The 250,196-nt window shown below is 44.7% G+C and overlaps 3 protein-coding genes across 3 annotated transcripts; all 3 read right to left on the bottom strand.

Moving 5' to 3' along the window:
• Positions 1–9,985: 9,985 nt before the first annotated feature.
• LOC120935734 (protein LDOC1-like) lies at positions 9,986–10,474 on the bottom strand. The gene has a single exon (XM_040347793.1). The coding sequence runs from the start codon at positions 10,472–10,474 to the stop codon at positions 9,986–9,988; it is 489 nt and encodes a 162-aa protein (XP_040203727.1).
• A 13,950-nt stretch (positions 10,475–24,424) lies between these two features.
• On the bottom strand, positions 24,425–26,047 carry LOC120935733 (tigger transposable element-derived protein 1-like). The gene has a single exon (XM_040347792.1). The coding sequence runs from the start codon at positions 26,045–26,047 to the stop codon at positions 24,425–24,427; it is 1,623 nt and encodes a 540-aa protein (XP_040203726.1).
• A 15,687-nt stretch (positions 26,048–41,734) lies between these two features.
• Positions 41,735–217,940, bottom strand: QPCT (glutaminyl-peptide cyclotransferase). Its single transcript, XM_040350695.1, has 7 exons — positions 217,724–217,940; positions 176,801–176,947; positions 163,991–164,272; positions 142,818–142,997; positions 111,204–111,303; positions 94,527–94,643; positions 41,735–42,034 (listed from the first exon to the last, which is right to left on the bottom strand). The coding sequence occupies exons 1-7, from the start codon at positions 217,814–217,816 to the stop codon at positions 41,889–41,891; spliced, it is 1,065 nt and encodes a 354-aa protein (XP_040206629.1). The 5' UTR covers positions 217,817–217,940; the 3' UTR covers positions 41,735–41,888.
• Positions 217,941–250,196: the final 32,256 nt, after the last annotated feature.

The following is a 250,196-nucleotide window of genomic DNA, read 5'->3' as shown; positions in this document are numbered from 1 at the left end:
GCATACGCTGACATCCCGTGTATTTTTAAAAGTTTTTGGTGTGGGAACTTTTTTGATACCTGTGCAGCAAATCGCACCGTTGCTGTTTGCAACATATGTCTGAAGCGTATCAAGCGTGGCCAAATAGCAGCTGCTTGGGCACCATATGCTTGACCAGACATATCGACCTCCCATGCAGTCCGTTGTCAACAGTACTTAAAATACCCACATCAAAGAACAAGGTGGACTTCCTTTGCTCCTCATCAGCTGGGATCCCAAACCCCACTATACCTTCAATCCTCTCAGAAACCTGCACTGAGAGGAATGAAAGTGTAGAATTAGGTGTCCCAAGTACTTACGGGCAATCTACTAGCGGTACACCAACATCCGATTGTAGCAGGCACATTTCCCTACCCCAGTTGCTAAACCGTCAAAAGAAATTTGGTCCCAGCCATACACATGCTCAGCGTCTGTATGCTAGCTTGGCCAAATTGCTAGCACTGCAACTGCTGCCTTTTCAGCTGATAGACTCTGCCCCCTTTCGTGAATTTGTGGAATGTGCGGTACCTCAGTGGCAGGTTCCCAATTGCCATTTCTTTTCACGGAAGTCCATTCCGGCGCTCTATCGGCATGTGGAAGGCAATGTCTTGGCCTCATTAGACAGGGCGATCAGCAGTAAGGTGCATATTACTGCTGATGGTCCAGAAGGCATGAATAGGGACATTACCTTTCTTTTACGGTGCACTGGGTAACTCTGCTGGCAGCTGGGAAGGATGCAGGACAGGGTACAGTATTGTTGGAGCTTGTTCCACCACCACGCCTCCAAAATGCTAGTAGTGGTGATTCTGCCACAGCTCTCTCCTCCACCCCTCCTCTTCTTCCTCTATGGCCTCTTCCTTTGCAGATTTGTCCTCTGAACCAGCAGTGCTCTGTAGACGTTCAAGGGGCTATGCAACCACGCAAAAAGATGCCATGCAGTGCTTAAGTTGGTCTGCTTAGGGGACAGAAGCAGGGACAGACTCAGAGGTGGTTGACGCCATGCCAGCTTCAGCCCAGAATGGTTATATGCGACAATGGCACCAACCTCCTCTCCGCCCTCCGACAAGGACACTTGACCCATGTTCCCCGTTTGGCTCATGTCCTGAATTTGGTGGTGCAGCAGTTCTTGTGCAGGTACCCGGGCTTACAGGATCTCATGAGGCAGGCCAGGAAAGTCTGTGGTCATTCCCGTCAATGCCAGTGCTGGGCTGGCTGACCTTCAAAAGGAATGCAACCTGCCCAAGAACCGCCTCATTTGTGACATTCCCACCAGGTGGAACTCAATGTAGGCAATCAATGAGTACCTGTGTGAGTATGGCACCAGGACAGGGTAGCTTGGCTTTTTTTTGCCACACCAGTGGCTACTGATCAAGGATGCATGCACGGTCATGTCACCATTTGAGGAGGCCACGAGGATGGTGAGCAGTGACAGTGCATGCATCAGTGATACTGTCCCTCTTGTCTTTCTGTTGGAGCACACGCTACATGGAATAATGGACAGGGCACTTGAGGCAGAACAGCGGGAGGAAGAGGAGGACTTTCTTACCTCTCAAGGCCCCCTTTGAGAGGTATTTAGTATTCCTGCGGGCCCACCGATCACACAGGAAGAAGGAGGAGGAGGATTGTGTCAGCGTGGAGGCGGAGGATAACACTCAGCATCAGCAGCGGTCTTCAAGGGATCATTTTCAGTCCCCAGTAACCCATGGAGTTGTACGTGGCTGGGAGGAGGTGGCTGTGGATCATGTGATCCTTAGTGACCCAGAGGACTCTGGATCGAATGCCTCAGCAAATCTACGCTGCATAGCCTCCCTGATCCTGCAAAGCCTGCAAAAGAACCCTAGGATTTGTGGCATCAAGGAGAGGGATCATTACCGGCTGGCAACCCTTCTTGATCCACGTTACAAGAGTAAGGTTGCAGAACTTATCCAGCCTTTGCAGAGGGAGCAGAAGATGAAACATCTTCGGGAGGCCTTACAGAAAGGTTTGTGCATTGCGTTTCCAGAGCCTGGGAGGTTACATTTTCCTGGTGCTGGACAATGTGTTGCTGAGGCTTCGGTCAGTCACAGACAGAGCAGTGGAGAAGGTGGCTGTCTGACTGATGCCTTCAGACAATTCTTTAGTCCGCAGCCCCAAGGTCTGATCGGTTCCAGCAACCATCGCCAGCGTCTGAATTACATGGTGCAGGAATACCTAGGGGCAAGATCAGACTTGGAGACCTTTCCAACAGAAAATCCACTGGGTTACTGGGTCTTGAGGATGGCCAGAGCTTGCACAATATGCAATTGAGCTGCTTGCCTGTCCTGCATCCAGCGTTCTTTCTGAATGCACATTCAGTGCTGCCGGAAGCTTTGTAACCGATCACAGAGTGCGCCTGTCCACAGACTCTGTTGATCGGCTCACATTCATAAAAATAAAATCAGTCTTGGATCATCAGCTACCAAGCACCTGATGCTGATGTAACCAATTGATTTTTCTACGGACGTGGGATCCCTTGAAGACTGCCTATGCTCAGTGACTATCCTATTAAGCTGAGTGACTATCCTATTCCTTCTCAATGTTCATGTTGATAGCCTCTAAGAATATTTTTGTTTCAGGGCACCACCACCACTGCCTAAGGCCCAATTTTTCTGCCCCTGTTTAACAAGGGCACGTAATTACAATTTTTGCTGTAATATTTCACAGCAGGGCTCGTTCCAGGTCTCAACTAGCGTATATGTGAGGGGTTGCAGTATTTTGACACCACCACCACTGCCTAAGGCCCAATTTTTCTGCCCCAGTATAACAGGGGCGCGTAATTACAATTTTTGATCTAATATTTTTCAGCAGGGCCCATTCCTGCACTTAACAACAGTATCTGTGAGGCTTTACAGTGTTATACCACCACCAATACCGCCTAAGGCCCATTTTTTCTGCCCCTGTTTAACAGGGGCGTGTAGTTAAATTTTTGCTGTAATATTTCACAGCAGGGCGCTTTCCTGCGCTCAACTAAAGTATCTGTGAGGGGTTGCAGTGTTGTGGCACCACCACCACTGCCTAAGGCCCAATTTTTCTGCCCCTGTTTAACAGGGGCACGTAATTACAATTTTTGATCCAATATTTCACAGCAGGCCAATTCCTGTGCCCACCAAGATTAACTATGAGGGCTTACAGTGTTGTGGCACCACCACCACTGCCCAAGGCAAAAAAATTCTGCCCCTGTTTAACAGGGGCATATTATTACAATATTTGCTCTAATATTTCACAGCAGGGCTCGTTCCTGCACTCAAGAGAATCTATGAGGGGTTACAGTGTTGTGGCACCACCAACACTGCCTAAGACCCACTGTTTAAGAGGGGCGTGTAATTACAATTTTTGATCTAATATTTCACAGCAGGCCAATTCCTGTGCCCACCAAGATTAACTATGAGGGCTTACAATGTTATGGCACCACCACCACCAAAGGCCCAATGTTTCTGCCCCTGTTCAACAGGGACATGCAATTACAATTCTTGATATAATATTTCACAGCAGGGCCGTTCCAACACCCACCATGAGTAACTGTGAGGACTTATAGTGTTCTGGTACCACCAACACCTAAGGCCAAATTTTCTGCAGAGTATATAGGGCAGGCCGTATAGTATATACATGCATTCCCCTACTTTCAAACATCCGACTTACAAACGACTCCTACTTACAAACGGAGGGAGACAACAGGACGAGAGATTAAATCTACCCCTAGGAAGGTAAATTCTCTCCTGTAAGTGTTTTTTTTTATATAATCTTTATTTTTCATAATTTTCTAAGAAAAAACAGACGTACATACAAACGGCCAACATGGCTCAATAAATGGAATAAGACAAATACACTGCATGTCATAACGGATCCTGTATCGGTCATTCAAGTGCAACACAGTGGCAGAATACATTCCGAGGGTTTGCCTATACCTGGGAATACGTCAGGGGGAATATTTAGCAACATATAAAAGTCACTCCTGTAAGTGTTAATATGGGAAACAGGTGTCTCCACTGATGCTTTATCACCAATCATTGTTCCCTAAAAACCACAACATTTTCTAAATCCAATTGTAATTGGGACAGAAAGTGAGGTACACAGACAGCAAAACAAATGTTAGGCCTCGTACAGATAGGGTTAACCAGAGGACAACGGTCTGATGGACCGTTTTCATCGGTCCAAACCGATTTTGTGTGGGCCCCATAGGTTATTCAACCATAGGTAAAAAAAAAGCCAACTTGCTTTAAATTTAACCTATGGATTCCTAACCGATGGCAACAAAACAATCGTTAGTAGGCACAACCATCGGTTAAAAATCAACGCATTCTCAGAATCAAGTCGACGCATGCATGGAAGCATTGAACTTAGTTTTTTTCAGCACGTCGTGTTTTACGTCACCGCGTTCTGACGCGATCGTTTTTTTAACCGATGGTGTGTAGGCACGACGGACCATCAGTCAGCTTCATCGGTTAACCTATGACAACGGTCCTTTAGACCGTTCTCATCGGATGGACTGATCGTGTGTACGAGGCTTTACAGGGGTGATGACCCTTCGATTTTTTGGCTGGAGCTACACTTAAAAAATTTACCTGTTCCAAATTACAAACAGATTCAACTTAAGAACAAACCTACAGTCCCTATCTTGTTTTAACCCAGGGACCACCTGTATACTGCTGTTCAGATTATATAGGGCCTGGGGGCCCCAAGCCTTTTCTTTTTTTAATTTGGGTGCGGGATTCCCCTTAATATCCATACAGGACCCAAAGGGCCTGGTAATGGGCTGGGGGGGGGGGGGGATGCCGTTTATCTCAATAATTTTCATCTATATTGCCGGGACCCGAAACTACATTACAGCCGCAAGCAGTTTTAAATGACTTTTTTTCCCTTTACAACTGTGGATAGTACCTTTGCTTTGCAGTAAGGCCTATGTCCCGAGAAGAGGGTCTAGGGCAAGTAAAAGAGGCACCAGAAGATCCTGCGTACGGCTAAGGATTCTGAACTTGCCTGCAGTTTACCATCCCCCTCGGTCAGCCTGATAGCAGCATCACAGGATGAGCCCCTGTTTGGTTTTGCAGCTTTTCCTATGGCAGCTCCTGTATACGTCACTGAGGATGCTTTAAAAGTTGCTTTGGATGGCTTGGAAGGAAGGATTGCTAATATTCTCGCAACCTCCTTGAGATCCCCTAGATCCCCTTCATCTGCTCTGGCTCTCTTTTCAGATGAGCCTTCTGAGGGTGAAAAATCCCTCTCTGGAGATGAGGATCATGTGCAGTCTGAGGACTCCAAGGATGAGAGGTTTCCTGCGACTTTACATTTGCTAGGTGCAAATTTATTCAGAGATGTCACGTGCCACTTTCAAATTGCCATCTGTTGAAGCTTCTAGGCCCTCTGTTTCCTCCTTGGGATCCCGGAAATCCCCGCAGGCTGCATGCACCTTTCCAGTCCATCCCTTGCTGGATAAACTGATGTATGATGACTGGGTTCACCCAAACTGTTTTCTCCTCCTAAGTAGTTTTTCCTCCTTTATCCTATGGAGGAAGGTTTCACCAAGAAATGGGGGGGGGGGGGGTGCCTGCTATTGATGCAGCTATTTCTTGTGCAAAAAAGAACCTGACCTGTCGTTTAGACAACGCGCAGGGTTTTAAGGATCCAACTGATAAAAAGCTGAAGTCCCTATTAAAAGCCTCCTCTGCCATGGCTAAGGCTGTAGTACAACCTGCAGTTACAGCCATTGGAGTATGTCAGTTCCTCAAGGAACAAATGAAGCAGATGATTAACCTCCTTCCTACAGAGGAGATTGAGGTTTATGAGGACCTTTCTAAGGCCTTGTGCTTTGCGATTGATGCGATTATGGACTCTGTTCAACAAGCATCTCGCTTGAATCTCCTGCAGGTACACATGCGCAGGTCCCTTTGGTTAAAACCTTGGGAGGCCGAGGCTTCCTGCAAGAAATACTTGGCAGCGTTCCCCTTTGGGGGAGAACGCCTGTTTGGGGATGACCTGGATAAATACATCCAAAGGATTACCGAAGGCAAGTCTACTCTATTCCCAGTTAAGAAGAAGAGTAAGCGTCCCTCTTTTAAATGCACTCTTTCTCCAGCCCCTGGAAACTCAGTCTCCAGGCAGTGGCGATAGCCGTCCCAGTCTAACACTTGTGGAAAGGCCCAGGGCCAAGCCCAAGGGCAGAAAAGAACTTGGGGTTCAAGGTCTAAACAGACCCCCAAAACTTCCCTATGGAGAGATGCCCCTGCTCGGCCGAGTGGGGGGGAAGGCTACTGCATTTTGTAAACGATGTTCAGGAAAAGTGGGTCAACGCCACAGTGTCCTCAGGCTACAAGTTGGAATTCAGAGAACTTCCGCCACCCTGTTTTCTGAGATCAAGAGTTGCCAAGGATCCAGAAAAAAGAAGGCCTTTACTGTTGGCCTCGGAACACCTGTTGTCCCAAGAGGTAATCATAGAGTTGGCCCCAGAGGATCAGCAGTCAGGCGTCTATTCAAACCTGTTTACGGTTCCAAAACCAAACGGGGATGTCAGACTTGTCCTATATCTGAAAAGTCTGAACATTCGTTCCTTCCGCATGGAGTCTGTCCCTTCAGGGAGGAGAATTCCTGGCATCAATAGACATCAAAGATGCATATCTACATGTGCCAATATTCCCCGCTCACCAAAGGTTTCTAAGGTTTGCGGTGGATCAGCGCAACTTTCAGTTTATGGCCCTTCCTTTCGGGCTGGCTACAACACCTCAAGTGTTCACAAAAATACTGGCCCCCGGCCCTAGCAAGGCTAAGGGTACGAGGCATAGCAGTAACAGCCTACCTGGACGATCTGTTGATCATAGATCAGACCGCAGTACGCTTGGGCCACAATGTGCACAGCACAGTGGAATATTTAGAGTACCTAGGCTGGGTCCTCAATCTGAAGAAATCTTCCTTGCAGCCTCAAAAAAGGCTAGAGTACTTGGGCATGATTATAGACACGTCCCTAAGAAAGGTATTACTTTCCAAGCCGAAGGCAAAAGCCATAAGAGACTTGGTCCCAGTGGTAAAGGCAAAAAAAAGGCCTTCCATCCATCTATGCATGAGATTATTGGGAAACATGGTAGCCTCATTTGAGGCTATCCCTTACGCCCAGTTTCACTCCAGACTGTTACAGGGCGGAATTCTGTCTGCTTGGAACAAAGATGTTCAGGCCCTGGATCTCCCTATGATCTTATCTCCGGGGGTTCGCCAGAGCCTCAATTGGTGGTTGCTCCCCCAAAATCTGTCAGAAGGAAAATCCTTCACTCCAGTTACCTGTAAAGTGATGACCACAGACGCCAGCCTTCTGGGCTGGGGGGCAGTGCTAGAAGAAGGGGAATTGGTCCGGGGCCGAAAAGCTCCTACCCATCAAAATTCTGGAGATTTTTGGGCAATTCATTTGGCTCTCAAAGTTTGGTCTCACAGACTGCAAGGCTGGCCTGTTCGGGTTCAGTCTGACAATGCTACGGCCGTGGCCTATATCAATCACCAAGGAGGCACCAGAAGTCTGGATGCCAAAAAAGAGGTGAATCACATCTTGGCCTGGGCAGAAAGGCATATTCCATACCTATCTGCGGTCTTCATTGCAGGGGTAGAAAATTGGCAGGCACTCAGGCAGATGTTTTAAGCCGCCAGCAACTGAGTCCAGGAGAATGGTCTCTACACCCGACATGTTTCAAATCATATGTCAGAAATGGGGAAACCCAAATGTGGACCTGTTGGCTTCCAGGTTTAATGCAAAACTGGACAGCTTTGTGTCAAGAACAAGAGATCCCTATACTCAAGGGTCAGGTGCCCTGACAATCTCATGGGATCAGTATTCCCTGATTTATGCATTCCCTCCAGTTCCGCTTCTCCCACAATTCCTTTAGAGAGTCAAGAAGGAAGGAAAGTCAGTGATTTTGGTTGCCCCAGCTTGGCACAGGAGACCCTGGTATGCATAAGTCGTAAGGATGGCAGTAGGAAGACCTTGGGTTCTTCCATTACAAGATCCCTCCTTTTCAGGTGAAAGGACACTCGACGGTGCTTCGTGGGCAGTGCATCACCAGGCCTCCATGGCTCAGATCTGTAAGGCTGCTACTTGGTCTTCGGTCTATACATTTACTAAATTCTACCAGGTAGCCCCTGTGGTGCTCCTGCTGTCTCTTGTCCCCTCATTCCCCCTTCCCCTCCCCCCTTCGTATTCCCTCCTCTACTTTACCTTTTCCTTGCCCCATCCTCCCTCCCTCTCTCTTTTTTCCCCCTTCCTTTTCTCTTCTTCGTTGCTCCTCCTGAAACTTTTGTTAGGTTTTCTTGGAACGCCACTCACTTCCTAGTTTGGGCCATGAGCTTTGGGTACTTATGAATAGGTGATGTCACCCGAACCTAATGAGTGAAATGGTGTGTTCCTTGATTCGGTGTAACTGTATGTTTGTATTGTGAACTGTGCCAAATTTTCTACTAAGATATTTGAGATTCTGTATATGACTTTATTCTGTTTATTCTGTGTGTATAGCTGCATTGTGTTTTTTTTTCTTGTGTTTGTATGTCTTTATGTTTCTTCTTCTAGAGACAAATAAAAACATTTCTGTTAAAAAAAAAAAAAAATTCTACCAGGTAGATGTGAGAGGTTACGAGGATGCCGCCTTCGGGCTTAGTGTGCTGTAGGCAGCAGTATAGATCCTCTGGCTCGATAGCGGTCTTATTCTGATCTGTGTCTCCCTCCCCTCAAATTTTAGCATTGCTATGGGACATCCCATTAAGTAATTAAGGCTCTGTGTCCCGTGATGTATGATCAAGAAAATAGGATTTTTTAATACAGCTTACCTGTTAAATCCCTTTCTTGGGAATACATCACAGGACACAGAGTTCCCACCCCTAACGTGGAACACGTATTGCTTTGCTACAAAACTGAGGTACTCTCCATTTGGGAGGGGTTATATAGGGGAGGAACTCAATTCTAATTAGGTTTGCCAGTGTCCAATCACCTGTGGTGACTACATAACCCATTACGTTATTAAGGCTCTGTGTTCCGTGATGTATTCCCAAGAAAAGGATTTTACAGGTAAGCTGTATTAAAAAATCCTTTTTTTTTTTCTCTTTCCTTGTCTGAGGGATACAGAAAAATACATACCGTATTTATCGGGGTATAGCGCGCTCCCGCGTATAGCGCGCACCCCTAAAGTTGCCCGAATTCCTGTGGAAAAAATATGTTTTGTACTTACAGTTTTGGTGTCTTGCACGGCGGCCTCGTCGGGTCCGGCGTCCTTCTGCGGCTCGGGTGTCCTCTTCGTCGGGTCCGGTGTCCTTCTGCGGCGTCCTCGCGTCCTCCCCGCTCGTTTCCTGCGCCGAGTTTGAATACTGCGCCGACATATACCGAGCGCAGTACATTCGTGTATCGTCGGGCAGGCTCGGCAACTCTCGCGCTGACGTCCTGTACGCTCAGGACGTCAGCGCGAGAGGCGCCGAGACTGCCCGAAGATACACGAGTGTACTGCGCTCGGTATATGCCGGCGCAGTATTCAAACTCGTGGCGGGAAAGCGTGTATCGGCGTATACTGCGCACCCACGATTTGCCCTGATCTTCAGGGAAAAATAGTGTGCGGTATACGCCGATAAATACGGTATTAACAAATTGTGTTTTGAAATTATTGTATTATGTACTGCATAAGCAATCATATTGACAATAATTCACAATATATTAGTAAATTATATTGGAGTAGTTATAGGCATGATTAACTGAACAGTGTCACATAATTTGGTTTGTGCATTTTTATATAATGAGATATATATATATATATATATATATATATATATATATATATATATATATATATTTTGTGGCAGCAGGCAGGTTAAATTCCCTGGTTGCATCCAGGATGCAATGTATATATCACCTAGGTTCAGGCTTTATTCCAGTCTATACCTCTAGGGGGAGTGCTGGGAGTCCTGCTGGGATGACTTGATGAGCCCAGCTGTATCAGATTTGGGAGCATTGGTTTTCTTGGAAGTAGGAATGTGAGCGTCCAGAGCAAACAAAGGTTTCCCAGCTGTCCAAGACTGGACTCTTTTCCTGTAACAGCTGATGAGCCCATGATTTGATTTGCCCTGTTAGCAGGTTGATAGAAGCGCGAACCTTAACATAGTCCGTGGCATAGGTCCTAGGTTTAAGAGCAAACAGCAGCTCACAATCCATCTTAAAACACAAGAGGGATGCACGGCTACCGGCAAACCTCTCTGGCATCATAACAAATGGCTCAGGATATGCTGGTTCGGGGGCTGGGCGTACTGTCCCTTTAAGTAATTGAACTTCTTGCTGTAGTTCCAAAATGGTATGGCCCAGGCTGGAGACTTGCAGAGCCAGGGAGGTGAGCATTTTGTACAACTCTGCGGACTCCATGTTGCTGGTCAGTTCATTATGTAAGGGCTTACCTTGGCTGGAGTCCATATTGCAGAGTTGTATGCTCATCCTTGCAAGTACACACAGCCCACGGTAACAAAGTAAGAAGCTACCTGGGCTGTGAGTCTGTGCATGGGGGCTTGACAGGGATTTGCCAAAGGATGGTCAAAGTTAAGCCGTGGTCAGGGACTCCAGAATTCAGAATACACGATAAACATAGCCAGGGTCAGAAGCCAAAGTCAGTCTTGTAGCTGAAACAAAGCACAGGAATACAGGTACACAGGAACCTTTGGCAATGACAGGACCAAAGGTTCACAATGAACTGACAACTCCCTCAGAGTGAGGCAGTGTTTTATACCCTAGTTGATTGGGTAACCTGCCTCAGCTGGACCAGGAGAGACAGGTACAGATTGCAAGGAGATCAGCACATCATTCAGAACCACCTTAGCTGGAAAGCAAGCAGAATACCAAACTGAGGAGTGGCTCAGAGGTAAAGAACCGAAGCAGCAACAGAGAGGTCCCAGGTTCAATACCACCCAGAGCCACTTGGGGCACGACCACGCCTTGCTGTCTGCTTGGCACGGTATTAACCGTGACATTATACTTCTAGTCAGAAACATGGGGTTAAGTTCTACATTGCCTAGTTTAATGAATTTAAAGATAAGGGCCCGGATTCACATACATTGGCGCATATTTATGCCAGCGTAGCGTATCGAATATGCGTTACGCCGACGCAGCGCACAGAGGCAAGCACAGCATTCACAAAGCACTCGCTCTCAAATCTACGCTGGGTTTCCTCGGCGTAATCCAGCGTAGGTGGAAGTGGGCGGGAGCCATGCTAATGAGGCGTGACCCCATGTAAATGATGGACTGAGCGTCATAAAGATACAAATAACGTACGGCGCATGCGCTGTCCCGTGGACGCATCCCAGTGCGCATGCTCAGAATCACGACGAAACAACTGCCTAAGATACGTCGAATCACTGCCTACGACGTGAACGTAACCTACGCCTAGCCCTATTCACATACTACATAAACGACGTAAAATACAACGGCTGGGTTCCATGGTCCATACCTTAGCATGACTTGCGCCTCCTATATGGGGAATAACTTTACGCCGGACGTACGACTTACGCAAACCGCGTATATTATGCGCCGGGCGCAACTACGTTCGTGAATCGGCGTATCTCCCTCATTTTCATATGTGCATAGAAAATTAATGGGAGCGGCAAATGCGGCCGGCGTAAATATGCGCCCGCGATACGACGGCGTAGGAAAGTTACGTCGGTCGGATGAAGCCTATTTTCCTGACGCCAAACCATGGCAGCATACTAGTGATAGAGCTCCGCCTCTTGACCACTCCCTCAGGACCAGTGAATAGCATAAATTAAGGCATGATTAGCCGCCACCCTATTCTTCATTTTTTCCCTCATACCTCACGCACCAGTGAAGAGTAAGCAGTACTATGTCCCCCCTCTGCCTCAGTGCAGTAAGCGTCTGGGTTGAGCCTCTCCCAGTGCGAAGTCCCAGCGCTCAGGCTGCTAAAAGCGCTATTGTCTGGGAGCCCCTTCTGTGGGTCTTATTGGGGCTCCTGCAGTGTTTCCTCTTTAGGAACGAAGTCTGCTTTTAAAATTGATAACTGCAGCGCTTGTGGAATATGGAGGGGCCAGCTATGCTTTATCTCTCTTGGCCCCTTGTGCCATACAGGGTCTCCTGTACCTTTTACCTGTATCTCCCTCCTTTTGTCTTTCATTACCTTTTTTATTCACTGCTTCAGCAAAACAAACAGAAGAAACTACAGGCTTGTCTTCTAACACAGGTACAGAGATAGGAAAGGTTCAGTCTCTTTAGCCAACAGATTGATATATAGACAAAAGTACACGGCTATAGCCAGAGATACAGTCTCTGATATGGTTTTGCTCACCCCAGCAGGTACACAATCCAACAATGGATCCTCTCACACAGCATGCTGCTGACACACAATTCTTCTCTGACATGTTCAGCTCAGCTGACAATCAGGTCTGAAAGGGAAGTTCCTACCCTATTCAATTAACCCCTTCTTAACCCGACCCAGACTGACCCTCTGCAGGTAGGTATGTATACATATATATATATATATATATATATATATGTGTGTGTAGGTGTATAGGTGTATATACAGATGTAGGTGTATGTAGATAAATCAGGAAGGAAAGTGGAATCCTTACTCCTATGTCTACTCCTGCTCCTTCTGTCGCTCTTTTTTAGCTAATCTTACCTCAGCTGGCCGTCCCATTTCTCCACAGATCAAGAGTCAGTTACTGCTCATAATACAAAGACCCTCAACAACTAGGGTGGGGACCACCGTATAGGTAAGTTTTCAGGAAAAAGAGTGCCCTCTTGTGCGGATTGCTTTGATTTGCTTCAGCCCCAAAAGAGCCGGGCCAAGGCAACGCGGACGTTCATCAGGGGAGCATAGCCTGGATGGCGCCCCCACTCAGGAGAAAATTTCCAAGGAAGTCGTCTTCGCTCCTCTTCCCCAGAGCCGGTGCCCCAGCAAAAGTCCTGCAGGGCCTATGGCACAGTACCTATGCCCAGGAAGCTGGTGAGTAGACACTGCCTGGAGAAGTATGCAGCTAACAGGTAATGCCAAATGTCTTTATTATTGATAAAAGTGGCACAAGATTCAGTTTTGAACTCGCCTTAATTACCTGAAGCTACTGTTACACTTGTACTGTAAACTGTTGCAGACTGTTGCCATAGGAGACAGCGTTCCTATCAGTGCAAATGTGGCATTTTGCTGGATGCTTTTACCTGCGTGGCTGTCCTTCTGTAGAAGTCTTGGAGTCTGCCGGATTGGTGTTGCGGCTGCCTGGGGTGTCCTGGCCCTAATCCTCTCTCCCAGAGTTCTGTTGAGGAGAGAGGGAATCGCTTTGCAGACTGAGGCCCTGACACATGATTCAAAGCCCAACCACTGGAAGAGCATCCTGGCACTTTGGTGGCTAGGGAGGCCATACGGTTGAGACCCTGGGCTGAGTATTGCTTCCTAGAAACAAAAGTGGGAAGGAATGGAGGGGGCTAGAGAAAAATGCCCATATAAACAGGCTGTCAAAACTGTATACCCTGAACAAGCTAAGGGTCAACCCGCTCCTACATTCTGTAGCTTCTGCAGGTGCCAGCAATAATCAGTCCATGTGTTGGGCGAGTCTAATGGGAATGGTTTAATAAATATCAACCAGCTGCTGCACCTGCAGGACTCTGAGGAGAGTGACAGGGTCTGCATCCCTTTAGACATGATTTCCTTTTGGGAGTATCTTGCCAAAAATGACATTTTTGTAGCAGTGGGTGTAAAAAAAGTCTGACTTGTATCTTAGTGCAGACTTCTGGGAAAAAATCAGTCACACAAGTGCATGCCCAAACTCTAGGGCTCAGTTTCCTTTAATGCGACTTGAGACTGGAAGGTCGCATGACAGACTTCTGGGAAAAATCTGTCACACAAGTACATGCCCAAACTCTAGGGCTCAGTTTCCTTTAGTGCGACTTGAGACTGGAAAGTCGCATGACAGGCCGTTCCCCATGATTTCCAATGAAGTATCATTTATATTTGTGCGACTTCAAGTGGCAGCGACTTCAAAATAGTCCCTGCACTACTTTGATCCCACTTTGATGCGACTTACACAGGCATTGTTTCCAGTCACATCAAAATTGCAGCAAAAAATAATAATAAAAACTGCAAAAATCGCAGCAAGATCACGCGACTTTGGGGTTGCAATAGTGAAATGGAGCCTTGAGGTAAAACCTAGAGGGCACACTTTACGTGTTTCTGGACAGCATGTGGTACAGGTCCTTGGATGAAGGTATCAGGCACTCATGGTCACTTCGGGAAATTCCTCACTGCTCCTCCTCCAGACCATTTCTCTCCCACGCATATGCCTAGTCCACCACAACAGGTGTGCTGCTACAATGCTACAATACACTTCAGACTCAAGGGATTGCAGGTTTTCTATACAATCCTGTTTGGAGTTTGCAGGGGATGTTGGCTAGTGTCTAGTAGCAGATCGGAAGAGGTCGAACCCTTCTGGGCCCTCTTTGAGATCTATAAGATGAAGTCCATTAAACAGTACAACCACATGGCTAGATGCTGTTGCTGGATTTTCAGGATGCCTATTCTATCCTCACACCTTAGAGGGAAAGAAAAACCAACTGTCTCCATTCTAACGGTTAGTGTACCCTGGGGGTGCTTTAGTTCCTCTTATTTATATCAGAGGAAGTGGTCAGGAACAGAATTCTGAGGAAGTATACTTCCGCTTGTTTGATGGTTTCTCAGTGCCTCAGTCATCTGGGCACAACGTCATCATGCATACAGATGATTCCTGGGGTGCATGGGCACCTGCACAAATTTCAACTTAAATTTTAATAATTCTGCAAGGGAGGAAACAGGATCGAACACCGCTAATAACAGTGTTACCCAGTATGAGTAGCGGTCCGCAGTGATGGAAAGTCCTTGAGCAAGTCTCGGTCTGTAAGGAATTACGAATCATGTCTACAAGACACTCGGGAAGATGCACTGTGAGGGAATTTCGGTCAAGGCAAGCAGGGATTCCCAGACAAGGAGGGTAATCTTGAATGCGCTGGGGTTCAAACAGCCTTTTTTAGCACTTTGGCCTTATTACACAGAGTCAAGGAAGACCAGTCTCCTTGCAGTTGAGCAACAGGGCAGAAACTCGCGGCAATATGCTAGTGAGAGAGATAAAAGCCTGGGATGGAAGATCACCAGCAAAATTCCAGAAGCAGTTTACCTCCTAGTGGATTTTTTGAACAAGTACAAGCTTCCCAGAGCACAACGAGGGTCTATGTCCCAGGTCTTCTCTGACCTGGTCCACAGGTGGGGCCTACCACAGACAGACCTCCTCGTTTCCCACAGTAATCGCAAACTTTGGGTATGTCTGACTTTGTTTCCGCACCCCAAGGCGCAGGGGGCAGATGCTCTGATCTCTCTATGGGACGGCAATGAGTGAGTGAAAAACTTGTATAGCGCTACACCTGCGAACTAAATCGCCTCAGGGCGCTTTTTCCATCCATTATTTTCCTTATCCTTCAGAAGAAGTGGGTCTTAACTTTCTTCCTGAAGGCCCGATGGTTTTCTTCCATGCGGATGTCCGTTAGCAGAGCGTTCCATAACCGTGGTCCTTGGACTCTAATCTAACATATATATTTTCCCCAACATTTCCTGTAAATGAGATTCCTCTTGAGGCTGTCAACAGAGAACATAGTTGTCATAGTCGATGCATGACCTCAATTCTCCGCCCTTCTTCTTTACAAAGAAAAATCCTGCCCCGCTGGGGAAGAGGATTTGCGCCTCTCTCACGTATTCCTCCATGGCTTCATTCTCAGGAACCGACAGTGGATATACCCTGCCACGAGGAGGAATGGCACCAGGTTGTAAATCTATGGCACAATCGTATGGGCGGTGCGGAGGCAGGGCACCAGCTTGCACCTTATCGAATACATCTAGGTACTCCTTGTATTCAGAGGGCAACACGGAGTCCGAGGAGGCACACAACACCTTGACAGGTCCATGGATGCAACTAGCCCCACACTGTGGGGACCACAAGAAGATCTCAGCCGATCTCCAATCAAAAGTTGGATTATGCCTCTGGAGCCAGGGGTACCCCAAGACCACCGAGTACTGAGGAGACTAAATGACTTGAAGGCAGACCGACTCTCTGTGAACGGCCCCAATGGCTATCTCCACTGGAAGGGTCTCATGAGTCACCTGCGGCGGCTGAAGGGGTCTGCCGTCAATCGCCTCAAGAACCAGTGGAGAACCTCGAGCCTGCAGAGGAATGGAGTTTGCGGCAGCAAATCTACTGTCGATGAAAAGACCACCAGTACCAGAATCCACCAACGCCTGGGCCGCCACCAAGCCCCCGGCCCAGGAGAGGACAACGGTGAGCAGTGGTTTATCAACACGGGAAACCGGGGACGAAGAAACTCCACCCAAGATCTGTCCCCGACAGGATCTCAGGTGCGAGCGTTTCCCGGACGGTTCAGACATCCAAAAATGCCCACTGAGACCGCAGTACATGCAACGACCCTCACGTCTCCGAAGTGCCCTCTCCCCCTCAGACACGTCAACCCCAGGAGGCATGGGAGGAGAGGGAGGCACGGGTGGGACAGCAAACGTAGGCGCCAATCTGCTGGGAGGCCTCCGCAGGCTCTCCTTAAAGGAAGGTCTCTCCCTGAGTCTGGTGTCAATCAATATCAGGAAAGAAATGAGAGCCTCGAGCTCCACGGGTAGGTCCTTAGCCGCAACCTCATCTTTCAGGGTGTCAGAGAGACCATGGGAGAAGGCTGCCACCAGGGGCTCATTATTCCAGCCCACCTCTGCTGCCAGGGTACGAAACTCAATGGCATATTCGGCTACCGATCGTGAACCCTGTCTGATGGACATAAGGAGCTTTGCAGCAGAGGCAGAGCGAGCCGGCACATCGAAAGCCCTCCGAAGAGAAGCAACAAAATCGGAAAACTCAGCAACCACCGGATTGTTGTTCTCCCATAAAGGACTTGCCCAGGCCAAGGCCTTGTCCGAGAGCAGCGAGATCAGGAAGCCCACCTTCGATCTCTCAGTAGGAAAAGCATGTGGCAGCAACTCGAAATGCCCACTTGGTTAAGGAAGCCTCGGCACTGAGTTGGCTCACCCCCAAAGCGCTGTGGGAGGGGGGCAGAACCGGTCATTCCCCACGACACCGCAGGCGCAACAACGGGTGCCGGGGTAGACTCTGGCGCAACAACCGGAGCGGCAGTAGGAGTGAAAACAGGAGCGACAACCGGCCTATCAGCAACAGGAGCGAGATGAGCAGTGCGTGCAAGCAGGGTTTGCAACGCCTGAGCGAACTGACCCAGCAGGCGATCCTGCTGATCAAGTCTGGCAACCAGCATGGGTAGCGTGGATGGCCCTGTACCGTCAGGATTCATGGCTTGGGCCTAATGTCATGGAAGCATGAATCAGACGTACAACACAAATAAATAAGGGGATTTTATTGAAAATCAAACAGCAAGATCAAAGTCCACGCTGACGATCGAAACTGCCAGAAGAGTCGTCCAGCAAAGCCAGGGTCGATAGCCAGGGATGGGAGTCAGCCAAGCCGGAGTCTGTAGCCAGAGACGGGGTGAAACTAAGCCGGGAATCAGGAACCAGAAGGAACGTCTGTAGCCGGGTTGGTCACCAGGAGCAAGCAGCACGATCATGGATGAGGTATCAGAAGAAAGGCCCAAGCAAGGAAATGCTGCAGCTGCCGTGATATATATATATATATATATATATATATATATATATGCTGAGCAGTCAGCTCCTCCCAGTGGGAGGGAGGAGCCGCAGGGTGAGGCAGGTTACAAGAACCCCATGAAGCAAGATGGCTGCCAGCACATGTCAGTGAAGGGAAGCCTGCAAAGAGGTAAGACCATGACAGTCTTGTAGATCATCTTGCCACAAACATGGCAACAGACTGCTATTTAACAGACAGCTGGACATTGCCTAACTTTCCAGAACATCACACTGGAAAGTCTCACAAACTGATCATTTTCAGAACTTTAAAGTAGTATCTGTCCACAATTGTCCCTTTCAGGTCATCTAAATAAACCTTTTGTCATTCCAGCTGGGAATCAAGGAAAAGAAGTTACTGACTGGACCCTAGCAGGCTTGGTTGTACATATAGATCTAGGGGTTGCGAGTCTCCGTCAGCGGTGGCGGAGCAATCTACCAGAGCAGTTGAAGCCTCATAGGCAACACATTCAAAAGAATCTATGGTGCCCATCTGTAGAGGGTGATCTTTCCAACATTCCTACTCAGACTTGACAGAATAGACCCGGGGGTCCTGTCATCAGGGAACTTTGTAGGAAGGACTATTCAGTCCTCTGTCTCATCCTAATTAGAGGATTGGTTGGACAAGTAGATCCCACCCTGTCAGCTAGTTATTTATCACTAGTATGCTGCCATGTTGGCGTCAGGAAAATGGAAAATTGTATCAAATACTTACCGTAATTTTCCTTTCCTGACGCCAAACCATGGCAGCATATGAGCCCACCCATGTGCGTTCGGTATGTGGCTTGTTACAAAGAGTGGAGTGGCAGATAACCATGCCTTAATTTATGCTATTCACTGGTCCTGAGGGAGTGGTCAAGAGGTGGAGCTCTATCACTAGTATGCTGCCATGGTTTGGCGTCAGGAAAGGAAAATTACGGTAAGTATTTGATACAATTTTCCATTTTCAGGCGTATCTCAGTTTATGGGCACGGCGCATAGATACGACGGCGCATACTTACACTTACGCGGCGTATCTGGAGATACGTCGGCGTAAGTGCTTTGTGAATCCGGGCCAAGGTAATTAGTGTGGGTATATTTTCTTACAGTATTAGATCTTATGAATCACCCCTAGATCTGGGGTGGTTTGACACATAATGCCACGTACACACTGTCATTTTTTGTGATGAAATAAAACGACGTTTTAAAAAACGTCATATAAAATGATAGTGTGTGGGCTTTACGTCGTTTTTTGTCTTCTAAAAAGCGACCAACAAAAAATTCGACCATGCTTCAATTTTTTTTTCATTTTTTTTGTGTCATAAAAAATGATCGTGTGTGGGCTAAAACGACGTTTAAAACAACGTTTTTAAACCCGCGCATGCTCAGAAGCAAGTTATGACGCGAGCTTGAATGGACCAGAGTGCCGTCGTACGTGTTGAACGTAACCGCGCTTTGCTAGAGCATTTTGAAAAAACGATGGTGTGTAGGCAACGTCGTTTTATAAAATGAAGTTCGAAAAACTTCGTTTTTTTTCGATGAGAAAAAACGACGTTTTTTTACAAGACAAAAAACGACCGTGTGTACGCGGCATTAGTGACATTTCAGTCTAATTAAAAGTTTTATTTAAGCCTAATGCCCAGTACACACGATCAGTTCTTCCAACAGGAAAGCCGTGTTTTTTTTTCAGCAGGAAAACGGCTGAAATTTGTCTTGCATACACACGGTCACACAAATCTTGGCTGAAATTCCGAACGTCAAGAACGCGGTGACGTACAACGAGCCGAGATCAATGAAGTCCAATAGGCAGTTCGGCTCTTCTGCTTGATTCTGATCACGCATGTTTTTTTATTGCATACAGACGACCGCAATTCCCGATTGAGATCCTGCTCTCAATCTTTTCTTGGCAGGAATTCTCAAAGAAAAAGTGTGATGGAGCATACACACGGTCGAAATTCCTGACAAAAGGCTTACATTATGCTTTTCTTGTCGGGAAAACTGATAGGGGCAGATCCACAAAGCACTTACGTCGGCGTATCTCGAGATGCGCGGCGTAAGTGTATATATGCGCCGTATCCACAAAACTAGATACGCCTGAAAAGCGGCTTTTTCCAACCGACTTAACTTTTCAACGCCGGCGCATCGTGGGCGCATATATATGCTGGACGCACCATTGATTTGCTATTCAAATATGCAAATGAGGGAGATACGGCGATCCACGAACGTACGTGCGCCCGACACGGGCTACGCACGCCGCGCCTAAGTTGTATGTCCGGCCTAAAGTTACCCCTCATAAAAGCAGCTGTAACTCAGCAGCAGACATGCACAGGTCAGCTGAAGAGCAGCTTCAGCAGTACCGTTAGGAACGAGCTGAGCATCCACACTTGCAGGACAACAATCTGTATGCCAACATGCCAGGGGCATCCATGGTCATAGCTATACTACTGGCTTCACAGGCGCAGAGGAGGGCACGGGAGAGGATATACCGACCGCGCCTAAACGTCTTTGAAGATGCGATACACCTCCGAAGCCCCCATGCCAGATTCAGCCATGCTGCCATCCTGGAATTAACCACAACCCTGAAAGATGACATCACCAGCCAGACACATCGCTCACATGCAGTGGAGCCACTGGTCAAGGTACTGGCAACACTCCATTTCCTTGCCAGTGGCTCGTTCCAGCGTACAAGTGGAGTTGTGGCTGGGATGGCACAATTCTCCATTAGCAGATGTGTGCACCAGGTTGTCCCCGCAATCCTCAGACGCATGGCCCACCACATTGTCAGACCCACCCAGGAGCATCTGCGGGAGAAGGCAACGCGTGATTTCTACAGTATTGCAAGATTTCCACGCACGGTGGGGGCCATTGATTGCACACATGTGGCACTACGGCCCCCCCGGTGACACAGAGCACATATACCGCAATCGTAAGCATTGGCATTCCATCAACGTACAGGTGATAGCCGATGCCCAATGCCTCATATGGCACGTCCGTGCCAAACACCCAGAGTCCAGCCACAACAGCTACATATTTCGTCAAAGCACCATCCCAACAGAATTCGAACAGAACGTGTACGGGAACAGCTGGCTGGTTGGTGAGTGACATGGGTGTCAGGCATGACTGTCCGACCCCATGATGCAGACATCACGAGGGGCACATGCACGACTAACATCCTCCTGTCTCTTCCCTTCCAGGTGACTCTGCATATGCACTTGGGCCCCATCTCATGACTCTATTCCGGAATCCTGAAACCCCAGGAGAGAGAAGATACAATGATGCGCACACACACGTACCCGTGCAGTGGTGGAACGCACATTTGGCCTCCTGAAGTCCCGTTTCTGATGCCTGGATAAGTCTGGGGGTACCCTGTTGTTGTATTCCCCAAACTTTGTGTGCCAGATCATCTGTGCATGTTGCATGCTGCACAACTTCGCCGTGAGAAAGGGCCTGGAGATTGACATACGTGATGACCTGACCCCCGAACCAGACATTCCCCCCCTGCCCGAGGATACCCCATCTGCTGAGGGAAGAGCAGTCAGGAGATGCCTCACAGTAGGCATCTTTGCACGTTAAACACACACATTAATCATGGCACAAGGAGAATGCACGCATGCACACCACTGTGGTCCTTAGCACACACAACCCACATCCTCATCACATTGGATTAGCCCAAGTCCACAATGCAGGACTTGGGAGCAGCAACGCCCTGTCAAGGCTCCAATTATGTTGCTGTCCATTCATAAGGTCCTAGGGATCACTTCTCCCTGGTCCTGGGGATCACTTCTCCCCGCCGACCGAGGGTGACACCCCTTTTCCGGCAGGAATGTCACCCCCACATTCAAACACCAGTCACACTGTAGCCTGCACTACTGACTGTGTGCTTGGGCTATAAAACATAAACTCATAACCTGAGTAGATTAAAAAAATAAACATAAAAAACTCATAACCTGAGTATACCAAAAAAACAAAAACAAAAATCAATGGCGCTGACGTGCCCCACGCCTGCCGCAGCTCCTCATGGGAGACTCATGGAGGGGGGGAAATCAGGAGGAGGAGCATCCCCTGGTCTCTCCACGCTTGGCGGCCTGCCCTCCAATGCCAGGGTGATGCGGGTGAGGACCGCATTTGTGTCCGCCTACAGAAGCCTGGACTGCCTCCCCTCCGCCTGGATGGCTGCTGTGTTGTCCCTGACAGCCTTTGTCAGGGCGTGGACCTCATCACCCAGGCCTGCTGTGGTGGCCTGCAGTTCAGCCAGGCAGGTGACCACAGCTGCAGAATTGGAGCCCACATCCTGCACAGCTCCCGTCAGGGTGGCCATGCTGTGTGCCATGTGGTCGATCTTCATGGCAACCACACCCAGATGGTGGGTCTGGTCCCTCTTGAGGTGTTCAGGAAGAACCTCAGACACCCCCCTAGTCTTCCTAGACACCTTCCTGTGTCCAGAAGTGGCTTGGGGCTGTGGAGAAGGGGAGACCCTTGGGGGGAAGCCCTGTTGGGGGAGGAGCGGGAGGGGCTACCCATGATGGTGGGCTGACTGGTCCCAGCCAAAGGGGAAGACTCCTCCAAATGGAGCCTGACCTCATTCCCACTGGTCACCTCCTCCTTCTCAACCACCTCCTGAGGAGAGGTGTGGCCACTCCCTGACACTGATGACTCCTGGCTTGCCAGGGGGTCTGACTCAGACTGATGTCTGGGGGATGGTGTGGACTGGCCAGATGGCCCCGCACCCTCCTGCACATCTGTGGATGACACAAAACATTCACATGTTGGAGGATCCACACACTTGTCACATGTTCCCTTCTACCCCCACACATGCTACACACCAGATAGGAGATAAAACACACTTACCTTTCCTCAAGGCATCCTCAACGGAGTCCAAGCCCTCAACTCCCTCCACTTGATGCCTGTGGAGGCACTGGGCAACCACCTGCTCCTCAGGAGTCAACGTCAGGGTAGTTGCTGGTCCCCCTCCAGTGCCCCTTGCATGAGTCCTCATCTTGGCCAGCTTACCTTTCACCAGGCGACGCAAATCATTTATTTTCTTAAGAATGTCATTTGGGGTCCTGACCTCGTTACCCAAAGCATTCACATCTGCCGCAATCTGCGACAGGATGTCCTTCCTTCTGGCCTGGGTGGTGTTGGCACTCTCTGCACCATGGAGAAAGCTATCAAACTGGGCCATGGCCCTGATAATCACCGCCTTCTCCTGTGGGGAATAATTCAACTTCCTCCTCTTCTCAGCAGCTGGAGCAGACATGGCTCAAAAAAATACAGCAGCAAATAAACCAGCAAAAGTACCTTGCTTCAGGGGGGGAAACAAGCGGATGTACTTTTGCACTGGACGGGCGCATGTCTGGGCCTATCTCACTGATTACGCCGGGCCTAGTTCTGAGCATGCGCAGAGAGGCGCTGAACATAGTCAGCGTCACGGCGCATGCGCCGTTCGTTCGGCCCTTCATTTGCATGGGGTCACGGCTCATTTCAATGGAACATGCCCACTTCCTTCCTACTTTGAATTACGCCGGCTTACGCCTAGGAATTTACGTTGCGCCGGCGCAACGTTGGGCGCAAATACTCTGAGGATACGGTACTTGCCTCTCCAAGTTGAGCCGGCGTAGCGGAAATGAGATGCGCTATGCTGGCCTATATATGCGCCGATGTACGTGGATCTGCCCCATAGTGTATACGAGGCATTAGTCAAAAGGTTATTCAAGTATTTAATTCTAATTCAATACGGCCCTCTGGTGGTGAATATACTGTATTAATAGTTCAAAATGGCCACCATGAGGTTGTCATGGTTACATGGAAACAACCCATCATTTGACATCATCAATTACGTAGCCACTTTTTGGGTGGGATAAAAGATAAGAGTATACACATGACAGTGAGGGGGGATCTTGAGAAAGGCAGAGGGAATTTTGAGGAGGCTGAAATAATTTTGAGAGGGGAGAAGATCTTGAGACAGAGAGACGAGAGGAGAAAAACAAAGTGCAGAGATGTAGTAATGAGGGTCAATAAGTAATTTGGACATCCAGGTGATATTTCTTAAAACAAAAGGGTCTTAAGCCATGGTAAAGTATTCATGTTTTAATTTTGTCTTTTAAGTACTTGTTTGAGCATATGCTTAACTAAACTAATCAATGTTGGTAGTGTCAGTTTTGGAAGTGAGTTAAATTCTGATGATTTTGGCGATACCTCACTTGTGTGATTTCAACACAGTTTGCATATGTAATCATAACTTCCATATGCGTTTTCTTTGCTGCGCGATCTCGCAGGGACGGGGGTGCTTTAAAATAATGTTTTTGTTTTCATATTTATTTTATTTATGTTTATATTATTGGAGAATTAGTGCAGAACTAATATGTAGGAAAGGTGCACACTAAAATGCAATTCAGTGTGCACATTTCCTATATATTGGCACTGCACTAATTATCCACACGTTTGTTTACTTTGTTTGTTTGAGTGGCAGTAGCTCTTTTTCCTTATACAGTGATACCTCGGTTCACGAACTTAATTCGTGAACTGACTCTGGTCGCGAACCGAATTGGTCGCGAACCGAGGCACATTTTCCCATAGGGTTCAATGTAAATCCGGTTAATCCGTGCTGACCTTTTTTTGGGGGTTTTTGAAGCACAAAAATTACAATACACATTAGTACAGTATAGTAATGTATAAAGAGAGGACACTAACCTTGCTTGTGATGACTTCTGGCATGGAGGAAGGCAGGTGGGAGGCAGTTATTGTTTGGAGGGAGAGTCCCCCTCCATAAGGACATCAGGGGGATCTCCTTCAGGGGTTTCCTCTCTCCTTTGTCTCCTAGCTGCAGGCTCAGTTTTGCTGAAAAATCTGTCCAATGTCACTTGTCTCTTCCTGCGCTGCATAACCCTCCGGAAATGAGAGACCACATTATCATTCATGAGATTTAACACTCTGTTCACGACAGTTATGTTGGGGTGGTGCTTTTCAAAAAAATCATGGCACTCATTCCATTTTTGCATAATGGATTTTATGGCATCACTGCTAACCTCCTCCCTTTCTTCCTCTTCCTCAGTGGAATGCTCCTCAAGAAGTGCCTTCTGCTGCTCACTGTGGAGTTCAGAAAGTTCTTCCGTGGTCAGCTCCTCCCTATGTTCCTCAACAAGCTCTTCCACATCAGCACCATCAACGTCCAGACCCATACTCTTGCCCATGGACACAATTTCCTCCACTACCTCAGCATCAGGCACTTCAATGTCATGTTCACGTTCAGCGACACATTCTGGCCACAGTTTCCTCCAGGCTGAATTTAGGGTTCGGGGAGTGACCTCTTCCCAGGCTTTGTCAATGAGGTTAATGCAGTGGGCAACATTGAAATGTTTCTTCCAGAAGTCTTTCAAAGTCAAGGACGTCTCTTCAGTGACATTAAAACACCTAGTGAAGAGCGCCTTTGTGTACAGCTTCTTGAAGTTGCAGATGACTTGCTGGTCCATAGGCTGCAGAAGTGGTGTTGTGTTGGGGGGGAGGAACTTTACCTTGATGAAGTCATACTCAGCATCCATATCATCCACCAAGGCTGGAGGGTGTGCCGGGGCATTGTCCATCAGAAGAAGGCACCTTTCAGGCAGCTGGTTATCAGAAAGATATTTTCTGACGGTGGGTGCAAACACCTCGTGCAGCCATTCCATAAACAATTGCCTTGTGACCCAAGCTTTGGCATTGGCTCTCCACATGACGGGCAGTCTGGCCTTGTTCACATTTTGTTCCCTAAATGCACGAGGGGTCTGAGAATGGTACACCAGTAGTGGTTTAATTTTCAGATCGGCGCTTGCGTTGGCACACAGCAAAAGGGTCAATCTGTCCTTCATGGGCTTGTGCCCTGGTAGTGCCTTTTCCTCCTGCGTGATATAGGTTCTGTTCGGCATTTTTTTCCAGAAGAGCCCTGTTTCATCACAGTTGAACACTTGTTGAGGGACGTATCCTTCTGTCTTCATGAATTCCGCAAAGTCTAACTTGTAGGCTTCTGCTGCGGCCTTGTCAGAACTGGAAGCCTCACCATGTCTAATCACACTGTGGATGCCACTTCTCCTGCGGAATTTTTCAAACCACCCCCTACTGGCTTTAAATTCGTCACTTGCTGCAGTTGTAGAGGGGCTTCTTTGCAGTAAATCACTGTGCAATTTCCTGGCTTTCTCACAGATCATAGCTTCACTAACGCTATCACCTGCCAGCTGTTTCTCATTCAACCACACAAGCAAAAGTTTTTCCACCTCTTCCAGCACTTGCGTCCTCTGCTTGGTTAACATTGTTACTCCTTTTGCAACATCAGCTCCTTTGATGGCGGCTTTGTTTTTCAGAATAGTCGAGATTGTTGACTTTGCCATCTTGTACTCCGAGGCCAGATCAGTCACACGAATACCACGGTCATGCTTTTCTATAATTTCCTTCTTCAGCTCAATGGTTATTTTCTTCACAACCTTGCTGTCACCTTTACTACTGCTCTGCACTTTCTTTTTGCCCCCATGCTTGCGCTGCACATTCTTGTCACCTGCATTTCCCCTTTGCACATTGTCACTTGCATTTCCCCTTTGCACATTGTCACCTGCATTTCCCCTTTGCACATTGTCACTTGCATTTCCACTTTGCACATTGTCACTTGCATTTCCACTTTGCACATTGTCACTTGCATTTCCACTTTGCACATTGTCACCTGCATTGCTGTTCTTGTCACCTTCATTGCTGCTCTGCACTTTCGTCTTTCCACTATGCTTCTTGGGAGCCATATTGCGCTGCACATTCTTGTCACCTGCATTTTCCCTTTGCACATTGTCACTTGCATTTCCCCTTTGCACATTGTCACTTGCATTTCCACTTTGCACATTGTCACCTGCATTGCTGTTCTTGTCACCTTCATTGCTGCTCTGCACTTTATTCTTTCCACTATGCTTCTTGGGAGCCATATTGGGTGTCCAGTGAACTGTACAATACAGCAAGAACAGTACTGTAGTACAGTACAGTACTGTATGTGCTAAAAAGCACACCAAAAATCAAAAAATACCTTGAAATGTATGCACAGTACTCGCAGTACACTTCTTTCTGTGTGTCTTCTTCTCTCCACGATCTTCCTACAGGAAGTCACGACCATGTGACAGCCTGGAAATAGCATTAAAATGGCCGCGGCTCCTGTTCGTGAACCGAGGCGGAGTTCGTGAACCGGAGCATATTTATATGAACTTTTCTGTTCGTGAACCGAGTTGTTCGTGAACAGAAGCGTTCGTGAACCGAGGTATCACTGTATTTGGGTTCTAGCGCAGTTTTTTTTTTCTATTCCACATGTTTATATTATTAAATTGTGTTTTAAAAAAGAAATAAAATTGATCACTTTTATTGCTGTCACAAGGAATGTAAACATCCCTTGTGACAGTAATAGGTTGTGACAGGTACTCTTTATGGAGGGATGAGGGGTCTAAAAGACCTCCTTTGCACTTCAAAGTATTCAGATCGCTAAAAAAAGGGATTTTTATTAACAGCTTACCTGTAAAATCCTTTTCTTGTAGTACATCACGGGACACAGAGCAGCATAGCCATTACATATGGGTTATATAGTGTACCTTCAGGTGATGGACACTGGCACTCTCCGACAGGAAGTTCCCTCCCTATATAACCCCCACCCATAGTGGGAGTACCTCAGTTTTGTAGCAAGCAATATGCATCCCAAAATTCCCCATAAGAGGGGTGGGAGCTCTGTGTCCCGTGATGTACTACAAGAAAAGGATTTTACAGGTAAGCTGTTAATAAAAATCCCTTTTTCTTTATCGTACATCACGGGACACAGAGCAGCATAGCCATTACATATGGGATGTCCCCAAGCAATGCTCCATGAGGGGAGGGAGACAACCAGAAAAAACCAAACAAGAGGTGCCACCGGACAAGAGGAGATTAAACTGCGGCCCGCAGTACCGCCTGCCCAAAGGCTGAATCAGCGTTCCTCCTAACGTCCATTTGATAAAATTTTGCAAATGTGTGGACAGATGACCAGGTTGCTGCCCTGCAGACCTGAGCCATAGGGACCTGGTGATACGCTGCCCAAGAGGCACTTATAGCTCTAGTGGAATGAGCCTTAACCGATAAGGGTGGACTCTTCCCCTTCAGGCCATAGGCCTGAATAATCGTCTGTCTAATCCACTTAGCAATAGTGGCCTTAGACGCTGCCTGGCCCTTCTTGGGCCCTTCCGGCAGAATGAATAAGACGTCCGTCTTACGAATCTGGGCTGTAGCTTCCAAGTAAATCTTTACAGCTCTAACTACATCCAAGGAATGTAGTAACCTCTCTTCCTTAGAAGAAGGCTTTGGAAAAAATGATGGAAGAATCACATCTTGATTAAGGTGAAAATTTGATACCACCTTAGGCAGGAAGGACGGAAGCGGCCGCAAAACGACCCTGTCCTTATGCAATAATAAATAAGGTGCCTTACATGACAAGGCTGCCAACTCCGACACCCTTCTGGCGGATGCCATGGCCACCAGAAACACTAGTTTCCTAGTCAAAAGGACCAAAGGAATCACGGACAAGGGCTCAAAGGGCTGCCTTTGCAAGGCCGATAGAACCAAATTTAGATCCCAAGGATACAGGGGAGCTTTAATCGGGGGATTCACCCGAATAACACCTTGTAAAAAGGATTTCATTAAGGAATGGGCAGCCAACGATCTCTGGAAGAAGACCGACAAGGCAGACACCTGCCCCTTGATTGTGCCGACCGCCAAACCTTTTTCCACTCCCAACTGTAAAAACTCCAGGATTCTCCCAATAGTATATTTGCGGGGATCCCATTTCCTGGTTTCACACCAGGTAATATAGGCCTTCCACACCCTATAGTATATTAACCTGGAAACTGGTTTTCTTGCGTTTATAAGGGTAGAAACGACCTGCCCTGAAAGGCCTCTGTTTCTGAGAATCAGGGACTCAGCCGCCAGGCCGTTAAATTTAGGGCCTGTAAGGCAGGGTGGTAGAATGGCCCTTGTGAGAGGAGGTCCGGACGTAGAGGGAGGACCCAAGGCTCCTCTACGGTCATCCTTTTTATCAAGGAGTACCAAGGTCTTCGGGGCCACGCTGGGGCCACTAGAATCGCTGGCTTGCGTTCCCTTTGAATTCTGTGAAGAAGACGGGGTAGCATCCGTATTGGAGGGAAGGCATAGATTAGCGCAAACTGATGCCAAGGACACACCAAGGCATCTGTCCCGCAGGCCAATGGATCCCTCGTTCGAGAGACAAAGTTTGCTACTTTGGCATTGAATCTGGACGCCATAATGTCCACCTCCGGAGTACCCCACTTCCGGCAAATGACCTGGAACACTTCGGGATGGAGGGACCACTCCCCTGGGGACATCTGTTGGCGGCTGAGGAAGTCCGCTTGCCAATTGTCCACCCCGGGGATAAAGATAGCTGAGATGCAGGGGACATGGGCTTCTGCCCATGAAAAGATCCGATCTACCTCCCTTTGGGCTGCCTGACTCCTGGTGCCACCCTGGTGGTTTATATATGCTACGGCAGTGGCATTGTCGGATTGTACCCTTACTGGGGAGCCCTGCAGAACCTCCGTCCAGCCCAAAAGAGCCAACCGAGCTGCTCGGATCTCTAAGACATTTATGGGTAGGGCTGATTCTGCCCTTGACCATTTCCCCTGTAGGGTTAAATCGTCTAGGACTGCACCCCAACCTGATAGGCTGGCGTCCGTGGTTACTATCCTCCATGAGGGGGGATTGAACGATCTTCCTTTCAGAAGATTTTTTGTGACTAGCCACCAACACAGGCTCTGCCTTACCGCATAGGGAAGGGAAATGGGAAGATCCAAGGCCTGGAGTCTTTTGTCCCAGGCCGCGAGAATTGCTCTCTGTAGTCTCCGAGAATGGATCTGGGCATAGGGCACTGCCTCGAAGGTGGCCACTAGCTTTCCCAACAGGCGCATGCAGAGGCGTATAGATGGCCTTGTGCTGCTTAGGACTATGTGGATTAACTCCCTTATCGAGTCCACTCTGGACTGGGGCAGGAAGATCCGTTGTTGTCTTGTATCTAAAATCAGACCTAGATACTCCAACCTTCTTGTGGGCTGTAAAGCCGATTTGTCCCGGTTTAGAACCCAACCCAGGGACTCTAGGCAGTTTACTGCTAGCAACACTGCCCGATTTAGACCGGCCGCTGAGTGGTCGACTACCAGAAGATCGTCTAGGTAGGCCATGATCAGAATGCCCTGTTCCCTTAGGATGGCTAATACGGGGGCCAGGATCTTCGTAAAAACCCGAGGGGCCGTGGCTAGTCCGAACGGAAGAGCCACGAACTGATAATGCCGATAGTTTAGGGCAAAACGCAGATACCTGTAATGGCCTGGGAAAATCGGAACGTGCAGGTATGCGTCCTTTATATCGATGGAGGCCAAGAACTCCTTTCCTTGGAGGGCGGCCACCACCGAACGAATGGACTCCATTCGAAAAGACCGGACTCTTAAAAGCGGTTTAATAACTTTAGGTCCAGAATAGGCCTGACGTCGCCGTTTGGCTTCGGGACAACGAAGAGGTTTGAGTAAAACCCTTGTCCTTGCTCCCCTGCTGGTACTTCCATAATCACTCCTTGAGATAGGAGTCGCTCTAGGGCGGACAGAAGCGATGCCTGTCTCTGAGGGTCGCCTGGAAGTCTTGACATTTGAAAGTGAGGAGGGGGGAACTCCCGAAACTCCAGCTTGTACCCCTGAGTTACTGAGGACAGAACCCATTGGTCGGTAACTTGGGCCCCCCACAACTCCGAGAACAACCGGAGTCTTCCCCCCACTCGAGAGAGTGGGGGCGCCCCTTCACAAGGCTGCCTTAGGGGCAGCCTTAACCGGCTTACGGTTCCACGGTCTCTTGTTCCCTGCAGCTTGCCCCTGGGGCCTGTTTGCAGCTGCGCGTCCAGGAGGCCGTCGATACTGCCTAGAGAATGAGGGCCCTGGAACTGGAGAGGTTGGGCGCTTAAAAGAGGGACCTCGGAACCTTTTCTTAACCGGTAAAAGGGTGCTCTTACCACTAGAGATCTTTTGAATATATTTGTCAAGATCTTCTCCAAACAATCTCTCTCCTTGAAAGGAGAATCCTGTAAGGAGTTTTTTGCAGGGGGTTTCTGCAGACCAGTTCTTTAACCAAAGTAATCTTCTCATGTGGACCAAATACAGGGATAGGCGGGACGCCTGTTGGATTGAATCCTTGATAGCGTCTACCGCGAAACATAAGGCTCTAGGTAGATCGGCTAAGTCCTGAGCCTGTTGAGCCGGGAGGTCCTTTAGGGCCTGCTTGGCCTGGTCTTTTAAAGCCTGGCAGACGCCAATGGCAGCTACAGCTGGCTGGACCACTGCCCCCGCTGTGGAAAAGGATGCCTTTAGTAAGGTCTCAAGCCTTTTATCCACAGGATCTTTGAACATGTGAATATTGTCCACTGGACATGTTAAAGCTTTATTGACACATGATATGGCTGCGTCAACAGTGGGGACAGCCCATTTTTTTGAAAACTCCTCCTCTAAAGGGTACATAACTGCGAACCTTTTAGGAGGCAGAAAAATCCTGTCTGGCTTAACCCAGTCCTGAAATATCAGGTCCTTTAACAAAGGATGGACCGGGAACACCAGGTTGGCTTGGGGCGCTTTTAGGGAGCCCAATGAGGACACAGCGGAGGCCAGAGGCTGAGGCAAAGGCATTTTAAAAGCTGACCGCACCATATCCGTTAAGGACTGAACCCACAATTTTTCTGCGTGAGAAGCTGAAAAAGGTTCTTCTATAGTAGAATCTTCAGAACCCAAATGGTCCAAATGATCCTCAGCCTGGTCTCCTGTATCTTCCAATTCCTCAGTGGAAAGGACATCTTCCTCAGGAGATTCAAACCTGGGAGACGGGGACCTAGCCCGCTTCTTCCCGGATAAAGAGGCCGTAATAAGAGCGGCCATCCTCTTTTCAAATCCACCCAAGGTGGAGGCTAACATCTCTTCCGTGACATAGGAAGGAGTTGGTTGAATAGGGCCCGCCATAGCACCTAGCAACCCCGATGGCTCACCCAGGGCAGCAACCTCCGGATCCTCCGGGGAGGTAGGGGCAGGTGGATTCTGGGAAATATCCTCCGAGCCCGATGGGGAACCCTTCGGCTTTTTAACACCTTTAGCATTTTTAGCGTTCCCTGCACCCTTAGGAGCCATAATAACAAATCTGAGATACTCCGCTAATATACAACTAACTGTAATAGCTGGAGAAAAACACACATTTAAATAAATGAGGAAAAAAATTTAGGCTAGGGTAATGTTAGACAGAAACTAAACTTCCCAAAACCTAACAAGAGATAGCAATATTGAGCCCCAAGGGCTTAATCATATCCTAATATTGCTTCCCTTAATGCTGGGCTAAGAGAGTACCAAATACTAAGTACTCTGACTGCTACTTAGTACACCGGCTTTTTAGAGAAAATATGAGCTTAAACAGCTCTTTAGCAAGGTGTGTACAAAAAAACGGCCACTAGGTGTCACTGTGTCAGCATAACATAGGCAAACCTATCCTGCTCAGCTCAGCATCGCTGCTCCGTGTCCCTTCACAGCCTTCAGCAAACTGACAGGCTAAATAGAGTTTTTCCCTCTGATGTACAGAGGGGAGGGAACTCCCTGGGCGTCCCCCGCCCCTCCACGCAGCGTCGGCGCCTATAACAGTGCGCGCGCACGCGCGCGCGCGCGCGCGCTCCCGACGCCGCTTTCAGGAAGCAGGAAGCAGAATCCATGTGGGGAGAGGAGCCCGGGAGCTGCTGGAGATACACAGACATCAGGAAGTAAGTAATTTAAACCTGACATGCTCCCTTTTACATTTCATGGAGCAAAACACCTTGTAGCAGCAGCAGCAGTCTATTAGCCCAGCCAGAGGAACAGTATACCTGGGTGTTTGAGCCATCCAGTCATGCAGACTTTGTGGTTTCTCTTTTAGCCCATGCACAGAGGCATAAAAAAGGCTTTTCCCCAGAGTCCCCTGTGGGGAGCCCACTGACAAACCAAGTTCCGTAGGCCCCCCGCTTACCTTTCCACGCCGCAGGGTATTGCTCATGCAAGAGGCCCAATCTTCCCCCTTCACCGTGGGTATGGTCATAGACCTTCAGGGACCGGGGTCCAAGTCAGGAACACCACACACCTGGACCTATACAGCACTACTGGCAGCAGGTATTCATAGGTTAAAAAACCCAGTCCTGGAACCCAGAGTCCAGCCCTCCAAGGAGAGGCATTATAGGCAAAACCCCATCCACGAATTGGGGCCCGGGTACCGTCCACTTTGGCTATGAAGCACCTTGGACGGATCCGGTCGGCTGGCCCTGGTCCCAAGGACAAACTGCAGGCACAACCTTCAACGTGCACCAACACCTAAGACACTGGCGAAAAAACTGAGGTACTCCCACTATGGGTGGGGGTTATATAGGGAGGGAACTTCCTGTCGGAGAGTGCCAGTGTCCATCACCTGAAGGTACACTATATAACCCATATGTAATGGCTATGCTGCTCTGTGTCCCGTGATGTACGATAAAGAAATGGTGATTCTGAATACTGTATATTTTTTAAAATCCGGCGCCATTGGCAGCCAAGTAAACCGGAAGTGACGTTGTGACGTCGCTTCCGTGTTTACATTCAGGAGACTGGAACGAAGCCGCTCGTCTGGGACAACAACCAAGCAGCTTTTAGCTGTATCAGTTGTTATCCCTGGAAAGCCGATCGCTCGCTCTAAAAAATGGTACCGGGATGATGCCTGCAGCTGCGGGCATTATCCCGGTATAACCCCTGACAGCCGAGGCGGCATATCTGCGTACGCTCAGCGGGAAGAGGATTAAGGAGATATATGGCCACAGCATAAACTTTTATTTTTAACATCAGCATTGTAATGGAAATACAATAGTTATTTTTGACAATTCAATATAAGCGTACCTGAAAAATTTCCTTTTATGTGCCGTCTGTCAGCTGGCCATCTCTTTCCACAACTTGCAGCTTCCCCTCTGTTGTTTATTTACAGTTTCTAAAGACTACATATCTCATGGTACCTTGCAAACAGTGATTCCTGACTCCGACTCCTGGAACTCCTCCTCTCAGCACCTTTGTAGTTCAGATGGTAGGCTGTGAAATGTGTGATGCAGCAATGTCTATACACATGGCTTAGTGAAAACATGTCAAGGAAGTAAATCTTCACAAAGTACATATACAAACGTCAAGATCATTCAGATTAATGTGAGTAGGCTATAAATAATTGAAATACAATGTGGAAATAAATATGTGATTTTAACATCTTCCCATCCAGCCTATAGCAAAATGACAGCTGGGCACATTCATTGTTGTGACTGGGCACTTTTTTTTTTCAAAATGTTTGGTCTTTTTTCATTTGTTTATCAACAAATACAAAACTCAGTGATGATTAAATACCACCAAAATAAAGCTCTATTTGATTGGGTACAGCATTGCATGACCGCACAATTGTCATTCAAAGTGTGACAGCACTGAAAGCTGAAAATTGGCCTGGGTAGGAAGGTAGTAAAGGTGGCCGGTATTGAAGTGGTTACATTTTGACATTTTTAAAAAAATTACAATATGGCTTGTGAAGCAATTATTTTTTGCTATATTTTTTGGTGTTTGCTATATTTTTCCCACAAAATGTTCCTTTAAATCTGACGCTTTTATTAAAATAATAACCTGGTGGTCCTGCCATTGGTGTCCTGGATCAGACACTTTCTAAAAATGGGTTACAGACTTCTGTGGGAGACTAAAAATGGCCATGAAAAGTAGCTGCAAATAGACTGCAGCAGATCAGCAGCACTATGATGCAACAGACAATGAAAAATAGATGAAAACAAGTATTTGTTTTTTAAAAAGGGACAATGTAATGGTTTATAATACACAAGAGCACCGAACAAACTAAACATCATCCAGTTTGAGTTTACATTAACTTTAAAGTGGCTGTAAACTGAGTAACATGACTGGTGATATACCAGAGATTAAACAGATCCTCCTACATACAACGTACCTGTTTATCTACAGGCTTCTCTTCAGTATATCCATTCAAAATCCAGAATTTATAAAGCTTGTCTGAGCATTAAAAAAAGGGGTGGAGAGCTGAGGTTAGAGCTCAGTGAGGCGCGCTCTAATAGCTGATTGGATGAAAGGGACCCCCCCCCCCTTCTTCACACAGCACACAGGGACAGAGTTGAGACTGTCAATCAATTGGAGATCCCTCTCCTATCACTTTTTTCACTTGGTGTCAGGAAAACTTGTCAGACGTGAATTATGCAGATAGCAAATAGACAAAGCAGCAGACAGAAATATCACTTAGTGCTCTGGATTGAGACAAGTAAACACTATAGAGGGATATGCTTTGTTCATATTTCATGTCAGAAGTTTGCAACCATTTAAGATAATTTAGAAAGAAGAACAATACAAGGCTTTAAATCCAATTTGTGGATTGTGGTTATCATGCACATCTGTCTACACATCACTCCACATTCTAGAAGTCATGCATGTCTATGCCCAAACTTCTAGCAGCTTTGCATGCCTACACTCTTAAGCAATAGCTGTTATATGTTTCCCCCCTAGTAGCCAAGATGACAAGGTGTAAATGGAAGAGGAAAGGATACCTCCAACAAAATACAGTGCTAGTTTTAATCCCACAGTTTGTCAAAATTGTACCTAACTAAAGAAGTTTACAATTAAATCATTTGTATCAATACAGAAATATCCCACAAATAAAATGTCCAATGCAAAAACCAAAGTTCTCATTTAAGCGCAATATACTCTATGTCTGTGCATATCAGTGCAATAGTCCACACACAACTCCAATGAATCACACTTTACCGGGAGCCATGTGGACTATTACACCGATATTAGGTAGCTAAAATGTGGCCATTAATTGTGGGATTTAGGGGCAGCGCAGTTACAAGTAAAGTGATAAAGTAGGAACTACAGTACTCTGAAATGTAAATACAAAGAACATTTTATTTTGATTTTATAGTTTAATTACAAAACACTAAAATGTCATATACCATATTACATACAGGGTTATACAGTATGTAAAATACATAAATATTTAATAGGTAGAAGGGATTCTATAAGACAAGTGGGCATTTTATTCTATATCAGATCTGCTTGCTAATTTATCATGTGTAAACCAAGTATGACCATATATGAGGCAGATTTTGGAACACATATTATATTAAACACATATAAGGAACAGACTAGGAGTGCCTGCTGGCTGGCCAAAATACCATACTTAATTTGTTTTTGGTTATAAGATATTAAAATAAGTTAGCCACAACCTATGGCTCCAGGGACAGAGCTGAAATACAATTTGTTATACTTATTTATTCGTTTACTGTTTTACCTGCCAAAAGATTTGTAATTTTGTTCAGTCACCTTTGTGATTTACTCACCAATACAGGCGGCCCCCTACTTACAAACAGGGCGAGACAACAGGATATGAGAGGAAATCTACCCCTAGGAAGGGAAATGTACTCCTGTAAGAGTTAATATGGGAAAAAGGTGTCTCCACTAATGCTTTATCACCAATCCTTGCTTCCCTACTAACCCAAAACTTTCAAAATCCAATTCTCATTGGGACAGAAAGTAAGGTGAAATCTTCTGTACAGGGGCACAGACAGCAAAACAAATGTTACAGGGGTGATGACCCTTCCCTATGCTATCCAAAAAGCCTAAAAATAGATTTTTGGGCTGGAGCTACACTTAAAAAATGTACCTGTTCCGACTTACAAACAGATTCAACTTAACAAGCCTACAGTCCCTATCTTTTTTGTAACCTACAATGTACAGCCAAAAAGGTGACTTTAGTACTTCCTGGATCAGCTTATTGGACCATCTCACTTCTGACTGGATAAATGCTGTAATGCTGACTCATAGCCAATAAGCTGTCTGGAGGTGAAAAGGTGAACATACCTGGAGGTTCTCATTTATCCAAGGTATATAGCTAATAGTATTTAGTCAAAATCAGCTGACATATTTAAAACATTTTGCTACACATCCAAGTAGCTTTCTCAGTTCTAATGCATGTTAGGAACATAACCTAAAATTTATAGAAACTCAATTAACTTAGTAACCTCAACCCAAGCCAAATGGAATGTGTCTAGTCAAAAGTTTAATTATCCAGAAATATGATGTTGCAAAAGCTTGAGCAACCAACCTGTTCTGATTACATAGTGATGTGACACGGTAATTGGATTATGTCATTTGAACAGGGTATTTTCACAAACTTTAAACACTGCCCATCATGTTTTTAGACAACAAAGATCTGCATGGGGACTGGATTAGAGTGAGGCCCCGTACACACGACAGAGGAACTCGACGTGCTTGGCACGTCGAGTTCCTCGTCGAGTTTTGGGATGAAGCCGCCGAGGAGCTCGGCGGGCCGGCTTCTCCCATAGAAGAACGAGGACAACGAGAAAATAGAGAACATGTTCTCTATTTTCTCGTCGAGTTCCTCGGCGGCTCCATCGAGCCAAAACTGTACAGACGACAGAGATTCTCGGCAGAATCCGGGTTTTGACCGAGTTTCTCTGTGAATTCTGCCGAGAATCTCTGTCGTGTGTACGAGGCCTGACTGAGTTACATGTGTGACTATCTGATGAAATATATTCCTGGCATTAGAACTAAGAAAGCTACCTGGATAAGTAGTAAACATCTTCTCAGCTAAATGTGACTAACTGCTACTAACTGAAAGTCGACATTGAAAGATGTATTGCTAAACCAGGAAATACGCAAGTCTCTTTATGCCTAGGCTGGCAAGCATTGTCAGGGGTACAACAAGGGTTTGAGACTGCTGCCCTGCCTGACAGTGCCATGTAGCCAGATTATCATTGTTACTCCTCATAGTTTGTGTACTTTTTTGGGGGTGAAGGTGTGTACAGGGTTTTGGGTTCCTGGAGAACTGGGCTGAATTTTCAGTCGGTTACTGGCTCTACTGTAGGGACAGACTGCATATAATGGGTAGGGAGCAGGTGGAGATTTAGAATACTCTACATTCCTCAGATCTCACTAATGCCTCGTTTCCACTGAGCGGAACGTTTAGGGTCCGTACAGTTTGGAACGGTTAGAATGGTCCGGTCTGTTCTGGTGAGCGTTTCCACTGCAAGTCAGACCGTCAGGGGCCATACAGGGTTTAGAAAAAAATGCCTAGCGTGTCCAATCAGTGGAATGTATTGTAGCTCCGCTCTAAGCGAACCGTTCCATTTTCTATGGCCCCACATCTGAAGCAGGACCCAGAATGGTGCGGTACGGTTTGGTTTTATGGCACACTTTCATAATGGAAACACCCAAAATAGCGTACCGTACCTAACCGATCCGCTCAGTGGAAACGAGGCATTAGAGATGGATGATGTCACCCCTGCTTAAGATCCTAGGAAGCCAGGGAAAGGTAAAAAATTTCCGCTACATTTTTTTTTCACTGATGCTTTTCCACAAGGGGGAGTAGGGTTACCTAAATAACAGATCTTGCTTTTCAGCAGAAAGGTTCGCTTTAACTATCAGTGAAACACCAAATAGACATACAAGAGAATTGTGCCTGCCTTAGCTTGGGTTCAAATATGGTTTACATAACACAACCATAGTTTGAACATTTTGTAATCCATGTCAAAACCTTGCCTTAATATACTGAGAAATCTTGTAGTATAACAACTAAAGCCACTAGACAATAGAAAACCAATAGAAACGTACTAGTTTGGCAGAAGTTAAAGATGAACAGAAAGAGACAAGGGTGGGACTTTGAATAAAACATGCATTCCAGGAGAAAACACGGAACAATAGAATATGGCAGATATCTAGTCTGATAGAACCAAAAACATTACATAAGAGCATTGCATGACAACAATTGACAATCAGTTTTTAATCCCATAAAAAATATAACAAAAACAATAATGACATAACACACCTAGTATATTAATAAAAAAATTGAATAGTACATAGTTCTATAACAATTAATGGTATTGGGGTATAATAACATCTTTGGTTCATATATATAAAAACAGTAAAAGAGAGGGAGGCAAATTCATTGAAACATGTCTCCATGGTAAAAAATATAAAACTTACATAAGCTGGCACAGTCCACTTAGTATAGGGACTGGTTGGTAGTAATGGTATTACCATATATATGCAAAAAGGGCATCTAATTGGCTCACAGTACCGTATTTATTGGGGTATAGCGCGCTCCCGCGTATAGCGCGCACCCCTAAAGTTGCCCCGAAATTCCTGTGAAAAAATGATTTTTGTACTTACAGTTTGGTGTCTTGCACGGCGTCCATCGGCGGCCTCGTCGGGTCCAGCGTCCGTCTGCGGCTTCGGGTGTCCTCTTCGTCGGGTCCGGCGTCCTCCCCGCTCGTTTCCCGCGCCGAGTTTGAATACTGCGCCGGCATATACCGAGCGCAGTACACTCGTGTATAGTCGCGCAGTCTCGGCTACACTCGCGCTCACGTCCTGTACGTCCAGGACGTCAGCGCGAGAGGAGCCGAGACTGCCCGACTATACACGAGTGTACTGCGCTCGGTATATGCCGGCGCAGTATTCAAACTTGGCACGGGATAGCGGGTATCGGCGTATATCGCGCACCCACGATTTTGCCCTGATTTTCAGGGCAAAAAAGTGCACGGTATACGCCGATAAATACGGTAAGCATATTTGGTACATTTAGTAAAGATTATTGAACAAAACCTCCGACTGGGCCCCCCACCTTCTACGCCTATACCCATAGCCACAGGCATACCTGTAAGTTACTTTAGGAATTGCTATTACTTTATCTCTCCCTCCTTCCCCACACACAGATTCAGTTTACCTATATACTCTAAATGTTATTGCTTTGATTTTTTAGACTCCTACTTCATATCTGCTCCTGAAGAGTGGCAGTAGCCACGAAACGCGTAGAGCCAATAAGATGCTTCCTCACATACATACTGCTACTGCATCACCCACTACATCATACATCGATTGGAATTTACCAACAATCCCAGTCATAACTACTATGGAGATTTATTTTAAGGGAACTGGTTTTGTTCAATAATCTTTACTAAATGTACCAAATATGCTTACTGTGAGCCAATTAGATGCCCTTTTTGCATATATATATAATACCATTACTACCAACCAGTCCCTATACTAAGTGGACTGTGCCAGCTTATGTAAGTTTTATATATTTTTTACCATAGAGACAAGTTTCAATGAATTGGCCTCCCTCTCTTTTACTGTTTTTATATATGAACCAAAGATGTTATTATACCCTAATACCATTAATTGTTATAGTACTATGTACTATTCGAATTTTGACTAATATACTAGGTGTGTTATGCCATTATTGTTATATTTTTTATGCGATTAAAAACTGATTGTCAATTGTTGTCATGCAATGCTCTCATGTAATGTTTTTGGTTCTATCGGACTAGATATCTGCCATATTCTATTGTTCCGTGTTTTCTCCTAGGATGCATGTTTCATTCAAAGTCCCACCCTTGTCTCTTTCTGTTCAAGTTGCCGGGGATGGAGGTGCTCGGCTAATGCCCGGCGCCTCATGTAAAGTCCCAACCTTTTTAGTTTTTCATATTCAGAAGTTAAAGATGGTTCAAAATACCTTATAATCAGTTACCAGAATTTATGATCAAGTTAATATAAAGGTGATACTATCTAATGCTAAATCTACAAATAATGTTTAGGAATTACATAGATTTAAAAACTTCATAAAATTGTTAATTTTCTTCTTACAGTCTATTTAAGGGGAGATGGGAGAGGGTGGGAAAAGCCATCCCTGCCGTGAGAAGACAGTGATTGTTGCTAGCTGCTATAGCCGCTAGCGATAATCACAGGTAAAACCCGGCATGCTGGTTGTTCCCAAGTTAATAAATTGATGAACTTGGTACATTCAGCCGGCCCATACAGGGTTTGAATATCGGAAGGTTCCTGCTGAACCGGCCTGCCTAACAAAGCAGTCTAACAAAACCATATGGGTGGGTGCTTCAATGAATGCAATGAAAGGAATTTTATACAACTCGAGAAGGAATCCTGAATAAAGGGACTTCCCAAAGCATTGATTATTAAGGGATGGGAAAACAAGAAACAAAAAAAAAGATACCCAAAGAAAAAAGGAAAAAAATAAATTGCTGCCTGTCAATCCTTGAGGCCAAAACACGCATCAGAGGATACAGCAACATCAACCTTTTAACTGTATTAACAGTAGGGATGAGCCGAACACCCCCCTGTTTGGTTTGCACCAGAACTTGCGAACACATCAAATGTTCGTGTGAACTTTAGAACCCTATTAAAGTCTATAGGACTCGAACGTTTGAAATCTAAAGTGCTAATTTTAAAGGCTAATATGCAAGTTATTGTCCTAGAAAGTGTTTGGGGACCTGGGTCCTGTCCCAGGGGACATGTATCAATGCAAAAAAAAGTTACCCTGGAGTGGAGGCATCCTGAGGTGCGGCCGAAGAGCCCAAAGAAGCACAAACACTATGGGAGAGTGTGAATTGAAATTGGTATCTGAACGGACACTACTCGCCCAGGTAGAGAGGGAAAAGGGTGGGACGTAAATATAAGATTCTGCAGGCAAAGAATGGGTACCTCTCCCAGGACAGACTGTCTCCCACTGTAATGAAATGACCAAGGATCAGTTGGTCATTAGTGTCCCCCATAAGAAAAGTCATGGGCTACCCTGCTGCAGTCTGTTGCAGCCAACCCTATATAGCATTCCATGGCTGTTAAATGAAGGTCTCAAAGAAAAAAATTAACCCTGCAAGAAGATGAACTATCATTCCCAGCTTAGGTACTTATTGCTAAATACTAGGCAAAAACCTGAGCTAACTGTAGCCGATGGGGGATTTGGCCACCAGCAAGGGATGCTCCTCTTGTTTTTTGTGCCTAGTGTGGGAGGTGACACGATACCCGCTATGGTCAAGATTCCTTGCTGGGCTGTGTCCTTCAATGAATGGAAGAGAAATGAACATTTAAATACGGTCTATGCAGCTGTGTGTGCATCATTTGCAGGGGATAACACAACTCAGATTATGGTAAATTGAGTGAACGTTTTAATTTTAGCACAGTTGCTGTCTTAACTACTGTGTTTGCTTGGTCTTACTTTTTACAATAAAACATTTGTAATACATTAAAGTAAGTATTCAGAACTGAATATCTAAACTAAATAATTTAAACAGTACAATCATATATTAAGATATTCTAGAATAAACACCTGAAGAATTTTATTGATATTGTCAATAGTTGAAGAATCTAGGTTTTCTTCATTATCTTCAAATGTGTGCCAAACAGCTGGAAAGGGTGACGGAATAAGGTGCAGGACTGAAACACCTGTAACAAAAAACGAAAGTTAGTTTATCTTTCACAATCAGTAAGCAAGCGGGTAACACTGTATTTTACAGGTCAAACTGCCAGAGGCTGTGCCCAATGCTGTATCCTGGCCTAGGCCAGCACTTTGCAGGGGGGCAGCACAGACAGTGTCCCCGCCGGCTTGCACTACACTGTTAGGCAAATTAGTTTAGCGCCCCCATAAATCGGCCGCACTGCTTCCAGTATGTGGGCAGTTGGCATTCTGCAACTGTGGGGGGGGGGGGGGGGGGGGCGCTTCAATTTTTTTTACCATTTTTGCCCCATTGCAGAGATTTCCCTTCACTTCCTGTCCCATAGCCAAACAGGAAGTGAGAGGAAATCTATGCAAATTAAGGGAATCCATTGCCCCCCCCCCCCCCAGGCCATCAGAACTAGTGTCCCCACTTGAACATTTCAGGGTGGGTCTTAAACCGCAATGGGTGTGGCCTTCACAGGAAGGGGTGGGTCATATTTAAATTAGAGGGTGCATGAGTTTAGTCAGGCCTAGGGCAGCACAAAACCTAAATACACCCCTGGCTGTGCCCCCAAAGGGGTTTTGAAAAAATGGAAACATCTGGGTATGACCAAATGATTACTTAACCACTTGCCGACCCGCGTATTGTAAATGTACGTCCTCTTTTTAAAGATGGATATCTCAGTAACGGCAGCAGCTGCTGCCACAACTGAGATATCCATCTTTTCAGCGGGCGGCCGTGTAAACGATAACGGCGGTCTCCGCGGCGGATTCGCCGTTATCGGTGGCGGGAGAGGGGCCCCCCCTCCCGCCGCTCTTCCACGCCCTCCGCCGCTTACCGGAGCCGTCGGTAGCGGCGGAGGAGATCGGATGCTGCAGCCTGAGCGGTGAGGACTTGAGTGAGGGCAAGATGGCCCCCACCCGTCCTCATAGCTTTGCTGGGCGGAAGTGACGTCAAAACGTCAGTCCCGCCCAGCGTCTTAAAGAGACATTTTTTTTTTTTTGTCATTTGAAAAAATGACAGTTTCAATTTTTTTTTTTTTCTTGCATTGAAGTCTAAATATGAGATCTGAGGTCTTTTTGACCCCAGATCTCATATTTAAGAGGACCTGTCATGCTTTTTTCTATTACAAGGGATGTTTACATTCCTTATAATAGGAATAAAAGTGATCAAATTTTTTTTATTTCAGTGTAAAAAGTAATAAAATAAATAAAAATAAATAAGAAAACAAACAAAAAAATTTTTTAAAGCGCCCCGTCCCGACGAGCTCGCGTGCAGAAGCGAACGCATACGCGAGTAGCGCCCGCATATGAAAACGGTGTTCAAATCACACAAGTGAGGTATTGCCGCGATCGTTAGAGCGAGAGCAATAATTCTAGCCCTAGAGCTACTCTGTAGCTCAAAAAATGCAACCTATAGAATTTTTTAAACGTCGCCTATCGAGATTTTTAAGGGTAAAAGTTTGACGCCGTGCCACGAGCGGGCGCAATTTTTAAGCATGACATGTTGGGTATCATTTTACTCGACGTAACATTATCTTTCACAATATATAAAAAAATTGGGCCAAATTTATTGTTGTCTTATTTTTTCATTCAAAAAAGTTAATTTTTCCCCAAAAAAGTGCGCTTGTAAGACCGCTGCGCAAATACGGTGTGACAAAAAGTATTGCAATAACCACTATTTTATTCTCTAGGGTGTTCGAAAAAAAAAATATATAATGTTTGGGGGTTTTAAGTAATTTTCTAGCAGAAAAAACTGTTTTAGTCTTGCAAACACCAAATCTGAAAAACACCTAAGGTCTTTAAGTAGTTAAAATGACCATTCTGAAAACCATTAGCTTTATAAGCGTTAGTAATATTACACCATCAGACCAAAATCCCCGCGGACAGAGAACGCGGTGACGTAGAAGACACTGACGTTCTCAAACACGGAAGTGCAATGCTTCCACGCATGCGCGGGATTTCGGGATGCTGATGGTTAGTTAGGTGTACTAACCATCGGACATGTCCGACGGACATGTTTCCAGCGGACAAGTTTCTTAGCTTGCTTAGCTTGACATGTTCGACCGTGTGTACGGGGCCTATGACTAAAATTGAGTTTGTTCGATTTTTCTTATAACAAAAAGTTTATATCGCAAAAATTAAAAATCGCAGAGGCAATCAAATACCATCAAAAGAAAGCTCTATTTGTGGGAAAATAAGGACGCAAATTTTGTTTGGGTACAACATTGTATGACCGCACAATTACCAGTTAAAGCAGCGCAGTGCCAAATTGTAAAAACACCTCTGGTCTTTAGGCGGATTCACAAAGCACTTACGCCGACGTATCTCGAGATACGCCGCGCAAGTGTTACTATGCACCGTCATATCTATGAGCTGTGCCCACAATCTGAGATACGCCTAAAAATAGGCTTCCTACGACCGACGTAACTTGCCTACGCCGTCATATCGTGGGCGCATATTTACGCTGGGCGCATTTGCCGCTCCTATTGATTTGCTATGCACATATGCAAATGAGGGAGATACGCCGATTCACGAACGTACTTGCGCAGGCCGCATAATATACACGGTTTGCGTAAGTCGTACGTCCGGCGTAAAGTTATTCCCCATATAGGAGGCGCAACCCATGCATAGGTATGGACCAGGGAACACAGCCACTGTATTTTACGTTGTTTACGTAGTACGTGAATAGGGCTCGGCATAGGTTATGTTCACGTCGTAGGCAGTGATCCGTCGTATCTTAGGGAGTAGTTCCCACGTGATTCTGAGCATGCGCACTGGGATACGTCCACGGGACGGCGCATGCGCCGTTCGTTTTAAGTACTTGTATGGCACTCAGCCCATCATTTGCATGGGGTCACACTTCATTAGCATGGCTCACGCCCACTTCCACCTACGACGGCTTACGCCAAGGGAACCCAGCGCAGTTTGGGAGGCAAGTGCTTTGAGAATTCGGTGCTTGCCTCTCTGCGCGATGTTGGCGTAGCATATATTAGATACGCTACGCCGGCATAAATATGCGCCAATGTATGTGAATCTGGGCCATAGTGCATAACTATTCACCGCCTTAAAGAGGATGTAAACCCACTCTCAACAATTCTAAACTACTGCCATGGTGCTGATCTATAAGGATGTACATGCCTCCTGCATGTATCCTTACCTGTCAAATGTCCCCCATTTTGCTGTTTAAACCCCCGCAAAGTCCAGATTTGGTGGGCAGGTCTGTTGTTTGGCGCTCGGTGGGTGGAGTCATGATGTCAGCAGACTCCTGCCCACCTCTACACTCCCCTTGGCCAGAGCGCGCATAAGACATGAAGAGCGCGTTCTGGGTATAGTAGAGCGCGCTCACGGCCCCCTGTCAGCACACGTTGATGTCCCTTGACAGTCGGGGATGATCGCTGCGACGGGACAGCTGTGAGCACCGATGCATGGCTTTTTATCATCTGCTTCTCCTCCTCCCTCCCGCAGCTTTCATCTAATAAGTCATGCAGGGGGATCGGTGCTCACAGCTGTCCCCGTCGCAGCGATCATCCCGAGTGTCTTCTGTTCTCCACCCCCGATGTCGTCCCCCTCCATGTGTGCACACACCCACCCCTCCTCGTCCTGCTCCGTTTGTCCGCCCCCCCGCGTCTTCACTCTCCCAACCCCCCCCCCTCGTCCTGCTCCGTTTGTCCGCCCCCCCCGCCGTGTCTTCAATCTCCCCCCCCCTTCCTGCTCTGTTTGTCCAACCCCCCCGCCGTGTCTTCACCCTCCGCCCCCCCCCCTCGTCCTGCTCCGTGTGTCCAGCTCCATCCCCCGCAGCCATCGCCAGCTTCTCTCGCCTCTCCCGCAGGCTGCAAGAGAGGGGGCTCTGTCAGGGTGGAGAGCGGAAACGGGACACAGAGCGTTCGTTACAGAGCGATGTGTGTCCTGTGACAACTGAGCAGAGTAACCTGTGTGTTACTCTGCTCAGTTTATGAATGGAAGGGAGACGCTGTCTTCTGTCCATTCATCTTCTGTGCAGAGAAAAGGACTGGGGAATGAATGTCCTCTGTCCCTTTCTCTGTTTCAAATGGGAGATGTCAGGGGTCTCTGTTTAGACCCCTGACATGTCACCAACACCCCCACAGGGCTGATAAAAAAAAAAAATCAGACACCACAACCACCCCCCCATACCAAGATGGTCCAGAACCCCCTGTCCACTACCCCACTGTCCACTACCCCACCGTCCACTACCCCACCGTCCACTACCCCACCGTCCACTACCCCACCGTCCACTACCCCTCCGACACCGTCCACTACCCCACCGTCCACTACCCCACTGTCCACTACCCCACTGTCCACTACCCCACTGTCCACTACCCCACTGACACCGTCCACTACCCCACTGTCCACTACCCCACTATCCACTACCCCACTGACACCGTCCACTACCCCACTGTCCACTACCCCACCGTCCACTACCCCACTGACACCGTCCACTACCCCACTGTCCACTACCCCACCGTCCACTACCCCACTGACACCGTCCACTACCCCACTGTCCACTACCCCACCGTCCACTACCCCACTGACACCGTCCACTACCCCACCGTCCACTACCCCACTGACACCGTCCACTACCCCACCGTCCACTACCCCACTGACACTGTCCACTACCCCACTGTCCACTACCCCACTGACACCGTCCACTACCCCACTGTCCACTACCCCACTGACACCGTCCACTACCCCACTGTCCACTACCCCACTGACACCGTCCACTACCCCACTGACACCGCTCACTACCCCACTGACACCAACCACTGCCCCATCCCCCCAACCCCTTCCAAAAAAGCATTGTGAAAAAATATATTTAAAAAATAAAACCCCACCCTCCCATCAAGTACAAAAATAAATTGTAAAAAGAAAAAAAAATGTTATTGTAAAAATGTATAAAAATAAAAAAATCCATTGGTCCCAAAAAACCTTTTGGGAACAAAAAATATTAAATTGTAAAATAAAATAAAAATTATCTGACACTGTTCACTATCCTGACACCATCCTGCACGTACTACCCACCTCTGTACCCTACGCATTCCTGTGATTCGCATCGCACTGCTGTTCAGATCACATGTGATGTCTGTGCGATGCGATTTCAGCCATACAAACTGTATAGCTGAAATCGCATCACATTCGGACCAAACACGCATTACACCTATGCGATCCGATTCATGTTCTGTCAGTTCGCAGTGCGATATGCGAATTGAAATGGGGGTGTCATTACCATTGTATGACACTCCCCAGCATATGGCAGTGTGAACTGTCGTGCGAGTCGGGTGCGATGTGGGAACCCGCAGTGGATTTGCAGGGTTCCCGAATCGCACCAGTGTGAACCAAGCCTCAAAGTATGCAGCCTACAAATGTCACCTGACTGCTCCCACCAAGGCTTGGTTCACACTGGTGCGATTCGGGAACCCTGCAAATCCACTGCGGGTTCCCACATCGCACCCGACTCGCACGACAGTTCACACTGCCATATGCTGGGGAGTGTAATACAATGGTAATGACACCCCCATTTCAGCTCGCATATCGCACTGCGAACTGACAGTTAGGACATGAATCGGATCGCATAGGTGTGAAAACCTATGCGATTCTGGTGTGGACCAAAAAAAGGGTCCTGCGCGTGTTTGGTCCAAATGAGATGCAATTTCAGCCATACAGTTTGTATGGCTAAAATCGCATCGCACAGACATCGCACGTGATCTGAACAGCAGTGCGGTGCGAATCACTTGCGATCTCGTACAGCTCATTAATGTGAACCAGCCCTAAGGCTGCATTCACACCTAAGCGACAGCCGCGTACGCGTGTAGCGGCAGATTTGCCGCGATTACAAATGTTTCATTTTTTTTTTTTTTTTCTAAAGTATTCCCATTGCTGTCTATGGGAAAACGCGCCTGTCGCTTGAAAAAAAGGGTCCGGGACTTTTTTTCAGGCGACAGGCGTTGCGCGTCTATGAGATGTGAACCATCTCCATAGACGGCAATGGGAATTCTCCCCTCTAGCGACAGAAGCGTCCCGCGTCGGGCGTTTTGTCGCTTAGGTGTGAATGGGGTCTAAGTTCATTCAGCCTGGGTGTAAGTATAAAAAGTGAAAAAAACACCCTCTCCCACACAACACATCCTGGTAATATAGGAATTTTGCATATGTGATCAGGTGACCTCAGACACACACACTGCAATATAACAATAATTAGAAGATCACTCATGCTCGGACCATCTCCCCTAATCACTTGTCTATGTATATTCTGATGGCTGTTCACTGGAGCATTTCATCATGACATTGAACTTTGTCTCACCTCATGTTTTGTAAACATTTAATCAAAACACAGGACAAGCAGACAATTCTGGCATATTAGGGGAGGAGAGGGGAGGGGGGTGATTTGTACACTGTTTACAGAAACTGTGCATGGTCTGCAGGCTAGTGCACAAGATATGTAAATATCCTGTCACTCAAAGCATGGAGGCGGAACGGACTTTGCTTTTTAGAGGAAAGTCCGTTTTATCCCACTGAACAATAAAAAGAGGATTGCTCAGCTCTGGATTAACTCTGTGTGGCAAGACTGGGCACAGATGATAGGAAATATTATTCTCTACATTGTGACATCAAAAATAAAAAATACATTTTTTGGGTTTACATCCACTTTAAAGTCAATACTTTGTAGAGTCACCTTTTGCGGCTATCAAAGCTCCAAGTCGCTTTGGATAAGTCTCTATGAGCTTGCCACATCTTACCACTGGGATTTTTGCCCATTCCTCCTTGCAAAACTGCTTCAGCTACTTCAAGCTAGATGGTTTGTGCTTGTGAACAGCAACCTTTAAGTCTGACCACAGATTTTCTATTGGATTGAGGTCTGGGCTTTGACTAGGCCATTCCAACACATTTACATGTTTCCCCTTAAACCACTCAAGTGTTGCTTTAGCAGTGTGTTTGGGGTCATTGTCCTGCTGGAAGGTGAACCTTTGTCCTAGCCTCAAATCACACACAGAGTTACAGGTTTTGCTCAATAATATCCCTGTATTTAGCACCATCCATCTTTCCCTCAACTCTGACCAGTTTCCCAGTCATGACTGCTGAAAAACATCCCCACAGCATGATGCTGCCACCACCGTGACTGACTGTGGGGGTGGTGTTCTTTGGGTGATGTGATTTGTTGGGTTTGCGCCAGGCATAGCATTTTTTTTGATGGCCAAAAAGTTCAATTTTAGTCTCATCAGACCAGAGCACCTTCCTCCATACATTTTGGGAGTCTCCCACATGCCTTTTCGCAAACGCAAAACGTACCATTTTGTATTTTACTAAAAGTAATGTCTTCTGGCCACTCTGCCATAAAGTCCAAATCTATGGAGCGTACGGCTTATTGTCCTCCTATCTCTAGATACTACAGTCTCTGCTGTGGAACTCTGCAGCTCCTCCAGGGTTACCTTAGGTCTCTGTGCTGCCTCTCTGATTAATGCCTTCCTTGCCCAGTCCATGAGTTTTGGTGTGCGGCCGTCTCTTGGCAGGTTTGCTGTTGTGCCATGTTCTTTCCATTTGGTTATGATAGATTTGATGGTGCTCCTAGGGATCATCAAAGATTTGGATATTTTTTTTATAACCTAACCCTGACTTGTACTTCTCAACAACATTGTCCCTTACTTGTTTGGAGAGTTCCTTGGTCTTCATGGCAGTGTTTGATTAGTGGCGCCTCTTGCTTAGGTGTTGCAGCCTCTGGGGCCTTTCAAAAAGGTGTGTATATGTAATGACAGTGTCAGGGCTGGGCTCAGCCCTTCCTTCTCTGTGCGGGCAGCTCAGCTGTTAGCTAATTGCCAGCTTCCATCTCTCCACAGTGATCCACCTGTTGATGATTTGTTCGTCAGCTCTGCCTACTTTTGGACTTCCAGTTCATTTGCTCTTCGCCTTCGCCTGTGTTAACATCGCAAGAGACTTTCTCCTGCATTCTAGTTGAAGACCTGCTTGACTGACGTCCCCTCTGGCTACAGATCCTGCTTGCTGTACTACTACCTTTATCGCTGGCTTCTGGACTTTGACTTTGCCGACTACCCGGTTCTGGTTACTGAACTCTGGCTATGTTTTGACTACGCTTACTCTGTTTACCTTTTTTATTATTATTAAGTGGTCTTGCATAGCAAGAGCACTTATTGTTATCTCACATATATATTATTATTATTCTTATAGCCAAATTTGCCCCCCTAACTCCTCCCACAGTTTTTACACTACATAGACGAGTAATATATCGAATCGTGTGGATTGTTCCCGATCGGTGGGCTATTACTGTGTGGAAAATTTCGCCGAATCGTTCGCGAAATAATAGGATTTTTTGTACTCACCGTAAAATCCTTTTCTTTGTCGTCCATGGACGGACACAGCCTCTTCATTCATGACAAAGTGGGTTATGTTCCCTGTTTACAGGAGAGGACTAGGCAGAACATGTTAGATACATATACATGTCATTTTAAAAACAGAGCTGAACAGCCCCGCCCAGGGGGCGGTCCCTCCGGACATAACCCTCCTCCCAGCAGCATGCAGCCTCAGTTCGTAACAAGCAGTACAAACCCAAAAAAAGGAGGGGTGGGTGCTGTGTCCGTCCATGGACGACAAAGAAAAGGATTTTACGGTGAGTACAAAAAATCCTATTTTCTCTTGTCGTCCATGGACGGACACAGCCTCTTCATTCATGACAAAGTGGGACGTCCCCAAGCAGTGTCAAAAAAATGAGGGGTGGGAACAGTATCAGTCAATAAAAACACACACAACTTCACCCCAAACAGGCAGAGCTCCTCAACGGAGGAGATGCAACTTTAAACGGCCGCCTGTAAAATCTTGCGGCCGAAGGAAGCATCTGAAGACGCACTCACATCAACCTTGTAAAATTTTGAGAAGGTGTGAACGGACGACCAAGTCGCCGCCTTACACACCTGTGAGACAGACGCCTGATGTCGGAAAGCCCAGGAAGCACCAATTGCCCTGGTGGAATGTGCCGTGACCGGAAACGGGGGCGCCCGCCCCCTAAGAGCATAAGCCTGTATGACAATCTGTCTGATCCACCGAGAAATGGTGGCTGACGAGACCGCCAGGCCCCTTTGTGGACCAGATACCGACACAAAAAGTGAGTCCGACCTCCGAAACGGAGCCGTAGCTGACAGGTACACCCGCAGGGCGCGTACCACATCCAAGGAATGAAGTGCAACCTCCCTAGGATGCACCGGCTTAGGGCACAAGGACGGAAGTACAATGTCCTCGTTAAGGTGAAAAGATGAAATCACCTTCGGAAGAAAGGAAGGTCGCGGACGTAACACCGCCTTGTCCCTATGGAGAACTAAGTATGGTGACTTGCAGGACAAGGCCGCCAGCTCAGAAACCCTTCTGACAGATGTAATCGCCACCAAGAAGGCCACCTTCTGAGAAAGCGTCAAGAGAGGGATCTCTCTGATGTCCTCGAAGGGAGATTTCTGAAGAACCGAGAGCACCAGATTCAAATCCCATGGGGGAAGAGGTGGTCTCAAAGGGGGAAGAATATGACGAACCCCCTGCACAAAAGTACCCACCAGCGAATGGGCCGCCAAAGGCCGCTGAAAGAACACAGCCAGGGCTGAAATCTGACCCTTAATGGTGCTTAAGGCGAGCTTTTGATCCACGCCACGCTGTAAAAACAGCAGGATTCTGGATACCAAATACGAGGCTGCATGCTGCTGGGAGGAGGGTTATGTCCGGAGGGACCGCCCCCTGGGCGGGGCTGTTCAGCTCTGTTTTTAAAATGACATGTATATGTATCTAACATGTTCTGCCTAGTCCTCTCCTGTAAACAGGGAACATAACCCACTTTGTCATGAATGAAGAGGCTGTGTCCGTCCATGGACGACAAGAGAAATTGTAATTTTTGCGGCAAAATTTTCCCATAGGAATGAATGGGGAGCGGTAGAGTGTGGGATTTCTAAAAATGAAAAATCATTACATGATTTGCAAACTGCGACCACACCCTCATTTTCAAGCCGACCTACACAAATCTTATATCAAAACGTTCAGCTATCCCTGCTGCCTCCACACGTGTTCACGGCTAAGTGATTGATCAAACCGTTTTCACAATATGATAATTTGTTTGCAACCTACGCCATCCATTATTTCAACGGAAGTCAATGGAGGTCAAAGTTTAGAAAACTAAAATCATCTTTGGAATTTGTAAACTGCGACTGTGCCTTCAATTTTATTATTTTAGAGACATACTATACATCAAAATGTAGGTCTGGGTCTTGTGATTCGTAAAATATAAAGATATTCGCTGTACGATTCATAGTTTTTAAAATACAACCATTTGAATAGGACAAGTATTTAAGAAAAATACAGGATCTGAGTCTCTGCTTAGAGGCTGCATGCTTATGTTTACATTGGTTTCCTAGGAGACGCTGAGGTAATAAAAACTCCTCACGCACAGCTGTAAGGGGATTCTATAGCTCCTCCCACACAGTTGTGAGGCAGTTGTGAGGTGTTTTCTGTGAGGTAAATACCTTCATACACACAGTTGTGAGGTAGTTGTGAGGTGTTTTCTGTGAGGTAAATACCTTAATTTGAAGGACAAGTATTAAAAAAAAATTCCTCAATTTCTGCTGTGTTTACAGAGAGCCTGCAAACCAAACAATTGGTTTCCTAGCAGACGCTGAGGAGTTTAATAACACCTCACAAACAGCTGTGAGGTGAGTTGGCTCCTCCCACACAAGGCTGAGGGAACTTTCCTCTGCTTGCAAGGGTCTCAAACTGGTGGCCCTCCAGCTGTTGTAAAACTACAAGTCCCATCATGCCTCTGCCTGTGGGAGTCATGCTGGTAACTGTCATTCTTGGAATGCCTCATTGGACTTGTAGTTTTGCAACAGCTGGAGGGCCGCCAGTTTGAGACTCGAGTGTGTTTGCATATGTTTACATTGGTTTCCTAGGAGACGCTGAGGTAAAATCCTTCATACACACATCTGTGAGGGCTTTCTATAGCTCCTCCCACACACTGTGAGGTGATATGGCTCAGTTTTTTTTGGCTCTGCCTAACTTCTGCATGCTCTGCATATAGCAACCATACATAGCAACCAGTCCATAGCAACCACTCCATAGCAACCGTCCATAGCAACCAGTCCATAGCAACCAATCCAGAACAACCGTCCATAGCAACCAGTCCATAGCAACCAGTCCATAGCAACCAATCCATAGCAACCAATCCATAGCAACCAGTCCATAGCAACCACTCCATAGCAACTGTCCATAGCAACCATTCCATAGCAACCCTCCATAGCAACCAGTCCATAGCAACCCGTCCATAGCAACCCATCCATAGCCATCAGTCCATAGCAACCGGTCCATAGCAACCGGTCCATAGCAACCAGTCCATAGCAACCGTCCATAGCAACCAGTCCATAGCAACCAGTCCATAGCAACCAATCCAGAGCAACCATCCATACCAACCACTCCATAGCAACCAGTCCATAGCAACCGTCCATAGCAACCAGACCATAGCAACCAGTCCATAGCAACCAGTCCATAGCAACCAGTCCATAGCAACCCGTCCATAGCAACCCGTCCATAGCCATCAGTCCATAGCCATCAGTCCATAGCAACCCTCCATAGCAACCAGTTTTTGATGGGGCAAATAGGATGGTGCAGTTTTGATGGTGCAGTTTTGATGGTGCAGATTTTGATGGGGCAATGGATCGAACTGGATCGACACATGGTTGGATCACATTTACATCTCCAGGGGCACCGTCTCCAGTCAGGAGTATTGGTGAAGGCAAGACCACGCCGCACAATTTCCCCAGAAATTGTATCTTTTCTAGTTATTATTATTATTAAACAAGTGTGATTTAACTGTACTTCTGTCACGGTCTGATACATGGTTTCTGATAGTAGGCGAAGTCCATGAATTCAGAAGATGCAGCCAATCCACTTGTTAATAATATTTTTTCCAGATTGGATGACCTGGATCACCGCATGGATCAGTTTGCCACGGCGATACAGATGCTCCTGAGTCGCACGAGAACAAAAACATACAGCGCACAAGGGTTAAGTGAATGTCACTTTATAGTCTGTAATGTGTGGAAAAACATATATGCATGAAAAATTGAAAAGTTGAAAAAATTTAAAAAATTGAAGTAGCCACTAATAGCACACAGGAAAATAGCACATGTTTCGCGTGCCAGGACGCTTTATCAAAAGACTTTTGATAAAGCCTCCTGGCACGCGAAACATGTCAGTCACGGCTCACCAGTACAATATTTGATGCCCCTATATGTTTGCAGCAAGCACACTGCAGCTGATGTGTAGTGCCGACACTCGGGAAATCCTCTCAGTGACACTAGCGCCAGCATCTCTACTGCTCGTTTTCTGCCCACACTGATTGGTGCTTTGAGTCACCTGACGCTGGATCGAAGGTGTCCGGACACCTCCTGCTCTCTGTGTGACTCCATCAGGCTACCATCCCCCTTTCCTCGCTCCCGTGTGACGGGGCTGCGTCACTGAACCGGCTTGGTGGCTCCCCTCCAGGACTTCCCCTGCCGCTGGAGATCTCTGTTTGCGAGGAAGGTTTCCTTTCCATCAGCCCCTGAGCTAGTGGTCTTTAAACGGCAGTATCCATCTCTGCATGGATATAACTTCTACATCTGCTCCCAGTGTCGCTGTCATCATCCCACCAACGGATTCCATCTCCCTGCATTGAGACGTAGAAGCGGCTGCTTTTGTTGAGGTATTGCATTACCTCTGCATACAAGTGTATGCACACTACTTGGATTCACTCCTAACATCTCCCCCGAAGTGTATGTGTTTTCACTCTACCATCTCCACGTGAACTGCTGCTTATGTTATGCGGACTATTGTTATTAGTATTTTTTAAAAAAAATTAAAAATTTTAATGTGCTATTTTCCTGTGTGCTATTAGTGGCTACTTCAATTTTTTCAATTTTTTCAACTTTTCAATTTTTCATGCATATATGTTTTTCCACACATTACAGACTATAAAGTGACATTCACTTAACCCTTGTGCGCTGTATGTTTTTGTTCTTTTGCTTTTTGCCCATGTCTCCTTAGTGGTTGACAGCTGCACGGATTGTGTTTTAGTGAAACTTCTTTAACCACTGACAACACTGTGGTTTACCGTCCTTATGGTGTAGCGCTTCATGCGGGTGTTTCTTTGTATCCTGAGTCGCACGGCTCGTCTAGAGTCTCCCACTGTGGCCGCTCCGGTAGTCTCTGTGCAGGCACCCGCCTCGAGTATTACCTCTATAAGAGGTACCGTATTTATCGGCGTATAACGCGCACCGGCGTATAACGCGCACCCTAATTTTAAGAAGGAAGTTTCAGGAAAAAAAAAAAATTAAAATACTGAACTTTTAAGCAAAATAAGGGTAGCTCAGGAAGTGGGTAAATCCTTCTGGGGCTGAAGTGGTTAAGACCAGTGAACACTGATGCCTGACAAGGCAGGGCAAAGAGACACAAACTATTTGCAAGGAGGGGGGCTGTCAGCCAGTGTGTGATGTGTGTTTCTTTTAGCTCCCCCTCCCCCTGTCAGGCAGTGTCAATCATTGCTTCCCCCCTCGCTGGCATTATAATTTATCGCTCAGTTACGACCAACAGCCTTAGCCCTTTTTTTTTTTTTAGTTAGCTTTTCATGTACGGTAAATGATTTGTACCTGTACAGATGAGTACTTGATAACATAGCGCCAGTCCATTCTGGAATGGTGTGGAGTGAGACAAACAGTTAATGCCTTGGCTGCTGGATTTAGCTTCCCAGGCTGAAGGCTCTATTCGTTGCAGACATTTCTTCTAGTTTCACACATTCCTGAGCATAATTCTGCCTTTAATGATTTGTACCTGTATATGCTCTGTCGGGTCCGGCGGCGGGCGTTCTCCTGCTGTTCTCTGCACGTGGGCCAGTCTGGCTCTTGCGAGCAGTGCAGAGCGTTACCGTGGCTACGCTATGAGGGCTGCGGAGGTTGGACTGGCTTATGTGTGGGGGCGGCGGGGGGGGGGGTGTCTGCCGCTGGGTCTGGGTGTCTGCTGGATCTGATTGTACCGGGACCCCCCTGTCTCTGATGCCTGTCGCCTGAGATCGCAGCTCCCAAGGCACTATATGCGGTATGTACAATGCTGTTTTTAAACTATATCGGCGTATAACGCGCACCCACGATTTCCCCCTGATTTTAGGGGGAAAAAAGTGCGCGTTATACGCCGATAAATACGGTATGTCTGGTTCTGCCCCGATTCCCCAGCGATTGGGGGGCGATCCAATCCAATGCAGAGGTTTTCTCAACCAGGTTGAGATATACTTTGAGATGCTGCCCCAGGCGTTTCCCACGGACAGAAACAAAGTAGGTTTCATGATATCTTTGCTTTCTGAGAGAGCCTTGGCCTGGGCAAACCCTCTATGGGAGACGCAAAAACCTGTGGTCCTGAGTTACTCAGAATTTGTGGCTTCCTTCAAAAGGGTATTTTTTTTTTTTTTTAATAACATTTTTATTGTTCTTTAGAAAAATAAAACAGCAGAACTTTGGCACAAATATGGCAATCAGACATTGGTAGGATTAAAATAATAGCAACGTCTAGCAAGCAAATGTTAGAACCCTGAAGGGAGGGTCCTCCTTTGAACTGTGGCATCACAAAGACTTACAGTAATAACAGTGTCTCTAGTAGTATATGTAGCATACAGTACCTTGAGACTGATGCCTCATTTAACTTTCCATAGTCACACATTAAATACACACGGAGAAGTGGGAGGGGATGAGGATGAGAGGGGAGGGAAAGGAGAAGAGAACAGAGAGAGAAGGGTAGGGGGGGAGACCAGATGAGCAATAAGGGAAGGGGGAGAAATACCTCTGTGTTTAGACCGCCGGGTCAGAATGAATCCTCCCGAGAACGCCACCGCTCCCAGACACTGCCGTGGTCGTCTAGCCTGTCTCGCAGTCTGGCTGTCATTTTCTCCATTATGTCTATGTCTTTAACCCTGGCATAAAGGTCTTCCTGTTATGGGGGCGCAGTTCTCTTCCAGTGGAGGGCTATTAAAGCGGGGGTTCACCCTATCAACGAAAAAAAAAAAAAAAAAATTTCTTTTACCATAAAATCAGGCATTGTAGCGCGAGCTACAGTATGCCTGTCCCGAATTTTTTACCCCCGTACTCACCTTGTACGCGTAGATCGAAGATACCGGGGAATGGGCGTGCCTATGGAGACGGAGGATGATTGACGGCCGGCTCTGGCGCGTCACGCTTCTCCGGAAATAGCCGAAATAGGCTTGGCTCTTCACGACGCGTGCGCATAGCCTGTGCGCAGGCGCCGTGAAGAGCCGAGACCTACTCCGGCTGTCTTCGGGGAGAGTGACGTGCCAGGGCCGGCCGTCAATCATCCTCCCTCTCCATAGGCACGCCCATTCCCCGCGGGAGCCGAAATCTACGATGTCCGATTACAAGGTGAGTCCGGGGTTAAAAAAATCGGGACAGGCATACTGTAGCTCGCGCTACAATGCCTGTCTCGATGGTAAAATCAAGCCAGTGAGGGTGAACTACCGCTTTAAGCACCTTGCTGTCATGAGAACATGCCTAAGCAATTTTTTGTAGGGTTTAGCTATCTTCGGTTGGGAGAGACCTAAGAGGAAGAATTTTGGGGTCCAAGGTATGGGTGTCTCGAAGAGCCGAGTCAATAGTTGTTACGTTGAGGTTCAGAACGGGACTATTAAGGGGCACGTCCAATAGATGTGGAAGAGCGTACCTCTGGCTTGCTGGCCAGCGTACGTCCGGAGTCAGGTACCAAAAGAAGAGAATCTTGTAGGAATTTTCCTTATAGAGGGTACACATGGAGCTCTTAGCCGCCTGACTCCAGACCGCCCTCCTTGCCTCCTCCAGGATCTCATCTCCCAACTCCTTCCAACGAAGCATATAAACATGTTTGCCCTGGACCTGCATGGAGTGCTTGTTCAGGATCTGGTATATGTCAGAGATCAGTCCCCTACAAGAGCGGCCTTCTAGTATAATGCGTTCAAATGGGGAAGGCACAGAGAATTGTAGGCGTGGGGCTATAGCTTGAGCGTAGTGGCGAATCTGTAGGTAGCTGTAAAACACTTGTCTAGAAAGGTCATGTTGGGATTGGAGCTTAGAGAACGGAAGCAGCGTACGGGACCTGGGGTCCACCAAGTGTCCCAAATGGAACTGACTCTGCGAAGCCCAGGGCCACGACATTTGGTGGGTAAGACTAGCCGGCACCTCGGGGTTGCACAGGAACGAGGTCATCAGGGAGCATTCAGATTTAAGCTCGTGTTTACGGGATAGCTTTTGCCATAGCCGTCGGAGCTGGAACATAGACCCCAACAGTCGACCGGGCTCTAACTTCACATTTGCGTTCCAGAGGAGACTGTTAGAGTGTATGGGTGCTAACCAAATTTTCTCTATCTCTGTCCACTTGTTGTATGGCCTCTGGGGGAACCAGGAGACTATGGCTCGCAATTGGGCTGCCTGGTAATACCTGACCAGGTCAGGAAATGTCAGGCCCCTGTCTGTGTGGGCCACCATCATGACCGATCGCGAGACCCTGTGTCGCCCATAGTTCCATACATAGCGCAGAAGGTCAGCCTGAAGTTTACGTAGATGACTATAGGGAATGGGAATAGGTAGGGTCTGGAATAGGTATAAGAGTTTAGGGAGGATGACCATTTTTACGGATGCAATGCGCCCTAAGAGAGAGATTTGCTGGGTCTTCCATTTTTGTAGTAATTCCCTAATGGATTTGTAGAGGGGAGGGAAGTTGGATTGGTATAGGGAGTCAAAGGACGGGGTGAGGTTCAAAAGGGTATTTGACGTTCCTGCATGCTCCGCTTATGCTGCCAAGAGCCTCATGTCAATAGAGTACGAGAACTGTTGCCGATTACACCATTGAATTCCATACTCTGGCAGCAGAGGTTGCTTGGAACAATGAGGCCCTTTTGATATATGTAATCCTTCTCTACTCATTTTGGCATCCGAGATCCTTGGCAATAAATACTATTTTATACAACCTATATCTATTCCAATTTTCTACAATGCTGCCTAAAAGCCCCACTGGGGAACCTTTTTTCTTTTAAACCTCTGGATTTGGTTACCCAGTCTTCGGCTGAGTCGTCCATCGAGATACAGGCTCTAATCGTCTCCGGGACTGCAGGCCTGTTCATTGATGCTACCTTTGTGTCTAAGCACTCGATTCCGCTGCAACTGTGTGACACTCCACTTGCCATTGAGGCTCTTGAGGGGAGACCTCTACAGCCTGCCCATGTGACTCATGAGACTGTTCCGTTGTCCATGGCCAGGGCTGCCATCAGGAATTATTACACAGAGCAGAGAACCGGGGGGCCGTGAATTGAGAAGCGGGGGGGATACCACGAATTGAGAAGCAGGGGGTTCTGCCGCCGTGAATTGTGGTTGGGGGGCTTTGGGTGCTGACAGACAAAAAAAAAGGAGGGGGGGGGGGTTGCCCTGGGGACCTCATGGCCCCTTACAAAAAAAAAGAAATAATAAAAATATATATAACAAAAAATTGTAAAAAAAAAAAAAGGGGGGCCTCATGGCCCCTTACAAAAAAAGAAATAAAAATATTTATAAAAAAAATTGTAAAAAAAAGGGGGGGTTGCCACCCGGGGCTCTGGGCTCTATAATAAAAGATAAAAGAAAAAGAAAAAAAATATAAAAAAAAAAGTTTTATAATAAAAAAAAAGGTTGGTTGTCATCTGGGGCTCTGGGGACCTCCGGGCCCCTGGGGACCTCTGGGCCCTTTTACCACTTTAATACAGGGCATTTTCACCCCCTTCCTGCCCAGACCAATTTTTCGTTTTCAGCGCTGTCACACTTTGAATGCGCGTCGTGGCTCCCAAACAAAATTGACGCCCTTTTTGCACCGGACCCACAAACTAAGATATGCCTAAAAATAGGCTTCATCCCACCCATGCTAATGAGGAAAATACGGCGATTCACGAACGTACGTGCGGCCGACGCCAGGCGTTTACAAATTGCAGCAGCCTTCCCCCCACTCAGTCGAGTGGGGGCGTCCCTTCGTAGGGACGTTTTGGGGTTCTGTCATTGATATGCAATAGTCTGGCAGCTTACCTGTTTTTCCATCTGTTCATTAGAGGCCTGACCCTGTTCTGGTTCCCTTTTTTATCACTTCCATCCCAGGAAGTCTATATTAACTGTTGCTCAGTCTATATTAACTGAGTATGTCGCAACAGTGTAGTTTGCTGTCTGCAGTGTGCTACGATCATCTTCCTGTGTACCGTTTTTGGCTTGTCCCTGACTTCTTCTGTTTGCCTGTGCCCCTGACCATTTGCCTGTCCCACGGTTACCCTTGTCTGCCTGTTGCCCTGACCTCGGCCTACCCATTACTACCGTTTGTCCTGCTAGCTGCTTCCCCTCTCTCCCTGCGGAGTGTGACCTAGGGGATCTCGGGGGTCGCGACCTGGATCCAGCTGCGGCCAAGGCCATCCTCACCACCAGAGGCTCTGGTGAACACAAAGCTGGGTCTTAGACGCCGCGCCCTGGGTGATCTTGGGTTCACGCTTCCGCTCTGTTAGCAGCAGTCGGCTATATGGTTCACTACCCTGTGGTGCATCCCTAACCTCAACGGGGGGCACATGTCACCTGCCCACGGGTGACCTGACAGTTTGAACAGCCATGAATCCGGCTGACGTGCCGCTCCCCGCAGACGATCCATTACAGGGCATTGTTCGCAGATTCATGAAGCTAATCAGGATCAGGTGATGCGTTTCCTTCAGGATCTGGCTTCCCACTTTGATCAGCTTCAAACCTTGCTGGGAACCCCGAATCCGCAACCCCAAGTACATCCAGCGGCTGCGCCTGTCGCAGAGTCGCATTTACAGAAGCTACCACCTCCAATCTGTTTTTCTGGAGACTCCAAGGCCTACAGGGGGTTTCTTAGCCAGTGCACCATCCATTTTGAACTTCAGCCTCAAAACTTCTTGTCTGATCTGGCAAAGATAGCCTATATTATTTCCCTCCTTTCCGGTGAAGCTTTAGCCTGGGCTGCCCCTATGTGGGAGAAGAATGATTCGGTAGTTTCCAGCCTGTCCGACTTCCTGAAGCTCTTCCGTAACATCTTCGAAGAGCCGGCTCGGGCCTTTTCAGCGGCTAGTGCTCTTCTATGTCTCCGCCAAGAATCCCGTTCAGTGGGACAATATGCTCTTCAGTTCTGTATCCTCTCAGCTGAATTGAGCTGGAACAATGAGGCCCTGGTCGCTACCTTTTTACATGGCCTCTCTGACCGAGTGAAGGACAAATTAGCTGGAAGAACCATCCCTGTCGGTCTGGACGATGTCATCTCCCTATGCAACCAGATCGATATTCATTTTCAGGAGAGGTCAATAGAAAAAAGATGCCAGCACTCCCTAGGTCCTAGCCAGTCTGAGCTCCCCTCACTTCGTCCCGTGGACCATTCTCTGCCTGCTGAGGAACCTATGCAGCTGGGCCGGACCAGACTAACCCCCAAAGAACGTGCTAGGCACAGAACTCTGGGCTTGTGCCTCTATTGTGGAGGCAAGGGCCACTTTCGTGACTCCTGCTCGCTTCGCCCAGGAAACGCTCAGGTCTAATACATTTAGAAGGTGAAGTATTGGACCCAGAAACATCACCTTCCCGTTTGCTTCTTCCGGTGTCCCTTCATGTAAGCACTTCTCCCCTATCGATCCCTGCATATCTGGATTCTGGGGCTGCCGGCAACTTTATGGACTGGAGAACTGCTTCTTCTATGAAGCTCACCCTTTCACCCCTCACTACGCCGCTGTTAGTCTCGGCAATTGATGGCACTATTCTCCCAGGGGGCCCTATTCGCTTCCAGACACTATCTATTAGGATTTCGATAGGATATCCACTCCTGGTGGAGAATCCCTTTCTCATCCTACCCAAAGCCTCTACCCCCATTGTATTGGGCCTTCCTTGGCTACAGCTCCACTCTCCCCATGTGGACTGGGTTTCTGGGCAAATCCTGGCTTGGGGTCCTTCATGTTTCTCGTCATGTCTTTCCAAGGTAACTCCCAAGGAGAGACCTCCGGTTGCTACCACATTGGTATCTTCTGATCTTCCCACTGCATACAGCGATTATTGGGATGTGTTCTGTAAGAAATCGGCTGAGGTGCTTCCTCCCCACAGATCTTTTGACTGTGCCATTGACTTTGTTCTTGGAGCAACTCTGCCTAGGGGTCGCACATACCCTTTGTCAATCCCAGAGACCCAGGCCATGTCTGAGTATGTCGCAGAAAATCGAGAGAGGTTTCATCCCGAAATCGTCATTGCCTGCAGGAGCAGGGTTCTTTTTTGTTGCCAAGAAGGATGGTACCTTGAGACCCTGCATTGATTATCGAGGCTTAAACGCTGTTACTATTAAGAATCGTTACCCCTTACCCTTAATATCTGAGTTGTTCGATAGGTTGAGGGGTGCCTCCATTTTCACCAAGTTGGATCTCAGAGGGGCATACAACCTCATTCGAATACGAGAAGGTGATGAATGGAAGACTGCGATTAACACTCGAGACGGCCATACGAATACCTGGTCATGCCTTTTGGGTTGTGTAATGCCCCAGCCGTGTTTCAAAACTTTGTCAACGAAATCTTCAGAGACCTGCTGTACCAGTTTGTCATCTATCTGGATGACATTCTTATCTTTTCGGAAAATCTGTGTGTCCACAGAAACCATGTCCGCACTGTACTCCAGCCCCTTAGGCCCCATACACACGATAGAATCCATCCGCTGAAAAATCCCAGCGAATGGGTTTCAGCGGATAGATCCTATGGTGTGTACACTCCAGCGGATCTGTTTCCGCGGATATTTATCCCCTGGGATGGATTCCAGCAGATCGAATATTTGCTGACATGCTAAACAAATCTATCTGCTGGAATCCATCCCAACGGATGGATCCGCTGGTCTGTATAGACTCACCGGATCCATCCGTCCGAAGGGATCCCCCGCATGCGTCGTAATGATTCGACGCATGCGTGGAATTCCTTATATGACAGCGTCGCGCACGTCGCCGCGTCATAATCGCGGCGACGGCGCGACACGTCATCGCCAGAGGATTTCGGCGCGGATTTCAATGCGATGGTGAGTACACTCCATCGCATTGGAAATCCGCTGAAATCCTCGAGAGGATTTATCCGCGGAAACGGTCCGCTGGACCGTATTCGCGGATAAATCCTCTCGTGTGTATGGGGCCTTAGAGAGAATAATCTCTATGCCAAGCTGGAGAAATGCTCCTTTGAATGTTCTGAGGTCCTGTTTCTAGGATGCTTTGTCTCAAGCTTGGGCCTTCGTATAGATCCCGGGAAGGTCTTAGCAATTACCAACTGGCCTCTTCCTGCTAGCCTCAAGGCCACACTGCGCTTTCTTGGCTTCAAAAATTATTATAGGCAGTTCATCAGGAATTACTCTTCCATTGCCACGCCTATTATCGCTTTGACCAAGAAGGGTGCTAATGCCAAAGACTGGCCCCCCCGAAGCTGTCTCTGCGTTTCACGATCTGAAACAGTCCTTTGTCTCTGGACCTCTCTTGAGGAGACCAAATCCTGAGGAGGCATTCTTTATTGAAGTGGACGCTTCTTCAGTGGGGGTGGGAGCGGTGCTTCTTCAACTCTTTGAGAAGAGACGTCAACCATGTGCGTTCCTTTCCAAAAAAAATTCACAGGCAGAGAGAAATTATGCCATCGGCGACCGGGAACTTCTCGCAATCAAATTGGCGCTAGAAGAGTGGCGTCATCTTTTGGAGGGTTCCCCTCACTCCATAACGATTTTCACAGATCACAAGAATCTACAGTACTTGCTAAACTTCTGAATGCCAGACAGGCCAGGTGGAGTCTCTTCTTTTCCCGTTTTAATTTCACGATTACGTACAAACCTGGTTCCTGCAACGGTCGGGCTGATGCGCTCTCTAGGTCTTTTGACACTTTGGACCAGGAGCCCACTCTTGAACCTGAGCTGATCATTGCAACTTCATGCATTGTTGCCCACTCTACCACTCTGGACTCAAAAATTCCCCCTGGCAAGACCTTTTTCCCCACTGAGCTAAGAGCTAAGATCCATTGTTGGTAACATGATTCCAAGGTGGCGGGCCACGCTGGTTTCCTCCAGTCCTTCTTACTTATCAGTCGTCACTATTGGTGGCCTAATCTCCGCTCGGAGGTCAAAGACTATGTCAAGGCTTGTCATGTCTGTGCTCAGTCCAAATCCTCCACACAAGCTCCTGCTGGTCTCCTCATGCCCTTGCCCATTCCTAAGGAGCCCTGGGCTCATATTGCCATGGATTTTATCACCGATCTTCCACTGTCTGGCGGTAATACGGTCATTTGGGTGGTAGTCGATCGGTTCTCCAAGATGGCACATTTTGTTCCTCTTCATGGTCTTCCTTCTGCTCCTGACTTGGTCCCCATTTTTGTTCGAGAAATTTTCCGCCTCCATGGGGTTCCTTCTCATATTGTTTCCGACAGGGGTGTTCAATTTACGTCTCGCTTCTGGAGAGCCTTTTGCAAATCCCTCAATATTGCCTTGGATTTTTCCTCTTCTTACCATCCTCAATCCAATGGGCAGACGGAGAGGGTTAATCAGGAGTTAGAGGTTTTTCTTCGTACCTTAGTCTCCGCTCATCATGACGATTGGTCCTCTCTACTTCCGTGGGCAGAATTTTCTCATAACAATCATGTAAATACCAGTTCGCAGAGAACACCCTTTTTCTCAGTTTATGGAAGACATCCTCAACTTCCGCTTCCCATGACCTGTTCTCCGGATATCCCAGCTTTGGCTTCAGCTCAGGAGTCCTTCAATTCCATCTGGAGTGACGTTCAAGATTCCCTCCGGGCGGCTGCCGACAAATTCAAAGGCTTTGCTGACCATCGCAAGCGTAACCCGCCTTCTCTTCAACCAGGGGACAAAGTCTGGCTCTCCACCAGAAACATCAAGCTCCGAGTTCCTCCTGATTCATTGGTCCATACATCATAACGTCTAAACTGAATCCAGTTTGATTTAAACTTCAGATTCCGACTTCATCTCGGGAAGGGGCGGAGTAACATCATGGCGCCGTAAGGTCTCAGGGCGCCAGCAGCAGCAGCTCATGTTCCTCTCCAGGCGGCTCAGATAAGGAGGATTAGGAGACCAAAACTGCCCTGAAATGCCGAGAATCTCCATTTGAACTGTCCTAGTAAGATTACCTGGTCCGACGGGTAGCGTGGGTGGCTGTGTACAGTGTACAGTGAAAGCCAGCAGTGGAGATCCCGGCGCCCTCCGTACGGAGTATCGGAAGCTGGACCTGCATGCCTCCAGTGAGCCTCACGTGACTCGACGGCAGACGCAGTGACGGAGTGACGCGGGAGAGCAAGGAGGCGAGAGCAGAGGGAGCGGGAGCTCTGCAAGGATTTCAGCGTGTATCGTTACAGACGCTGCAGACGCCAGTGTGGACACCAAGCCCTGCTCTGCTGGGAGTAAGTCGGAAGGGAGCGGGTGATACAGGAGCCCGATAGACACCCGTAGACGGCCAGCAGAGCGGTCAGATCCCGCTACAGGTTAACCACCCACAGATCTCCATCAGAACGGAGGAAGGGCTCCCCCCCCCCCATATCGCCGGCCTGTGGAAACTCCAGGAACAAGAGGGGAGGTGAGTGAAAAGCCAAGACGCTATGAGACTGACATTGCAGTGATAGTAAATTGAACTGGCTTTGGGGCTTTCTGTTTTTTTTTTCTCTTTTGGCCTCCCAAGCTGATCTGAGCTAATCTGAAACAATATATGGGTGATATTGTTCTGCTGAAGGGGGTTCATCGTGCTGATACCCTACTGTCTTGCTAAAAGGAGTGCACTGGAATAGGCTGGCTATAATCTCACATAAATGTATATCTAAGAATGCCTAGAAATATATAAAGCGTTGGAAAAAAAAAAGGAAAGAAGAGAGAGGAGATCTGGTCCAAGGGGCCAACAGGACTGTTATAATTTAATTAAAATAAGGACTTCAAGATATGAGAGATAAAGTGAGATAAAGTGAGAGAAAACAGCAGCCCCGCGGATACTGGCTTAACCTGAATCCCCCAGAATCCCCCTTAGGAGGTTTGGATTCAAGCTCTCGGAGGCCCCAGTCTCAGTCCCAGTCGATAAGGAACGGTGGGTGAAAGGGATAGTGGAATACGGATACTGAACAAGCACTAAGTTTTGTTTTCCATTTTTCTCCCCGCTCCATTCTTTTTTGCCCCAGACACAGGCCTAAAAATACAGGGGCAGTGTATCAGTCGGGGAGGGGCGGTGAGCTTATCATCGAACGTTATTAAAATTTCCATAAACAGGCTGTGGACAAAAGGGTAAAAATGGTTCGAAAGGCCCCAAAAAATGCGCAGGGGGGGAGCTCTGGCCGCAGCACAATGAGGTCATACCTTGTGTCTGAAGGACCGGATCAGATACTGGTCAGCCCCAAAGGAGATGGTGATAAGGGCATACCCGGGACACCCGTTAAAAATAAAGGACAAACCGAGGGGGGGACTTCAGGAAGAGAGAAGGAGAAAAACAAGGATCAATCCCCCGCGATAAAAAGCCAAAGTAAAGTACTGAAAACCCCCGAGAATCAACAAATACAATCTAGCTGGCTTCCTGATACTTCTCTCGGAGACACCCAAGCTCCACCAACTAGGCAGGATATGATGGACATGTCAGAAATGATATTACGCCTAGAAAGAACTATTAAAGGTGAAATGGGTGCAACGAGAAGAGACATTCAGAGTGTGCTTCAGAGAGTTGAAGGGATAGAGGAACAACTAGAGGAACATAGAAATGCAATAACGGAACTAAGAGATAGAGCGGACATGGACTGGATAGAAATAAGAAATGCGCGCTATAAACTAGAGGATCAAGAGAACCGTAGTAGACGAAAAAACCTGCGCATAAAAGGCCTCCCAGAAGAAGTCAAAGACCTAGAACTGGGGGAGGTGCTTAGAGGAATATTCAATACAGCTCTAAAAAGGGAGGCGACAGCCCCTATGCATTTTGAGCGGGTCCACAGAAAACAAAAATTTTATAACACACAGAGAGATCTACCAAGGGACACCATAGTCAGATTCCTAGAATATAATCAAAAAGAACTGGTATCCCAAACTACAAGGAATTCGGCAACAATGGAGTATAAAGGGGTCAAGCTATTTTGTTTTCAGATCTCTCGGCAGAGACATTGGCCCGAAAGAGGGCGTTGAAGCCATTAACCAGTCATCTACAATCAAAGGACATACCGTATAGATGGGGCTTCCCAGCCTGCTTGTCGGTTAAGAATATGGGGGTCTCAGCAGTTATCCGTTTCCCTGAAGACGTAAAAGAATTTTGCAAAAAGCTGAATATTCAGCCAATGCAAATAGATAACTGGGAAAGGAGGCCTCCAGCGTGGAGAAGATGGAGGGAACAGGAATGGAATAGGGCATAGACTATTTAGGCTTAGGTGGGCTAAAGGGAGAGCTCTCTAGAGTACTGGGATGGGGGTGGAGGGGGGGAAATGGGAGGTTGGGGGATAGGGATGGCTGGTTGTCAGGTATGTGGAAGGACTGCCCCCTGCTCCTGATCTCCCCCTCTACCCGCTCTCTTTGTAACAATAGCCTGCAGTAAGGTTAATACTCAGAGAGAGAATAGGGGATGCCGCCTGGGGAGGGGGGAAACAGGAGCTGACATGCTGTCCCTGGACCAGGACCCGTCCTGTTATAGACGGGGCCTGGAAAGTGGGGGGTCATAGTAGACGTCCCGAGGAAAGGCTATCTCGGCAAGCGGCCTGGATGGGCACTGACCGAGTGAGTCTTAGCATTGAGGCTCAATGCGTTGGGGGGGGGTTGGAGAGGGGGGGGGGTATATGTTTTGTATGTGGTCTCGAGGTACTCCGATTAAGATGTATGTGTTTAAAAGAACGAGCTTGAAGTTGAATCAGGAATATGGTTCGGTACCTCATTAAGGGGGGAACAAGTGAAAAATGATAAATGGGTGTTTTAAAAATGGTCACGTACAATGTACGAGGATTAAATAACCCCAGCAAGCGGTATCAGGTACTACAGGAGATGAAGAGACTCTCGGCCAACATAGTATTCCTCCAGGAAACCCATCTAAAAATAACCTCTAAAACTAGATTAAATTCTAAGGAATTCCCCACATGGATTCATAGCTATTCTCCTAATAAAAGAGCAAAGGGAGTCGCAATAGGGGTCGATAGAAACATACGGTTTTCCCTAGAAGCTACAGAAATAGACCCCAATGGAAGATACTTGTTTGTCAAGGGTACTATTCTGAATATGAGATATACATTGGTAAATGTGTATTGTCCTAATGTAAGGCCGGCTGTATATCTGAGAAAAATTCTGAATAAATTAGAGGGTTTTAGAGAAGGGATGGTGATCCTGGCAGGCGACCTAAACTTTGTATTTGACCCACTACTAGACACTCAACCCATCTCATTGAGATCGGAAGGGAAATATCTTAGAATGGTTAAACATAAACTACATCAAATGCAAATGGTGGAAGCCTGGAGAATCCTCCATCCAAAAGATAAGGACTACACATATTTCTCAGTGGTCCATGGGTCATACTCAAGGATTGACCATGTCCTACTAGATCATCGGCTGCTTGAAGGACTGATAAGGATGGAAATAAAATCTATAACACTGTCTGACCACGCCCCAGTGGTAATGTCCTTAGACTCAGGTGAGATCCCGGCTGGACATCCAGTGTGGAGATTAGATGAATCCCTAATAAATAATATCAAGACAGCCGATGGTCTAGAAAAGGACATAGGTACATTCTTCAAAGAAAACGATATTGAAAACATCGCACCAGCCACGCTTTGGGAAACGCACAAGGCATTTGTAAGAGGAAGGTTGATTGCAGAAAAGGTTAAGAGGAGGAAGATTAGGCAGGCACGGAAACAAACACTATTAGAAGAAATCCAGGCCCTTGAGCGGGAGCATAAAGTAGTACAGGAAGAACAAGTCCTAAGGGTTCTAACTAGTAAGAGAGAAGAGCTCCGTGACCTCCTTGAGCAGGAAACGAAATGGATTTTTAACAATGTGAACAACAAATTTTATGCCCTTGGTAATAAACCGGGGAGACTGTTGGCAAGGACCATAAAACCAAGAAACATACAGAACTCTATCCTGAAAATAAAAGATAGAAATGGAGAAATTAGACATTCTACTAGCGAGATAACTAAAATATTTTATGATTATTACCAAAACCTATATAATGTCAACAAGGGGCAAGGGGATATAGAACTCCAGATTAGAAGGGGGAAAATTAAACAATATCTAGAAAAGATCAAGACCCCTGGCCTAGCAGAGGAAGTAATAAATGACTTAGAAAAAGAAATAACAAAAGAGGAAATAAGTTTAGTGATTAAGAGTATCAAAATGGGGAAGAGCCCCGGCCCTGACGGGTTTACATCATTATATTATAAAAGGTTTGGGGGGATACTAGTACCATTTTTCCAGAAGTACATGAACTCAATAGGGGGGGGCATGGCAATGCGTAAGGAGGCTCTGAATGCTCACATAACTTTGATAGGGAAGGAAGATAAGGACCCCTCCTTGTGTGCCAGCTATAGGCCGATTTCTTTAATAAATGTGGATATAAAAATGTATTCAAAAATTCTTGCTGAGAGAATAAGACCGCTCTTAATGAGCCTTATAGATAATGACCAAGCAGGGTTTGTACCCGGGAGAGAAACGAGAGAAAACATCTTAAGAGTTATATTTTTGTTACAGAAAGCCAAAAAGAACAAAGAACCAGTAGTATTCCTGTCATTAGATGCCGAAAAGGCGTTTGACAGGTTAGAATGGGAATTTATGTTAGCAAACCTATCCCATATAGGATTTGGTTCAAGTATGCTCAGGTGGATAGGGGCTCTTTACTCGGAACCCTCTGCTCAGGTGAGGGTGAATGGCACCCTATCGGATAGCTTTTTACTGGGTAATGGGACCCGGCAGGGGTGTCCGCTTTCGCCTCTCCTATTCGTCCTTTCATTGGAGCCTTTATTGGAAACAATACGGATGAATCAGGATATAGAAGGGATAAAACTAGAGAGAAGGGAGCATAAGATATCCGCATTTGCGGATGACATGATGCTATTCGTATCGAACCCCAGGGAGACACTGCCTAAAATAATGATGGAATATGAACTGTATGGGGAGATCTCTAATCTTAAAATTAATAAAGATAAAACGGAGATATTAAGTATATCATTAAGCCCACAGGATCGTAGGGAACTTGAGGGGCTATATCCATTTAAATGGAAGCAAAGGAGGATGAAATATTTAGGTGTATACTAGTCCAGCATGGAAAGATATTTCTATGAGGACAATTATATACTATTATTGAATAAAGTAAGATCAGATTTAAAAGGATATAGTATAGACAGAGTATCATGGTGGGGAAGGGTGAGTACTATAAAAATGATGATTTTGCCGAAAGTTCTTTATATTTTTCAAACACTCCCGATAAAAATTCCAGAAACATATTTTAAAATCTTGGAAAAGATAATAGGAGGTTTCATATGGAGGGGAAAAAAGCCGCGTATAGCAGTGGAGACTCTGATTAGACCCAAAGAGGAAGGAGGAATACAGATGCCGGATTTCAGAAGGTACTATGAGGCAGCGGTAATGAGGAGGATTACAGACTGGGTGCAGGGTGAGGGTGGAAGCAAAAAAAAATGGGTAGAAGTTGAAGAAAGTCTAAGTAAAAAAGAGCTAGGGAATATAATATGGGTACCGAGGCAATATAGGGGATTACCCCTGGATACGCCTGTAATAACAAAAGAAACTTTTAGAATATGGGATAAGGTTTGTAAGAAAAATAAATTGCCCTATAATAGCCCGCTGCTGCCATTGACAGGTACGGACTACTTCCCGCCTGGTAAGGAGGGGGGATGGTACCGGAGGTGGTCAACCTCAGACACCCTAAGATTGAAGGATTTAATAAAAGGAAATGAAGTCTGTTCGGTGGGAGAACTCCAAGAGAAATATGGACAGTACCCAGGGGACAGGTGGAGACACAGACAAGTCCAACATTTTGTTAGCACTCTGTCGAAGCCCTTGCGAGCTATGAATGAACTAAATCAATGGGAAAAACTTATGACCCAAGGAGAATCTGGGAAAGGGGGAATATCAAGTATCTACAAGATGTTGACAACCAAGATAGAATTAGGGAAATTGAAAATAATAGAAAGTTGGGAAAAAGAACTTAATCAAACCATATCCAATAAGAAGAGACAGGTATTAGAATATGTCCAGGCTACTACGATGGATGCAAAAGTAAAAGAAACTAATTATAAGTTACTCACTAAATGGTACTACGTACCGATTAAATTGCATAGAATGAATAGTGAGGCCTCCCCCTTATGCTGGAGAGAGTGTGGGATGGAGGGAACACATGCCCACATATGGTGGCAATGCCCCCTCATACAGGTATATTGGCGGGAGATATTAGGACTGATAAAAAAAATCAGCGGATATGCGATAAGATATGACCCATGGGAATGTTTGTTTCACACTACAAGTATGTCCAGGAAAAAGTATAGAGGTTCCTTGGTCCCGTTTCTTTTGAACGGAGCCAAGGCACTAATACCTAGGAACTGGAGGGAAAAAAAAGTACCCACGATAGGGGAATGGCTCCAAGAAATTGATAAAATGAAAGTGATGGAGGAGCTGTGGTCCTTTAAGGTAGAGTCTGGGCTAAGATATGAAATGATTTGGAGGAGATGGAGGGATTTCAGGGCTGGGGGGAGGGAGGGGGGAGGTGGGGGAGGAGAGTCTGGAGGGGAATAGGGGAGACTGTTGGTGGGAAACCTCCTGTCCCCCCCCCCCCCTCTTATTTGTTTTTCCATTTTTTTTTTTTTTTTTCTTTCACCTATTTTTTCCCTCTTCTCCCCTCTTATTTTTTATATTTAAGTAAATACACAATAAGGGGAATTAACCCCTTCACTCTTCACTAGTATTCTAGATGGACTCCTTTTTCTTCACAATCCCATCGTGTTTTTGTGCACTTAAGTAAATACATAGTAAGGGGAATTAACCCCTACTCCTCACTATATTTCAGTAAGATTTCGTGTTTTTTATATATTTTTTTTTTTTTTTTTTTCCTTTTACAATATAGAAGAAACTGCTCTTAGTTTATTTTCTTTCTCATGGGGTAGTATTTTTTTTTCTCCTCCCCTCTTAAAAATTTTTTTTTTTTTTTTCTTTTTTGCACTCAAGTAATTACACAATAACGGGAATTAACCCCTACAAATTTCACTATATCTTAGATGGACTTAGTTTTTTTTTTTTTTTTATTTTTTTTTTTTTTTTTTATGTACACCTAAGTAAATACACAATAAGGGGAATTAACCCCTATAGTTTAACTATTTTTCCTTTTTCTTCTCTCCTTGTTCTTCATAATTCACTCTTGTTATTATATATTTAAGTAAATACACAATTAGGGGAATTAACCCCTACATATCTCACTATATTTTAGTAGGACTTAATGTCTCTCATTGGGTTTTCACAGGGGAAAGTGTCCCCCTTATTTTTTTTTTTTTTCTCTCTCTTGATTGTTGTGCACTTAAGTAAATACACAATAAGGGGAATTAACCCCCACATTTTTTTTTTCTTTTTCTCTTTCCTCCTCCCTCTTCCTCTCGTTCTGTCTCTCCCCTCTCCCGCTGTCTCCTCTTTCTCTCTCTCTTTCCCTATGTTCCTCCCCCCCTCCACTCACTGTGGGTATAGGCATCTCCCATGGAGATGGAAAGGGAAGGAGCGGCCCTGGGGCAGAACGTGATGGAGAAATCCAGTAGTAGAATGTAGTAGTGGTAGAAGAAGACACAGTGTTTATATTTGTCTTTTCTTCTTTTAATTAAAGGGGTACACACTGAGACCTTATATGTTAGTCTGTATATTGATTTTATGTTGTATTAATTGTATTGTTTTGTGAAAAAAATGAATAAAAGTATTTGGAAAAAAAAAATAAACTTCAGATTCCCAAAAGCCTCAAAATCGCTAACTCCTTCCATGTTTCTCTTCTGAAGCCTTTAGTCCTCAATAAGTTCTCTCGTCCTCTCCCTACCATGGTGCCAGTCTCTGAGCATAATCAGGAATACGAGGTCAGCCAAGTTCTGGATTCCCGACTCTGTAGAGGCGCTCTTCAGTACCTTCATTGGAAAGGCTTTGGTCCTGAGGAGAGGTCTTGGGTTCCTGCATCAGAGGTCTTTGCACCTCGTCTATTGAAGAAGTTTCATCTGAAGTTTCCCTCTAAACCCGGACCCAGGCGGGGAAGGGGGAGGCCTGTCATAAATATGCAATAGTCTGGCAGCTTACCTGTTTTTCCATATGTTCATTAGAGGCCTGACCCTGCTCTGGTTCCTTTTTTTATCACTTCCTCTTCCTGTATGGCCCCACCCAGGCCATCCCAGGAAGTCTATATTAACTGTTGCACTGCAGGTCTGCAGTGCTGTTCAACAGTGTAGTTTGCCAAGTTCCTGTCTGCAGTGTGCTACTATCATCTTCCTGTGTACCGTTTTTGGCTTGTGTTATCACTTGTAACCTTTTGTATTGTTTTTTGGTTCACATTGTGTTCATTTATATGCTTGTTTGACCACCTTCTAAGTTTGCACTAATAGGCCCGGATTCACAAAGCACTTACGCCGACGTATCTCGAGATACGCTGCATAAGTGTAAGTATGCGCCGTCCTATCTATGCGCCGTGCCCATAAACTGAGATACTCCTGAAAATAGGCTTCATCCGACATACGTAACTTTCCTACTCCGGCGTATCGTGGGCACATATTTACGCTGGGCCCATTTGCCGCTCCCATTGATTTTCTATGCACATTTGCAAATGAGCGAGATACGCCGATTCACGAACGTACTTGCGCCCGGCGCATAATATACGCGGTTTGCGCAAGTCGTACGTCCGGCGTAAAGCTATTCCCCATATAGGAGGCGCAACCCATGCAAAGGTATGGACCAGGGAACACAAGCCGTTGTATCTTTTGTCGTTTACGTTGTACGTGAATATGACTATGCGTAGGTTACGTTCATGTCGTAGGCAGTGATCCGGCGTATCTTAGGGAGTAGTTCCGACGTGATTCTGCGCATGTGCACTAGGATGCAGCCACAGGACGGCGCATGCGCCGTTCATTTTAAGTACTTCTATGGCGCTTGCCCCATCATTTGCATGGGGTCACGCCTCATTAGCATGGCTCACGCCCACTTCCACCTACGCTGGCTTACGCCGAGGAAACCCAGCATATCTTTAAAGCGGTGGTTCACCCTGATTTTACACATTAGGTCTATGCAATTAGTAGGCACTGACAGTAACCACACCATTTTTTTTTTTTTTTTTTTAAGTCCTCCTTACCTCCTTTTCAGCAGCCGTCTGTGTCCTGTCACTCAAAATCCCCCGCGGGGAATGGGCGTGTAAGTCCATTCTCCCCGTCCTGTCAATCAATTTCTTACACTCTTCCGGAGAAGCGCTGGACAACGGGGCGTCAGCTTGTGACGCCGGCTGTTGTTTTGGCATCAGTGTAGTGTTGACGGCGACGCTCGCCGTCAACACTGCACATGCGCGGGATAGAGCGGTGAATGCTGGGAGGCCAGCATTCACTGTATCCCGGAAGAAGACCCTGTCGGCTTCAAAGTGCCCACAGGTAAGATGGAAACGTCCATCGCCTGTGAATATAAAATCTTCTTTTTAGAATTACATCGCTTACGCCAGCTCTAGGAGTGGGACACCCTGGTAGTGCGGGAGTACAGGTAAGCCCTGAGGATTACTGCACAAAAAAAAAACGATATCCCGCCGAACCCCCGCTTTAAGAGCGAGTGGGAGCAAGTGCTTTGTGAATCCAGTGCTTGCCTCTGTGCGCTGCATCGGCGTAGTGTATATTAGATATGCTACGGCGGCATAAATATGCGCCGATGTATGTGAATCCGGGCCATAGTTTATGCTGTTCTGCCTATATATTTGTCTATCACGCACCTCATTATAGGATACACATTACACTTAATGGTCCATTTACTCACGCTGTGAGTTTTGTACCTCCTTCCTTCCTGTTTAGTTTTCACAGCGCAGACACCATTACCTCATTATATATTTTCACTTTTCTGGCAAGGACAGACTACCAGGTGTTTGCAGCAGTGCCCCCTAGCTGCAGTCCCGATAGCGCAGGAGCCCTTTCTATACATTCCCTGCGGAGTGTGACCTAGGGGATCTCGGGGGTTGCAAACTTGATCCAGCTGCGGCCAAGTCCATCCTCACCACCAGAGGCTCTGGTGAACACAAAGCTGGGTCTTAGACTGCGCGCCCTGGGTGATCTTGGGTTCACACTTCCGCTCTGTTAGCAGCAGTCGGCTATAGGGTTCACTACCCTGTGGTGCATCCCTGACCTCAACGGGGTGCACTTGTCACCTGGCCACGAGTGACCTGACAGGTTCTGCTTAGATTTTGAACTCCAAGTCCTTTTCTGCCCTTATGCTTGGCTCTGGGCCTTTCCCCCAGTGTTAGACTGGGAAGACCGTCGCCACTGCCTGGAGAATGAGGTTCCAGGGGCCGGGGAAAGAGAACGCTTAAAAGAAGGACGTTTACTCTTCTTTTTAACCGGTGTGACAGGAAGTCAGGTAAATCTGTGGGTGTTGTCACAGTCGGGACATACATTTCTGCCTTATTAGGCGTCGGCTGCCAGAAATAGCCAGGAAGGCTAAGGGCCGTTGGAAGACTCCAGCTGTTCAGAGCGAGGCAATTCAAGGCCTCTATAAAGTAGCCCAGAGGATAACCACTAATTGGCTGCAAGATCCTGCGTCTGTGTGAGTAGGAGAGCAGTGCCAGAAAGCCTTGTGTAAAGGTGAGAAGAGGATTGATTTTTCTGTGTGATAAAAATCAAAAGACTATTGTTGTGTGCTGTATGACCAGCACTGTCTACCCAGCAGTAGGCTGTGTTAGACTTCATAGATAGGTTCCTGTGTGGAAGGTAGACGCCCAGAGTGGGTAGGATTTATTTTGTTTGATTTTGTTTATGCTGTTTGAATGCTTGCAATTTTTTCCAGCAAGATGGAAAAATAAACCAGAAACTTTGTTTTCAACCGTCTTCGACTGCCAGTCTGTAGAAATTCAGTGTGTGGTGAACCCATCCAAGGGGTCACACACCCCGCTACCGAGGTAACCCCTCACACCGGCAACAGAGAAGATTTGCCTCCGGTAATCTTTTGGATGTATTTATTTAAATCATCCCCAAACAGGCATCCTCCACCAAAGGGGAACGCCGCCAAGTATCTTTTGCAAGAAACCTCGGCTTCCCAATATTTCAACCAAAGGGACCCGCGCATGTGAACCAGCAGGAGATTCAAGCGGGATGATTTCTGAACAGAGTCAATAATCGCATCAATCGTAAAACATAGGGCCTTAGGATGGTCCTCAAACCTCAATCTCCTCTGTAGGGAGGAGGTTAACTATCTGCTTCATCTGTTCCTTAAGGAACTGACATATGCCAATCGCTGCAACTGCAGGTTGTTCTTCAGCACCGGCCATAGAGGAGGAGGCTTTCAATAAAGATTCCATCTTTTTATCAGTTGGATCCTTAAAGTCCTGAGCATTGTCTATAGGACAGGTCACGCTTTTTTTTGCACAAGAAATAGCTGCATCTATAGCAGGGAAACCTCTATTTCTTAGTAAAACCTTCCTCCATAGGATAAAGGAGGGAAAACTGCGTAGGAGGAGAAAACAGTTTATCTGGGTGAACCCAGTCATCATACATCAGTTTATCCAGCAAGGGATGAACTGGAATGGAGCATGCAGCCTGTGGGGATTTCCCAGATCCCAAAGAGGAAACAGAGGACATAGAAGCTTCAACAGGAGGCAATTTGTAAGTGGCACGCACCATCTCTGCATAATATTGCACCTGCATCTTTAGTGACTGAGAGGTAGAAGGAATCTTCTCATCCTCTGAGTTCTCAGACTGCACCTGATCCTTATGTCCAGAAAGGGATTTTTCACCCTCAGAAGGCTCATCGGATGACAGAGCCAGAGCAGATGAAGGGGATCTACCCCTTTTTCTGCAATCTTTTAAGGAGGTTGCAATTATAGTAGCAATCCTTCCTTCTAAGCCATCCAAAGCAACTTTTAAAGCGTCCTCAGCGACGTATACAGGAGCTGCCATAGGAGAAGCTGCAAAACCAGACAGGGGCACATGATCATCCTGTGAGGCTGCTACCAGACTGACAGAGGGGGGTGGTAAACTGCAGGCAAGCTTGGAATCCTTAGCCATAAGCAGGGATTTCCTAGTGCCTCTTTTACGAGCCCTTGTACCTCTTCTGGGGGACATAGTCCTTACTGCAAAGCAAAGGTACTGTCACAAAAATGCAATCACTGTTGTGCTATAGTCTTACAATACACAAATATTAGCTCACTGCACAACCTGATTCCGAGTCTTAGGTTTGCCTGGTTCAATCCACAGGAATGCTTACAGCCCACAGCTCTGTGTCCATGCCGCTTTACAGAAGGCGCTGGCGTGCTGGGCCTTTTAAACAAGCCTCTTGGCGCCTGCACACAGGTGCACCGCGCACGGACACGAGCAACCACAGCCCTCCCCCCTCCATCTGCCTATAGACAGTTAAAGGCGGTGGCGACCTATGGCAAAAGAGGAAGAAGAGCAGACCATTGGGGGACCCCTGTATGTGCTTTGTGGCAGAGCCTGCAGCGGAGAAGGTGAGTGGTGTTTAAACTGACCGTCTTCACTGAGCGTGTCCTGGATGGCTTTGTAAGAATACACCAGGTATGTAACTTACTCCCTCTAGTGGTGAAAACCAGGTAAGGCAATCCTACTCACATAAGATATATTTTTTTTAAATTATCCTCTCTTACCTTTATCCCCGCCGCAGGAAAGCTACTAAAAATAGTAGATCCAGCCTTCACCCATCACTGCGGGTAATGTTGTGCCAACCTTCAGGTTTCCATGGGTTCCTTCTTAGAGGAACCTCATACCTGGACCTGTAGAAGACTCTGCCAGTAACTTTTCGTGTCACAGTTGCATTAGTACACCAAAGCCTGGATCCCAGACCTCCGTAGAGAGACATTACAGGCAAACCTTGTTTCTTCTTTACACGAGGCCCGGGTACCACCCATCTTAGGCTTTTGATATCGGCCCAAGGTATGGATCCGGTTATAGCTCCTAGGCCTCCGCAGAAGACCATCAAAAGAGCTTTTTCTTCTTAGCACATGTTCAATGTGACAAACCACCTTAGACACTGGCAAAAAACTGAGGTACGCTCCATTTGGGAGGGGTTATATAGGGGAGGAACTCCATTCTAATTGGGTTTGCCAGTGTCCTATCACCTGTGGTGACTACATAACCCATTAAGTAATTAAGGTTCTGTGTCCTGTGATGTATGAGCAAGAAATACGTTTTTTTTTGAGGGGTCATCCTATGTAAGAATTTGTTAGACGAGCAGCCTGCTTGTATGAGGTACTTGTGTGTCTATATGAGGGACAGAAGCTCTATTCACTGCTCCCCCTCCCCTATCTTATTTCTATGTTTGGGTGTTTGTAGAGAGGAGAGAGATGGAGAGACTATTACAGACATTCCACCCTTCTAACCCCCATTTAAAGATTGTGCCTGTCTGTGAAGCAGGACAGTCTGAACATCTAGGAAAGAAGTAATATGTGATTTCAAAAGTCGGTGATGTGAAAATCTGTGTAAGGTAAAGGAAGTGTTTAAATACTTTTGCAGAAATAAAATCCTAGGTGAAATGGTCAGTTTTTGCTTTGTGACTCTAAGATTTTTGGAAACAAAGGAAGAAAAGGCTAACGCCCTTTAAATTCCTAAAAGGTAGCCATGATTATTACATTTTTTTTAATCTCTTGTTGTTCATTCCAGCCCACTGGGAATGGAGAGGGAGAAGGCTCCACCCACCGACAAAAACCTGGTCGTACCCTTTATTGAAAGTCATTTGAATAAGATAGTTGACTAATGAAGACCAGGCTTAGAATATTTTAACTTAACAGTATAAGATAGGACAATAATGAATGTTCACTGGAGATGTATATCTACTTTTTTTTTTTTGATAAACATTTTTATTGAAGATTTTCAGCAATACAGCGTAATCCATGACTTAGACATATTGTTCACATTTCAAATAAAGTCTTAACAGGATCTTATAGTAACAGGTGATCATAAAGGATCATATATATATATATATATCATATGATACAGTTCAATGACAGTGTTATCTATATATGGATTGTATTCCGAGAACAAGTGTCAAAATGTAAACATTAAAGCCCACGCTAACAGAGGAATACGAGACTTCTTAGTTCCCCACTCTACATTTGTGACAGAGACTCCCCTCTGCCCTACCCACCCCTTATCGGGGACAATCTGTGGGCAGCACAGAGAGGAGAGGGGTGGAAGTCGGGGTAAAATAGGCTTAGCTTCCAGTATTCACAAAAAAGAAAAAATGAAAAGGGTAGGGAAGAGAACAGCAAATATTAGGCATACCCGAGCTATCTTTGTCTATTCCCTCTTACCCCTTGAGAAGAGCCAGGTCGGACTCAGTGTCCAGAGGGAGTGTACAGCCCTGTGCGGGGGGGAGGGGGGGTTGAGACAGATGGGATGGAAGAAAGGGAGAAGATGTATCTAGTTGTTAGATCTTTAGGTAAGTATGACCCCTGATGTTATGCTAGAATTTTCTTGGGTACTGGGAGGTGCTTGTGTAGGGGGGTTTCTATATAGTGCCCAGCATGACCATGTTTGTCTGTATTTCTCGTGTGTGTCCTTAGATTGGTGGATAAGGCGCTCCATTTCCTCTACCCTGTCAACACGTGTATGCCATTCTTCAGTTGTTGGAATAGTTTTAGACTTCCAATATATAGGAATGCATTGGGTGGCTGCATTTATTAGGTGTAAAATTAGTGATCTCCGGTATTGTAATCTTGGTATGGGAGTGTGATGCAGCAGGAATTGCGCTGGGGCAAGGCTTATTGGTATTGTTGTTATTTGTACGATACGTTCATGCACCTCTTTCCAAAACTGGACTAACAGAGGGCAGTCCCACCAGATATGTAAAAATGAGCCTTCCGCTCCATCACACCTCCAACAAGAAGGGGAAACTGCCGGAAAGATTTTGTGAAGCTTTTCTGGTGTTCGGTACCACCTGGTGCAGAGCTTGTATCGGTTTTCTTGTGCTGAGACATTAACAGTTCCTTTATGTGTGTGTTCCCATATCATGTTCCAATCTTCGTCAGATAGGGACATGGAAAGATCCTTGTCCCATGCTGAGCGAGTGTTTGAGGAAGGAGGCGATATTGGCATCAGTAATGAGTGTAACGTGGAAATCAAATGGCGCTTTGGTTCTCCCGCAGTGCATATTTGTTCTAAGGGTGAGAGATCTCTGCACCATTTCGGATGTGTCTGGGTGGGACCTAAAAAATGTTTAAGTTGGAGATACTTAAATACAGACATGTTCACCTGAGGGAGTGCTTTTATTAGTTCTGGATAGGTTAGTAAGTCACCGTTGCGGAAAAGTTGATGAGCTCTAATGGCCTGCGAGTTGGAACCTATCACTGGATATTTGTAGGTTATATTTGGTATGAAATCGGGATTGTGCGATAAAGGTGTCAACGGCCCCGGGGAGGGAGTTAATTTCAGGGTTCGACATATCACCTTATGATTTTGGAGTGTAGGACCTATTAAAGGGTGATTTAGGCATTCTGTGGGAATCGAGCGCTGTTCTATCCATGGCAAATGGGTAATCGGGAAGAAGAGGAATGCGTTTTCCAAGGCAATCCAGTCCTTGTTTCCAGTGTGGAGATGCCAATCTACGAGTCTGGTGAGTAGGCATGCTTTGTGGTATAGGGCTAAGTCAGGTATACCCAGGCCCCCCTTGTGTTTTGGTTGAGTCAGTTTATTCCAGCTCAACCTGGGTGCTTGGCCTGCCCAAAGGAATGTTCTACAGTGTCTTTTGAATGTTGTAAAGAAGGTCTGTGGGATCCTGATTGGCACCGCCTGGAGAAGGTATAAGACCCTCGGGAGGATATTCATCTTAAGGATTGCTGTTCTACCGAACCACGAAAATCTGCCGTTGTTCCAATCCGATAGGTCTGATTTAATGGTTGAGAGACTTGGTAGAAAATTGAATGCGAATAGCTTACTTAGATCTTTGGGGATTTTAATGCCTAAGTATGTGATATATTCAGACTCCCATCTGAAGGGAAAGTTTTGTTTACATAGGTCCACTACTGGGGTTGGGAGAGAAATATTAAGAGCTAGCGATTTGTCGAAATTAATTTGTAAATTAGCTAACATGTTAAAGAATTTAAAGTCTTTCAAAAGATTGGGGATTGTAGTTATCGGATCCGAAAGGAATAGCAGGACATCATCTGCGTAAGCTGCTGTCTTGTACTGCTTTCCCCGGATCTCAATGCCCTTGATTGCGTCGTTCGCCCTAAGTTTTCTAAGAAAGGGTTCCATCGTGAGAATGAAGATGAGGGGAGATAAGGGACAACCCTGACGGGTTCCATTGGTTATGGAGAAGGCGTCCGATAGGTGGCCATTTACCCTAACTCGGGCCGTGGGATTAGAGTACAGCAATTGGATCATTTGGGTAAGACGTGGTGGTAATCCCATTTTAGTTAGGACCGCCTGCAAAAAATCCCAGGCCACTCTATCGAACGCCTTCTCAGCATCTAATGACAGGAAAAAAACACTGTTCTTTGTAGAGGACAGCCAATGATGTATGTTGAGAGCTTTTATAGTGTTGTCCCTGGCCTCTCTGCCAGGGACAAACCCAACTTGATCAGTTGTGATAAATTTAGGGATCAATGGGAGAATACGGTTGGAGAGTATTTTGGCGTACAATTTGATATCGACGTTTAATAGCAAAATCGGTCTATAATTGGTGACGAGCGTGGCATCTTTGCCTGGTTTGGGAATCAGGGAAATATGGGCCTCTAACAAATCTTTTGTGCGTGAAGGGGAGTCCGGAAGGGTGTTAAAGGTAGACAGAAAATTGGGGGTTAGTGTATCAGAGAATGTCTTGTAATAACTTAATGGCAAACCATCTGGGCCGGGACTTTTCCCCGGTTTAAGTTGGCTTATTGCTAATGTGACTTCTTCAGTAGTGATTGGGGAGCCTAGGTCAGCAATATCTTCAGGGGCTGTATAAGCTGGGCAGAATTCCGATAGAAATTCCTCTATCAAGGTCTTCCTATCAGGAGCTGTTTCTTGCTGACGGGATTTCTGCAGGTTATATAGTCCAGAAAAATATCTAACAAATTGATCTGCAATTCCATTGTTAGTAACTATGGATTCCCCGGATATGGCAGTGACATTATTGATGGTATGGGATGCCTTTTTTTTTTGCAAGGCCGCTGCTAAAATTTTGCCTGACTTATTCCCATATTCGTAGAAAAGTTTACTTGTCAGTGTATGTTTACGGGCAAATCTTTTCTTGATTTCCCCAAGTAGTTCTTCACGGGCTTTTACTAGCTCATCGTGTGTTTGGGTAGCTAATGTTCGTTTGTGTGTTAGTTCCAGGGCCTTAACTTTGTCTGATAGTTCTAGAATGCGCGCTTTCCGTAACTTGGCTCGTTTGGCCATTATTGAGATAAAATGTCCTCGAACCACGCATTTATGGGCGGCCCAGACCAATGGAGCAGAGGTGTCTTCAGCTATGTTTTCCGAGAAATAATTTGAGAGGACCTTAGATGTATCAGAGGTGTGATTATTGTCTAGCAAGATAGAATCATCCAGTCTCCAAATGGATGATCTGGGACGACTTGTAGGGATCGAGAGCAAAATAGTGATCGGGTGATGATCTGACAATAGCATTGGGTCGATAGTGGCGTTGACTAGGGAGGTGAGGTCATTTTGTGAAAGGAAAAAGTGGTCTATCCGTGAATATTTTTTATGAAGTGGTGAAAAATATGTAAAGTCCTTCACGTTTGGGTGGAGGGTTCTCCAAGTGTCATGTAGGGACAAGGTAGAGAGGGTGGACTTGATGGCTTTCAGAGCACTGAATTTTAAACAGGTAGAACCATTGGATGTGTCAAGATCTGGTTGTAGGGGAACGTTAAAATCCCCACCTAAAATGAGGGTACCTCTTTGGAAGGATGTAAGTTGATAAAGGGTTGAACGGAAAAAGGGTACTTGTTTTGTGTTAGGGGCATAAATATTCGCTATCGTATACATCACGTTATGTATGGTACCCCGCAGGAATATGTATCGTCCCTGAGGATCCCTCTGAGTTTCTAGGATTTTAAAAGGGCAGTGTCGAGAAATTAAAACCGAAACACCCTTGGATTTCACCTCATTATTAGGGGCGTGAAACACTAGTGGGAAGTTCCTATCAGTTAATTTGGGTATTATATCCGCACGAAAATGTGTCTCTTGAAGAAAAGCTATGTGTACTTTTTCTTTTTGTAGTAAGAAGAGTAAGCGAGAACGTTTCTCGGGAGTATTCAATCCCCTAATGTTCAAAGAATATACTTTAATGTGACTTAGAGGTCCCCCTCTCTGTGCAAAGGGTAAAGGGGATGATACCGGATTCATGTCTGCGGAACACTAGATCTGATGGGAAAAGGAAGGGGTCTATGTTAGGCAGAGGGTAGGGTGGGAAGCGTACAGGCCCCAGGTGAGATCAACAGTGAAAAGTGCAGTGTTGGTAGAGTGGGCCAAGCGGCCCGTAAATTCTATTTACCGATTAAGTGGTGGAAGATATTCCACTCACTTTCTATTTACAGAGAACAATCGGAAAGTTACAGTGGGTATCAGACCCCCAGGATCCTACCACAATCCCAGGAGCGCCAGCACACCACTGTTGCGGGGTTAGCCAAGACCAGCACAGGAAAGAGAAATACTGTTAATGAAGCTTTACCTATGAGTTTATAACTAGGTTTTTAACAAACAAATAAATGTAACCGATATTAGCCAAGCCACCCCAGAATAGATTCAGACTGAGAGGAGACAGGGAGCCTATTAAAGATGCACCAGGTACCAATTTTGTGAGTGACCTAAAGTAGATCACAAGAACTAGTTAAATTTGAACCAAAAGGGGTCTCTCAGTGTGAATCTCACATTTCTATCAAAACAAAAACTGTTTCTTATCCTGTAATAGAGCATAATAAAGAGAAACTGTTTAACATTTAGAAAGTACTATAGAGTCACTATTAACAGTAATATTATCCCGTTTTTAAATTGCAACTTGACCGATAATGTTATGCAATTTCCCTTCCGGGAGGAATGTCAGTGGCATGTATATGCTTGCCAACCCGACTGGTCAGGACTGTTTATCTGTTACCGTTGATACTCCTGGATATCGAGGCACCAGTAACGTCATAAAGGGAAGGGGAAAGGCCAGAGAGTCCCTGGTGCTCTAATGTCACAGGTATGAGAACATTACTATAATTGGTAGTAGGTTTGGAGTAGAGTACTATAGTCATACTACCCCGGTGAAGTGAAGGTCGAATTGTATTCAGGTAACTTCAGTGACTGGGGACCTATTCCAGGGCTATCGGTCTCTTTGGTCATCCAGAGCACACTAGTAGAGATTTACCAGAGATACTTGAGAGTAGATGAGTAACCTAACAATAGAGGGCAAGATGACAGTACAATGTTCTTTGGTCAAAGTGCATCTTTGGTGTCCCTAGAACAATTTCTGGAGTCAAGATGTTTCCGCTGTTAACCACAGAGGGAACATTATGCGGTTAGGCCCAAGGACAACAGTTAGTGATGGCAAAATTGTGGAACACAGATAACTTCATGACCTGAGTGTGCCAGAGAGAGGTATCTCTCAGTATCAGGGTCTTAGATGGGAGATGATCTTGGTTAGATAACGGGGAGAACTTTCCCATTAAGAACTCAGGAGAAAAGGGGGAAACGGAACACATCAACTAGCAATCGATAAAACTTACAAGGACTGTTAGATAATCTGGACAAATATCAAGCCTTTTACTCATTATGATCTCTTCTGGCCCTTCTGGCCTCCGGTGGGGTCATTTGGTCTTGCTCTCTTCTTACTCCAGAGGAGTTCTGAGGGAGTCTTGAGTTGGAGGGAGATCTCATCCTGCGAAACCTGGTAGCTTGGGTTTCCATGGGTGTTTCAGGTGGTTTCCCTCGTCTCCCAACTGATCGGCGGTAGGGTGCATACCAATCAGGCACTGAGATCGGTGGCAGGCCAAGTGTTTCACAAAACCTGGGCAGGTCTTCTGGCACTCTCAAAGAAGCATTGCGACCTTGGTTAGAAGCTGCCAAGCAAAAGGGGAATTTCCATTTATACCTAATGTCTCTTGACCGCAAGACTTCCAACAATGGTTTAAGATCGCGCCTATGTTGCAAGGTGATTCCTGAAAGATCTTGATATAATTGAACCGGGGTTTCACCGCAATACAATCTCTGACCCCTGGCCCTGCTCAGGATTTCTTCTTTTAGTTTGAAATCTGTCATACAGCATATTATGTCCCTAGGGGGATCTGTATCTCTGCCCCTTGGGCGCAGGGCGCGGTGTATTCTCTCAAAATCGATGAAGGTTTGAGGGGGTTTACCTATAATAGAGTTGAATAGGGTAGTGACTTCTCTTTGGATTTGGTCTCCTTCAATTACTTCAGGCATTCCTCTCACGCGAAGATTCCGGCGTCGGCCTCTGTTGTCTAAATCTTCCAGTTGTCGATTAACTTCCCTCAGCTGGAGGGTATGGTCATCTATCTTTCTGGTAGATTTTTGAAGAATTACTTCGTGTTCATCCGTCATTTGTTCAGTAACTGACACCCTATCAGAGAGAGAGCGCAGGTCTATGCGGAGTTCTGCTATTGCTGCAGCGAGAGTGTCCTTGATGTCTGCCGCCACTGCTCTTAGGTCCATTATATTGATCTGTGGCAAACCAGCACTCTCGGTACCCGCCGAACCCCCCATCATTTGAGGGGATATCTCTGGTTCCGGAGCCGTTAGTACAATGTCTGTGGGAGATTGTGAGGACGCCTGGGGTGTGCTCTGGGTAGGACCCCGGCGGGTGGGTGCCATGCTCCCTCGGGGAGTGCGGGATTGGTCCGTGGTGTTATGTCCTGTTGCTCCAGTGTTTTCTCTGGGAGACCGGGAACGGGATGCCGAGGAATGGCGGGATGACGTTCCCATACTCGCCGGTGCCTGAGAATTTTTTCTTTTTTTTTTCCCCTGGGCAGTTTGTACCTTTGTATACTGCAGTATCTCCTAACAGTAGGCTGCAAGGGGAGATATTGCTATTTGGCAGTGAGATTAGTCAGTTTAGTCAGAGGTATTATAGGCCACCACTAGGTGAACCAAAATGATCGCCGGGTTGGAGATTTGACTGACTTTGCGGGTTTTATCCACCATTCAATCCATGCACAGCCTAAGGCAATACTATTATTCCCCTGCCGTCCGTTTATTGTTAACAACAGAGATTGGTGGATTGATAGGGGGTCCAGAGGGTCGGGTATAGAGAGCAGAGAAGCTTCTCCAGGGTGGCCACTATGTCCATCTATCCAGGGCAAGGGCTAGAATTGCAGACCACCAGGCACTTCTTCCAGGGGGCGCTATACATTGGCTGTGTCCCCAAACCTCTCAGGTCTCCAGTTCAAGGGGTGATGTGAATTAGTTAATCAGGGGAGTCAGGTGTGATACTCAGGAGCCTCCACAGAGAGGACCAAGATGGCCGCCGTCACCGGGTATGTGCCTGATACACGGCCCTACAGGTATGTATTACCAGGTGCTGTTAGCTTCGGTGGTGTCCTCGGGCTGTACAGTACCCGGTCCGATAGGTGGTGGGGTGCTCAGGAGCAGGGGTGAGCGAGTATCTCCGCTGGGAGCCCTCAGTGAGGGAACCAAGATGGCCGCCGACTCAGGATGAGAGCCGGGTGTGCAGTCTTTCAGGTAACTTCTGAGGGAGGTGCTGTGATTCGGTGGCGTTCCCCAGGCTGCTCGGTCTCCGGTTCAGGCTAAGGTGGGATGTAGAGGAACGAGGGGGGTCAGTTGAGACCGTGAGGCTCCGACGCCGGGAGGACCAAAATGGCCGCGGCTCCGTGACTAGGCCGAAGCCGCGGTCTTTCCTGAGGTGCGTCCACGGCGGCCTCGGATGGCGGTTTTCTTTATGTGCAGTGGATACTCAGACCATGGGCAGGAAGGTTCCCTCGGGGTCACAGGGTGTTTTCCTGGCAGTATAGACGTGGAAACCTGTCTTTAAAGCTATTGTGCTTTCTGAGGTGACAGGAGCTTTGAAATTAGGCGTCCATCATCTCCGCTGGCTTGGCCACGCCCCCGAGATGTATATCTACTTTGTATTGTCCTTATTGTTGATTGTATTGAAGTGTGATACTGTAGAATACAACACTAATGATTGTTTTATACGTTTTTTTCCTTAATACAGAATGGACCAGATCTGTTTCTAGAAGTTCCAAGATCTGTATTGGATTATTTTTTATTTACTATAGCCAAAATATATGGTGTGGATGGACCTGGATTTTACGGCCTGTTTAGGGCGAGTGATGGCAGTATATGGATTTTCTATCTAAATCACTTTTCTCTATGCAATGTGTGTGAATGAAATGCGGCCCAGGTTGGTGAGTTGGCTAGCCCAATATTAATCATTTGATGTATTTACATCTATGTCTGTATCCAATATTGTATTGTTATCAAAAACTCCCCCCCCCCCCCCTTAAAATTAGTATTTAATTAATTATATTCTTTTCGAAATTAATGTATTTATTTCAATGAACATGTAATGAATAATCAATGCTTAAATGCTTTATTCCTTACGATATTGTTTCTTTATCTTTCTAGTATTTCCTGTATGTGCTCCTGATGAAGCTCTAATCGAGCGAAACATGTTGGGCATTCTTCATACAGGTTTTATGGTGGCTCTCTGTTGAGACGTTTATGTCCTTACAGGACTAGATCATGTTTATGTTTATCTTTTAAACAATTTTGTATATGTCAAAACAATACATTTTGTCTTTTAACATATCTATTTCTGATTTATTACCAATAGATTTTGACACCTTTAAAGTCCCGGGGCTTGTTACCCCTCCCATTGTTCTGTTTGATATATTCATGGGATGTGGTGTCTTGATTTGACCCTCTGTGCCTCACAAATCGTGTTTGGATTAAACAAGAGGTTCAAATAGGAAAAATCCATATGAATTTGGTGATGTATAATCTTTGTGCACAATGCGATGAACACACTATAAATGTTATCGCAAATGTAATTTTAACCATGGTGAATTATTGACAACTTTTTAAGGAAGTCCTAAAATGAAAATCCACATAATGATAATTAATTAATTAAGTAATTAATATGAGCCAATTTAAAATGTGTAGAAAAGAGCGCACTCTCATTAACCACTTCAGCCCCGTAAGATTTGACTGCTCAATGACCATTTTTTGCTATACGGCACTGCGTCGCTTCAACTGACAATTCTGCGACGCTGTTCCCAAACAAAATTGACGTCCTTTTATTTCCCACAAATAGAGCTTTCTTTTGGTGGTATTTGATCATCTCTGCGTTTTTTTATTTTTTGTGCTATAAACAAAAAAAGAGCATCAAAAACACAATACTTTGTACTTTCTGCTATAATTTATTAATTTTTATTTTATTTTTTAAATGGGGATATTTATATAAACTTTTTTTCCTCAGTTTAGGCCGATAGGTAATCTTCTACATATTTTTGGTGATAAAAATCGCAGTAAGCGTATATTTATTGGTTTGCGAAAAAGTGGAAAGATTTATGGTATTATTATTTTTTTACTCGTAATGGCAGTGATCAGCGATTTTTATCAGAAATGTGACATTATGGCGGACAGATTGGACACTTGTTAAACGTTTTTGGCACCACTGACATTTATACAGCGCACAGTGCTTTAAAAATGCACTGATTACTGTGTAAATGTCACTGGCGGGGAAGGGGTTAACATTAGGGCGTGATTAAGGGGTTAACTGTGTTCCTTGTGTGTGTTCTAAATGTAGGGAATGGGACTGACTGGAGGAGATGACAGATCGTTGTTACTAGCTAGTAGGAACACACGATCTGTCTCTCTTCTCCTCTCCTCACAGAACGACTCTCTGTTCTGACTCTCGAGCCCATAATCGCGCCTGACCGGCGGTTATCAGGACAGTCGGCCATGTGCATCGGCACCCATGGAGGCACGCGTGCCTGCGTCCTATACCCGCTTAAAGGGTCGACGTAAAGCTACGACAACTCGTGGGAACGTGTCCACCTGCTGCAGTATAATGACAACGGCTGGTCGGCAAGTGGTTAAACAACATGGCCATGTGTTTTGTCTGAAAAGTGTTGTGAATATGTGTTTGTGCTAACCAATTGTTTATTTCTAGGTGGGAAATGTAATGATAACGACTATGATCTTTCATTTTGTTTAGTTTCAAGATAGTAATAAACAGCATCAATCCGGGGGCGTGGCTTGGTGCATGGAGAGTTGAGACGTGTCTCTGAACAGCTCCCGGTCCCTGAGACTCCAGCGGGACATTTCCTCCACACAGATTACCTCCAAACCGCGCTGATGGGTAGAGACTAACATAAGGAACCTAAGAAGACTGGAGATGGCTGCCCGAATGGTGACCCAGGGTATTTCTTCAACCGTTTTTCCAAGATGGCACCAGCGCCATCTTCCCCAGCCCGGTCTGATTCCACAGTCCACATGCAGGTGAGCTTCCTGGGCCCCTCTGTGTCACCAGAGGGCTCCGATCACCACACTAGATGCTCACACTGTTCTCACAGGCCTTCCTTTGCTTAGGGGACAGCTGAGACATGGAGACTCAAATGAGGTCCCCACACATACATATGATCCCTACCCACTAAAACTGATTTTGAACACTGCATTGAAAAGACCTATAGGCAAGAGATCAACAAGCTTAAAAAGGACCTAGAGGTCCACATGGAGTACATTGAGAACACCACAGATGGGCTTTGCAATGCTTTACAGTCACATGAGGAAACTTTGAATTCCCATACAGTGCTAATTCAGCAGCTCATGTATCAGCAAGATGACATAGAAAATAGTAATCAACGTAATATTATACGGATCCGGGGCATTCCTGAAACTATTGAACATAAAGACCTTGCTCTGCAGCAAGTCACAGCCATTTTCAACCAGTTTTTACAGCAGCCGAAAGATCAACTGGACAGAGTACACAGGACCTCAGGTCCCAAAAATCCTGATCCCTCTTTCATATGTGACACCTTATGCAGAGTGCACTTTTATAAAATTAAGGAGGACATTATGTGAGCTGCTAGTTCACAAGACACCATCCTTTTCAATGACACCCCTGTCATGCTTTTGCCAGATGTTTCTCACTCGACCTTGGCCTTGCGGCAAACCCTGAAACCACTCACACAGTTACTCCAAGAACAGCATATCAACTATCAATGGAGGTTCCTCTTTCAACTCAGGGTACACCATGAGGGCAAGACGGCTTTGTTCTGTACACTGGGTGACCTGCATACTTTCCTTGGAATCCCTGAATAGCCTCAAGTTTCCCTGCCTGATTGGCCTTTTCCGCTGATGACCCCAGACTGCTACCAAATGGCAAAGACAAAGCAAGAAAAAGTGCCCTAGATCTTCCTCGCAAAGGCCGCCAGATGATTGAGACTCCAACATACCATGGCCCTGCCTGGTCTTGGTCATTGTTTTACTTCTTTGTTTTATGTTTTTTACTAAGCTGCCTCTGTTGACTGTTTCTCCTGCTCATCCCACAGGGCTCTGTGGTTCAGATAACTATCTCTCATACTATACCTATTATGCCCCTACATGCGGTACTGCTGTAATTGATCTGCAGGACAAGTCTCTAGCAAAATGCATCTCTACATTCTGTTGTTTGCTGTGCCTATGTCATGACTGATCCCTTTTTTTCTCAGGTTATTGTCACTAACACCATATCTGTTTTTTTCCTTTTTGAGGTAATCATTTATATTTGGTTTTAATTTTGTTATCCCATGGAGTGCTGGGTCCGGGGGCTGGTTTGTGTGCTTTCCTCGACACCCCCCTTTGGCCCTTCGGTGCAGGAAAATGCTCTGGTACATGTTTGTACAGTTAAATGATTTTTGGTGGTTTGTTTTTTCCATTTAAGTGTTATAATGCCACCTGGTGGCCTGTCATATTTTAGCGTTTGGTGGATTCCCTCCTCACTCTCTATCTTTCCTTATGTTGTGGAAGCTGAACCCCACCTCTTTACTCTCTGCTTTTTCTCCCTCATTCCTTCACCTTTCCTACTTTACTTCTGTGTTCTTTGTTCCTCTTTATGGAATTTCTTATTTTCTTGAGCTTTCTTGTGACCCACCATCATGTTTTGCTATGGGACCTCACCATAGAGTGGATACTCACCCTCTTTTTATATCACCATGGCAGTTCATGATCATATCACCTTTCCCTCTTTTAATTGTTGGGGCTTTTTCACAAGCCAGATTTTGTACCATTTTTACAAAGTTTGGCCCAAAATTAATAATGTACCAGCCATAAGTAATAATTTTTACAACATCTGGCATCAGAGTATCAACCCACAGGCTAAATCAAAGGGGGAATCTATAGCCTTCCATAAGTCCTTTCATCCAGATGTTCTAGACTCCTTCATAGACCCCACTGGACGATTTGTGTTCCTTAAACACAAATATCAATCTTCTATTGTTAGTGGCAAATGTTTAAAGCTCTAACCAAGAACAGGGTCGTTTCCTGGCTGTGGGCCTGGACAGATTGATCTCCTTTTGGGGGTCCCGATTCATCTTCAACATGGCCCTCTCTCCATCCGTGGACACATCATTGGGTAAGTCTTCTATTGCTAATTCAGCCTTGACGCATATTAAGTCTCTTCTACAATCTGTACAACTAGTAGATGTCCGGCGCACACAACATCCCTTGGAGCAGGACTACAGTTATTATTCAGTTGTTCATCACTCTTATGCCGCGTACACACGATAATTTTTCGGCATGTAAAAAAACGACAATTTAAAAAATGTCATTTAAAATGATCGTGTGTGGGCTTCACATAATTTTTTTGTGTTCTGAAAAACGACCAAAAAAAAATTTGAACATGCTGCATTTTTTAACGACGTTTTAAACAATGTTGTTTTTCGGGTTGTAAAAAATGATCGTGTGTGGGCTAAAACAATGTTAAAAACCCACGCATGCTCAGAAGCAAGTTATGAGACGGGAGCACTCGTTCTGGTAAAACTACCGTTCGTAATGGAGTAAGCACATTCATCACGCTGTAACAGACAGAAAAGTGCGAATCGTCTTTTACTAACATGAAATCAGCTAAAGGGTGATGTCATCCAAATGGAACTTCCCCTTTATAGTGCCGTGTTCTACGGCGGCAGGTCGGCTCTCCTGCGCGAGAGCCAGTAGATCTATGTCGCCCTGCGAAGTGGCCACTAGGGGCGAAATGCCTGACCGTCTGTTCATACAATGTATGAACAGCGATCAGTCATTTCCCCTAGTGAGTCCACCCCCCCCTACAGTTAGAACACACCCAGGGAACATACTTAACCCCTTTCCCGCCCCCTAGTGTTAACCCCTTCCCTGCCAGTGGCATTTTTATAGTAATCAATGCATTTTTATAGCACTGATCGCTATAAAAATGCCAATGGTCCCAAAAATGTGTCAAAAGTGTCCGAAGTGTCCGCCATAATGTTGCAGTACCGAAAAAAAAATCGCTGATCGCCGCCATTACTAGTAAAAAAAAATATTAATAAAAATGCCATAAAACTACCCTCTATTTTGTAAATGCTATAACTTTTGTGCAAACCAATCAATAAACGCTTATTGCGATTTTTTTTTTTTTTACGAAAAATATGTAGAAGAATACGTATCAGCCTAAAGTGAGGACATTTTTTTTTTATATATATATATTTTTAGGGGAATATTTATTATGGTAAAAAGTAAAAAATATTCATTTTTTTTCAAAATTGTCGCTCTATTTTTGTTTATAGCGCAAAAACTAAAAACCGCAGAGGTGATCAAATACCACAAAAGAAAGCTCTATTTGTGGGAAAAAAAGGACGCCAATTTTGTTTGGGAGCCATGTCGCACGACCACACAATTGTCAGTTAAAGCGACGCAGTACCGAATCGCAAAAAGTGCTCTGGTCTTTGACCAGCAATATGGTCCGGGACTTAAGTGGTTAATGATGAAGTTGGAAAAAAACAATGTTTTTTCTACATGCTGAAAAACGGCGTTTTTTACATGCCAAAAAATGATCGTGTGTACACGGCATTTCAGTCGTATTGACTACTTTGTGTCCAAATCCCTCCTAGATGTCCCCTTACAATCATTCATTGGCAACTTTCTTTGGTTGGACCATGCTCCTGTGCACCTTGCACTTGACCATATGCCCAAATCATATATCATATTAGAGGTTTTTCCTGGCACTTAAATGACAACTTACACAAGGATTCTGCATATTTTGTTGATATCAAGCTTGCTATTCAGAACTTTGTTCTGGATCATAGGTCTGATGACACCACTACCCCCCTTGAAGTGTGTAATATGTGGTGTCTTTATTCAACATGGTTCCAGGCTGCTCTCTACAATCGCTTCACTCAAGAACACTCAAAAGCTGAATATAGGCTCCTCCGTTTAAGTGGATCTCTTGAGTACTAAACAAGAATTACTACAACTTCTTGACTCTCATTCCATTATTACGTGGGATAAAGGCAGCTATTATCATTATTCCGTCTCCATTAAATGTGGCCAACATCTGGCAAGAGTTCTTCACCCACGCCCTCCCCCGCTGCCCTATCCTATCATTTTTCTACATACTGTCACCAGCCAGTGTCAAAAAAATTACAATTTAAAAAAACTCAACTTGCCTCTCTATAAATACCTTGGGGTGTATACATTCCATAAATGTTATTTTTTTTTTTTTTGGGGGGGGGGGCGTATTTGTACTGTCCTGACATTTTATAGCCTCAAAAAATGAGATAGGCCATCAGTAAATCAGGATTGATACATTTTCCAATATATACATGTATACAATAGATTATAGACTATCACTTTCACACAGAGTAAATAATATTCACTGATTTGGGTTATTTTTGTCAAAGAATTGTGGCAGAATAAATTTGGCCTAAATTTATGAAGAAATATTATTTATTTGCAAAATTTTATAACATAAAAGTATAAAACTTAATTTTTTTTTCAAAATTGTAGATTTTTTTGGGTTATATAGCAAAAAATAAATAAAATAAAAAACCGTGGTGATTAAATACCATCAAGACAGCTGTATCTGGCTCAAAAAAAAAAAAAAAAAAACATTCTGCCACCCTCCCTAGACACATATTCTCAACTTTCTGGGGATATATTCAGCAGCCAGAAGTGAAACCTCACTCCTGACTCAATCCCCTTCTTTCTAACTAACAGTACTTTAAGACCGATTGAATAAATTTACAGCTAAAGCTAAACAGAACACATTAAGATGTAATTGCATTTTAAAGGAATTTTCTATGGTTCTGTGTTTATTTCTTACCCCTTTCTAAAAATGGAACATGGTCATCAATAACTTGTCTTGCCCGCAAACCATTTAGAAAATACATTGTTTCAGATGGATGATTGTTCAACAAGCCCAAGTGGGAGAGTCTTCGTTCTTAAAAAGAAAAAAAAAAAGAAGAAAAAACATAATTTAAAATGTAGCAGGGCTCCGTTGGGTTACATGTCCAGTGAGCACTCTCATGATATGTGCTTTGCAGTTCCTTGCAGGACTAAGTAGCTGATTTTCATCTGGCTTTTTATACACCAATCATACTGTGCTATATGGCTTTGCCACACTGCCTCTGATCTCTATATAGATCTTTTGCAGCCATTCTGTGGAATCCACATGGTTCCTCTATTGAACTAGCACTGCAGCTTAATCACTCACTGAAGTCTCTGGTTAATTAACTCTCCAAATCGCTATTTATGAATACGCGCATTACCAGTTCAATCCTGGTGGGACCTTGTGTCTGTCACCAGCTGTGGGCAACTCGTGGTTGCTTACTCTGATTGGATATCGCTCCCTCCCCTGAAGAAGCAGAAGTCCGCGAAACATGTAGGGTCTATGCGATTTCCTTTCCAAGTTGCATCTGTATTTCCAACTGATTGATGCTCTCTGCTATCCACTGAATTAAATCAACAACTGGTTGTCCACTTCTTCGTTTTTAAACTAATCAATTGTATATTGTGTATACTCTGTATTTATGAATAAAGCATTTTCGTAAATTTTGTAACAAAGAAATTGTGCTTTCTCATCACTTTCATTTTGCAACTTGCACACACCGCAAATTATCCCTTCTCTTTTCTTAATTGGAAAAAAGCTTTATCTATCCATAATTTAAAATGTACTCTAATTACTAATTTAACATTTTATTTTCTCTTGGGCAACATTTGCATTTGTGTGTGACAAAATTTTGCAGTGTGGTTTACTGGGTTCTAAATGGTGTTACAGTCAATATGAGCAACCCGTATGCCCTTTAGCAGGGCCTGTACCTGTGAAATGATAAACAGATCCTATTGGATATCTATCTGATTGATCTGATCTGACATACTGGGGCAAGGTAAATATGTGTATACGTTTTTCTCCATTAATATCAACCCGAGACAGCTCCTAGTGGCAAGGCACATGCACATGCTGTATTGTGAGCCTGTTAAACCAAAAAAAATGTTTTTAGCATTAATGGTCTAACTGTGGGTTAGCTGCACTGTAGCAAAAGAGCAGCAGGGTAGTATGAAGCCACCCTAAGAGCATAAACTCTTGTAATCAAGTTCCTGATCCACTGTGCAATGATGAGTTTTGAAGCAGGGTATCCCTTGCGAGGTCCAGAGGAAAGAACAAACAGGCAATCTGTTTGTCGAATGGAAACAGTGGGGCAGATCCACAAAGCACTTACGCCAGCGTATCTCGAGATGCGCGGCGTAAGTGTATATATACGCCAGTGTAACTATGCGCCGTATCCACAAAATGAGATACGCCTGAAAATAGGCTTTTTCCGACCGACATAATTTTTCTGTGCCGGCGCATCGTGGGCGCAAATATACGCTGGACGCACCATTGTTTTGCTATTCAAATATGCAAATGAGGGATATACGGCGATCCACGAACGTACGTGTGCCCGACGCGGGCACCGCGCATAAGTCATACGTCCGGTCTAAAGTTACCCCTCATAATAGCAGCTGTAACTTTGCACCAGACGTGTGCAGGTCAGCTGGAGAGCAGCTTCAGCAGCACCATTAGGGACGAGCTGAGCATCCACACTTGCAGGACAACAATCTGTATGCCAACATGCCAGGGGCATCCATGGTCATAGCTATACTACTGGCTTTACATGCGCGTAGAAGGAGGAGGGCACGGGCGCGGATATACCAACCGCGCCTAAACATCTTTGGCATTGGGGAATCGGAGGTGTATCGCATCTTCAGATTCAGCCCTGCTGTCATCCTGGAATTAACCACAACCCTGCAGGATGACATAACCAGCCAGACACACCGCTCACATGCAGTGGAGCCACTGGTCAAGGTACTGGCAACACTCCATTTCCTTGCCAGTGGCTCGTTCCAGCGTACAAGTGGAGTAGTGGCTGGCATGGCACAATCCTCCATTAGCAGATGTGTGCACCAGGTTGTCCCCGCAATCCTCAGACGCATGTCCCCACCACATCATCAAACCACCCAGGAGCATCTGCGGGGTGAAGGCAATGCGTGATTTCTACAGAATTGCAGGATTCCCACGCACCGTGGGGGCCATTGATTGCACACATGTGGCACTACGACCCTCCAGTGACACAGAGCACATATACCACAATCGTAAGCATTGGCATTCCATCAACGTACAGGTGATAGCCGATGCCCAATGCCTCATATGGCACGTCCGTGCCAAACACCCAGGGTCCAGCCACGACAGCTACATATACCATCAAAGCCCCATCCCAACAGAATTTGAACAGAACTTGTATGGGGACAGCTGGCTGGTTAGTGAGTGACATGGGAGCCAGGCATGACTGTCCGCCCCCATGATGCAGACATCACGAGGGGCACATGCACGACTAACATCCTCCTGTCTCTTCCCTTCCAGGTGACTCTGCATATGCACTTGGACCCCATCTCATGACTCCATTCCGGAATCCGGAAACCCCAGGAGAGCAAAGATACAATGATGCACACACACACGTACCTGTGCAGTGGTGGAACGCACATTTGGCCTCCTAAAGTCCAGTTTCCGATGCCTGGATAAGTCCGGGGGGACCCTGTTGTATTCCCCAAACTTTGTGTGCCAGATCATCGGTGCATGTTGCATGCTGCACAACTTCGCCGTGAGAAAGGGCCTAGAGATTGGCATACGTGATGACCTGACCCCCGAACCACACAGTCCCCCCCTAACCAAGACTACCCGTCTTCTGAGGGAAGAGCAGTCAGGAGATGCCTCGTGGAATGCCATCTTTGCACGGTAAACACAATCATCATGGCACAAGGAGAATGCACGCATGCACACCACTGTGGTCCCTAGCACACACACCCCACATCCTCATCACATTGGATTAGCCCAAGTCCACCAAGCAGGACTTGGGAGCAGCAACGCCCTGTCAAGGCTCCAATTATGTTGCTGTCCATTCATACACCATTCACATGGACCTGGGGATCACTTCTCCCTGGTCCTGGGGATCACTTCTCCCCGACGACCAAGGGTCCGGCAGGAATGTCACCCCCACATTTAAACACCAGTCACACTGTAGCCTGCACTACTAACCGTGTGCTTGGGCTACAAAAAAAATCATAACCTGAGTATATTCCAAAAATAAACATAAAACACTCACAACCTGAGTCGAACAGAAAAAAAAAAAAAATTAACGGAGCTGCCGTGCCCCACGCCTGCCGCGGCCACGGCCCCGGCTCCTCATGGGAGACTCATGGGGGGGGGAATCAGGAGGAGAAGCATTCCCTGGTCTCTCCATGCCTGGCGGCCTGCCCTCCAAGGCCAGGGCGATGCGGGTGAGGACCTGCAGCCTCACCCCCGCCTGGATGTCTATTGTGTTGTCCCTGACAGCCTCTGTCAGGGCGCGGACTTCATGACCCAGGCCTGCTGTGGTGGCCTGCAGATCAACCAGGCAGGTGACCACAGCTGAGGAATTGCAGCCTACATCCTGCACAGCTTCCTTCATGGAGGCCATGCTTTGTGCCATGTGGTCCATCCTCATGGCAACCTCACCCAGATGGCGGGTCTGGTCCCTCCTAAGGTGTTCCGGGAGAACATCTGACACCCCCTTGTCTTCCTAGACACCTTCCTGGGTCCAGCAGTGGCTTGGGCCTTGGAGAAGGGGAGACCCTTGGGGGGGAAGCCCTGTAGGGGGAGGAGTGGGAGGGGCTACCCTGATGGAGAGCTGACTAGTGCCAGCCACAGGGGAAGACTCCTCCAAATGGAGCCTCACCTCATTCCCACTCATCACCTCCTCCTCCTCAACCACCTCCTGAGGAGAGGTGTGGCCACTCCCTTCCACAGAGGACTCCTGGCTTGCCAGGTGTCTGCCTCAGACTCATGTCCGGGGGATGGTGTGGACTGGCCAGATGGCCCAGCACCCTCCTGACATCTGTGGATGACACAAAACATTCACATGTTGGAGGATCCACACACTTGTCACATGTTCCCTTCCACCCCCCACACATACTACACACCAGATAGAAAATAAAACACACTTACCTGTCCTCAAGGCATCCTCAACGGAGTCAAAGCCCTCAACTCCCTCCACTTGATGCCTGTGGAGGCACTGGGCAACCACCTGCTCCTCAGCAGTGAGCGTCTCGGTAGTTGCTGGTCCCCCTCCAGTGCCCCTGGCATGAGTGCTCATCCTGGCCAGCTTACCTTTTTTTTTTTTAAATGTCATTGGGGGTCCTGACCTCACTCCCCAAAGCATTGACATCTGCCGCAATCTGTGCCAGGATCTCCTTCCTCCTGGCCTGGGTGGTATTGGCACTCTCTGCCCCATGAAGATAGGTATCATACTGGGCCCTGATAATGACCGCCTTCTCCTGTGGGGAATAATTTTATTTCCTCTTCTTTGGAGCTGCTGGAGCAGACATGGCTCAAAAACAAACAGCTGCAAAGGAAACAGCAAAAGTACCTTGCTTCAGGGGGGGAAACAAGCAGATATACTTTTGCACTGGACGTGCGCATGTCTGGGCGTATTTATGCCCTGGGAGTATCTCACTAATTACGCCGGGCCTAGTTTGTATCTCACTGATTACGCCGGGCCTAGTTCTGAGCATGCGCAGAGAGGCGCTGAACATAGTCAGCGTCACGGCGCATGCGCCGTCCGTTCGGCCCTTCATTTGCATGGGTTCACGGCTCATTTCAATGGAACACGCCCACTTCCTTCCTACTTTCAATTACGCCGGCTTACGCCTAGGAATTTACGTTACGCCGGCGCAACGTTGGGGATACGGTACTTGCCTCTCTAAGTTGAGCCGGCCGTAGCGTAAATGAGATGCACTACGCCGGCCTATATATGCGCCGATGTACGTGGATCTGCCCCAGTACTTTTAGGTACACTAATGGCTCTGACTCTGCCAGGTAATGTAGAAAGACTTTGGACCTTTGGATGCTGGGGAGCAGGGCACAATGGCAGAACAACATTGACACGGAACACTAAAGCCAGCTTTTGAAGAAAAGATGGTCATGGGCGTAATACAACCTTATCGTTGGAAAAGTATGAGGAAAGGCCCTTTACAAAAAAGGGCTGCCAGTTCATAGATATGTCTGACAGACATGATGGCTACCAAAAAGGCTACTTTACTTGCAAGAATCTGTAAGGGAATATCCCTAATGGGTTAAAAGAGTGATTCTGCAGGGCAGAAAGAACCAAATTGATAGGGTCCTGGTCCCAGGGAAGCACAGGGTGCTGCAAGGGGGCTTAATAGTAGAAATGCCTTGAAAAAAGGATTTCACAAGTGCGAAACCAAAGGTCTTTTGGAAAAGAATGGATACGGCTGATACCTAACCATTTAGGGTGCCAAGTGCTAGATTTTGGTTTAATACCTGTTTGTAGGCAGGACAGAATGTGAGGCACATAGTAATCTCTGGGACTGAATTGAAAAAAACCTGGGCTTCAGCAGCCATAACATTAACCGGTTCCCGCCCAACGTATAGTGAAATGCCGGTCAGGTGGGACCGCTCTAGTTTCTGGGAGAACATTTTATGATGTCCTCCCATTCTTGTCCATTGGACACAGAGCAGATCAGGTTAAAGAGCCAATGACGGCGGCTCTTTACCACATGATCGGCTGTGCTCAACCACAGCAGATCATGATGTAAACACACTTGCCAGTTATTGGAATTCCTTTCTTCATGCTGTCACAGCATGAGGAGAGGAGAGAGCTGGTAAATGGCTAGTGTGAAAGGGGACATCTGCACTGATAATAAGGACACAGATCATTATCAGTCCAGCCCCAAACAGCACCCATCAGTGCTGCCTAACGGTGCCAACCTGGGCCCACCATCGCTGCCAATCAGTGCCCATTAGTGCTGTCAATCAGTGCCTCCTCATCAGTGCCCTTATCTGTGTTTGCCTATTAGTGCTGCATATTAGTGCAGCCTTATCATTCCCTTCTCATCAGTGCCCACCAGTGCCACCTCATCAATGCAGCCTATCCGTGATGCTCATCAGTGCCCATCAGTGCCCATCAGTGCAGCCTATCAGTGCCCATTAGCACACCATATTAGTGCCCCATCAGTGCAGCCTCATCACGCAGCAATCAGTAAAGGAGAAAAAATACCTGTTTACAACAGTTTATAACATAAACTAATAAAAACTTTATTTTTTTCAAAATGTTTGGTCTTTTTTCATTTGTTTAGCAAAAAAATAAAAATAGAAACAGTGGTGATTAAATACCACCAAAGAAAGCTCTATTTGTATAAAAAAAAAATGTATATATGTATACAGTGCTGGCATGACCACGTGATGTCATTCAAAGTGTGACAGCACCGAAAGCTGAAATTGGCCCTGGGCATGAAGAGGGTAAAAGTAGGCAAGTGGTATAGAGTGGAATCAAGGATGTTAAGATAGCAGGTGTGGCCTTTTTGGAAAGACCAGGGATCGTCTCCTAAAAGTCTGAGTATATCTGTTGTCAGGTTTTTCTGGGCCAGTTTGGTGCAATGAGAATCATTGTTTTATTCTCTTGCTCTATCATCGAAGGCCAGTGCTAGAGGATCCTTGGTCCTAGCTACAAAACAGGGGTAACTTGTTGATGAAACTGGAGGTTATACATTTCTGACACAGAGGAGTGATGATGTTGGGACGAGGGGAACTGTTCCCTTGGTCCTGGGCCAATGCAAGTCAAATCACTGTTTTTCTCGATTGATCTATTTTGTAGAGCTGGCGAGGCAGATTTTCAATGAAGGAAAGACATATATTGGGGTAAATTAAGACTGGGAATAATTAGAGCATCTGAGACCAGAGATAGAAGATCCCTGGTTCTGGCCACAAACAGAGGTAGCATGTTGTTGTATTGGAGGCTATGATCTCCATGTTCTGAGTTCCCATCTTTAGAAACATAAGATTAAACTTATCTGGATGAAGAGACCGTTTCCCTTGAGTCCAGATGGTGGGGGCTGAGGTCATTTGCATGCCATTTGTCTGCTCCATGTCCATGAGAGAGTGTGGTTTGCTTCCTTCACGGCAGCCAGGCTCCTCATGCCCCCTTGATGGTTGATATAAATTCACTGTTTTGGCTTTGTTCTGACTGCTTGCCACTTGGATCCTTTGAAAAAGTGGCGTGGGACAGTCACCATACGCGCAAGGGACAGAGAGCCATGGTGACATCACTTTCGGGTGCGGCCGAACCCGGAAGTCTTCCTGCACACAGTACTGTCATTATATGCTGAATTACCTGTGCTTAAAATGTGAGTGTTTTATCATTAATAAAAGTTTTTTTTTGTGCTAAATACTACACTATGGAGTACCCTCTTTTCCCTGTATGTGTCTGTCTGAGCATCGTCACTCTGTGATCCGAGAGTGTTGTGCAGGCCTTTGGCAGAGCGAATCTTCACCTGTTGTTTTGTTTTGAATTGGCTCCCTTTCACCCTTTTCACGCCATATCTACAAGTGAGGGTATCCCTCTGTTGGGTGCCCAAGAAGTAGAATGTGAGAGATAGGGTAAGCATATCTCAAAGGGGTATACAGAAACCCATTTATATGCCATATTCTAACACATCCTCATGACAAAAGGCAGAGGAAGCGTCCGAGTACCTCATAGGGGCTCTAGGCAGAAGCGGCATTAACGTGTGTGGCCAGTGGTTGTAAAGACTCTGCTCTATAAACTAGATTGGATCTCAGCTGCGGAGGCTTCTCAGGTATAAACCACCAATTCACTCGCTTAAATGATCAGAGAGTTCAGGGTTTAAGTCATCACATTTGATCACCAAGTTAAACAAGAGATGGCTTATTCCTTCATAAGCTTATTATGCACAAGTAAACAACTAATAAAGTCTCTATAGTATGTAGTTAGTAGGAATGTAGGTTAGTTAGTAGTAACTAGATTACTTCAACAGTCTATGGTAGCGTATTTCTAATGCACCTGAGTAATCAGCTTCACACAGTATTGATGCCAAGGATGAATGGTTATATCAGGCAAGGTTTACAGTGGAAGATTTGGCCTGATAGAGGTGTTCAATTACAGTCTATTCATACTGGGTCTTTGCATTTCAGTCATTATATGATACTTGCGGTTATGTTGGTATCAGGTGCTTGTGTTTAGAGCTGCTGCTGAACCGTCCAGGTGAGTCTGTGACTGCTGGGAGTTGCTGATCCAGTGTGAGGTCCTTGTCAGGATGCAAGGTGAACTTCCTGGGTGTCCTGGGCTGCAGTATGCTGGAGCTGTGTTCCCAGAGGCTGGGGGTCTTGGTGCTCAGGCAGTGGAGGGTTCAAAGGCACTCCGTGGGGGGTCCCAGGTGACGGCAGGTGTCCAACAACAATAGTGGAACAACCTGCCGTCATCCCTGGGGTTTTAAATAGTGCCAGGAGCGCGGGGAAAGGCGCAGCATGCCAGGACGCACTTCCACGTTCCAGCGTGGAACGCAAACAGCGGCACACCGGAAGTGACGCGAACGTCACATCGAGAGGAGCGGCGCCGCTGCAAGGAAGTGAAGCGGTGCTCGCTCCGGAGGACATAACGCCAGTGGCGTTACATACTCCCCTCCTCAAGGGAGCACCACCAGTGCTCCCCCTAGGAGACGGACGATTAGGATACCTTCGATGGAATTGCCTGATCAGGCGGGGAGCATGAAGATGTGAAGAGTTTTCCCAGGAGTCATCTTGTTGACTGTAGCCTGTCCATCGTATCAAATACTGAAAAGTAGAACCCCTCTTTCTGTTAGGAAATGGGTTAGGTGTGAACGGTTTGATGAGTGAAACATGAAAGGAGGGATGAACTTTCCAACCAGGAGGTAGTTGTAGTCTAACAGCGTTAGGATTGATGACACGTGAGATCGGGAAAGGACCAGTGAATTGACGACTAAGTTTCTTTGAAGGTGTCTTAAGTCGTAGATTTCGGGTGGAGAACCACACTAAGTCGCCCACCTTGTAGACAGGAGGTACTGTTCTGTGGACGTCATAATAACGTTTTTGTCGTAACTGGGCAGCTTCAAGGTTGGAACGAAGTATGCCCAGCGTCTTCTTTAAGTTAGAAAGATAGTGTTCTACTGCGGGAACATTATTTGGAAGGAAATGGGATGGTAAACTGTTGGGGTGGAAACCGTAGTTCGCGTAGAACGGTGAAAATCGGGACGAAGAGCTAGAGGCATTGTTATACGCAAATTCAGCGTGGGGAAGAAAATGGAACCAATCATCCTGAAGATGGGTGCAATAACAATGCAAGTACTGTTCTAAAGTCTGGTTGACACGTTCTGTTTGTCCATTTGTCTGAGGGTGGTAAGCCGTGGACATGCGGTGGTCAATTTGTAAGGTATCACATAGTGCTTTCCAGAACTTAGAAATGAACTGAGATCCGCGGTCCGAAATGATTTGAGAGGGTAATCCATGGAGTTTGAGGACGTTGCTAATAAAAGCTTTTGCTGTTTGGAAAGAGGTTGGTAAATTTTTTAAAGGAATAAAGTGTGCCATCTTTGTTAGTAAATCTACTGTGACCATGATGGTGTTTGCACCGTTTGATCTAGGAAGGTCAACAATAAAATCCAATGAAACAACCTCCCAAAGTCTATTTGGTACTGGGAGGGAGGCTAGAAGACCGAAGGGTGGTCTTCTTGAAAGTTTGTTGCTGGCACAAACATCGCAAGAACTAACGTAATCATGGATCATTTTATCCAATTGGGGCCACCAGTAGTCTCTCTTTACAAGGTGTATCGTCTTAGTGATTCCAGGGTGACCAGCCAATGGAGAATCATGAAGTTGTTTGAGAAGTGTCAACTGTAGTTTGGGAGGAACGTATAGCTTGTTCTTGAAAGTATATACGCCATCAGATTGCTTTATGACATCTTTAGGTAGGTGGGACACATCTGTGGATAGAGTCTGGGCAAGCAATTGTCTGAAAGAAGTGATTGCCCCAATGAAGCGATTAGCAGGAATGATGGAGAGAGGAGGAATGTCAGTAGTCTGATCTTCATTCATACGGGACAAGGAGTCAGCTTTTACGTTTTGTGCACCTGGCCGGTATGATATATAGAAGTCAAATCTGTCGAAGAATAAACTCCACCTTACTTGACGGGCGGATAAGGTCTTACAGGCCTTCAAATGCTGTAAATTACGGTGGTCTGTAAGGATGATTATCGGGTGTTTAGTACCCTCCAACAAGTGTCTCCAGTTTGCTAAGGCATCTTTTATTGCGAGGAGTTCCTTTTCGCCAATGGGGTAGTTCTTCTCTGCAGGTGATAGAGTTCTGGAATAGAAAGCAACTGGGTGCAGAGGCTCAGATAAGGTCGGACGTTGTGAGAGTATAGCTCCCAAGGCGAAGTGGGAGGCGTCAACTTCTAGAGTAAAGTGCAATAGCGGGTTAGGGAGTTGGAGGATAGGAGCGGAGGTGTAAGAACCCTTGAGGGAATCAAAAGATTTCTGCGCTTCATTTGTCCAGGAGAAGGGTGTCTTCTTACTCGTTAAAGTGGTCAGTGGTTTCACAATTGCTGAGAAGTTCTTGATGAACTTACGATAATAGTTTGAGAATCCAAGGAAGCGCTGCAAAGCCTTCCTTGAATGGGGAATTGGCCAGGAGAGAATACATTCTACCTTGGAGCGATCCATCTGAATTCCTTCGGGGGTAATTTGGTATCCTAGAAATGATACATCTGACTGAAAACACATTTCTCAAGTTTAGCGTATAAGGAATGTGTTCCGAGTCTGGCCAAGACCCATCGTACATGTTTAGTGTGTTTCTCAAGGGTGTCAGAATAAATCAAAATGTCATCCAGGTAAATTACAACACAAATGTCCAGTAAATCACGGAAGATGTCGTTGATGAACCACTGGAAGGTTGCAGGTGCGTTACATAATCCAAATGGCATCACTGTATACTCGAATAAGCCATATCGAGTCTTGAAAGCGGTCTTCCACTCATCTCCTGGACGGATCCTGATTAAGTTGTAGGCACCCCTGAGATCAAGTTTTGTGAAAATCTTGGAGGTCTGGAGACGTTCGATAAGTTCTGGGATAAGTGGTAAGGGATAGCGTTTTTTTACAGTGATGTTGTTGAGGGATCGGTAGTCAATTATTGGTCGTAGTGAACCGTCCTTGTTTTTGACAAAAAACATAGCGGCACTTGCAGGAGAGGTGGAAGGCCTAATGAAGCCCTTTCTTAAGTTATCATCAAGGTAATCTTTGAGATGGACAAGTTCAGGTTGTGATAATGGATACATTTGTGCAGTAGGAATAGGACTGCCTGGAATGAGATCAACAGGACAGTCATATATACGATGCGGAGGGAGTATCTCTGCCTTGGTTTTACTGAAGACATCGGAGAAATCATGTAGGTAAGTTGGGAGATTTTCATAGGAATCACTTGTTAAGAAGACGGTATAGATGGGATAACAGGTCTCCTTGCAAAATGTGGAATGTAGAATAAGTGAATTGTTGCACCATTGAAAAGTTGGTTGATGGAAAAAACCATGGCAAACCTAAAACTACTGGGAATAAAGGTGACGAAATAATATCAAAGACAAGACTCTCAGTATGGCCATTGCCACAAGTGACCAACAAAGGAGAAGTTTGAGAGTAGACTGGGCCAAAAGAGGAACTAGAGCCATCAATAAAAGTGACAGACAAAGGAGTTTGCTTAACCACACTTGGGATTTTATTAGATTTGACAAATCTTAAATCAATAAAGTTGCCACAAGCACCGGTGTAGACCATCGCATCAATGGTAGTTCTATCTTGGTCCCACTGTAAGGTAAGGGTGAGAAAGAAATAGCGATTAGTGGTAGTTCCAGAAGTATTGGTCTTAGTAATGTTAGAAATGTTACCTTCAGAGCTCCTCTTGAGGAGTGGACAGGTGGAGACAATGTGGTCAGGGGCGGAACAGTAAAGACAAAGGTTCTGCGCTCTGCGTCTTTGCTTCTCGGCTGGGGATAATGGCCCTTTGATTGCGCCAAGTTCCATAGGAACATCCTTAGGGGTGATCTGGCTCTCCTAAAAGGAGTTGGCTGGTAGTTGTGGGCACGTTCAGCCTTCCTTTCTCTGAGACGGCGGTCAATGGAAAGAGAGAGGTGCATAAGATCCTCTAGGGAAGCAGGAAGCTCGACTCGAGCAATTTCATCCTTCATAGGATCTGATAGACCGAGACGAAATTGATTCCGAAGGGCGATATCAGTCCACAAGGTCTCTCGGCTCCAACACTTAAATTCAGAGATATAGTCCTCTACTGGTCTCTTTCCTTGCTTGAGGTTCCTAATGGTGTTCTCTGCCGTAAGTTGTTTGTTGGGGTCCTCATAAAGGAGAGACATTTCGTCCAGGAAGGTATTAAATGCGCCCAAGAGGTCGCCGTGTTCATCTACGTAAGCATCAGCCCAAACTCTGGGTTCTCCTTTGAGATAAGAAATCAGGGTGAGAATTTTGACCCTGTCGGAGTAGTAGGTGCGGGGGCGTAAATCAAACATAAGTCGGCAGGAACTAATAAATTGGCGAAAAAGTTTTCTATCACCTGAAAAGGGTTCTGGAGGGCAGACCTTAGGCTCTGGTCGGTCCCGGGGATGAGCAATATTTTGGTTACGGAGGGCGTAATTTTCTAAACGGAGATCATGCATAGTGGCTGTGAGGTTATCCACTCTTTGTGAGAGTCCTACTAAATGGTTGGCAAGCTCCGCTGGATCCATTATCAGTTACGGGTTCCGCTATTATGTAAAGACTCTGCTCTATAATCTAGATTGGATCTCAGCTGCGGAGGCTTCTCAGGTATAAACCACCAATTCACTTGCTTAAATGATCAGAGAGTTCAGGGTTTAAGTCATCACAACCTCCATTTGATCACCAAGTTAAACAAGAGATAGCTTATTCCTTCATAAGCTTATTATGCACAAGTAAACAACTAATAAAGTCTCTATGGTATGTAGTTAGTAGGAACGTAGGTTAGTTAGTAGTAACTAGATTACTTGAACAGTCTATGGTAGCGTATTTCTTTTTTTTCAAATAACAATTTTATTAGACACAGGGTAACCCCCGAGTCTTAGAGGAGACAATACAAAAAGAAAACTTCAGAACATTAGGAGAAACAGTGCATATGGTATTGCAGCACATTACAAGGCAGACATCAGGGGGGAGCTTGGCGGCTCCCCACTTAAGCGGCTGGTAGCGTATTTCTAATGCACCTGAGTAATCAGCTTCACACAGTATTGATGCCAAGGATGAATGGTTATATCAGGCAAGGTTTACAGTGGAAGATTTGGCCTGATAGAGGTGTTCAATTACAGTCTATTCATACTGGGTCTTTGCATTTCAGTCATTATATGATACTTGCGGTTATGTTGGTATCAGGTGCTTGTGTTTAGAGCTGCTGCTGAACCGTCCAGGTGAGTCTGTGACTGCTGGGAGTTGCTGATCCAGTGTGAGGTCCTTGTCAGGATGCAAGGTGAACTTCCTGGGTGTCCTGGGCTGCAGTATGCTGGAGCTGTGTTCCCAGAGGCTGGGGGTCTTGGTGCTCAGGCAGTGGAGGGTTCAAAGGCACTCCGTGGGGGGTCCCAGGTGACGGCAGGTGTCCAACAACAATAGCGGAACAACCTGCCGTCATCCCTGGGGTTTTAAATAGTGCCAGGAGCGCGGGGAAAGGCGCAGCACGCCAGGATGCACTTCCGCGTTCCAGCGTGGAACGCAAACAGCGGCGCACCTGAAGTGACGCGAACGTCACATCGAGAGGAGCGGCGCCGCTACAAGGAAGTGAAGTGGTGCTCGCTCCGGAGGACATAACGTGTTACAGTGGTACGGTATGATGTAACACCTGGTCATACACCTGAGACTGAGCTCTGAGTAGTTGAATTTTTGCGCCATGTTTAAACAGTTTGCAGTGTGAATACATTTATAGACCTGTTTTACACAGTAACAGTCATGCCCTGTACACACGATAGTTTAGTCTAATGAAATCGGTCTAATGGATTTTTACATCAGTTATCCGATAAAGCTGACTGATGATCAGTCGTGTCTACACACCATCAGTTAAAAAAACGATCGTGTCAGAACGCTGTGATGTAAAACACAACGACGTGCTGAAAAAAATGAAGTTCAATGCTTCCAAGCATGCGTCGACTTTATTCTGAGCATGCATGGATTTTTAACCGATGGACGTACCCACAGACGATCGTTTTTTTCTATAGGTTTTTTATCCATCAGATAATTTTAAAACAAGTTCCTATTTTTTTAACCTATGGATAAATAACCGATGGGGCCCACACACGATCGGTTTGGTCTGATGAAAGCGGTCCATCAGACCGTTTTCATCAGACTAACCTATCGTGTGTACAGGGCATTAGAGATACAGGGTGACCTTGTCTTAAATATTCATGATGCTGGAATGTATATAAAGTCCAAGCTTGTTCTGTAATTGTGGGCATACCCCAAAGGGGTCTCCAGGGACTGGGTTCTATAGCGATGGACCACAGCCTTTGGTCTGTATAGCACCCTGAGGCTAACTTAGCGTGTTGCACTAAGTGCCAAGGTGAACTCTCCACACAAGATCCAGAGCCTGAAGCAACATTACAGGCTGTTTTCATAGCATGGAGTCTGGGTATGGCTCCCAGGGTTTCACCAAGGTTTCACAGATCCAGTTACACTGCAGATGATGGTTGAATAATCGTATGATACAATTATACAGAAATATAATAAACTAGTGAAGCTGATTTCTCCACAAAGGAGAAGAAGTCCATCACCTTCAGTTATATAGAAGGAACCTAGAGGGGTATGTCCTCAAAAACTTGTGTCCAGTCACCTGAAGGTATGAGCCTATAACAAATGCTATATGTATAAGTTGCCTGTGTCCTGAACTATGCAGTTAAAGGGTCACTAAAGGAAAAAAATGTTTTGCTGAAATGACTGTTTACAGGGTATAGAGACATAAAAGTTAACTGATTCCTTTTAAAAATGATTAAAAATAGATTAAATTCAATCATATAATGTACCTGCAGTTTCACTTTCGTTTTTAAACTGGTTTCATGCTTCTGTGAAGTAAAGAGATCCACAGAACAAAAACAAACAAATCCAGGGCAGTGTTTTGTTTTTAAAATGAATCTGATTGGTTCTGAGGAGTTATAGACACACAGCTTGGACCACAGTGAAAAGCTGCCATGAGATTTTTCATAAGGAGCCAGACAAGCAGGAAGTGTGGAGATCACAGCAGAATTACAGCTACTTCAAAGCAAAAATGAACAATGAGGACATGAAACCAGTACTGCAGTAAGGTAAAGAAAGCTATTTAGCTAAAAAAAAAATTCCTTTAGTGATCCTTTAAGTAAACAATTCTAGGCCATTTTCCATGTTAATAAACTACCTCTATTGATAAAAGAGTGATCAGCGCATACAGTCCAATAAATAAATAATATAGATAATAAAACCACTAATGTATAACAAAATAAGTGATAAGTGACAATAATGTGCAATAAATGCTAAAAGTGCAAACATAAGTGAACAGAAAATGGCAAAAAATAAGTGATGGGGGTCCTTGTGCAATCCAAATCTTAAAGGAACTTCACAATCTTCTGTATAAATCTTCTAGGTGCTGTGCTCACAGAGCGCTTACCTTAAGGCAGGTATATGCAGACTTGTATGAGTGTGGGTAGGTCCAGGGATGGTTCCTCCACATAGATTCCCAGCTACTGTCTGTCTCCACGGGTACAGATAGCCTCACAAGTTCTCTCCTCGAATTGAGCCCCAGTAAAATCAAAAGAGACACTCCATCGTGAAGTACAGCAAGGGATTTTTTAAAAATAAAGCTGTAGAAACTTACATCAAAGTAAAAACAAAGCAGCAGTGACAGCGGTGTTCAGGCTCTTCCTATTTCCTGGTCCATCAGATCCTTACCGGTTACGCCCCATCACGTGGCTTCATCAGAGGATGGGGCGTAACCCTCATCACTTATTTTTTGCCATTTTCTGTTCACTTATGTTTGCACTTTGGGACTATTAGCATTTATTGCACATTATTGTCACTTATCACTTATTTTGTTGTACATTAGTGGTTTTATTATGTATATTATTTATTTATTGGACTGTATACGCTGATCACTCTTTTATCAATATCACTACAGGTACTTACCCATAAAGATTTAGCAGCATATTTAAATTTATTTTTCATTCACGGTTATTCTACACTTAAGTAGCACTATTCAAATAAACTACCTTTGTTGATGCTTGTCCCATGGTTGGCTGCTCTAACTGGTTTCTAAGAAATATTTTTAAGCTAAAACAATCATCTTGAAGCTGCAGGAAGACACAGCAAGCATTTGACTGTTATCATGATAGCAAGATGCCATAGAAGGTATCTATTAATAATAACAATAATTTTAATTACACCTCTCAGATTTTGATTGGTTAGGGTCCCAAGAATGGATTGTTAACAGAAAGACAGAAACCTTAGGAAGTACAAAGCTGATCTGGAAAGTATGTTTTCTATATATCATTTACAGTATATCATATTAGTTATCACACATATGTATCATTTTCTTTTTTAGTTCAGCTGTTATTTCACTAAAAAAACACTTACCAATAGACTGAAGTTTGTTATACCAGCGAATTGTATTTTGAAAGTAGTTTGGGAAAACAGGTGTCGGAGCTCCAATGAGATCAAGCAAAACTAATAAGTCCTGAAATAAAAAAATAAAATAAAAATGTACTCCTAGAAACCCACTCCCCCTTAACTAAACAACTCTATCGACTGTGGACTGCACCTGTTTTGAGCCACATGGTTGTGGTCAACTTCAGTTTTGGTAAGAAGATGTGGTGTTTGGGAACTCTAGACTATCCTTTTTTTTCTGTTTGTATTTGATATGACTTGGTATCTACAGTGCATCTGGAAAGTATTTACAGCGCTTCACTATTTCCACATTTTGTTATGTTTTAGCCTTATTCTAAAATTGATTAAACTTTAGGGCATTTGAGAATAAACCTAACAAAGTCTGCAGCTGCAAATGAAACAAGCTGCCATTCTGAAAAGGAGACTGCATTTTTTTCCTCCACTTACATCTGCCAGATGACAGGACAGTAGATATCTATAAATCCAGCTTGGTTAGTGCAGCTAAAACACATTTCCCATCTCATGTTGAAGCTGTGGGAAGATGGACTGAAGGTCCCTGCAAAGTGCTGTGAGTACAGTAATTGATCATAAAATGAACATCGATATCCTATAGTATGATGCTATAATATGATATGAACATTAATAGGCAAGTTGCCAGCAATTTAAGTGGTTAACATGCATGTGTAATCTGGACACATTACTAAAGAATAGTCTTCAATAAACAATGAGCGACCAAATGTAATAGAATATAGAAATTTGCTTCTTGAAACAACAATCACCACTGTGTCATCACTTCATGGAAAAACACTCACCAAATATGGCCTTCCAGATCAAAGAAAGGTCAAAATAAGTGTATATTGTTTGTCAAACTCGTGAAGACTCCCATACATTATCCTATCCTAAACCAATCATATACTGTATATTGCCAGTTATATTTCTTTAACCACTTAAGGACCTTGCCTGTTTTTCAGATTTGGTGTTTACAAGATTAAAACAGTTTTTTTTTTTTTTTGCTAGAAAATTACTTAAAACCCCCAAACATTATATATATTTTTTAGAGAATAAAATGGCAATTGCAATACTTTTTGTTACACTGTATTTGCGCAGCGGTCTTACAAGCGCACTTTTTTGGAAAAAAATCACTTTTTTTAATTAAAAAATAAGACAACAGTAAAGTTAGCCCAATTTTTTTATATTGTGAAAGATAATATTACGCCAAGTAAAATGATACCCAACATGTCACGCTTCAAAATTGCGCCCTCTCGTGGAACTTGTTTTAAAAATTCTATAGGTTGCATCCTTTGAGTTACAGAGGAGGTCTAGGGATAGAATTATTGCTCTCGCTCTAACGATCGTGGTGATATCTCACTTGTGTGGTTTGAACACCGTTTTCATATGCGGGCGCTACTCACGTATGCGTTCGCTTCTGCGCGCGAGCTCGTCGGGACAGGGCGCTTTAAAAAAAATGGATCACTTTTATTCCTATTACAAGGAATGTAAACATCCCTTGTAATAGAAAAAAGCATGACAGGTCCTCTTAAATATGAGATCTGGGTTCAAAATACAAGTAAATGTCCCTTTAACCACTTAACAACCGCCCTATAGACGAAATACGTCTACAAGGCGGTTGCTTAACTCTGGGAGGGCGTCAATGTACGTCCTCCCAGAATCTCGCTCCCGCGCGCCCTATGGGGCGCGCACACGGGAGTCTCCGTGAACGCCGGGTCCTCCGGACCCGGCTGATCACGGATCACGGTAAATCGCCGCTGATAGCGGCGGTTTACCACGTGATCGCTCCGTCCAATGACGGAGCGATCACTAGTAAACAAACCGGCGTCATGTGATGACGCCGGTTCCTCCCTCTCCTCTCTGTACTGAACGGTACAGTGTGAGAGAGGAGAGGGGAGAGAGCGGAAGCAGCAGCAGCTGCTGCTGCGGGCTGGATCTGTGACACATGCAGTCACAGATCCAGCCATCCATCCCTCCCTGTGCAATACTCTGCAATGCCCCCATACTCTGCAATGCCCCCATACTCTGCAATGCCCCCATACTCTGCAATGCCCCGCAATACTCCGCAATGCCCCGCAATACTCCGCAATGCCCCGCAATACTCCGCAATGCCCCGCAATACTCCGCAATGCCCCGCAATACTCCGCAATGCCCCGCAATACTCCGCAATACCCCGCAATACCCTGCAATACCCCGCAATACTCCGCAATACCCCACAATACTCCACAATACCCCACAATACCCTGCAACGTCGTCTATGGGGATTTTTAAGTAGCGAAGTTTGGCGCCATTCCACGAGCGTGTGCAATTTTGAAGGGTGACATGTTGGGTATCTATTTACTCGGCGTAACTTCATCTTTCACATTTATGCAAATGAATGAAGAAAAAATACTAAATTTGCCAAATTTTATAACAGAAACAAAGAAAAATTATTTTTTTTTACAGAATTTTCAGTCTTTTTTCTCTTATAGCGCAAAAAATAAAAAACCCAACGGTGATTAAATACCACCAAAAGAAAGCTCTATTTGTGTGAAAAAAAGGACGAAAATTTCATTTGGGTACAGTGTTGTATGACTGAGTAATTGTCATTCAAATTGTGAGAGCACCGAAAGCTGAAAATTGGTCTGGTTATTAAGTGGGTTTACGTGCCCAGTGGTCAAGTGGTTAAGAAGCATGGGCGGAAGTGATGTTTTGACGTCGCTTCCGCCCTGTTATGCTATGGAGATGGGTGGGGGCCATCTTGCCCTCACTCGTATCCCAGCCGAGCAGGAGGAAGGACCTCTCCCGCCGCCGATAACGGTGATCTTGCGGTGAATCCGCCGCGGAGACCACCGTTATCGTTTAGAGGACCGCTCACTGAAAAGATGGATATCTCGGTTGTGGCAGTGGCTGCTGCCGTTACCGAGATATCCATCTTTAAAAAAATGACGTATATATACAGTGAGGGGTCCTTAAGTGGTTAAAGGCTGCAATTAGAATATCAGCTCTCCAAACATGGAATTGTGCACTGAGAAAATAAAAAATGAAAGCTCCCATAGATTAGTAACATATAATAGGGCAAAACATCAGAAAGAAAGCCACTCACATTTAGAAAGCTTGTAATTCCCATAAACTTGTGTAAACTCTCGTACACAATCCAATCTGATCGGACTGATCCTATACATTTCTGGTTTTTACTCCTCAGCTGTCACAACCAAAAAATCTGCACACTTCCGTCAGTATTCTCCATTGAACCGCCAAAGCTGAATAAAGCTGTCACTGTAATTAGATTCTCAGGCCAAGGCAGCTGGTATGTCCATCTCAATTTAAAAGGTAGTTAAAGCACTCGAAAAAAAAGAAAAAAAAATTGCTTCCATACACATAAAAAGACTATAAGAGAACCATTCACATATTAAAAGAGCATAGGTGGCACTATACTTTACCAAGCATCAATGAGTAGCTGGGTAATCTGTGCCCTCCTACGTAAACCTTCCCTATTTACCAGTTTCCACCATGCGACCTGAGGAAGGGGTTAATCCCCAAAATATGTAGTCCTTCGTTCGAGCCACAGGCATTCTCTTTTCCTGGTTCCTTTGTTTTTCACAGCTTTGCCTCCAGTATCAGGTTCCCGGACCGGCCTCGCAGAGCGTTTCTTCTATGGAGTACTTCCTGCCAGCACCTGACGTTTCTCCTGGACCCCCAGTGAGTCATTTGTAGCCCTTGGAAGTGTCACATCCGGAACCCTCGGCCATTGCCTGCTCCTTCCATTCTTCCAGTCGTCATCCATTTCTCCGCTTACCCCACAGGAGTTCCTGGGGTTTGAGCCACCTATCCGGCACCATGTTCAAGTGTCACACTTACCATCCACCCATGTGAGTTTGGCTCATTGTTCTATCTGCATATCCATCAGCCTGTGGACCCTGGCCACCTGGTATTACCTTGTATACTTCTTTTTATCCGTGAACACCTTTTATTTAATAAACTGTCAATTCGTCCCTGACTCAGTGATACCGCTAATTTACAATACTTTCAGGAAAAGCACCCCCTGTGAATGTTTTCTAGCTTATTGGTTACATGAGTTCTGGAGCAGCGGCCAGTGTGGTTTCTTTGTTTTGTCTCCAGTGTCAGGCTCCCGTGCCCCCCAGTGCCCTCATAGAGCGTTTCTCCTGTGGAGTTCTTCTGCCAGCACCCGATGTTTCTCCTGGGCCATGAGCGGTTCATTTACAGCCTGCGGGAGCATCACATCTGGATTCCTCGGCCATTGCCAGCTCCTTACATTCTTCCAGTTGTTATGCGGCCCTCCATTCACCCCACAGGAGTTCCCGGGGTTTAAGCCACCCATCCAGCCTCGCGTTCAGGTGTCACATTTACCATCCACCCACATGAGTTCGGCTTATATCCATCTGCCTGTGCACCCTGACGATCTGGTGTTACCTTGTATACTGCTTTTTATCCGTGAACACCTTTTTCTTCAACAAACTGTCAATTTGTTCCTAACTCCACCAATTTACCATACTTTCTGGAACAGCACCTCATGAATGTTTTCTAGCTCTATCTCATTGGTTACATGAGTTCGGGAGCAGCAGCCAGTGTGGTTCCCCCTTACATATCCACTTTGGAAATGTCTATGCAACTGGTTTCCATAGTATTATTTAAAGCTTGTTGAAGTTCAAAGTGATAAAAAAAAAGCTTGCAGGAGTCAGCACTCGTGCATACTCGATACCGAGCTGCACTGCCTGCATCTATAGACACAGGCACTGCACCTAAACCCTGCCCCCGATACCTCATCACAGAATTTGATTGATTGACGGCAGCTGGAGCCATTGGCTCCAGCTGCTGTCAGTCAATCTGCCCTGTGAGGAAGGAGAGAGCAGAGTTTTTATCCCTCAGACCTTTCACCATTTTTGTTGCTCGTCTCTGGACTTGTTCAATTTTATTAATATCTTTTTGTAAATGAGGTAAAAATATATATTGAGGAATCAGAATCTCCTTTCTTATGTTGGTGACCCCTCTAGTGATGAATCACAGAATTATATTTGCTTTCCCCACTGTCTGGCCACATTGTTTGCTCATTTTGCAATCATCTGAAAAAGGTACCCCCAAATCTTTTTCCTTTTGTAGTGCTGGCCAAATGCTGTACCCCCAGTATTGTACTCTATCAAGGGATCCCTTTTCCCTAGGTGAATTATTTTACATCTAGAAACATTGATTTGCAGTTTCTACTGCTTTGACCAACTGCAATGATTGATGCCTTTATGCAATGGATGATGACTTTAATGCCGCGTACAGACGGTCGTTTTATGCAATGTAAAAAAACAACGTTTTTAAAAACGTCATTTTAATTGACCGTGTGTGGGAGAAAACGTTGTTTTATGTCTTCTGAAAAATGACCAAAAAAAATTGAAGCATGCTTCAATTTTATGTGTCGTTTTTCAAAACGTCGTTTTTTACTTCACAGAAATTGACCGTGTGTAGCAAAAAACGATGTTTCAAACAAAGTTTTTACACCCGCGCATACCCAGAAGCTAGTTATGAAGTGAGCTTCAATGGAAAAACGTGGTGAACGTAACCTCGCTTTGCTAGAGCACTGTGAAAAAACGATGGTGTGTAGGCAACATCGTTTTTGAAAATTGAAGTTTCAAAAACGTTGTTTTTTACTTCACAGAAAACGTCGTTTTTTTACATCGCATAAAACGACCGTCTGTACACGGCATAAAGGGGTTGTAAAGAAAAAAAAATGTCTTCATAATAAGCATTCTTTAGCTGCAGACATTCCTCTTTTCACTTCCTCATTGTTCGTTTTTGCTCAGAAGTTGCTCTATTTCTTCTCTGTTCACTTCCTGCTTGTCTGATTGTTACTCACCACCGTGAAAGGAGGCTTTACTGCGGTGGTCAGTGACGTGCTCGCCCCCTCCTGGGAACTACATTTGTGCGGCAGGACGCTCTCTATGTGTTAGAGACTTCCAGGAGATGTGAATTACTGGGCGTGCCACAATGCATACTGGAAAATGTAGTTCTTACATAAACGAGCGCTGCAAATCAGGAAGTGAATGAGAGAACAGAAACTAGAACGCCGGAGGTGATATAGATGAAGGAATTTAATAGGTATTTACTCGTTTTTTAACAGAATCATTACACTATTCTGTCTGTCTACCTTGCAGACATTAATTCTAGGCAAAAAAATGTTTTCCTTTACAACTCCTTTAAGGTCATCACAGAGGACAAGGGGGTACTTTTTACGTCTGGAGGAAAAGAGATCTACATTCAAATATGCAAAGGCTTCTTCACAGTGAAAGCTGTGAAAATGTGGAAAAAATTCACTCAAGAGCTGATTCTAACCAGCTCAGTAGATTGTTTTAGAAAAGGCAGGGTTTCTTTCTGAAATGCACATAATATAACCGGTTAGTAATATTTAGAGGTCGACCGATATATCGGCTGGCGGATATATCAGCCGATATTTGGCGTTTTTAAATTAATCGGCATCGGCCGATTTGTGCTTTAAAAAAGCCGATTTAAACTTCAGCACCGCGACTTGCAAAAAGCTTCTGTAATAGAAGTCAATGCAAGTTGCCTGAAGCTTCCCGTAGAAGACTTCTCTCTCTCCTGGGCAGCCTGCCAAGTTTTAAAAAAGATATACAATGTTGCTACTTATCAATTAACTGAACTTCGTGTAGGAGAGTTCTCAGTTTAACCATTTAAAGGCTAAATCTTTTTTGACACTTGTTGCTTACAAGTAAAAATCCTGTATTTTCTGCTAGAAAATTACTTGGAACCCCCAAACATTATATATTTTTTTTTAGCAGAGACCCTAGGAAATAAAATAGCGATTGCTGCAATATTTAATGTTACACGGTATTTGCGCAGCGGTCTTTCAAACACATTTTTTTTGGAAAAAATATACTTTAACAAATAAATAAAAAAATAACTAAAAAAAAAAAAAAAATTTCATTACCTGTTTTTGTGTAATATATATATATATATATATATATATATATATATATATATATATATATATATATATATATATATAAATAATGTAATACACAAAAACAGGTAATGAAAACTTTTGGACGAAAAAAAAAAATATGGGCCAACTTTACTGTTTAGCCCAAAAGCGCCTGAAAAATCAGCTTAACATATCGGCCCAAAAAAATTGGCATCATAAATCGACTGCCGCGATTTCTAAATATCGGCATCGGCCAGAGAAAAACCCATATCGGTCGACCTCTAGTAATATTTATACGTAAAGTTGATCCAAGGAATAAGTGATTGCCTCTTGGGGGATCAAGACCGATTTTTTTTTTACCCTGCTGGAGCATATGGTATCAGGCTTTATTGGGTGTTTTTTTTGCCTTCGTCTGGATCAACTGTGGGTATAGGATTGTGCATATGAAGGTTTTTGATTTATGTGTTTTGTTTTTTTTCTCTCTGTTGAACTGGATGGACTTGCGTCTTTATGTAACTATATAACTATGTCGCTACACACTGGGGGAATGTGGGGGTTTGATACTGAAAGCAAAGTTTCAGGCTAGAAAGTAGTGGAAAACACATTTTTATATTTAATGATTTTTATAAGATATAACAATACAAAAAAATATATGTTGAATATCATTTATTTAATCTAAAATAAAGTATGTTGTCACTTAATTTTAATTGCATAAAACTGACATTTATGTCTTCTTCTAACGTATAATGTATTGTAACTTCAAAGCAATTATTCCTGTTAGCCAAAAGTCTACAGACTTGCTTTTATTAATCACTATGGTAACAGTGTTCTTTGAAAATGTAGGTCAGTTACAGCATGAATCACTGAAGCTAAATAAGCTATCAGTATTACTGGATGTGTTATATGCTATAATTACTTCTTGTTGAATCTTCACACTTGTTACAGTTTCCAACACTTCAGCGGATAACTTTCTGTCCTTGGTAAAAGACATTAAAAGGAACCACATAATGAATGGTATATAACTTGATTTAAAAAAACAGTGATGGTACAAAGCTGCCACCTTATCCCATCTACTGATAGGCAAATTTATAGCAATACAACATACAATGCATTAACAACACATTACATATCAAGGCGGCGCTACCTAAAAACATATATCTATATATATATATAGATTTTCTAATAAATAAACACTATGAAAAAGTAAAGGTGAAGGTCATTAACAGGTAACAAACAGTAGAGACAAGAGTCCGTGTTCAAAGAAAAGCAAAAGAGATCTCAACGGCTTGAAATGCTCATCCCCTTCCACCAGAACCACCACTCGTGAAGATAATTCGGGGTCTAAATACACCTCTGTTGTAATTGCTCTTACCAAAAGGTACTGTATATACAGCGTTGTATGAACTCAAAAATGCCTCTCCACTTCTCCAGATTCAAAAGGGTACATAAACGCATCCAGCGACTGGTGCTCAAATATAGAGGTAAAAAAAGCCACAATAGTGTAATACCGTTTAAACTTTTTATTTAAAACCTCTTCCCTTTAAAATTGCACTTACAATATATAAAAAATTCAAAGGCAATACATCACATCACATTGGTGCAGCGGGAGCATATCAAGGCGATGTTTCCGTACCTCCGTAGTCAAGCCAAACCACCATACAAACACACTTCTGTGTATCGCGATCGTCCTGATAACGTCACCTAACTGACAGCTACTACATATTATGCAAAACTGACTGAATGGGATATCAAATGTTAACGCAATACATAAATACCAACAACCAGAGATTATATGGTAATCAACGATGAGTGGATAATAATAAAATAATAACAATAAAGTAATACAAATAAAGTAAAATACACTACAAAAAAATACAGACTAATTTAAATAAAGTGAGATTAACACCATAGCTTATGCATCTCCCTCTTGCCATACCATGTGCGTCTCTCAACAATTTAACATAGCAACCAATTTCATTATATTGTAGAAGCAAATATCAGCAATTTTAGTGATTTTAGTAATCACTTATAAAACAGTTCACGTCTAATTCGACGTTCATACCCCTGCTGAATTAACATTATGAGAATGTGCTGACTGCAGTTCTAAGTTGCTCCAATAGGGGGTATGTGAAGGTTAATATTAGATATCCCATTCAGTCAGTTTTGCATAATATGCAAATTAGATTAAAAGTTATGAGCTTAGATTTTGCTGAGTTAACATTATGAGAATGTGCTGACTGAAGTTCTAAGTTGCTCCAATAAGGGGTATGTAAAGGTATAACTGTTGTTTAGCTATATATGAGTCAATAGGAGATATCAGGGTCGATGTCCACCTCTCTCTTAGTTGATTGACTATGCGTAAAGCCCCATATAAACATGACAGTGAATGCTACTAAACCACACCCACAGATGATGTCGATGACCAACGAAACGCGTCTGGGTTGGTTGTAGTAGCTGTCAGTTAGTTGACGTCATTACGCAGATCGCGATACACGGAAGTGTGTTTGTTTGGTGGATTGGCTGGACTACAGAGGAAACATTGCCCTGATATGCTCCCGCTGCACCAACGTGATGTGATGTATTGCCTTTGAATTTTTTATATATATTGTAAGTGCAATTTTAAAGGGGAGAGGTTTTAAATAAAAAGTTTATACAGTATTACACTATTTTGGGGTATTTTTTACCTCTATATTTGAGCACCGGATGCGTTTATGTACTCTTTTGAATCTGGAGAAGTGGAGAGGCATTTTTGATTTCATACAACGCTGTATATACAGTACCTTTTGGTACGAGAAATTACAACAGGGGTGTATTTAGACCTCGAATTATCTTCACGAGTGGTGGTTCTGGTGGAAGGGGATGAGCATTTCAAGCCGTTGAGATCTCTTTTGCTTTTCTTTGAATATGGACTCTTGTCTCTACTGTTTCTTACCTGTTAATGACCTTCACCTTCACTTTTTCAGATATAGTGTTTATTTATTAGAAAATCTATATATATAGATATATGTTTTTAGGTAGCGCCGCCTTAATATGTAATGTGTTGTTAATGCATTGTATGTTGTATAGCTATAATTTTATATCACTGTTTACTAAAAGAATACATAGTGGTACTGTTATTTTTTGATATATGCATGCTAAGCAGTGTGGTAAACATCTATTTAACATGCATGGTATGTGTGCAAAACACTCAAACCATCCCTATTGACAGCAGTTTGCTCTGGGTCCCTCACCGCAGCTTCAGAGACCCTTTTGGATGACAACGTGCATTCACCCATAGGCGTGTGCACGGGGTGTGCCGGATGTACCTGGGCACACCCTAATCACCCCCTGCGTGTTAGTTTAGCTGCATTCTGGCTGTCACCTGAGATCTGCTGTGAAATGCTGCAAGAGAGTGTATAGCGCGCTGCCTGTGGAACAGTTTTTACATTGAGCAGTCAGTGAGGTATGTAAGAGCTGCTCATTGTGTGTGAAAATGTCATGTAATGTAACTGCGTGCTGGGAAAGAGACCAGCTGTCAAAACTCGGCGGTGATATTGGGGGTGGGTGGGACCGAACAGTTATCAAACATCAGCCAATGGGATAGGGGCTGGGTGGACCTCTCCGTGTATGTGGCTCTGCCGCCTTTATTAAGCAGCCCAATCATTGGCTGGTGTTTGATAGCTGTTCGGTCCCAACCCCCCCCCCCCCCGACATCACCACAGAGTTTTAAAAAGCTGGTCTCTGCAAGAAGTTACATTACATGACAGCTTTACGCACTGAGCCTATCAGTGCCAACCAGTGCTCCCAATCAGTGCCACCAATCAGTGCCCATCAGTGTTGCCAATCAGTGCCCATCAGTGCTAACCAATGCCACCAATCAGTGCCCATCTGTGCTGCCAATCAGTGTTTCCAATCAGTGGCAATCAGTGCTGCCAATAAGTGTTGCCTATCAGTGCTGCCTATCAATGCCCATCAGTGACACCTATCAGTGCTCATCAGTGCTGCCTATTAGTGCCCATCAGTGCTGCCAATTAGTACCCATCAGTGCTGCCAATCAGTGCCACTAAATGCTGCCAATCAGTGATGCCTATTAGTGACGCCTATCAGTGCCAATCAGTGCAGCCTATCATTGCCATTAGTGCTGCCAATCAGTGCTGCCTATCAGTGCCGCCCATCAGTGCTGCCTATTAGTGCCAATCAGTGCCACCAAGCAGTGTCTATCAGTGCTGCCAATCAGGGGCCATCAGTGCTGCCAATCAGTGGCAATCAGTGCTAATCGGTTTTACCTACCGTGTTTCCTTGAAAATAAGCCCAGGTCTTATATTCATTTGGGCAACAAAAGACACAGTAGGGCTTATTTTTGGGATAGGTCTTATGTCATATGCGTTCTTCTCTCCCCCTCTCCCTCCCTGCCTGTCAGGAATCTATTACAGTAGTATATAATGTACAATATGTGTAAATAAATGGTAACCAAGTAAAAATCCGCCTTTCTTGTGTTCCCACCACTGCGCTTATAGTGATATAATTTAATCGTGAAGCAGCTACTTTAAATAAAATTATATGCAATGGTATTTTTAAACTCTACATACTATATAGTGTGAATAAATAAGTAGCGCTATAAAAATGTAAGGAATGTCTGTTTTTACAGACTATTCAATATAACCAAAGTGACAGTACTTTTAAATAAATCACCCTGTGACATATGTGAATATATACTCAAAAATGATATATACGGTAAGTAAATTGAAACAAGTCCATGAAATTAAAATTCAATCGATAAATGGTGCACAAATTATCTTCTAATTTTTCACCACACCCAGGTGCCAGTGATTCCTCTCCCGTCAGATGCAAAACTCACCAGCTCAATATGCCTTAGGCCCCATGCACACGAGAAGCAAATGCAAACACAAGTGTTCAAAGGCAAAAACCGGCGTTTAAAACGCCCGTTTTTGCCGCGTTTACTGGCGTTTTACCGCGTTTGCGGCTATCAGCGTTCATAACAAAGACATTGTAGACCCTCCCAAGACTTTGAAACGCAAAAACGTTTGCGTCTGAACCCAAAATTTTGCGTCTGAAAAAAAGAGCCAAAACCCAACTGCTTTAAAACGCCAAAAAAATTTAATGTGTGCATGGACACATAGGATAACATTAAATGTGTTCAGGGGCAGTTGAAAAAAATGCCCAAATGCCTCTGAACTCGAGTTTACCAGTGTCTCGTGTGCATGGGGCCTTACACTCTTGTGCTCGGCGTGTAAGTGTAAACAAAGACCTCACAGACAGGTTTAGCAGATGTTCCAAATTCCAACCAAATAACTGCCAGATTGCTCTGCATGTAAATGATAAAGAATGCACCAATAGTGTAATGAAAAAATAAATACTGCGCTTATTCTAAGGATATCGAGCAAGCAGCTAATAGTGTTATACTACACAGATACAAGAAATGGAAAAAACAAGCTGCGCTAAAAATTATTATTAAGTCTATCAATAGATGTGACAAGCACAGTCCTACATGTTTGTCACATCTATTGATAGACTTAATAATTTTAGCGCAGCTTGTTTTTTCCATTACCAATAGTGTAATACCATAAAATCAGTTTTAATAAAACACTGTGTAAATTTCAATCATTCCACTCACATGAATCTCTTAAAAACGAGCAGCAAAAAACACAGCAAACTCTTCAATAAGTGCCCAAACGAGTGTATTCAGTCACGGCGGACCCGAAGTGTACAAAACAGCATCTCACCACCTACTCGCTCCACGGCCCTGGATCTCCGCTTCCTGGATCAGCTCTGAAGGTCACATGCTTGCTCAGATGATTGCCGTACAGCCATGTCCCAACATGTTTTGTCGTATTGACTTAAACATTGGATTGGCTGTATGGCACAGCAACCCCTCCTCTTATTCTAACCACTCTAACTCAGGGCGGAAGTAAGAGACAACTGCGCCTGCGCTCACCAGGTGTCCCCCTGCTACTACAATACACAGATTTAAGTCAATACGACAAAACATGTCAGAGCATGGCTGTATGGCAACCATCTGAGCAAGCGTGTGACGTGCAAAGCTGATCCAGGAAGCGGAGATCTTGACGACCTTATCATAGTGTGGAACGGAAGCAGAGAAAAATTGGAGAACTTCCTGGAAAAATTGAACAACAATGATAACAACATTCGACTGGTATGGAAAATCGATGTGAAGACAGTGGATTTTTTGGATTTAACCCTACAAATGGAGGGAGACAAAATAACCACAAAAACTTTTTTCAAAACAGTAGATACTAATAGCTATCTGTCTTTAGAGAGCTGCCATCACAAATCGTGGCATTATAATATCCCTAAGGGCCAATTGATAAGATTAAAAAGAAATTGTAGCAAAGCAGAAAATTTCAATGAACAGGCACAATTAATTTGAAGAAGGTTTGAAGAAAAGGGACGTGGTGACTTCGATAAAATACTGTTACAAAAAGAAAAATTCTGGATATATCGCTTAAAATCGCTTATGCCGGCCGGCCTAAACACCGAATTAAATTTACAAGTTTTTTTGAATTCATAGATCGTTTATTATATGACAGCTAACCATCTTCCTTTTCTTTTAAAATAGTATGGCCGAATTAATGTAATTCAATTCCTAATTTTCTCCTTGTATCATCTAAATATTCCTTAAATTACGTGGTTATTTAATGATCCAGGGGATACTCACCAACAAAAACCGTATCCTATTAAGAAACACTGCATAAAAAACTGCATTGCCTTATTCTGTGTCTATTGTTTTTGTTGTTTGTTCCCTATTGTATCCCTTGATATTAACACATTTAAGCGATACTTAATTTCTAATAACACATAATTCCTCAACTCTACTTCATGATCTATATACTAACCTACTTATACTTTACTCACTATCTTTTATACTCTATTCTCTCTATTTTCGCCTAGCTTTACTTTGTTATAGCTTAAGCAATAAGAATAAACAAATGTCATTATATTTTTAAACACCTGTACTGGTAAAATATCCAAAGCATAATTCATCACGGAAAAATTACCACCTAAATGATGATGCTATTGCCCTTAACAGTATCTGACACCAATGGCCATATACAGGGTATCTATAATTCTAATAAAGTAGTACAAAACTACACTACGGCTTGTTCCATTGAAAACCACAAGTTCCATTACACTGATGCATCGCATAGTGCCAATCAGCGTCACTATTTTAAAAGCGATCATTATCTCTGATTAACATCAAGCAAGATTGCTAGGCAACGATATAAAACACCCACTGACTAATTGTGCAGCACGTCCAGGAAGAAGCTACGCCACTAAGCACGGCGAAACGCGTCGACGTCACAACCCGACGCCCGCTACGTCCACTCCGGCGTTAAGCCGACTGAAGGGAGAACGAACGACCGGCCTTCCCTTGGAACATAATATACAAACCGAGGAGGCGCCCGGCGATAGACAGGCTGTCAGCAGGTCAGCACTCTAGCACACACGCCACCTAGCGTGTATCGTGCAGCCTCTCTAACAACGTTCAGTGAAAAACAAACAGGAGGAACTACTGAAACCAGCACATCAAGGTCCCCAATGACCATATGGACCAACGGAACACCACTGGTAAACTTGCTACCGCACTCCCATAGATGCTGTTACCAACCAGATGCACAACAAACACAGGTCTGTAATTTTATTTACATTGGACAATCAAAGACCTTGTTGTATTCACGTTAAGGTAACAAGTGGAAATGCAAAGCAATCTGTTCAATTGTCATGGAACCACAATATATGCTATGACAAACAGCTCCTTATAGTGCTTGGTCTATTATTGTTCCTAAAACCCTATTAGATAAACTTTGCAACCATCAGGAATGAAACCATAATTGATTCGCTATATAAATCAGAACTAACCATAAAGTGTACAGTATATTACTAACAACTGATCAGTGCTTCGTTTATTCAAATTCATTGATTCCAACGGATATGCAAAGCAATATTTTCAATGCGACTTTATTACTTGATCAATCAATATTGACACTACTTATTCAGCTTGAACAAATTATACTAACAAAGTATCATTATTAGCTTTGACCCACAAGACATCATATAGCCAGAATCTTCAATAGTCATCCAGTACTAATTTTATTACCCTGGATTAACATCATTTATGGACTTCCACCAGATTTATAATAATTATTATTTAAATTATTTATTTTTGCTATTTTTCTAAAACAATTTTGGGGTTTTTTTGACAACACATGATACACTTTACACCTCCCCCTCTCCCAAGGTTCACCCACCAGATAATGCATCAAATTGATAACATAGTATCATCAGTGTGGTGAGACTCCTGGTTTCCCACATATAGACACCCAGCCTTTACTATCTACGATTCACGATCGTGAATTTAAAATTTACCACACCCCCATGATGCATGTCACTGATGTGTGAACTTTCAGCGCGCGTAGACGGGCGCCGTTATTTGTAGTCTTTGTGAGTCCTGTCAGTCTTGTTATATGTGTAAAGGAACTTTTAAAACTAATCGGATTTAATATCTGATCATTCTTGTATTGCACGACACCGTGCTAAATAAACTTCTTTTTTGATATATTTCTAATCAAGTTTTTTGGTCATTTTCTGCTACTAACAGTAACCCTCTGATCTAAACTCTACAGTCTTTCCTTAGACTACATCCCATCCCCCAGCTTATCCATTTTCATTAATTTATTTATATGCTTAAAAAGGTTACAGTAACAGCACCGCCACTTGTCGGTTGACCTCCCCAAGGTACCTTTTATTTCAAAGATACCTATCACACCCAGTGACACTACTTGCGCCTTTCCCTTCCCCCTTCCCCTTTAAATATATTCTTGAAGAAAAGGGATATGATGACTCCTGGTTAAGAAAACAAATACAAGATGTACATGAGATGGACAGAAATATGATGCTACAGAACAAAGTGAAACGACCACAGTATCAGGTCTTATTCTGGACTATAACGTACAACATAAAGAAGTAGCCAAGTTGATAGAACGACATTGGCACATCCTAAAAAATTACTAAGACCTTAAACATATCCTTCCGGATAGGCCTAAAATTATTTACAGAAGGGCACCCACACTGAGGGACATTATTGTTAAATCAGTGGTGGTTTCACCACCTAAACCAAGTTATTCATTCTTTAATGGGAAAGGTTTTTTTCCCTGTAGAAACTGCTACGCTTGTCGACATGCTAAAAAATTCCAGGGCAAAAGGACAGACTTCATTAGAACCAACACGTGACAGTTACCATACCATAAAAGATTTCATAGGCTGCCATAAGGAAGGCATAGTGTATGTATTACAATGTAGCTGTAACCTTCAATATGTAGGTAGAACTAAAAGGGCTCTAAAAGTTAAAGTAAAGGAACATGTGCATAATATTGCCAATGGATTTCCCAAACACAACATATCGCGACATTTTGCACAAATACACAACCAAGATCCCCCCCAGGCCCGGACTGGGACAAAAAATAGGCCCGGGCAATTTAGACTGAGCAGCCAATTTTTCAGCAACGCCCATTCGCAAGGGCGATTGGTGACGGGATAATCACGGAGTCAGTCCTCCGCACTGTAATGTAATGGGGGCACTGTGATATAAAGGAGACTGCACTGTAAATGAAGCTGTAAGGATTACAGTCCCCCTTTACAGTGCAGTTCCCTTTTCATCACAGTGCCCCTACCAATCACAGCTCTCCGTTACAGTGCCCCTTGCAGTCATGCCCCCTCTTTTTTCTCCGTAATCACAGTGGCCCCTTTTGCTCTCTGCCTCCCCTGCACAGTCCTACCTTTGGCAGGGCAGAGGCAGGATTCAGCCTGTGTGTCCTCTACTGGCTCTCCCACCCTTCCAACGATGTCATCCTATCAGCAGAGTAGGGGGCGGGAGGAGCTGTACATCAGGATCATATTAACAAATGGGTGATTACCTGCTTGTTGATATGAAAGGATTGCCGCTTTATTGAACCTGTATTACCATTGATTAGGTCCTTCTGCACCCCAGCTTTGTTCTCTTCCTTTTTCACCTGTAATATTTTAGGTTTTGCCATTTTATTTTTTTCCTCTTTATGGTTTCTTATTCATCGTGTTCTTTCATTTTTATCCTTTATTATTATTTTTTATTTCTCCTTTTTTTCCCCTTTTCTATTTATTATTATTTATTTTTATTTTTTATTATTTTTATATTTATTATTTTTTCACACTTTATTTTTATTTTATATTACTTTAATTTTCTTTACTTGTTTTTTTTTAAGTTTATTTTCATACATTTTTCTCAGTTGTACCTTATCCTCTTAATTTGTCTCCTTTTCCCACTAATTTCTTCCTTTTTTCCTATTCTCATTTCTCTATCATCTTTTTATTTTTCACTCGTATTTTTCTCTTATTTTCCTCTCCTTTTCTGTTTTCCTTATTTTTCTCTTTATATAGCCCCCTTTTGTTCTATCTGTTCTTCCCTCTTTTTCCCCCTTTCTTATCTCCTTTTTTCCGCCATTCATCTTTATCGATTTACACTTTCCTGTGTCCTCCTCTATTACCCCCTTTCTTGTTTACCTGTTTTGCTTCTGTCTCCTTTACTTGTCTCCCGATCTGATGGCTTCACTTCACACGTGTCTTCCTCTCTCCTGTTGGTTTTTGAATGGACGTAATCTGCCTGGGTGGGCGGGGTCTCCAGACGTCATACGTTTCCGTGCAATCAGCGGCTCCAGCCTCGGCAGCGTCCGCATTGCCTAGCTACTGCAGGCAGCAGAGCATGTGCGGGGACAGCAATAGCTGTTTTGATAGGATCCGACCTGCTGCCTAGCAACCACAAATCCCTGCACTCATAATGTTCAGTGTCTCCGGCTTCTCCCAGCCCTGCTCTGCTGATGGATAACATTGTCGGCAGGGCAGGAGAGCCTGGAGAGGAGACACAGGCACAGCCGCATAGAGGGAGGTAAGCGGTGACCTCGGCCTGTGTTAACCCTCTCGATGCCGTGGTCAGCGCTTACCTCCCGCTGTGCGGCCGGTCATAAACAAGTATCAATTTTGGGGCATTGAGAAATATAAGGGCTCATGAAGAGGTAGTCATAAGATTAGAACTATAAGTCAAAAGGAATCCAGGTGGATACACAGTTTTAGAACACTAACACCGGGAAGAATGAATGTGGAGTTTGGTTAAGTGTTCTTGCATAGCAAGATCACTTATTGTAATCTCGCATATATATTATTATAGCCAAATTTACCACCCTAACTCCTCCCACAGTTTTTACACTCCATAGACAAGTAATATACCAAAACGTGCGGATTGTTCCCGATTGGTGGGCTATTGCTCTGTGGAATGTTTCGCTGAATCTTTCACTAAATATCGTAATTTTTGCTGCGAAATTTGTCCCATAGGAATGAATGGCGAAACTAGAGTGTGAGCTGACAAAAACTGAAAAATCAGGACATGATTTCTAAACTGCGACCACTCCCTCATTTTCAAGCCGACCTACACAAATATTATATCAAAATGTTCAGCTATCCCTGCTGCCACTACACATGTCCCCGGCTAAGCGATAGTCCTGATCGTTTTCAAAAAATGATCATTTGTTTGCAACTAACGCCATCCATAGACATTCAATGAAATTACAGTCTACACACCTAAAATTTAAATCTAAACTGCGACTGTGCCTTCAATTTTAATATTTCAGAGACATACATCAAAGTGTAAATCTGGGTCTTGTGATTCTCACAATATAAAGCTCTTTGCTGTACGATTTGTAGTTTTTAAAATACGACCGTTTGAAGAACGACAAGTATTCAGGTAGAGGTAAAATACTCTGGTCTGTGCTTAGAACATTGGTTTCCTGGCAACGCTGAGGGGAATTATAGCTCCTCCCACACAATGCTGAGGGGAATTGGCTCAGTTATTTGGCTCTGCATAACTTATGCATACTTTCAGCTATTAAAACCATTCAACTTTTAAAACGTTCAGCTCTTTCGGCTAATGATGGGACTTTTTTTTTTACTATTTATAACTTTTAAAATATTAAGCTTTTTAACACTTTTTTAACATTGAATTCAATGAGAGCATTCTTCAAGTCCTTAAAATGTATATATTTTACAGTTTCCACAAAAAACTTTTTGGAAAAAAAAACTTTTGAAAAACAAATCATTTTTGAAAAAATCTTTTTTTTTAAACATTTTTTTTTAAAAAAAAATATATTTTTTTACAAAAAATCTTTAAAAAAATAATTAAAAAATCATTTTTAGAAAAAAAATATTTTTAGAAAAAAAATCTTTAAAAAAAAATCTTTTTTGAAATTAAAAAAACGTTTTGAAGAAAAAAGATTTTGAAAGAAAAATCATTTTTGAAAAAAATAAACCATTAAAACCATTCCTACTTTTCCAACTATTCTCACTTCTTTAACTTACGGATTTACAGTTACTCTAGCCACTCCAACCACACAACAGTTACACTACATAGACAAGTAATATACCGAAACATGTGGATTGTTCCTGATTACTTTGTGAAACGTTTCGCCGAATGGTTCACGAAATATCGTGGAGTAGGTTACTCCGCCCACTCCAGTTCTAGGCTATTGGTGGAGGCAAGAACAAAATTAAAAAATATATTTTTGGAAAAAAAAAAAAAAAAAAAAATTTTGAAAAAAAAAAACCATTAAAACCATTCCTACTTTTCCAACTATTCTCACTTCTTCAACTTTTTCTTACGGATTTACAGTTTCCACAGTTACTCTAGCCACTCCAACCACACAACAGTTACTCAAGCCACTCCACCCAATTACTCCGCCCACTCCAGTTGTAGACTACTGGTGGAGGCAAGAACACTTTTAACCACACAATTTAACCAGAAATTGTAGCTTTTCTAGTTTTAATTGTTTTTTAAGTAATTTTTAATACCCATACACCATATTCATATACTATTTGATGGTCCATTCATCCTCCCTATTATTTTATTGATTTTAATGTGGCTACATATATTTATCTTGCTTTTCCCCTGTTGCTTTCAAGTATATGGTGGCAGCCAGCCAGTTAGGATTTTTATCCACAGGGACTGGACACACGCTATTCCACATTAGGGATGAATATATAGCCCCATTATTGTTTTAATTAGTTAACTAGCCATTTATAACTTTTAAGTAATTTTAACACAATGGTTTTTACTCATACATCTTACATTATTTGGTTGGGTGGGTGGAACTTTTTTTGACTTGCTCCTAAATACATGCAGTTGCACAGTTAGGCCGCTGTGGCCAATGCATGATTGGGACCAATTTGGATGCTATCCATTAATCAGATCCATCTAATTGCCTCTGTAATTATCCATGATTGTTATCAATGGAGTTCTATTTTAATTATAAGATAAAGGCCGCTCTATTAGAATTTGCTTGTACCAAATGACAGGACTTCAAGAAAATGGTTGCTACACCATTTCCTGTATCATCAGGAAAATGGCGGCTCCAGTATGTTTATTATGAACTTCAACAAAATGGCCAATTGGCTATTTCTGGTGTTTGCTATACATAAACAATGCCTCAGCAACCAATCGGGTTCCCCTGAAGAAGTCACAAGTTACGTGACGTAACGCCGTAGGGAGGAAGCGAGGCCACCGTAGATCAGAAGTAGCGGGAGGACAAGTAAGACGGCTTTTACAATGCCGCAATTTGCTATACTTTGCTTGTTTTTATTTTTTGTGATGTAAGAGTCCATTTTTATGATATTGAATAAAGTTTTACAGTTACCCTACTACAGCATTAGATAGAGGCCTCTCTCCCCCTTTGCTCTCTGCTTTTGTGCTCCTAGTTGGAGCGCCCCCCTTCTTTTAGGACAGCTGATACCCAGGAGACCAGCGGGAGTGGTGGAGGACATTCGCCAGTACTGCTATCAGTGGAAAGTGAACAGAGGATAGACGGGAGAACTATATATGCCCCATTAACTACTTCAGAGGTGAGAGTTTTGGGACACTGGTGTAGGATTTCCTATTTGGTTCAGCACCCCAATTGTGAATAGACCCCGGATGGGAACAACACTCATAGATATTTGTCATACTAAAGGATTGGTCTCCCACCTGAGATATCTGTATGAGACCCTCTAGGACTATATATTCATCTATTTTCATTCATTGCATCAGTTGCATTTTTTGCAATATTCTTTGCACTTTTTTGATTTGTTTGCACTTTATATGGACTATATGGACTTTATAACACTTATTGCACTTTATTTAGTTTTCTCCAGGATTATTAATTTCTTTACACTTTATCTATTGGTGTATTTATGCATTGCTGTTTGCACATGATTTTTGCACATTTTGGATATTCTCTTTAGTGCGAGATCACTATTATTTTTATTGAACATTTATGTGTAAGGTGAACACTGACAGTTCTTGCAGCTTTTTGAACATCTATCCCTCCAGTCACATTCACATTTTACTCTTGAGTAGCGCGAAAGACTCACATTCAACTACAGACTGGAAATGGTACCAGCGGGTTGGAGAAAAGCCAATGGAGCACCAATATTTAAAAGGGGCCTAAAATACATCCTGGGAATTACAGACCAGTTAGCCTAACATCAATGTTATGCAAGCTCTTGGAGAGGATGATAAGGGACTATATACAAGATTTTTGTAATGAAAAAAGTAGTCATTAGCAGTAATCACATGGATTTCCAATCTATTTAACCTTCTATGAGGAGGTGAGTTGTTCATCTAGATCAAATAAGACTCGTAGACATGGTGTATCTGGATTTTGCAAAAGCATTTGACAATTCACCATAAATGTTTACTGTACAAAATAAGGTTTGTTGGCATGGACCTTAGGGTGAGTATGTGGATTAAAAACTAGCTACAAGGGCGGGTTCAGAGGGTGGTGATAAATGGGAAATACGCGGAATGATCAAGGGGGGGAAGTGGGGTCCGACAGGGTTCTGTGCTGGGACCAATCGTATTTAATTTGTTCATAAATGACCTGGAGGATGGGGTAAACAGTTCAATCTCCATATATGCGGATGATACTAAGCTAAGCAGGGCAATGACATCTCCGCATAATGTGGAAACCTTGCAAGAAGATCTGAACAACTTAATGGGGTGGGCAACTACATGGCAAATGAGGTTTAATGTAGAAAAAATTTAAATAATGTATTTGGGTGGCAAAAATATGAGTACAATCTATACACAAGGGGAGATTAACTCCAGGGATAAAGCGACAAATCCATCCAGCGAAAGATTTTATCACATGTGGAACAAAAGGGGTAATTTATCTCCTGACGTGCCCGGATGGGTTTCAGTATGTGGGCAGGACCACACAACACTTTACGTGGGAGTAGGAAAACATCTGGGCAGTATTAAAAGGAAATTACATTTCTAAAGAAAAAAAAACAAGTCAAATCCCATTTAAAATGACTCACGGTTACAATTCCCGGATATGGGTTTGGTATGGATTTTGCCCAATTAGGGAGCAGAAATGCACTGTTCACTTAATGTCATCACAGAGGACAAGGGGGCACTCTTTACGTCTAGTGGGAAAAAAATCATCTCCAAACACTGAAAGGTTTCTTCGCAGTAAGAGCTGTGAAAAATGTTGAATAGACTACCTCCAGAGGTGGTTCTGGCAAGCTCAGTAGATTACTTTAAAAAAGGCCTGGATTATTTCCTAATATAACTGGGTAATAACATTTATAGGTAAAGTTTGATCCAGGGAAAATATGTTTGCCTCTCGAGGGATCAGAAGGAATTTTTTCCCCCTGCTGTAGCAAATTTGAGCATGCTCTGCTGGGGTTTTTCGTCTTCCTCTGGATCAACTGTGGGTGAAAGATTGTGTATATGTGATTGTATGATTTATTTTTTTGATTGAACTAGATGGACTTTTTTTAACCTGACTAACTATGTAACTAGTTAGAAGACTCGGTGAACACCCTGCAATTTTGGGTGTTTAGCGAACAGCCGAACAGGCAAATGTTCGGCCCGAACTCTTGCTCTGACCAAACTATTCGCCCATCCCTAATGTCCGGTAATGAGAGTTAGGCCCCATACACACCATAGAATCTATCCGCAGATAAATCCCATCAAATGGGTTTCTGCGGATAGATTATATGGTGTGTACACTCCGTCGGATATTTATCCGCAGATAAATCTCCCCTGGGATGGATTTCCAGCAGATGGATATTTGCTGACATGCTCAACAAATCCATCTGCTGGAATCCATTCCAACGGATGGATCCGCTCGTCTGTACAGACTTACCGGATCCATCCGTCCAAAGGGATTCCCCGCACGCGTCGTAATGATTTGACGCATGCGTGGAATTCCTTATATGACAGCGTCGCGCCCGTCGCCGCGTCATAATAGCGGCGACGGCGCGACACGTCATCGCATAGGATTTCAGCGGGGATTTCAATGCGATGGTGTGTACACGCCATCGCATAGAAATCTTCTGAAATTCCTCGAGAGGATTTATCCGCGGATACGGTCCGCTGGACCGTATCTGCGGATAAATCCTCTCGTGTGTATGGGGCCTAAGTTGAATTATTTTTACTGTGTACCAATAATTTATTTACTGTGTACCTATGATTTTTTTGATTGTTATGTATTCTTATTAGTAAGTTGGTAAAGATTGAGGTTAGGTAATAGGTATCCCAGTGAAAGCTATTTAAATTATTATATAATCAATCTAACTTTAATGATATTTACTTATATTAGTATGCCAGTACAGAATAATAATTTAAAAGGATGAGAAATAGATGGTTTCAAAGATTAGACGATATTTAGGGCCCCATACACACGACCGAACATGTCTGCTGAAACTGGTCCGCGGACCAGTTTCAGCAGACATGTTCGGTCGTCTGTACAGGCCGAGCGGACAGGATTCCAGCGTACATTTGCCCGCCGGGGCCTTTTTTCGAGCGGGCAAATATTTCTAAACATGTTTAGAAACATGCCCGCTGGAATCCTGTCCGTCGGACATGTTCGGTCGTCTGTACAGATTTACCGTACATGTCCGAGCGGCCACCATCCCTCGCATGCGTCGAATGACTTCGACGCATACGTGAAAGCATTGACCTTCTGCGTCGCGCACGTCGCCGCGTCATCGTCGCGGCGATGGCGCGACACGTCACCCCCGCGTTGTCTGTCCGCGCGGATTGTCTCTAATTTCTGTCTGATGGTGTGTACAACCATCAGACAGAAATCTCCGACCGGACATGTCCGCTGAAAACGGTCCGGCGGACAGTTTTCAGCGGACTGTCCGGTCGTGTGTACAAGGCCTAAGGTTTCACTTTTTAAATTGGATATATACATTCTTAATTGCTGTGCATTCGAACTGGAGGTCGGGGTGACACGGCATAGGACATGTAAGATAATGAAACCTCTACCTCAGTCTGCCTGTATTTAAATGTTAGTAAGTGACGTCTCAGATGAGCCTCCATTCCCAGATGATGACTATTAAGATTAGAGCCATCTCTGTGACGTCATCCACACGTGTCGGTGGGTGAGGAGTACCCCCGTGTCTGCAATTGTTTGTGTCTCGCTGATTAGATTCTTAGTAAGTGTAAGTGCATTTTATGTTAATAATAAATGCTGGTTTTTAAACTTAAAAAAATACATAAACCTTTTGTCAAAAGTTAATTGTTTTATATGTTTTTTAATGCTATGATATCTTGACACTAGTTCACCTGTGGAATCACTCTCTCCTACCTGGTGTCAGGTATGTACTCCCCGAGGCCGAGATGCCGAGAGTGGCTCACCTTTGCGACTTAGCGCACTCCGCCCCCTGGAGGTGAGATAGCGGGGGAGGGCACGAAAAGGCACCGGTTACCAGCGGAGAGCTGAAAGTTGATAGTATATCAGGCGGAGCTGGTCAGCGAGCTCAGTTGGTAGGAAGTAACAGGAACAGGCCGTAGGTCAGGTACCAGAGAAGTTGCAGACAACTGAGAGCAAGTTCAAGGCTGAGACTGTAAGCAGGTCCGGGATGCAAGCCAGGGTCAAGGGGCTGGAGAGGGTAACAGGTCCGAAGTACAAGCCAGAGGTCAAGGGCTGGAGACAGCAGCAGATGAAGGGAGACAAGCCGGGAGTCAGGTTCAGGAGAGAGAGCAGAGTCATCGGGTCAATCCGGGTCACGATGAGTTCAAGCACAGGTACAGGAAGAATCAACAGGCAGGAGCTGACAACAAACCAGCAACCCGTCATGAGACTGGGGCTGGTTTAAGTAGGCAGGCCAGGACTCTGGTGCGCGTGGATGTGCTTGCCCGTGCGCGCGCCGTCCCACAGAACCGCGCATGCGCCGCATGCGCACGGGCATGCGCCAAGGTGACACTCAGCGGCTGACCATGCCAATCCTCTGACAGTCCCCCCCCCCCCCCCCCAAACTGGACATCAATTCTGGGTGTTCCTGGTGGAAGGCTCGAATTAACCATGGAACATGTAAGTTTCTCGAGGGTTCCCAGGAATTGTCCTCTGGGGGATACCCCTTCCACTTAATCGGGTCTTGAAGTGGCCTCCCTTTTTTCCTGCAACCCAAGATGGATTCCACTTCAAACTCCATCTCTCCCTCAATCTCAACTGGTGAGGGTAGAAGTTCTTCTCTCCCCGGGAAGGAATCAGGAACAACAGGCTTCAACAGGGAAACATGGAAAACAGGGTGAATCCTATAAGAGTTAGGCAGAGCTAATTCAAAGGCTACAGCATTGATCTTCCGCTTAATTTTAAAAGGTCCAATGAACCTCGGACCCAACTTCCATGAGGGAATGTGCAATCTGAGGTTGGCAGGTGACAACCAGACTTCCTCCTCGACTTCGAAAGCCGGGCACTCCTTCCCTCTATCATAAAATTTGTGGTCCTCCTGGGCCTGCTGCATCATTTCCTGAAGTTTCCGGAAATTCAACTGGATGGAAGTTATGTGATCCTGTACGGATGGAACGGATATCTCGGGGATGGAATTGGGGAGAAATAAAGGGTGGAAGCCAAAGTTGGACCAAAAAAGAGTTTGACTGGTGGTGGAATGGACGGAATTATTATAAGCAAATTCTGCAGATGGTAGTAGGGATGACCAGTCATCCTGTGAAACCGAGCAGAAGCAACGGAGGTATTATTCCAAAGTCTGATTCGTCCTCTCCGTCTGACCGTTGCTTTGAGGATGGTAAGCTGATGAGAGGCAAACCTTGATCTCCAGGGATTTACAAAGTTCCTTCCAGAATTTGGATGTGAATTGTACACCTCTGTCTGAGACAATGCTCTTAGGTATCCCATGGAGCCTGAATACCTCTTTAAAGAAAATTCTTGCAGTGTCTGCAGCAGAAGGTGTACCCACCATTGACAGGAAGTGTGCCATCTTGGAGACACAGTCGATCACTACCAGAATCGTGGTGAAGCCCCCGGATGGAGGCAGATCAACAATGAAGTCCATGGAGACTTCTGCCCACGGTCCTTCAGGAATGGGTAATGGTTTGAGTAACCCCCAAGTTTTTGTATTTGGTCCCTTGTTACACTGGCAATGGGTACATGATGTGACGTAGGCCTTGCAGTCCTGCCTCCACCTTGGCCACCAGAAGGAGCGGGAGACCAGCTCTGCAGTTTTTCGAGTCCCAAAGTGACCTGCCAGTTTGTCGTCATGAAAAGTGCTTAGGACCAGATGCCTGGTTTCTAGAGGAACGAAAATTTTGCCTCGGGATCAGAGTAACTTGTCACGCCTTTCCAAAGAAAGAGTTTCCTGGTCAGAACAGTGCCTGGATGCCGCCTTGAGGGAGGTTAGCAGGTCAGTCTGGGAGAGCAAAAGAAAATTTTGAGAGGACAGGATGGTACTAGGCTCAGTTTCAAGAGGGGTTTCCGGGAACATCCTGGAGAGAGCATCCGCCTTCCCATTCTTGGAGCCGGGTCTGTAGGAGATGTGAACGTTAAATCTGTTAAAGAAAAGAGCCCAACGGGCTTGTCTGGGTCTCAACCGTTTTGCTGATCGTAGGTACTCCAGATTTTTGTAATCTGTGAAAATCATGACAGGGTGAACTGCCCCTTCCAACAGGTATCTCCACTCCTCCAGGGCAAATTTAATAGCTAGTAGCTCTCTATCCCCAACATCGTAATTCCTCTCTGGAGGGCTCAGCTTTCGAGAGGCAAAAGCTACCGGGTGTAGCAGAGACTTCAGTCCTTGTCTTTGAGATAGAATAGTCCCAGTGGCTGTCAATGTCCATTTCTTCAGTGTTGTCACATGAAAAAATATAATAAAATATTTACAAAAATGTGATACACCAGTGCAGGGTTGCCTCTGCCTGCCTGCCACCTGTGCTGACCCTACCCGTTTATTGATCACTGCTGTCTGGATTGATCCCTTATCCGTTTATTGGTCATGTCACTGCCTACCACCTGAACTGAACTTTCTGCACGTCCCACTGACTATATTTCTGCGAGTCACCAGTCCAAGCCATCTCCTGTGTAGAACTGCACTCCTGAAACCACAGGAACTCTTTTGCCCACCCTTGCTCAGCCTCCTGTACCTCCTGACCAGTGAACAGTGCATTCTTGAGGCAGCCATGTACCAGTAGGCCAAGCTTGCTTGGACAACTATAGGTGACACTACACTAAAGCTGGCCATAGAGGGTGCATTACTTTCCTGCAACCACAGTCAATATTGACTCTGGCATAGCCAATGGCCCAGATCCACAAAGAAATTACGCAGACGTATCTATTAATACGCCGCGTAATTTCAACGATGCCCCGTCGTATCTTTGTTTTGTATCCACAAAACAAGATACGACTGAATGGGGGCTAGATCCGACTGACGTACGTCTTAGTACGCCGTCGGATCTAAGGTGCATATTTACGCTGGCCGATAGGTGGCGCTTCCGTTGATTTCCGCATAGAGTATGCAAATTAGCTAGATACGCCAATCCACAAACGTACGTCCGCCCGACGCATTTTTTTACGTCGTTTACGTAAGGCTTTTTTCAGTGTAACGTTACCCCTGCTCTATGAGGCGTACGCAATGTTAAGTATGGACGTCGGGCCAGCGACAAATTTTCCGTTGTGTACGTCGTTTGCGTAAAAAGGTTCGCGAATAGGGCTTTGCGTAAATTACGCTCACGTCGAAAGCAATGACTATTTTCGACGTGATTTTGAGCATGCGCACTGGGATACCCCCACGGACGGCGCATGTGCCGTTAAAAAAAAACTTCATTTACATAGGGTCAAGTAGAATTAACATAAAACACGCCCACATCTTTGTCATTTGAATTCCGCGCCCTTACGCCGACACAGTTTCGCTACGCTGCGCAAATTCTTTGTGGATACGGAAAATACGCTGGAAGTTACGGCGGCATAGTGTATCCGAGATACGCTACGCCGGGATAATATATGCGCCGAGGTACGAGGATCTGGGCCAATGTGTTCTCCGGGGAGGGGGGGGGCACAGGGAGCCGTCCCTGCCAGGAGAACACGCAGTAGATATTGCTAGCAGCTATAGCCACTGACATGAATCACATGAAAAATCTTACATGCTAGTTTGTACCAAAGTTGATTGATCGATCAATTTGGGTACAATCAGCCTGCCTGTACATGGTTTGAATTTCGGCCAAGATTCTGAACCATGCTGAACTGGCCGAGATTCGAACCATCTTTGGCTGGCTTAAAGCGGAGGTCCACACAAAAATGGAACCTCAGCTTTTCGGAACCCTCCCCCCTCCGGTGTCACATTTGTCACCCTTTAGGGGGAAGGGGGTGCAGATACCTGTATAATACAGGTATTTGCACCCACTTCTGGGCATAGACTCCCGCGGGGGTCACGCCCCTTCCCCCTGCTGATATCTGGGAAACACACAGGTACCAGAAGACAGCGGGGACCAGTTAGGACGCGCAGCGCGACTCGCGAATTCGCAGTAGGGAACCGGGGAAGTGAAGCCGCAACGCTTCCCTTCCTGATTTCCTCACCGAGGATGGCAGCTGGGGCCGCAGAGAGCTGAGCAATTGCTCGGCTTCGGCTGCCGACATTGCGGGCACCCTAGGCAGGTAAGTGTCCATTTATTAAAAGTCAGCAGCTGCAGTATTTGTAGCTGCTGGCTTTAAATATTTTTTTTTAGGCGGACCTCCGCTTTAAGCTGCATTTGCTAACAATTTGTACAGAGGCTGGCTTTACGGTACGCTGTTTTCAATGCAATGGGGTTGACTTACTAAAATTGGAAGTTTTTTGGAGTTCAAAATCTGATGCAGCTGTGCATGGTAGCCTATCAGGTTCTAACATCAGCTTGTTCAATTAAGCTTTGACAAAAATACCTGGAAGCTGACATTAACTACCAGTAACTGTCATGGTTGTTAACCACTTAAGGACCGGACCAATATGCTGCTAAATGACCCAAGGGGTTTTTACCATTCAGCATTGCGTCGCTTTAACAGACAATTGCGCGGTCGTGCGACGTGGCTCCAAAACAAAATTTGCGTCCTTTTCTTCCCACAAATAGAGCTTTATTTTGGTGGTATTTGATCGCCTCTGCGATTTTTATTTTTTGCGCTATATACAAAGATAGAGCGACATTTTTTTTAAAAAAACAATATTTTTTACTTTTTGTTATAAGAAAAATCAAATAAACTAAATTTTAGTCAAACATTTAGGCCAAAATTTATTCAGCCACATGTCTTTTGTAAAAAAAAAATTGCAATAAAAAAAAAATAGCTACCTAGCGGGAACAGCGACACTAATACAGCGATCAGAAAAATTATCGCTTAGTGACACTGGCAATAGGGAGTGAAAGGGTTAATTAGGGCGGTGATCAAGGGGTTAAAACTTTATTAGGGGGGGGGGGGTACGGGGGCTACCCTGGACCTAACACTAACTGCCTGTCACACTGACACTAAATGCAGTGATCAGTACATATATGATCACTGCATTCAGTGACACTGTGACAGGGGGGTGATCGCAAGGGGTTAATGTGCCTGCGTGTACTGGTGTCAGTGTAGTGTTGTGCAGACTCACTGGCCCAGATTCAGGTAGATCCGAGCAATATTTGCGTGGGCAAAGAGCAAATATTTTTCTCTGCGCCCACGCAAATATTGCGTTTTGCCCGCGATTCACGGAGCAGTTGCTCCGTAAATTGCGCGGGCGATATGCTAAACAGCCGGGCGTAAGGCTGCCTAATGTAAATGATCCCGCCGGGGGCGGGAATCATTTGAATTAGGCGCGCTCCCGCGCCGAGCGAACAGCGCATGCTCCGTCGGGAAACTTTCCCGACGTGCATTGCGGCAAATGACGTCGCAAGGACGTCATTTGCTTCTAAGTGAACGTGAATGGCGTCCAGCGCCATTCACGGTTCACTTACGTAAACGACGTGAAATTTAAATTTCACGAGCGGGAAGCGCAGCTATACTTTAGCATTGGTTGCCCCTGCTTTTAGCAGGAGCAACCTTGCGCTAAAGTTGCCGTACGGAAACTCCGTACCTTGCGTGCTCAGGGCCCGCGCAACTTTTGTGAATCGGTGGTAGTATGCAATTTGCATACTATAGGCCGATCACAATGGCCGCGCCCCCTAGCGGCCAACGCAAGAATGCAGCCTGGGATATGAAGGCATAAGGAGGCTTATGTCTGTCATATCCTAGGCTGCAGTCGGTGTAACGAGGTTCCTGAATCAGGAGCACTCGTTACACCGGAGCAAGTAAGCCCTTGCGCCGCGCAACCATAGTGCTTCTTGAATCTGGGCCACTGTGTGATGTGATCTCTCCTCAGCGGCGGTTGAAAATACCGCCGAGAGGAGAGATCACATCACTTCCATCTTCCAGAGGAAGTGACACACGGGGGAGCGCGCGGATTGGCTGGGAGCGATCCGGAGGGGGCGGACAAAAACGAACAGCCGCCCCCTCATCCCGGATCGCTCAGACAGCCACTGGAACCGCTGCATGTACCGGGGGGGGGGGGGGCCCGATCGGACCCCCGACCCACGTACAGGTACGTTGATGTGCCTGTCCGTGCTATTCTGCCGACGTATATGTACATGCGGCGGTCCTTAAGTGGTTAAGGAGCAGGCGGCCACCGTGTCCTTAACAACCAATGAGTCATCAGCTGTCAGTGGGGTTCAGATGAAAATAAAAAAAACAGATGGCGACATGAATTTGGGGCCCCCATCAACATGGTGCCTTGGGGGGGCTCTCCAAAAATGTTAAGGGCTCATGGCCTGGTATGGCTCGTGGGGGGGGGGGGACTCGCTCGTCCCCTCCTTTTTTCCTACCTGCCAGGCTGCATGATCGGATAAGGGTCTGGTGTGGATTTGGGGGGGGGGGGGAGAGGTTTCATGCAATTTATTTTTTTGGGGCGTGGGGGTTTCCTACAAAGTCTATATATCAGACGCGAAGGCCCATTTTTATTGCATGCCGGAACCACTACTTATTTACTGCATGCAATTTTCATTTTTTGTGAATTTACTTTCTCCTCTGTTTTATGTGGTATTTACCAAACAGTTTTGCTTTATGCAGTAAATACCGCATAAATCAGTAGTGAATTGACATTTTCAGGATCGCATGCAGTATTTGGGAAAGCATCTAAATATTGCATGCGATCTGGTTCTGTGAATGGAGCCCTATATTCTTTAGATTTAATGGGCCTGATATAGAATACTTTTAAGATTTTGTCTCTTCTTTGATTGTCATAAATAAAATGATCATATAGTAGAAAAAATATAAAATACTATATATAATACTTACGATACCATGGAGCTGATTTGTGTTTTCAGAATTAGATGGGTGAGGAGTGTTCTCCATCTTCTGTGCTAAATGCCGGGACCCATAGAGGGAATCAAATGGAGACCATTGACGAAATGCTTCCTCACCATCAAAAAATATTAGTTGAAGAGAAAGGTCTGGCTTTTTACTTGAATTTCTTTGCTGTGAATACAAAAAATTACTGACTTTTAACATAGAAAGATATGTAAAATAGAGTTATGTCTTTCCATTTTAACTTTAAAAAAAAAAAGCACCATAAAGCCCTGAGCTCCAAAGAAAAAAGTTGTACTGCGGCAGGTTGGCTCTCCTGTGTGAACCGCCATCATTGTACATCGGCGGCGTGCTCTCGTGACCGCTAAACACTGCGGGAGCGTGCCCACGGGTCGGGCGTCGACTCGATATCCGCCGTCGGCCCGCGATTGCCTAATACAGAGGCAGAATGGGGATCTGCCTTTGTAAACAAGGCGGATCCCCATTCTGACAGGGGACATGACAGAGATCTAGTTCCCAATGATTGGGAACAATGATCTCTGTCATGTCCCAGGTAGCTCATCCCCCCCTACAGTTAGAAGACGCTGAGGGAACACAGTTAAGCCCTCGATCACCCCTAGTGTTAACCCTTTCCCTGCCCATGTAATTTTTACATTGATCAGTGCATTTTTATAGCACTGATCATGTAATAATGCCACTGGTCCCCAGAAAGTGTCATTTGGGGTCAGATTTGTCCACCACAATGTCGCTGTCCCTCTTAAAATCGCATATTGCTGCCAAAACAAATAGAAACAATAAAAATTAATAAAACCAATCAATATACACCTATTGTGATTTATTTTTTTAACCAAAAATATGTAGAAGAATATATATCGGCCTAAATTGATGAATAAATTGTTTTTTTTATATATATTTTTGGGCATGTATTATAGCAAAATGTAAACAAAATGTTTGATCAAATACAGCCAAAAGAAAGTTCTATTTGTGGGAAAAAGAGGACATCAATTTTGTTTGGGTACAATGTCACACACCCACGCAACTATCAGTTAAAACGATGCAGTGCCGTATCGCAAAAAATGGCCTGTCATTAAGGGGGCAAATCATTCCGGTCCTTAATTTAAAGCAAACCTGTTACAAATATGGGCAGTGAAAAAAAAATGTATAAGAAAATGTTACCTTTGGTAAAAAAGCACAATAATGCAGCGATAAAGGCTCCCAAATCTATAAGGAATTGCAATTTGTTTCCTTTAAACATTTGAATTCATCTACCCTGAGCATCTCTGTTAATCAGAGAGGCACACTACCAGACTAAAGTACAAATAAAGAGATCCAGGTGGCAGGGAATAACAAAGTTTACAGACAAATAAAAAAATTGCATACACAGTAGATTTAGCTACCTCTCATCCTTTAGGCTCCATTCACACTTATGCATTTTACAGAAATGCAGGGACATTTTTTAACATGGTTTCCTATGGAACATGTTCACATCAATGCTTATTTGTGCCTCTGCATTTTTGGAAAGGGTCGGGGACTTTTTTTCCCACAAAAAGCAGCGTTTTGCATGTAATAGAATTCAATGGACCCACATCCAAAACGCAAGTACCGCGTTTTTACCACGTTTCTGAATCTGTGTATCTAGCTCATTTGCATATTCTACGCGTAAATCTACGGAAGCGCCCCTAGCGGCCAGCGTAAATATGCACCCTAAGATACGACGGCGTAGGAGACTTACACCGCTTGTATCTAGGCCAAATATATGCGTAACTGATTCTATGAATCAGGCGCATAGATACGACCGCGCTCATTCGGAAGATATCGTCGTCGTATGTCCTTTATGAATCTAGCCCAGTGTGTCTATACACTCCCTCAGCTACTTAAGTTGTTTCTGCCATGCAATGCACCGACAGCCTAGTTTCTAAACCCCAGCCTAGTCTCTGCTGAACCCCAGCCTAGTTTCTAGTGTACTCCAGCATGGTCTCCATTGAACTTGTAGTCCAGTCTCTGTCTCAGCTACAGACAATTTCTGCTGCACCTCTGCCTTGTCTCTGCTGCTCTTGCGCTGCGCATTAACCAGGTCAACACTTTACCTGCAACATAGTTACAGTTGTGAATGAAGCCGTCTTTGCTGTACCTCAACCTAGTCCCTGCTGCACCTGTGGCACAGCCACTGCTGTAACCACAGACATAGATACGTAGTTACATAGTTGGTAAGGTTGAATAAAGACACCAGCCCATCCAGTTCAACCTATGTGGGGTGTGTGTGTCGTGTTTTATGTTAAATCATTTCCCACATCCCTGTATTTTACATTTGCTAAGATGCCCATATACTTAATTTTTTTTGACATTTTCGATACTCCCTACAGACACCACAGACTGTGGAAGGGAGTTCCACATTCCTACCACTCTGACAGTAAGGAACCCCTTACGCAGTTTAACCTCTTAGCGCCAGTGCCTTCTGACCCTCTAAGAGGTTTGTGAATGCAGGGTGGCAGAGCTTAAAATCATGTCACCATAGTGATTGGCTGTTACGGTCGGTCACGTGATCCAAAAGCTTTCGGGTAGGTGACGGTAAACTGTGCCAGGGAGCGCGCAGTATGTGCTTTTGGCACAAGTGTATTGGCAGTATTTCAGGCAAATATGCGGTCCCTCAGCACCAGAGACCAGGCGGAGAGAGGCCGCATATTTGGGTAGGGGTTAAGGTTAACCACTTAACCCCCGGACCATATTGCTGCCCAAAGACCAGAGCACTTTTTGCGATTCGGGACTGCGTCGCTTTAACTGACAATTGCGCGGTCGTGCGACGTGGCTGCCAAACAACATTGGCGTCCTTTTTTTCCCACAAATAGAGCTTTCTTTTGGTGGTATTTGATCACCTCTGCAGTTTTTATTTTTTGCGCTATAAACAAAAATATAGCGACAATTTTGAAAAAAAATTATATTTTTTACTTTTTGCCATAATAAATATCCCCCAAAAATATATAAAACAAATATTTTTTCCTCAGTTTAGGACGATACGTATTCTTCTATATATTTTTCGTAAAAAAAAATCGCAATAAGCGTTAATTGATTGGTTTGCGCAAAAGTTATAGCGTTTACAAAATAGGGGGTATTTTTATGGCATTTTTATTAATATTTTTTTTTACTAGTAATGGCGGCGATCAGCGATTTTTTTTCGGTACTTATGGCGGACACTTCGGACACTTTTTGGGACCATTGGCATTTTTATAGCGATCAGTGCTATAAAAATGCATTGGATTACTATAAAAATGCCACTGGCAGTGAAGGGGTTAACACTAGGGGGCGGGGAAGGGGTTAAGTATGTCCCTGGGTGTGTTCTTACTGTGGGGGGGGGTGGTCTCACTAGGGGAAACACTGATCCTCTGTTCATACATTGTATGAACAGAAGATCAGCATTTCCCCCGCTGACAGGACCGAGAGCTGTGTGTTTTCTGTAACGAGCAATCGCGGGTGCCTCGGCGGCGATCGCGCCCGCCGGGCACCCGCACGGGGTTCACGGACGAGCGGAGGGCGCGAGCCCCTAGTGGCCGCAAAAAGAGCCGACGTCAATGTACGGGCTCTCGCCCAGGAGAGCCGACCTGCCGCCGTAGAATGACGGCGGCTGGTCGGCAAGCAGTTAAAACGCTTCTCGTCCTACTCCATTTTGGGGCCATGTGTCCTGTTAAGAAAAAAAAAAAAAAAAAGTGTAAAAATTAAAAAAATTAAGTAAAATAAATAAAAAAAAAATTTTTTTTAAACTCCCCTGTCCCCGGTAGCTCGCGCGCAGAAGCGAACACGCATGCAAGTCCCGCCCACATATGTAAACGCCGTTCAAACCCCACATGTGAGGTATCGTCGCATGCGTTAGAGCGTGTGCAACAATTCTAGCACCTCCTCTGTAACTCGAAAATAGTAACCTGTAAAAAATGTTAAAGTGTCGCCTATGGAGATTTTTAAGTACCGAAGTTTGGCGCCATTCCATGAGTGTGCGCAATTTTAAAGTGTGACATGTTAGGTATCTATTTACTCGGCGTAACATCATCTTTCACATTATACAAAAACATTGGGCTAACTTTACTATTTTGTTATTTTTTAATTTATGAAACATGCGTTTGAAAAATGATTGCGCAAATACCGTGCGAGAAAAAAAGTTGCAATGACCGCCATTTTATTCCCTAGGGTGTCTGCTAAAAAATATATATATAATGTTTGGGGGTTCTGATTAATTTTCTAGCAAAAAAATTGTGATTTTTACATGAAGGAGAGAAGTGCCAAAATAGGCCTGGTTGTAATGTGGTTAATTGTTCTTTAGTGCGAAAATAGTGCATCTTCAGTATAATATCTCTAGGATGGCCCTCTTCTTTATGTGAGGTTAGGACCCTGTGGATTCTGTCCATTTCTAGACGTTCAATTGGGATAGATGGAGCTAGTTCTTGGAAAAGTGCTGTTATGGTGGACTGTAAGGCCCCGTACACACGAGAGGATCTATCCGCTGGAATTTATCCGCGGACCGGTTTCAGGGGATAGATCCCCTGGTGTGTACGATCCAGCGGATATTTTTCCGTGGATATTTTTCCCCGCAATGGATTTCCAGCGGATCAAAATTTCTTAACATGCTAAGAAATCGATCCGCTGGAATCCAGTCGGAATCCAGTCCAGCGGATTGATCCGATGGTCTGTACAGACTCACCGGATCAACCCGTCAGAATCCATCCCTCGCATGCGTCGTAATGATTCGACGCATGCGTGGAAGTCCTTATATTACAGCGTCGCGCACGTCGCCGCGTCATCATTGCGGCGACGGCGCGACACGTCACCGCGGAGGGAATTCCGCTGGGATTTTGATCTCATGGTTAGTACAACCATGAGATCAAAATCCGCCAGAGGATTTATACGTGGAAACGGTCCTCCGGACCGTTTCCGCGGATCGATCCTCTTGTGTGTACTAGGCATAAGTCTTCAATCTCTTCAGAAATGCCACATATTCGTAAATTCGATTGTCTAGCCCTATTTTCAAAATCTTGCAGTCGGTTTTTCAGAATAAAATAATCATCTTTAAGGGTTTCCAATTCTTCTCTATGTGTTGCTGTAGTAATGTCAATTTCATCCACCCTCTGCTCCAAAATAGATGTGTGTCTGCCTACCTCACGAATCTCACGAGTAAGTTTGTCAGTAATGCAATCTGAGGTATTCTGCAGTGCCTTATGTAATAACCTTTCAAACTGGGTGTGTTGCAGGGCTATACAGTAGATGTCATACCTGTATCTATAACAGGTTCTCCGTTTTGTGCTGAGGAGGGAGACTTGTGCTGCTTCTTTATGCCCAGCTGTGAGGTGAGGTGAGGCTGTGCTGCCGCCATTTTAGATGCAGCTTTTGTCAGTGATACCTGTGGCTTTACCGCTTCAAGTTTAGATTTTCGTGTGGTATACATGCCCTCAAAATATGCTCCTGTACTTTAGGGATAATGTAGACGCTGTTGCCTTATGGTTTTTGGGTAATCTAAATTAAATAAATATATATATATATATATATATATATATATATATATATATATATATATGCATGTGTATATATATATATATATATATGAATATATATTGTAATTATGAATATATTTAATTTAGGGGCTGAAGATATTTCATTTAGCGTATGGAATATAGTTCATTTAGCTTGCTAATATATGTAATTTAGCACGGGGAAAAGCCCATTGTTAACACTAGACAATTCAGAGCCATTGAGTGAAACCCACTTTCTGTGATTGACCCCATGTTGTGATGTGCAATGAAGATTGCCCCACCCTTTAATCCTGGGAAAAATCATTTTAATCTCCTGCCCGGATATAGTCACCAGGAGTTGCATGAAAGGGGGCTGACTTATGTAGTGAGGCCTCCAATCCTGATCCTAGCTAGGTCAACCTAGCCTTGCATAGTGAGATATACTCCACAGGAGAGGAAAAGGCAGCTCTCTTTATGGAAGGATGGGTCTAAAGGGAAACTATGGTAACAGTCTGTCTTACATGTAACAATTGCACACGCTTGTACTTTAATATTTTAGAGGAATATGCTCTATATTGCTGCATGTAAATGTTTGTATTTTAACCCAGGGCTCGACAAATCCCGGTCGCCAGGTCGCCATGGCGACTAGAAATAGGGTCCTGGCGACTTGGAAGAGGGGCGGGAAAAAAAATGTTGTTTTTTTTTGAGCTGGCGCCATCTGGTGGTGAGCCATTGGTATTACAAGTTATTATCACCAGATGTGTAAGCTGGCGCCATCTGGTGGTGGCCGTTGGTATTACAAGTTATTACCACCAGATGCGTAAGCTGGCGCCATCTGGTGGTGGCCGTTGGTATTACAAGTTAAGCACTACAAGTTAAACAACAATTCTAATGTAATTTTTCACTATTTTCACTGCCATCTTCTTCCCTCTAATTAGAACCCCCAAACATTATATATATTTTTTATCCTAACACCCTAGAGAATAAAATGGCGATCGTTGCAATACTTTCTGTCACGCTGTATTTGCGCAAGCGGTCTTACAAGCGCACTTTTTTGGGAAAAATTTACACTTTTTTTAATTAAAAAATAAGACAACAGTAAAGTTATCCCCATTTTTTTTTATATTATGAAAGATAATGTTACGCCGAGTAAATTCATACTCAACATGTCACGCTTCAAAATTGCGTCCACTCGTGGAATGCCGACAAACTTTTACCCTTTAAAATCTTCATAGGCGACGTTTAAAAAAATCTACAGGTTGCATGTTTTGAGTTACAGAGGAGTTCTAGGGCTAGAATTATTGCTCTCACTCTACCAATCGCGGCGATACCTCACATGTGTGGTTTGAACACCGTTTACATATGCGGGCGCTGCTCACGTATGTGTTCGCTTCTGCGCGCAAGCTCGTCGGGACGGGGCGCATTTTCTGGCTCCTAACTTTTTTAGCTGGCACCTAGATTCCAAGCAAATTTGTCAAACCCTGTTTTAACCTACAGTTTCCTGCTTGTTTAAGACTATAGTTTATGTGTGTTAGATTAGACTTTGTATAAGCTCTAATAAAAGGTTTATTATATTGAAGCTTTCACTTCTGGTCAAAAAAACTCTTATTTAACTCTGATCATATCTTTGAGATATCAAATCTTAAAATACAGATTTATTAGGTAACAGTTGGCGACCACGAAACTATGTACAGGACAGAAAGTATTTAATATAATAATAAATTAAGGTTATTGGGAGGAATTCAAGCTGAGTCAGCTTATCCAATCTATCTACCGGTATGGAAAATATAGATAAATGTTTGTGTTTTATTAGTGGGTGAGTGAGTGAAAAACGTATATAGCGCTGCACACTGATTTAACTCTAAAAAGGAGGGAGGATACACCACATTTTTTTTCATATATATCCCGTAAATCATAAGTGATAAAAGTACTTTGGATGTACCATTATAAACCGGTCACTATAATAGGGAGGAAGTATTACATTGCGGGAACATTTTTTTTTATTTGTTGCTTTTGTGCCTCACCAAGCTTCATTGCTATCTCTAACCAGTGTTTGAGTTTGCTTCTGGGTGAGTTTTATTAGAAAGACACTGAAAAAAAGTGGTCTGGGTTGTATGTTGAAAAGGTTCAACAAGTTTTTGTTTTATTTAAATTGTATGTCCACTAACATTGAGAAGATTTTGAACAATAAAATCTACAAAAGATTTTGTTTTTGACTTATGTTTTTTTTAAACTGTGGGAAGTTACAAGCAGTAATATTCTCATTGGTGTCATTCTGCCTCCTGCACATATACGTCGGCAGAATGGCACGGCTGGACACATCCATGTACAGGTACGTCCTGTACTAGTACCCAGACGTGGGTCCGAAGTTGCATGACCGGGACCACGTGACTCGCGGACCCGATCGCCGCTGGAGTCCCGCGATCGGTCCCCAGAGCTGAAGAACGGGGAGACCTGTGTGTAGAAGACCAAGAAGAGGAAAGGTCTTTCCTCTTCTTGGTCTTCCCCAGTGACGTAGCAGAGGTACGTCAGAGGGGGCAGGGTCACGTGACGGGTGGCTCTGCCTCCTCTATATAAGAAATGTCACAGCTTCAGCCGCTCATTCGCTGGGCTGTGCCCAGCGGTGAGAGGAGGTCCGGGATGCTGCTGCGCCGGATGGATGGATCTTCACATCGCCGGAGCGGAGATCACCCGACGCTGGATCTTCTCATCGCGGGAGATCACCCGCACCCGTCGCTGGATCAGGACAACGCAGGAAGCCGGGAACGAGTGGATTTTTCAGCGCTGGAGGTTTTTTTTTTTTTTTTAATAAAGGACTTTATTCTTTTGTGTCAGTGTGTTTTTTTTACAATACTTTTTACTTCCGTCGTGAAATGGTAGAGGTACAGTGTACCCCATTACCATTTCACACAGGGGGGGGTCAGGATCTGGGGGTCCCCTTTGTTAAAGGGGTCTTCCAGATTCTGATAAACCTCCCGCCCGCATACCCCCCACAACCACCGGGCAAGGGTTGTGGGGATGAGACCCTTGTCCCCATCAACATGGGGACATCCTCCCCATGTTGAGGGCATGTGGCCTGGTGCGGTTCAGGAGAGAGGGGGGGCCGCACTCTGTCCCCCCCTCTTTTCTGCGGCCGGCCAGGTCAACGTGCTCGGATAATGGGTCTGGTTATGGATATTTAGGGGGAACCGCACGTCATTTTTGTTTTAAATTGACGGCGGGGTTCCCCTGAATATCCATACCAGACCTGAAGGGTCTGGTTATGGATATTTACCGGGAACCGCACGTCATTTTTGTTTTAAATTGACGGCGGGGTTCCCCTGAATATCCATACCAGACCTGAAGGGTCTGGTTATGGATATTTACCGGGAACCGCACGTCATTTTTGTTTTAAATTGACGACGGGGTTCCCCTGAATATCCATACGACTTCTGGAGCTGGACTTCAAGAAAGGGTAAAATGTTTTTTATTAACGGACGTTAGAAAGGAATGATATAACGGATGTATACGGATATATACGGATAAACATTATCCGTTTTCAATAAAGGAAGAATGGTAAAATATTTATCCGTATGTATCCGTTATTAAATCCGTTAATAAACGTCCGTTAATAGGTGTAATACGGATATTATAAAACGGACATACAATCCATAGTGTGAAAGAAGCCTAAGAATGTTGTATTGTTTGCTTTAAATAAGTAAAAAAAAAAAGTAGGATAAAGTAATAACTGTTTTGCTACAATTTTATACGCGCCTAACAAAAGGTCAAGTATAGTATTCCATGGTTTTGTTTTTTTTCTTATTCAGTCCCTTTGTATTCTCCCAGTGGCCAGAAATGCCTAGCAATTCATTTGCAAATTACCAAAGCTCTATCCAAAAGCTAGGGGATTCAAGCTAAACGAAGGTGTGTGTGTGTCATGGAATGAATGGGTATGAACGGTCCATGTGTAAACAAGATTTTTGTTTTGTTTTATGGCCATCAATTAGTGTGATCACACTAATGCGCATACTTTGTACGGTTTATGTTTATTTGATAATTATTATTTTTTTTCTCTCCCTCTCTCTCGTTTGTAATGAGCTCAATACTGGTACCAGTTTAAATGTATACTTTTTTCTACAATTGGAATGTATTCGCGAATAAATAACCTGTGCACAGATACGAGATAAATTTATTTTTGTTTCTCTCTCTCCTTTTCCTGGGGTTAGAGTGAAGTGTCATTCACTCTGACACTTGGAAACTACATAATACATTACGCTGCACCTTGTGGCATCTTATGGATTCAGTAGGTCCTATGTTTGCCTGGTTTTCTCCTTCCAAATTGACGCATGTGCTGGTAATATGTGTAAAGGTTTTATGTCAACATGGGGTCTTCTTATGCCGTGTAAACACGATCAGTTAAACCGATGAGAATGGTCTGATGGGCCGTTTTCATCGGTCCAAACCGATCGTGTGTGGGCGCCATCGGTTATTTAACCATCGGTTAAAAAAAAAGCCAACTTGTTTTAAATTTAACTGATAGATTCCTAACCGATGGGAAAAAAACGATCGTTAGTAGGCACAACCATCGGTTAAAAATCCATGCATGCTCAGAATCAAGTCGACGCATGCTTGGGAGCATTGAACTTCTTTTTTTCGTTGTGTTTTACGTCACCGCATTCTGACACGATCGTTTTTTTAACCGATGGTGTGTAGGCGCGACGGACCATCAGTCGGCTTCATCGGTTAACCGATGAAAGCGGTCCATCGGTCCGTTCTCATCGGATGGACTGATCGTGTGTACGTGGCATTAGACTGTAAGTACTTACAAATCCCACCATGCTTTTCCTATAATTTTTGTTTGTCAGGATACAGATATGTGGGGGAGTCGGTACATGTTTCACAGCACTTACTGTTGATGGACTTATTACCTCTGCTGGCAGTCTGTTCCAAGCATATACTGCCAGCTAGCCCAATAACTGGACAGATGATCGGACCAAGACTGGTCAAATTACTTTGAAACAGAGAGGACCTTAAAACATCGGGGGTTTTTTTATGTTTGTTTTAAGGAAAATCCTTGAATGGAATTAATTACAGTCAGGCCTAACTTAATTCTAAAATATTTTTTATTGACATTTTTTTTAGTGGTCTGTTTCATTAAACAGGGTCTGGCCTTTCTCTCTGATACAACTTCCTGTGGCCTGTTGGACTTGCAAATTGATTTTCACTGAGAATCAATTAATATGTTAATCACTACCGAGAGAGGACATTGCCTTGTATATAGCTGCAATGCTTAAAGGCAGTTTCATTTTTTATTTTTTTTGGTGTTTAACAAAATACAGATTCAATGCTCTTTAACAATTCAAAGGTTGGGGCAGCATTAAATCTGAATACATTTTTTTTATTAACCTTTTTTTTTTCCTTTTAAGGTGTACTTTTTTTTCTCTCCTTTTTCTTCTAAGAAAAACTATTTTTCTTTCTTTCCTATATCACCTTATTTTTGGTGATTCTTAAGGTCACTATGGTGAAAAAAAGAGGGGAGTAGGTGTAACATTATATGGAGAACATTTAGAACAGTTAAACAAAAAAATGTTGATATTAAAGCCTATATGATTTTGGGATGGGACAAAGTTCCAACAGTTTTTTTCTTCTCTCTTTTGACACTGGATAAATGTTTTATATAAATGTGTGACATTGTAGCTATTACCAATCTTTGACAATAGTAACAGTAACACCTGGGGTTTAGCAACAGTCATGTGACTAGTTTCCTTGTATATGTGACATAGTGTCCTCTCTACAGTTCTAATATTGGGCAGTCATCATATGTGGTCAGGGGTATTTTTTTTAGGTTGGTCAGTTTACTTTTTGTGCCATAACTAATTCAGAAAGCAATGCTTAACGATCATATAGATATACTGGGACTGGTGAGACTCATAGTGATTGGCAAATAACAGAAACTATAGAACAATTGTACTTAAGAAGTAATTTAGTCTAATCATTCCTGAAGCCACAAGTAACTGGTGACATCACACTTATCCGCATTCTGAAATCAAGTTATTTTTGTCTGCTTAGATGACACTGCCTTAATATGCATGGAGACCTCTTAAAGTGATGACCTCTTCCCTAGCCTGCTAAAGGCAGGACTCATACAGCAGCTACACACGGTAGCCAAGGACGGAGCTATATGCACAAAAGTTGGGCACCAGCCCAGGCTTCAACCCATCAGGGTTGGTATAACTGAACACAGCGTCAGTAAAAGGAGTTTGAGGTGAGTTGCGATGGCAACAAGATCCCCCTGGAAACTTGAAGGGTCACACACACACAGGGGTAATCAGCAGAAGGCGGGGCAGAGTTACTTGCAGGCATATGACAATGGAGGAAGAAAGATGGAGGATGGAAATCAGACAACCTGGCTGAAGGGCGCAATCATGTAAATTGTTACACATGTCAATGGGAAAGGGCCTCATGTTAGGTCACAGTATATTTATAACAATTTTAATCAAAGGCATAGAAAAGCATTCATTTGAAGGCATATGTCGTAAATATACTCATGTTTTTCCTTCTCTAACTTTGCCCAAATGTCAGGAAAGGTTCCATTCGCTGGTAATATCTATCATTTGGCATGCAGTACTGAGGTCCACCAGCAGGTGTCTCCTGGCAGTTTTGAACTGTCAGGGGAACTTCTCCCTGCTTGCTGGTGTTATGTCATTCTTGGACCGCAGTACTGGCGTCCACCAGCGGATGGATCCTGGCAGTGTGGAGCAGTCAGCACCTTTTGCGCTCAGGTGTGACTTGAGGCCAATTACAGGTATTCCTATAAATACCCGGCAAGTGCAAACATACCTGGCCCTGGTATCGTCCTTGTGCCCTGATCTGTACCTGCTGCCTGATTATCTGAACCTGTTCCTGAAATCTGCTACCTGAGTTCCTGATCCTGTCTCCCTGTCCTGACCATCCATCCTCTCCCTGTCCTGTGTTCCTTACCCCATCTGCTGATCTCCCTGTGTATGACCTTGGCCTGGCTAACGTTTATGCTTCTGGAATATCCCTTTGTCCATCTGCCGATCTGCTCTGTATGACCCTGGCCTGGCTATTGTTTATGATTCTGGCATTTCCCATTTATTGTACATATCTGTCTGTTGTTATTTGTGGGTCTCTGTCAGTTGGTTGGTTTGTTGCACTGTGTGATATTGGAGGTGGTTGTATTTATATTATTCACTTACCTAAATAAATCATTATATTTTCACTTATATGTGTTTGGTGTTCCTCTGTTGCTAGCCACACAGTTCTGGTCACACCTGGTACATGACACCATACTAATAAAGTACAAGCACAGAAAGCCAGTAAAGTTGGTCCAAAGGCCATCACTGTATGATGTATCCAATTGGAATCACCATGGAAGTCTGTCCCAGAAGCAAGGGAAACATGACCAGATTGACATTACTGACTTTCGCACTATTATTATTGGACGTTTTTGTGTGTGTTTTGTATCTTATGATTTTTATTATGGACTTATTACATCCAAAACAAGTGATGACTACCAATACTGGGATCCAGAAATATGAACTGTAGAGACAGAAAGTTTAAAAGTTTTGTTTCGTCTCAAAGAGTTTTCTTTCATTTCAGGGCAGAGCCAAAAGTTCCAAATCTTAAAAGGAGATTACCCAGAACCCATTATTTTAGGTGTGGCCGAGTCTTATATTCTCAACTGGCCACAAGAGGCCATCTGTGGCCTTATGGTTTTTGGGTAATCTAAATTAAATATATATGTATATATGTGTGTGTGTGTGTGTGTGTATATATATATATATAACAGAGCTTTTTTTCTCAGAAAATAGGTGCAGGAACTCAAATACGACCCGTTCAGATTTCACAAACAGTAGAAGGGTCTTAAAGGGGCATTAAATACCAGGATTGCATTACATACAGAGTGCAGAGTTCAGGTGGTTACACACAGAGTGCAGAGCTGTCACTTGTAAACACAGAAACCAGACTTCTGTGTTTACAAGTGATTGTGGTGAGCAGGCACCAAAGGGTCTGAGCCAGAGGTGGTGGAACTGAGTTCCCCCAAGTTCCCCCTGAAAAAAAGCCCTGTAATATATATATATATATATATATATATATATATATATATATATATATATATGTGTGTATGTGTGTGTGTGTGTGTATATATGTATGTACATATATATGAATATATATTCTAATTATGAATTTATTTAATTTAGGGGCTGAATATATTTAATTTAGCATACGGAATATAGTTCATTTAGCTTGCTAATATATGTCATTTAGTACAGAGAAAAGCCATTGAGTGAAACCCACTTTCTGTGATTGACCCCATGTTGTGATATGCAATGAAGATTGCCCCACCCTTTAATCTTGGGAAAATTCACTTTAATCTCCTGCCCGGATATAGTCACCAGGATTTGCATGAAAGGGGGCTGACTTATGTAGTGAGGCCTCCAATCCTGATCCTAGCTAGGCCAACCAATGGGACGTCGGCATAGTGAGATATACTCCACAGGAGAGGAAAAGGCAGCTCTCTTTATGGAAGCATGGCCTGAAGGATGGGTCTAAAGAGAAACTATGGTAACAGTCTGTCTTACATGTAACAATTGCACACGCTTGTACTTTAATATTTTAGAGGAATATGCTCTATATTCCTCCATGTAAATGTTTGTATTTTAACCTACCGTTTCCTGCTTGTTTAAGACTATAGTTTCTGTGTGTTAGATTAGACTTTGTATAAGCTCTAATAAAAGGTTTATTATATTTGAAGCTTTCACTTCTGGTCAAAAGAACTCTTAAAATACAGATTTATTGGGTAACAACGCTGTGTGGATCATTTTTACCCGGTATGGCTCGTTACATCAGGCTGTCATGTCCCGGTCGGTGCGGAGCTCTAGGTAAACATGTCTTACCTAGACGGCTTCGTGCATGCGCCTCCTTGTGGGACTTTTTATGCATTTTTGTTGGTTATTTTTTTCATAAATTTATTTTTTACACTTTGGTTATGATTATAAATCATGCGAGCTGTCAAACCAAGTTTCTGATATTCTACAAAGTTAAAATCCTCCTTGTGTATCAGCAGCTTCAGTTCTTCCAATTTTTTAGCTAGACTTCTAGCTAAGTGGTACGGGCTGAGTAGCACCACAACCAGTACCACAGGTTCCGAGGTCTTAGCTGCTCTATCTCTGCACTCACAGTCCAACTGCCCAGTGCCTCTCTCATATTCTCATTGCCCATAACTACTCTTCACTTTGCATTCCCTGCCAACTCCTCTTTACTCTGGGGATCCTAAGGGCTGCTCGGGCTTCCTTATCAGTGCAGAATCCAATTTGAACTACAGCCCCAGAATGTTCCCTCTCATTCTAAGGTGGCCTGTCTAATCTTCCTTTTAGCTGGTGAAGCTCTGGCCTTGCACTTCCCCTAAGGGAATGAGAGGATCCTCTAGTTTACAAGTTCCATGAGCTCTAAGCCACTTTTCATTGCATGTACTCCAGCCTGGGCATGCTGACTCTGCAGCTAGTGCCCTTCTACACCTTCGCCAAAGAAACAGGACAATGGACCAGTATGTGATACAGATTCAGGCCCTGGCGGCCTCACTGGCCTGGAACAATAAAGCCCATTTTGTTAAGGACTATGCTATACAGCAGGCAAAGAACAACCTTCCACCCGGGATGGCCTAATTTCCCTTTCTATGCAAATCCTTGTTTCCCCACCAGCAGTCCCCTCTATTGAATCCATGAGTCAAATAAACATGGGGGGGGGGGCTAATAGACTGCTATTCTCCTGCCTCTCTCAATGCTTCCAATTTTAACATTCATCTCTACACCAGAGGTCAGCAAATACCATCTTGACCTTTATTCACTCTGGGGCCACAGTTTACTTCATTGGGGCACCCCTAGCCCTTGATTTAGAACCTATATCTATTCCTCTCTCTGTGTCGGTCATTGATGAAATTTTACATTCTAATGGGCCCGTACTCCAGCAAACAGTGCCCCTCAAGATGTTCACTGGCAATGCTGAATCGTGAAACCCTCTCCATCTTGGTCTTGCCACAGGCCACCTCTTGTACTATCCTGAACGTTATTGACTCTGGGGCCACAGCTATTTTCATTGAGACACCCATCACCCTCGATTTCGGACTCTGAATGGAAACTATATTCATTCCTCCATCTACTGTATGTCACCTATTAATAAAACTTTACTTTCCAGTGGACCCATATGCCAGCAAACAGTGCACCTCAAGATGTTTATTGGGAGTGTTAAATCATGAAACCCTCTCTTTCTTGGTCTTGCCACAAGTCACCTCTTCTACCATTCTGGGCCTTCCTGGTTGCAGAAACACTTGCTGTTCATAAACTGGTCCACACTTCAAGTCCTGGCTTGGGGTTCTTTCTGCTATCCCCGTTGCCTTCTCCCCAACTCCTATTTTTGAAGTAGTTTTGCTGGACCATGCTCAGACCATCCAGCTGTTTCCATCCTCACTGATGTCTTCTCTTAGGCCCCATACACACGGGAGGATTTATCCGCGGATACGGTCCAGCGGACCGTTTCCACGGATAAATCCTCTCGAGGATTTCCGCCGATTTCCATGCGATGGAGTGTACTCACCATCGCATGGAAATCCGCGTCGAAATCCTCTGGCGATGACGTGTCGCGCCGTCGCCGCGATTATGACGCGGCGACGTGCTGTCATATAAGGAATTCCACGCATGCGTCGAATCATTACGACGCATGCGGGGGATCCCTTCGGACGGATGGATCCGGTGAGTCTGTACAGACCAGCGGATCCATCCGTTGGGATGGATTCCAGCGGATAGATTTGATAGCATGTCATCAAATATTTATCCGCTGGAAATCCATCCCAGGGGATAAATATCTGCGGAAACAGATCCGCTGGAGTGTACACACCATAGGATCTATCCGCTGAAACCCATTCGCTGAGATTTTTCAGCGGATGGATTCTATCGTGTGTATGGGGCCTAAGTGTGCCAACAACAACTTGCCTCAATGCTCCTTTGATTGTGTTATCAATCTTATTCAGAGGTCCACACCTTATGATAGAATAAAGCGGGACATACACGGTCGAATTTCAAACAAATTTTTCTTTGAAAATCAGAACGTTTTTTTTTTTTTGTGATCCGATGATGCCACCATGGATTTTCGAAATTCGGCTGACAAAACGTGACAAATGTTGCCGGGAATATTCGTTTCTCTCTGGGAATATTCTTTTCTTGCACATGCGCATTTTTTTTTCTATTACATTTCTCGCTCTATTCTCCCATCATTGATCAGAAAATCGTTTGTTTTTCAAAAAGTATCCAACATGTCGGATTTCTCAAATTTGTTTGCTGCACGAAAATCGGCTGTTGCTGCAGTCCACTAACGGTGCAAAATTTGTACGAAAATTCTTTGATAAGATTTTCGAAAGAAATTTTTTTTTCGAAATTCGAACCGTGTATGGCCGCCTTTAATCTACTTCCAAAAATATTTTTGTAAGTGTAAAAAAAAGGCTTCATTCACACCTTGCTGTTCAAAACGTTTTTTTGTTCCTTGAGAAAAGAGATAGAACCTTAAATCCTTAAATAAATTAAATTAAAATAAATTATCTGGGCTTGAATACCTCTCCTAGTCAAAAAACAGAACCCGCTGCCACTCATCATTGAACTATTAGATCGCCTACATGGAGCCAGGATATTCTCCAAATTCCATGGGGGCTTACAATCTAATCTGAATAAAGGAGGGATTGAAATGGAAGACTTTGTTCAACACTTGGGATGGGTATTATGAATATTTTGTGATGCCCTTTGGCTTATGTAATGCCCCTTCCATCACCTAATGAATGAATTCAGTGTGTCTTGATGTTATTCTTGTCTACTCTTCCAGTCTTCATGAACATTGTCAGCCCATGCTGATGGTCTTATAATGCTATTGTAAAAACAGGTTCTACACCAAGGCAGGAAGTGCCTTTTTGAGCAACCATAGGTGCCTTTTGTCAAGTACCTCATCCCCAAGGACCTTTGAATGGAGTCTGACAAGGCGTCTCTGAATGGAGCCTGACAAGGTGTCAACTGTCACTAATTGATTGCCCCCCCCCACCAGTCTAAAGGCAACTAACTCAATTATCTTGAGGCTATACAAACTATTATTATCAGTTTATAAATGGTTACTCCTCCCTGGTGGTGTCTATTACTGCCCTGACCTGTAAAAGTTCTGATCCCAAAAACTAGCCTGCCAAAGCTATGGAAGCTTTTAACACTGAAAATTACCTTCCAAACAAGACCAGCTTTACATTGGCCAGATAACGCTAAACCCTTCTGTGAAGACGATGCATCCACGTGACCGTCAGAGCTGTACAAACTATTCAAAGAAAAAGCAACCATGTGCTTCCTTTTTGAAAAATAATACTCCAGAAGGAAAGAGATATGACATCAGGGATCTTGAGCTGTTAGCCATCAAGCTGGCTCTGGATAAATGGCGGTGTCTGTTTGAGGGATCTCAACATAGTTTAATCATAGTGACCGATAACAAAAACGTATAATATCAACCTCCGCTCGATGCTTTAAGAGGGATCTCAACATAGTTTAATCATATTGACCGATCACAAGAACGTATAATATCAACCTCTGCTCGATGCTTTAACCACTTGCCGACCGCCTTCCACATATGTACTGAGGCAAGGTGGCTTGGCTGCGCAAATCGACCTACCTGTATGTCGGTCTGTGCATGTGGTACTGCGAGCAGTCAGTCCATCCCCCTGACAGTTAGAAACACCTTCCTAGGGAACACTTAACCCCTTGATCGCCCCCTAGTGTTAATCCCTTCCCTGCCAGTGCCATTTATACAGTGATCAGTGCATTTTTATAGCACTGATCACTGTATTGGTGTCACTGGTCACCAAAAAGTGTGACTTAGGGTCAGATTTTCCGCTGTAATGTCGCAGTCCGACTAAAAATCGCTGATCTCGCCATTACTAGTAAAAAAATCAAATAAATAAAATGTCTCTAAATCTTTCCCCTATTTTGTAGACGCTATAACGTTTGCGCAAACCAATCAATATATGCTTATTGCAATTTTTTTACCAAAAATATGTAGCAGAATACATATTGGCCTAAACCAGGGGTCGACAAAATCCGGGCGCCAGGTCGCAATTGCGACAAGAAATTGTGACCTGGCGCCCGCGGCGGCCGGTAATTGAGGCCGCGGCCTACAAGGCCGCAAAGCGACCGCCTCAATTACCGTCCGCTGCGATCGCGCGGCGGGGGAGGTGGGGACGCACAGAGGCACAGGATCCTGTATCTCCGTGCGCCCCCACCTCCCCCGCCACGCGATCACGGCGGGCCCGCGACGGCCGGTAATTGAAGCCGCGGCTTTGCAGCCTTGTGAAGTCCCAAGCTCTTCTTTCTGTGAGCTGTGACCTTCTGTGAGCTGGCGCCATCTGGTGGTGGCCGTTGTCATTACAAGTTAAACAGCTGTTCTAATGTGTAATCTTTCACTATTTTCACTGCCATCTCCTTCCCTCTAAGTATAACCCCCAAACATTATATATATTTTTTATTCTAACACCCTATAGAATAAAATGGTGATCGTTGCAATACTTTCTGTCACGCCGTATTTGCGCAGCGGTCTTACAAGCGCGTACTTTTTTGGGGGAAAAATACACTTTTTTTTATTAAAAAAATAAGACAACAGTAAAGTCATCCCAATTTTTTTTATTGTGAAAGATAATGTTATGCCGAGTAAATTGATACCCAACATGTCACGCTTCAAAATTGCGTCCGTTTGTGGAATGGCGACAAACTTTTACCCTTTAAAATCTCCATAGGCGACGTTAAAAAAAATCTACAGGTTGCATGTTTTGAGTTACAGAGGAGGTCTAGAGCTAGAATTATTGCTTTCGCTCTAACGATCGCGGCGATACCTCACGTGTGGCTTGAATACCGTTTACATATGCGGGCGCTACTCACGTATGTGTTCGCTTTCGCTCGTTTTCTGGCTCCTAACTTTTTTAGCTGGCTCCTAGATTCCAAGCAAATTTGTCAAACCCTAAACTGATGAAGAAATTTGTTGTTTTTATATATTTGTTCTTGGATATGTATTATAGTAGAAAAAATATATATATATAATTTTTTTAAAAATTGTCAGTCTGTTTTTGTTTATAGTGCAAAAAATAAAAACCGCAGAGGTGATCAAATGCCACCAAAAGAAAGCTCTATTTGTGGGGGAAAAAAAAGAACATCAACTTTGTTTTGGTACAATGTCGCACGACCGCGCAATTGTCAGTTAATGCGAAGCAGTGCCATATCTCAAAAAATGGCCTGGTCATTAACCGGTTAACGCCCGCCGCATGTACATGTACGTCCACAGAATGGCACGTACAGGCATATGGGCGTACATGTACGTCCCCGCCTTTCCGCGGGTCGGGGGTCCGATCGGGACCCCCCCCCCCCGGTACATGCGGCGGTCAGTAACCCGCGGGGAGCGATCCGAGACGACGGCGTGGCTATTCGTTTATATCGCGATCGCGATCGCTCCCTAGAGCTGAAGAACGGGGAGAGCCGTATGTAAACACGGCTTCCCCCGTGCTTCACTGTGGCGGCTGCATCGATCGAGTGATCCCTTTTATAAGGAGACCCGATCGATGACGTCAGTCCTACAGCCACACGCCCCATCAGTTGTAAACACACACAAGGTGAACCCTAACTCCTACAGCGCCCCCTGTGGTTAACTCCCATACTGCAAATGTCATTTTCACAATAAACAATGCAATTTAAATGCATTTTTTGCTGTGAAAATGACAATGGTCCCAAAAATGTGTCAAAATTGTCCGAAGTGTCCGCCATAATGTCGCAGTCACGAAAAAAATCGCTGATCGCCGCCATTAGTAGTAAAAAAATAAAAATTCATGAAAATGCAATAAAACTATCCCCTACTTTGTAAACGCTATAAATTTTGCGCAAACCAATCGATAAACGCTTATTGCGATTTTTTTTACCAAAAATAGGTAGAAGAATACGTATCGGCCTAAACTGAGGGAAAAAAAATGTTATATATGTTTTTGGGGGATATTTATTATAGTAAAAAGTAAAAAATATTGCATTTTTTTCAAAATTGTCGCTCTATATTTGTTTATAGCACAAAAAATAAAAACCGCAGAGGTGATCAAATACCACCAAAATAAAGCTCTATTTGTGGAGAAAAAATAGACGCCAATTTTGTTTGGGAGCCATGTCGCACGACCGCGCAATTGTCTGTTAAAACGACGCAGTGCCGAATCGCAAAACCTGGCCTGGGCATTTAGCAACAAAATGGTCCGGGGCTTAAGTGGTTAAGGGGGTAAATCCTTCTGGGGCTGAAGTGGTTAATCCTAGGCAAACCAGTGGTCCCTTTCTTTTCTCGCATCAATTTTGTCATGACAAACAAACTCAATACCAGTAATATTTGAGCTGATGCATTTGAGAAGAGGGCTATGACACTGCAGGAGGTAGTGGAGTGTGATATGGAATTGACTCTTTCTGAAGAAGTCAAATGAGCTAACAAGTTCAAAGACACATGGTAAGTAAAAAAAAAATGTTTATGGTAAGTTAGCATTTAAAATACTTTTTACATTGATGACAGGGTCACTAGCATAATGACAATGGAACAAATAATATAGGTGTTAAACATACATAGTGGGTTAACACATACCTTTAATTGCTGAAGACGAGAATCTAGTGATCGAGCTAGCTCTAACAGCATTGCACATGGAACAGCTGAATCAGTAGCTCCAACGAATACTCTGCCATCCCACTCTGGACTGAAGTATTTTGAATCATAGTGGCAAGCAAGGACTAAATGACGCTTGGCAGTAGGATTCAGGGTAGCAACAACATTGGAGAACATTACATATCCAAAAGGGGTCTGACTTTGGAAGGAATCTTCTTCTATATGCCAACCAGCCTGGAGTCTTTGCAGTCTTTGCTTTATGTGCTGTTAATACAGAAAACAATATGTTAAAAAATTATACATATTCCATAAAGAGGAATACCTATTGATTGACACATGCATTGTGGAATAACCGTGTGTACTGGGATATTATTACCTTTATTTAAGTAGAAAATCATTCATAGTTAGTTAGGTTGAAAAAAGACACAAGTCAATTCAGCCAAGTGACATTCTTATGCCGCGTACACACGGTCGGAATTTCCGATGGAAAATATGCAATGGGAGCTTTCCATCGGATATTCCGACCGTGTGTATGCCCCATCGGACTTTTTCTGTTGGAATTTCCGACGGACTTCAGATAGAGAGCAGGTTCTCTATTTTCCCGTCTGAAATTCCGATTCCGAAATTTTGCGCGGTCAAAAGTCCGACCGTGTGTACACGGCATTAGAATCAATGCACAATATTATTATACATTTATTATTATTATATCATTTTTAACATAGGGAAACCATAAATGGTCGATCATTTATGTTTTATGGTGGACTTAATAGTTTTATAGGAGCATACAGTACTCCTTGATGTGGCCATTTGACTTACTTTCTTCTGACTATTAGCACTTCCTTAACAGCGAACTTTACAATCATTTGTCAACTTTCATAATTTAAGATTCTTACGGTATACCTCTACACCTCACCATTTGGGACTGGGCTGTTCCTCTGGGAAGTGGCACATGCTCTATATGTGGACAAGGCTAAGAAAAACTGGCCAGCACAGGGTGCAGAAATGACAGATTCCAAGGAGTTACTAGAAAACAAATGTGGAAGGGAGGTGTTGCAATGTGGTTTAACTACTGGGATTTAGCCACAATAAGGACAGTGAAACAGAAACAGTATATCAATCAAAATGTGTTCATCTATCTGCAAGTAAAGGTAGCTTATAACTCATACAAAGTGCACATTTTATTCTGCCATTTCTCCCTTTCACAAAAGTACTGCAATTATATTATATATTATATTATTATATTATATCTGGTGTAAAACATCTATTTTGTCATGGCACTAGAAAAATTATATTAAAGAGATCTATGTTTTTTTGTTTTTTGTTTTAGAATAATACTTTCCTTGGTGGATGCAGCAGCTCTCTGCTCTCCTGTGATCTAGAGAAAAAGTACAGCCAAACAAGCTTTGGCTGTACTTTTTTTTTATTTAGGAAAATATGGTAGTACAAGAAAATATTGCACACAGGAGCAACATGACTTCCAGCATGACTTTGGGAGGCAACTTGGACACGACTTGAGTATGATTCATCATGCAACTTACAAGGCAACTTCAAGTTGCCTCCAGGACAGTACAAGGCAACTTCAAGTCGCCTCCAGGACAGGAGACTTTCCAGTGGCCAATCAAACAACAATCAGCTCTGTGGGAGGGAGGGGTTTGCCTGAGAAATGTATGTTCTCTTCCTGTAAAGTTGCTTCAGTTAAAACAGTGATCAGACTTCTGAGGCAACTTCCATTGAAATCAATGGGTACAAGTTGCCTACAAGTCGGATTGAAGTAGTACAGGAACCTTTTCTGTAGTCGGAGCGACTTCAGTAGTGTGTATTAAGATGGCTCTATTCACTTCCATTGATTTTCTCAACTACACGACTTGGGGCAACTTCAAGTCGGATCCCAGGTCGCCCCAGTGTGAACCGGCTCTTAGAATAAGAAATCTTTTGATACAAAGCTGTATAAACTGTGATATGATTGAAAAGGGTATATTTTTAAAACAATAAGTGATATAATGTAGTTGTACGGAAGGAATATCTTATGTTCTCGATAGGGTTTTCCGATGTGTGAGATTAGTTATCCTTCGAAGGGTTGAAAGAGAATTTCAGCGTGTTTAAAATTTTTTTCCTAAAAAGCTTCCATTACCTTAGTGCAGTCCTCCTTCACTTACCTCATCCTTTGATTTTTGCTTTTAAATGTTCTTATTTCTTCTGAGAAATCCTCACTTCCTGTTCTTCTGTCTGTAACTCCACACAGTAATGCAAAGCTTTCTCCCTGGTGTTGAGTGTAGTGCTTGCCCCCTCCCTTGGACTACAGGAGAGTCAGGACGCCCACTAACAGACAGCTCTTTTCTCTATCTGCAACGTAGAGAGCGTCCTGACTCTCTGGTAGTGCAAGGGAGGGGCGAGCACGACACTCCACACCAGGGAGAAAGCCTTGCATTACTGTGTGGAGTTACAGACAGAAGAACAGGAAGTTAGGATTTCTCAGAAGAAATAAGGACATTTATAAGCAAAATCGAAGGATGAGGTAAGTAAAGGTAAAGGAAGCTATTTAGGAAAAAAATTGTACCTTTACAACCCCTTTAAACTAGGGATTCCATTTTTTGTCATAGAATGATGTATAATTATACAATGTATGGATTTTTTTTCCCATAAGGCCCCTTTCACACGGGCGGATAGAATTCAGCTTTTAGCTGTGCTTTCCTATGGCCCCATTCACACACTGCGTTTAGTGACGATTTGTTATTTGCGGTTTTGTGCAGATAGAAACGGCCCAGGACCGATTTAACGCAGCTATCTGCACATAACCGCTGGTAATCGCAGTGCACTGTTTCAGCTGTGGATAGCAGCGTGAACAAAAGAAAAGAAAAACAACAGGAAGCACATCAGAATCACAAGGTACACCTGGGAATGACACAGGAAGTTGGGGAGAGTGTACTATAGAGAGAAGGACCATAGCGATGGCAACCCGTGATATCTCACATGAGGCCATAATATCCTTGGTGCAAGACCGTCCAGAGATATGGGACCCTGAATGCCCAGGATACTTAGACAGGGTCATGAAGAGGCTGAAATGTGAGGAAGTGTACCGATTCATGACACCAAACTGGAAAAATATGTCTGCAAGTGAACAAGATAACCAAGGTGAGTGCAATGATCAATGTGTGGGTAGCAGGGTGCACACACATCATATCAGTTGCCCATAGCAACCATACCTTAACCACTTACAGACCAGAAGATTTTCACCTTACATGACTAGGCCATTTTTTGCGATACGGCACTACGTTACTTTAACTGACAACGCTGTAACCAAACAAAATTGAAGTCCATTTTTCCCCACAAAATAGAGCTTTCTTTTGGTAGTATGTGATCACCTCTGCAGTTTTTATTTTTTGCGCTATAAACAAATAGGCCAATATGTATTCTGCTACATATATTTGGTAAAAAAAATCACAATAAGTGTATATTGATTGGTTTGAAAAAAGTTACAGCGTCTACAAAATAGTGGATAGATTTATTGCATTTGTATTATTTATTTATTGTTTACAGTAAAACCTTGGTTTGAGAGCATTTTGCAAGACAAGCAAAATTTTTAAATACATTTTGACTTGATATACAAGCAGCGTCATGTCACATCTGAGTATAAAAGAGATGAGAGGCGCCTCTAAGTGTAGTAATATGGTTACATTTAATTAAGGTACAACCTTTAGCAACATATTGCTACACTTGGAGGCACCTCTCTTCTCTCTTATACTCTGTAGCTCCTGCTGGATTTTGCTTCTAATCCCCTTGTGGAGGCTTCCAGTTGTGGATGGACATTTTATGGTTACACAACCTATCATATGGTTACACAAGCTATCACATTGCTATAATCTTTTTATATGGACTATAAACAGAAGAACATGTGAATAAATGGTTGTGGAATGAATCATCTGAGTTTCCATTATTTCTTATGGGGAAATTTGCTTTGATATACAAGTGCTTTGGATTACAAGCATGTTTCTGGAACGAATTATGCTCGCAATCCAAGGTTTTACTGTATTAGTATACAATAAAATTGTAGCGCTGGATCATGAACCATATGCAACCATATAATTCAATGTGTGAATATACAATAAAAAGAAAATAATAATAAATAAGTAGTGAATAGTGAATCACTAAAGTTCATAAGTGAATATCCCCTGATGGAGAAAAATAAAAGTTCAATTAATTTGTGTACATCTCCAGTGATAGAAGATAAATAAACGGAATCCAATGCGTGGAGAGACCCACTACCAGGAGGAGAAATGAAGGCTTACCGACTAGCCAGTCAAAACAGGCTCAGCAGAGTGATGGTCCTCACTGCAGCAAGCGGAGTCACAACCGCCTGCTTTGTATTCTAGCGCAATGTTAGTGACTTCGAAAATATAAACCATGACAGCCAGAGAACCAGCCTAGAGTGCTCGGGGGGTGCTGAGGGGACTAAGGGGCAAGCACTCTAGGCCGGTTCTCTGGCTGTCATGGATTATATTTTCTATGAAGGGTGGTCACTGGCTAGTCGGTAAGCCTTAATTTCTCCTCCTGGTGGCGGGGTCTCTCCACGCATTGGATTCCGTTTATTTATCTTCTATCACTGGAGGTCTACACAAATTGATTGAACTTTTATTTTTCTCCATCAGGGGATATTCATTTATGAACTTTAGTGATTCACTATTCACTACTTATTTATTATTATTTTTTGTTTTTTATACTTTTTTCACTGTATATTCACACATTGAATTATATGGTTGCATATGGTTCATCATCCAGCGCTACACTTTTATTGTATATATTTGTTGTGCCTTATATCAAGGTTGTGGTGTTTAGCGGCAGGATTTCTGTCAAGGATATATTTATTCATTTATCCACATTTTTTTTGCACTGAGCGCAAATTTTTTATTTTTTTTTTACTGTATTAGTAATGGCGGTGATCTGCGATTTTTAGCCACTGATTACTGTATTAAAGTTGCTGGCAGGGAAGGGGTTAACACTAGCGGGCAATCAAGTGGTTAAGTGTGTTCCCTGGGAATGTTTCTAACTGTGTGGGGGCTAGGCTGACTGGAGAAGGAGAAAAATCGCTGTTCCTAATCACATGAGTCTCATATGTGGGGTGGAGATGCCTGGGATGGATGTAAATAGACAATTTGTTAAAGAAAGATTAATACAATTGGAAGTTTTTTATTTCGAATTGCCACCCAATATGTGACATTTTTTCACAGTCCCAGAAAATGTGGAAGGAGCCTGAGGACAGACATCCGCTAAATCAAAATGAGGGGAATGATGGGAAAATGGCACGCAAATTGGTAGGTGTAAAATACCACCTTGTGAAGCGTTTGGTAGCAGTTTCTCTTACTGTAAGTGATCTAGTGCACTTATGAAGGTTTATGATGCATTCACTCCATTCTTAAGTAGAGAAAACTGAAAGTTTCCTATCAAATACTTACCGTAATTTTCCTTTCCTGATAAACTCCATGGCAGCATAGGTGTGGGTTAACCTTGCCTCCACTCCTCCCCTATAGGACCCCTCTCCCATAAATTTTAGCTCCAAGCCAGCAGCCGTGTGCTGTAACTAGCCCACTCCAGACATTTGGAATAGAACTCCTGCTGCTATGGAGTCTATCAAGAAAGGAAAATTATGGTAAGTACTTGATAGGAAATTTCCCGTTTTCCTGACAGACTCCATGGCAGCATACGTGTGGGAAATAACTCGCCGTACACACCAGGGTGGGCAAAATGTTGAGAAAAGAACGTTTAACACCATCGACCCACAGTACTTGTAAACAAAAATCAACTGAAGATAGAGCAGCTGGTTCAACACAATAATGGGACACAAACATGTTCATAGACGACCAGGAGGCCGCCCTGCAAATTACTTTGGGAGCTACATGACACAAAGCTGTCAAAGATCTAGACCCACTCCTGGTCAGGTTAGCAGATACTACCTCCAAAGGAGCCAAGCCCATGGCTCTGTGAGCCTGTTGGAGGACCTGGGCAATCCGTGTTTGATGTAATGTAAGTAAAGACAGCACAAGCCATTATTGTACAGAGGCCATGTTCAGCACAAGCCATTACTGTAGAGACGCCATGTTCGTTGAATGATAATCAGCAGGAACAGGAAACACTACACAGGAAGTGAATACAACAGAGATGCACCATAGAGTTGCATTTAAAGAAACACAACATTCATGACAATCCGTGCCACAACCGCCCCAGATGAGGCACATTTCTCTGTCCTTTCTGGCAAAAGAATGAACAGGCATTCTGAAGCCTGAAGGAAGCTGTAGCTTGTAGATATAACTTTACAATATCTGGGAGATTCCTAAAATTGAAGGAAGGCACTGCTGGAAGTCAAATCAGGATTCCCTGTTTACTAGACATGTGCTTTAACAAACTAAGCCACAGCACGCTTTCTCCCACGCATGTTAGAACTCTAAGGTTGGCAGAACAATTTCTTGGCTCCCACGCAGACTGATGCACCTTTGGAAATTGAGTCAAGCATAGGTAACCTCACCGCTCGACTGAAAAGGACTTAATAAAGTTCTCCATAGTCGTTAGGGCCGTGGACCTAGAGGGAATGAACCCAGATTGATCTTTGTGAACAATTTTGTGGATAACTTTGGCCAATCTGGTAGCCAGAGCCCTGGCCAGCAACTTTACATCTGTTGTCAATTACGAGATGGGCCTATAGGAATCCGTAGAGTGGGCATCTCTACCTGGTTTCAACAATAAAATGATTACCGCTTCATTCATAGACGGGGGCAGGTTTCCACATTCCAGGATGTCCAAAAATACCTTTCTCAAGTGTGGCACCAATGTCTCAAAGTACCTTCTGTAGACCTCTGTGGCAAGCCATCCGCCCCTCGAGAGTTGCCGGGAGAGGAAAGCGCCATTACCTCCAGCAGCTCATCAACCGGGAGAGGAGCATTCAGTCGCTATACATCCGAGGTTGGGAGCTGCGGGACCTGGCTATTATCAAGAAAGGAACTAATTTCAGCTAGGGTTGGCGAGACTTTGGAGGAGTACACATCAGCATAGAAATATCTAAAGGTGGACAGAATGCCTGCTTGGGAGGAAACCAGGTCTTCCGAGGGGCTAGTAATTGTCTCTATAAGTGAGGATCCTTTCTGTGATTTCGCCATCATCGCAAGCATATGGCCTGTATTTTCCCCTTCCTCAAAAAATCTCTGTTGAAAAAAGAACCATTTGTTTTCAGCTTTTGTTGGAACCATATTCTTAGCTATATGTTGAGCCTCAGGCCATGCCCTTTCAGTTTGTTCAGAGGGGGAATCAATGAACATCGATTAAGCTTTCTCAACCTCCCGCAGCACAGATTGTTCCCAGGATCTGGTCTTGGTCTTAACGGCAGCAACTGTTTTGATGAATTGGCCGCGTAAAAAGGCCTTCAGTGTGTCCCAAAAGATTCCAGGACTAGCTGACGGTTTGTTTAGGTGGATAAATAAGGAAAGATTGTTTTGTATGGGATCAGGGTTAAGAAATAGCGACAACCAGAATGGGTTAATTTTGCAGTAGACCCGCTTGGCTATGCTAGAAGAATCTGGACACACAGGGGAGGATGGTCAGAGACAGTTCTCGCCTTGTAGCGTGAGGAGGACACTAATGGGAGCATTTCCTCATTCCTCAGACCAAGGTTGATTCTGGAAAGTCCGCCATGCGTGAATATTTTTCTGAATATAAGGTCTGTATCTAGGTAATTATTGAAATCGCCTACAAAGAGTGAAGGTATGTGTGACAGACCTACCCGGGACAGAGGCTTTTGGAGGGGACTGAATGCTAGCCTCTTGCCTAGCAATCATGGGCCCTGGCATTTGGGGGAATGGTGCTCTTTGTGAGCTGTATGCCTGGGGACCCTTTAGGTGGTGTTACTTTGGATTCAGGTCCATATCCCCCCAAGACACACAGACTCTAAGAACCCTGTATATGCCATATTAGAAATACTGACTGATTTATAATGTTGGGACACATACTGTTAGATGCTAATGTCATCAACTCCAGCATCTGTCTGTCTGTTGTCTGCTATAATGGGTTTATTGTAAATACAGCTAACGTGGGCTCTAAGTCTTTCACCCATTGTTGTTTGTGTTAATTAATTCTGCTATTGTGTGAAGGAGTTCTTTGTGGATTTATGATAATGTGTATTGTAGTTAGGGAGTTAGGAGAAAGCCAGGCTAGGAAATCAAAGGTCATGCCTAGGCTGTCTAAAGGATTGTTAATTAGCTCATGTTAATTTATGTTTCTGCTTACAGGAGTATCGTTTGAGTAATATGAGCAGGAGGGATGAACCTCCTCTTCTACTGTATATAAGACTTGTATTCTGGTTCTAATAAAGAGTTCATGTTCAGCAATCAAGCAAGTATCGTCTTGTTTGTCGTTGATAGCAGTTGGAATATCTGATATATATTCAGACTGGGTGGAAGCAGTATATGACGAAAGCACTCAAGCGGAATGTGGGACGTATCGTTACAGTATGCCAGGGCAATGTGCCAGAAAGTTAGCCAAAAGTTTGATGACTTTTACTGAAAAAGGAGGAGGGATATAAATATTTGCTAAAATGCAGCTCAAACCATCTAGAGTACACAAAAAGAACATGTAACAACCATACGGGTCAATGAGCGAGGTTGAGCTTGCAAAAGGTACATTCGGACAAACTAACACACTAACCCCCCTGGAATAGGAGGAGAAGACAGAGTGGAACTGAGTGCCGAACACCCGGGTAGAAAACGGGGACGCCTGGTCAGGAGACATATGCGTCTCCTGTAAACACACCAAAGAAGAGCCCAGTCATTTTACCATGTGGGATACAGCCAACCGTTTCACCCTGTCTCCCAAACATTTCAGCTTGTAATTATTATATTATGCTTAGCCATGGGGTTTTAAAACACAACCATATGTGCCATACATTAGTGGGTCAAGGTGAATAGAGGTACGGGTAATGCACAGGTAGCAACATGTTGGGACAAGCAAATAAATGCACACATTATCCTATGAGGCATCGGACAGTCCACAACCATGTAAGTAGTTCCTGTGGATAAAAAGATTAGGCAGGTAGAGAACCAAAGGACCAATGGGGTCCAACTTATTACAAAAAAAAACTAATGTCCACGAGGGACTAGCAACTTGGGAGCTAAGTTCAGTAGCCAGCATTGAAGAGCCAACAGACAACAGGCGACTTGTGAAAACAGTCAACCGCCTTTACAGGATCACCCTAAAAGAACTTACCAAGCTCTTATTAGAAGGGAAGTATCTTAGTGTAGATGATGTAATTAACAATAATCAGGTTGCACTCCGGCGTTTGACCAGCTCATCTTGTAGGGAGCGCACCTCCTTATCCAGCCATTGCATTGCTAGTGTAGGCTTTTCAAAGACATGCACTTCATCCCTGGCAACCACTCGCAAGTGGGCAGTGTAGAGCATGTCATACTGCAATTTCAGGGAGCAAAGCCTCTTTTTCACTTCGTTGAACTGAGCCCATTGTTTTTGCACCTCCGCCGAGAAGTCTGGGAACGGTGAAATCTTGGAGTTGTCCATCACAAGAGCATCCCCCATTGATCTGGCTTTGGAGAGGATAACATTGTGATCCTTGTAACTGAGCTGCTTAACCACTTCAATACCAGGCACTTTCACCACTTCCTGCCCAGGACAATTTTGAGCTTTCAGCGCTGTCGCAATTTGGTCATGCAACACTGTACCCAAACTAAATTGTTATAATTTTCTTCCCACAAATAGCGCTTTCTTTTAGTGGTATTTGATCACCTCTGCGGTTTTTATTTTTTGCTAAACAAACTAAAAAAGACAGATTTTTTTGAAAAAAATTATTTTTTCTTTGTTTCTGTTTTCTTTTTCACTGACGGGCACTGATGTGTCGGCACTGCTGAGACGGCACTGATGGGCACTGATAAGGTGGCACTGATGGGCACTCATGAGGAGGCACTGATATGTAGAATTGATGGGCACTGATAGGCGGCACTGATGGGCACTGACCGGTGGCACTGATGGGCACTGACTGGCGGCACTGATGGGCACTGATAGGCACTGACAGGTGGCATTGATGGACACTAATAGATGGCACTGATGGGCAGCACTGATTGGGCAGGTACTGACAGGTGTTAATGCTGCCAACTGATTGGCACTGTGATGGACACTGATTGACACTATGGTTGGCACTGATTTGCACTGTGGTGGGCACTGATTGGCATGGGTGGGAAGTGGTTAAACAAAAAAGCTCTGGGAGGATTACCTGGAGACAGAGGTCTGGTGGGGACACGGTGCGCGCGCTCTGCTGCAAACATCAGTGAAAATGAATCTCTCAAATGTATTTAGCAGTCAGTGTTCTATAAAATGCACAGGGTTTTTCCCCTCCATTTTTTCAGGATTGCCTATAGCCCTGACATTGTTCCTCCAAAGCCTGTTTTCTAAATTGTTAAGGTGTACAGAATGTTTAGCCACCAGCAACTGTTGAACATACGATTCCTCTGAATGGGGGCCCAGTCATCCTCCAATGTACGGATGTGCCCTTCCATGGCTGAGGTGCGTTCTCTCAATTTTTGCATGTCTTGGCGGAGGAATGACATTTCTGTTTTCACCCCTAACCTCTGATGCTAGGGCTGTGATAGAGAGGTTGCATGACATGACTGCAAAAAAAATACCTCACAGTGTAGGTTCTGGCCCAGCCAAGTCTGGTATCATGGCCATATGTGGGGCTTGAACAATAGGAGTTGTACTCATAGTGTCCCATGGAAGTAATGGCACCGTCGGATCCTTGAGTGGCACTGTGTCGTCTGCGTCAGACTGAGAGCTGCTGTGGTCTTCTAACATGTCCAAGGCTGCTCCGAGGAGTCCCATGCACCAGGCATGGAGAACAGCTTTTGAGCTGCCTCACTGTACTTCCCCCTTTGCAGATTTCTGTGTCGAGCCGCCATCTTGGGCTGCATGGTCTGGAACAAGACAAGTAGCAGAGTCGCGTCTAGACATCTCGCCAGCAAGCAGGAAACACAGCAGCTGGTAAAGTAGAGGTGCAGCAATCATTGCAGGACTAAATGTCTCAGAAAACAGGTGATGTTAGGCAGTTAGCAGAATAAAAGAGCGGAGATTTGGCGGAGCTCACAAGTCGTGCGTCTGGCTAAATGCGCTGCCATGCCACGCCCTGATTGTAAAGTCTTGGATGAGAACCTTATTCGGCCAGAACACGGAAGATGGGTTATAGATTGGTCTTTCAGCATGACATTGACCCAAAGCATACTGCCAAGGCAACAAAGGAGTGGCTCAGGAAAAAGCACATTGAGGTCATGGAGTGGCCTAGCTAGCCAGTCTCCAGATCTTATAGAACATGTTTGGAGGGAGCTGAAACTTCGAGTTGCCAAGCAACAGCCAAGAAACTTTAAGGATTTAGAGAAGATCTGTAAAGAAGAGTGGACCAAAATCCCTCCTGAGATGTGTGCAAGCCTGGTCATTAACTACAAGAAACGTCTTACCTCTGTTTGCCAACATGGGTTTCTTCACCGAGTACTAAGTCATGTTTTGCTTGGGGATCAAATATTTATGTTAATCACTGAACTGCAACTGAATTCATAAGATTTGTTTAATGTGTTTTTTTCTGGATTTTTGTTTGATATTCTGTCTCTATCATTTAAAATACACCTATGATAAAAATACAGACCTTTAAAGTGGTTGTAAACCCACTTTTTTTACTTTTACCTACAGGTAAGCCTATAATAAGGCTTACCTGTAGGTAAGGAGAATATCTCCTAAACCTGCACGGTTTAGGACAGAGATATGCAATTAGCGGACCTCCAGCTGTTGCAAAACTACAAGTCCCATCATGCCTCTGCCTCTGGGTGTCATGCTTGTGGCTGTCAGAGTCTTGCTATGCCTCATGGGACTTGTAGTTCTGCAACAGCTGGAGATCCGCTAATTGCATATCCCTGGTTTAGGAGATATTCCCCTCGCAATGCGCCGCTGACTGCAGCGGCGCATGCACAGGGGGGATCCTCGGCTAAAAGGACCGGCAGCCGCCGGACCTTGCCGAATTTAAATCTCCCGCGCGCACGCGCAGGAGTGACGTCATCGCCGCTCCAGCCAATCACAGCGCTGGAGCGGCAATACCCGGAAGACACGCCGGAGCAAGATGATTTCTCGCTCGGCGTGAACAGGTAAGTTTTACACACCTCGTTCTGAGGTAAGTATTTCATAATGAGCTAATATGCGGTGCATATTAGCTCATTATGACTTTTGCCTTGCAGGAGAAAAATAAATTTTTGATGCGGGTTTACAACCGCTTTAATTTCTTTGTAAGTGAGCAAACCCTACAAAATCTGCAGGGGATCAAAGAATTATTTTCCCCACTGTAAACACTAGCAAGCATATTGTGTAAAGCTGCAACACCAAATGTACAGGAGCCTCTGGTAGAGATAGTGGGGGTGGAAAAGGAGCCCATGGCTTTTGATCCCTGGACAATGATGGCAGTATTAAAGCCCTTAGTTGTCTGAGAAATTGTAACACAGCTTCAATTTTTTTTCTGCCTTAGCCAAGTAGGACACTTGTTGCATGTCTAAGATAGAGGTAGAATTAGATGCAAAGACCAGTGTTAAACCGGGTTCCTGCTCTTGTGCAAAAGCTTTGCTAGTATCCAGCCTATAACCCAAGGTCTATCAATATCAAGCCTGTGTCCTTTACTGTACAATTAAGATACTCTTATTGCAAATAAAAAAATTATTACAAATATCCCATAAGAAGAAGTTCAGTTGCGAAATTTAAAAAAAAAAAACTTACCTGCCGTACTGCATAATTCCCTGGAGATCCAGAAAACCTTTCAATTAGAATGGGTTTCAGATCCATCTTCCACATTTCCAATATGTCCGTCTGAGTCAGAACACGCCGGACATCAGTTGTACGCAAAACCAGAGGGCGATGAGAATTCTGCACATAAAATAATAAAAGAAATGTTACCTAGAAAGATAACACATAATATAAATGACACGTAGTCTAAGCATTCAAGTGTATATGAATTCTCCTCTATTGGCATAATCCATGATCATTTCTGTGATTATCTGTACCCAGTGTAAATCTTGCCATTTCTCTGTGCTCAGTCTCAAGCTGTGTAATCTTGCTGCCATCTGCCTGCACCAGCAACTTTCCAACTTCAGGTTCTACCAATTCAACTTTCAGGCACACTACACTTGCTGCTTAGAAGTTGGCACTACATTTTTTCGCATGGGACCATGCTAAAACATTAAATGCCTACCATCCTCGCAACATTGCAAAGGTTGTAGATTGTGATGGAGTCTGTTCACATGCTGTATTCACCCTGTCTTCCAGAGTAAAATAGAAAACTTCTGATCAGGTTATAGCTGGTCTCTATATGCAAATTCTACAGCACAGATTTTGAGCAGTCCTTGTACCTCACAAGGAGACAACTCTACTGTGCAGTCTCTCAACTTTCATACAGTTCCATACAAGGTCTGAGGGATAAACCATGTCAGGAGAGACTGCAGAAAACGAATATGTACAATCTTAAGGAAAGAAGGGAAAGGGGGACCTGAGTTAAACCTTTAAATACATTAGGGTGTAAACGTGGTTCAGGAGGGCAGCTTTTTTTTTTAGATAAGTCTAAGTTCAAGAACACTGGAAAATGTCAAACTAGCAGATGTTCAAAACTAACCATAGAAAGTATTTTTACTGAAATAGTAGTTGATTTCTGGAACAGACTTTAAGCAGAGGCAGGGAGTAAGTCAAACGTAAGTGAATTTAAACATGCTTGGGAAAATCAAAAAGGTTAAAAATAAGAAGAAAAAAGTAAAAAGCAGCAAACTCAATGGACACATGTATGTTTCTGTGTATCTATGTATGTTGGGAAAGAAAGTATAAAGAGTAGATCAGCGGGCAATATGCATCTGAGAGGAATGTGGAGGGTATAACAGTGTGCAGTATGTGTAGGAATGGAGTGTTCGAATTGGTACAGTACCAGCTGATTGGCGAAAAGCCCACGTGGTACCAATATTCAAAAAAGGGCAGCGATATATTCCTGGAAACAATAGGCCTGTCAGCTTGACATCGGTAGTATGTAAACTATTTTAGGGGACGATAAGGGACCATATCCAAGAATTTGCTGATGAAAACAGTATAATTACCAGTAATCAGCATGGGTTTAATGAAAGGTCGCTCTTGACAAATCAACCTATTAACATTCTACGAGGAAGTGAGCTGCAATCATGACAAAGGTAGGCTGGTGGATGTGGTGTATAAGGATTTTGTAAAAGTATTTGATGCAGTGCCCCACAAACACTTAAAGGGGTGGTTCACCCTAAAAACTACTTTTTTTTATTACACTGGCCCCCCACATTACAATACGATTAAGGCTATTATTTTTTTTTTGATGCTGTACATACAGCATATTCACCCGTGGCATCCGGGTTGCGAGTCCCGCGGGAGTGGGCGTTTCTAACATGTTTTGCCCAAAAACGAGCACCCCCCGTCGTGTAAGCCGCGTCACAGTTGGCGAAAGGAGCCGAACGGCGAGTCGGCGCTATACTGCGAATGCGCATCGCCGTTCGGCTCCTTTCGCCAATCGTGACGCGGCTTACGCGACGGGGGGAGCTCGTTTTTGAGCAAAACGTCAATCACAGACATGTTAGGAACCCCACTCCCGCGGGACTCGCAACCCGGATGCCACGGGTGAATATGCTGTACAAAGGTATGTACAGCATCAAAAAAATAATAATAGCCTTAATCGTATTGTAATGTGGGGGGCCAGTGTAATAAGAACAAGTAGTTTTTCGGGTGAACCACCCCTTTAATCTACAAACTGAGGTTGGTGGGCTTTGTTCTGGGATAGAAAACTGGCTTTGGGGGCGAGTCCAAAGGGTGGTGATAAATAAAGGGTCTAGAGTGGTTAGTGCGGTAACCCAAGGCTCTGTCCTGGGACCAATTCAGTTTAACTTATTTATAAATGATATAGAGGATGGGATAAATAGCTCAATCTCATTGTTTGCTGACGACACAAAAATATGTAGGGCAATAGAAGGATGTAGAAACTTTACAAAAGGACCTGAATAAATTAATGGAGTTGGCTACTAGATGGAAAATGAACATTGGTAAATGTAAGGTAATGCACTTGGGGGGGGGGGGGGGGGGATAAAAACGCAAGTTACTCATTGAGGGGAGAACATTTAGGGGATTCCAGGATGGAGAAATATCTAGGGGCCTTAGTAAAAGAAAGACTGAGCAATAGCATGCAGTGTCAAGCTGCAGCTACCAAAGCCGGTAGAATATTAGCATGCTTTAAAAAGGGAATTTACTCCAGGGATAAAACAATAATCCTGCCACTTTGTAAAACTCTGGTTACATGGTAACTTAGTAGGTGAGGTTGAAAAAAGACACAAGTCCATCAATTCCAACCTATGGTTGGTTCAGCCCAGGCCCGGACTGGGACAAAAAATAGGCCCGGGCATTTTAGACTGAGCAGCCCGGGGGGGGGGGGGGGGGGGGGCTTTACGCGGCGGGGGTTAATGATGGGATGCACGCACAGAGAGAGAGACTGCTCCACATTTGTGGCACAGAGAGAGAAATCACTCCACATTGCTGGAACAGAGAGAAATCGTTCGACATTTCCCATTGTTGTACTGAAGTCCGTTGATAGATCGGAGTCTGTATAACCAGTCTGCACATTAATAGATTGAAATTTCTGCTGAACTGGCAGAATTTCAATCTATTTATGATGGCCTAAGTCTACCAGTCTCTGGGCCAGATTCAGAGAGAGATACAACGGTGTATCTCCTGATACACCGTCATTTCTCAGAGTTAGGCCGGTCGTATCTATGCGACTGATTCATAGAATCAGTTACGCATAGATATGCCTAAGATCCGACAGGTGTAACTGTGTTACACCGTCGGATCTTAACTGCAAATTTAAAATGGCCGCTGGGGGCGTTCTCGCTGATTTACGGCGAAGATATGTAAATCAGCGAGATATGCCAATTCACGAACGTACGCGGGCCCGACGCAGTCACTATACGTCGTTTACATAAGCGTTTTCCCGGCGTATACTTACCCCTGCTTCTATGAGGTGCAGCCAATGTTAAGTATGGCCATCGTTCCCGCGTCAAATTTTTTTTTTTTTACGTCGATTCACAAAACCGCTCGTCGCAAGTTACGCTAACGCAGAAACCAATGACGTCCTAGCGACGTCATTGGGAGCAATGCACGCCGGGAAAATTCGCGGACGGTGCATGCGCAGTTAAATCGGCGCGGGGACGCGCCTGATTTAAATGCTACACTCCCCCTAGCCGCGGAATTTGAATTCCCCCGGGGGATTTAAGATACGCCGCCGCAAGATTGGAGGTAAGTGTTTAGTGAATTACCCACTTGCCACTAAAACTTGTGGCGGCGGATCTTAAATCAGATAGATTACGCGGATCTAAAGATCCGCTGATCTTTCTGAATCTGGCCCTCTGAGTTTAATAATATCCTCAAATCTTCTGAAAGGGGTTCTCAACTTAGGTTTAGAAATTCACTTTGAACTCCACCTTATTTCCAGAACTCTCATTATGTATTAGATGTGCAAAGAATAAGGTGAGAGAACATCTAATACCTATAAAGTGTAATGAAAATAAGGTGGAGTACAAAGTGAAATATCTGGAGGGACTGGCTGAGGTTAAAACAGGCAGGGAGGAAATTAGGTATCACCTCCTTACTGTCTGTCAAATGCCTCTGAAAAGTGACCTGAGAATTGATAACTTTTCAGTGGAGTATCTGTGAGTGCAAGCCTTTTGGCTCACACTGGTGCTCAACATTTTTTTGGGGGGAAGCAATCAAACTGAACAAAAACATCAAATGCAGCCACTGTGCCCCATTATATGCAGCCACTGTGCCCCATCAAATGCAGCCACTGTGCCCCATCAAATGCAGCCACTGTGCCCCATCAAATGCAGCCACTGTGCCCATCAAATGCAGCCACTTTGTCCCATCAAATGCAGCCGTTGTGCCCCATCAAATGCAGCCACTGTGCCCCATCAAATGCAGCCACTGTGCTACATCAAATGCAGCCATTGTGTCACATCAAATGCAGTCACTGTGCCCCATCAAATGCAGCCACTGTGCCCCATCAAATGCAGCCACTGTGTCACATCAAATGCAGCCACTGTGCCCCATCACATGCAGCCACTGTGCCCCATCAAATGCAGTCACTTTGTCCCATCAAATGCAGCCACTGTAACACACCCTCCACCCACTCGCTGTCTGACCGACACTTACCCCATCTTAGTGGCCGGTCAGGCATGAATCTATCCATTTTACATATGGGGGTGGCATAATGGAGGGGGCAGTGCCCGTGTGCCCTTAATGGACAGGCCGCCACTGTGGCGGTTTTCCATAGCCCCAGTCCCTCAGACTAATTAGAAATTGTGCGTTTTTGCTGCATTTTTTGTAGTTGCACCCCAGATGCGGCATGCAGGACTTTTTGTGCACTTTCAGGACATGCAGCAAAAATGTACAACCTAATAGAAGTCTATGGGACTGGAGGGTAACATGCCAGAACACCAGCACTGCAGCTGCAGCTTGCCAGTGTGAACCCACATCATAACATCTAGGAGGGCAAGAAACTGTCACAGGCTGCTGTAATATAACACGTAATATGCAGAGAGGGGGAGAGGGAGCAGGAAGGGAGGGAGGAGAAGCTTACTTGTTGTCACTTACTTGGATGGGACATAATGGACAGTCCCAGGAGGGACTCACTTGTTTTTTCTTTTTCTAAGGCTGTGGATGCCGAGCTGACTGCTTTGTTTTAACTTTCCCGCCCACAAATCTTCTTCACAGACAACACAGGGCTGCCAGGAGTGTGGGCGGGGAAAGAAAGAGCAGCTCCACCCAGCCTCTGATAGAGCTTTGTGTGGAGGAGGGAGGGGCTGGGCATATCTAACTCAGACTGTCAGCACTAACAGAATCACAGAACTCATCGCTGCAGTACTGAATCCGGCTGTGCCCGCCACCAGAGCTGCTGCACTCGGCCAGCTCAGTGGCCTTTTTGCAGGACATTAGAGCAGCCCAGGGGGCAAATGCATTCTTGCAACCCAGCCCAGTCCGCCCCAAGGGCCTTGGTACACCTCTGGGTAGAAGTGACATGCGGGCCGCTGAGGGCCGTTCGCAGGCCACGATCGGCCCTATGGCCAGTCCAGGCCTGGTTCAGCCGCATCTGGAGTATTCTGTCCAGTTCTGGTCACCTATCTTCAGAAAGGATGTGCTGGAGCTGGAGAGAGTCCAGAGAAGGGCAACTAAATTAATATGGGGACTGGAGGACCTTGATTATGGAGAATGACTACAAGCACTAAATTTATTCTCACTGGAGAAGAGACACTTGAGAGTAGATATGATAGCAATATACAAACATCTCAGCGGTGATCCGTAGGAAGTATAGAGAGTTTTAAAAGACTCTTGGACGTGCATCTTAGCGAAAACAATATACGGGGATACTGGAAATTATGTTCTACTCGCACACACACCAAGACAGGTTGAACTGGATGGATGATCGTCTTTATTCAATTGTCTTTATTCTATTGTCTTTAGTCAACCTTACCAACTATGTAACTATAGTGTTGGAGGATATGACAGTGAGCAGTATATGTGAGAGAGGAGGGCAAAGGGTATGTTGACAGGCAGAGGGACAAAAAGGCAGAGGATGTGTGTGTGTGTGGTTTGGGGAAGATTGTGCAAGACAGCAGTGCATGGAGGATTACATACTTGCATTGTTTATTAGGGTAAAAAATAAAAAGACAGGTCTATTCAGTTCAACAACAAGGAAAGAGGCACCTCCAAGAGTAGATGTATAGAAAGACACTTTAACTGCTTGCCAATCAGCGCACAACTATATACGTCGGCAGCTTGGAACAGACAGGCAGAAGGACGTATATATACGTCCCCTTTAAGATCACAGCATTGTGGATGCGCGCTCTGTGAGCCCGACCGCTGGTCCCGCAGACTCGATCGCCGCGGGGATACCCGCAATCGTCGTGCGGTGAGGAAGAATGGGGAGATGCTGATGTAAACAAGCATCTACCCACTCTGCCTAGTGACAATGACAGTGATCACCGCTTCCTGTAATCCGAAGCGGTAATCACTGTCTTGTCACATGTAGCCCATCCCCCCTACAGTAAGAATCACTCACTAGGGTCATGATAAAAATCGCCGCCATTACTAGTAAAAAAAAATTATTAATAAAAATGACGTAAAACTATCCCCTATTTTGTAGACGCTATAACTTTTGCGCAAACAGATCAATAAACCCTTATGCTGCGTACACACGATCGGTCAAACCGATGAGAACGATCTGATGGACCGTTTTCATCGGACCAAACCGATCGTGTGGACCCCATCGGTTATTTATCCATAGGTTAAAAAAAAAGCAATCTTGTTTTAAATTTAAGTTCCACGCATGCTCAGAATCAAGTCGACGCATGCTTGAAAGCATTGAACTTCGTTTTTTTCAGCACGTCGTTGTATTTTACGTCACCGCATTCTGACACGATAGTTTTTTTAACCGATGGTGTGTAGGCACGACTGTCCACCAGTCAGCTTCATTGGTTAACCGATGAAAACGGTCCATCAGACCGTTCATCAGATGGACCGATCGTGTGTACAGGGCTTTAGTGCGATATTTTTTACCAAAAATATGTAATAGAATACGTATTGGCCTAAACTGAGGAAAAAATACCATAAAACTATCCCCTATTTTGTAGACACTATGGCCCAGATTCACATACAAACGCCTATCTTTAGGCGGGCGTAGCGTATATCTCAGATACACTATGCCGCCGTAACTTAGAGCGCCATGTCCTGTATTCAGAAACAACTTGCGCTCTAAGTTACGGCGGCGCAGTGTATCTGACACGGCGTAAGCCCGCCTAATTCAAACTAGTCTGTTAGGGGGCGTGTTGTATGTAAATGTGTTGTGACCCCACGTAAATGACGCTTTTTACGAACGGCGCATGCACGCGCATGCTAAGTATCACGTCGAATTTAGTAAATTACGCCCGCTCAATGCTTAGTCGACATGAACGGAACCTCCGCACAGCCCCATTCACGGACGACTTACGCAAATGACGCAAAATACTACGCTGTTCGTACGTTTCCGACGTCCATACCCAACATGACTTACCCCTGCTTTATGAGGGGTAACTTTACGCCGGCGTATGTCTTACGTAAATGACGTCAAGTATAAAAAGTGCAGCGCAAATGACATAAATTAATAAAAAACGTAATTATAATAAATATAATAGAAAGAGTCCATAAAGTGCACAAGTGAAAAAAGTTCCAAAACGTGCTCCAAAAACAATAGTGACTGTAGTGCGATATTCTTCTTATGATCAGTGACCCACAGGAAAAAGATCCTCCACCAGAGACTAAGGATGGCCTCTCACCTCAGCAATTCGACCTGTGGCTAGGTCAAAAAGCATGTAATAATCCTCCAGGGTATGGATGGGATCAGCAATCAATAGACCAGCTCTAAGTATCCCCAGATAAAACCAGCAATCAGCAAGACAGCTCAGCAATCTCCCAAATCCATGGACCGGTAAAGCAAATGACAAAAGAGAAGGACTAGTGCTCTCCGTATGCAAAAAAGTTTAATCTAAAACACAGATCAATAAAAACTCACATTTGTTGACACTCTGAGCCGAGTGTGAAGCAGACAGCGTGTCCCGGAGCTCAAGGCGTCCGGATGTACAGCCGGCGTACAGGTCAAAACGTGAGGCAGGCGAACGCGGGTGACGTCGACGTGACTCCTCCCCCTTGTATGCGTTACGTCCCAATAGGCGGGACTTCTTCAGCGTGGGGCGGGGATCAACGTGGACGTCCCGCACTGTCACGTACCTTACCAGAGGCCGAAGTGCTGAGAGGGCTTCCCTTGCGACTGAGTGCAGAACGCCCCCTGGAGGTGAGACAGGGGGTGCTGTGCCCGGAGATGCAGGGGTTGCCAGCTGCGACTTGCTGAGAAGGTGTAGAAGCTCAGCTATCCACCAGGATACGTAGTTAGGCAGGGGTACCACGGAAGTACAGATGAGGTAGGTACACAGGGAAACCCAGGGGCGGAGTCAGGAGCCAAGCCGGAAGTCATGCACGGGGGAAGCTGGATGTAGTTGGAGTAGGTCAGAAGGCAAGCCGAGGTCATACACTGGAACAATCAGGCAGGAACAGGATAAGGGTAATCCGAAAGACAAGCCGGGGTCATACACTGGAGAAGTCAGGTCAGGCAAGCCGGGTCGTCAACAGGTAAACAGGAACACAGGAACAAGGGCTCAGGAACACACAAGGGCTAACGATCATGCAGCAGTTGGTAACTGCTGCAGCAAGTCTTTAAATAGGGCACTGACGCCAGGAGTCCCGCCCGCATTGCGTGCATACTGGCGCACACGCGTGCGCAGTGAAGAATACAGGATTTGCAGAGTTGTTGCCCGTTTGCGTGCGCATGCGCGTTGCGCGCGCACTGCGCTTGCTGGTCCGTGAAGAGCACGTCTGACAGCTCTTCCACGGTTGGTTGACAGTTCCCCCCCCCTCAGGGGCAGCCTCCGGATGCCCAGACGTACTTGCTTCTCTGGATACTTCCTGAAGAATTCAGCCAACAGTTTAGGGGCATGAACATCCTTTGCAGGTTCCCAAGAGCTTTCCTCGAGAGAGAGAGTAGCCCTTCCATTTTACTAAATATTGAATTTGTCTACCTCTCTTTCGACTATCCAAAATGGCTTCCACTTCGAATTCTGTGTCCTCACCCACTGTAACTGGAGGCGGAGGTGGATCTTCTCTTCCAGGAAAGGAACCGGTAACGGTTGGTTTGAGAAGTGAGACGTGAAAGACTGGATGAATCTTGTAGGTATTTGGCAGGGATAATTCGAAGGCCACAGGATTAATTTTTTTCTTAATTTCGAAAGGACCAATGAACCTAGGACCCAGTTTCCGGGATGGGCAGGACAGTTTAAGGTTCAAGGTGGAGAGCCAAACCTTGTCTCCTACTTCCAGAGTCGGACTCTCCTTCCTCCTTCTGTCATAGTATTTTTTATAGTCCTCCTGGGATCTTTGCATAGTTTCTCGAAGAATCTGTAAATTGTCTTGGAGAAAGGTTAATCTGTCTTGTACGGCAGGCACCGTTGCTTCAGGAACGGTATTGGGCAAAAAGGACGGATGAAAGCCGTAATTTGCCCAAAATGGAGACTGGTTAGTGGTGGAGTGTACCGAATTATTGTATGCAAATTCGGCACATGGAAGTAGGGCTACCCAATTGTCCTGAGAGGAGGTGGAAAAACAGCGGAGATATTGCTCTAGTGTTTGATTGGTTCTCTCTGTTTGGCCATTACTTTGTGGATGATAAGCGGATGACAAGCAGATTTCGATGTTCAAGGCTTTACAGAGAGCCTGCCAAAATCTTGAGGTAAATTGCACCCCTCTGTCGGATACAATACTACTGGGCAGGCCATGCAATCTCACAATCTCCTTGATAAATGTATGTGCCGTGTCCATGGCCGAGGGGGTCCCTAATAACGGCAAAAAATGGGCCATCTTCGTTAGCCGGTCGACCACCACCAGGATCGTGGTAAACCCTTCAGAGGGGGGTAATTCCACTATGAAATCCATAGAAATCGCTTTCCATGGATGGTCAGGGACAGGTAGCGGTCTTAACAGACCCCAGGCTTGCGTGCGGCTTCCTTTACTTCTGGCACAAACTGTACAGGAACTTACAAAGTCCTTGCAATCCTTCCTCAGGTCCGGCCACCAATAGGATCGCTGAATCAACTCAGAAGTCTTATGGACCCCAAAATGACCCGCAAGCTGGTGTTCATGAAGGGTCTTGAGAAGCTGAAGTCTGGCTCCCTCAGGTACAAAAATCTTATTTCCGTGCCACAGGAGCCCTTCTTGTTTTCTGAATGCAGAACTCTCGGATTCAGGACATTGAGCAGAGGCTTGTTTCAGAGCTGACATTAGGTCGGGCTGAATCAACAAAAAATTCTGGGGGGACAGGATGGTGCTAGGAACGACAGTCTCTGGAGTTTCTGGTAACATTCGTGAAAGGGCATCTGCTTTACCATTCTTGGACCCCGGGCGATAGGTAAGATGAAAATTAAATCTTGAAAAGAATAAAGCCCATCTGGCTTGCCGTGGTCTTAATCTCTTGGCAGATCTGAGGTACTCGAGATTCTTATGGTCTATGAATACCATGACGGGATGAGCAGCACCTTCCAGGAGATACCGCCACTCCTCTAAAGCAGTCTTTATTGCCAGTAACTCCCGGTCCCCCACGTCATAGTTCTTTTCCGGCTGGCTCAATTTTCGGGAGAAAAAGGCTATTGGGTGTAACAAAGCTTTAGGGCCCTGTCGTTGAGACAGGACGGCCCCTACGGCAACTTCTGATGCGTCGACCTCGAGGACATAAGGTAGCGTTGGATCCGGGTGTCGTAAGATGGGAGCTGAGGTGAACAGAGTCTTTAGTTTACTAAAAGCCTCCTGGGCCTCCTGGGTCCACTGAAAACGGGTATGCTGGCGGGTCTGCTGGGTAATGGGGGCAATGATGCCAGAAAAGTCTTTAATAAACCTCCTATAGAAGTTTGCAAACCCGATGAACCTTTGGATGCCCTTCTTATCAGTAGGGGCTGACCATTCCAAAATAGCGGACACTTTCTGAGGATCCATGGAGACTCCGGACGTGGAAATGATTAGACCCAGGAACTGTATGGAAGATTTTTCAAATTCGCACTTTTCCGCTTTTGCGTAGAGCCCGTGCAACCTTAATGTGGCTAGTACCTTCCGGACATGGGTTCTGTGTAATTCCAAGGTAGCAGAAAAAATAAGAATGTCATCTAAGTAAACAATAACAAAGTAATCTAGGAACTCTCTAAAGATGTTGTTCACGAAATGTTGAAACGTCGCCGGGGCATTACATAGGCCGAAAGGCATAACGAGATATTCGAAGTGTCCAAAACGGGTTCTAAAGGCAGTCTTCCATTCGTCCCCTTCCCGGATGCGCACAAGGTTGTAGGCACCTCGAAGATCTAGTTTTGTAAAGACTCGTGCAGTACGGAATCTTTGAAACAGTTCGGGGATGAGAGGTAGAGGGTAGCGATTCTTGATGGTGATTTTATTGAGTTCCCTGTAATCCACACAGGGCCTGAGGGTGTGATCTTTTTTCTCCACGAAAGACTGCTTTAGAGGAGTTGCGGTGATTAACTGCTTAATTGGATATTCAATCCGAGTTACATTAGAGACAAAAGATTTAGGTTTTTTGATGTTACGTTTAGCGTGCTTACAGGTCGCACATCTGCCGCAGGCGTAGAATCGTGACAGAAAATTGAAAAGTTTAGGTCGGGGGATAACTGGTGGATCAGTGACTCCAGGGGCCAGCCGATCTCTGAGTGAAGGAGCCTTCTTATAAATGAATTGAGGACGCTCAGGGAGGACCGGACCAAGGACCACATCTCCCTTAAGGATAGGCCAATGTTTGGCAACAATTTTTTCAAATTTTTTGTGTTGAATGTTGTAATCCAACAACATTTTAAAATTCGCTCTTTCTATATCCCCATTAGGAGGTTTATCTTGTATAATCAAACTCCTATCAGTATTCCTGACTTTTTCAATTTCTTGTTTAATAGAGGGCATAGAGTAACCTTTGGCCACAAACCTAGTAGCCAGTTCCTAGTAGCCAGTTCCTGGCTACAAATTGGCCACACTGGGAGCGAAACGAGCTCCCATGGCTACCCCACAACGTTGGAGGAAGAATTCTTTATCAAACCAAAAGTAATTCTTCAACAAGCAAAATTGCAGACTATCCAAAAGAAAACGCACATGTTTCGCTCCCAGTGTGGCCAATTTGTTTATGGCCCACTGGGAGCGAGATGCGATTTTCCATGATATGCCTACTCAACTTCTCCGCTACCGCAGATATATAGACGATCTGGTGCTGATTTGGGAGGGCGATATGCCCTCGTTGGAGTTGTTTATGACCAAGCTAAATTCCAATGACAAGGGTATAGTTTTGACCTGGACGGTTTCCAAAGATCAGGTAACCTTTCTTGACTTGGAAATATCTAAGTCTGGTTCTAGATTGGTCACCAGGAATCACTTTAAAACAGTGGACCGCAATGGGTATATTCCTTTGAATAGCTGCCACCATCGATTGAGGCTATGTAATATACCACGTGGCCAATTCGTTAGGCTCCGGAGAAACTGTACATTGGAGTCAGATTATTTGGTGCAGTCTCAGGAACTGGCTACTAGGTTTGTGGCCAAAGGTTACTCTATGCCCTCTATTAAACAAGAAATTGAAAAAGTCAGGAATACTGATAGGAGTTTGATTATACAAGATAAACCTCCTAATGGGGATATAGAAAGAGCGAATTTTAAAATGTTGTTGGATTACAACATTCAACACAAAAAAATTAAAAAAATTGTTGCCAAACATTGGCCTATCCTTAAGGGAGATGTGGTCCTTGGTCCGGTCCTCCCTGAGCGTCCTCAATTCATTTATAAGAACTCAGAGATCGGCTGGCCCCTGGAGTCACTGATCCACCAGTTATCCCCCGACCTAAACTTTTCAATTTTCTGTCAGGATTCTACGCCTGCGGCAGATGTGTGACCTGTAAGCACGCTAAACGTAACATCAAAAAACGTAAATCTTTTGTCTCTAATGTAACTCGGATTGAATATCCAATTAAGCAGTTAATCACTTGCTCCACTGTGGGCGTGGTTTACATGCTAGAATGCGACTGCGGGTTACAGTATATTGGACGCACCTCACGTGAGTTGCATGTGAGGGTGGGCGAGCATATCAGTAACATCATGCGTGGTATTAAGACCCACAGTGTGTCCAAACACTTTAGAGATTGTCATCATAGGGACCCTAAGGGCCTAAAATTTTGGGGCATAGAAAAAGTCCCCAGACATTGGAGAGGAGGGCAGTACATTCGGCAATTAAGCCACCGAGAATCTTTTTGGATCTATGAGATGAAGGTTTCCGTTTCGGCTGGACTTAATGTTGAGTTCGATCTCAACTGTTTTATTTCTAACCGTTAATAGTATTGTATAGTGTATTGGGTAATTTTAATGTTTATATTAAATTTTATTTTAAATTTTAATTTTATTTTATGTTCTATATGTATCATTATATTGTATTGCATAGCAATGGAATATATGTTGCAGTATATAGTGTAATTTAATGTATGGGTTTTAATATCTTATTGCAAGGCAATGATATTTATGCTGCTATATATGCTAAACATATGGTGCAATTTATGTAAATGGGTCTGTGTAATGAGGAGGCGAATACGGTTGACGTCTTTTTAATTATAATTTTAATTATATATTTTATTGTCTGAAACCTGGCGATTTCCTGTTTATATTGAGTGAGAATATCACTCGGTTTGCCGGCTGTCTTCTTAATTAGAAACACTAGATGGCGCAGGTTGTAGGTATTCCTTCTGTGCTGTAGCTATGGCAACGGTATAGTATTTATGTGTGTGCGGGACGTCCACGTTGATCCCCGCCCCACGCTGAAGAAGTCCCGCCTATTGGGACGTAACGCGTACGAGGGGGAGGAGTCACGTCGACGTCACCCGCGTTCGCCTGCCTCACGTTCTGACCTGTACGCCGGCTGTACATCCGGACGCCTTGAGCTCCCGGACACGCTGTCTGCTTCACACTTGGCTCAGAGTGTCAGCAAATGTGAGTTTTTATTGATCTGTGTTTTAGATTAAACTTTTTTGCATACGGAGAGCACTAGTCCTTCTCTTTTGTCATTTGCTTTACCGGTCCATGGATTTGGGAGATTGCTGAGCTGTCTTGCTGATTGCTGGTTTTATCTGGGGATACTTAGAGCTGTTCTATTGATTGCTGATCCCATTCATACCCTGGAGGATTATTACATGCTTTTTGACCTAGCCACAGGTCGAATTGCTGAGGCGAGAGGCCATCCTTAGTCTCTGGTGGAGGATCTTTTTCCTGTGGGTCACTGATCTTAAGAAGAATATCGCACTACAGTCACTGTTTTTGGAGCACGTTTTGGAACTTTTTTCACTTGTGCACTTTATGGACTCTTTCTATTATATTTATTATAATTAAGTTTATTAATTTATGTCATTTGCGCTGCACTTTTTATACTTGATTGCATTTTGGGACATTTTATTTGGATTGATCCTGCAGTGCTGGCTTGCAATATTTTATCTATTTTCTGTTTATGGTTATAATTTTTTCCAGCGCTGAATTACCTCACTTTTCCATTTAACGTAAATGACGTATCTTGATACGCCGGGCGCACGTACGTTTGTGAATCGGCGTATCTAGCTAATCAGCATATTCAACGCGGAAATATACGGAAGCGCCACCTAGCGGCCAGCATAAATATGCACCCTAAGATACGACGGCGTAGGAGACTTACGCCGCTCGTATCTAGGCAACTGTGTTGCGACGGGCCGCACTTAGAGGCCCAGATTCACGTAGGGTGGCGTTACATTGAGCGGGCATAGCAACTTAGAGAGGCAAGTGCAGTATTCACAAAGCACTTGCGTCCTAAGTTACGGCGGCGTAGTGTAAATGTGCATTTTTGCTGTTTTTACATGTTCTGTATAGTCCTCTCCTGAAGGTGGCGATATAACCCTAAGGTCAAGATTTAAAGTGCTGTGTCCGTCAATGAACGAAAAAGAAAAGGATTTTACGGTGAGTACAAAAATCAGTATTCACAAAGCACTTGCGCCCTAAGTTACGGCAGCGTAGCGTAAATGTGCCGGCGTAAGCACGCGTAATTCAAATGATAAAGAGGTGGGCGTGTTTTATGTAAATTAAACATGACCCCACCTAAATGACACTTCGAACGAACGCCTAAGATACGTCGAACACTGCCTACGACGTGAACGTAACTTACGCACAGCCCTATTTGCGTGCGACTTACGTAAACGACGTAAAAACATACGCTTGTTCCGACGTCCATACCTTGCATGGGCTGCGCCACCTAGAGACAAGCTTTAACTTTACGCCGGCGTATGTCTTACATAAACGGCGTAACTAATCGCGACGGGCGTACGTACGTTCGTGAATCGGCGTATCTTGCTCATTTACATATTCAACGCGGAAATCAACGGAAGCGCCACCTAGCGACCAGCGTAAATATGCACCCCAAGATACGACGGCGTAGGAGACTTACGCCGCTCGTATCTTGGCCAAATCTGCACAGTACCAGGGGGCGGTCCTACTGGCTATAGCCCCTCACACTGCATCCAGCAGCTCAGTACGTCAAAAAGCAGTACAAACAGAAAAGGAGGGGTGGGTGCTTTGCCCATCAATAAACTTCAGAGAAAAGGATTTTACGGTGAGTACAAAAATCCTATTTTCTCTTTCGTTCATTGATGGACACAGAACTTTAAATCTTGACCTTAGGTATGTCCCCAAGCAGGGTTAAAAAAATGAGGGGTGGGAACAACAAGCAAAAAACTCCACCCAAACAACCAGAGCTCCTCAACGCAGGAGTTGCAACCTTAAACAGCCACCTGCAAAACCTTGCGGCCGAAGGAAGCATCCGCAGATGCACCCACATCAACCTTGTAAAATTTTGTGAAAGTGTGAACGGACGACCAGGTCCCAGCCTGAGAAACAGACGCTTGATGTCGGAAAGCCCAGAAGGCACCAATTGCCCTAGACGAATGTGCCGTGACAGGAAAGGGAGGCGCCCGCCCATTTAAGGCATAAGCCTGGATCACGATCTATCTAATTCACGAGAAATGGTGGCCGACGAGACCACCAGGCCCTTCTTTGGACCAGTTACTGACACAAACAGTGAATCCGACCTCCGAAACGGAGCTGTAGCTGACAGATACACCCGCAGAGCCCGGACCACATCCAAGGAATGCAAAGCAACCTCTTTTGGATGCGACGGCCGAGGACACAATGATGGAAGCACAATGTCCTCATTTAGATGAAATGCTAAAACAACCTTAGGAAGAAAACAAAGGCTGTGGGCATAGCACCGCCTTATCCTTGTGGAGGATCAGGTAGGGAGACTTGCAAGACAAGGTCGCCAACTCAGAAACCCTCCTGGCAGATGTAATAGCCACCAGAAAGGCTACTTTCTGAGAGAGTGTCAATAGGGGGATCTCTCTAATGTTCTCAAATGGCGGTTTCTGAAGCACCGAGAGCACCAGATTTAAATCCCACGGAGGCAGTGGTGGAAGGGGCCACATGTCGAACCCCTTGCACAAACATACTCACAAGGGGTCGCTGAAAAAAGACAGCCAAGGCTGATATCTGCCCCGTAATGGTGCTTAAGGCAAGTTTTTGATCCACTCCATGCTGCAGAAATAGCAGGGTCCTGGAAACCAAATATGTACGTGGACGCCACCCCATCTCCTCACACATAGAGATGTAGACTTTGCACGTGCGATGATAAATCTTCAGAGAAGATGACTTCCGTGCCCTCAGCATGGTGGAGATTACCGAATCCGATAAAACCTTAGCACCTGACCTTCAACAGCCATGCTGTTAAAGCCAGCGACTGTAAAGCAGGATGAAGTATAGGACCTTGGGACAGAAGGTCCTCTCGCATTGGCAGTCGCCAAGGAACATCCGTCACCATCTGAACTATGTCGGCGTCCCAGGGACGACGAGGCCAATCTGGGGCAGTTAGAATCACCGTGATCCCTTTGGTCTCCACTCTGCAAAGCAGACGAGGGAGAAGTTTTAGTGGGGGGGAGGCATAAATCAGCTACGCCACATCTGGCGTGCCCCAATCCCAAGCAAAAGAGTCAAAATACATCCGGATGCAGTGACCATTCCCCTTGGTCTAGCAACTGATGACTTAGGTAGTCCGCTTGCCAGTTTTCTACGCCCCCCCACTCCAAAGCACCTTGCCCCCATGTTGATGAGGACAAGGGCCTCTTCCCGACAACCCTTGCCCAGTGGTTGTCGGGGTCTGCGAATGTGAATGAGTATGAGGTACGGTGTACCCATTCACCAAAAAACAAAGTAGTGTAGTGTTAAAAAAAGACAGTTTTTGACAAGTCTTTTATTAAAAATCTTCTTCTTTCTTCTCCCCCCTCTTCTTCTTTCTTCTTCTTCAGTCTTCCCCCCTCTTCTTCTTTCTTCTTCTGTCTTCTCCCCTCTTCTTCTTTCTTCTTCTGTCTTCTCCCCCTCTTCTTTCTTCTTCTGTCTTCTCCCCCCTCTGCTTCTTCTTTTTTCTTCTTCTGTCTTCTCCCCCTCTTCTTCTTTCTTCTTCTGTCTTCTCCCCCGTCTTCTTTGCCCGGTGTTCTTCTCCCGTCTTCTTTGTCCGGTGTTCTTCTTCTGTCTTCTTTGTCCAGTGTTCTTCAGCTTCTGTCTTCTTCCATCTTCTTTGTCCGGTGTTCTTCTTCCTTTGCCGCAGCTCCCGCTCCGATGCTGCATCCCGCTGATCTGTCGGCGCCGATGTCCTGCATTACTTAAATAACGGCGGGGGCGTGGCAATCGGATTACATTATTCATTGGCCATGCCTCCTTGTGATGTCACGGACCCATCATGCCCTGGGTGGCGACGTCACCAGGGGGCGTGGTCTCCAGATGACATAATACGATTACCATGCCCTTGCCGTAATTTAAGTAATGCAGGACATTGGCGCCGACAGATCAGCGGGATGCAGCATCGGAGGAGGAGCAGCAGCAGGAGCGGCAGCAGAGGAAGAAGAACAGCGGACAAAGAGTGGATGAAGATGCGGGAGGGAGAAGAAGAAGATTTTTAATAAAAGACTTGTCAAAAACAGTTTTCTTGGGGCGTGACCTGGACATGGCCGTGTGAGGCAGCTTTTTCTTTGAGCTCCCGGTCTGAGCCCTCATGCCCCGGCTAAAACACCCACTGCTACCGGTATGAGCTCCTCCAAGCGCTACAGGACCAGAGCAGTAACAAAAGGGACACCTTTGGGGAAAGGTGCGGGAGAGATACAGTGATAGAGCATAGAGGCTGCTTCTCTTTCCTCTGTGAACTTTAACCTAAGAATCCTGTCATTTGACGGGAGCAAAAACAATTTTTTTCACGCATACCCTCCCGTGTGGATTGGCTAGTTATTTCCCACACGTAGTCTGCCATGGAGTCTGTCAGGAAAACGGAAAATGTATTACCAAATACTTACCGTAATTTTCCTTTCCTGATAGACTCCATGGCAGACGGAGTTCCCACCCATGAGTATGAATATAAGAATTGGACTAGGAGTCGGCTATAAACGAAACACAGTCCAGCGTGGTGAGCTTAAACTTATAGGTATGGGGTCCTATAGCATTGGAGAGGAGGCGGGGTTAACCCACACGTAGTCTGCCATGGAGTCTATCAGGAAAGGAAAATTACAATAAATATTTGGTAATACATTTTCATTTTTTTTTTCTCAGTTTAGGCCAATACGTATTCTTCTACATATTTTTCATAAAAAAAAAATAAGGGCCAAATCCACAGCCAGCGGCGGAAATTAAGTTTTTCAAAACTTATGTCATTTAAGTTACGGCGCCCTAAGTTGGTCTCGTAAGTGCCGTATCCACAGCGCATTTGCGCACAAAATAGCGCTTACGTAACTTAAATTCTGAGGCGTAAGGCGGGGTTATTGCAAGTGGGAAGGAAGTGGGCGTGCTTCATTGTAATGAGCCGTGACCCCATGCAAATGAAGGGCCGGCCGTACTGCGCATGCGCGCACGAATCTGCTTCTCACTGGGCATGTGCAGAACTTTGCTCGGCGCAATCAGTGAGATAGGTAAAAGGCCAAGCATACTTAGTTTGAGGATCGCCCTGTGTGTAAATAGCCCCAGTCAAACACACTTCCCTTGCAAAAGTATTTCCCTGTGTTCCCTTCCTAGAGCAAGTTGCTTCTGCTCTGAACGTTTGTCAGTGTTTGTTGGTGAGTTGTGTGTGATAGAGAAGTTTTGGAGGAGTATTAGATTGTAGTTGTTGTTTGTTTCTGATAAGTGTATTTTTTGTTTGATTGTTTCTGCGATGTGTATTTTTTTTTTCTGCTTGGATTTTGTGTTTATTTTTTGTGTGTTTGTTTTTGACTTTGTAGTAGCTGTCTGCTTGTGTGTTTTGATTTTTGTTTGTTTGTTGTGTGTGTATTTTTGTTTGTTTGTTGTGTGTGAATTTTTGTTTGTTTGTCCTGTGAGTTTTCTTGTTGCTGAGTGGTGTCTGTGATGGTACCCAAGCGCAGGAAGCTTAATTTTACACATGTGGAGAAGCAAATCCTTGCTAGGTCCATCGTCCTATATGGGCGCTATTTACATGGGCCTGAGAGCCGGAACACCTCCCCGGCCCAAAGGAAGATCTATCAAAAAATTACAGATCAGATAAATGCGGCGGGGGGGGGGGGAGACAAGGACCCCCGCTGGCATCCAGAAAAAGATCAATGATCTGAGGAGCGTGGTCCGCAATAAGGTGGCAAAGCTCACTGCCCATAGGAGGGGCACTGGAGGAGGGGGACCATGCCCCATCCGGCTGACTGAGGAGGAATGGGCAGTGGCCCGGTGTTTCCAGCCAGAGCAGGTGGTGGGCCTGCGTGGCTTTGACTCTGATGTTCCTGTGGGGCCAGGTAAGTTTTTTTTTTTCTTCTATCTGGTGATTAGCATGTGTGGGTGGGGGAAGGGAAGATGTGCCAAGTGTGTGGATCCTCAAACCTGTGATTGTTTGGTGTCCTCCACAGATGACCAGGAGATTGCTGGCCCATCAGGCCAGGAGGATGCTGGGCCATCAGTCCAGGCTGCTGCACCACCCCAAGGACAGGAGGCTGTTGAGGAGTCCCCAGGGGAGGGGAGTGGCCAAACCTCCCATCATGAGGAGGATGAGGGGGAGGAGGATGAGGGGGAGGAAGAAGAAAATCTACAGCTTGGCAGGGAAATCCTTCTGGCCTCTGAGCTAATGACATTTGAGGATACCCTTGAGGCTACCCCAGAGGCTGGCAGCAGTCAGGCCACCATCAGGGGTAGCCCCTCCCACTCCTCCCCCAACAGGCTGCAAACCACAAGGGTCACTCTCTCCCCTCCTCCAGAGCCACAAGCCTCAGGGGCAGGCAGGATGGCGACCCAGGAGACCAGGGGGGTGTTTGAGCGTCTGCCGGCCAGTCTGCAGAAGGACAATGCCCGGCAGACCCGCACTCTGGGTGAGATTCAAAAAACTCTGACCAAGATGGAGCACAGCCTGGGTGCAATGAGGGAGTCACTCGGTGATGTGGCCACAAACTCTTTGGGGGTCATCACATGTTTGTGGGACCTGAAGACCGCCACAACAGGCATGGCCCAGGAGGTGACTGCCCTGACCCAGGCTGTGCAGGACAATACCCGGGCTGTGCAGGACAATAACCGGGCTGGCCAGGCCAATACGGCTGTCATCACTGGCTGTCTGAACAGGATAGCAGTGGCCTTGGAGGGCAGGCCAGCAGGAGGACAGACACCAGGGGAGGCTCCTCCTTCCCCTGCTCACTCACCCCCCCCATGAAGATACTCCCTCCCCTGCTAACACCCCCCCCCGTGAAGATCCTCCAGTTGGCCGTGCCCGTGGCCGTCCCGTGCCCTTGGGCAGCCCAGACGGAGCACTCGCCGCCGGAATTAATTAGCAGGGGTACTTTTTTTTTTTTTTTATGATTTTGTTTATTATACTGTGTGACGAGACCCCTTCTCGCCCAGGTCCTGCTCTCCCGACACTCCTCTCTTACCAGTGAGTCAGCTTGCAGATTGCAGCGTCTGATGGTCCAGTCATCCAAGGTTCCGGGGTCCGAACTACAGCTATGTGCCATTCAGATCCATTAAGAACAAACACCAGGCAGGCTGTATGTAAGTTCAAGCAGGACTCTTTATTTCAAGTACACAGCACACTTTTATACAGAATTTTGGAACATCCCACTCCCAACAACCGCTTTCCTATTGGTCAATTGTAAAGTATATCCAGTCTTCACTCAAGTCCTCCTAGACCATGCAAATGAGGACTTGAAATTGTCAACAGGGATTGGTCCAATAGCTTGGATAGAAAGACTTGTGTATTGAGACAGAAGCCCCAGGGGGTAATCAATGTACACAATAACCCGGGCTACTTAATTACTACCTCTGAGAGGTTACATTGCTTTAGACAATAGAATGCTAATTCAATACAGCTGACAGGAGGCTTCTGACCTTTAGAACAATAAACACATACATCTTCACACATACATTCTAGATTCAATTAACCTTCAATCCATAGTTTTTTAGCCAGACGGAGTGTCTCCGACACCCGCTCTTAGCCTGCAGAGCACAATAAAAGGTATTTCTCTAGCTGGTTCCACTTAGCATTTCAATAGCCGGTGTCCTTGCATTGAATGTCCCTCTCCTGTGTAACAGATGTCAAGTAGAAACACTTTAATATCTTAAGATCCATGACATTACTTCCCCTGGGAAACAGTCCAACAGCCGCAGTGGGACCCAAACGGGTCAACTCGAGGATGTTGGAAAAGTAGTCTTAAGGTTCCAGGACTGTCCGCTGGGATGACCCATCTGCCTTCCTGTTTTGAGGTCCTGGCCCATAATCGGATGGCAAGAGGCTCACATTCAGTCCTCTCCAAAAGCCCCTGTCCCGGCTAGGTCTGTCACACATCTCCCCCTTTGGCAGGAGACTAACACTGGGAGAGACCCCAATTCCGGTACCCACCCAGTACCCCAGATAACTTGTCCCAAACAGAGCATTACTCACCCAGCCAATCTCTGCCTCTCTCAGAGAACACGCCTGCCGCTGGGGAGAGGCCTGGACTGGCCCTTCTCCCTGGAGTCCTTTCAGCCGCTGGAGAGAAGACAGGGTGGCTGGGCTCAGTTCATCATGCCGTTGGGAATCTGGGCCAACTGGCCACCATTCCTGGGGTATACCAGTGGAGACTGCAGTCCCATCCACTGAGGCTAGGTAAAAATCCCCCGGTGCTTGCAAAGCAAAGCCGACATCCTCCTGTCTCAGTGCCGCACCATGTTCTGGGGTTGTGTCCGTGGAGATCGGAGTCCCATCCACTACCACCGGAACCCCCTCTTCTGTTAGTTGAGAGCAGAGGCCCGGGGCACTCTGCTCTGTTGCCAGCTCTTCCGCTGGGTTGCTGTGAGTGGGGACCACAGTCCCATCCCCCGATATCCACTCAAGCTGTAGTGGTGTGCAGCAGCCAGTAGCATCCTGCCCTGCTGCCAGTGATTCAGCTGGGAGTAACAGCTTCACTACCTCAGCTTGTTGTTGGGGAGGGGGGCCAACCGCCCCGGCTCCCTGGAACTCCACAGTTGGTCCCGGTGCTGGGCAGAGATGGCTAGCACTCTGCCCTGTTGCCAGCACTTCTGCTGGGGGGATGAACATTGGGGTAGTGTCCAATTGCTGGGGAGGGAGAATTGCTTCCTCTACTCCCGGTGGGGATATCTGCTGTTGGGACAACAGCTCACGCAGATCCTCTCTCAGACTCTCCGGATCCCCCTCTTTTTCTGATGCTGGGCAGATGCCAGAGGCATTCTGCCCTGTAGCCAGCGCTTCTGCTGGGGCACCCGATGAGATACTCTGGACTTGCTGCTGATCATCATTTCCCAGCCTTCCAGCGCCTGTCTCAACTCCCCTTTCTGAGACCTTCATGCTATTAGCTTGTCTCGCTGCCTGGGGGACCTCCGGTGCGTTCTTGCATTCTAGCGCTCGCAGTGCCCTCTGTATCATCGCTGCTTCTTCCAGTGCGGTTAGAACGGGAAAACGTAGGGTCACCCCTGGCCCCATTTGCTCCTCATCTTTTTGACTGTCTGCTATTTCTCCCAGACAGTCCCAGGCAACGGGAGCCCCACCCTGCTGCTGAGCAGAGTCTAGCAGCTGTCTGTAGGCGGTCTCCAGCTCCTCTTGCCGCTCTCGTTCTCTCTGTTGCCGCTCTCGTGCTCTCTGTTGCCACTCTCGTTCTCTCTCATCCTGCCGCTGGAGGTCTCTAATGGTATTCTGTATGGCGGTCTCTGATGGGTTCGCACCATATAATGCCAACCGCTGTTGAACTCGCTGCTGGAACAAGTCTTCAACTGACCGGGGTCCTGCATCACCATCCCTCTGATCCATCTCGGCTAGCGCAATGATCAGGGTGGCCTTGTTCTTCCCACCGGTCCCTCCACGGCTCTCAAGCAAGTCTTTTAGCATGGTTCTCCTCCAGGCTGCATAGCTGGTCATTCATGGTGGTGGTTTGGAGTTGTCCCAGTAACTGGAGAGCAAATCCCACCGCTGCCAACCAATGTGACGAGACCCCTTCTCGCCCAGGTCCTGCTCTCCCGACACTCCTCTCTTACCAGTGAGTCAGCTTGCAGATTGCAGCGTCTGATGGTCCAGTCATCAAAGGTTCCGGGGTCCGAACTACAGCTATGTGCCATTCAGATCCATTAAGAACAAACACCAGGCAGGCTGTATGTAAGTTCAAGCAGGACTCTTTATTTCAAGTACACAGCACACTTTTATACAGAATTTTGGAACATCCCACTCCCAACAACCGCTTTTCTATTGGTCAATTGTAAAGTATATCCAGTCTTCACTCAAGTCCTCCTTGACCATGCAAATGAGGACTTGAAATTGTCAACAGGGATTGGTCCAATAGCTTGGATAGAAAGACTTGTGTATTGAGACAGAAGCCCCAGGGGGTAATCAATGTACACAATAACCCGGGCTACTTAATTACTACCTCTGAGAGGTTACATTGCTTTAGACAATAGAATGCTAATTCAATACAGCTGACAGGAGGCTTCTGACCTTTAGAACAATAAACACATACATCTTCACACATACATTCTAGATTCAATTAACCTTCAATCCATAGTTTTTTAGCCAGACGGAGTGTCTCCGACACCCGCTCTTAGCCTGCAGAGCACAATAAAAGGTATTTCTCTAGCTGGTTCCACTTAGCATTTCAATAGCCGGTGTCCTTGCATTGAATGTCCCTCTCATGTGTAACAGATGTCAAGTAGAAACACTTTAATATCTTAAGATCCATGACATACTGTACTTATGATTTGGTTTATGTGTGTGAATGATGTGTGAATGTGGGGGGGTGGCATTCCTGATAAAATAAGGGTGTCACCCTCAGTTTTGGTGGAGAAGGGATCCCCAGGACCAGGGAGAAGTGATCCCAGGTTCCTGAATGGTGTATGAATGCACAGTGACATAATTGGAGCCGTGGCGTGGCGTTACTGCTCCCAAGTACCAAAGGGGGGGGGGGTACTTGGATCTAATCCAATTCGATGTGCATGTGATGTGTCTGTGCTAGGGACCACAGTGGTGTGCATTCATGCATTCTCATTGTGACATAATTAATGTGCGTTTACTGTGAAAAGAAACATTCTCATTGTGACATTATTCATGTGCGTTTACTGTGAAAAGAAACATTCTCATTGTGACATTATTCATGTGCGTTTACTGTGAAAAGAAACATTCTCATTGTGACATTATTCATGTGCGTTTACTGTGAAAAGATGCCTTCTGCGAGGCGTCTCCTGGCTGCTGTGCCCTCAGCAGACCGGGTATAGTTGGTTAGGGGGGGATTGCCTGGGTCGGGGGTCAGGTCAGCACGTATGTCAATCTCCAGTCCCCTTCTCATGGCAAAGTTGTGCAGAATACAACATGCACCGATGATCTGGCACACAAAGTCTGGGGAATACAACAATGTACCCCCAGACTTATCCAGGCATCTGAAGCGGGACTTCAGCAGCCCAAATGTGCGTTCCACAACTGCCCGGGTGCGTATGTGAGCCTCGTTGTAGTGTTGCTCTCCTGGGGTTTGGGGGTTCCTGAATGGGGTCATCATATGTGGTCCCAGGGCATATCCAGAGTCACCTGGAAGGGAAAAGACAGGAGGATATTAGTCATGCATGTGCCCCTCGTGATGTCTGCATCATGGGGGGGGGACATACCTGACACCCATGTCACTCACCAATCAGCCAGCTGTCTCCATACATGTTCAGTTCCAAATCTCTGGAAATTTTGGTCTGCCGGAATATATAGCTGTCATGGCAGGATCCCGGGAATTTTGCACAGACGTGCCAGATGAGGCCATGGGCATCTACGATTACCTGGACATTTATGGAATGCCAGTGCTTCCGATTCCGGAACAGGTGCTCTGTCTCATGGGGGGGCTGTAGTGCCACATGGGTACAATCAATGGCCCCGATGGTCCATGGGAATCGGGCAATGTTGCAAAAGTCCGTCATGGTTTGCAATCGCTGGTCCTCCTGGGTGGGTTTTTGAAATTGATTGGCCATGCGTCTCAGTATTGCAGGGACTACTTGATGGACACACCTGCTCATGGAGGATTGTGCCATCCCAGCCAGACCTCCACATGTGCGTTGGAAAGACCCAGTGGCAAGGAAATGGAGTGTTGCCATTACTTTGATGAGAGGTGGCAGGGCATGGGATCGTTGGGTTGGGGTGGTAAGATCATCCTGCAGGATTCTGGTTAATTCCAGGATGGCTTCCCGGTTAAAACGGAAGTTGCCATAGACCTCAGAAGCAGGCATGCCAAAGAGATCTCGGCGTGGGCGGTATACCCTCTCCTGTGCCCTCCTCCTTCTTTGCGCCTCTAAAGTAGCGAGTGTCGTTAGGATCATGGATGGCCCGGGCATGTTGGCAGACAGATTGAAGTCCAGCAAATAGGTGTGCTCAGCTTTTCCTGAATGCTGTTGCTTCAGCAGACCTTTACACAGCATGTGTAAAATTAGGGCTGCTTTTATAACGTGTAAATTTGCGCAGGGAAACTAACAGGTGCGCACAGGGCGTAGTCTACGGCGCACACACTTAATTATGTGGATCGCCCTATCTCCCTCATTTGCATCTTTGCCTATCAAAAACAGCGGCGTGACTAGCGTAATTTGCGTCCGAGGATGCGCCGGTGTAATCATTTTAGGTAGGATGGAAAATCCGGATTTTAATGCGTAACTCGTTTTGAGGATCGGGCGCAAAGATACGCGCGGAGTAAAATTAGAAATCTCGAGTTAAGTCGGCGCATCTGCTTTGTGGATTTGGCCCTAAGCGTTTATTGATTGGTTTTCACAAAAGTTATAGGCCAGATTCACAGACACTGGCGCATATTTATTGTGAAAAATATACTACAGCGCTAATTAAATAATCAATTCCACGTGCACCTAAATAAAAAAACAAATAATATAGCTGCTATCTTGAGTGATACCAAATCCAAACAGTGAAACATATAAAATATAGATGCGCTAATATTAACTTAAAAGGTGATAAAACGTACAAAGAAAACTAATCAGGGAGAACACTCCATAAACTGTGAATTACTAATATGTCCTTAATTAGTGCACAGTGATTAGCAGGATTCCATGCAGGGAAAAAATCACTCTCTTCAATCTGAATGCTAATCCAGCCCTTCACCGCTGTGATCAGATGATACAGGCACTCACAGACAGGGATTGCATGAAAGAAAAGAGAAAAAAACTCTCATTGCGCAATATTCGATGACAGATCAAAAAATGTAATCAGAGCATTGACATATGCACTCACGAATCCCCGCTTTCAGTAAAGCATGAAAACGCCACTCAGTATGCTGTTTCCTCAGCTCGATCCGATGCACTCGGCTCCAACATATTGGAGTGAGCAAGAGCACTCCAATACATATACTACCCCTTCAGTCCTACACGTGATCAGATCCTTTATGTTTGCATTTGCATTTGCATATGCAATCTACTGCCCTCTTGTGGCCAGATATACAACAAGCATAGAATAAGTAGATGAACATTTAAAAATACAATTAAATAGATGCATCAACACTATTCAATATTATCAATAAAACATATAAAACCATCAAAAATATGTAATAAAAAATATATGTAATAAAAAATTGTACTGAAGGGTTAAAAGATTATTACTATAATAACAGTAATAAAAACCATCATAATGAATAAAAATCAATATATATTAATAAAATTAATTATTAATACAAAACCATGAGTATGTTTACGAATTGGAAATGAAACAATTTAAATCAAATTCGATATTAAGGCCATTGGGAGATAGAGTCTGCATCTCATGTATCCAGCGAGACTCAGTTTTACTCAATTCCCTTACTTTATGACTGCCCCTCCAGTGTGGAGTGTATTTGGCAATGGCCCAAAATTTCATTTCCTTGGGATTGTTGTGGTGGCATAGATCAAAGTGCCGAGACACATTGTGTTTGGGGAAGGCTTTTTGGATATTTTGGACATGTTCTCTGATGCGCTTCCACATTGGGCGCTTCGTGCGTCCAACATATTGGAGTGAGCAAGAGCACTCCAATACATATACTACCCCTTCAGTCCTACACGTGATCAGATCCTTTATGTTGTATTCCTTCTGAGTCACTGTAGATTTGAATTTAGAACATTTTTGTCCATTGAAATTGGTTTGCCTACACGCAAAACATCGTTTACATGGAAAAAAACCTTTTCCTTGGTAAAAAGTGAGTAAATTGTTTCTCACTGGTGGGTCAGGAATATTTTTTGCTACCAAATCCCTTAAAGTTGGTGCTCTTCTGTACACCACCCGTGGGTAACTCGGTAAAATTCCCTGTAGCTGTCTGTCTGCTTTCAAAATTGGCCAGTGTTTCTTTATAATAGCTTCAAGTTGCTTGTGTTGGGTGTTATAATTTAGAATTATGGGTAATTCAGTTTCCAGCCTTTTTGTCTTGATTTTGTCTTGTGTTAGAGAGGTACGTGGAGTTTCATACACCTTTTGTATTTGTTCCATTATAAAGTCCTTGTTATACCCTTTATCAATAAAAAAAATTCCGATCGTTTTAGCTTGATCCAAAAATACCTCAGGGTCTGAGCAATTCCTGCGAATCCTTAGCATTTGACCCTTTGGTATATTGATTAGCCACGGGTCATGGTGGCAGCTATCCACAGGGATATAGCTGTTCCTCTGGACCGGCTTAAAGTGTGTTCTGGTTTTTAATTGTTGATTGTCTATAGTAATCTCTAAATCAAGAAACTGAATAGTAGTGTTGCTCAAAGTGTAGGTGAGTTTTATGTTCTTCTGGTTATCATTTAATTTCTCAAAAAACTGAGTTAGGGTATTCTCATCCCCCTTCCAAATGATGATACAGTCGTCTATAAATCTTCTGTAGAGTATGAGCTGCTCCGGCATACCTTCATATATGGACGACTCCTCCCACTCAGACATGTACACGTTGGCTACACTCGGTGCATATTTAGCACCCATTCCTATACCATTCAGTTGCCGGTAATACTCTGATTTATGCCAGAAGTAGTTGTGCTGTAGCCCATATGCAAGACATCTCAAAATAAACCTTTTTTGTTTCGATATGAGATGACCAAAACTGTTCAATGCCCATTTCGTGGCCCCAATGGCTTCTTCATGGTTTATCACAGTATATAATTAGGCCACATCAGCTGTGGCCAACAAGTAACCACAATTAGGTTCCAGTACTGTGCTCTCAAGGATCTGTATTAAATGCTTCGTGTCCCTGAGGTAAGCCCTAGTTTGGGGCACTAACGGCTGAATAAATCTATCCGCATACTCCCCTAGGCGTGAGTTGATGGATTGAATCCCATTGATAATGGGACGTCCAGGGGGTTTCTCAGGATCCTTGTGGACTTTGGGAACAGTATATATAATGGGTACTCGGCACACCTCAGGTATTAAGTATTTAGCTTCTCTTTTGTTCAGCACTCCTTTTTCTTTTCCTCTATAGATCAAGTCAACTAGCTCCTCCTTGTATTCTCCTGTCGTATTGGAGCGTAATTTGATATAGGCAGAGCTTTTTTTCTCAGAAAATAGGTGCTGGAACTCAACCACGACCCGTTCAGATTTCACAAACAGTAGAAGGGTCTTAAAGGTGCATTAAATACCATGATTGCATTACTTACAGAGTGCAAAGTTCAGGGGGGTTACACACAGAGTGCACAGCTGTCACTTGTAAACACAGAAACCAGACTTCTGTGTTTACAAGTGATTGTGGTGAGCAGGCACCAAAGGGTCTGAGCCAGAGGTGGTGGAACTGAGTTCCCCCTGAAAAAAAGCCCTGGATATAGATATTGGTGTCCTCAAGTTGCTTGGCCAATTCTTCATAGTAATAGTCTTTGGCGAGGACCACAATGGCTCCACCCTTATCGGCTGGTCTTATTATAACCTCTTTGTTTTCTTCCAACATCTTAATACCCTTATGTATGGCCATGGGGTTCGGTAACTTCTTCACTTTAAGTTGATCCAAATCTTTCAGTACCATCTTTGAAAAGACCTCAATATGTTGATTATTTACAACTTGCGGGTTGAACAGTGATTTGTTTCTTAACTGACTATGTTCAACCCTTCCTGGCATATTAGGTACAGCCTGATACGTTATTGGTTGTGTTAGCATGTATTTCTTGATGTTTAGTTTGCGTGTAAACTTTTTGATATCTACATAAGTATCAAATGTGCTCAAATTCCGCTTAGGGGCAAACTTGAGACCCTTATCAAGTGTTATCAATTCTGTTGGGCTTAGGTCTATCCCACATAGATTGATAATGCCTTCTCCTATTCTAGTTTTCTTCTTTTTGTGTCCCCCTCTGCATCCCCTCTTCGATTTGGGCTTCGGCACTCCCTTTGACGCGTGGGTGAGGACCTCTCCTCCCGGCGATACTCTAAAAAAGATGAGGAACGAGGATCCACATCCTCTCTATAACTAGATAGAGGCTCATATTGGTTGTGAGTCGGTACTGGACTTCTTCTCACATCATATTGGTGATGTTCATAATTTGGTGGTCCCCTTTGATAGTAGGCATGCGGCTGTCCCCCTGTATGATGGTATTGTGGGGGTGCATGATAATCTCTTGGATCTTTTCTATCCTGATTGTGATAGTAAGGATCATGGTGGTATCCTTGTGTGTTCCCACCCTGAGATCCCTGTTGATTTTTAGGGGGGTTAGATGGTTTTTGGTTCCCCTTATTCTTCCAATTAGGCTTTCTTGGAGATTTTGATCGGGGTTTACCATTGTTTTTATTTTTCCACCATTGTTTTGGTGTTCTTGGTTCATTATGTTCATCTCTTGGTGGTCTTGGTGGGTTAATGTGGTGATCCCTTGGATGTCTACTATGGTCATCCTCATACGATCTCCCAGGTTCAGGTGTTCTATATCTCAAATCCCTCTCAGGTGAGATAATCCGTACTGAAGAGGATACTGAACCATCCCCACCTTGTTTTAAATTAAGTTGCCATTTAAATGTTTGATGTAGACCAGGGGTGGGGAACCTGCGGCCCGCGGGCCGCTTGCGGCCCGCGAAATCATTCAATCCGGCCCCCCATGCGATTGTAAAACACCGCCGCCGATTGTCACTATGGAGCGGAGTAAATGTATTGCTAAACACACTGACAATGAATGGATGATCATGGCGATCATTCATTCATTGTCCGTGTGTTTAGAAATACATTTACTCCGCTCCTGCGGCCCGCCCCTGTTAGCCGGCGCCAGCCTCCAGCCAATAGCATTAACTCCGCTCCTGCGGCCCACCCCTGTTAGCCGGCGCCAGCCTCCAGCCATTGCACTGCAGCTAAGATGCTTCCCTAGGTTTACAGCCCCGCCCGGGGGCGTGACGTCACTCACGGCGGGCGGGGATCACCATTCATGCTGGCTGGGATGGCACTGATGGGAGGAGCATAGAGAGGACGAGCCAGCGCCACCGACGAGGAACCATTTCCAGCAGCAAGTAAGGCAGCCAGACAGCATCATGAAATACAGCGAATTTTTTTAATATGCAGCATAGCGGCGGGGGGAGGGGGGTAAATGTCCTGCACAGTGCACAGAACATTAATACATAAGTTACCATGACCAGTGCAGGACATTTACCCCCTCCCCCCATGCTGCATATTAAAAAAAAATCACAATGTCATTAGGGGAAAGTTCTTATCTTTATTCAGCAGTTCTGAGTCCTGACAATCTAATCTCCCCACGTCCTCTTCTATACAGATACCCTGTCTGAGTAATGTAATTGCCGAGAACCTCTGCACAAGGATTACTCCGCCTGAGCCCGAAAACCACCAAATAGTCCCTGCAGAGTAATCCTTGTGCTGCTGATCCCGGCAATTACATTACTCAGTGTATCTGTATAGAAGAGGATATTGGGGCTCAGATTAAATTGTCTGAACTGCTGTATAAGGATAAGAACGTTCCCCTACCAACTTTAACTACTAGTGTTCCTCCACCAGCTAAGCCACAGTACAGTTTGAATCATGTGTCCGGGTAGAAGGCGGAAGGAGACCCGGACACATGATTCAAACCCCGTACTGTCCGGGTCAATCCCGTACAGGTGGCAACCCTAGGTAAATGTCCTGAACTGGTCAATGGTCATGGTAACTCATGTATTAATGTCCTGCACAGTGCAGGGTGCTGTGTAATGTAAAGGGGTCCAGTGATGCAGGGTGCTGTGTAATGTAAAGGGTCCAGAGGTACAGGGTGCTGTGTAATGTAAAGGGGAACAGTGATGCAGGGTGCTGTGTAATATAAAGGGGTCCAGTGATGCAGGGTGCTGTGTAATGTAAAGGGGTCCAGAGGTGCAAGGTGCTGTGTAATGTAAAGGGGTCCAGATGTGCAAGGTGCTGTGTAATGTAAAGGGGAACAGTGATGCAGGGTGCTGTGTAATATAAAGGGGTCCAGTGATGCAGGGTGCTGTGTAATGTAAAGGGGTCCAGTGATGCAGGGTGCTGTGTAATGTAAAGGGGTCCAGAGGTGCAAGGTGCTGTGTAATGTAAAGGGGTCCAGTGATGCAGGGTGCTGTGTAATGTAAAGGGGTCCAGTGATGCAGGGTGCTGTGTAATGTAAAGGGGTCCAGTGATGCAGGGTGCTGTGCAATGTAAAGGGGTCCAGATGTGCAAGGTGCTGTGTAATGTAAAGGGGAACAGTGATGCAGGGTGCTGTGTAATGTAAAGGGGTCCAGTGATGCAGGGTGCTGTGTAATGTAAAGGGGTCCAGTGATGCAGGGTGCTGTGTAATGTAAAGGGGTCCAGTGATGCAGGGTGCTGTGTAATGTAAAGGGGTCCAGTGATGCAGGGTGCTGTGTAATGTAAAGGGGTCCAGAGGTGCAGGGTGCTGTGTAATGTAAAGGGGTCCAGTGATGCAGGGTGCTGTGTAATGTAAAGGGGTCCAGAGGTGCAAGGTGCTGTGTAATGTAAAGGGGTCCAGTGATGCAGGGTGCTGTGTAATGTAGAGGGGTCCAGTTGAAGCAAGAGCGCAGAAGGGCGGAAGCCGCCTGGAAAAGAAGTCCGTCAGAAGACCACCTCAACTTCTACAAAGCAGTTACAACGCGCTATCACAAGGAAATTTTCGAAGCCAAAAAACTTCACTTCTCCAGGGTGATTAACAGCGCAATAAATCGCCCACGCGAACTCTTCAGGATGGTCACCCAGACCATGAATCCGGGATGTCTAGAAGTCCCCACTTCAGACACCCAAGAGTTCTGCAATGAACTATCGGATTTCTTCATCAACAAAATTGAAAAAATTCGGGTAAGTATTCGGCAAAACAATACTCCACTCAGCCCCGTCTTCAATCAAAACAACGACGGAACGCCTCTACAATCAACTAAGTTCACTTTGGAACCCATCTCCATCGATACAACAAAAAAAGTCATTGGTGTGCTGCGCAACAGCACAGCACCAAATGACATCATTCCCACCAAGCTACTGAAGGAATGTGCCGACATCCTGGCGCCTCCGATCACGCAGCTTATAAATCAGTCATTTAAGGAAGGCATAGTGCCTTCCCTGCTGAAAGAGGGCACAATCCTGCCGATCTTGAAAAAACCTAATTTGGATCCTATGGACCCAACTCACCGCCGTCCCATAACAGGTCTAAATGCTCTGTCCAAGATAATGGAGAAAGTGGTGGTAAATCAGCTGCAACAGCATCTGGACACCCACAACCTACTCGATCCATTTCAATCCGGGTTCCGTCCCGGTCACGGGACAGAAACGGCCTTACTGAAAATATGGGACGATGCGCTCGAGGCCGCAGACGAAGGAGAATCCTGTCTCCTGGTTCTGCTGGACCTAAGCGCAGCTTTTGACACAGTAGACCACAAATTGCTACTGAGACGACTAACAGAAGTCGCCGGAGTCTCAGAAGATGCCTTACCATGGTTCTCCTCGTTTCTTGGAAACCGATCACAAACAGTGAAACTGGGATCCTTCACATCAGAAAAACGCACGGTGCCATGTGGGGTCCCCCAAGGATCCCCCCTATCACCAGTGCTGTTTAATATCTATCTTCGTCCTCTCTTTGATATTATCAGTAGCCATGAACTACTTTATCACTCTTATGCAGACGACACGCAGTTGTACTTTCGCATCTGCCATAAAAAGGATCATCATCTCAGATTAGAGAAATGTCTCTCTTCAATAGAAAACTGGATGACTAAGAGTTATCTCAAACTCAATAGTGCTAAAACAGAACTCTTTATCTTCGATGCCAGTCGGAAGAAACCACCGACAACAAACTGGACACCGTCTCCCATCCTGGGACAAATCATCGCCCCTAGCTCCAAAGTCAAAAGCCTGGGAGTCACGTTTGACACCTTTATGACAATGGACGCACAAATAGGGTCAGTAGTCAGCGGGGCGCACCATCTGATGCGCCTACTACGCAGACTTATTCCTTTTATCCCCAAAGAAGACGTAGCAGTCGTGGTGGGATCTATCGTGAATTCCAGACTGGACTATGCAAATGCCCTTTACCTCGGGCTACCCAAGTACCAAATCGCTCGTCTTCAAGTCGTACAGAATACGGCAGCTAGACTGGTGACTGGGAAAAAATCTTGGGAATCTATCTCACCTTCACTGAGATCCCTTCACTGGCTGCCAGTGAAAGACAGAATTGCATTCAAAGCACTCTGCCTGACACATAAGTGCATCCATGGGAAGGCTCCTAGATATCTATGCGACAAGATCAAACCGCACAATTGCAACCGCATTCTGCGATCCACCGACCAAAATCTGGTCAAGGTTCCTAAAACCAAATACAAGTCCAAAGGAGAAAGAAGGTTTGCTTTCCAGGGCCCCAGGCTTTGGAATGCTTTACCAACCAGCATTCGGTTGGAGCAAAACCACCTGTCCTTCAGAAGGCAGATCAAAACCCTGCTTTTCTGAAAGGCATGAGACACAAACAACAAGCGCCCAGAGGCGATTCAGTTCGCATGTGCCGCGCTATATAAATTTTTCATTCATTCATTCATTCATGCGGGGGGGGGGACACGTTTAATCCCCGCTATAACAGGCTAATTTTTAAGTTGATCATTTTGTACGGCCCCCGAATGATGTTACAAAAATCCAAATGGCCCTCGGCAGAAAAAAGGTTCCCCACCCCTGATGTAGACGATAGTCATTAGTATCTCTAAGGTATTTCCTCCTTTTTCGTTGCTTTATTTCAAGGTCTTTTTGTTCCAAGACCTTATTAAGTTGGCTCGTAAGTGTTGCAAAGGATGGAGTGTCTTTATGACTCTCCAAAGAAGTTTTGCACTCTGCTATTAATTTGTTCATATTAGCAATTTTTCGTTGTTTCCTTTTAATGAGGAATTGGAAAGCTTCCAGCCCTTTTTCATTGAAGAATTTATACCATTCCTCAAACTCCACGTACCTCTCTAACACAAGACAAAATCAAGACAAAAAGGCTGGAAACTGAATTACCCATAATTCTAAATTATAACACCCAACACAAGCAACTTGAAGCTATTATAAAGAAACACTGGCCAATTTTGAAAGCAGACAGACAGCTACAGGGAATTTTACCGAGTTACCCACGGGTGGTGTACAGAAGAGCACCAACTTTAAGGGATTTGGTAGCAAAAAATATTCCTGACCCACCAGTGAGAAACAATTTACTCACTTTTTACCAAGGAAAAGGTTTTTTTCCATGTAAACGATGTTTTGCGTGTAGGCAAACCAATTTCAATGGACAAAAATGTTCTAAATTCAAATCTACAGTGGCTCAGAAGGAATACAACATAAAGGATCTGATCACGTGTAGGACTGAAGGGGTAGTATATGTATTGGAGTGCTCTTGCTCACTCCAATATGTTGGACGCACGAAGCGCCCAATGTGGAAGCGCATCAGAGAACATGTCCAAAATATCCAAAAAGCCTTCCCCAAACACAATGTGTCTCGGCACTTTGATCTATGCCACCACAACAATCCCAAGGAAATTAAATTGTGGGCCATTGCCAAATACACTCCACACTGGAGGGGCAGTCATAAAGTAAGGGAATTGAGTAAAACTGAGTCTCGCTGGATACATGAGATGCAGACTCTATCTCCCAATGGCCTTAATATCGAATTTGATTTAAATTGTTTCATTTCCAATTCGTAAACATACTCATGGTTTTGTATTAATAATTAATTTTATTAATATATATTGATTTTTATTCATTATGATGGTTTTTATTACTGTTATTATAGTAATAATCTTTTAACCCTTCAGTACAATTTTTTATTACATATATTTTTTATTACATATTTTTGATGGTTTTATATGTTTTATTGATAATATTGAATAGTGTTGATGCATCTATTTAATTGTATTTTTAAATGTTCATCTACTTATTCTATGCTTGTTGTATATCTGGCCACAAGAGGGCAGTAGATTGCATATGCAAATGCAAATGCAAATGCACCATCCGCATAGCAAACAACATAGAATGTTTTTAAAGTTTTATATTAATTACATTTTTTTAAATTTGTTTATTAAAATTATGTGTGTCTATGCATCGACATTTGATCTCACTAGAATTCAGCTATGTGAGTAAAGTTTTGCCGCAATGATGTTTGTCTTTCCCTTTGGTTGCTCACACTAATGTGAACGCTGTCAATGAGAAGGCTATCTAAACCCCAAGCCATCCTCATAATGTAGGAACCCATGAGTAAGTCGCGTGCCTGTGATGTAACGTGTAGGGAGGAGCCTGCGATCGAATCCGAGTGCATCGGATCGAGCTGAGGAAACAGCATACTGAGTGGCGTTTTCATGCTTTACTGAAAGCGGGGATTCATGAGTGCATATGTCAATGCTCTGATTACATTTTTTGATCTGTCATCGAATATTGCGCAATGAGAGGTTTTTTCTCTTTTCTTTCATGCAATCCCTGTCTGTGAGTGCCTGTATCATCTAATCACAGCGGTGGAGGGCTGGATTAGCATTCAGATTGAAGAGAGTGATTTTTTCCCTGCATGGAATCCTGTTAATCACTGTGCACTAATTAAGGACATATTAGTAATTCACAGTTTATGGAGTGTTCTCCCTGATTAGTTTTCTTTGTACGTTTTATCACCTTTTTATACGTTTTATCACCTATTTTATATATGGCGCATATTTATGCCGCCGTAGCGTATGTCCTTTACGCTACGCCGACGCAGTGCAGAGAGGCAAGCACTGGATTCACAAAGTACTTCCTCCCAAATCTGCGCTGGGTTTCTCAGGCGTAAGTCGGCGTAAGTGGAAGTGGGTGTGAGCCATGCTAATGAGGCGTGACCCCATGCAAATGATGGGCCGAGCGCCAGACAGATACGTATCGCCAACTGCGCATGCCCTGTCCCGTGGGCGCATCTCAGTGCGCAGGCTTACAATCACGTCGGAAAAACTGCCTAAGATACGTCGGATCACTGCCTACGGCGTGAACGTAACCTACGCCTAGTCATATTCACGTCCTACGTAAACTACGTAAAATACATCGGCTTGTGTTCCCTGCTCAGCCCTTTGCATGGATGCTGCTGAGTTACACCTCCTTTATGGGGCATAACTTTACGCCGGACGTATGACTACGCGCACTGCGTCGGACGGACGTACGTTCGTGAATCGACGTATCTCCCTCATTTGCATATGTGAATAGAAAATCAATGGGAGCGCCAAATACGTCCAGCGTAAATATGCGCCCACTCTACCCCCGCGTAGGCAAGTTACGTTGGTCAGATGAAGCCTATTTTCAGGCGTATCTAGTGTTGTGGGCACGGCGCACAGATACGACGGCGCATATTTGCACTTACGCGGCGTATCACTTATGGCGGACACTTTTGACACATTTTTGGGACCATTGGCATTTTTATAGCAATCAGTGCTATAAAAATGCATCGATTACCGTAAAAATCTCACTGGCAGGGAAGGGGTTAACACTAGGGGAATCAGCAAAAAAAATCTACATTTGCGCCTACACTTGTGTTGGCAGGGCCGGTGCTACCACTAGGCAAACTAGGCCTAGGGCACACTGCTGCCTAGGGCGCCCGGCCACTGGTGTTCCTACTCTCTTTTCTCTGCAGCAAGCAATTAAGTCTCAGCATCAGCAGGCAGCCGCCGCTTTGTTCGCACATAGTGTTCGAGGTGCAGCAGCGACGGAGGACTGTATCCCGACTCCCTAGTGCAGGTTTGACAAATTTGCTTGGAATCTAGGAGCCAGCTAAAAAAGTTAGGAGCCAGAAAATGTGCCCCATTCCGACGAGCTTGCGCACAGAAGCGAACACATACGTGAGTAGCGCCCACATATGTAAACGGTATTCAAACCACACGTGAGGTATCGCCGCGATCGTTAGAGCGAGAGCAATAATTCTAGCTCAAAACATGCAACCTGAAGATTTTTTATAAACGTCGCCTATGGAGATTTTAAAGGGTAAAAGTTTGTCGGCATTCCACGAGCAGACGCAATTTTGAAGCGTGACATGTTGGGTATCAATTTACTCGACGTAACATTATCTTTCACAATATAAAAAAAAATTGGGATAACTTTACTGTTGTCTTATTTTTAATTTAAAAAAGTGTATTTTTTCCCAAAAAAGTGCGCTTGTAAGACCGCTGCACAAATACGGTGTGACAGAAAGTATTGCAACGATCGCCATTTTATTCTCTAGGGTGTTAGAATAAAAAATATATATAATGTTTGGGGGTTCTAATTAGAGGGAAGGAGATGGCAGTGAAAATAGTGAAAAATTACACACATTATAATTGCTGCAATGCTAATGTAATGCCAACGGCCACCACCAGATGGCACCAGCTCACAGAAGCTTCCGAAGAGCTTGGGACTTCACAAGGCCGCAAAGCTGCGGCCTCAATTACCGGCGGGCGCCAGGTCACAATTTCTTGTCGCCAATGCGACCTGGCGCCCGGATATTGTCGACCCCTGCCCTAATGAATGGAAGCAAGCAAACATTCATTGATGGGTGCTGATAGGCTGCATTGATGGGCGCTGGCGAGGCTGCATTGATGGGCGCTGGCGAGGCTGCATTGATGGGAGCTGGTGAGGCTGCATTGATGGGAGCTGGTGAGGCTGCATTGATGGGGGCTGGTGAGGCTGCATTGATGGGCGCTGGTGAGGCTGCATTGATGGGTGCTGGTAAAGGCTGCATTTAATGGGCGCTGGTGAGGCTGCATTTGATGGGCGCTGGTGGGCTGCATTTGATGGGCGCTTCATTAAAAAGGTGGGGTATAAATGGGCAGGGGTGAAGCCAAGGGGGCAAACAAAATTAGATTTCGCCTAGGGTGTCAAAAATACTTGCACCAGCCCTGCGTGTAGGCGCAAATGCGTAGAAATATGTGCATATGCCACACTTCTTTTATTAACCACTTGCCGCCCTCCTTATTGCAGATTGACATCCGCAATGTGGCTCCATTATCCTGACTGGGCGTCATATGACGTCCAGCAGGATAAGCCTCTCGGGGGCACGCAGCGCAGCGATTGGTGGTGCTGTGGGCCTCTCTGACACACCGCCTTCCCGATCATGTTAAAGAACCTATGACATAGGCTCTTAACCACGTGATCAGCTGTGACCAATCACAGCTGATCACAGTGGTAACCAGGAAGTGCCCATCAAAGTGCCAATCTGTACCCATCAGTAATGCCTGTCAGTGCCATTCACAGATGTCAATCAGTGCCCATCAGTAATGACTGTCAGTGCCTCCTCATCAGTGCTGCCTATCAGTGCCATCTATTAGTACCCATCAGTTCCCCCTATTAGTGCCACCTATCAATGCCCATCAGTGCCGCCTATTAATGCCCATCAGTGCCGCCTATCAGTGCCATCTATCAGACCCCTTTCACACTGAGCCGCCCATAGCATCGGCGGTAAAACGCTGCTATTTTTACCGCTGACGATATGGGCTAATTTGCGGCGCATTTAACCCCGCTAGAGAAAGGGTTAAAAACGCCCGCAGTGCGCTGCTATAGCTGCGTTGTCCCATTGATTTCAATGGGCAGCAGCGGTGGAGGAGCGGTAAACACACTGCTCCTTCACCGCTCCAAAGATGCAGCTAGCAGGACTTTTTTTATCGTCCTGCTAGCGCAACGCTCCAGTGTGAATGCCCCCGGGCTTTCACACTGGAGACAATAGAGCAGCACTTTTAGGGTGGATTGCAGGCGCTATTTTTAACGCTATAGCGCCTGCAATACGCCCTCAGTGTGAAAGGGGTCTCAGTGCTGCATAAAAGGGCTGCCTCATCAGTGCCCGTTAGTACAGCCTCATCAGTGCCCGTCGGTAAAGGGAGAAAAACTAATTTTATAACAGCAAAATAAAAAAAGTTTTTTTGTTTGTTTAGCGAAAAATAAAAAACACAGTATACCACCAAAAGAAAGCTCTATTTGTGGGAAATTTAAATTTAGCTTGGGTACAGCTTTGCATGACCGTGTGCAATTGTCATTCAAAGTGTGACAGCGCTGAAAGCTAAAAATTGGGCTGGGCAGGAAGGGGTGAAAGTGCCCTGTATTGAAGTGGTTAAAATAAATCTAGAACAATTTCTACGCTTGTGTACATGCCAATATGCACAAATACAGGCGTGCTATACATCAGTACAGAACGTAAGTATCAAAAGGAAAATGAATGCAGCCGCCACATCTAATGCCGCATACACACCATCACTTTATGTGATGAAAAAAAAAAAAACATTTTCTGTGAAGTAAAAAACTATGTTTTTGAAACTTCAATTTTCAAAGACGAAGTTGCCTACACACCATCGTTTTTCTCACAATGTTCTAGCAAAGCGAGGTTACGTTCACCACTTTTTTCCATTGAAGCTCGCTTCATAACTAGCTTCTGGGCATGCGCGGGTGTAAAAACGTTGTTTTTTGCTACACACGGTCAATTTCTGTGAAGTAAAAAACGACGTTTTGAAAAACGACACATAAAATTGAAGCATGCTTCAATTTTTTTTTGTCGTTTTTCACAAGACATAAAACAACGTTTTCCCCCCACACACGGTCATTTAAAGTGACGTTTTAAAAAACTTCGTTTTTTTTTTTCATCACATAAAGTGATGGTGTGTACGCGGCATCAGAATTGGTAAACTGCAATATAATAAATGTTTGCTTTTGGATTTAATACCATAATAGAACATCCAATAGGGGTCCATGGATTAGGAACACAGACATTTGACATGAAAACAGGCAAACGATATTCCTTTAGTGATGCAATAACTTGTTCCACCAGTAAGGCGTCCTACAGGAAGTGTATTTACACTGAAGCACACTTGGAGGATGTCATTCCCAAATCTAAGAATAATAGAACGTCCTATCCGAAGACAGCCTGGAGAAAATAAAACAGCTAGCACTTCTGGTGAACCACAAACCCCAATTTATCATACATGAAAATGTTGCCAGGTATTACAAGTACACTGGAAGAGACCTCCCTTCATGGAGAAACCGACCAGGATGTGGATTGTGTGAAAAAGAAAAGCCACATGTTGCAGCTTACACTGTACACTGACTGAATAAAGTGCCCACTCACTTTCTCCGCTGTCCATGGAGTGTTTTCCATATGGCCGGTGATCATACAGATCTGAAGACACAGGTAGATCATCACCAGCAGGCAGACAGCCATGGCTCCTTCTTTATCAAAGTGTCCTTACGTATCAGATGAGAGGCAGCTCCTTATCCAGCAACCCCTGCTGGTTCTAACGGTCACACTGCAGTGGAGATGTCACAGGTAGGCGGAGAGACAACATACGGGGGTGGGGGTGGGGAGGGAGGTAAATAACATATAAAACATCTGCTACGTCATCCTGATGTGGGAGCTGGGACCAGGAAGTTCCAGGATTTATTGTTATTGGCACATTACAGCCTCCCTTGTTAAATCGGAGTTTTATTAAAAAGATGCTTTAAGTATCAAATTTGAATCTGCTTCTTATAGGAGTGAATGCAGATAAATAAGGACTAGTCGCTCTCTAACCTTGGGTCATATATGATGATGTTTACTTATTAGAATTCCTGGGAGTAGAGCTGCAGGCACAGTAGTACAATATTCATAATCACATGGGTAAGAAAAATACCTCGTTCACATGGGGCGTACACATAGCTCCGAGCTGTCCCTGATTTGGAACAAAGTCCCTCTGTCCTCCTCATTTGTCCCTCATTTTGGTCTGATCTATATAGTTGTATAAAAAATGCAATTTTATCTTTCAAAAGTGTTTCCCAGTGCTAAACCTTAAATCTAATTTCTAGATCGCTGCAATTGTAAATTTCAAAAGCCAGTGTAAAGGAATAGTAGTGGTAACCAAAAAAGCGGTGTTTCGGGCATAACATTTTTTATTTTATTTTTTTGCAATCTTAAATACATTACTATGAATATTCATTAAAACATATTAATAAAGCACGATCGGTACATAAATAGTTGCAAACACTTACCTGATATCTTCTTAGCGATCTTGTAGCTGTTTCCATGATAGCTGTGGGCATTATGAAGCCCAGTTCATGTTTCTTCCTGGATTTTCCAAGAGAGGTGCATGCTGGGCAACCAGCATGCACCTCTCTATCTTGTGCATGCTCAGTATAACATCACTCGTAGCGTCGTTAGAATTGTTGCCATGACACCGGGCGGCGACAGAGGAACGTCTCGCCCCGTTGTTATGACAACGAAGATCTCGCGTATGTGCATTTAAACCGCTAGCACTGTAATGCCCAGAGACATCTGGGAAATCAGTGTCATCATTTCCGAGGAGGCCATTGGGGGGTTTTGAACGGAAGTACATCCACCGGGGACTTGGAACTAGGCAGATTAGGAAATCTGCCTAGTAACAGCTATTTACAGGTAAGAAAAAAATTATTTTTTACAGATTGTTTTTATTTAGATTAAAGGGAAGCTGCTGATGAAAAGTTTGTTTTTATGGTGGAACTCCGCTTTAACCACTTAAAGTGGTTGGGAACCCTTTAGTACCACTTTTACCTACAGGTATTTTACCTATAATAAGGCTTACCTGTAAGTACCGTGAACGTCATCGGCACATGCGCACTGAAGAAACAGCTTGCTCCTGCCCTTTCTTCAGTAGCTGTGCCGTGATCAGTGGCAACCGCGTGCATGTGTGGGAGTGACTTAAAATCACAGCACCGGAGCCCGCGAACCCGGAAATAACTCCGGGAAACATGTCGCCGGTCACAACGATGTATGGGGACCGCTGCAACAGCTTTGTTCTAAGGGAAGTATTTTATAATGAGCTAGTATGCAATGCATATTGGCTCATTATGCCTTTGTCTTGCAGGTTGTTGTTGTTGTTTTTTTCTTTAGAGAGAGAGAGAGTTTACAACCACTTTAACCACTTGCTGACGGCCGTACGACTTTGTACGGCCTCAGCGCGGCTCCCAATTTCTAACAGGCCGTGTTTTTACGGCCTCTCCTTTACACGTTCCCCGCGCGCGCTCCCGAGCGCGCGGCGGGGAACTTCTGTACTGGCCGTGTCCCTTGGACACAGCCAGTCACAGATCGCCGTGAACGGCCAATCGGAGCGGCCGTTTCCTAGGCGATCTGTGCGGCCAATGAGAGATGATCTCATATGTTTACATATGAGATCATCTCTCATTCCCGGCTCTCGCAGACAGCGGTGCTGTCAGGGGAGAGAGGAGACGGATCTGTGTCTCTTGTACATAGAGACATAGATCGGTCACCCCCCCAGTCACCCCCCCTCCCCCACAGTTAGAACACTAATTAGGGTACACATTTAACCCCTTCCTCACCCCCTAGTGTTAACCCTTCCCTGCCAGTCACATTTATACAGTAATTAGTGCATATTTATAGCACTGATTGCAGTATAAATGTGAATGGCGCCAAAAATGTGTCAAAAGTGTCCGATGTGTCCGCCATAACGGCGCAGTCCCAATAAAAATCGCAGATCGCCGCCATTTCTAGTAAAAAAAAAGCATTTATACAGTAATTAGTGCATATTTATAGCACTGATTGCAGTATAAATGTGAATGGCGCCAAAAATGTGTCAAAAGTGTCCGATGTGTCCGCCATAACGGCGCAGTCCCAATAAAAATCGCAGATCGCCGCCATTTCTAGTAAAAAAAAAAAAGCATTTATACAGTAATTAGTGCATATTTATAGCACTGATTGCAGTATAAATGTGAATGGCGCCAAAAATGTGTCAAAAGTGTCCGATGTGTCCGCCATAACGTCGCAGTCCCAATAAAAATCGCAGATCGCCGCCATTTCTAGTATAAAAAAAAATTTATACAGTAATTAGTGCATATTTATAGCACTGATTGCAGTATAAATGTGAATGGCGCCAAAAATGTGTCAAAAGTGTCCGATGTGTCCGCCATAACGTCGCAGTCCAATAAAAATCGCAGATCGCCGCCATTTCTAGTAAAAAAAAAAAAAAAAAAAATAATAATAATTCTGTCCCTTATTTTGTAGTCGCTATAACTTTTGCGCAAAACCAGTCGCTTATTGCGATTTTTTTTTTTTTTACTAAAAATATGTAGAATACGTATCGGCCTAGACTGAGGATAAAAAAAAAAAACGTAAAAAAAAAAAATTGAGCTATTATTATAGCAACAAAGTAAAAATATTTTTTTTTTTTTTCAAAATTGTCGCTCTATTTTTGTTTATAGCGCAAAAAATAAAAACCGCAGAGGTGATCAAATACCACCAAAAGAAAGCTCTATTTGTGGGGAAAAAAGGACGTTAATTTGTTTGGGAGCCACGTCGCACGACCGCGCAATTGTCAGTTAAAGCGACGCAGTGCCGAATCGCAAAAAGTCCTCTGGTCAGGAAGGGGTTTAAGTGCCCAGTAAGGAAGTGTTAAGGACCAGAAGGATTAACCCCCTTAATGACCAGGTATTTTATGCGATACGGCACTGCGTCACCTTAACTGACAATTTCGCGGTCGTGCGACATTGTACCCATGCAAAATGTAGCTCCTTTTTTTGTCCCACAAATAGAGCTTTCTTTTTAGTGGTATTTAATCACCTCTGCAGTTTTTATTTTTTGCGCTATAACCAAAAAAAGACTGACAATTTTGGAAAAAATTTATAGTTTTTACTTTTTTTGCTATAATAAATATCCCCCAAAAAATGTAAAAAAAAAATCTTCATCAGTTTAGGACAATATGTATTCTACATATTTTTGGTAACAAATGGCAATAAGCATATATTGATTGGTTTGCGCAAAAGTTATAGCGTTTTCTTCTAGTATTGACGGCAATCAGCGATTTTTAACAGGACTGAGACATTGCAGTGGACAGATCGGACACTTTTTTGGACCAGTGACATTATTACAGTGATCAGAGCTAAAAATAGCCACTGAACACTGTATAAATGACACTGGCAAGACAGGGTTTAACACTAGGGGGCAAACAAGGGGTTAAGTGTGTCCTAGGGAGGTAAAAGGATATTCTTCCTTTGTATTACTGTAAAACACTTCTATTACATATTATCTATGTTCTGTGATTAACCACTTACCTTCTGTTCAATTTACCCAGCAACAGTGGCGGCCCGTTCATTAGGGGCACCCGGGTGCCGCCCCCTCTCTCCAGTCACCTCCTATTTGACTAATGGATAGATTTATGCATAGTATGAATTCTGGCGACCGGCCACTGCTACCACCCACTGTTCAGGCGTCCTGCCCCTTTCCGGATGCCGGGCACCTGAATTACAGCAGCAGGGGTGTATTTTTGAAGCACCTGATTAGAGCCATAGGGGCTTCAAAAAAGGTGGACTTGTGGTGCAGAACATTGCGCTACAAGCCCACCCAGGTGTTACAACATCGAATGAATATTCGCTGTTGTAACACTAATCCTCAATCCGGCCAATCAGAAGCATTATAAGATATCATGTGATATAAAAAGGTGGCACCCTACTCATGATATATTCCTAATAGGACCTAATCCCCCTTCTTAGGGTGCCATCCCATCTAGTGTTAATATTACCAAAACATTGTTATTTCTGATAAACTAATTTCAATCTTGCGCATCTTTGAAGAGACCTCGCAATGGAGACAGCGAGCCTGCGGGTGGAGAAGAGGCAGGTGTCTCCGACAGGATGGACGAATGGCCCAGAGTTCTTCACGGGTACCCATGCGACAATGGGCGAACCCTACAGCAGGCATGTAATGAGCAGCGGTATCAATAGTAACGGGCAACCTTCTTCCATGGTAGTTGCTATCTGGGCATAATGGCTTGTAGCATGCACATGGAGGACCCGAGCGTCATCCTGGGATCAGTTTCTATATACACACCCCTTATCAACATCTCTGCCAATGATCTGGTGAGGGTAGCCCGTGCATGAGCCAATCAGGAAGCAGACATGCTTGGGACACATGAACTATTGCTGGGCAAACCTGGACAAGTTCTAGAAAACAAACTAACTACAGCAATGATAATCTTCAGGTGCAAATTGTGGGAAGTATCCTGCTGACTACGCAAGTTGTGGGCAGGGTCTACTGTGCCTGTGCACATGGAGGTATACTTTGTGTAAAGCGTGCTCATCACTGGGGACTACGGACATGTGAAAAATAGCATATTAGGCAGTTCGTAAACTTAGATATGAACGTTAGGCCCGCGTGCACACGATCATTTTTCGGCATGAAAAAAAACGTAGTTTTCAAGTTCTGAAAAACGACAAAAAAAAATTCGAACATGCTGCATTTTTTAACGTCGTTTTAAACTATGTCGTTTTTCGGGTTGTAAAAAATGATCGTGTGTGGGCTAAAGTTATGAGACCTGAGCGCTCGTTCTGGTAAAACTACCATTCATAATGGAGTAAGCACATTCATCACACTGTACAGACAGAAAAGCAGGAATCGTCTTTTACTAACACGGAATTAGCTAAAGCAGCCCCAAGGCGAATGGAACTTCCCCTTTATAGTGCCGTCGTACGGTTGTACGTCACCACGCTTTGCTAGATGATTTTTTAAAACGATGGTGTGTAGGCAACGTTGTTTTAGTGATTAAGTTGGGAAAACTTCGTTTTTTTGGACATGCTGAAAAACTAAGTTTTTTTTTCATGCTGAAAAATGATTGTGTGTACGCGGCATTACTGCTTGAAGTGTTGCAGTTAAGAGTTCATAGAAACAAGAAAAGTGATGGCAGAAAAAGCCAGAGTAGTCCATCAAGTCTGCCCCCTTTTTAGTTCCTCTGACAAGTGTTTTGTCCCATGTTGCTACACACTGTGGGCTAGATTCAAGTAGCCCGCCGGAAGTTTGTGCTGGCGTAGCATATGTTATTTACGCTACGCCGCCGCAACTTAGACGGGCAAGTGCAGTATTCACAAAGCACTTGCTCCGTAAGTTACGGCGGCGTATCGTAAATCAGCCGGCGTAAGCGCGCCAAATTCAAATTTGCAAGAGGTGGGCGTGTTTTATGTAAATAAAACATGACCCCACATAAATGACATCTTTAACGAACGGCGCATGCGCCGTTCGTGAAAGAATCCCAGTGCGCATGCTCGAAATTCCGCCGCAAATCGTCAATGCTTTCGACGTGGACGTAATTTACGCAAAGCCCTATTCGCGAACGACTTACGCAAACGACGCAAAAAATTAAAAATTCGACGCGGGAACAACGTCCATACTTAACATTACGTACGCCTCATAGAAGCAGGAGCAACGTTCCGCCGGAAAAGCCTTACGCAAACGACGTAAAAAAATTCCGCCAGGCGCACGTACGTTTGTGAATCGGCGTATCTAGGTCATTTGCATATTCTATGCCACAAACGACGGAAGCGCCACCCAGCGTAAATATGCACCCTAAGATACGACGGCGTAAGAGACTCACGCCAGTCGGATCTTAGCCTAATTTCGGCATATCTTGCTTTTTGAATACAGAAAGAAGATACGCCGGCGCAGCTTTGAATTTACGCGGGTATCTATAGATACACCGGCGTAAATTCTTGCTGAATCCGGCCCTGTAACTGTAGGTTTTTGCATAAGGAGGAAAGTGCAGAGCCTGCAACCCACTCCACCTGTCCAGCGCCCTCTCTTACCTCTGAGCACATAATGGGTCCCATGCTTGCTCATTAACGCTTTCCTTTCTGTACCTCATTATTAGGCCATGAATCATTGTAATGTTAGTCTGCTCGAAGGGAGGGGAGATGGACTGCTAGGCAAAATGTTCTTTCCCTAACTAACACTACCCAATCATACCTGTACAGGAAAATTCCTTAAGAGTAAGATCCATAAATGGAGAGTTCAGAAAGGCAAAGTTCATATGATGTGTCCCAACAAGTTGGTGCTCCCTGAAGTTGACAACAAGTTCCTCTTCTTCTTTTCAGTCACATTAGCATGCCCCTCTGGAACCTGTACCCCTCTCCCTTTTATACCACACAGGATAGGAGGCCAAACCCCAGAAAGCTAATGAACTCAACATGAACCCCCTTCTCCCACACTTGGGCAGCCAAGCTAACTAAACTCACAGTAGGCAACTGCCTACACGTTAGAGAGAGATTGTACACAAAATGTTTCAGAGCCACGCATGTGCCTGATGATGGGGTCCTGTGTGGCTCCGAAACTTGGTGTCAGGAAAGGGTTCACACCGTCGGTCCTGTGGATCGCAGTACTGGTGTCCATCAGCAGGTGTCCTTCTAACAGTGAGGATCTGTAGTGAAAGGTTTCACCTGCTGGTGGCACTGTTAGATCCTTGGGCCGTAGTACGGGTGTCCACCAGCGGGTGTCCCTGGCAGTATGAAGTCAACATTATCCTCTATGATAAGGCATCGCATGAGGCTGATTACAGCTGTGTATAAATACCCGGCAAGCACCCACACACTTTGCCTTGGTATCATCCTTTTGCCCTGATCCGTACCTGCTGCTCTGAACCTGATACTGTATCCTGTATTCCTGTATCCTGAACCTGGTACCTGTGTACCTGATCCTGTTACCCTGTGCATCTTATCCTGATTCGTATCCTGTCCCACCTGTTACTTACATCCCTGCCCTGCAGCCTGATCCCGTCCACCTTCTCCCTCTCCTGTCCTGTTCCTTGCCCCATCTGCTGATCTCCTGTGAATGACCTTGGCCTGCTAATGTTTATGATTCTGATATTCCCCATTTATTGTATATACCTGTCTGACTATTGTTATTTGTGGGTCTCTGTTAATTGGTTTGTTGTGCACTGTGTTATACTGGAGGTGGTTGTATTTATATTTTCACTTATCTTAATAAATCACAATATTTTCACTTTACATGCGTTTGGTTTCCTCTGTTGTTATCCACGCAGTTCTGGTCCGCACCTGATTCGTGGACATTATACCAAGGCCATCCCTGACCAGAAGTGGCTGCACAGAGGAACCATATTGGTTCTGTTTGCTCTGCTGAGATGAATTCTGATGTGATTATTTTTTTTATTTTTATTTTTTTGGGGTTTATTGCATTACGCTTTAATGACTAGTAATAATGACCTGTCTCTGCGTTCCTCAATCTGCCTCTGGTAATCCTCCATGGTCTCATTCACCTTCCTCTGGACCGTGTTGTGCAGAATCTTATGATCTGTGAGCACTTCCCATTTGCTCTTCAAACCTTTATTGTTGTTCTCCTTGGTGAAGTCCAACATCTGCTCACGCAGGTCATCACGCTTCCTGCTCTCCAGTGTGATGTAGTCCATTGGCCTGCTGCTAGGGAATTTGTCTTTCACAGCCACGGAATGAGGGGTGGGGCCCGGTCACCTCCCTGCAGCGCAGGGTCTGCCTTCTTTGGCTTAGCATCATCATGGCTCCCTCTATTCAGATATCAGAGGGAAGACCGATCCTGAGAGTGGCCCCCGTCTTGTTCCTGGGAGCAGCTCGCCTTCAGCATCTCCCGTATCCCGGCAACCGCCGACTCCGCGTGATTATTTATTATGCTCTGCTGGCGTCAGAGAGTAGTGAATATCTCTGCGGTACACTGAAAGAGTGGACCAGTGACCAGCTGCTGGACATCATTCGTTTAGCCTCACTCCTTGGTTGATCAGGGCTGTATGCTGTTTGGGGATATTCAGCCTTTAATTCAAATATGTACAGACAGTGGCGTCACTAGGGTTGGTGTCACCTGGTGCGGAAAAATATGGTGTCACACCCCCCCCCCTCCCCCAATAACCGTTTCCAAATATTTTTTACCCTACTGTTTGCTCTCTGTTCTCCTTTGTTCCCCTTTTCTCTCTCTCCCTATCCATCTTTCTTGTTCAGTATATCCCTTCTTCTTTCTCTCCACTTTTCTTTGTCCCCTCCCCCCCACCTCTCTTTCTCCAGGACCGGAATTCACATCTCAGGAGCTAGGGGCGACCTAGAGCATTTGGCACCCGGGGCGGATCCAATATCTGCCCCCCCCCCAGGGCCGCTGATAAGCCAGTACAACTGGCCCTGTTGTAGGGGGCCCCGGAGGCCCACAGGGTCCCAGGTGACAACTCCCCTTTTTTTTTTTTTTTTATAAAAAATATATATATATTTTTTAATATATTTTTATTTTAATTTTCATTAAAGGGCCATTTTTTTTTTTTAGAGGTCCGGGGGTCCCCAGGGGTCCGAAGGCCCCAGAGCCCCGGATGGCAACCCCCCTTTTTTTATTTATTTTTTATAAAAAATAATATATTTTTTCTAATATATATATTTTTTTATTTTTTATTAAAGGGGACAATTTTTTTTTCTTAGGGGTACGGGGATCCCCAGGAGATCCCCAGGGCCCGGGATGAAAACACCCCTTTTTTTATAAAAAAATAAATACATTTTTATATATTTTTTTATTTAATATATATATATATATATGATGGCAATCCCCTTTTTTTATAAATTCTTTTTTTTTTCATATTTTATTTCTTTTTTTTTTCTTTTTATTCCTTATATATTGTGTATATATATATATAATATATATATATATATATATAGATATATATATATATATATATTAAAGGGCTCATGAGGTCTCCATGTGGCAAACCCCCCTTTTTTTTTATAAATGTTTTTTTTTTTAATTAAAGGGCCAGAGGTCCCCAGGGCCCTAAAATGGCAACCCCCCCCCCCCTTTTTTTTTTTTATAAATGTTTATTTATTTATTTTATATATTTTTTTTAGTTTTATTTTTTCATTTTTATTAATAATTTGTAAAGGGCCCCCCCACCCGCTCAATTCGCGGTAGCCCCCCTCCCGCTTCTCAATTTCAATGTCAGACGGCAGCCCCCCCCCCCCCCCGGTTCTCTGCTCCAGGTCCCTACCAATGCCGCCAATCCGTAACGTGCTGCAGAGACAGTTTCAAGGCGGGGCCAGGGGTGAGCTAAAGGCGGGACCAGGGGTGGAGCTAAAGGCGGGACCAGGGGTGGAGCTGAAGGGGGGCCCCGTCAGGTAGGCTGTACGGGGCCCCATGATTTCTATCAGCGGCCCTGCCCCCCCCCACGTTAAAATGTAAAAACACCCACTGTGCCCCCTGCATACCTCTGTATCCTTCAATATCTATTTGTTACTACTGGTGTACCCCCTCTCCACAACTTCACCTCTGAACCACTGTACATTGCACAGCACCCTGCATCACTAGACCCCTTTATATTACACAGCCCCCTGCATCACTGGACCCCTTTACATTACACAGCCCCCTGCATCACTGGACCCCTTTAAAATTACACAGTACCCTACATCACTGAACCCCTTTAAAATTACACAGCACCCTGCATCACTGGACCCTTTTACATCTCACAACCCCCTTCACCTCTGGACCCTTTGGGCCATATTCTCATACATTTCAGGCGGCGGAACGTATGTACTTTACGTAACGCCGCCGCAAGTTTAAGTGGCAAGTGCCGGATTCCCAAACCACTTACCTGTAAACTTGCGGCGGCATCGCGTAAAGTCCACCCGCGTAAGCCATCCTAATTCAAATGATCCAGCAGGGGCGTGGATCATTTAAATTAGGCGCGCTCCCGCGCCGACGTAATGCGCATGCTCCGTCGGGTAAATTACCCGACTTGCATTGCGCTAAATGACGTCTCACGGACGTCATTTGTTTTGACTGTAACGTAAATGGCGTCCAGCGCCATTCACGGACGACTTACGTAAACGGCGTTTAATTTTGAAATTTCGACGCGGGATCGACGGCCATACTTAACATTGAGTACGCCACCTAGGGGGCATCTTTATCTTTACGCCGCGTATCGCTTACGGAAACGACGTTAAAACACTACGGCGGGCAAGCGTACGTTCGAGAATCGGCGTGACTAGTCATTTGCATATTCGACGCTGACCGCCACCTAGCGGTCAGCGTAAATATTGGCAGCCTAAGATACACGGCGCAAGCCGTCGGATCTTAGGCATGTTTAAGTGTATCTCAGTTTGAGAATACACTTAAACATAGGAAACGGACTTACGTAGGCGTATCTGCTGATACGCCTACGTAACTTGTTTAAGAATATGGCCCTTTTACATTACACAGCACCCTGCACCTCTGGGCCCCTTTACATTACACAGAACCCTGCACATCTGGACCCTTTTACATTACACAGCCCCCTGCACCTCTGGACCCCTTTACATCACATAGCCCCCTGCACCACGGGACCCCTTTACATTACACAGCTCCCTGCATCACTGCATCCCTTTTACATTACACAGCTCCCTGCAGCCCTTTTACATTACACAGCACCCTGCACCTCTGGACCCCTTTTACATTACACAGCACCCTGCACCTCTGGACCCCTTTTACATTACACAGCACCCTGCACCTCTGGACCCCTTTTACATTACACAGCCCCCTGCACCACTGGACCCCTTTACATCACATAGCCCCATGCACCTCTGGACCCCTTTACATTACACAGCACCCTGCATCACTAGACCCCTTTACATTACACAGCCCCCTGCACCACTGGACCCCTTTACGTCACATAGCCCCCTGCACCTCTGGACCCCTTTACATTACACAGCACCCTGCACCTCTGGACCCCTTTTACATTACACAGCACCCTGCACCTCTGGACCTCTTTTACATTACACAGCTCCCTGCACCTCTGGACCCTTTTACACTACACAGCCCTCTGCACCCCTTTACATTACACAGCCCCCTGCATCACTGGACCCCTTTACATCACATAGCCCCATGCACCACTGAACCCCTTTACATCATATAGCCCCCTGCACCACTGGACCCCTTTACATCACATAGCCCCATGCACCACTGAACCCCTTTACATCACATAGCCCCCTGCACCTCTGGACCTCTTTACATTACACAGCCCCCTGCATCACTGGACCCCTTTAAAATTACACAGTACCTTGCATCACTGCACCCCTTTACATTACACAGCACCCTGCATCACTGGACCCCTTTACATCACATAGCCCCCTGCACCTCTGGACCCCTTTACATTACACAGCACCCTGCATCACTAGACCCCTTTACATTACACAGCACCCTGCATCACTGGACCCCTTTAAAAATTACACAGTACCCTGCATCACTGCATCCCTTTACATTACACAGCACCATTCATCACTGGACCACTTTACATCTCATAGCCCCCTGCACCTCTGGACCCTTTTACATTACACAGCACCCTGCATCACTGCACCCCTTTTACACTACACAGCCCCCTGCACCCCTTTACATCACATAGCCCCCTGCACCTCTGGACCCTTTTACACTACACAGCCCTCTGCACCCCTTTACATTACACAGCACTCTGGACCCCTTTACATTACACAGCACCCTGCATCACTAGACCCCTTTACATTACACAGCCCCCTGCACCACTGGACCCCTTTACATCACATAGCCCCCTGCACCTCTGGACCCCTTTACATCACATAGCCCCCTGCACCTCTGGACCCCTTTACATTACGCAGCACCCTGCACCTCTTTACATTACACAGCCCCCTGCATCACTGGACCCCTTCAAAATTACACAGTATCCTGCATCACTGCACCCCTTTACATTACACAGCACACTGGACCCCTTTACATCACATAGCCCCCTGCACCCCTTTACATTATGCAGCACCCTGCACCTCTTTACATTACACAGCCCCCTGCATCACTGGACCCCTTCAAAATTACACAGTATCCTGCATCACTGCACCCCTTTACATTACACAGCACCCTGCATCATTGGACCCCTTTACATCTCATAGCCCCCTGCACCTCTGGACCCATTTACATCACATAACCCCCTGCACCTCTGGACCCCTTTACATCACATAGCCCCCTGCACCTCTGGACCCCTTTACATTACGCAGCACCCTGCACCTCTTTACATTACGCAGCCCCCTGCATCACTGGACCCCTTCAAAATTACACAGTATCCTGCATCACTGCACCCCTTTACATTACACAGCACCCTGCATCATTGGACCCCTTTACATCTCATAGCACCCTGCATCACTGCACCCCTTTTACATTACACAGCCGCCTGCACCTCTGGACCCCTGCATGTTACACAGACCCCCTTCAGTGCAGACACCCTTAGTGAAACCCCCCTTAGTGAATCCCCCCTCAGTGCAACCCCCCCTCAGTGCAAATCCCCCCCTGCAAACCCCCCTTAGTGAAAACACCCTGCATCACTAGACCCCTTTACATTACACAGCCCCCTGCACCACTGGACCCCTTTACGTCACATAGCCCCCTGCACCTCTGGACCCCTTTACATTACACAGCACCCTGCACCTCTGGACCCCTTTTACATTACACAGCACCCTGCACCTCTGGACCTCTTTTACATTACACAGCTCCCTGCACCTCTGGACCCTTTTACACTACACAGCCCTCTGCACCCCTTTACATTACACAGCCCCCTGCATCACTGGACCCCTTTACATCACATAGCCCCATGCACCACTGAACCCCTTTACATCATATAGCCCCCTGCACCACTGGACCCCTTTACATCACATAGCCCCATGCACCACTGAACCCCTTTACATCACATAGCCCCCTGCACCTCTGGACCCCTTTACATTACACAGCACCCTGTACCTCTGGACCTCTTTACATTACACAGCCCCCTGCATCACTGGACCCCTTTAAAATTACACAGTACCTTGCATCACTGCACCCCTTTACATTACACAGCACCCTGCATCACTGGACCCCTTTACATCACATAGCCCCCTGCACCTCTGGACCCCTTTACATTACACAGCACCCTGCATCACTAGACCCCTTTACATTACACAGCACCCTGCATCACTGGACCCCTTTAAAAATTACACAGTACCCTGCATCACTGCATCCCTTTACATTACACAGCACCATTCATCACTGGACCACTTTACATCTCATAGCCCCCTGCACCTCTGGACCCTTTTACATTACACAGCACCCTGCATCACTGCACCCCTTTTACACTACACAGCCACCTGCACCCCTTTACATCACATAGCCCCCTGCACCTCTGGACCCTTTTACACTACACAGCCCTCTGCACCCCTTTACATTACACAGCACTCTGGACCCCTTTACATTACACAGCACCCTGCATCACTAGACCCCTTTACATTACACAGCCCCCTGCACCACTGGACCCCTTTACATCACATAGCCCCCTGCACCTCTGGACCCCTTTACATCACATAGCCCCCTGCACCTCTGGACCCCTTTACATTACGCAGCACCCTGCACCTCTTTACATTACACAGCCCCCTGCATCACTGGACCCCTTCAAAATTACACAGTATCCTGCATCACTGCACCCCTTTACATTACACAGCACACTGGACCCCTTTACATCACATAGCCCCCTGCACCCCTTTACATTATGCAGCACCCTGCACCTCTTTACATTACACAGCCCCCTGCATCACTGGACCCCTTCAAAATTACACAGTATCCTGCATCACTGCACCCCTTTACATTACACAGCACCCTGCATCATTGGACCCCTTTACATCTCATAGCTCCCTGCACCTCTGGACCCATTTACATCACATAGCCCCCTGCACCTCTGGACCCCTTTACATCACATAGCCCCCTGCACCTCTGGACCCCTTTACATTACGCAGCACCCTGCACCTCTTTACATTACGCAGCCCCCTGCATCACTGGACCCCTTCAAAATTACACAGTATCCTGCATCACTGCACCCCTTTACATTACACAACACCCTGCATCATTGGACCCCTTTACATCTCATAGCACCCTGCATCACTGCACCCCTTTTACATTACACAGCCGCCTGCACCTCTGGACCCCTGCATGTTACACAGACCCCCTTCAGTGCAGACACCCTTAGTGAAACCCCCCTTAGTGAATCCCCCCTCAGTGCAACCCCCCCTCAGTGCAAATCCCCCCCTGCAAACCCCCCTTAGTGAAAACCCCCTCAGTGCAACCCCCCAGTGCAAACACCCCCAGTGCAAACCCCCTTCAGTTCAAACCCCCCTCTCAGTGAAAACCCCCTCAGTGCAACCCCCCCAGTGCAAACCCCCCCTTAGTACAACCCCCCCTCAGTGCAAACACCCCCCCTTCAGTGAAATTCCCCCCAGGTGCAAACACCCCCCCCTCCCCATTCAGTACCTCAGATCATCGCGACGGTCACGGCACATGGACAGAAGGTCCCCTCGGCCCCTCCCCCTCTGTACACACAGAGAGGAGGGGGAGGCAGAAGCGGCTTCACTCGGCTGTGCCTGTGTGCCGAGCACCGCTAACAGCCTGTGGCTGTGAAAGGAGAGGATGGATGGTGCCGTGGTGTCACCCCGCAACCCCCCCTCCTCTTGTACTGCGGCGCTCTGCGCTCCGATTCCGGGGGGCTCAGCGCGGTCATTGCTGCAGTCACGGGGGGGGGGGGGGGGAGCCGGCCTGACATCCATCCACATGTCAGCTTAAAAAAAAAATCCTCAATGTCGGGATGGTGTCACTCCTCTAGCGGACCGCACCCCCCTAGCAACGCCTCTGTGTACAGAGCTTGCCTTGCCCTGTATGCCAAAGGGTCATGGTGATTTTTTGCCTCCTTTCAGTGTTAATCAGGTCGCATCACTGGTATGGCTTTTGGAAGAGGACTCCACATACTTTTATGAACATTACTCCCATATTGTTCCCAACAGATAATAGTGTGTTGATTCTGTACAATGTCTTGTCAGACAGGCAGTATGTAAACTGCAGTTTGTGCAACCGTTACTCCTAGCATTGTCTGATATTTTTTCAATCAGCCCCAGCCAGACCACAACAAACCATCTCTGCTACCAGACACCTGCCTGCCCAAATGTCTTTTTCCCCTTCACCCATGGCAACATCCGTTTCAGCCCAATATACTCTGCTTCCCACCAAATATCAATACCCTGTTTCTACTCGCTGCACCTATCCTGCCTTTCACCCACCTGCCTCTTCTCTGCTACCTACAACTACCAACTACCTACAACTACCCCACAAAAACCTCCTCTGGCTACAGAACTTCAGTAGCTAAGCCAAAGAAGAAACAGAAGTTCTTTCCAACTCATACGATCTTGCCAGTAACCCAACCTGCCTCCACACCAGCCAATCTGCTCCAGCCTGCTTCCGCACCGACCAACCTGCTCCAGTCTGCCTAAATGCCAGCTGAACCTGATGACCCACCTAATCCTGCCAACTCTCTGCCTGCTGTCCAGCCTGTTGTTCCTAATGCCCTGTCTGATGGTCCCATTCCTGATACCCTGCCTGGTGGTTCCTTTTCCGCTGCCCGGCTAGATGTGCCTCTGCCTGCTGCACTGCTATATGTGCCTCTGCCTGCTGCCCAGCTTGAAATCCCTCTTGCCGCTACCAAGCTTGAAGTGCCTCTGGCCGCTGCCAAGCTTGAAGTGCCATTGGCCGATGCCCAGCTTGAAGTGCCTCTGGCTACTGCCCAGTCTGATGTTCCAGTGCCTACTGAAGAGGTAAGTAAAACCCTGGACAGAGGCGTGGCTGTGGACGTGATATATTTGGATTTTGCAAAAGCGTTCGATACAGTTCCGCACACACAGCTCATGTGTAAGGTAAGGTCTACAGGATTGGATATATCAGTTTGTAAATGGATAGAAAACTGGCTGAAAGCCAGAATTCAGAGAGTCGTGGTTAATGATTCTTACTCTGAATGGTCCAATGTTATCAGTGGTGTACCCCAAGGTTCAGTGCTGGGACCCTTACTTTTCAATATATTTATAAATGATATTGGGTCTGAGATCAAAAGTAACATTTCTGTCTTTGCAGATGACACCAAGCTATGCAGTGGAATAACGTCCTTACAGGATGTCTCCAATTTACAAGCCGACCTCAATGCTCTGTCTGATTGGGCGACTAAGTGGCAGATGAGGTTTAATGTAGATAAATGTAAAGTTATGCACTTGGGGGCTAAGAATATGCATGCATCATACATACTAGGGGGAGTACAACTGGGGGGGTCTGTAGTGGAGAAAGATCTGGGGGTTTTAGTTGATCATAAGCTCAATAATGGCATGCAATGCCAAGCTGCGGTTTCCAAAGCGAGCAAAGTCCTTTCTTGTATTAAGAGAGGTATGGACTCCAGAGACAGAGATATAATTTTGCCCCTGTACAAATCATTAGTAAGACCTCATCTGGAATATGCAGTTCAGTTTTGGGCACCAGTTCTCAAAAAGGATATAGGAGAACTGGAGAAAGTGCAGAGAAGAGCAACCAAATTGATAAGAGGCATGGAGGAGCTCAGCTATGAGGAAAGATTAGAGGAACTAGATTTATTCACTCTTGAGAAGAGGAGAATAAGGGGGGATATGATCAACATGTACAAATATATAAGAGGTCCATACAGTGAACTTGGTGTTGAGTTATTCACTTTACGGTCATCACTGAGGACAAGGGGGCACTCTTTACGTCTAGAGGAAAAGAGATTTCACCTCCAAATACGGAAAGGTTTTTTCACAGTAAGAGCTGTGAAAATGTGGAACAGACTCCCTCCAGAGGTGGTTCTGGCCAGATCAGTAGATTGCTTTAAGAAAGGTCTGGATTCTTTCCTAAATGTACAGAATATAACTGAGTACTAAGATTTGTAGGTAAAGTTGATCCAGGGTAAATCCGATTGCCTCTCGGGGGATCAGGAAGGAATTTTTTCCCCTGCTGTAGCAAATTGGATCATGCTCCGCTGGGGTTTTTTGCCTTCCTCTGGATCAACTGTGGGTATGAAGTTGGGTGTATAGGATTTTACTGTGTTTTTTTATTTTGTTTTTTGTGGTTGAACTGGATGGACTTGTGTCTTTTTTCAACCTGACTAACTATATGTACTTCCCAGTCTGATGTGTCTGCTGTTCAGCCTGTTGTGCCAGTGCCTGCTATTCAGCCTGTTGTGCCAACGCCTGTGCCTGCTGTCCAGTCTGATGTCCCAGTGCCTGCTGCCCAGTCTGATGTTCCAGTGCCTGCTGCCCAGTCTGATGTTCCTGCGTCCATGTTCCAGTCTGGTGTCCCTGTGCCCATGTTTGAGCCTGAATTTCCAGTGCCTGTGTCCTCGCCTGAAGTTCCGGTGCCAGTTCTTCACCTGAAGTCCCGGTGTCCCAGCATTGAGGTCCCGGTGTTCCAGCCCGAAGCTTCTGTGCCCGTTACCCAGCCTGACATTTCGGTGCCCCTTACCCAGCCTGATGTTTCGGTGCTCGTTTCCCAGCCTATTGAACCGGTGCCCGCTACCCAGCCTGCTAAACCGGTGCCTATCACCCGGCCTCTTGAACCAGTGCTTGCTGAGACGCTGCTCGGTGGCCAGCTTGCTGAGTCGGTGCCCGTTACCCAGCCAACTGGGCCGGGGTCTGTTACCCAGCTTGCTGAGCCAGTGCCCATTACCCAGCTTACCATTACGGTGCCTGTTGTTCAATCCGATGTTTCAGTGCCTGCTGCCCAGCCAGACGATCCAGAACCTTCCCGCCCAACTAGACGACCCAGAGCCTGCCGCCCAACCAGACGATCCAGAGCTTGCTGCCCAACTGGATGACCCGGAGCCTGCTGTCCAGTTTGCCGCCTGACCCGATGTTCCAATGCCTACTGTCTGGTTTTATAATCTGATGCCCTAGGTCCAGCTTGATGTTTCTGCTGCCCAGTTTGATTTTCCAGTTGCCAAGTTTAAAGTACCTGCTGCCCAGTCTGATGTGCCTGTTACCCAGCTTGATGTACTTCCACCTGTTGTCCAGCTTGTCACTATGAACTTTTTACATACCCTGCTCGATTTGCCTCTGCCCACTGCCCAGCCCGATGCTATGGACTATGTACTGTTGAAACTAGTTGGAGTGTCTGGAGGTCGCTCCTTTGAAAGGGCTACTGTCAGGAAAGGTTTCACCTATTGGTGGCACTGTCAGTCCTGTATATCACAGCACTGGTGTCCACCAGCAGGTGTCTTCTAACAGTCAGGATTTGTAGTGAAAGGTTTCACCAGCGGGTGTCTCTTGGCAGTATGGAGTCAACATTATCCTCTACGATCAGGCGTCACCTGAGGCTGATTACAGATGTGTATAAATACCTGGCAAGCAACCAAACACTTTGCCTTGGTATCGTCCTTCTGCCCTGATCCGTACTTGCTGCCTGTGAACCTGAGCCTGTATCCTGTATCCTGAACCTGTTCCCTATGTACCTGATCCTGTTACCCTGTGCATCTTATCCTGTCCCACCTGTTACCTTACATCCCTGCCCTGCAGCCTGATCCCGTCCACCTTCTCCCTCTCCTGTCCTGTTCTTTGCCCCATCTGCTGATCTCCTATGAATGACCTTGGTCTGGCTAATGTTTATGATTCCGGTATTCCCCATTTATTGTATATACCTGTCTGACTATTTCTATTTGTGGGTCTCTGTCTGTTAGTTGGTTTGTTGTGCACTGTGTTATACTGGAGGTGGTTGTATTTATATTTTCACTTATTTTAATAAATCACAATATTTTCACTTTCTATGCATTTGGTTTTCCTCTGTTGCAATCCAAGCAGTTCTGGTCACACCTGATTCGTGACAGTTGGGTCGATAACAGAAAGGATCCATCAATCACAAGAAACATCAGTCAATTGAACAAAGGATCAATCGTTTCAAAAAATGATTGGTTGAAGGAAGGATCAGTGGGTCAATCGCAGGAAGGATTGGTCGATCAGAGGAAGGGTTGTCAAAGGATTAGTCGGATGAGCACACAAAGGGTCGGTTGAGTGATCGCAGTAACGGAGGGTCGATCAATCGCAGGAAGGATCGGTCAGTTGGTTGCAGAAAGGATCATTTGGTCAATCGGACTGTTAATCGCAAGAAGCAAGAAGGATTGGTTCGGTCGATCGCTGGAAGGATCAAAGTAAGGAAGAATTGGTCGATCAATCAATGGAAGTATTGGTCGAAGGAAAGATCGGTCGGTCAATGGCAAGAAGGATCGCTCGGTCGACCGTAGGAAGGATCAAAGTAAGGAAGGATCGATCGATCAATGGAAGTATTGGTCGAAGGAAGGATCAATCGGTCGATTGTTTGTCCCTTGTGAAAGCAATAAAGTTGAACAAAAGGAAGTTAGAGAGACAGTGTAAAGGTTTTGAATAAAATAAATAATAACAATTATTTAAAAAATGTAAAAGCTTTGGAAAAAGCTTGCAGGATTTTTTAATCCTTTAACAATGGTGTCTCTTCGATAGGTAGGGTATTTTACTATAGAAAAACAGGATCTGCGCAAAAAAGCAAAATAAAAAACAATAATTTTTAATATACTCAGCTGCAGATACTAAAAATGTAAATATTGTATGATGTGATATAAAATGTAACCACGCTATAACACCCAAATCTTTTCTAACGAGGATATTGAACTGATGTAAAATCGGACAAAAAAGAAAAATGTATACATACTCAATAATTCATGAAACTACCTGTATATCAAAAATCTATCAAAATTATTATGCAAAGGACCGCCGCCTGTATATTTACATTGGCAGAATGACATGGACAGGCATAGGTACGTACAGGTACAGGTCCCTTACTCCATGAGTCTGACCGTGGGTCCCGCGGACTCAATTGCCGCGGGGATACCCACGATCGTCTCACGGAGAGATATGTAAACAAGCATCTCCCCGCTCTGCCTAGTGACAATGTAATCGGAAGCGGTGATCACTATCTTGTCACACACATCCCATCCCCCCTACAGTTAGGGCACACTTAACCCCTACAGCGCCACCTATTGGTCAACCCATTCACTGCCAGTGTAATCAGTGCATTTTTATAGCACTGATCGCTGTAAAAATGACAATGGTCCCAAAAATGTGTCAAAAGTGTCCGATGTGTCCGCCATAATGTCACAGTCACAATAAAAATCGCTGATCGCCAACATTACTAGTAAAAAAAAATGTCATAAAACGATCCCCTATTTTGTAGACGCTATAACTTTTGCGCAAACTAATCAATAATCGCTTATTGTGATTTTTTTTTTTTAATATGTAGAAGAATATGTATCGGCCTAAACTGAGGAAAAACATTTTTTTATATATTTTTTGGGGATATTTATTATAGCAAAAAGTAAAAAATATTATTTTTTTTCAAAATCGTCGCTCTATTTTTGTTTATAGCGCAAAAAATAAAAATCGCAGAGGTGATTGAATACCACCAAAAGAAAGCTCTATTTGTGGGAAAAAAGGTACGTAAATTTTGTTTGGGACCCATGTTGCACGACCGCGCAATTGTCAGTTAAAGCGACGCAGTGCGGAATCGCAAAAAGTGGCCTGGTCCGGGGCTGAAGCGAAATGGTCCGGGGCTGAAGTGGTTAAGATTGCACTTCATGTAAGTGCAAGTTTGCTATTACACACAAGGGCCCGGATTCAGAAAGAATTTATGAGATACGTCGCATAAATTCTAGGATGCGCCGGCGTATCTTCTTTCTGTATTCAGATAAACAAGATACGCCGAAATTTGGCTAAGATACGACTGACGGAAGTCTCTTATGCCGTTGTATCTTAGTTGCGCTGGCCGCTAGGTGGCGCTTCCGTAGATTTACGTGTAGAATATGTAAATTAGGTAGATACGCCGATTCAGAAACGTACGCGCGCCCGGCGCATTTTTTTACGTCGTTTACGTAAGGCTTTTTCCGGCGTAAAGTTACCCCTGCTATATGAGGCGTAGCCAATGTTGGGTATGGACGTCGGGCCAGCGTAGAATTTTGCGTCGTTTACGTCATTTGCGTAAGTCGTCCGTGAATGGGGCTGGGCATAAGTTACGTTCACGTCGAAACCAATGAGGCTTTGCGGCGTAATTTGGAGCATGCGCACTGGGATACGTCCACGGACAGCGCATGCGCCGTTAGTAAAAAACATCATTTACGTGGGGTCACTATTCATTAGCATACAACACGCCCACTGCCTGCATAATTTGTATTATGCGGGCTTACGCTGGACCACATACGCTACGCCGCCGTAACTTAGGGCGCAGGTTCTTTTTGAATACAGAACCTGCCTCACTAAGTTACGGCGGCGTAGCGTATCTGAGATACGCTACGCCCGCACAAAGTTACGCCGGACTTTCTGAATCCGGGCCAAGATGGTTTGCATTTCAGGTCCTGCCGCCATTATGGGGAAGGACCTCCAAGGTGATATTCTCTGAAATATTGCCTGTGCCATGCGCAACACAGGAAAGGCAGGGGGAGATTAGAGAGCTGAATGCATGGCTAAAGACCTAGTGTAGGAAGGAGGGATTTGGGTTTCTAGAGCACTGGGCTGACTTTTCATTGGGGTGCAACCTATATGCTAAAGACGGTTTGCACTTGAATGGAAGGGGGTCTGCTGTGCTGGGGGAGAGGTTTATGGGAATGCTGGAGGAGTATTTAAACTAGGATTGAGGGGGGAGGGTGAATTAGAATTACATCGAGCAGACAGGTCAGTTAGTGGTCAGACATTAATGGAGAGTGGAATGGGGATAGATGGGGGAAGGGTTATGGCAGGTGACAAGAAAGTTCCCATGTTGCAAACAGCCATTGGAAATAATAGTGCCATTTGTACTACTATAAATTATATGAAAAACACCAGAGAAAAATGTAACCATACATTTAAGTGTTTGTTCACCAATGCCAGAAGTCTGCCAAGCAAAACAGGTGAGCTGGAAGCTCTGGTGCATGAGGAGAGCTATGATGTAATCGGTATTGCTGAAACTTGGCTTCAATCCTCACATGACTGGGCTATTAATATTCCTGGCTATGCTCTCTTTCGGAAAGACAGGGTAAAAAGGAAAGGTGGAGGGGTCTGTCTCTATGTGAGAAGTGACCTCAAAGCAAGCGTGAAAGAGAACCTGGTTGATGGAGAGTGTGATGAGGCTGAAGCATTATGGGTGGAACTGCATACAGATGTGCGTAGTTCAAAATTAATCATTGGGGTTTGTTATAAACCACCCAATGTTAATGAGGAGGTGGAGACTCAGCTCCTTGCACAGATGGAAAGGGCTGCAAGGTCTGGGACGGTGATAATAATGGGGGATTTTAACTACCCAGAAATTGACTGGATTAATGGCACTTCTGGGACAGTTAAAGGACAAAAATTTAAAAACCTATTGCAGGACAATTTTATGGTGCAGTTTATTGAGGCCCCAACTAGGAATGATGCCCTGTTGGACCTGATAATCTCAAACCATGCAGAGCTTATTACTAATGTTCAGATAAAGGAACACCTGGGTAGCAGTGATCATAACATGATTTCATTTAATGTTAACTATAAGCAAGAAATACATACAGGAAATATTAAAACACTAAATTTTAAGAGAGCAAATTTTCCAAGGATGAGGGCTGCTCTCCAGGACTTGGACTGGGAGGGACTATTGGCACAGCTGAACACAGAACAGAAATGGGAATTCTTCAAAAAGACTGTGTGGAACCTCACTGCAAAGTATGTTCCCATGGGCAATAAGTTTAAAAGGCTAAAAATAAAACCTATGTGGCTCATGGTCAAAGTTAAAAAAGCTATAAACAATAAGAAAGTAGCTTTTAAAAAATATAAAAATGAAGGAACACTAGTGTTGTTTAAATGTTACAAAGAATATAACAGGATATGCAAAAAGGAAATCAAGGATGCAAAAATTCAAAACGAACGACAGATTGCAAAAGATAGTAGGACAAACCCCAAAAAATTCTTTAAATATATTAATAGTAAAAAGGTGAAGTCTGAGCATGTAGGCCCCTTACAAAATAATCTAGAGTGGGTGACTGGGGACAAAGAGAAGGCAAATGTATTAAATGTTTTCTTCAGCTCTGTGTATACAATGGAGCATGGGGGAGCTCATGTCCAAAATGGGGGTGGGAGTGACACAGCCTCAAATCCACAATGGCTCAAAAGTGATATGGTCCAGAAATATTTAGACAGAATAAAGGTGGATAAAGCACCTGGACCTGATGGCATCCATCCACGGATCCTAGGTGAGTTGAGCTCTGTCATTTCAAAGCCACTGTATCTAATATTTAGGGACTCATTAAAGACAGGAATAGTACCACTGGATTGGCGCAGGGCCAATGTGGTGCCCATATTTAAAAAGGGAACAAAGTCTTTACCAAGTAACTATAGACCTGTTAGTTTAACTTCTATAGTTGGGAAGATACTGGAACGTTTAATAAAAGACCACATGGATGAGTTCTTGCTGGAAAAAAACTATTTAAGCAGCAGACAGCATGTATTCATGAAAGACAGAAGTTGTCAGACAAACCTGATTTCCTTTTATGAAGAGGTAAGTAAAACCCTGGACAGAGGCGTGGCTGTGGACGTGATATATTTGGATTTTTGCAAAAGCGTTCGATACAGTTCCGCACACACGGCTCATGTGTAAGGTAAGGTCTACAGGATTGGATATATCAGTTTGTAAATGGATAGAAAACTGGCTGAAAGACAGAATTCAGAGAGTCGTGGTTAATGATTCTTACTCTGAATGGTCCAAGGTTATCAGTGGTGTACCCCAAGGTTCAGTGCTGGGACCCTTACTTTTCAATATATTTATAAATGATATTGGGTCTGAGATCAAAAGTAACATTTCTGTCTTTGCAGATGAAACCAAGCTATGCAGTGGAATAACGTCCTTGCAGGATGTCTCCAATTTACAAGCCGACCTCAATGCTCTGTCTAATTGGGCGACTAAGTGGCAGATGAGGTTTGATGTAGATACATGTAAAGTTATGCACTTGGGGGCTAAGAATATGCATGCATCATACATACTAGGGGGAGTACAACTGGGGGGATCTGTAGTGGAGAAGGATCTGGGGGTTTTAGTTGATCATAAGCTCAATAATGGCATGCAATGCCAAGCTGCGGTTTCCAAAGCGAGCAAAGTCCTTTCTTGTATTAAGAGAGGTATGGACTCCAGAGACAGAGATATAATTTTGCCCCTGTACAAATCATTAGTAAGACCTCATCTGGAATATGCAGTTCAGTTTTGGGCACCAGTTCTCAAAAAGGACATCGGAGAACTGGAGAAAGTGCAGAGAAGGGCAACCAAACTGATAAGAGGCATGGAGGAGCTCAGCTATGAGGAAAGATTAGAGGAACTGAATTTATTCACTCTTGAGAAGAGGAGAATAAGGGGGGATATGATCAACATGTACAAATATATAAGAGGTCCATACAGTGAACTTGGTGTTGAGTTATTCACTTTACGGTCAACACTGAGGACAAGGGGGCACTCTTTACGTCTAGAGGAAAAGAGATTTCACCTCCAAACACGGAAAGGTTTTTTCACAGTAAGAGCTGTGAAAATGTGGAACAGACTCCCTCCAGAGGTGGTTCTGGCCAGCTCAGTAGATTGCTTTAAGAAAGGCCTGGATTCTTTCCTAAATGTACAGAATATAACTGAGTACTAAGATTTGTAGGTAAAGTTGATCCAGGGTAAATCCGATTGCCTCTCGGGGGATCAGGAAGGAATTTTTTCCCCTGCTGTAGCAAATTGGATCATGCTCTGCTGGGTTTTTTTGCCTTCCTCTGGATCAACTGTGGGTATGGAGTTTGGTGTATAGGATTTTACTGTGTTTTTTATTTTTGTTTTTTTTATTTTTTGTGGTTGAACTGGATGGACTTGTGTCTTTTTTCAACCTGACTAACTATGTAACTATGTATCCCTGGTTGGATTTCTGTTTTTTATGTAAGTGCTATAGGTACAATTGTTTTATATATTTTTTTTGTTTTTTTGGTTAACCAATAAATACTGCACCATAAGATTTTTTTATTTTTTGTCATTGGTGACTTATTACTATGGATGGAATATGCTGAGCTGTTTTTACCATGGGAAAAAATTGTATCAAATACTTACCGTAATTTTCCTTTCCTGACGCCAAGACATGGCAGCATTACATATGATATAGTCCCGCCCCTATATCCACCCACAGGACACGTTTAACTCTCTTATAAAAGTCTGACTGAGAGCAACCTCCCCATTCTCCGTATAAGATAAAGATCAGAGGGAGGGTTCGTATGCTGCCATGTCTTGGCGTCAGGAAAGGAAAATTACGGTAAGTATTTGATACAATTTTCCATTTTCCTGACGCCAGACATGGCAGCATTACATATGATAAATGATGAGCTTTTTAGAGGAAGGGTATAATGCTGTAAACTTAGGGCTAGATTCAGCAAGAATTTACGCCGGCGTATCTATTGATACGCCGCGTAAATTCAAAGCTGCGCCGGCGTATCTTCTTTCTGTATTCAGAAAGCAAGATACGCCGAAATTAGGCTAAGATCTGATGGCGTAAGTCTCTTACGCCGTCGTATCTTAGTTGCATATTTACGCTGGCCGCTAGGTGGCGCTTCCGTCGATTTCAGCGTATAATATGCAAATGAGCTGGATACGCGATTCAGAAACGTATGTGCACCCGGCGGACTTTTTTACGTTGTTTGCGTAAGGCTTTTTCCGGTGTAACGTTACTCCTGCTATATGAGGCATAGCCAATGTTAAGTATGGACGTCGTTCCCGCATTGAATTTTGAACATTTTACGTCGTTTGCGTAAGTCGTTCGCGAATAGGGCTGTACGTAAGTTACGTTCACGTCTAAAGCATTGACGATTTGCAGCGTAATTTCGAGCATGCGCACTGGGATTCTTTCACGAACAGCGCATGCTGGAAGCACCCATTCACTGGAAAGATGAAATATGGATGCCACTCTTTGGAACAAAATGATCCAATGGTCTTAGCACAACCCTGTCTGGGAAGAACATGGAATAAGGTTCTGCCGCCCCAAACTTTTGGAGTCGACACACTTTCCCCTGAAATTATGGCTAATAGAAAAGCCGATTTTAAGGAGATCTCCCATAAAGAGAGAATACGATGAGGGTTTGATAGAAAACTGAGGACTACTGCCAGGTCCCATTGAGGGAATCTATTTCTCTTGGGAGGGCGTAGTCCAAGTACCTCTCTCATGAAGAAGTGATCCATCAGCAGGTTTTCTGCCCATTTCTTTTGGGTAAAAGTCAAGATGGCTGAAATTTGCACCCTAAGCAAACTGAGCCCCAAATCCAATTCAGATTGTAGAAAAGACAGGATTTGAGATAAATTTGGGTCACTAGGGTCAAACTGATGTCCAGATGCAAAGCTTGTGAATCTAATCCATATTCTGGAGTAGATAGTATTGATTGACCCCTTCATAGAACTCTGTAAAGTTCTAATCCCCTCTTGAAAACATCCTCACTCTTATAACCTCTGCCTTACAATTTCCAGGCTGCTAAAGTGATGGTTGCCGATGTAGTGCATCTCCCTCAGATAAGAGGAGACGATAAGTCACCGGCAGAGTGATTGGTGTGCACATGCCAATACCCATTGCCAGAGAGACCCAAGGTCTGTGAGGCCAGTAAGGAAAACCTGTGATGACTGTCAAATCTCATCAGGAATTTCAGGATTAAAGAAATTGGAGGGAAGGTATAGGCCAGTTGCCCAACCCAAGGATTGGTAAAGGCATCTGTCCCCTCCACTAATGGATGAGGGTAGCGTGAGAGGAACCAGTTCCCCTTGTAGTAGGCCGATGAGGCAAAACAGATCCAGTTGTGGGAACCCCTACTTGTGGATGATCCTTTGGAACACTTCGGTGTGAAGGGACCATCCGTTGGGATCCTTGAATTGTCCGGATAGACAATCTGCTTCCAAATTCTGATAGGCTGGGAGATATATGGCCCTCAAATCTGGGAGATATTGCTGGGCCAAAGTCATGATTGGTTCTACCTCTCTCAGGAAGGATTGGCTGTGCATGTCACCTTGTCGCTGTATATAGGACTGCTGCCTTGTGGTCCTGACGGAGTAGGACTGGCAGACCCTATATGTGTGGCAGTAAAGTGTTCAATGTCAATGCTGGTAGGAGTTCCAGAATGTTGGAAACTAGGCCCTGAGTGGGAAATTCCCACATCCCTGGATCCTGAGATGCTTGCTGGTGGTGCCCCACCCTGCTGTGCTGGCATCTGTGGCAACAATGATCCATGGCTGCAGCCCTAATAGACCAAGCCATTTAGCAATTTTTTTTTTAAATAACCAGAACTCTGGAGCCTTCGGCTGGAGATCCTGATTGGCTAGGCTAGACAAACTCTTTCCATTGCATCAGGAAGCCTTGTTGGAAAACTGAGTTTCCAGTGAGCCCAGAGGATCATCGGAATACAAGAAGCCATTGTCCCGAGAGGACACTCACTGGTGCAGCCAACGCCTGTTGGAACATCTCCCTGACTTTAGGGAGTTTGAGCTGGCAAAGAAACTGAGGCCGCCTGAGTATTGAATCGGGCCCCTAGGTAGAGCATATTCTGCATAGGCGCCAGCTGGTTTTGGCAATTCTTGCCGCTCAACTCGAAACTGCTGGTATGACTGAAGGATCGGGACATGCTGATAGGTATATTGCAAGTCCACTGAAATCCTCCAGTAACCTGGTTGAATGACCTGGATTTATGGTATGGAGAGACTCCATCTTGAGCCTAATCGTATAAATTGATTCAGCCTCTTGAGGTAGTTCTGGAGGCTGCCGTTTGAACAACCAATCATTACTAATGGCAAGGCCGTTAAGCACAAAATGAATGTGTGAAATGCGTCTATGTGACCTTGTGTTGGTGTCATCACTTTGAACAATAAAAGGCAATCGAAATGTCTGGATGTGCAGCCATTTATTTTCATACATGGCCTTGCGCCACTGTGGACTGAAACCACAATTTTTCGGCAGTGGTCTTACCGGAACTGGGTCACTTTGAGCCACTTGGCTCCAACTGCCTTCTGGGCAGGCCTGGTGTTAAAAGGGCTTCTGGGTATCTTGGGAAGCCGCAAGGGTCTTAGCTCCCTGCGATCTTAAATTTTTTTTCGGATTTCCGAAAAAGCAAAAAACAAATGGAAAAACAGAATTTCCGAAAAAAAACGAATGAAACGAAAATTAAAAAATAATTTTCTGAAATTCAAAAAATACGAAAAAAAATTAATTTGAAATTTCTAAAATTCCAAAATAAAAAAAAAAAACGAAAATTCCACAATTTTCGGAAACTCCACAATTTCGAAAAATCGAAAATTCAGATTTTTTTAATTTTCGATTTTTAAAATTTTTTATTTTTAAAATTTTCGATTTTTTCAAAAATCGAAATTTCGAAAATGAAAAATTCCAAAAATCAAAATTTCGAAAATGAAAAATTTGAAAATTCGAAAATTCTAAATTTCGAAAATTCTAAATTTCGAAAATTCGAAAATCCTAAATTTCGAAAATTTCGAAATTCGAAAATTAAAAATTTGAAAATTCGAAAATTTCGAAAATTCGAAAAATTAAAAAATTTCGAAATTGAAAAATTCGGAAATACGAAATTGAAAAATTTGAAAATTCGAAAAATTTGAAATTGGAAAATTCGAAATTGAAAAATTCGAAAAAAAACGGAAATTTGAAAATGAAAAATTCGAAATTTGAAAATGAAAAATTCGAAATTTTGAAAATCGAAAATGAAAAATTCGAAAATAAAAAAAATGAAAATTTCGAAATTTCTAAAATTTAAAAAAAAAAAATAAGAATGTTCGTATTTCCGAATTTCCGAAATTTAAAAATTCGGAAATACGACAATTTTGAAATTGAAAAATTCCGAAATTCGGGAATTAAAAAATTCGGAAACTCGAATTTTCGGAAGTCCGAAAATTCGGAAATACGAAAATTCGGAAATTCGATTTTTCAGAAAACCTGAAAAATCGGAAATTCGAAATTTTCGGAAGTTCGAAAAATCGGAAATAAAAAATTAGTTAAAACGAATTAGAAACTAAACGACCAAAATTCGAAATGGAAAATTCGGAAATGTAAAAATTCGGAAATACGAAAAAAAAATTAAAAATCGAAAATGAAAAATGCGCAAATTAAAAAAAAAATGAAAAATTAGAAATGTCTAAAATTGAAAGATTCGAAAATAAAAAATGAAAAATTGGAAATTTCGAAAATTCGGAATTTCGAAAATTAAAAAAAAAGAAAATGTGCACATGTGCACTGCCAAAAAAATCGTTTTTTTCGTTTGTTATTTTCGCTTTTTTTATTTTTTCGGAAATTCGGGAAAATCAAAAAAAAATCGTTTTTGTTTCAGCAAAAAGCAAAAAACGAAAAAACGAAATTTCCGAAAAAAACGAATGAAACGAAAATTAAAAAAATAATTTTCGGAAATTAAAAAAATTCGGAAAATTTCGGAAATGAATTTTTTTTCGAAAAGTACGAATTAATTTTAATTCGAAATTTCTAAAATTCGAAAATTAAAAGAAAAAGAAAATTCCACAATTTCGGAAACTCCACAATTTCGAAAACTCAGATTTTTTTAATTTTCGAATTTTTTTTTTTTCTTTTTCGAATTTTCGATTTTTTCAAAAATCGAAATTTCGAAAATGAAAAAATCCAAAAATCAAAATTTCGAAAATGAAAAATTCGAAAATGAAAAATTTGAAAATTCGAAAATGAAAAATTCGAAATTTCGAAAATTCGAAATTTCGAATATTCGAAAATTCGGAATTTCGAAAATTAGAAAATTCGGAATTTCGAAAATTAGAAATTTCATAAATTAAAATTCGTAAATTCGAAAAATAAAAAATTTGAAAATTCGAAAATTTTTAATTTCGAAATTCGAAAATTTAAAAAAAATTTAAATTTCGAAATTCGAAAATTTAAAATTTCGAAATTTCAAAAATTCGAAACATTTTAAAATTCGAAATTTCGAAATTTTTAAATTCGAAATTTCTAAAATTGAAAAATCGAAAATGAAAAATTCGAAAATTAAAAAAAAAATGAAAAATTAGAAATTTCTAAAATTGAAAGATTCGAAAATAAAAAATGAAAAATTGGAAATTTCGAAAATTCGGAATTTCGAAAATTAAAAAAAAACAAAATTCGAAATGGAAAATTCGGAAATGTAAAAATTCGGAAATACGAAAAAAAATTTTAAATCGAAAATGAAAAATGCGCAAATTAAAAAAAAATGAAAAATTAGAAATTTCTAAAATTGAAAGATTCGAAAATAAAAAATGAAAAATTGGAAATTTCGAAAATTCGGAATTTCGAAAATTAAAAAAAAAAAAAATTCGAAATGGAAAATTCGGAAATGTAAAAATTCGGAAATACGAAAAAAAAATTAAAAATCGAAAATTAAAAATGCGCAAATTAAAAAAAAATGAACAATTAGTAATTTCTAAAATTGAAAGATTCGAAAATAAAAAATGAAAAATTGGAAATTTCGAAAATTCGGAATTTCGAAAATTAAAAAAAAAGAAAATTTTCGAATTTCCGAAATTCCGAAATACGGAAATTTAAAAATTCCGAAATACGAAAATTTCGAAATTAAAAATTCCGAAATTCGGGAATTAAAAAATTCGGAAACTCGAAATTTCGGAAGTCTGAAAATTCAGAAATTGAAAAATTCGGAAATACGAAAAATCGGAAATTCGAAATTAACGAATTTCCGAATTTTCGTTAAAAAACGAATTAGAAACTAAACGCATTGCACAGTTACGCAACTGTAGGCTGCTCCAGAAGTCCAGGGGAAGGTCTGCAGCAGACACTCTGGCTTTGGAGGAAAGTTGACCCCATCAGGTCCCACAAAGTCACATAGGTGTAGCCAGTCGTGCACGGCCAGTCGATTGAAGTGAGGGTTGTGAAGGCCGGGTGTGAATTCTGGGTTGTCCAGGACCGTCACCATAAGGGAGGGCATCAGAAACACTGAGGAGTGCCGGAAGACATCTCTGGCCACCGATAACGTGCTGTCTAGTGTGGGATTCTCAGTGAGGTCTAGAGGTATAGGGGTGCGCATCTTCAGTGGTCTCATGATTTGATTCGATTACGATTATCATGGGAGCGATTCAATTCCGCGATGCTGAGGAGGAGCGGTCTAGGTCTAGGAGCGGTCTAGGTTATAGAGACTGTAGAAAAACCAAAACTCCATCGCCATGTCGGATGATGTAGTCAACTTTTGCCCAGAAGAAGCCAGGATGTGGGAGATGTACGTTGTTGTGCAAGGACCTCGCAGTGCTCTAGCCAGAAGTGTACCAGGTTTGTTATGGAATTCGTACATGGTACGATTTGCCCAGGACAATTTTTGTTTTGTTTTGTGGAATAGAAGTGAACAAAGTTCTTCACAGGCTTTGAGGAGGTCCTGGAAGGTCGATTGTGCAAGACTAGCCGTATGCACACACTCCAGGCTATGTATCAGAGCAAAAAGTTCTTCTGTATGATGGGTCCTTTCCCATTTAAGGCAGGCTCCTATCCTAATCGGAGCCCCCCTGACAACCATCTTATGAGCCTCCCAGACCACCAGGGGGTTGGTAACTGACCCTCCATTAATAGACAAGTACTCCCGTATTGTGATCGGTAGTTCGGAATGGATTTCCTCTGACTGAAGCAAGGCTTCATTCAATCTCCAGGACAGGGGGGTCCAATTGGAGTGTCAGGTGGACCAGCCCATGGTCTGAGAAAGACATTACGTCGATGGAGGCCGACACTACTCTAGCCAGGTCTTTATGCGACAGTATGTGTTTGTTTGTTTTTTATTTTCTAAATAGTTTCCTTTTAAGCTAGTGCATTTGTTTTCTTTGTCTGAATTTCTCACTTCCTGTTCCTCCTTAGTAAGCTGTTCTGGCTGACTAACCCCCAGCCAGAACAGCTCGGATGATGGGGGCAAGTTTACTGAGGAGAAACAGGAAGTGAAAAATTCAGACAAAGAAAAAA

This window comes from Rana temporaria, chromosome 4, assembly GCF_905171775.1.
Source record: "Rana temporaria chromosome 4, aRanTem1.1, whole genome shotgun sequence".
NCBI lineage: Eukaryota > Metazoa > Chordata > Amphibia > Anura > Ranidae > Rana > Rana temporaria.
This window is presented reverse-complemented; position numbering and strand designations above follow the sequence as displayed.

Bases quoted from the DNA above. Each gene is read 5' to 3' on its own strand.
- LOC120935734 (XM_040347793.1), bottom strand. From the start codon at position 10,474: ATGAGCATACAACTCTGCAATATGGACTCCAGCCAAGGTAAGCCCTTA.
- LOC120935733 (XM_040347792.1), bottom strand. From the start codon at position 26,047: ATGGCAAAGTCAACAATCTCGACTATTCTGAAAAACAAAGCCGCCATC.
- QPCT (XM_040350695.1), bottom strand. From the start codon at position 217,816: ATGGCTGTCTGCCTGCTGGTGATGATCTACCTGTGTCTTCAGATCTGT. The intron at 176,948-217,723 runs GTGAGTGGGCAC...TTTTATGTGCAG, and splicing joins CTCCATGGACAGCGGAGAAA to AATTCTCATCGCCCTCTGGT. The intron at 111,304-142,817 runs GTAAGTATTATA...TTTTTATTTCAG, and splicing joins CAAATCAGCTCCATGGTATC to GACTTATTAGTTTTGCTTGA.